Raw genomic sequence first — 241,081 nt, 5'->3', positions numbered from 1 at the left:
AGCAACTCCCTTAACAGTCTATTTCTCTTGTTTGCTCCAAGATCTGTGATTATTGCTTGGTTTCCCAGACAGAATTTAAGACACTGGGATTTTCCTACAGCACCCCAGGTAGACTTTTTGTTTGTGTCTCTTTTCCTGTTTGAGACTGGTACTCACCATCCACCAGGACACCCAGCAGCACCAGAGAGAGATGCAGAATGCTCTCTGGGGAGGGATTTTTCTTTTAATCATCCTTTAGGATGTATTTTAAGATCAGTTTTTAAAACTGGCCAACAAGGGAACTCTATCTAAGCTTTGGGGTGGTTCTGAGAACAGTAAAGAAGTGCCACAGTTTGCCTTCAACACGCCATGATCATTCCTGCCAACATGTTTGCAAACCTGCTGTTTGTTTTCTAGGATAGTGCATCTACAGAAAGATTTGCTGGTCTTTTATTCATTCTCAGAAGCCTGTAGCAATTGATGGGCTAAGGGATCACCTCCCTCACCATCCAGATGTGTAAATTAAAATGACATAAAAAAGCAAGGTGATAACTGGGCCAGCCAGCATGAGCTAATGTGTGATGGACAAACATCGGTCTAGCCTGTGTTCTTTTTCTGTTTCCTCTAATCAATGGGCAAAATGGATGCAGGAAGGTCACTTGTAAGCCAGCAGGTTAACTTTTTGCCCATGCTAAACACCACCACAGGGTGGGATGGCTAGAGAGCAGAGAGTCTTGCAAGTATCATAGTATCATAGTTTCATTCAGGGTTGGAAGGGACCACAAGGGTCATCTAGTTCCAACCCCCCTGCCATGGGCAGGGACACCCCACACTAGATCAGGCTGGCCAGAGCCTCATCCAGCCTGGGCTTAAACACCCCCAGGGATGGGGGCCTCAACCACCTCCCTGGACAACCCATTCCAGGGCTTCACCACTCATGGTGAAGAACCTCCTCCTCACATCCAGCCTGAATCTCCCCACCTCCAGCTTCATTCCATTCCCCCTAGTCCTATCACTACCTGAGATCCTGAGAAGTCCTTTCCTAGCCTTCCTGTAGGCCCCCTTCAGATAATGGAAGCACCATGGCCATACTTCATCTTACAGAGAAAGTAAATACCTTTTTTAAAACAAACAACCCCCAAACTAACCAGGAGGAACAGCAGAACAGCTCCTGAGCTACCCTGCCAATGGCCATGCACATCCCTACCTGCCCAGCCTCTGGCAGGACCGAGAGAGGAGTAGTGCAGGCAAGGTGTCGCTTCTGGAGTTGAGTGCATTACACCATGAGTAAAATCCCCCAGCTGAGTCATCATTTCTCTAGCATGTAGTATCTGTATAACAAGTTGGCCAGAATTTCCACACTGCATATGGCTTTTTCACACATGAACACATTTTTTTTCTATTGCATATTTGTTTGAATGGGGAGATCAGCTTCAGAAAACAAAGTACACCTCTCGTTCAAAGAAATGACTGTGGGAAGCAGGAGAAGCTCCAGGTTTACTTTCTTTCATAAGGACCATTATGAAAAGGTCAATGGGAAATACAGAGCATAACACTAATAAGTTCAGGATGTGTTAAAGAGAGTGAGGACTTTGCTAAGGCAGCATTGTTCTCCACAGGCTAGTGGTCATAAATATCCTTGCAGTCCTTCACATTTCAGGCACGTTGCTGTCACTGGCAAGGTTCTTCACTAAGCATGCTTTTCTGTTTCAGAGCCTTGAAGCATCATCCAGTGGGCTGGGTTTTTCAGATGGCCTTTCCCTTTTGGGAAGGAGAGAAACCAAAATTACAGAAGAGAACTTGCTGACTCAGGTGAATGTCTCAGGCTTTAGCAGCAATGGAGAAGTCTCAGAGGTGCCTTGGAGACTTGAAAGCATCCAAAAGATAAAAAGATAATGACCATTTTGTTAAAGCCACTTTGGCCTTGTAAAAGTGAGAGTGGTCATGAAATAGCTGGGTACAGCAGGTGGAGAAATGCCACCGATTAAAAGCAGCCCTTCCTGAAACAAAACAGGCTTTTTGGCTCCCTTGTGCTCCCTTCTTTCCACATCCCAGCTCAGAGTGAGGGACAGCATCAAAGAGGTGCCTGGACAGAGTGGGCATGGGTATGTTCCCTGCCTGTGGCAGTGGGGTTGGAACTAGATGATCCTTGTGGTCCCTTCCAACCCTGACTGATACTATGATACTGATACTATGTCTGGCTTCATCTAAAACTTCACTGTTATAAGCCCCTGTGGCTTTTCTTCTGAGTAACACCACTATGGGAATAAGGAAACACAGAGGCGCACTGAGGTCTCAATAAACCTGCTCCTAACAGCGAATAACCTGCAAGGTCTTGGCATAGATAAATGCTGTGCTTCTGGCAGATCTCCACAGACAGAGCTCAGAGGGGCAGCCCTGGGCTCAAACCTCATTTAATTCCAGAGTGCTGTCATCTTTCACACTTAGTGCCTCCTTGCTGTACGGCTTTTGGTGGGGCATGGCTGGCTGGAAATCAGAGAGCCACAAGTACGGCCCTGCTGTTGCACACTACAGGGGATTTTTGCCTCTTTCTGCAGGTTTCCAGGTTGCCAATAAAAGGTTAGGAGAGCCCTGGAGGATAGAAAAATGTGGAACAACTGTTTTGTCCTTGACGTACTTAGACTAGACAGGACCGGAGAGGAGGTCCTCTCCACCCCCACATTCCTAAACTGGGAGACCTGCAGGACACAACAACAACCATCTCCCTAGCCTGGGCATTTTCTACATAAAACACCAGAGGTGTTTAGGAAGAGACTGGATGGGGTACTTGGTGCCTTGGTTTAGTTGATGAGATGGTGTTGGGTGATAGGTTGGACTTGATGATCGTGAAGGTCTTCTCCAACCTGGTTAATTCTATTCTATTCTATTCTATTCTATTCTATTCTATTCTATTCTATTCTATTCTATTCTATTCTATTCTATTCTATCCTATCCTATCCTATCCTATCCTATCCTATCCTATCCTATCCTATCCTATTCTATTCTATTCTATGACCCCACACATGTAACTGCAAAAAGCACATGGTGTTTTCATCTAAAGAGCATACCTTGCTAATATTAAAACTACAGTGGCACAAATTTGGGAAGCACTTTGAACAAATTGTACCTATGAAGTAGGATCAGTTAGGTCAAGGAGCTACAAACTCTAAGATAGTGAAGGAAGACACATCTGCCACATGAGGAGATGCATGGATGTGGTGCTGAGGGACACGGTTTAGCACCAGACTTGGTAGTTAGATAATAGTTGGACCCGATCTTAACGGTCTTTTCCAACCAGAATGTTATGATTCTACAAGGTGATAACTTGCTTCTTCTGTCTTGGCCTTTAGCTAGCAATGTCTTCAATGTTGTGAAGTGGTGGGAGGACCCTTTGCTGCTGATGCAGAAGAAAAAAATGTGGATGGTATTTTATACTCGAGGGGGATTAATGTTGTATTCTGCCAAATATTTCAGATTGAGTAATTCTTTTCTCTTCCTCCACAGTTTCCTGCTGTTGTAAGGACAGTGCCAGCTGGTTAACCACACTCTGCTCCGCTGTTGGCTCAGTCTGGTGGTGCCTGACATGATGCTGTAGAGCTGTACCTGGAACCTTCTGGAAAAATTTCCAGCCATCACCCCTTCCTTCACAATGAAGTTGAGAACACTAACAGAGATAGGTTGCTAGCATTTTCAGCACTGCCTTATTTGTCCTGGCTTGGCTTAGGCAACACAGTGGGTGATATTCCTGTGGCTGGCTTGTATTAGTGTTACTGTAGCTGGGAAAGATAAATTACCTGTACAAAGGATAAAAAAAAAATCATAGACACACACACACACAAAATGTTAAAAAAAATATATAATCCTTTTTTCCACACCTTCTCTGTTAGGACAAAAGCAAGCCAAGTTGAATGCAAGGCCTCATTATAGCATTAAAAAACATTCTATGCCCATATACAAACCTTGGCACATTTGAAACAGCCTTTCCCCCCACCACCTCCCCAGTGTATGCTACATATTTATTCCCTTTTCCCTTCTTTATTACCAAGCAAAAGAGGACACTTGCATGAAAACAAGAGCTTGGATTCTTAAAAGTTTGTCTATTCCTTGCTTATATTTTCCTGCTCTGAAGGACTGGAGCCTTCTGAGGAGGGTATTGTAATTGCTTCCAACCCAACGAGCTGTGATGAATAAGAAGCAGGAACTTTTAAACAAAGACTCTGTTTTCATACAAATATTCTCAGTAATAAAGCACAGGGTAAAAGAAATATGTGAAGTTATGTTTTGCAGACCTGCTACTTAAAGCAAAGCAGCTTTGTAGGACGAAGCTGAGCCTGAATTTTTCTAACTGCAGTAAAGGGCAAGTGAGTTTGAGTATTTTCCATGAAAGATTCCAAATGCCTGCAAACAAGACTGTTAAAAGGCAAAGATGGAATATTTCTCAACAGTATTCTCATCAGTGTCATCAAGGTCGCTCTTTGTGAAACATTCCTAAGCAGAGTTACAGCACCACTCTCCTCTTTCTTTAGAAGCCCAGGACCATATAGCCTTTTCCTTCCAAAGCAACCGAGTATGTTCTTACAATCCATCTCCAAGTCATTGCCTTGGTCTGCCCCCTCTTTGTTTTCCAAACTCAGCAGTAACTGACCAAATCTACAGGGGGAAAAAAAGAGAGATAAAAGAAAATAAAAAAGAAAAAAGAGAATATTTGAACTGGAGACAACAGAGAATGGCTTTATACCCAACAATAATGAACAACTTAGGCTTTGCTCCATGATAGCTCACAGTAGATAACCCAGGAGGCATTGATTTGCTTGCAGATTTCATACATTAATCCCACCAAGTATCCACCTCTCTACTTTCTGATCTTCTAAGCAGCAAACACCTTGGAGTGATCACTAAGAACAACTCTCTAGTGCCAGTAATATCAGTAGTTTGAATAGTATCTCCTCATGGAAGCCATGTCACAGCAGAGTCCTACCTCCCTAAATGTAATGAGGTGACTGATCATCCAACTGCTCAGGTACCTGAGGCCACAGGAAGATAGTCCAGACAAGCCCATGCAGTGCATGAATGCTGACTTGTTTAGAACAAACTTTATGTATTTAGAATAAACCAAACCAGGTTGGAAGAGACCTTCAAGATCATCGTGTCCAACCCATCAACCAATCCAACCCACCCAAGCAGCTAACCCATGGCACCAAGCACCCCATCAAGTCTCCTCCTGAACACCTCCAATGACGGCGACTCCACCACCTCCTTGGGCAGCCCATTCAACGGGCAATCACTCTTTCTGTATAGAACTTCTTCCTAACATCCAACCTGAACCTCCCCTGGCACAGCCTGAGACTGTGTCCTCTTGTTCTGGTACTGGCTGCCTGGGAGGAGAGACCATCATCCGCCTGTTTACAACCTCCCTTCAGGTAGTTGTAGAGAGTGATAAGGTCACCCCTGAGTCTCCTCTTCTCCAGGCTGAGCAATCCCAGCTCCCTCAGTCTTTCCTCATAGGGCTGTGTTCCAAACCCCTTACCAATTTTGTTGCCCTTCTCTGGACTCATTCCAGCAAGTCAACCTCCTTCCTAAACTGAGAGGCCCAGAACTGGACACAGATTTCTGCTTCCACAGACAGGTGTTAGGGCCAGCAGTGCTCATCAGTACAGCCATCACTGGGCTGTGAAGGACATGACAAAAGACTCTCACTGAAATTCTCTCCAAGAGAGAGGAAAAGTGCTAGCAGGTGTGCAGCTGAAAGTACAGCGTTTGGAGCTGTGGTTTCTCAGCACATCTTCTCTCAGTTCAGAATGGCAGGTTTTCTGTCTGCACAGAAAGTGGACTCTCCATCCAAACTCATGGACCTGGCAAGTCAGAAGTGTCAAAATCCTTTTTTTTTCTGACTATGTTGGTGAGCAGAGAACTGAAGAGACCAGAAACTCTTACTCTCAAAGGCTATCCTTAACCATCCAAAGACTCCGTAACAAGCACCCTGTGGAAATACCATGGTGCATGTTTTCTAACACTCCTCTTTGGCAGAGATCAGGTAACAGATTTCAGCCAAAAGCCTGCTGGGGGAAAAAAAAAAAAAGTAATTAAAAAATCAGCAAGTTTCAAAATCATGAAAGTGTCTTCTCAGCTTCTTCTGTGGACTCAGCGCTACCTCATCACCACAGTGTAATTTCATCTTGAAGCACTGGTAAAAGTAGTGAGAGATGTCAGGCCTCATTCTGCCCAAGGCTTCAGTTCCTATTGCCAGAGCAATAGAGCTGATAATTCCAACAATCCAATATTTACAACTTCTTTGTGATGTATTTTAAACCTCTTTCACAGCCTGATGCACATGAGGCCATCTAAATCACCCAAACTCACATTTGCAACTAACACTTCAGTACAGTGAATGGAAAAGTTCACACATCTGTTGGTGTTGTATTGTTTGGGTCTGGCTGCAGAGCAAACAACCCAGAGAGGCAGAGATTTGCTGAAGGAAGGCTGTCTCCAAACCAGAAACTTTTGCTTTCTGGCAAAGGCAAGCAGCTTGTGCAGCACACACAAGAGCCTCAGTCCATGGCATTGAAGGACTGACACAGCCCTCTCCCCAAGGATGCTAAAGCAGTTCTTCAAGTTCAGAAGCATAATGGGCTGTCACTAGAAGTCCTGACAGAAGGAGGGTCTGTGCAAGGAGATTCCTGACTCTCTTATTCTGCTCAGTCTGGTACCCCAAAACACAGAGTGGTGAACCTAACCTCATGCAATTCTCCTCATTTAAATATGATTTTATAGTCTGAATTTCAGAGCCCCAGATGATTTAAAAATTGAAGATTAACACTCTGCCTTCTAAATTCATCATATCCATTCTGCTGAGAATACTATAGACATATATATATTTGTGGACCTAAGTAATGAGTGTAGGTTATGCAAATATGTTCTCCACTGTGTACTTATATAAAGTGCAGTCCTGTACCATTCTATTGGCCACGTTTAGATCACAAATCCTTCATGGCAAGCACCATTTTTGTGCCCTGTGCTGATCCACTGCCTGGCATGGTGGGGTTCTAAGATGCTCCTAGGACTTCTGCCCAAGGAATGTAATGGAATAACTAATAAAACATCCATACCTTTCACCAATGCCAATCAAAATCCAAACTGTAAAACAAAGAAACAAATCCAGCTGAGCTAAATATTATCCCAGTCTCTACTCGCCCATCCCCACTCTACATCACAGTTGGTTTTCATCCACTTTTTGTTTGTTCTCTCTCCTGGCATTAAGCAGTTGGGAAAAAAAAAACCAAAACTATTTCTGGGCTTTTTAAGGCATGGTCCAAATTGACAGAATTTAGGAATTGGTCTCTGCTGAATACCAAAGAGATACTCCTGGGTAAGGAATTATTTTCTGATAGACTGAAGCGCTCCTGCTTATTCCACTCATTCATGCTGTAGCTGTCTGGATCACCTCTCCTGGCTATGCTCATCATCCTTCCCCTTCTTTTTTTTGTGAGGTAACTGGATTCAAGCACAGGACAGTATCAGTGTGATAGGGAAGTTACTGAGACCCTCCGTGGGAGGTTGGTTTGAGAACAATTATCTGACAGAGCTGTTTGGCAGGGTAGCCCAATCCCTACTATGACCCTCTTTCTAAATGCAGATATAATGACACATTAATGTTACATCTCATGAAGCCTGCTGGGTGAGGGTTCAGCAAGGTTCCACTCATTTCCCTTCTGCACAGCAGTTCCTTTGTTACTGCTTTTCCTCCAGATCCTGTGATGGACAGGAGTCCTGTGCTCCTTGAACACCAGAACAGGGTTGCCAAGAGAATTTACAGCCCCTGGGGCCAACAAAAAGTCCCAGACCTCCTTGGGTTATCTCTAAGTGCTGCTGTCCTCCACCCATTGTGCCAGCTTGTCTGCTCAGGTGTTACAGATGCCAGGAAACAATAACACACTTCAGCATGCTGCTTTTAAACAAGTCTTCACCTGGCTTCACCTGTGTCTGCAGTGGTGGTGTGTCTGGAGCAGAAAAGCAGAGACTGGGGAGAGAATGAGAGAGGAGAGGGAGAGGGTAGGTGAGAGTTTGGCAGTCAGTCTCCCGCACAGGTCAGGTGGGAGATGGAAGCCAGGTTGAGGTGCCCACACATGAAGCCAGCCCAATGGACCAGTGTGGTCTGCCTGGGTCATGAAGAACTTATCCTGGCTCTCTTAGCACCTTCTTTTTTTTGCACTAGAAGTCCAGGTTTGGCATGGACAGTTTTGCGGGCCCTACAGCCCATGGCAGCCTCTTCCTGCGGGATGCAAAGCGGTGAAAGTGGAGGATGCTCACCACTGGCCAAACCCGGGCAGGGCAGATCTCCATCTGCCTTTGCACTGGCTCCTTCCAGACCCCTGGAAATCCCGGCACAAGCAAGGCTTCTGGCGAGGACACCGAAATAGAGATCGGGCACCTCGCTGCCGCTTCATTTCAGCTCAGCAGGAGTGCAAAGGGCATGTGGCGGTGTTCTGTTCATTTCGGTCTTCCCTCCCAGCCCATGGCCGCGCGGTCGACGCGGCACAGGGAAGCGACCTCCGACTGCGGGGCCGCGGAGCGCGGATCCCCGGCACAGCCCGGGATGCGGTGCCGCCGCTCTGGCTGGCCCCGGCCCCCGCCCGCGGCGCCCACCGGTGCCGTGTTGCGCGGAGAGTCCCGGAGGAGCCGGGAGATGCGGGGAGCACAGGCGGGGGGTGCCCTGGGTGAGTGCGGCCCTCCGCTCCGCCAGGAGGGAGCGGAGAAGCGGAGGAGGCGGCCGCTGAGAAGGGGCTTGGCTCTCTCCGTTTCCAAGGGGCAGCCCGGCCGGCGGCGACCACGTGTCCCGGCAGCGACCCCCCCCAACCCGGGCCCTCCGCAACCCAGCCGACCGGTGCGGCGCAAAGTGCGCGGTGCTCCTCCCCCGCTCCGCCGGCATGCGCGGGCGGAGGGAACAGAGCGGGGCCGGGGGCAGACGGACGGATGCCCATCGGGGGCGTGGAGGCGGCTAGCCCCCCGCCGCGGCCCTGCGCGCGTTTCTTGCTCCAATAAGCAATAATTAGGTCCTAAGCTAATGATGTGTCAGCTGATCCGCTCGCTCCGTCTGCGAGCCGGGGTGGGGGGGGTGCTGCGCCCGGAGACATCGCCATGGAAACGCTGCCCTCGCCGCTTCCCCCTCACCCCCGGTGTCTCCCTCCCCGGCCGCCCGCGCCTGGGTCCGCCCCATCCCGACATGGGACAGAGCTGCCCATCACCGCGCCAGCCCCCGCGCCCCGCCGCGCCATCCCGACATGGGACAGCGCTGCCCGTCACCGCGCCGCGCCGCCGTCGCCACAGAAACTTTTGTCCCGGCGGCCAATCAGGGCGCGGGGGGGGGGGCGCGGAGCGGCGCTGGGCCCGGCCCGGTGCGCCACCGCCGCCGCCGCCACCGCCACCGCCAGCCCGCCGTGGAGCACAGCGCGGGGAGCGGAGCTGCAGAGCACAGCAGGGCGCGGGCTCCCGGAGCGGCGCAGCCCTTGGCCGGGTCCGGGTGGGAGTCGCGCCCCAGCCGCGGAGGTGCCGGCTGTGGACAGGGGCGCGGAGCCGGGCACTGGATGGCGGAGGAGGCGCGGACGGGCGCGGCTGCGGAGAGGAGACGAGAGGAAGCAGAGCTGCGGCGGCTTCCCCCCGTGGAAGGAGTGTCCTGCTTGGTGCGGCCGGGGGGAGCGCGGAAATCTCCGGCGTGAGCTGAAACTGGCAAAGAGAGGGGGGGTGGGAAATCAAATCGCTTTTTTCTTCTTCTTCTCCACCCTCTAAAAAAGGGGGGTTTTGCTCAGCATCCGCACGCAAACTTACTTGAATGCATTGTAGCCAGTTTAGCCCAGAGACTAAAGGATACCCCGTACCCGAGGAGTCCTACATGTGTGAGCACCATCATTACACTGGCAGAGCAATCGAGAGCCGCCTCCTCTCCTCTACCAACATCCTCCTGGGACTGAGCTCGCTCTCCTCTCGTCCAGTATCCGAGCCTGGCTCCTATAGAGCTGCTTTAGTGGTTCGGTTTTGGTTTTATTTTTATTCTTTCTCCATCATCTGCTGGGATCGCTCAGTAAATAGAGGAAAATTCCTCAAAGGGTATCTGGAAATTCAGTGGGACTGAATATGAGGAAGTGAGATGCTCACAGACTGTTCGTTTTAATTTCTATTTTTTAATTAAAAAATAGATACTTAAAATGCGGATCGGATATATTAGGCTTAGAAAATAGCAGGTAAGAACTTTCTTTCTTTTCAGTACCTTCATGCCCGGAGCGGGGATATCTAAAGCGAAGCTGCCCAGCCGTGGAATAAAGGGGGAGCAAAGAGACCAGTTTGCCCTTCAGTGCTTCCTCCATCCTGCGCGGCGAGGCGGCTTCAGGAGAGGCACAGCCCTCCAGGACAGAGCCAGAGCCCTTCCAGAAGGCAGCCCAGGGCTGCCGGGGCGGAGGAGGGGGCGCTTTTTATCCCTTCATTCTCTATCTTTTTTTTTTTCCCCCCCTTACACCTGCACTATCCAGAGTGAATCCGGGTGCAGCTGATGTATGGAACAGAAGAAGGATCCGAGTCAATATTTTCTTTTCTCTTCGCTAAGCCGAGGGATTGGATTTTAATTATTTATCTGCCCGAACCCTCTCCGGGTAAGACGCTGCTGGAGCCAGTGGGATAGTCCTGCCTCGCACAATTATTAAAGAGACTGATCACGTACAGTGGAAGGATAAGAGGAGCCTTCACCAGACCCGTTTTGCCTCCTGTGAAAAAAAAATCATGAAGGAGAACATTGCCACACTATTGAATTGATCGCTGCCCCCCCTTCACCCATCCCCCTCCCGGCCCCCCCTATTCCCCCTTCCCCCCCCTCCCCCCCCACCTCCCAGCACCACAACAGAAAAAAAAAAAAAACAAACCACCCCCAAAAAAAAAAAATCCCCGCTGGGATCTGCCTGCTCCGGGACCTCCTTCGCTCCGCTCGGAGCTGGATGCATTTTTCATGAGCGCTGGGTGAACAGGTGCAAAGTGCGGCGGGGCGGCCCAGCCCCGCACCCCGGCCCGCTTCGGGGCGGCGTGTGCGTGTGTCGGTGTGTCGGTGTGTCGGTGTGTGCCTGTCTGTCCGGCCGTCCGGCCGTCTGTGTGTGTGTGTGTGTGTGCGCCCCGGCGTGTGCATGTGTGCGAGTGTGTACTAGGAGATTATGGAGAGCAGCGACCGGGACATGTACCGCCAGTTTCAAGACTGGTGCCTCAGGACTTACGGGGACTCAGGAAAAACCAAGACGGTGACCCGTAAAAAATACGACCGGATCGTCCAGCTCCTGAACGGCTCCGAGTCGAGCTCCACGGATAATGCCAAATTCAAATTCTGGGTCAAATCTAAAGGCTTCCAGCTCGGCAACTCGGACGAGGTCAGTGGTGGTGCTGGAGGAGGGAAGCAAGTGCTGTACGTGCCAGTCAAAACCACGGTTAGTAGAGAATTGTCTTCCTTGTTCTATGTCGGCCGCTGCAGCCCGCTCCGGGAGCGAGAGGCACAGGGGGAGCCGCAGCCACAGTTGGCTCCTTCCTCCCTCTTCCCCCAAGTCATCATCACCATGTTGCGTTTGCCTGTCACATTATACACCGCCTAGGTCTTTGTGGCTCCCTTTATTTAAAGCGATCGTGCGCACAACACACCCAGCCGGCTCGGTGTCGTTCTCCTCCCCGTGTGTGTTCCCCCCCTAGCCCGGGCCACCGCGGCGGGTGTGCGGGGTGGGCTATTGTCCCGCCGCCGCCGCTCCGGCCATTGTGCCGGGCCCCGCCGCCCAGGGCAGCGGCCCCCCGCCGCCGGCGGGGCCGATCAGTAGCGCACTGGGGTGGGGGTGGGGGGCTGGGGGGATAGAGCCTGCCTGGCACAAAGCCAGGCGAGGCGCCCGCCGGTGATTTGGGGGGGTGGGGGGGGGTGGGGGCGCGGGTGTTTCCCCGGGATATCGGTCGGTTGTTTTTTATTTTATTTTTTTTTACATTATTTTTATTATTTTAATTGTTAGCCCTGGAGCCCCGGAGCCACCGAGAGGCACGAACGTGCCCGGGCTGGCGAAGGGAAGCGGCAGCTGCGGTTGTAGTGGTGGCGGGGAGAGAAGGATGCTCAACAAAGGGAGAGGGGGTTCCGCATGCCCGGAGGAGGGCTGCATTTCTGTTCCTCTTGCTGAGATCGCAGCCATAAGACCTAAAGCTCGGCGTGATGCGCTGCCAGGGCAGCATCCCCCGGCAGCAGCATCCCCGGCAGCAGCATCCCCGGCAGCAGCATCCCCCGGCAGCAGCATCCCCCGGCAGCAGCCGCCGAGCCCGGCGCAGGGCGGGCAGCGGGGGAGCTGCTCTGCTCGGTGGTGGGAGAAGCGACACATTTCCCTATTTGAGAAGATGGGGACTGTTGGCTGCAAGTAGGTTTTGCCTATTGAACTCTCTTAATGTATCATTATTCTTACTTATGCTCCGGGTCACGAAAGCTAAGCTTCTTTTGTCTGTGTGCGTGGGGCGGGTGGGGAGGGGAAGCTGAGAAAGGAAACCCGGCAATTAAAAATATTCCTGCCTGGGCATTTGGCTCGGATGAGCAATATTCTCTCCTCCTTTTTTTTTTTTTCTTCCCGAGGACTGGCAGCTTATTCTGTCCTAACGGGAAGGTTGCTGGGTGGCGCAGCAAAGGGGGCTTCTTGGAAAGTATTCTGGGTTGGGTTGTGACGTAGGATGCCGGGGAAATCTGCTGCTCTGCCTCGCTGAAGTCACAAACCTGGGCATTCCCAGGGGCTGGCTTCTATTTTGCCCCCTTGTCATCAGTGCTGTCATGGCTTTGAGGAGGTAGAGGTGGGGAAATAACTGTAAGGAGTTGACAAATATGAAGCTTGAAAGTGAAAGAGAAGCTCTGGATGGAGTTTGTTTCCTCTTGATGGTTGGAATTTGTTTCCTCTTGATGGTTGGAGTTTGCTTCCTCTTGATGGTTGGAGTTTGTTTCCTCTTGATGGTTGGAGTTTGTTTCCTCTTGATGGTTTTTATTTACCAGAGTGTTCTAGGTCTGCCTACAGATTCAGGTTATTGGGCAAATTTCTGATGACTGACGGCTCACTGCTGACCCAGAGGGTCCTGTAGATAACATTTCTAACACAAATGTTGTTTGAAGCAGAGTTCTCCCATTAGGTCAGTATCTTTAATATCTTTTCTGCTCATTGAAATAATTTTGGAGAGCCAATAGGCAAGATCAGTTGGTTATTCCTAAGACTGCCCTTTCCACTGCCAGTTCAAAACTGCAAGCAAATCCATTGGTTTTAAAAATGGCACTGAGCACACTACTAAATAAAAAGATTAACCTTAATTTTACACAATGGAATTCAAGAATTAAGTACTGTTCTGGGCTTCTGAAACACAAGACTCAGTGATGATCAGCTTGTCTGTTCTCTCTCTCCTTTGCCTGAAGTCCCACCTCACATCCCCTTCTTCTGTTTTATTTTTGGATCAAATAATCAACTTTTTTCCTTCCCCCCCCCCCCCCCCCCCCCGCAATTTCAGCCATAGATTGAGAGCCTTGTTGGTCTTACCTTTGTTCATTTGGGGGAATCATGCTTTCAATTGTGAATGTCTCTATATCCCTATATAGGTATTTATATTCATATAGAAGCAACTGCCTTTAGATAGCATAAGCAGCCAAGCAGGCACACTAATAAAATAAGGATGCCTGCTAATAAAATCAAGAAAGGAAAGTCAGCATGACCTATCTGTGAGCAGTTCCTGAATATCTGTACATGAACAATGACACATAAACCCTTAGAGAAAAGGTCTTGCATGTAGGTAAAATTTCTTCCTGTTGGCCAACACAAATCTGCTGTCCAAGATAAATGAGTAAAGGTGATACTCAGCATTCTCATACAACATTCAGCCCTGAGAATCAAATGCTTCCCTCTTCCTAAAGCCATAAGTCTGGTGTCACTATCCCATGACAAAAGGCAGAGGAGTATTTAAGAAGACCCATAGGGTGGCAGTGGTTTGTAAGTTCTGTTGTCAGGGCAGGGACAGTGCCTGCCAGGTTGCCAGAAGCTCAGAAGTGTTCTGACAGAGTAGGGATGCAGCCCCTGGCCCAGAAAGAACCTAGTGACAAAGCTCCTATTGACTTCCAGAGGCCTAGGATTTCATCTAGACAGGAATAATAAGTTACAGGGGGATTTTCATCAGGTAGCAATTGTTGATAAGCCTTAAAAGCCTATACTAATTTCCTTAACTCTTAGTAATTATTTATGAGTTTATTAATTTATGACCATTAAGAAACATCCCCACTGGCTTATTGTTTGGGTTTGTTGGTTTGAGGTTTTTTTCCCCCTCTCTCTTTGCTATCCCATGCTTTTGAATTTGCCCTGTTCACAGCGAGACCCACACACAGTGACAGATCCCTGAACTGTGAGTCTCTCCCTCCTCCCTCTTTTTGTCCATCACTTGATCTCACCATAGGTAAAAGTAATTTCAATTTAAAATTAATCACTGCTGGCAGCATGAGCACTCCCTCTGCAGTAACAGGGTGGATGAAATTACAAGTTGGACTCTATAGTCACAAGCTGGTCAAAAATAGGCAAATATTCAAATACTTCATTAGGAATTATTCTCTCCTTGAAGCTCTAAGATTTGCTGCTCAGCTTTGCTGTCAGCCAGAGAGATTTGCTCCTGATGGTGCTGTAATCCACTGCTGCTGGTAATTAGACATCATTACTGCTGCGTTAAAGGGAAAGAGAGAAGGAGAGAGGACAGGCTGGGGCTAATTAACTACTTGATTCTAATGAAAGAAAGAGAGCCTGATAGCAACTGGGAGGTTGCACTGGAACAGGCTAGATGTACAACACAGACTTAATTGAAGCAGGGGTGTCTTGCAGTCTCACGGTAGCTGAGGCTTGGTCTACTTTCATATTCTGTGGGCAGTAGCACAAGAGGTATTATTCTGCTTCTGCCTTGCCTGGTTGGTAAGTAGCTCAAAATCACAGGCCTGTCTTCAATATCAAGTTTAAGCATGACAGAAAGGAGAATGCATAGATGATTATGTGCTGGCTTAATCTGTTTTACGGGTATGGTCTCCTCAAGAGCAACAGGAACAAATCAATTTCTGAATGGTCACATCCCTCTGTGGCCTAGGAGATGCACTTTTGGTCACCAGGCAACAACATCCCCTGTGAAACAGCCATTTTAAGTCCAGAGTGGGACAACACACAGTAAGGTATTCCTATATGCATCCTGGTGAGGCCAGCAATATGCCAAATGGCTGACAGTATAAACTTTTAATGGTTGGTACTCACAATCCATGAGGAGTCATAGAACTAATATTTGTAGTGTAATATCTTTCCTAGCCATGTACATGAATTTTATGGTGGAGTCTCTCTTTTTTTCCCCCTTTGTGTGTGTATTTTCTGCACAGTTCCTTAACTGGAACTGCTTATTGATTGCCAACTTGAAAACAAATTTCTTTTCACCATCTTTCATTCTCTTGCTTGAGGTTGTCCATAGACACAAATATGGTTCCTCAAATTAGTGATGATGTTAAAAACAAGTTAGAAAACAGTGGTCCAAGCTGTACCACTGGATTCTAAGCAGAACTTTCCTTTAAAAGAGAAGGGCTAAGATGACTGCAGGATGCCTCTCAAATACAGACATTACACAGTATTAACAAACTAAGAGAAGATAACCTCAAAGGCCAAGGTCAGATTGCCTTTATGTCAGTATCCATTTGGAATGACTCCACTTACTTTAATGAAATCACAAGGCCAAGGTATGAATTTTCCTGTGTCTTCTGGTATATTTTCCACCTACAAGCTTAGGATGAACTGCCAAGCCCAAATGCTGTTCAGTTAAATCTGCAGATCCTTCAGGAGTATCTGGTACACCCTGGGTTGCCACTAGCAGACCAGTGAGGCTCTCTGCAGGTGCAGGGCTGCACTGCTGAACCTAATTACAGGATTTAGTGCTTGAAATTACAGGCCAGTCGGCTCTGTGGAACAGGCTGTATCCCAGCCCACCTCTTGTTAGTGTTGGTTAGTGATGTAGGCTAGTAGATGGACATGTGAGTTTATGGTTTGCTTGATTTTATATACATGACTTTGTTTATGAAGGAAAGAAACAGGTCACCATATAAATTGCCTCTATGTGGTGCTTTAAATGATATTTTAAATTGGTCTTTATTTTAGGATATTTTGTAGCAATCTGAAAATATGCAGTGCATTTCTCTCCATTTTTGTTTTTTCCTGTAGCCATCAATATAAAAGTGTTTGTCAAATATAAAAGTGCTTGTCAAATACATATTGGTAGCTCTGCAGCCTACTGAACTGCCAGCACATAATGGCAGTAAGTACCATGGAAAGGTGATGCTGAGGGTGAGCTATAATTTATCCCAAGGTACAATTCTGCAGTAGTTTACAGTCCTGTTAAATGCACCTTCCAGGCTCAGCAGCATTATTTGAGCCCTGCCATGTCCATCTCATTTTGACTGCCCACTGCATTTTCCTGAAGACCTCAGCAGGGCTTCCTTTCCTCCTCTTACCCACAGCCTCTGCCCTGCCATTTGCAGATCCGCTGGACGCGGTGAGGAGAGATGCTGGTGAATCAGACAGTGCTGGAAAATGGTCACAGCAGATGGAACAGAACTGGTTTAGTTGGCAAGAGTTAGTGCAAGCATTCAGTGAAGTGTTCATGAAAAAAAGAGAATATCTCTGTCCTGAAATGTAGAAATGTTAAAGTGGGCATATGCAAGACACCATCTCCATGTGTGTGAGAGAGAAAGGGAAAGAGAGAAGCGGAGATCTCTTGGTAACAATGTTGAGCTACAGTGCTCCCAAGGCACAGGAGCCAAAGGCAGCACATTCTGTAAAAAGGGACCATTTTACTTGTCTACTTCTGTAAAACTAGAAACTGTTAATGTTACTTTAGAAACATGAAACTGAGTGTAGCAGTACCATAAGGAAACCTGCTAGTGGTGTATCCATCCCATGCAAGCAATGAGACAGGATGACAGATGCAGTGCTGTCCTCTGGTAAAGGCCAGGCTTGTAGCTCAGAAGCCCAGTTCTTTCTGGTGATCCAAAATAAAACCTCCCAGCTTGATTTTCATGCTGCAGTGAACCTTTGCTGATGATAGTGAACTTGGTTCTTCATTGTCTTACCCTCAGCCTCTCACCAGTGAAGCTGCACTGGATTCAGCCATGGTGCAGCATGGTGGGGACTCCATCTCAGGCACTTCAGTCCTGATTTTCTTAAGATGTACTGAATGTTGCTTCTGTGGCTACCTACCTGTGTGATCAGTGGGAAATGGAGCTGGCATTTGCTAGCTGACTAGTGCCAAAATGGGATGATGGATATCAGTACAGCATGACAGGACCTTTTCTGATCTTCTAATGGAGAAAGTTTTGTTCTGTAACTTGTAGGGTGATCACCATTGCTCTTGCTCTAGAAGGAAACACATTCTGTAGAGACTACACAGAAAGCCTTGTGTAGAGAAGGCTTACCACGAACACAAGCCTCTGGGGGAAGGGGGCTACTGCTAGTGCTGGATGAATGTGGGAGTTAGTGATTCAAATTTCATTTTACACTACAGAAATAAATTAAAATTGGCTGACATTGAACCATGAGTTTTGAGCTGCTGTTGAAAGGAGGCAACCAGTAGCTGCTGGGGCTTTGTCTGAAGGAAGCTATTTATGTCCTGATCTTTCCCTGTACGTATGCAGGATATGCCTGTTGAGAGTTTGCCGGTAAAAGAGAAACAAAACAAGCAGGGACAGATATTGAAGAGAGATCTGAATAAGGTAGATGTGGAGAAAAAGCATGAGACAAAGTGGCAGGAAACACTTTCCAGGAGGATGATACCAGATTGTGCACCTCCTATGCACCACTGAGCATCCCTTGTTGAGTAGATTGATTCTGGTCAACACAGCCCCCCAAATAAGTGGAGATTTCCAGGATGTAAGAGATGTTTTTATCTTGTATGTGCCATTTTAGATGTGCCAGAAGCCTCTTTGAATTTAGAAAACTCAGGAGATATTAGTTGGTGTCTGAGAGTTGTTTGCATTGTCCTGCAGCAGCACTGAAAGTGATCCTGTAGCTTTCTGAGATTATTGTTGTTGGTTTTTATCTTTTTAAACAGATGAGCCTCAAAACCTTATGTTTCCACTAGCAAGGTGGGTTTTTAATGGTTTATAAACAAAAAATACACAGGCAGGCACTGCCAATACCCAGGAAAGCCTTGCTACAAGCTATGGCATTGAGCATTCTTCTTGGATGCAAATGGCTTTTTCTTAGTGATCAACTTCATCACAGACAGTTGTACAGGCTTCTAACTGCTTATTCAATAACTCTGCAAGCTGCAAAGCCTGACAGTTACTATGTGCATCTGCAGGGATTACAGCTGGTTGTTGAAATTGAATTGTAGGGTTTGAACCATTTAGTTGTATCTGTTAGTCTTCAACTTAAGGGGCTATTTTACTTAATAAATCTGATCTATGTTAGAGCTAACCTCAAGTGAAGACATGTGGCTTTGGGCTTTTTGTTTGTTTGCTTGGGTTTGGTTTTTTTTTTTTCCAGAAATAAATATTCTGTATAGACTAAGAAGGACAATTTTTTATGAAATGACCTACTTGAGGCTGGGATGAAAAAGTCATTCAACCTTTTTCCCTTGAGAGCCTGTAATTAAGCTCCTCTGGGAAAGGAGAGGTTTTATATAGCATATTGCCAATAAGATCTGTGGGGTCTGAAAGTTCTCTAAGTGTTGCTCCCCCAAAGTTTCTAATGCAACAAGAGATGGATGCTAACACATTTTGACTGTACTTAAGAAGATTGATGAGGGGAGATCACTTGCAATTAAATGACTTACAAGTCTCACTCTCTGTAGTCATTTTAAAATGAATATGTCTTGTACCTGTTCTCTGTTGCCTCTGGACTTACACATACCACTGCCAATACTGCCAGGAGGATTCTGTAGGAAGTTTTTGCTCAAGGAAGATCCAGAGATGAAGCAGCTGCCACTAAATCATGACCTATCTGTAGGACAAAGCAGCATTGTGGTGGCATACAGGAAATCAGACCTGTGAATGCACTAATGCTTACTACCCTGAGCTGATAGAAGATGAGTAACAAGCAAGTAATTACTCAAGTATTTAGATACAGTAGGAGAAGAAGAGATACGGTATGGAAGATAAAGAGGACAAAAAGGTTTAACAGAACTTCATTTCTCAGTGTGTATCTTCTCTGTTGTGGGTGATGAGGAAATGCTTGACTTGGCTTTACATTTTTTTTTCAGGTGATAAAACTGAAGAATGGTCAGAAGTAAGAGGAATAAAAAGAAAGAGGTGATGGCAAAGCAAGATATTAAATCATAGTGCATCACCAGAACTAATATAGAATACTAAAGAACTTAAGAATGGAGGAACTAAAATATTATTAAAATACATCACTTGCCACTATCTATGGCAATGATGCTGGAGGATGGGCAAAAATGTACTAGAAAGAGGAGGGGGGAAGGTGGTAGAGATAGTACATAGACATGGCAGACCAATGAACGATATTTCAACACCAGGAAGAAAAAAAATCAATAAGCAAATCATTAATGATAGAGTCATTAAGTGTCAATGTGAACCACACCTGGCTGGTGCCACTAGTTTGGAGCTGAAAAGGGTTAATTATGTTCCTCTAACCTGTTGCGCTCAGAAGTCCTGTAAATAATTTTCAGGTGAAAGGTTGGTGCTGGATTCCTTCAGAAATGAAAGCAGTCTGATGCTGAGCGGGGTTGAAACTGGCTATGTTGACAAATGAAAGCTGGGATGGTGTTGGGAAGCCATAGGAAACACTCTAGAGTGATAGTAACACAGTTCAGTGTGTGTACACACACACACACAAGTATGTATGGGTGCGCAGACACACATAAAGCCCAGACAAATGAGAGAGTTTCAACACTGGATGGAAATGCAAATTAATTAGGTTAAGCAAGTCAAGGAAGAATTGGGAGGGAAAATAGAAATATCATAACAAAGGGGAAAAAAAGGAGAATTCATGGCAGGCATAATTCCCTACAGACCACTGCCAGATAATTTACATTTTGTGCCATTGTGACATGAGCTCTTTGAAGGGAAAGGAAGAATTGAAGCTTTTCAATCACATTTAAAATCACAATTAGAATGTATAGAATTAGTATCACCTCCCAAGGGAGATATTTAGGAGTAATTTCAAACAAATCAATAAGCATATCTTCAACAAGCATAGTGAGGGTAGCAAAAATAGGCATTGGGAAAAGTACAGAGGATAATATTGAAAACTTATTCTTCTTGTTAATTAAATGCTGTGCCCTTGCCTTTTAATAACATGCTTAGTGTATTTACCTCATCTGTGGAAGGTCACAACAGATGAAAGGTCCAGGAAAGGTAACTAAGCTAATTAAAGAAAAGAGGCACTTATAAGTGAAATAGATTTTAATGGTTATGTCACCCAGAAAGATGAATGTCCAGAGAACATGCACAGGAGAAACCAGACAGGTAAAGATGGAGAAGGAAGCTGAGAGAAATGGTGTGGTGTAAATACTGATGAATAGCAGAGAGAGCAAATTCAGCAGCCACCCTTGTTAATCCTGTTCCATCTTCTAAGACACCTTTGACCACCACCTCAAAAGGTGATTCAAAGCTAGGCCATTGTTTTATAGCCCATAGTCTTTGGAATGGAAAGCCTGCTTTGCAGCCCCTGGAGAAACTCTGATTGATTCAGTCAAAATTTCTCCTCAGGATTTTACAAGAGAGTGATAGCTCTGTGGCTCTCCTAAGGATGTAGCATGCTCTTTACATCAGTTCAGCTTTGCTGGCTGGAGCAGAAGTGAGGACAAGGTCATACTGCTGCACTTCTCTCTTCCCCTGGGAGCCACAGGAGTTGGTGATGGCACTTACTTGCTGCCTTGCTGTTAGCTGATGTCTGGCAGCACCTCCCCAGGTCTCTCCCTTGCAGTCAACACAAGGAAAGACTTGTAGAACACGGTGAAATCCCAGCATTTCCCCATCCCTTCCCCTTTGTACTGCATGTCAGTATTGCTGGTGGTCTCAGCATTCAGGCTTTTGTTTCATGAGCAGATTATTAAGTTTTAGGTGTTCTTCAGATGGCTAAAGCTAGCAGAGGCAAAGAATTTGGTCATGTATTACACAATGCTCCTCTGTGCACTGTATTTTGTTTCAGGATTTATTTGTTTATTTACTAATTACTGAGCTCTGAGACATCTTCTGCAGACTTCCTTGGAGACTGGGACTCAGTTTGACTGTAGCAGGTTCTCTGGGTGGTTGCTGTAGTGATATTACTAAGTCTGGGGGAAGGAAGGGAGACCATCACATTTCTGAGCTCCAGCACTATCCTGTGTGGAGCAGTGCATGAGATCATCTGTGATTTAGACAGAATGTGATGAAGCACCTCCATGCTCCAATTTACCCCACTTGTGATGACAAGTATTGTGCTGTTTTCACCTCTGTGTTTTTTGTCTCCTCGTGCTAGATTATTAATGTTTATGTGTATGTGTGTGTGTATTTATTGCCACTATTACCAAACTCTCACTGTGGTGGGAAGAAAAGGAAAAAAAGGAGTAGAATTAGTTGCAAATGTGAGAGGAAATTAGCTGCTTCAAATGATGACAGTTTCTGGAAGCCTATGCTTTTGAGCAGTCTGACCAGCAAGTGTGGCATGTATATAATTAGATGACTTGTCCCATTGCATTTCTCAAACTGCAGTGGAAAAGAAAAACGAATGTAGCTCATTCTTTTCTCCCTTAATCTAGACCTAGTCATATTTTCTTTTTATGACATCTTTTGATAACCTTTATCTTTTTATATTCTGAGAGTTCAGCAAAGCCCCACGGCCATGGCTGCCATAATACCACAGTATTTCATTTGTAGCAAGCAAACAGCTCAGCCTTCTTTTAATGAGTGCTATATTCCACTTCCAGGCATCTAGCTGAAACCTGTAGCTCAGGCAGACAGCATCTATTTAGCCCTTCTTGTCTCAATTTGGGCTTGTCCAACAAGGAGATGGGATAGTAAATTATGTATGGATGCAGACAAAAACTCCCAACCACCCAGAACTTCTCAGAAAGGTGTATATATTGTAAACTCCCTGCATTTTGACCCTGCATTGTCCAGAAAACCCATACATGTCCTCTGCTGTGTTTTACCAGTGCATAAATCCTGGTTTATCACTGTTTTGGTGTCACTGAGAGTTGAGCTGGCCATGTGGTGAGCTTTCAGGGAGTTAAATTTGCACTGAAGCAAAAATAAAGCAATATAAAGCAAGCTAGATCACGGGGTAAATAAGGCTGGTTAAAGCAAGACTGGTTTATTCCTTTTTAACTGCCAATCTGTATAGCAAATTCTTGTATTTGTCTCTTCAGATCAGCTCAGTTTTGGCAAGCTGCATCAGACTTTGAGGCAACTGTGCAACTGCAAAGATTGTTTTACCTGTATTCCTAATGGAACCTTACTTGAACCAAAAGGAGCAATTTCAAAACTGAATAGGGAAAAAAAAAAAGCACTTTTAAATAGAAGATTATTAACAATCATAGACAGGACATTTTCATTAATAGAATTCTGTTACTTATTGTTGAACTTTGAAGAATTTATAGGTAATTACCATCACTGGAAAAAAAAATGATTCTTAATAAAGTCACAAACATTTTCACATACACAGCCTTCAAAAATACATCACATTTGCATTATGCTTGCTGTCATTTGAAAGCAGGCAAATAAATAAACCACAACATAGCTGGTTATGTGAAAATACTCTGAATAACTCATTTGCCGAGCAGACCCAAGGAGGGAGCAAACAGAGCTACAAAAGAGCTGAAAAACTGTAGCTATAGGAACTTGGAAGGAGCCAAGCTGGTGAAATCTGTGAGGCTTTGAAGGGCCAGTCATCTTAAATTGCACTGCCTGAAGTCTCCTCCCGGGATAGGACCAGCAGAAGGTCTGTGGTTCATTTTTTTTTGGCACAAAGACTGTGTCCCTCTTTTGAAGACAGGATGCAGTCCTTGGGTGATGCTCGGGCTTTGTAATAGCCAGTGCCTGAGGGAGGAGTCCAGCCATAAAGCATCCACCACGTGCAGATGATCAGTTGGTGTTGGTTAACTGGAAAGCAATGACTAAATTCTCAGTAGGATATGTTCAGATGGAGTTTTTCTGTTTATGAAGAACAATTTACCTGTAAGTGCTATCCAGTTTTGCCACAGTATATCCCAGTGCTTGACAGGTGTATAGACACGTTTCTAAAATGTATAAAAGTACCTAGAAAGGATTCATTACAGCAAGGCCAAATTCAGCACCCTGCTCTCATCTCCTTGGTTATAATCTTCTGCAGTGCACTGTGTGGACAGCTCTCCATTGCAGAAATCCCCATATGCTGGTTGTTTGGGGAAGGAAAAACCAAAGTGGAGAACAAGCTTGATCTTGGGCCTCTACACATTTCATGTGTTTAAGTTTAGACTGAAAGTGCATCTCTCATCCTGTCCCCTCCCCAACTAAACATACACAACACATGCACTCAGCCTCCATTACACTGCTGAGGTTGGTTGGTTGATTGTTTTTGAGTGTTCTCCCTTTTCTGTGGGTATTGCATGAGGACATTTGCTATGGGGAGAATCTCTTTCCCTTTTCCCTGGCTCTTTGAACTATATTTGCATTAGAGCCATCCTGCTTCTAGTAAGAGAGGAAGTGAGATGAGAGAACAAATGGAGTAAAGTGTTAAAGCCAATCAAGTATAAACAAACTTTGGCTTAATAGCTCCCTGTGAGCTCATTCTAGAGCAAGAAAGTCAGCTTTGGGAGAGGTGGAGGCTGGTGAAAGGGAAATAAGCCCAGAAAACATGTTACGATGATGATGATGATGATGATGATGATGATGATGATGATGATAATAATAATAATAATAATAATAATAATAATAATAATAATAATAATGCAGCTAATTAATTAAGCCTAGCAAAAGAGGACTGATATTTCCTGTTAATTTGGACATAAAACTACTGTTGATCTTCAAAACCAGCACTTAAGCACTTAAGCATACCTGCTGGCCACCTATAAGCCCAGGACAACCTTAAGATCTTAACTACCTAACAAAACTGCCTGGAAAAATGTGAGGAAGATGCAGCAGGATTTTGGAAGGGGCATGTTTTCATGGAAATTTGATTCCAGCAAAATTTGGACTAAATTTTATGCCTGTTCCTCAGCATTTATTTCAAGTTGGACTTTTGTTAGTCAACATTTGATTCAATAAGTATCACAGCATGATACAGCAGAAAGTAGCTAAGCAGAAAGCTGCTAGACACTACAAAGCTCATGGTTGTGGAAACAGGCAAATATTTAATGCAGGTGCAACAGCAACCTTGCAACTGCAATGTGTTAGCTCTTGTGTCATAGCCCCATATATACTTGATGTCCACAGTGCTACACTTTTCCCTCTGTCCTTGTCACTTGTATTTGCTGCTCCAGATTGATATTTACCAATAAGCAGAGATGATTTTTTCCCTGGTGTGGCCTTCATTTCCAGACCTGGTGGCCTGCTGTTTCTCATTCTGAATTCCAATCCAAGGGCAGGTGGCAGAATGCAGATGTACATCGTCTATGAGCAGGAGGAGATCATCTGGTTCGGGTAACATCAGTTGAACCGAACCACTCACTGTCCTGGCTGCATTTTAGTATTTTTAATCATTCTTTGCAAGGCTTGCTATTTTGGTGAGCAACCAAACACAGTCTAAGCTGCACACACAAGAAGAGATCTACAAACGGGTTGCTAAATCTAGGCTTCTGTAACATTAAAAACCAAGCAACAACAAAACCCCTTAAAAACATGTAACTGGAGAATCTATTAGGCCCAATCCACCCACAACCATCTGGAGCCATGCTATCTATCTTATTTATCTAAACAAAACTTTGGACATGACAGGAGCAGAAATTAGGTAAGTTGAGCTGAAATAATTTGTACATTAATCTTTTTAAATGTCCAGGGTCAAGGGGACCAATTTTTAAGAATTGCTGGAAGACATTACCATAATAATGTGAAATAGACCATTTTAAAGGCAAAAACCTCTTCCCACTAAAGTCAATAGCAAAATCCCACTGACTACAATGGGAGTGGGATTGGTCTGCTAAGTAGCAAACCATGCTTTGAAAAAATCAATACTTCAATTTTACAAGGTAATATGGATAGCAGTATAGTTGCCTATTATCAGAGCCCATAGTCTGTGGATTTTATCTCCCTAATAATACCGAGGTTCAGCACCTATCTTATGAATCATTGAGAGGAAAGCCATGAGCCATTTCAAAGCATTTCCCCTGCCCCTAGCCGAGCAAGCTCTCCAGAGGCAGGGTGCAGCGAGCATGCCTCCATCAGCGCCGCGCAGGAGAATTACTGGGGAAAGAATGACTGCCTGAGAAAAAAAACCCACAGCTTTAATCGCTGTGGATCTCTTTCTAGCATTTGATGCCCAGAACTTCAATTCCAACTCTTGATATGTGTCAGGCATTAACAGAAATGTCCTAGGATGGGTCAGGTTTTTATCTCAGATCACACCACAAAAAAATACTGGTGATGTTTTTATTCTGTATCTTTCTTTCCTGCTTCAAGCATTGCAGTGTTGTGATTCAAAACAGAGCTATATCCCATACGTCCATCTTTACAGAAAAGGTATACATGGATTTTAACAGAGAGAGACTTTGGGGAAGGGGATGAATGTTTCCTCTCCGGCCACCGTGCTTTTATTCCCTGGAGCTCAAGCCATCCCGTGCAATAGAGGGGTTTCTGCGTCCCTCCGCTGCGGGACACAGGCTACCCCCAGAATTTCTGTGTGCCGGGAGTTGAGGCGGTGACAGGCTGCGTGTGCGTGTCCCGGTCCCCAACCGCCGCCGCCGGGGCTGCGGTGCGGGAAGTCGGCGGGGCGGGTGCTGGCGGGCGGCGCGGTGACCGTGACTCCATCGGACATAATGAGCGCGGCGGTTCGGCAGCCGGCAGACATTTCCCTCACCCCTCCCCCTGCAGCCATATGGTGCCGTAAACAACCGCCGCGTCGGGCGGCTCGGGGCGGGGGGTGTTGTTGTGCGTCCCCCTGCTCACAGGCTGCGGGTGTCCCCCGGGGGTGCCGGCCGGTGCTCCGCACCCCGGCACACCTTGCCGGCGATAGGGGAGAGGTGGCTTGCGCGGAGCGGCATGGCTGCGGAGGGGACATCTGCCCGGGGCCGCCTCTCGGGGGGCCGCTTCCAGGGTCCGGGGCCGCCTCGCGGGAGGCATCGCGGGCCGCGGCGCCAGCTGGGTGCGGGGGCTGCCCTGCGGGGCGAGGAAGGGGCCGGGGCGAGGGCAGTGCTGCCGCTCCACCCCCCCTCTCCTCCTTCTGCTCTGTGCCGGCTCCGCTGCGGCTCCATTAATTGATTGAGAGCCTGGGCTGGCATTGAGGGCACGGGGGAGGGGGGAGAGGGTGCGGCTGTGCCGCCATCGCCTCCCCCCGCCTGTTCCTATGGTAACAGTGAAATACCTCCGGGACACACACACGCACACCCGCTCCTCACTCCCACTCGCGGAGGGGGGGCCGGTGCCGAGGCCGCGACGGCCGTGCCCGTCCAGGCTCCCCCCGCCGCACCGCGCCGTTCCCATGGCGACGGGCTGCGGCAGTACCTGTGCAGCCACCGCCGAGACTCTGCCCAGGGGCTCACGCCCGGCCGGCGCCCCTCGCCAGTCGCCTTCCCCCTGCCTCGCTCCCCGCCGCAGCCCGGCCTGGCCCCCGCGGGGCAGGCTGCGAGGCGGTACTGGCCTTGCGGAGGCCGGGCTGCGGTCGGCAGGGGCGGAGGGGAGCTGACCCTGCTCGGCCTGTGGCCCCGCAGCGTGCACCGCCGGCCCCGTGCAGGCATTAGCCAGCACCCGCGGGGTCAGATAATAACGTGAGGTCAAATTAGTAGCTGCCGTGTATTTTCCGTGCAGCAAACGCCCTGTGCCTGCCCGGCGCGGAGATTACTGCTGGCACTGGTAGCGGACGGTGCTAGCGCTGGAGATGGGTGGGTGGAACCCTGCTGTATCCGGAGCAGTCGTGTGGGTGGATTTCCACGGTAGCCTGCCCTGATCCCCACAGAGGTGGGGGGTGTGTGTGTATGTGTGTGTGTGTGCGCGGCCGTGCAGCTGGTACTGGCTCCATCAGGGCATCACCGGACAGCCGCAGCGGGCCCGCGCTATGGCCATGCGGCCCGCGGACATCGCAGCGGTTTGACTCAGGGAAGCCCTTGTCTTTGCAAACAAGCCCCAGGTCTCTTAAGTAAGTTCATTGTACCATGACGTGATGCCACATGAGACCCTGCTGGCAGATGTAGGGCTGCTCAGCGGCACTGCAGCTACAAATACTTGCTGTAAATAGTGACATGTCGTGGTTGGCATGGCTTGAGGTGCAGGGAATGGAAATAAAATCCTGTGCCACAGTCACTGCTGGTGTTTACCCTTGCTTTCTGCTTTTGCCAGGACCCAGCACACTTCAACACCTCTGTCTTACCAGCCCTGCTACTCTCTTACCATGTGTGCATTGCTCCATGGTCTGCAGCATAGTGTGTAGTTGTAGCTCTTGCTGAAAAGCAGCATTCCTCAATTTCTGGCCACCAAGGTACTAAGCTGGCTGTTACAGGCAATAAAAACGTTTACATGTAATTGTGAAACTGTGTTCTTGGGTCCCTGATGTGCAAATGTTAATCTGATACATTTTGAAGCCATGTCTGTCCCACTGAAGAAGACTTGTGCATCCTTCCCTCCATGTAACTGATCAGGGCAGCCCAGGCAATGGGAAGAAGGGGGTGGATAGGAGGAATGTCTTGAGCCCCAGGTACTAGGAGAAAAAAAGACTTTTTTATTAGCTTCACTAAATGCTGGATTGTGTGTCATGAAGTACCACTGCCTTTAATAGAGCACAGTTGAGGTGTAAATAGACGGTAAAATACCTGACCAATAATAACATCACCCATGAAAGTAAAAATTAAATCCCTTTGTGAAAAGCTAACCACAAAAGTGCATCTGTATCCCAAAGATGGTAATGCAAAGAAGGAGCAGGAAGCCTTTTCTTTATAGATGTTAAAATGGCTTAAAGACAGCGAGTTATCAACTGTTACAATTTCCTGGTGAGTCCCATGGTGTTTGTCATTTTTTTTTTCCCCTTCAAAAATCCCATCTCCAGTCAAATGCTCCTGAAAACTCTTGGGTTAAAAAAAATCAGGCAAAAATCATTTAGGAGCCTCCACATCTGTAGAGGAGAGACTGTCAGTCTCAGCACCAACTCCCTGTCAGTTCTCAGGGTCTCTCAAGGACCAGGGGTATTTCATTATCAGCCCTTTGGTGGTTAGTGTGATTGTCGAGGTTGATGCCGTTGGGTTATAAACCACAAATGGTCTTGCAGGCTGATATTTGAGAACTTTAAACTCTGCAAACGTCCCAAGTGGGCCCTGTAGACTTAGAATCTAGGAAACAAACCTAGTGTGTTTTTCCTTAGTTTTCTTTTCCAAAGCAATTTAATGATTTTCTGTCCTCTATTTCATTAATCCGAACATCAGTGAAAGAATTATTCTTAAAACAAAGGCCAGAAATAGGAAAGCAGAGAAAGAGAGCAACAGAAGATATAAGCAGAAGCCTTTCAACATAATGCCTAGTAAGCTCTTTGAAACATTTCAGAAGGGGCTAAAAGTAACAAAACCAGACTAAAATTTAATTACAGAGATAGGAGCACTGAATACATCTTAAATTGTATAAAGCTCCACTTCATAATACATGAGTCTGGAAGCTTCAGTGTCTGAAGTTTGCAAATCAGATTGTCAAAGCCTAATATGAAAAAGATTGCAAGAATATGTTGCACCATCAAGCAAGCCCTGAAGAAGAAGAGGGTTCTAGTAAATGGCTCACTGAAGACCCTATATGCCAGGTGCCATCTCACCACAGCCAGGAGGCATTCCTCCTGCTGTAACACAGGAGCACAGGAGGAGCAAATATGAATGCAACACCAGTGCCATTATTTCTTTGCAATCCCCACCCCCCCCACCCCCCCAGCAGGTTGACTTCTTTGGGACCCAAAAAGCAAAATGAATTGGTACAATATCTGCAGCATTAATAACTTGAAAGCATGACTTCAGAAAATTTATGTAGCTTCAGTTGAGTCCATGGTAATGGTTCCTTCTAAACCATTATGATTGTCACCACCATCAAAACCAGTGTAGCTGGCAGGTTGAGGGAGGTGATTCTTCCCCTCTCCTCTGTGCTGGTGAGATCCCACCTGGAGGGCTGGTTATCAAGCTCAGGGACCTGCAATGTAGGAAGGACATGGACCTGTTGGAGTGAGTCCAGAGGAGAGTCAGACAAAGATGGTCAGAACGCTGGAGCATCCTTCCAGTGAGGCCAGGCTGAGAGAACTGAAGGCTCCAAAGAGACCTTATGTAGCTTTCCAGTACTTAAGGGGGACTTAGGAGAAAGATGGGGATGATTTGTTTAGCAGAGCCTGTTGCAACAGCACAAGGGATGATGGTTTTAACCTGAAAGAGGGGAGATTTAGGTTGGAAATAAAACTTATTTTTCCTATGAGAGTGCTGGGACAGGGGAGACCTTATTGCTCTCTACAACTACCTGAAGAGAGGTTGTAGCCAGGAGGGGGTTGGTCTCTTCTCCCAGACAACCAGCACCTGAACAAGAGGACACAGTCTCAAACTGCACCAGGGGAAGTTTAGGCTTGAGGTGAGGAGAAAGTTCTTCACAGAGAGAGTTGTTAGCCATTGGAATGTGCTGCCCAGGGAGGTGATGGAGTCACTGTCCCTGGAGGTGTTCAGGAGGGGATTGGACGTGGCACTTGGTGCCATGGTTTAATAGTCATGAGGTCTGTGGTGACAGGTTGGACTTGATGATCTTTGAGGTCTTTTCCAACCTTATTGACTGTATGATTCTATGTGTAACAGGTTGCCCAGAGAGGTTTGGATGCCCCATCCTTAGAATCATTCAAGGCTGGGCTGGGTGGGGCTTTGAGCAACCTAATCTTGTTGAATGGTGTCCCTACCATCGCAGGGGAGCGGGAAATAGATGATATTTAAGGTCCCTTCCAAACCAAACTATTCTGTGGGTCTGTGATTTGATGAGTCTGTCTCTGTAACTCACCATGCCCAGTGTGACTGAGGTCTGGGAAGGATGAACACAGTGAACAGGGTGCTGGACTGTATGCTGTCCTCTCTTTCAGTGCTGAAACAGACACACTGAACAGAGGAGGAATGTCTATAGAGTACGAGCAGAAACAAGGAGGTAATAATAATAAGAAAAGGGTGTGGGGTGGGTGTGGGTGTGTGCAAAACCCCCCAGGAGCATCTCAGCAGAAAATCCAGTAGGAAAAACAGTGAAGTGCAGCAACCTCATTTTTTTTTTACTTCATGACAGAGTTTCAGACAGATTTTTTTGTTTGAGTATCATCTGAAATCATAAAATGTGCTTGTCAGAAAGCCTGAAGAAACTATTCCTGACCCCTGGAGGAGAGTGCAGTGATGGCACTGTGTTGTGAAGTCCCCTCAGATGGCTGGTTGCTGTTAAAAATGACTGATCGAGATGGGAAATGGGCTGTGGTGGTGAACAGACAGACGTGACAAACCCCCCAGACACAGAGTTAAACCCGGTCCTAAACGCAGTCGGACCAGCTGGTGACAGCTATCTCAGGGGTCTGCTCGTTTTTGCTAGGCAGCAGTTAGCCAGCTTGCCATGCTGGTGAAGTATTGCTGAACCAAATTGAATTAAGTTTCATGCACACCCATTTGCAAAAAAACCCACCCCAAAGACACATATTTACCAGACATGCAGCTGTGCCTGCTGTCTCCCCAGGAAACAAATTCCAGGATACATGCAGACTACCCCCAATGAAAAGTTATGCTAGAAATGATTTGATTTGATGGGAAATTACTGTGTCATTTCCTTTTAAAGACTGGAGCACTCAAAACAACAGGACAGTAATAGGCTATTTGCACAGAACAGAGCAGGGCTTGTCGGCGTGGTCTCTTTGAACGTCTTCTTGGTGATCTGTGCTGATTTGGCAGTTGTAGACACAGGGGTTTGAGTGCAGAGTTTTCCTAGTGAGGGAGGACTGGCCTGATATGTGGTTTGGGTAGCAGGTGTGATTCATCAATGAATTAATAGCATGTTTCTCTCGGCACAGACAAGGCTTGAATGATGCAGATAAAGCACATAGTCCACATAGCTGACTCCATCTGTTGGTGCAAGCGCTGCGAAGCCTTTTAGGTTATTTGGAGCTAGTGCTTGCTATAAAGTGCAAGCCAGTGAGTGGGTGCAATGTATTTACAGAGAGAGATGTGACACAGGATTTCCTACTACGCTGGCATCCTTGGTGTTACTGAACGCTTCATACTGGGCATGCTCTCCTTTTGCAGTGTGTCTCGGGAAATGTAGTCCAGGAAGAATCAAGCCTGATGTGAAGAAAAGGTGAAGGTCTGAGAAGAGAGAGTTGCAGCTTCCTGTAGGCACAGCAGCATTTCAGCAGCAGCAGTTCAATGTTGAATTGATGCAGAAAGAAGCAAAATATCACGGTTGCAGTTTCAGCCCTTGGTAACGTTTTGTTCAGCAGAATAAAGATGTCATTCGTGTTGGCAGCAAGGTGAAAACAGGTGTTGGCTTTCCTTGTAAGATAGATTGGAAGCTTTATACCCATAGCCACCTCCAACCTGGTCATCAAACTGAGCTCTGCAGCAGCCTTGCTGAGGAACTGAAATAATAATACTGTGTCCCTGGTCCTGTGCATACAGAGCATCACTTGTGAAAGAATAGGACAATTTGGGAGCCACAATGTATTAAAGCCACTGTGAGTTTTCAATGGGAATTTTAATTATTTTATTATTCTTGAGGAAAGAATGTGCTGGGCTCCTTGCAAGGGAAGCTGATTCTGGCAGGAGCAGAGGAGGAATTGACAGCTACACTGAGAAATAAGGCAGGGATATGGCAAAGCCTTAGGGAGGGTATCACCTGTTTCTCGCTGCCACTGGGAGGCTCTTGTTGGCTCTTTCTCAGCAGATATGATCTAGTATGGCAGGGAAACTATTCCCCAAGTGAGTCCTAATGTGTGTTAATGCCATGTCTGTCTTCCAAGTGAGCATAACTAAGAAATGGCTCACAGCAGTCTGCAAACCTTTTGTAGCAGGTAGTTGGCAAGGACTTAGCCAAAATTCTGCATTTATCTCTAGTAGTCTGTGAAATAGTCACTCAGAAGCAGCAATGAGAGCTACCTCAGAAGAGTCATTCAAGACAAGACAGAAGAAAGTACATCATGAGCAACAGAAGACAGTCCTTTTTCTGTCAGGGGGGTGGGCTAGGTGACCATTTGGTTTTTCTTTAATCTGTGATGTCCCTGGTTTTGTACAGTACTGTTCATCAAGAATAGTGTGGCCAGCAGGAGCAGGGAAGTCATTCTGCCCCTGTACTCAACACTGGTCAGGCCGCACCTTGAGTCCTGTGTCCAGTTCTGGGCCCCTCAATTTAAGAAGGACATTGAGACACTTGAAGGTGTCCAGAGAAGGGCAACAAGGCTGGGGAGAGGACTCTAGCACAGCCCTATGAGGAGAGGCTGAGGGAGTTGGGGTTGCTTAGCCTGGAGAAGAGGAGGCTCAGGGGAGACCTTATTGCTCTCTACAACTACTTGAAGGGAAGTTGTAGCCAGGTGGGGGTTGGTCTCTTCTCCCAGGCAACCAGCACCAGAACAAGAGGACGCAGTCTCAAGCTGTGCCAGGGCAGGTTTAGGCTGGAGGTGAGAAAGTTCTTCCCAGAGAGTTGTTAGCCATTGGAATGTGCTGCCCAGGGAGGTGGTGGAGTCAGCATCCCTGGAGGTGTTCAAGAGGGGATTGGATGTGGCACTTGGTGCCATGGTTTAGTCCTGAGGTCTGTGGTGACAGGTTGGACTTGATGATCTTTGAGGTCTTTTCCAACCTTGGTGATTCTGTGTGATTCTGTGTCTGTTTCAGTTTCAAAGCAACATAATAAAGGCAAATAGTCTGTCCACTCTCCTCTTTTATGATGTATGTGCATGTTAGCTTAGACTGCAAAACATGAGTGGTGAAACCCTGGAATGGGTTGTCCAGGGAGGTGGTCGAGGCCCCGTCCCTGGGGGTGTTTAAGAGCAGGCTGGATGAGGCTCTGTCCAGCCTGATCTAGTGTGGGATGTCCCTGCCCATGGCAGGGGGGTTGGAACTAGATGATCCTTGTGGTCCCTTCCAACCCTGAATGAAACTATGAAACTATGAAACTAATGTAGCATTTAGAGAGGAATACCTTTAACTGCAGGCTTTTGAGGAAGGGAGCTGCTGTGCAGCTTGCAGAAGGATGCAAGCATGAACCCACTGAATTTCATTGCCAGTGGCAGAACAGACACAGATTTTGATTCCCAGCCCTTGGACGAGTGGCCTGAGCATGCCTGAGAGAACACTCACACAGTCCCTGTGGAAACTGCTACCCATAAATCTGTTGAAACCCTGGGAAAAAAAAAGTGTTTGGACTGCATGAGGAACTGCAGATTGAGAGTGGAGTAAGGGGGAGAAAAAGTAAAAAGTGGTAGGGAAAATGCATTTTATCTTACTGCCTCTGTAAGAAAACCCAGTAACACTCCCACAAACATTTGAGTGTTCTCACTGCTTTCAGAAGAGCATTAAATATGGCAAGAAAGACTCATGTTCTTAAGAGTGGTTGCTGAAAGATAGAGTTTATTGAGGGAAAAACTACTGAGTCTTGAGAGAGGTTTGGGAGGCTCTTTCAGATGGTTGTATTCTCTTAGGGTATAACCCTGTAGGCCACGTAGAGGCTTTCATTGAGGTTCATCATGTGGAGCATTAGCAACAGCAAGTGTTTGCTGTCACACAAACAGCTTCAAGGAGATATTTGGTACAGAAGAATTTTCCTTCTGAAGACCACCAACAGGATTTGCAAAGGCTCCCTTTTTTTTTTTCAGCCATCACCACTGTTTTCCTCTTAGGTTCTTTTCAGAGATATATTTAGTTTACATTACTGTGGCAGAAATTAATTGGCAAGATGAAAGTGGAGATCAGTGTTGAAAATTTCTCCTAAGCAAAGTCTGGCTAATATTGACTTCAGTGTACAGTAGCAGCATGTTTGTGCTGAGCGGTGATATGAACTCTCCATCTGCAGATGTCAGCCTCCTAACTATCACGCTGGTCAGGGCTGAGCATATGGTTGAGCAGTGTTTTTCAAAACTTGGTTCTGCTGGCAAGGATTGGCCTCTTCATGCTGTGCACTTTGTGTATGGCTAAGAAAGGCAGGAGGAAGAAAAAGAGGGAGGGGAAAAAAATGGTGTAAATAATCTGACTATCTGCAGCAGCGCTTCCTCCCAGACACACAGAGGCTTTTGCATCTGGCGCTTGTTCTTGCCTGGGTTACCCATGAAAGTGCTGTTGTAAAGGGGAGGGGGGGAAGCAAACCACCACAATTAGAATTAGGGAAATGTAATTTAATTAAGAAGTTGTTAAAGAGCCCCACATAAGCGTGCTGAGATAATTTCATTTGGTAAAACCTGATCTTTACGCGCACACACACACACACACACAAATATTAGCACAATATTCTTTGTGCAGCAGTTAATTTAGTTTGATGGTACTTTTGAATGCAGAAGTTCCCCCTGGGCTTTGAGATAGGATCAAAACTCTTCTTGGTTTTATTTTTTTTCCCAGTGTATTATTGGAAGATAACTTTTGCATAATGAATTTTCCTGAAGAACTTCATTAGATATTTCGTTCGTGGCATTTGCTGGGCCTCACCGGAAACTTATTGCCAGTATCTGACATGACATTTACTGCTTCTCTTTCAGACCTGGTGGAGAGATTGTGTTTTACCTGATTTTTCTGGGTACTGTGTGGCTTCATCTGAGAACAGACCTTGATTCTCGCTACAGTTTCTGCTTTGCTTTGGCCATTAGGGCTGTAACACCACTGCCAAAACCACCAACAGGCAGAAGCCAGTGTGCCAAGCACAGACCCAGGCATTGAGTTTGGTACTGGTCTGAGTGCTGAGAACCCAGTGGCCTGTATCCCTGATCAGGTAACATTACCTGTGCAATTACAGCAAGCCCTTTTGCATTCCCTGCTCATTTATCATTGCAGAAATTCAGAGGAACTTCCATTAGAGCCTGTTAGTTTATACTCCGGGAATATTTGGTCTTGAAAATACCTCTTTGCTCCCTGCAACAAACAGCCTGCTTCCAGTGTGGGAAGTGTATTGGTAATGTGGTCAGAGAACCAGGCTACACAGGTGCCCCATGGTGTCTTGGAGGCTCCCTTCCCTGTTGGCACTGGAGCTGGGGACAGTTGTCATTACTCTGTGCTTTGCACCAGGGTTTTGTGTGAGTGATGCGAAGGCCCTAACATTTTCTCATCTGTCCCTACCATCAACTGCCTGTATAGCACCAGTGCAGCTTCAGCTCTGATCCCTAGTGACTTTACTGATGTTGCTAATGAGGTTACCAATTAATGGCATCTAATGGTCTGTTGTAGCAGTGGTTTTGGTGATGGAGACAGCTGTCCTTTGGGACCTGTGCTGAGACCATGAACTCAATTTGTATAAGCAAGTGAGCAGCTGTTGCAGGAACATGGATGGGAGAGATTAGGTCACTCACTCCATCTCCAGCCACCCCAGGGCTGTTCCTTGCAGTAGGCAGCAGGTAGAAAGTGGAAGTAACTTCAAGGAACAAAGCCCTTGCTGGAGTTGGACCTGGACAACCAGACACAAAACCACTATGTCCCATTAGCAGTCTTCAAATCCATCCTGTTCCCCTGACCTTTGCAAGTATCACAGTATATTAGAGGTTGGGAGGGACCTCAAGAGATCATGCAGTCCAACCCCCTTGCCAAAGCAGGATCACTTAGGGAGGTCCACACAGGAATGCACCCAGGTGGGTAATGAATTAGAATTTTGAAACAATTAATTATTGTGAAACAATTTAGTCTATTTTGAAGCAGTTTATTATTTTTGTAGGGGTTTTGCCACTGAGCTGTGTTGCTCTGTGGTGTGGCCTCATCTTGGCACCTGACTGCAGCCTGTAGCTCTTGGCACTTGCATTATCATGTTATTTATTAATCAAGCTCCCTCTGCGAGCAGCCTTCCACATCAGAGTATTTGGAACACGATTTAAAAATATACATTTAATTTCACAGGTAGCACTTCGGGGCAATGAGTTCTCATTATTTAAGTTTCACTGGAGTGTGAGGTTACTTCTGGCGTGCAGTAGTTGCATTTCATCAGTCTGAAAAAAGGTGGCATTATAGATCTACGTTGCGTTCCCCTAGTGCTTCAATACCTGTGAAGTACAGCACACTTTGAAACAGATTTGGGTAACTGCTCAGGTTTGGAACATGGCAGGACTGTTAAGAACTAACAGGTAGCAGCTTGCCAATTTCTCTCTGTTGAGCTGAGGACAACACCAGATATTGCAGTTTAGGGAAAGCCACAAAACATACTAAACTTGTCCTCTCTAGGATGCACGCCCATTCGTTTTGGAGTCCCCTTCCCTCAAACACATTTGAAGAGCATTGGTTGCTTTGTCCTGGTAGCCTTATTTGGGGAAAGCAAAAAATTTCATGCTTACCAAAGTACTGTGTAGATACAAAGAACTGTCGTATTTTGTGCTCTCCAGGTCAGAACAGGGGGGTTGTTCAGCTTCCTTCTACTCTCCCCAGTCACAGTGGAACCATGTGTCCCCTTGAGCTAGATACTTCAATAACTTCCTCCGTGGTTTGGGTGATGCTCACCACAGCATGCTTGTGTGAAAAATCCTAGCTCACTGTCTTCCTAAGGAAGCTGTGTCTGCTTCTGCACTGGCATTTTAGTTTGGAGAAGGAACATGCCTTTGAAACAAAGCTCCTGACTGTGCTTGCTGTCTGTGCTTGCTGTCTGTCATGTCACACTGCAGTGGTTTTTCAGTGCAAGAATCTGATTCCTGTCTGTGAAAGAAAACTGGCATTTGTTCCAGGTGTGCAGCTGCTGGCTTGCAACCAGAAATGGGTGACCAGTGCAGAGGAACAGGTTAGAGCTGGCTGGAGACACATACAGTGTGGAACCAGCTCCTTGGTATCAACTGCTCTACTCTACAGATCTGCTGCTCCTGTGGTCCTAGCTTGGTCATGACGATACAGCTCATGGTGTTTGGTTAGCCTGCAGCAACAGACTTCACAAAGAGCAGAGTGTGGCCTGCCTTGTGCCCTGGTTTTGTTCATAATGGTTGTGTAAATGTTTAAACACCTGAGAAAAAAAAATAATCAGGAGTTGGTGCATTGAGGGAAAAAGAGCACTCCGTTTACAAGTAGCTCTTAACTGTGAAGGCTAAACTTCAGTCAAGGCTCTGCCTGACCCACAGGGGTCTTTGCCATTTCTTTGGGGCTCTGAGTGCAGCTGATCTTGAGACAGCTTTTTGAAATGGCCTCTTGCTGCCCATGTGCATGCTGATTTTCTGTGGGAGATACCAGAGCCAGTAGACATGTTCCGTGTTTTGTTTCAGAGGTCTTCTCCTGCACTAACTCTGGCTGTAGATCTGCCTATCCATCCACACTGCTGAAGAAAGATGAAGTTTCTGTCCTCCAACATGGAAAGAGCTTTACATAATTATCTCAGAGACCAGTGGGCAGGTTATTTTGCTATTCTCACCAAAGGGGCCTCTGAAAATACTTTCAAAGGTACCTTGTCTGTCATATGATAACCTCCAGGCCCATTTTACTACACTTAAGGAAAGAAAAGTGACAGACCTTATTTTGCAGTTTGACATGTTGGATTTCACAATCCATTGTCTCTAATTGCTAGAGCTTAATTTAATAGCAGATGATGGCCTCACCTGAAAGGTCTCAGTAGGACAATACTTTTGGGTAGGATCTTTTAGAAGTATACGGCACTCAGAACTCACCTCTTACTGTATATGAACAGAGATTTGGCTTTGCTGTTTTCCCAACACCTGGACTGGTCCAAGAGATAGAGGAGAAAGGGCCTTTCTCAGTAATGATTTGGTCTCTCTTGCTGTTTATTTGGTCTCTTGAACTCCCCTATCAAGACAGTTAGAGGACCTTTTCTCACCTACAGCTTTGATAACATCCCCAAACTTTCTGCCTGTTGTTCAGATGAAGTCTCTCATCTCAAATGTCATATTCATTTAGCATCTCACTTCACTGTATTATCTTTATTTTCTCAAGATCTAGGTCAGTTTGACTCATTGCTGCCATATCCATGATTATTGCTTTAGTCTTTCTAGGGTTTGCTGTGCTAAAGGTTCCAGAGAGATGACTTTGTCAGCTGGAAATGGTTCTGCCTTAATGTAACTCTGATTTTTCTTGTCTCCATCTGCTGGTAAAATGTGAGATTTGCTGTTCAAGCATCATATAATGAGGAACAGAAGCCATAAATTTCAAATCATAAATACTGCTACTGCTGTTATAGACACTTTCCATTAGGAGCTGGCTAGAAATGATCCATTTATTTATTTTTAGGCTGCTTAATAATAGCTATCAAATACTTATAACTTTTGATCAGCTGTAGATTTATACTGTGCTGACAGGAAATATGTAGATAATCAAATGGATGTACTAATAACATGGGGATTCAAATCAATGTGCTGATGGAACTAGATTTGTTCATTTCTGGGGGGGAATGAGACATTCTTAAATGGTCATCACTCTTAAAATACTAATCTTTTTACAGTGTCTGAGCAAGCAGATAAAGGAAATAATGTATAATTGGGATTTTCACTGAACTGATTACTTAGTTTAACTTAATTCTGCAGACAAATGTATAAGAGGACCTCAGAGCTGTTGGGGTGAGTCCAGAGGAGGCCACAAAGATGATCTAAGGGCTGGAAGACCTCTGCTGTGAGGATAGGCTGAGGGAGCTGGGGGTGTTCAGCCTAGAGAAGAGAAGAATCCAGGGGGACCTTATAGCTACCTTCCAATACCTGAATGGATCCTACAGAAAGGCTGCAGAGGGACTTTTCACAAGGGTGTCTACCAACAGGGCAAGGGGGAATGGTTTGAAGCTGAGGGAGAGTAGAGTTAGACTGGATCTTAGGAAGTTCTCCAGTATGAGGGTGGTGGAACTCTGGAACACATTGCTCAGAGTGGTTCTGGCTGCCTCTTCTCTGGGGGTGTTCAAAGCCAGGTTGGATGAAGCTTTGTGCAGCTGAGTCTAGTTGAGAGGAGTCCCTGCCCATGGGGGGGCATTTGGAGCATATGATCTCTAAGGTCCCTTCCAAGCTATCCCATTCTGTCTTTCTATGATTGTCCATAAACAACCCCTGGTTCCTCCTAACAGTTCCTATACAAAATTTTCCAGGGTTGACTCCAAAGGGAGTAAAATGCCTACAGACAATCATGTCAGGAGCTCATTGCGTACAAGCTAACTAGGTGGGGGGTTATGTGCAAAACCTTTGGTGAGGATGTAGTTCTTTCAGATCCGTGTCTTAATCAACAAAAGACTTTGCTTCCTGTGCAGATGAAATGCACCTTCAAGGCTGCAAAAGGCCACACTTGTCAGCAGAGGTGTGGTGACCAAAATGTGCTTTAACTCCGCTGTCACCTGGCCTGGTTGTCTGAGGAAAACGTTGCAGGTCGTATTTCTGTATTTAAAGCAGTCTTACAGTTCCATGTATCATAGTATCATAGTATCAGACAGGGTTGGAAGGGACCACAAGGATCATCTAGTTTCAATGCCCCTCCCATGGGCAGGGGCACACTAGATCAGGCTGGCCAGAGCCTCATCCAGCCTGCTCTTAAACACCTCCAGGGACGGGGCCTCAACCACCTCCCTGGACAACCCATTCCAGGGCTTCACCACTCTCATGGTGAAGAACTTCCTCCTCACATCCAGCCTGAATCCCCCCACCTCCAGCTTCATTCCATGTGATTTATGTTATTTGATGGAATATTTCACTTGACAGTTATTTCCATCTACTCCTAATGTTTTGTAGATGCTTTTGGCTTTGATGCTTTTACAAGAGCTTTTTATAGACCTGAACATTTTCTATAAAGCCACCAACCAAGCCTTTTACTTTTATTTTCTGTTTCACTCTATTCTGTGTTTATAGGAATTCTTTTCAAACATTGTGAAGATGCTTATAGGGTTTGTTTTTTTTTTTTTTATTCATTTATGAATTGGGAGGGGTTTTTATGAGACCTGTTTCTCCCAAGAAATTTCACAGGAGAGGCTCCAGCTATGTCAAGCAAGGAATTGCAAGCACTTTTGTTTTAATGGCTTTCATTTTAAAAGCTTGTGTTAAATTTTGTTTTCTCCCCTTCAAAGTAACTGTAAAACTGACAGCCTTTCATTTTACAGATCTCTTTGCTGTCTTGAAAAAGATTTTTATCTGTTCAATTCACTGGCAAACTTTTTTTTCCCCCCTTCTTTACTCCCACTGGTCCTGTAGGTTCCACCTCAAGGAAAGAGACTGACTCTCTCCTCAAGCGTCCTTGTTCAAAGGGATCCTTAGCTCTGTAAAAGTCACTTCTGTCCAGAAACTTGTTCTTTGTGTAGATGTCTAAAAACAAACAAAGAAACAACTTCAATCTGAGAATGTAAACAGAATTTGTAGGGCTGAGTATGAAAAGAAGCATCTATTTGTTTGCATCTGAAGAACATAGGAAGAGCACTGAATAAAAAAACTAAAAACAAGAGTAAACAGGAAACCCTGCAATACAAAGAGTAAAATTGAGTAATTTCTCACTGGTAGAGATTGAAACCATTCCAGCAGCTGTGAGGATGAATTGTATCTTGGCAGTGCCTGTCGTGCTGGTGGCCAGAGAGGAATCTGAGAAGAATGTGGTTTAGGATAGGAGCATAGCACCAGAACAAGAGGACACAGTCTCAGGCTGCGCCAGGGGAAGTTCAGGCTGGAGGTCAGGAGGAAGTTTTACACAGAGAGAGTGATTGCCCATTGGAATGGGCTGCCCGGGGAGGTGGTGGAGTCGCCGTCACTGGAGGTGTTCAGGAGGAGACTTGACAGGGTGCTTGGTTACATGGGTTAGTTGATTAGGTGGTGTTGGGTGATAGGTTGGACACGATGATCTTGAAGGTCTCTTCCAACCTGGTCTGGTCTATTCTATTCTATTCTATTCTATTCTATTCTATTCTATTCTATTCTATTCTATTCTATTCTATTCTATTCTATTCTATTCTATTCTATTCTATTCTATTCTATTCCTATACCTCTGTGGTGGCTGGAACAAGTGGGATGAAGTTTGACCTAAAAGGTTTAAGAGCCTAAGTCCAATTTTTGAAGTGAAACATTCAGTGAGGCTCCTGTTCCAAAGTGATTTCTGAAAGTAGGCCTTGGACTCTGGCCATACTGAGTGAAAGTTCTAAAAATACCTCATTGATTTATAAATATCCTCCTTGCTATCCCAGAGTTGTTAACACCCAAGCCACTTTCAAAGGGGCATTTAAGCTTCTCAGCCATAGAGTTATCAAGAAGGAACTCAATTAATATCTGGTCTATCCAAGTCAGGATTTACTTAAACTATCCCTGAGATATTTGTCTAACCTAGTCTCAAAATCCTCCTGTGACACAGGCTCCCCAGGCAAACTGTTACTGTACGTGACCATCCACATCAATAGTGAGTTTTTCCTAATGTCTAATGTAAATCTCCCATGCTGTGGTTTAAGCCTATTACTCGTCCTGTCCCTTGTGGACATTTCATAGCCTTTCAGACATCTGAATAGCATTATCATGTATTCCCTCATTTGCCTCTTTTTAGCCTCAGTTGAAGCTAAAGAAAAAAAATGTCCCCTTAGGCACTGTGAAAATTTTCACCCAAAGCCAGCTTATAAAGTAGAGCAGCTTTGTTAATGCCTCTGTCAAACAGCAATTTCAGGATAAAAGTGTAGTGTAATGGCATATGGCAGGAAAGCCTGATACAACTGTGTCCACTTCAGAGACTTCATGGTTTAAATAGAGATTTGGGGCTGTATCATTTGCTCAGCTTTTTACTTATTGGGATGTCAGTGTTGGGGCATCAAAAATCTCAGTAAGTAGCTACCTTATTCAGCTTACTCATCTGGTATGTTGCTTGTGCAGCTAAGGCTCACCTCCCTGCACAGCGCTGCATGTTGCCAGGTGGGCTCAACAGCTTACTAACAGCCATGCAGCACCTTCTGCAGCACTACAGGCTTTCTGAAACAAGGGCTTCCTTACTGCCTTGTACAGCACCAAGCAGAATGAAGCCTGACCTAGTCATGTTGGATGTGGCACTTGGTGCCATGGTTTAGTAGCCATGAGGTCTTGGGTGACAGGTTGGACTTAGTGATCTTTGAGGTCTTTTCCAACCTTATTGATTCGATGATTCTATGTCCAGATCCCACCAGACAAAGATAGAGTAGAGTAGAGTAGAGTAGAGTAGAGTAGAGTAGAGTAGAGTAGAGTAGAATAGAATAGAATAGAATAGAATAGAATAGAATAGAATAGAATAGAATAGAATAGAATAGAATTAACCAGGTTGGAAGAGACCTTCAAGATCATCGTGTCCAACCTATCATCCAGCATATCTGTCATATCATCCAGATATGACAGAGTTGCAAGCATAGATGTTAAAGAGCAGTACTGTCTTCTCCTGAAGAAGTTTCCACTCCATTTAAACCATTTCCCATCCCCTCCCCCTCCCCACCCCCTATTTTTCCCTTTTAGACTGACAGGATTTGGAGAGTCTGTATTCATTACCTGTCACTTCAGTTAGGAGGCATCACAGAGCGTTTGTGCAGATCTTGCTGCTTTGTATTTTTCGTAGTAGTAGGCAATGCTTGCTGTTTTGTTCAGCTGGACAGAGAAATGCAGCTTCAAGAGCACATCTACATCATGGCTACTTATCTTTGGGTATTGGTGTCCTGGGAGGGGGGGTAGGAGAACCATCATAAAAGAGAACTTCACACTATGGCAAACAAAAGCAGTGATATGAGTTTTGGGTTTGAGTTTCTTCTTTGAATGTATTCCTAATGTTTGCATGTGTCAGCTCTACTGAGGTGACATCTCAGATTGTGAATTGATGTTTTGGGATGCGTTTCTCTTTAATTAAAGAAGGAGAGCTCCCCCCCAGGAAATTTCCTAAACCAAAACTCATTAGTAATAAACAGATTAAATCCTTATCAGTTAATCAACACTACAAACTTCTGAGTGTTTGGAGAGCGGCAGGAGATAACACTGCCGTCATAATAGGAGTGTTTGAAATCATTAGGGATCCCACCGTGCCCTTGGGGTGGTGAGAAAATGACGATTGAAGATGGGCCCCCCCCGCAGAGCTCATGTGTGAATTCCCCTGAAGATGAAAGCTGCAAAGATCTGGATTCTTTTTTTGTTGGCCCCCATCTTTAAAGCTTTTATGTTGTTGTTGTTTAAATAGTGGGCAGTAGCGACAGGCAGTACCAAGCAAATCCTTAACGATGCTGGTAGCAGAACCTGTCATGATGCCGCCAAACTTTTGAGCTGGTGGTTAGTGAAATGTTAGGAACTTTTGATGGCATGGGAGCTATGCTGTCAGAGCACCTGTTCCCAGCTAACTTATCTGAGTGTTTAACCTGTGGTAAAGACTGCACTGCAAATTCCTTATCTTCCTGCACAGAATCACAGAATCAACCAGGTTGGAAAAGACCTCAGACATCAAGTCCAACCTATTACCTAGTAACCTAACACTGCATAACAACTAAACCATGGCTCCAAGCACCAAATCTAATCTATTTTTGAACACCTCCAGGGATGGTGACTCCACCACCTCCCTGGGCAGCACATTCCACTGGCCAATTACTCTGTCTGTGAAGCACTTTCTCCTCACCTCGAGCAACACCATCACTTCAGGACTGTGACAGTCTTCTTGTCACACATGTGCAGGAGTTCTGCTCTGCTCCAGCCATCTCCTGGCAATGAAGAGCACAACCTGCTGTGCAGATGGAAGGGACCAGCTTTGGTCAGGCCCCCCTCTGAAGAAGCTTGGGTGTGCTGGAGCAGGAGGGACAAAACTTGTCTAGCTGGTAGGGATCAACACCTCCTAACCTAGTGTAATTTGGAGTTATGCAGATTTATGAAGTTGCACTATAAAGACAGTGACATTCTCTCTATTACTACTGGCAGTGTGTCACAGTTCCTCTGCGTCACCCTGGGGGCTTCTTCAGAGCCATTGGGATTATTTGGTTTCTTTTCTATGAACTCTATGAAAAATAAATAGAAATGGGCTGGAGTGAAAATAGGGGCAGAGAGAAAAATAAATCATGTCTTTCCACATCCAGCAAACTCACTGGAAGGGGTTAGCAAGAGCTTAGGAGCAAGGGGATGGCAGCTGGGGATCATAAATAATGATTACCTTTTTGTTTTTCATCTTTTGGCTTTATGTGGTCAGCACAGCAAAAATTGCATGTGTTTTGTCACAGAGGGATCAATGTAAATTGGTTTTGTCATGGCATGAATTACAGCAGCAGTAATGGTGTTATCAAATGGCATCCTGGCCTGGATCAGGAGCAGGGAAGTCATTCTGTCCCTGTACTCAGCACTGGTTAGACCACATCTTGAGTCCTGTGTCCAGTTCTGGGCCCCTCAGTTTAGGAAAGATGTTGAGTTGCTGGAACGTATCCAGAGAAGGGCAACAAGGCTGGTGAGAGGCCTTGAGCACAGCCCTGTGAGGAGAGGCTGAGGGAGATGGGGTTGCTTAGCCTGGAGAAGAGGAGGCTCAGGGGAGACCTTATTGCTGTCTACTACTACCTGAAAGGAGATTGTAGCCAGGTGGGGGTTGGTCTCTTCTCCCAGGCAACCAGCACCAGAACAAGAGGTTTAGGCTGGAGGTTAGGAAGAAATTCTTCATAGAGAGAGTGATTGCCCATTGGAATGTGCTGGCCAGGGAGGTGGTGGAGTCACCATCCCTGGAGGTGTTTAGGAAGAGACTGAATGAGGCACTTGGTGCCATGGTTTAGTTGATTAGGTGGTGTTGGGTGATAGGTTGGACGTGATGATCTTGAAGGTCTTTTCCAACCTGGTTTATTCTATTCTAGTCTAGTCTAGTCTAGTCTAGTCTAGTCTAGTCTAGTCCAGTCCAGTCCAGTCCAGTATAGTCTAAATGTGTTCATTTTGGAGCACTCTTATAGCTTAAAATACATGTTGAGGGGTAGGTGACACTGCTGCCTCCAGGGGTCTCAATTCAAACACTGTGTTGCCCTACAAGTGCATTGGCCATTCCTACTTTATTCTTCATATACTTAAGTTATATTACAACTTATCCTGCCGCATAGATGGCTGCTCTGGAAAAACAGGAGTCCCACTTCCTCTCCCTTCATTAGAATTGAACCCACAGACAGCTGTAGAACAAAAAACCTTCAGGTGGGTGGTTGGGTTTAAAGACAGGCCTGAACTGCACTGATTAACTTCAGAGGCACTGGGGACTTTTTCTGTTTGGAAGTCTTTAGCTACCGTGGCACTGTCACTTTTGAAAATCATATGGTAGGTGTCCTCACTTTTCTGTCACTTGTTCCAAGCAGACATCTGTGTGATCACAAATTTTAAATAACATCCCTTTCCCCCCCCCTCCTCACGTTGCACTATGCATTCATGTGGTGTATTTTCAAGCAGGTTTCGCAGGGGTAAATTGTTTGTAACAGCTTCCTTTGTATTCATAACTATAATCAGCTCTGTCACCTGTGAATTAAACCCTTTTATTAAATACCTTTATGAAATGCTAGGTGCAGATTTACTGGGAGGGGAATGAGAGGATGAAAGAGCTATTGGTTTCTTATTAAACAGCCTCATAACGCATTTCTGTGCCTGCCATGTGTCTGGGTCTGCTTCTGCCTTTGGATCTCGTTTGTGCATCTGGAGAAAGTAGCACAGATATTTTTCGTCTGGTTCTTTACATACTAGAGTGAAAAGTCACTTCTTACCAGGAGACCAAATGCCCTGGCTTGGCAAAACAGACTGCTTGCAAGGTTCTGTGTGATCCTTTGGATCATCCAGCTTTCCCATAACGTTGTTTCTGTCATTCGCAGGGTGGGTGATCTTCAGATCTCAAGAGGGAGTGTCTTCAGTTCTCTGCTATGAGGAGTGTGTTCCCATGATTATAATAACTCATCTATTTGTCCCATCCTCCTAACTGTTTCTTTTCTTCTCTCTCTCTTTTTTTTCCCTTTCAGGATGGAGTAGGTGTAGATGAGAAGCTGTCTTTACGGCGGGTAGCCGTCGTAGAAGATTTCTTTGACATTATCTATTCCATGCATGTTGAGACTGGGCCTAATGGAGAACAAATCAGAAAACATGCTGGACAAAAGAGAACATACAAAGCTGTAAGTAAACACACCAACCAAAAGTGAACCTCAGCCTCTAAAAGCATGAATTATTTGGGCTTGTGCCCATGGCATGCGATTTGTGTTTCTTCCAACTGGATTAGTACTGCAGCCTTCACCCTCAAGTTTGTTTCAGAGAACCTCCAGTAGTGCAGTGTGGAAACAGACAGTTTGGAAATGACATTTGCAGTGTCATAGGGGACAGATCCATTGACTTCAACAGAGATTTTTCTCATTGGTACAAGCAGAGAATTTATTCTTTCTATAGAGGTGTGACAATTTCTCTAATGACTCTGTATTCATTAATCATTAGTAAGTGGCCAAAGTCTTAAAGAAGACTTAGGAGGTGTTGCCACAAATTTGCCAAATGAGGCACTCTGCTTCAGCATATAAATGCCATTGCCTTAGAGTTTATTGCTGCAGTCTCAGTACACATAGTGTTTTAATGGTATGAAAAACTTGTAAATATCCTAAATTCCCAAGGTCAGAAAGCCTTTGGGTACGAGAGATGTCAAGAGGGAAACTCTCACACCTGCATGAACTGTCTGGGTAGAAAGAAATTATTATCCTTAAGAGTTTTAATTGCATGTGACTGCTTGACCTAAGCAGCCACTGCCTTAAAATAGCTCTGAATAGCTTTTGTGGTTAGTGGCACAACCACACCGCTTCCTTTTCTTACAGAGAACTAATGAAACATTTACTGCACTTTCCCAAGGTGCTTCAAATGTACCTGCTTGCCCAGATTTGGGTGGCCCAACCTCCACGTGCAGGGCCATGGTAACTCTTGATCTAGGTCCACCTGTCCAGCTGTTTCCAGCTGCTGAAGCAATGGAGGCTTCCCCAGGGTAGCAGGGCAGGGGCTCCCAGCCAGGGCCCATCCCACAGCCCTGACCAGGGTGCAGAGCATCTGTATCTCTCCCCATAGCCCCAGTGGGATAAGGCTGGCAGGGGGCTGTGCAGAGGGCCCTGAGGTGACCTGAACACAGTGTCCTTTACCCAACCTGCAGTTGTGTCACACATTATTCGTGAGAGGTCACCAACATGTGGGGGAACTCCAAGTTTCTGATACCCACATCTTCAATTTTAGCTGTAAGAAGAAAAAGCATTTTTTCCATTACTGTTTTCTTCAGGTACATAACAATCTTTACTATGTATCCATGAATCCCTTCACAGATATTTTATTTATAGGCTATTTCAGCCAGTTTGTTGTGGGATAAGCCCTTGGCAAAATCTCTTATAATTTGTTCCTGCTGGTATTGACCTTAAGATAGATACATGAAGTAAGCCATCAGTCACTGGGTGTGCTTTTGCAAGGCTTGGAGTGCTATTTAAAGGTGAACAAACACAAAATGTCTAAATTAAATTTCATCTGTCACCTTGGCTGCTTTAATGCTTGGCCACAAAGATATTGTAATGCTTTCTCTTTTAGAAAGCATTAGGAAAAATAAGGTTTTTATTGACCTTTCTCCTTCTACTTTGTTTTACTTCAGTAAGCTGTTCAAAGGTATAGGTCACAAACTTTGTAGAATAATATACAAGTAGCAGGAATGCTGCCAGCTGTAAATACACGACTTCAAGTCATCATCTTGCAAAGAGGTGCCAAGCATAATATTTACTACCAGAAGAATCCCATGATTCCAGGCCAGATAAGAGATTTATTTGTTGTGAACAGCATGGAAGACAGCTAGTGTGTCTTCTGTGAGGAGAAGCATTTGTGCAGATTCAATAGCCCACGCAGTAGGCTTGCAGCAGTTTCGTTTGGTATCAGCTGTTATTGCAGTTGAGACCTGAGCTTATTACATTGTTATGAACAGAGGATAAGCATGCTCAAATGTAGGTTTGTGTCATTACCAGAGTCTGCAATATTTATTTGGGCATTCATTTCGTGGTGTATTAGTTTATTAAGAGCATTGAGTCATGTTTCCATGTTAAAGATTTCCATAGATTAAAAAATAAGGGGAAAAATAGAATAGAAGAATAGAACAGAACAGAATAGAATAGAACAGAACAGAAGAATGGAATGGAATGGAATGGAATGGAATGGAATGGAATGGAATGGAATGGAATGGAATGGGATGGAATAGAATAGAATGGGATGGAATAGAATAGAATGGAATGGAATGGAATGGAATGGAATAGAATAGAATAGAATAGAATAGAATAGAATAGAATAGAATAGAATAGAATAGAATAGAATAGAATAGAATAGAATAGAATAGAATAGAATAGAATAGAATGGAATGGAATGGAATGGAATGGAATGGAATGGACCGGACCAGGTTGGAAGAGACCTTTGAGATCATGGAGTCCAACCTATCACCCAACACCATCTAATCAATTAAACCATGGCACCAAGCACCCCATCCAGCCTCTTCCTAAACACCTCCAGTGATGGTGACTCCACCACCTCCCTGGGCAGCCCATCCAATGGACAGCCACTCTTTCTGTGAAGAACTTCTTCCTAACATCCAGCCTAAACCTCCCCTGGTGCAGCTTGAACAAACTAATATCAACTCTATGTCTTAACATGAGAATTAGGTTAGCTAAACAGACCTCAGACTCTGCCAAACTAACTGGGGAAATACATGCTCTTTTGCTGGATCTGTCCATAAATATGCCTTACTGAAAATGATGAGCTGCAGCATCAGGCTGTTCCAGCAAGCCACTCAGTGGCTATCTCCTCTGTGGCATTGCAGGAGGGAAGAGGCAGTACCTCAGGTAGCTGTGCCACAAGGCATTATACACTAAAAGCTTTATAAATCAAACTGAAATACTTTGGCAAGGTTTAACTTTATTAAGTGGATTGGGAGCGAGATTAATTTAGTCTTGTTTCTCTACTCACGTGTCACAAGTGAATCATCCTTGAGATCTGTGAATGTAGTTATCATGCATAAGTACTCAGCAAATAGTTTGAGTGAAGAATTTTTACAGGAACGATGGTTCACAACCTGTGTGCTACAACTGCTGTTTGTTATTCATGATTCCTGGCATGTGATGATCACAGTGCTTCTACTCTCTGACTGGGTAAATGAAACAGAGGAATGATGGGGAGAAAACCACCACAGTTTCAGTATAAAATTGCTAAACTGCTGAGTTCATGAACATTTTCATGGGCATTCAGTACCTGAATTTCTAATAAAAATAATGGCCCCATGGCTCTGGGCAACCTGATCTAGTGTGAGGGGTCCCTGCCCATGGCAGGGGGCTTGGAACTAGAGGATCCTTAAGGTCCTTTCCAACCCTAATAATTCTATGACTCTCTAACTGCAACATATTGATTTCAAGTAATAAATTTGCTTATGTATCTGTGAGTCTCTAGTTTCAATAGTGAACCTGATCCACTTAAAATTTGGGTAGCACTCAAGCATGATTAGATGTGAAATTGTCAAAAGTGACTTCACTGACTACTGTTGGCATTTGTGTAGAGTAACAAACTTGGAATAGGTAGAGTTTTAGAACTGTTGATAGAGTCACAAAATACATCAGCACCAGCCTCTAGAAGCATGTTCAGTCCACCTGACAGACTCTGTTAGTGAATCTGTAATCTGCACTGATTTATTGAACTGTGTGGAAGCAGAAGGCATTTTTACAACTGATTTCTTGCTGCACAGGAAGATAACTAAGATGTGTCCAGTTCTGGAACTGTGTCCAGTTCTGGGCCCCTCAACTGAAGAAGGACATTGAGACACTTGAATGTGTCCAGAGAAGGGCAGCAAGGCTGGGGAGAGGTCTTGAGCACAGCCCTGTGAGGAGAAGCTGAAGGAGCTGGGGTTGCTTAGCCTGGAGAAGAAGGGGCTCAGGGGAGACCTCATTGCTGTCTACAACTACCTGAAGGGAGGTTGTAGCCAAGAGGGTGTTGGTCTCTTCTCCCAGGCAACCAGCACCAGAACAAGAGGACACAGTCTCAAGCTGCACCAGGGGAAGTTTAGGCTGGAGGTGAGGAGAGAGTTCTTCCCAGAGAGAGTTGTTAGCCATTGGAATGGGCTGCTCAGGGAGGTGGTGGAGTCACCATCCCTGGAGGTGTTCAAGAGGGGATTGGATGTGGCACTTGGTGCCATGAGGTGTTGGGTGACAGGTTGGACTTGATGATCTTGGAGGTCTCTTCCAACCTTATTAATTCTATGATTCTATGTGGTCGGGGTACCTCTAAAGGAGCAGTGTATTGGGAGGGAGCCTTTATATTTCAGTCGGGGCAGCAATGTACCAAACTCAAACATTATCATTTCTTGGCACAAGCCCTGTAGATAGCTGTGAAAGCTCCTGTGCTTTAGTATATAAGTTTAGAATAAGGTTCTGTTTTCTTCTCTGCAAACCAGTGGATGGGAAGGGAATTGTACAAAGTCTATGTAGATGATGTGGGAGAGTAACCTTGAAAATATGCCAAAAATGATTGATCTTCCCATTTAATTGTCAGGTTTTGTGCTCATTTCAGGTGTCCAACTTGTATGGTAAGATTGATGGGCTGTGTTCCTTGCCAGCATAACTGTAGGTAGCTCTACACCAGCAAAAACCAGACCTGCCTTATATATATAAAATGACACCAAGAACCTTAACTCATATCTGGAGTATGCCAGACAGAAGGAATACTTCACATGCTGTTTATAATTTCAGATAGTTCTCTGGTTCCCAAGGAAGTTTACAAAGAAGTAGAAAGTCTAGGGCCTTGATCTGGGAGATAATTCCCTCACAAGGCTTGGCTGAGTCAGTAGCTCAGCAGGGGCACAGGTGACTAAGAAGGTGCAGAAGGTGAAAAGAGCACACTCCTTGGTGCCAAGCAAAGCAGCAGTACCCAAACAGATCCCTGCTTGTCCTTCATTCCCCTCAGGTCCTCTGCCAGGCTCCATAAGAGATGGGGTGAAATGTGCTGATGCAAGGAATTGGTCAGGAGATCAGGAGAAACTATTGAGTAACCTTATAGAAGTGGCTGTGCTAGCACACACTGCTGCAGTTCAGTGTCCTAAGAAGAACTACAGTGCTTTGGGATAGTACTTTTCACACTCTGTCCTGAAGGACTTATTTTTGTATAGGCATCCCACACTGAAAGGAGAGCTGTGGTATCAAAGTGGAGACAGGGATGCAGTAGAGAGAAGCATTCAGGAACAGAATCTGTCTGGTGCGTTGGGAAAGGTGTGCAGCAAGTCCATAGCAGGCTTTCTGTGCCTCTGTAGAGCTGCATTTCTCAGTATGAACTATTCAGGGTGTCTAAAATGTAAATTCTAGTGCTGAGGGGTGTATCAGAGGTGGGAGTAACTGGGAAAAGTTGTGGCAGCATAATGCAACAGGCTCAAGCTGTTAGGACAACTCTTGGGATTCAGTGCAAACCAGGAAAAAAAATTAGCCTTGTTACACTTTTCAAGAGACTCAGATGGTCTGTGATGAAACTGAAGATGGAAAACATCTCTGTCTCCTCTCAGGCCCAGCTGTGGGCTGTCACTTCTGCTTCTACGACAGGTGGAGCTCCATGGACTCCAGCTGGTCTTGGATGTAGAGGGCCACACTCCCCTCCTCCCCTGCCTATCTTTCCTAAAGAGCTTGTACCCATCTAATGCCACACCCCAGTCATGGGAGCTATCCCACCATGTGTCAGTAATGCCAATGACAGTAATAAACATTTCTTGGTTTGGGATCAGGCTGTAGCCTCCCTTTCCTGTTACCCCCCCCAAAAAAAACAACAACCTTCCTCAGATTGTGAAACATGGTGTGACTCTTTTCCCTTCCCAAACCAGGAATATACCTGTGTGTCCCTTCTGAGGAGCCCAGTGAATGTGCTTTCATCAGGGAAGAGGGTTTTTTGACAGGTTGCACTGTCAAATAAGATTGTCTCCTTCCAGTACAAGTTCTTTGGTAGAGGAAGGTTAAAGCAGGTTTGGGGTCTGGCTGGTTTCCATTCAAGGCATACCTTGTCCTTGGGGAAGCAGAAGAATGTGAGGTTTGTGCAGGGCCTTGATCTGTTTAAATCCTTGCATCCACACCATTCCTGTGTGCACATCAAAGCAGCCAAGCCAAGTGCACTTTTCTTCAACGGGCTTGTTCTTGGTTCTTTGCAAAGGGCAAGTGCTGAGTGTCCTGGCAGTGGTCCCACTAGCAGGTGTTCCCCATCGCTTCCCTCTCAGAAAGCAGCTTCTGCTACGTGGGGAGGGAAGGGAAGGGAGCTGTGAAGCACAAGTTTAGCATGAGAGGGAACAGCATTTCCCCAAGTATAGCATGATAGTGAACTCTTGATAAAATTCCCTTCAGTAATAGATCTGCTTTCCTGTGGCAGCCTTCTCTTCTGACCTCTTGCTGAGGAAAGGAGAGGACTTTCCTTGGCAGGCTTGCCCTCCTGTCATCAAGAAACCAATTTCTGCCACCTGGTTTGATGGCTGTGGGCCCAGGACAGATTACCATCTTCACTCTCTCCTTCTCTCTCTCTCTCTTTCTCCTCTTGGAAGTCTTCTTTGGATCATCTCCCCCACCCCCCACCTTACTCTCCTTAATTAAAAAAATCTACACATAAACCAAGCAGAAAATCTCTCTTCTGACATGTTGCATCTTCCAGACTACACATACATCCTCCATGTTAATTCCTTAGGGGTTAATGGGTTCACTTGCAAAATTTCACTCCCTCTCCTCACACTTGTCTTTCCTTCTCTGCCATATGTGTCCTAAAATCTGCCTTTCACTTTAGAGCTTGTTAATTTTCCAAATAAAAAAGAAAAAAAAAAGTAGCTCTGCAAGCTGTATCATCACATCCTGCCCTTCAATCAACTGTTGGAGAACGTAAAGGAGGCTTTGCCTGGTTTCTCTGCCTGCAGTGTTGCAGTGGGAATGCAGTACATAGTGAGGGCAGGCAGCACTTGGCTCCAGTCTACATCAGATTGCATGCTCAGGCGCTGGGCTATTTGCCCTGTGGTAGTTGTGCTCTTCATGAGATCTTGCAAAGAGCATGCAGGTCAATTCTGAGTCTAGAAGGCCTCCATTGTTGGGCAGTGTTTTGGATGGGTTGATGTGTGTCAAAATCTTTTACATCACTTTTTGTGACTGATGAAATGAGATCGTAAAAGTCTGGACTCTGAACCTGCTTAAGTCAGCTCTTATTTTCCTCTGAGTTCAGAGTTAAAACCAAGTATGCATGGACTGCACTGTTAGGAAATGTTTGCTTCTTACCATGTAACTTCTTACCATGTTTGCTCCTCACCATGTACTTCTTACCATGTAACTTCTTACCATGTAACTTGCCATACAACTCTTATTTTCCTCTGAGTTCAGAGTTAAAACCAAGTATGTGTAGGTGTGCATGGACTGCACTGTTAAGAAATGTTTGCTTCTTACCATGTAACTTCTTACCATGTTTGCTTCTTACCATGTACTTCTTACCATGTATTTCTTACCATGTAACTTGCCATGCAACTCTTATTTTCCTCTGAGTTCAGAGTTAAAACCAAGTATGTGTAGGCATGCATGGACTGCACTGTTAGGAAATGTTTGCTTCTTACCATGTAACTTCTTACCATGTTTGCTTCTTACCATGTACTTCTTACCATGTACCTTGCCATGCAACTCTTATTTTCCTCTGAGTTCAGAGTCAAAACCAAGTATGTATAGGTGTGCATGGACTGCACTGTTAGGAAATGTTTGCTTCTTACCCTGTAACTTCTGAGGGTAAAGCAAACACTGGGTGGTTTTTGCACTTTTGCTTGATGCTCCAGATTCTATTTTGTTGCTGGTGTTGTTTGGGGGGGGGGGGATGTTTGTTTGCTTATTTCCTTTTACAATCCAAAAAGCATCCAGCTTCAAGACCTACATCCAGTACACACCACCAAAACACCAACCTGCTAGAATCTGCTTGTTTTCTGAGTTGTCTGTGATACAGAACACATCCAGATACAGGATAACACATTTCCACAGGCAACAGAAGATATGCTAATGTGCAATCAAGCCACTGCTAAGAATAAGGAATCCCCTAAAGACACTTCTAAAGCTTCATATTTGGGAAACAAATAAAAAGTATACTTACAGTTGGGTTGTTTTGTGCTTTCTTTTTAAAGCCATCCAAGTAATTTTATCAACATGGTAAATCAGCACTGATTGTTCTTTGATTGGTACAGGCATGTGCACGAGCAGGTTTTTTTTTGGTAGGTCATGCCAAAAATAGGCTGATCTGCATTGCCAGTGTGTGGATGTAAATAATGCAGTACCCCCCACTTCAGTTCTCTGTTCTGGCTTTATTTTTTTCCTGAAAATCAGAAGTGTGTGCACTTGCTGGGTTTGTGCGTGTGTGAAACTGCAGTTAAAAAACCCATTCCTTTATTGCAGCACACCACTGAATGAGATGGTGGTGGAGTCACCATCACTGGAAGTGTTTAGGAAGAGACTGGGTGAGGCACTTGGTGCCATGGTTTAGTTGATTGGATGGTGTTGGGTGATAGGGTGGACTTGATGATCTTGAAGGTCTTTTCCAACCTGGTTAATTCTGTTCTACTGTTTTGTTAGCAAACAGCCTTGAGAAGAGAGGTGGGAGCAGGCAGGGAGAACATACAGCATCAGGGAGGACTGAGTCAATGTTGCTTTCTTTCAGATAGAATAGAGGACAGAAACAATTTCTTTGTGCTGAAGTCAGACCACTGACTAAGATGTTTCTGTATAGTTACTTTGAAAGTGTCACAGGCCTCCAGATTGTGCTCTCAAATACTCACATGCAAGCCAGCTCCATTGGCTCCATCAGCCCAGCCCTGTGCAGAAGCTGGTAAACTCGAACTGAGGGGTGAAATACAAGATTTTGTGCTTGGCCTTGTGCTAATTCAGTTAGAGAGCTTCCCAGTACAGCTGGTGCTCAGCCAGCTGGTTCGGAGCGTGGCCAGAGCCAGCAAGCAGCTAACTGCATCTCACAAAGTACATTTGGCCTTCTTTAATGAGAGAGACAAAGAGGAGTCTGCACTGCTGGGACGTGAGGTTCAGGGTGGGGTTTGTAAGCTTTCTGGCACTGAGAATTGGAAAGAGCTCCTTATGTATATTCAGGCAGCAAGAATAAGGAAAGCTGTGGGGTTATGTCCCCTACATGTCTCTTTTAATGTCACATCTATTGTGTTAGGCCAATTTATGCAGGCTGAAATCTTAGGATGTGACTGATTCAAATTGCAAAGCAAAACAGGGGAGGAAGTTGGTGAAAACTGGTGTTATTTAGGGAAGGGCATCCTTAAAACTGTGTTGCAGTGGGAGGTTGGAGACATAAGCATCTGCTATGTGGACAAATTTAGACATAAAACCCAGTTCCCTTCTAGTCAGTGGAGCATACCTATCAAATCTGGGCCTTAGCTCACTTGCTTTCCATGGAGAGGTTTCATCTTGTCTGAGCAGAACTGGAGTTTTGACAGAGATGTTTGATTAGAATAAATGGAGCATTCCTTTCAAATGCAGGCAACTAATGAATCCATGGGTAAGCTCCATTAATTTCAATACATTACTAAATGTGTTAAATGGTAGCAGAGAGAGGTTGCTTGCATATGTGCACTTGCTGGTTTTCTTAATGCTAAATTCCAACTGGTGTAAAGTTGTTGGGTTTTTTTTCCCCAGATTCCATAAAGCATGAGTATAATCAATGTATTCATTGATAGAAAGGTAAATAAGCATCTGTTCTGTGGCATAAAAAAGCAGGAAAAATAATCTGAAAATATCTTTGGTAGGATCTTCTATTCAAAGGTGGCTTCCTTTAGTGCCTTCATTTTCAGATCAATTGTTTCAGCCCCAGAGACAATCTTTGCCAATTTGCATCACATAATAAATGTGCTAATCCCCTGCTATCCCCTAAAATAAGGCTTCTGTTGTATAAGGCAACCAGCGCCAGAATGAGAGGACACAGTCTCAAGCTGTGCCAAGGGAGGTTTAGGCTGGAGTTAAGGACAAAGTTCTTCACTGAGAGAGTTGTTAGCCATTGGAATGTGCTGCCCAGGGAGGTGGTGGAGTCGCCATCCCTGGAGGTGTTCAAGAGGGGATTGGATGTGGCACTTGGTGCCATGGTCTAGTAGTCATGAGGTGTTGGGTGACAGGTTGGACTTGATGATCTTTGAGGTCTTTTCCAACCTTGTTGATTCTATGATTCTATTCCAAGAAAACCACACCAATAAACAGTCTAAAAAGCAATGCCATAAACAGGATGGTCTCATTTGCATTCTTATTTCACAATGCATCATTTTCATGACTTATATCTCATCAACAAACCTTAGTTTAAACTGCTCCTGTTTGCCAGAATATTGTCACTGATAGATTTGGCCCATGGAGCTTTAGGAATCATGTTTCAACACAGATTAAGCAGGTGACAAGCCAAGAAGAAGAGTATAAGAGTTAAAACTGGCCATTCCTCCTCCTTGTAGCACCCTTGTGAAGAGCTTGAGTGGTTGCACAGTATGTAATTCCATTTGCATCCAGGTAAAGAAAGTTATCTTGTCCTTTCTGTATCCACACTGCCATATACCCCACCTCCACCTCCATTCTTCTGCACTTCCATCAACGTAGTGCTTGACAAGAAATCAAATCCTGCTCTAGTTTTACAGTCAGGTATCAGTTGACTCTTTTAATCTCACTTGCTGGGACTTTGTCCTTCTTTAAGGGTTATCTCTATTGCAAGACTTGGCTTCAGAAAAAAAAAAGGGTAGAGGTTTCTTGCACCACTTGCACTGTTCAGTGTATATACATCAACATATATAGTGAATCACAGAAAAGCTATGGCTTTGCCTTGTAGTATCTTGAAAACATCCACCATACACCCATCTGGTAGAGCTGCTCCAGTGTGCTGGCTCTTGCTGAAGAATTTTCTGCTGATGTCCAGTTTGGACATCCCAAGCCACAGCTGCTGACTCTTTTCCCTGGTTATAGTCTCTGGAGAGTTTCTCTCTCCACTGTATTTTCACTTCAGGCAGCGATGGGCTGCAACTAGATCCCTGCCTCATTCAAATTTTCCTCTAGATTCCAGCTGCTATGGTGGCCTGCTGCAGAGCCCTCTCCTGCTTCTCCACAGCTTCTTCATCTGGTGGGGGGCAAACCAGGCACATTGTTCCATCTACTGTTTTACCAGTGCTGAGTAGAGGAGGATGATAACTTTTCTTAATCTGCTGCCTGAATGTACCCAGTATGAAATGTGCTTTATCTGTGATCAGAGTATGCTGTTGGCTCATTTTCAGCTTGGCATCAACCTTCAGGTCCTTTTCAGCAAGGCAAAATGTCTGTGAAGATGTGTCCTTGAGTGGAGAGAAAACTGTCTTTGAAAAGAGCAATAACTGCATTCTCCCCTCCCCTTTCAAGAAAGGAAAAACAGTCCCTCTAATGCCTGCTTGTGAGTTTGTGGTGGGAAAGAATGTTCAGGTTGAAGTAAGGAAACAACCCAAAGCTGTTGTTTCAGGTTATCTCCAGGTACAGCAGGGTCTTCAAAACCAAGAGATTCACAAATTCTCTAAACACTGGTGAAAATAACACGCTCAAGCCCTGGTATTAAATCACAAGAATATTGAAATGCACAGTTAAAATATTAAGGAGACTCTCACTGCTGCTGCTACACCACTGAGTCCTGTGTTTGCCTACCTATCCTTTCAGTAAAATAATTAGACCACATAAAGGGATTGGCTATAAGAAGAAAGTCACTTTTCAGGTTTGGGTGTTTTTTTCTTCCCTTTCAATCATCCCTCAGCAGGATGCCTTTTATGGATGAATCTTTTTGGGGAGAAAGTGTCAACAGAAAGCAAAACTCCTTTTGATAGAGGTGAAATTTTCTCCAGGGTCAACTGTTATTAGCCAGGCAGCTTGGACAGATGTTTCTTGCAATCCTGCTGCACCGTATGCAGATCATGCTTTCATTGTCCTTCCTGGCATTATAAGATAATATGCCTTATTTTGCAATGGAGTGATCAGCTTTGTGAAATCATGTTCAGTCAGCTTACACAACACCACCTCTGTTTTGTGCTTCATTCCAGATTTCGGAGACCTATGCCTTCCTACCGAGAGAAGCGGTGACACGGTTTCTAATGAGCTGCTCAGAGTGCCAGAAAAGAATGCATTTGAACCCAGATGGAGCGGATCATAAAGGTAGTTTTAGTGTCAAATAGTGGGATGTAAAGTCATTTTGCTCCTAATACCCATTTGTGTTTTCCTAGCTTAAGTGAGGGTCCATAAAAATTTGGTAGGCTGGAACGGTTCAGTAAGTCAGATCATCTCATGTACTTAAGCTGGGAGGTAGTGAATCTTCTGCTTTCACTTCAGGATGGAGTGTAATACCTTATGCACCCTCAAGAGAAAGATGATTTTATCTGGAGGGAATGATTTATTTTGCTATAGCAATGTTTGTCTGGGAGCATAAGGAATAGATAGGGTGCATGTGCTGCAGTCATTTAAGGTAGATGAACTCATCATTTCTCAGGGTTTGAACTCGAGTTTCCTTTTTTCTTTGGTAGACTTCATCTGCACAGCCAACAGGTGATTCAAAAGGCCAAAGTTAGAATCAATGACATGGCTGCCTGACTGCAGAGCAGTCTAAAGTAGCCTCCACAATTTACATGAAATGTCTAATAAATATTTTTATTGCAGATAATGGAAAGCCTCCAACTTTAGTGACCAGCATGATCGATTACAACATGCCAATTACTATGGCTTACATGAAACACATGAAGCTCCAGCTGCTAAATTCACAGCAAGATGAGGTAAACCATGAAATCTTTCAAGTTTGCTTTTCTGTTCTTCTGTGTCCTTTGGTACTTGCCTTTGTGGTAGCCAGGAAACCGAACTGGAGAATGTTGGTCTCATCTTTACATGAGTCTGAAGCCAAGCCAAGGCTGTTTGTAAGTCATCAAGTTGAGGTAACATGTCATGACCTACCACCCTTCTGTGGCTGGGGTAATGCGTTGTACTGCTTCAAATGACCTGACAGTGCCCTTTTGCCATCTGGACCAGCCCAAAGGGTAATGAGGGCAAAGACTGCCCTCACGGTGGTACTGTGCTCAGTAGTGACTTTCATTGTCTACTTCTAGGAAGCAATACCATCAACAGCTGAAATGAATGCCATGGTGTCCTCGAGGTTAGCAGCCAGGATGAAACACATTACAGTGAGATAGGTGGAAGCCGTGGGAACATCAGCTGAAATATTGAAAGTGTAAAGCTTGGTGAATAGGAGTAGGGATTGCTTTTGAAACTTTGAATAAAAAGAGGGGAAAATAGACAGTGTTCTTTATTAGAATAAACCTTTATTAGAATAAACCAAACCAGGTTGGAAGAGACCTTCAAGATCATCATGTCCAACCCATCAACCAATCCAACCCACCCAAACAGCTAACCCATGGCACCAAGTACCCCATCCAGTCTCCTCCTGAACACCTTCAATGACGGCGACTCCACCACCTCCTTGGGCAGCCCATTCCAATGGGCAATCACTCTTTCTGTATACAACTTCTTCCTAACATCCAGGAAGAAGCAGGAAGCAGGAAGAGAAGTAGGCTGAGAATCAAGCTTCTTCAGAGAGAACTGGAGCTGAGTTATATTTATTTCTTCTTGAAAATTGTTTTCCTTCTGTGATTTTTTTTCCAGATCTCACAAAGTGCTTCATCAATTGGATGGTACCTACCAAATTATTTGTAATAAGCTCATTTTGCTAGAAATGTGTTCATTTACCATTTGAGCTGCCAAATAGTTAGAAGCCCAGCTATGTGCCAGCCAAAAGGCAGCCTTGCATGCTGTGTCCTTCTGCCTGAATACAAGGGTTTTCTTTTTTCTTCATAAAGAAAACCATCAAGAACAACCTTAGCAGATGGATTATGTCAAAGATCCTGAGTGGCTCCTGACTTCTGTAGGGTCAGCAAGATTTGGTTTGATAATGAGTAGGTAGTGGCTATTGGTGGAGATCTATGAATTATTCAACTCTCAACGGAATGTGGATTTCCTCACTCTTCTAGAAATACCATGGTTCTTCTTCTGCTTTGCCTTTTATTGTGGAGGGTATGTGGAGAGATTCCTGATTCCTGGTTAGGCCACACCTCAAGTACTGTGTCCAGTTCTGGGCCCCTCAGTTTAGGAAGGAGGTTGACTTGCTGGAATGAGTCCAGAGAAGGGCAACGAAGTTGGTGAGGGGTTTGGAACACAGCCCTGTGAGGAGAGGCTGAGGGAACTGGGGTTGCTTAGCCTGGAGAAGAGGAGGCTCAGGGGAGGCCTTATTACTCTCTACAACTACCTGAAGGGAGGTTGTAGCCAGGCAGAGGTTGGTCTCTTCTCCCAGGCAGCCAGTACCAGAACAAGAGGACACAGTTTTAGGCTGCACCAAGGGAGGTTTTGGCTGGATGTTAGGAAGAAGTTCTATACAGAGAGAGTGATTGCCCATTGGAATGGGCTGCCCGGGGAGGTGGTGGAGTCACCATCATTGGAGGTGTTCAGGAGGAGACTTGATGGGGTGCTTGTTGCCATGGTTTAGTTGTTTAGGTGGTTTGGATTGGTTGATGGGTTGGACACGATGATCTTGAAGGTCTCTTCCAACCTGGTTTATTCTATTATTCTATTAATCTGCCTAAGATATTATTCTATTATTCAGAGTTCTTCGTGCACAAATATAGTTTGATGATCTTTCCCTCCTATTTAGTCTCCCTGTTACATGCTGCCCCTTTTCAGGGATCTGGCAAGCAGGGCTTCAAGCACCAAGAGGGAAGAGGCTTTATCCTTGCAGCAGCCTTAGGAGTTAAAGAACTTCTTGGTTTTTCCACTTCATCCCTTTGAGAATTACTCCTTCCACAACAGAGCTAAGCATACTCACTGGACTGGGGGCACTTGCCACAGTGCTTCTATAGCCTGAGTGTTTTGGTGTAGTCTTGCTGGTCTGATGACTGAATAAGCAATAAGGTCACCCCTGAGTCTCCTCTTCTCCAGGCTAAGCAGCCCCAGCTCCCTCAGCCTCTCCTCACAGGGCTTGTGTTCCAAGCCCCTCACCAACTCAACAGGGGGGTTGGTGGAATCGACATCACTGGAGGTGTTCAGGAGGAGACTTGACAGGGTGCTTGGTTGCATGGTTTAGTTGATTAGGTGGTGTTGGATGATGGGTTGGATGCGATGATCTTGAAGGTCTCTTCCAACCTGGTCTGGTCTATTCTGTTCTGTTCTGTTCTGTTCTATTTCTTGGTGAACCAGTATTTGGTGAACCAGTGAACCTAGCTGAGCCAGTGACAATGGCACAGTGGTAGCAGGAAGGACCATTGCTTGCTGCCTCCCTGCCCACCTGGGTTTTGCCGCTCTGGTGTTACTACTGTGCCTGAAATGTTTGCATCACTGGACTTATGGGAAGTAATATTTTATATGTTTTAGTAATAATTTCTTTGCCAGGGCAGACTGGGCACAAGGAAGGTCCTCAAGATAACCTTCCTGTCTTTTCTCAAAGCACGATTTTGCTAAGAATTTCTGGGTTTTTTTCACTCCAGGCTGTACATTTGCTGCACTGAGAACTAAATGACACTGAAAATGTTGTAGTACAAAGCAGCAAGCTTTCTGGTGCAGAAATTCAAACTGTTTCATGCACTGAAAAAAAAAAAACCCTGCTTGGGTTTGTAGGAAGGCTGTTTCCAAGGTTTCATCAATCATATCTGTGTTCTTGTGGAGGGGGTGGATTGAGACAGGAGTAAACTTGGATCCCACAGCTAGCTAGCACAGTGACTGAAAGCCTCCTAATTCTCTCATCCTTCATTCATTCTTTTTATGCTGAGGCCATTGGTGAAGGGAAAACAGGCTTCATCCTAAAGGAGAACTCACCATTGTGGGCATTTACAGCTGTGCTGCAACTGGTACTGAGATGCCAGTGGCTCCCAGCTCCTCTCCCCATGCCTGTGTGAGCAAAGATTCAGATAGATGTTTACAGTTTGGGGAGGTGAGGTGAAATTATCCCCCAGAGTGCTGTAGGGAAACACAGGCTGCCCATGTGTGTTGTTTTATACCTATGCAAGTGTTGGATAGCCAGAGATCCCTTTGTGGTAGCCCAGACCTCAGAACTGATAAATGTAGCTGCTCCTTGCTGGTTCCTGCAGGATTCAATGAGGAGTATCACTCTGTCTTACCAGTGGCACAGCTTTCCAGAATGCCTGAGGAGTTTGTGTTATGATCTTTGAACAAGCAGTCTGCCTTTTCCCCAAATCTCAGAACCAGCTTGGCATGTGCCCCAGCCCTGTCTGTCTGGGGCAGAAGGCTAGAAGGGGACCACAGTTCTGGTGTGTGGGCAGTCCAGGTATTTGCTGCTGCTGTAGCTGGGATGCTTCCACCTTATCTGGGCAAGTCAGGCAGGTGCCTGCTGGGAAGCCCTCGCTCTTCCACTTAGTTTTTTACAAAGCTCTGAGAACAGGGTGTGTTTATTCCATTATTTGTCATTGTGCTGGTGTAACAGTGCAGAACAGAATTGTCCTGTGTTTTGGCCCACTCTCCCACTTCTGCATGACATCTAGCAGTACTTCAGCTCAGTTGAACAAGAGTTGTGACTGCAGGGAGCTGGTCTTCTGGAAAAGGAGAAGCACTCCAACACAAGCTGGAAACATCACTGAGACCAAAGAGAGGAACTGATTTGAAGGCCAAGCACTCAGAAAGAAAGTAGCTGTGTTAGTATCTGTAGAAATCAGTTCACAAGTACAGAGCAAATCATATGGTAAAGCTTGCTGTTTTTCTAGGTCAGTTCTGGTGAGCAGCCCAAACCCAAGTCAGAATCCTGTCAGTTCTGGCTTTGATAATATTATATTCATTTGAAAAGTTAGTTTAAACTGATCTTTAGGTGATACAAAATTGTTTGCCCTCTTTTCCCCTGTTTGCTTGAAAATGCTTTTCTTCATAACAGGAGTCATTATCTCAGGAAAGTTGTTACTGAGGATATATCACCTTAGGTTGGTTTGTTGCCTCAGCAGCACACAGAGCAAGACTTGTGGCTGCTTGGTTGTTAACTTCTGAGTGGACACAAGAACTTCAGTGGGACTGAAATGAGTGGAGTAAACATATATTGGAACATTTGCTGGACTAGGTCCAAAGGTGCTTTGCTTTTATCAATGGAGACAAAATATTTGAGTGGGACATCTTGAAGGTGTCTTCCAACCTGGTCTATTCTATTCTATTCTATTCTATTCTATTCTATTCTATTCTATTCTATTCTATTCTATTCTATTCTATTCTTCTATTCACCTTTTGCCATCTGCTCTCATCAATAGTAGATGCTCTGTAATTAGACTTGATGGATAAATCACATTAAAGGTGTAGAAGGTAGAATAAATGTGAAGTGATTCTGATGTGATTATATTACTTTGGTGTGCTTTTGACTGTCATTTGGACATGTTCAGAGCTTTCACAAGCTTCATAATTTTCATTGATGCTTCTTTAAAGGCAGTGGCAGTAGAAGGGTGACATCATGCCAAGGGAATTTGGTTGTGGACTCATATTAGGTCAAGCTCCCATTCAGAAATATCTTACTGTGAGTGGTCATCACACAGTTACTGACCTCGTTTGGGAAAGGTAGAGAATGCAGGCAGGGAAGGTGGAGAGCTCTCCTCCACTCAATTTGAATAGCAAGGACTTGTTATGGGGTCTCTGGTTACTAGCCCTCTTTAGCCAGGTACTATGGAAACAGTTAGGAGAGTGCAGTAATGGAGTATCCTCAGCTGAACAAATTGCATCTGTCAGATTGTCATAGCACATAAACACTGTTTCCCTTGCTCTTCTTTATCTGCTTTGCTTGTTTGCTTAACAAAGATTTAGCATGATTGCACCCCACACCAGGTGTGAATGAAACAAAGAGGAACGAGTGAACTGCACATCTAATGTGAACAGTGTGCAATGTTTTCTGACACATCCCTGAAATTTTCCATTTGCAGGATGAAAGCTCTATAGAAAGTGATGAGTTTGATATGAGTGACTCCACTAGGATGTCAGCTGTAAACTCTGACCTCAGCTCCAATCTGGAGGAGAGAATGCAAAGTCCTCAGAACCTCCAGGGCCAGCAGGATGGTAAGGCTCTCGTTTCATACAGACAATGTGGTACTACTGCCTTGTCTCTTTCACAATCTGTGCCTTCATTTAGTACCTGCTGTGTCCTTTTCTTCTTAGTGTGTTTCATTAGGTAATTTGAAATGTATGTTCCCTATGTCTCAGCATGAAGAGGATGAAGTTGCAGGTTAATTTATTTGTTGCTTAGGCAACAGGTGAGTGCTTAGACCACTATATTATTTTACTGGTTTTATGTATGACAGTGTGACCATACATAGGCATAAAAGGAAATGAAACTCAACCCTTTCTAAATCAGCCTGGAAGGCTGAGAAAGTTGTTTTTCTAGTTGAAATGAGGGAGAGGAGTGTGACCAATGCATGGAAAGCTAGGAATTGGGATGTTATGCTCAAAAGAAGGATGAGAAAGACATTATGGATTATATGGAAATAGAGGGGAAGAAGAGCAAATAGAATGAGTGGCATTGTAAATTTTAGTGTTAATTACTTCTAAGTTATAACACAAAGCCAATTTGTTGGTGAAAGGAATGGAAGTTCATGGATGTGCACAGAAGTGCACAGATGTGTACTCCTTGATTTCAGACCCTGTTACAGAAGTTAGATGAACCTGATTTGGAATGAACTTACTCCTTAGGGAGCTCACAAAGAGCCTGTCCACTACAGGCTGTGGCAGTTGCTGAAACTATCACAAAACTTGTGCAGCTGTTGGCTTCATTTCTGACTGTGTATGGTCACTAAAGGAGCAGTTCTGATGCACAAGATGTAAGGAAAGCCAGTTCACTGTCCTGTTGAAGGCTGACTTTTCAGGGCTAATACAGTTTTCAGGCATTCTTTGGAAGGTGTCATTTTTAGGTATCTGGCTTTCAGTGCAAACCCCATGCTCTAGGGAGAGGCTTTTGCTTACCTATCTACTCAATTTGTCCCTCATCTAGAGAGTGTTTCTTAACAGTAATTTTGTGCATGTATATGTCTGAAATAAAAATTACAGCTCAGTACAGTAACCCATGAAGAAATGCCTGTCATACATGTCTTAATCCCTGCCTCAACCAGATTCATGTGCCACATCTAATCATATTAGAGCATAAGTATGAATGATAAAGTGCTGCAGACCTGTCACTTGCTGTTTAAAATGTATGGGAACTAAATGCAGTGTGGTCTTTGAACTGCAGGTAGAGTGATTGTAAAGAATTGCTTTAAATCTCTCAGCTTCCCTTCCCTTCTTCCCAGATGGTATTTGCTCACCTTCCTAAGGCAATCCTATTTTTTGCTGCATCTTCTGACTAAAGCATCTACTGATAGGGAGATTTGAAATAGCAGCTCTTCCTGCTTCATGGCTTTTCTGTGCTAGCTGTTGTCAGGTAGCAAACTTGAGTGTGGCTAGTTATAGCAACACTGCTTTTTCAGATATGGGAGACGAGGCTGAAGGATGAACTGCAAGACATTAGAAATGGAAAAGGGAAAGGGGAGGGAGGGGGGAGGTAGAAAAATGATAGAAGAGGGCAGGAAAGAGATTGGAAGAAAATAGTGAACACAGGGAGATAGGGATGGAAGTGGGAACAGGAAGGAGGAAAGACAAAGGGGAACTTAAATGAACTTAACAGTACAATCTGTTTTGCTATCACATGCTTCACTGCAGAATGTTGCAAAGTTAATAGTTAATTATAGCAGCTCCCCCCCCAAATCATCACCAAAGCACAAATTTGTGTGTCTACAGTGATTCCTGCACCCTTCCCTCAAACAGTTCTGTATGTCCATGAGAGTTTATGTCAGCCACCACAATGAGTGTAAAGATGAAGATGTTTGGCTTATCTGAAATGCCTCTTTGCTGTGCTCTGGCAGGTGAAGGCTTGCTGCTGTGTAAGGTTACCATGGTTGGGAATGGTGTCAGTGGTGGAAGAGAACAGCACAGGTCCTCTGCTGCCCCAAGCATGCCCTCACTGGGAGAGTGATTTGGTAATAGCAGTCATTAGGAAAAGTGCTGCCTGGTGTGGATTAGTGCCAGCTCCAGTGTAGCTAAAGGTGATGTGTTCTGTCATTTTCCTTACCTGGCTTTCCACATGAGGTGGCATGAGAATATTTTGGGACATCTAGTGAATTTTTTTGCTATGGATTTCAACTGATTTGGACTCAATAGATTCCATGTGCCCTAGAGGAATGCAATAGTGAGTCGAGCCACACCACTCAGGTACAGATAGAGGCTTCTCTTCCACTCTTCAGAGTAAAATGCTGACACTCTCTACATAAAAGGAACAAGATGCTTTCATACTCTCTTCCCCTGAGGCTTTATCTGTGATGTATTTAGATGGCTATTTGGATTTGGGACTCCATTGCAGAGCTCATACCAGAAAATTTAATCTGAGCTTTCTCAGTGATTTGCAGTCCAGTATTCTGTGTTCTGCTTCTCATGGGTAGGTTGTTTGAATAAAGGCAAATCTGAGAGAGCATGATCTGAAAGCAATAGATTTCTCCAACCAGAAATGTCATGGTAGGTAGGAAAAGTGTTGAGAAGTAGGGGATCTAGAAGGTATGGAAGGTATATAAGGTGTGTGTTTTGTGTAGTACCAGCACCCATCTACTGCAAGCAAAGTCCTGGACTCCACAAACATGCTCAGTCTTTATGAGATTCCTTCTGTAAAGCATAGCAAGCTGAAAGGCAACAAGGACTTGAGGAAGAAATGAAAACTGGGAGAAGTTGGTGAATTGTATTCATAGCACTGAAGTTGCCACAGTACCAGGAAGGACAGTTCCCACTTTAAATTAGCCTTTGTACCCTTTTAAATAACGGGGCCTTGAGTCCCACCTGCTGAATGGCTGAAAATAGCATCCTGAGCACCTGCAGGGCTGTTGCAACTATGGGGGAGGAGTTGGGAAAGAGCTGCTGCTCTTCCCTGCAGAGCCAGAAAAGGAAAGCAGCTCTAATTTACAATTGGTTCATTCCCCAGCTGGGAGTGGAGTAGGGCTATCTGGTTCCCAGTGTCTCAGAGCTGCTCTCCTTAGCAGCCAGCTGGATAATAGGGCTGCAAATTGGTGGTGTGTTCCTTTCTCTTTTGCACCCGGTCCCCTTGCTTGACCCTGTCTTCTTGCTTCCCCATGCATGCTGCAGCTCCCTTGCCCTGAGCTGGTTCTTTGGAGCCAGCCCTGTGTACCACTCATCTGCAGGCAAAGCTCCCACTTGAGAGCTGCTGTCTCTAATTCTCTTTCCTCCTCATAATGCTTTAGGGACTCTGCTACTGCTGGATCAAACCGTTTCACCCTTGTTTCAGACCACAGCAGGCACAGTTTGCAGACCATTTAAACTTACATTTGAACTGGGGCCAGGAAAGCTGACTGAATTTTGTGGAATACAGTCATCCTGAAACCAGTGAACATTTTGGGCAACAATCTCGTTTCTTATGACTAAGGATGAAACAATAAATGCTAGTCTTGTGATTGAGCTCTCAAACACCTGCCTGTCTCTTGGCAGTGGAAAAGAGGAGCACAGTAACATCCAGGCAATGCTAGCAACACAGCACTTTGTGCATTGTCCTTTGCTGTAATTTCCCTGAAGGGGAAAGCCCACCTCTGTGAGCAGGTTTTACATTTGCCCTGTTCTGGGAGGTACAGCAGAGACTACATGAAGGCAACAACCATGTCCTGATGATGAGGACTGAGACAGACTAGCAAGAGAGAATGAGGAAGGTTTCTGTTCTGGCTGCTCAGCAATCTGTTCTCAGGGTAAGCAAAGGTCCTCTGTGTCTGCAGCTGTCCATCTGCCACCTTTAGCAAGCACCAACTTCATTACTGGATCAAGCAAAAGACAGCAGACTACATATGCACTTTTCTCAGTAAGTCTATGGGCTGTGCTGAAGTGTTCACTTGCATGCCAAAAGCACAGAGGTTTCTTCAGATAGGGAGTTAGTGATAATGCTCTATCAGAGAAAATTCATGATATCCTCACCTAAGCAGAGCTCAGGAGGACCTGAGAGCCTGGCATATAGTAACTAGCATGATTTTGCTTTAGTGGAGCTACACCTGGGAGGATTTGGCCCACCATGTTTGCTTTGGTGTAATACACCAAGATGTTTATGAAAGAGGAAGAAAATGGTGAAAAGAAGAGCAGAAGGCCAGAGACTTGTGGAAATCTAATTTCAGTGGCATTTTAATGACTTCAGAGATGATCCCCTATTAGTGCAAAAGGCAGTATAAGTGGCACTGTAATGACACTTGAGCAGTGTTATGATGTCAGTGATAATGTACTATACCGGGCCTGGGCAAAAGCTTGCAGTATTTGTGCAGCTGCATCAGAAACTTTCAATCCTTGACAGCATTAAGGAAAGCTGGGTTGAATTTTCAGCAAATCAAGTATTTTAATGTACTGGACTGCTGACAAGGCAGCTAGTATGTGATTGTCATGAATACTGAGCTAATACATGAGGCACTTCTATTGTGGGTTGAAAACCTTCTTTTGACTCTCTGTCCAACTCAAATTTGGCAAGACTGAAGCATCAGTGTCTGTCCTGGGAGAACACTCTTTCCTCCCTCCTGATTAATGGAAGGAGCTAACAGAGCTTCACTAACTCAGTGCACTCACCTAATCAGACAAGGGTCTCAAACCAGGATTTGGACACCAGCACCCCTCTCACTGAAGTGTAGCAAAGGGATTACTTTTGTAACTGACTCTCTTAATATGTGGAGCTACTGTGTTTTCACGTGAGAGCTGCAAGCATCTTGTGAGTTGGCTGTGCTGAATGTCTTCCCCCCCTGCTCCATTTTTCTTCTGCGTCTTCTCTCCCATTTTAATAACTTGTGTTCTTTTCTTCCACATGTCTTTGTTTGTTTTTTATCTTATACTGTAATTTGCTTTAGAGACTAAAATATTATTAAACATGAATTATGCATTGAGCAGACTCTGCTACAGTCTGACTGGTCTGTTGCAACCAGAGAACAATCCTGCTCCCCACCACCCTCCCAGCTGCACAACTGTCACTTTCCATTATGCTTGCCTTGAACAATTGAGTGTGGCTTGTAATGACAATAATTGCCTCAAAATTGTTTGTCATGTTTGCCTTGTTAGCAACAAACTACTAACTGTTGGTTGCAATCAAGTTCTCAGCTATTACTCCATAATTACATCAGGGAATACTTGCAGCCAATAATAGCAGAGAAATTAGAATTATCTATTCACAAGTAATGCTGAAATGCTTGCAGACCATTCACTCTACTCACAGCCATTCTTTTTCACACCAGCAGTCCAGTGGTAAGTGAAGCCTACCCCTGTGCAGAAGGCTGGCCTCAGACCTCTATCCTATTGCACCTTCCAAACAGGTGTGAGGGTTGTACAGGTCTTTTCTCAAGGGATACATCAGCTTGCCAGTAACACTGCCCAACCAAGCTATCCCTTCCTCACACAGGGACTGAAGGGAGTCAGTTTGCTTTTTTAATTCAGTATCCAAACCCTTGTAATGAAGCTTGTTGGGATTTATGAAAGCACTGGTTTGGATCTGATTGATTTTCTTTGTTCTTTTCCCTTCTCTTAGCATCTTTCAGGCCTTCTTCTCTCATTTCTCTGTAACATCAAAATTAAAGACGTCTGTTCTGGTGTTCAGTCTTTTATTTCTTTTTTTCTTTCCTTGTTTCTTTTCTTTTTCAGTTTCATTTTTCTTTCCTTTATTTCTTTCATTTTTATTTTCCTTTTTTCTTTCCTTTTTTTTTTCTTTCCTTTTTTCTTTCCTTTTTTATTTCCTTTTTTGTTCTTTCCTTTTTTCCTTTCCTTTGTTCTTTCCTTTTTTCCTTTCCTTTTTTTCTTTCCTTTTTTCCCTTTCTTTTTTTCCTTTCCTTTTTTCCTTTCCTTTTTTTCTTTCCTTTTTTGTTCTTTCCTTTTTTCCTTTCCTTTTCTCTTTCCTTTTTTTCCTTTCCTTTTTTCTTTCCTTTTTTCTTTCCTTTTTTCTTTCCTTTTTTCTTTCCTTTTTTCCTTTCCTTTTTTCCTTTCTTTTTTTTTTCCTTTCCTTTTTTCCTTTCCTTTTTTCCTTTCTTTTTTCCTTTCCTTTTTTCTTTCTTTTTTTTTCTTTCCTTTTTTTTTGTTTCCTTTTTTTCTTTCTTTTCTTTCCTTTTTTTTTGGTTCCGTTTCTTTCCTTTTTTTCCTTTCCTTTTTTCTTTCCCTTTTTCCTTTCTTTTTTTTTTCTTTCCTTTTTTTCTTTCCTTTTTTTCTTTCCTTTTTTTCTTTCCTTTTTTTCTTTCCTTTTTTTCTTTCCTTTTTTTCTTTCCTTTTTTTTTCTTTCCTTTTTTTCTTTCCTTTTTTTCTTTCCTTTTTTTCTTTCCTTTTTTTCTTTCCTTTTTTTCTTTCCTTTTTTTCTTTCCTTTTTTTCTTTCCTTTTTTTCTTTCCTTTTTTTCTTTCCTTTTTTTCTTTCCTTTTTTTTCCTTTCCTTTTTCCTTTCTTTTTTTTTCCTTTCATTTTTTTCTTTCCTTTTTTTTTCTTTCCTTTTTTTTTCTTTCCTTTTTTCCTTTCCTTTTTTCCTTTCCTTTTTTCTTTCTTTCCTTTTTTCTTTCCTTTTTTATTTCCTTTTATCTTTCCTTTTTGTCTTTCCATTTTTCTTTCTTTTTTTTTCCTTTCTTTTTTTTTTTTTTTCCTGATGTGTGCTCTCTGGCACAGTGTGGAAGAAGTGATAGAATAATTCTGAGAGTTTAAGGATAGGCTGAGCTCCAGTGGTGTCCTCCAAGTATTCATGAATGCTGATAGCCTGATTGCTGTGAGAAGGATAAAAATGATGGTTTGCAGGTTGACTGGAGCCAGATACAAGAATGATCACATTTAGCATCAACACATTAAAATACAGCCCAGCTCTTTTACAAGTTTATTTAGCACTTGGTGGCTGGTTAACAGCTTGCTGGGAAATGTGGGAGGCTCAAGCAGTTCCTCTACTGACCAGTGCTGGCTGCTGAAGCCAGAGAGACAGACTTTAGTAGCTACTTACACCCACTCTGAGAAAAGCTGTGAAGGAGCAGTTGGTAGTCTGTAGGGCAGTTCTGGTCTATCTATGGTTTTTTGGTTTTTTAAGGAGGAATCTGCTGCATTTGCAGATGCTTGGTATGAGCCTCTGTCAGTAGAAGAGGATGCTGTGATGTGGCTTTATGGAGGACTACAACTGAAATGTCCCAAATCAGGCACGTGGCACACCAAACTAGCACACTGTAATATAACAGAAGCCCAGTGGTGCTTAGCTGAAGTTACACAAGGACCTTGTGTGATACACGAGATGGCTAACACCTGGGTGTGAACAGCCTGGCTAGGAGGACCCCAGAGCTGACCAACCATCAAGTAGACATGTATGGTAGAGAGAGCAGGTGTTAGTTGTCCCAATAGCTGGGTTTTCTCCTTTGTATACAGATAGAAGGGAAATGACTATTTGTCTTTTAAACAGTTCCTGCCCTGAAGAGTAAACTTCTCTGAATAATAATGTGTTTCTTTAAAGAAATTCCTGTCTTGTGGGTCAGGAAGCAATCTAGTCCCCCATGCTGCCTGACTACCTCTTGGGAGTACTGCAATTAGCTACACTTTCAACCTGAATGAAAAAAATGAGGAGAAAAACTACTCTCCTGAATCCTCCATTATTTGTGCTGGAAGTGAAACTCATCCCCCCTTCAGCACCCTTTAAGACAAGAAGATTTTACTTGCTCCGCTTTCCTACATGAGTCAGTGGTGGATGCCTTGCCATTAGCTTCTGGCTGTACACACAGATGTGAACAGAAATCAGTTCTGAGGACAAATCCAGAGAGTAGAGGGTTAGGAAGGCTGCTGAGAGAGTAGCAGAAATTGAGCTTGCCAGCTTGACAAGGTTATTTTCCAGCAGCATTGATTAAAAATAAAGTTAGCACTGAGTTGTATGTTGGCCTGGTTGTATAGTTCATTCCACAGCATGGAGCAAGCACAAAGCTAATTCAAGTGTACACAGAAGTATCTAGTGCTAAGAATAGATTTTCTATTTGTATGTTTCATAACCATATTTATAAATCTCCATTTCTCTTATGCATATATATCTCCTTCTATAGTTATCTAAGTAAACTGATCACTACAGAGAGGCAGAGCTTTGTGGCATGGGCATCTGTTATTAAGCAGATGATATATTTTCTTGTGCTCTAATTAGAGATCATCTCAGAGTACAGAAATACCATGGGCCTGAATTTTTAGAAGAGGCTATTCTTTCTGATGGCTAAATCCAGACAGAGCAGGGTTGGTTTGTGTTGGAAGGAACCTCTAAATGTCATCTCATCCAACCCACCTGCAATGAGCAGGGACGTATTCAACTAAATTAGGTTGCTCAAAGCCTTATCCACATGACCTGGAATGTTTCCAGGGATGTGACATCTACCACCTCTCTGGGCCACTTTCCCAGAGTTTCACCACCCTCACTATAATAAAATGTCTCCCTTATACCTGTTCTGAATCAACTCTTTTCTGTTTAAAACCTTTACCCTTGGTCCTGCAGCTATAGGCTATGTTTAAAAAGTATGTGCCCACCTTTCTTAGAAGCCCCCTTTAAATACTGAGAGGTCACGATAAGGCCTCCCTGGAGCCTTCTCTTTTCCAGCCTGAACAATGCCAACTCTCTCAGCCTTTCTCTAGAGGAGAAGTGTTCCATCACTCTGATCATTTTCCTGGACTTCTTCTGGGCCTGCTGCTGCCTTGCAGAAGTCCAGATAGATGACATCTCCTTCCTTTTTTATTCATGCTGTCACTCAGTCATAGAAAGATCCCAGACTGGTCAGCAGGACTTCCCTGGTGAAGTCACGCTGACTGTCTCAAATCAACTCCTTTTCTTCCATGTTCCCTAGCATAGCCTTTGCCACCTTTCTTTTATCTACCTTCATTGTTAAAGGGCTTTTTCCCCCCCTGCTGTCATCTAAGCATCAAGAAACCTAGAGAAAAACATGGATTGTAGGGTGAACAGCTTTGTGCATTGGGGTCACAGTGGTAAGAAACTTTTTTTCCCCACAGGTCCCTGTAGTTATTGGGGAAGAACACTGAGAGAGTGTGTGTTTGTGTTTTGGTAAGAGAGAAACAGTTGACAAAGTAGTCCTTAGTTCTCAGTCTAAGGAGGTCTGAAATACTGAAGCCTCGAAACTTCATATTCAATGATTTGCCAGCTGAAGCTGTGTCTTATCAGAGGAGAATGGTAGCAAAGGAGGAGGTGCTGGTGGTTGGAAGGAATCTACTTCCATGAGAACGACCTGGAGTAGAGCAAAGAAAAAGGTAAACTATCTTCATGCTGATTTCTGGCTTGAATTCTGAGTATGAGAAGAGAAAGTTAGTTTGAGGAGCAAGAAAAAAAGCAGTGTTCCAAAGAGTTGTCTGTCAGACAGGAAGGGATGCAGTATTGAGGGCCTTGGCAGAGGCATAAATTGTAGTTAGACCTCTAACTCCTGCAGAGAGGTAACAGGAGAGAGACAGAGAGAGCACTCTTCTGCTATTTGTGCCTTTGAAAGTGCTGCTCTTGGTGAAGGTTTGCAAGTTCTCATCTACTCCACAAAGAAGCTGTTTAAAAGAGTGTTACTTGCCACTGTGTGAAAGGAAAATGTCAGAGCAGGCAAATTTAGATGTCTTGCATCATATTCTTGGTAAGCCTACACTGGTTTGTAGCAAATGAGGTTCTGACCTTGTTTAAAAAGAGCTATTATTTTCTGTCTGCAGTATTGATTTCTGTGCTGGTTGATAGTTGCCAGTTCATCACTGTAAGTATAAGGACTATAATCTTAACTTTATTAGGCAGTGGCAATGAAGAACCCCTGCTGATGTCCCCCCCACTACACATTCTCTTCCTCAGGTAAACACCTGCCTGATTTCAGTGCTACAAAATCTGTTTTGGAGCACCAGTGAGTCAGAAAGGTGGCATAAGTGACATGCCATATTATGTTGTCTGTGTTCCAGAAGAGACACTGTCACCTCTCCCACCCACCCTCTGCATGTGGAGTAGCTTTTTCAAAGCAGTCTGAGGGTGTTTGCCTGTGCATTAAGTTGAAGGTCTGATTCAGTAGCTTTATTGTTCTAAGGAGTAACACTAAAGGGAGCATTTTCAGTTGGGAGCACTGGGGGGGAATATTACCATCTTTGCTGAACAAGTGCCAGCCTTTTCCAGTGCCTCGCAGCATCATTAATCCAGAATGTTTAGAGCTATTAGCAGGAATAGCGAAGCTCAGAAAGGTTCCTCTCCCCTCTTCCTAGCTAAATCAGAAGGCCAGTGTAGCTGGGGAAATGAAGCAAGGGTGGGGCTTTGACAGAAGAAGAATGTCTGTCGCCTTGAGTCACTGCAATATATATTATTTAGAGGCTGGAGGTATCAGAAATTGGCAGCAATATGACTGAAGGCCAGAGCATAACTTGCAGGATGTGAAATAAAGAAAACAAAATAGTCCAGAAGATGTGGTTTCATAAATTGAGTTACCAATTTAAGGATGCTGGAATTTATTGATGGCTGTAAGTAATGTGTCCAGTAACTCTGGTGACTGGGCAAAGAAGGAGGAGGACATTACTTTCCCATTCCTCCCAGGAGAGTGAACAGAAGCGACAGAGGTTTTTTGGCAACTGCAAGCTCTAATGGGAAGGAGCTGTGGAGTTAGTGGGGAAAAATCCACCTTAAGTCAAATCTGCACTACTCTTTAATAAAATGTGACCAGCTTTTGGCATGGAAGGATGGGGCTTGGCCCTGCACACTGAAAATGATTTGTATTTGTTGTTTTGCTGGATGTTCATACTGATTCAGCACTGACTATATATAGAAGCTGGTTGGTTTTTTCATTCTTTCAACAAATCCACTCCTTTGCTTTTGAAGAGGAGCAGCTTTTACACTAAGCCAGAAATCTGGAGGGTATTTTAAGGTCCACCTACATCCTGTGAGATAGTCTCTACTACTTTCAATTAGATTCCCTAAACATACCAGGTTATGAGAATGAGTAGAACATATGGATTGGCCAAAGGTGTTTGAAGTAGGAACCTCTTCTGCAGCTCAGCTTGTCCTGAAATGTGATGGGTGCTCTTAGTGACACATTGGTGCAGGAAAAGAGAGGATTGCTGTGAGGACAGCCCAGAAGCTTTCTCTCTGGGAAGCACTCTGCTGTCTGTAATTACCTAAGAAGCCATAGGGAAGCTATGAGATGCTAATATTTTCAAAGTAGGGCTGAGACCTTGCTTTAGGATTTGGGAGCATGACTTGGTTCTCCTTATCTGTATAGATCCTGTGCAGGCAAGCTTTGGTAAAACCACAAAACACCAGTGAGTTCCTTTCATTGCTTTGAGCATCAGTGCTCAAAGACTCTTTAAAGTCCTTGTTTAAAAAACATAAATGTCTGTGATGTTTAAGTTTGAGCCCAGGTTCCAGGTTCAAGCTGGTCTTGGCGTCTCAGGTACTGCACACGTGCATCTTTAGCCCAAACAAGTTTTATATGGTTGAAAAGGACCAATGAACCCTGCAACACATGGGGGATATTGGCAGGAGAATCAACAGTGGACAGTTTCATGAGTTACTCTGATTCCAGATCTTCAGCCTGCTCTAGGGTGTGCCTTGAGCTGGAGTGCCCTCAGCATCATCTGAGCCCAGAAGATGCATTGAACACAGAACTTTTCATTATTAGCTCTCAAATGGTAGCGGCTGACACTCTTACCCTTCCTGTTCCACTTCAGAACTAATTCTAACACATATGGAGGTGGGATCAAACCTACTCCATTTTCACTGTGTTTGCTGCTTTATGCTAAGGTAGTGGCACTTATGTGCTTAGCTGCAATGAGGACCTCAGTTAAATGAAGCTGTTCCCCTCTGTGCTGCTTCCCACTGCTCTGTTTCCAGAGAGACTGTAACCAGGAATGGACTGGAAGAGATGAAGGGTGTCCAGAAGGGCTGGCTCTCCCCAGCATCTGGCTTGCAGAAAGCTTTGGAGGAGCAGGACAGGAATTTTAGTTGTTTGGATGAACGTTTGGGTTGGCAGGATGTGTCAAGAATCTTCTGGGCTGTAAGCTCATCTCATTTCTGCACAGTCTAGCTCCGGGGTTTGGAGGAGAAAGGAAAACACTGTTTTAATAGAGGTTAAAGAATAACAAACAGGGTGCTTCCATGGTATGCTCAGATCCTGAGAAATGGTAATACTGGGAACCAAGATATTTTTCAGTTTCCAATTTGTAGCACAAGGAATCCTCATAAATTAACCCAAACACCTAGAGCTCAGCCAGCCATGCAGTGGCAGGTTATCTCTGCTGGCACACAGCAGGAAGATTCTGCAGGGTAATGTTGCCTCCAGTATCTTCCAGGCTGCTCAGACGGACTTAATGCTAAGTTTGGCAGCACCCACAGGCAACGTGGTGATTTGATAATGAACAGCCATCATCTTAGCTGAACAGACAGCTATTGGACATGGACTGCCAAGAGATCATCTGCTGAGCTTTTTGCAAGTTTGAATGCCTGGCTGCAGGTGTTTTAAACTCTTTGAGCTGCTCAGCCTGTGATAATCAGTCAAGAATAACTTCAGTGAGTGTGTGCAGGAAGCCCTCCCTCATGGGAGAGAGTTTTCCTTTGTCACAATTTACATCACTCTGCTTCCCTGTGTGTCCTCAGATCTCTTTGGGCTCTGGGGAGACCTTAAAGCAGGTTGCCAGTACCTGAAGGGGGCTACAAAAAAGGCTGCAGAGGGACTGTTTCCAAAGGCCTGCAGTGACAGGATGAGGGACAACGGTTTGAAATTAGAGAAAAGGAGATTTAGATTGGATGTTAGGAACAAATTCTTTACCATGAGGGTGGTGGAACAATGGAACAGGTTGCCCAGAGAGGTAGTTGAGGCCCCATCCCTGTAGATATTCAAGGTACAGCTCAACAAGGCTCTGAGCAACCTGATCTAGTGGAGGATATCCCTGCTGGCTGCAGTGGGGTTGTACTGGATGACATTTGGAGGTCCCTTCCAACCTAAAGCATTCCATGAGTCTATGATTTATTATGTTGTGGGTTCTTTTTCTTTTTTAAAGCTCTAATAACATTTTGCTGCAGTTTTGCTCCTGTGGTTTTTTTTTCCCTGTTTTGATTTCCAAAGAGAGTCTGTTTAAAACAAGAAAGTAATGCAATCATCAGTTACTGTAATAGCCACTAGAGGTCTACTGATATCAAAATTCTGCCAACATCAATTTATTTCTGCAAGTATTAAAAAAGGTTCCACCCAAAAGAAAGAAAGTGCTTCCTATGAAGCATTAATTGTTTGCTTTGTGAGGTGCATCGTTTGAATGCTCTGGAAGTTTTAGCATCTTAGGATTGGCTGTAATGAAATAGTATTTAACTGAAGTAGGGAAGAGTTGCAAGGTGAAGCAATTGAAAAGGGACTGAAAAGGTGGCCAACTGACTTCACCAAGTAAGTGTATTATAATGTAATTCACTGGAGAGAAGATATTCCTCAGTGATTAACCTTGCAGCAAACAATGTTTTAATGAAATTGCTCTACAATTAATGGCTTCTTCACAGTCTCACAGTATAACTAAGGTTGGAAGAGACCTCGAGGATCATCAAGTCCAACCTATCACCACAGACCTCATGACTAGACCATGGCACCAAGTGCCACGTCCAATCTCCTCTTGAACACCTCCAGGGATGGTGACTCCACCACCTCCCTGGGCAGCACATTCCAATGATGAATGACTCGCTCGGTGAAGAACTTTCTCCTCACCTCGAGTCTAAACCTCCCCTGGCACAGCTTGAGACTGTGTCCCCTAATGGCATTGTCCCCTTATGGCATTGCTGAGTTACATCTGCCTTTGAGGGCTGGTTTTATCCCTCAAAAAATAAAACACAAAGCCATCTTCAAGCCTTCTTTTCAATGACCTTAGTATGAGGCTTGTTAAATTTCCAACAACAAGTGGGAATTAATTTACTGTGTTTCCTGTAGGCCTAGCACAGGAACAGGCATGTGTTTGTCGGGACAAAAGGAGGGACATGTTACATTAATGAATCTATTTCCAGAGACTTCTCTGCAGTCAGGTGACAAATACTGCTTCTTGGTCAAAACAAACAGGCCAAACCAACCAAACAAAATGGGTAAATCACAGTAGCCCTGTGGTCCATGAGATCCTTACCCAGAGTTTGTAGGGAATCAGGATGGGATGTGAGAACATCTGTTTGAGAACTGGCTGATGGTTAAACACAGATATTTTTTTTCCTTCTGTTCCTGCCCAGCAAAATGATTTTACATTCTCTGTGCCATGGCCTAACAAGTCATGAAACAGTAACTTGTGAGTGTCCTAAGTGTCAAGACTCCTCAGATTTCATCTGATGGTGTGCTTCCTGTTTGGTGTTGGACAAGTGGGGGTGCTTTCTTTGAAAGGAGGTGTTGTCACAAGTAGTGTCACTGAAATCAGCTGCTGTGCTAAGGGTACAAACAGGGTCAGCACACTTGTCAAACTTTGCTGATACATCCTGAGCTGAGGCGGGTGCTTTGCTGAACTGGGATGAATCTCGGTGGAAATAATTGTGTATTGTGTACTGTATGGAGCCTTGTAATGCAATATTGGCTGTAATGCAATATTGGCTGTAATGCAATATTGGCTGTGTACTGGCCATGACTGCTGTGCTCCCCCTATTACCTAGCACTAGCTATTATTATGTTGTGTGTAGATATCTCCACTCACTGAACGATGAGGGCTGTGATAGTTGTGTGTGTGAAGTCAGTAGCTGGTGGCTGGTAGCTAAAGAAAAGGAAAATGTATGAAGTCTCTTGTTTGGGTGGGGTGTTTTTTCAGAGGTTATATTATAATGGGAAAAAAAAAAATAAGCTGATGGCCACATCTGACAACCTTAATATTCATGAAGGGATCCAGACATACCTCTTACTGACCAGAATGCTTGGTATGAGGGTATCTCTTTAATGAGAGGGGAAACTGTTAGTGTGATAGCAGAGCAACTCAGGGTAAATCATTATATTAAAGGATATAGAATAGAATAGAATAGAATAGAATAGAATAGAATAGAATAGAATAGAATAGAATAGAATAAACCAGGTTGGAAGAGACCTTCAAGATCATCACTTCCAACCTATCACCCAACACCACCCAATCAACTAACCCATGGCACCAAGCACCCTGTCAAGTCTCCTCCTGAACACCTCCAGTGACGGCGACTCCACCACCTCCCCGGGCAGCCCATTCCAATGGGCAATCACTCTCTCTGTGTAAAACTTCCTCCTGACCTCCAGCTTGAACTTCCCCTGGCGCAGCCTGAAACTGTGTCCTCTTGTTCTGGTGCTGGCTGCCTGGGAGAAGAGACCAACCTCTGCCTGTCTACAACCCCCCTTCAGGTAGTTCTAGAGAGCAATAAGGTCACCCCTGAGCCTCCTCCTCTCCAGGCTGAGCAACCCCAGCTCCCTCAGTCTCTCCTCATAGGGCTTGTGTTCCAAGCCCCTCACTAACTTCGTTGCCCTTCTCTGGACTCGTTCCAGCAACTCAACCTCCTTCCTAAACTGAGGGGCGCAGAACTGGACACAGTACTCGAGGTGTGGCCTAACCAGTGCTGAGTACAGGGCAGAACGACCTCCCTGCTCCTGCTGGCCACACTGTTCCTGATACAGGCCAGGATGCCATTGGTCCTCCTGGCCACCTGGGCACACTGCAGGCTCATGTTCAGCCTAATATCAACCAGTACCCCCAGGTCCCTCTCTGCCTGGCTGCTCTCAGCCACTCTGACCCCAGCCTGTAGCACTGCATGGGGTTGTTGTGGCCAATGTGCAGAACCCGGCACTTGGATGTGCTCAATCTCATGCCGTTGGATTCTGCCCATCTGTCCAGCCTGTCGAGGTCTCTCTGCAAAGCCTCTCTACCCTCTAGCAGACCAACTCCTGTCCCCAGCTTGGTGTCATCAGCAAATTTACTGATTTGGTAAAGCCATGTGTAAATGACCACTGTGGATGTAAATCATGCCCAAGATAGTTCTCACTTACTGCCCTTTATGGAAATGCTTCACTTTTCTTCTTCACTTTAAAGGTGTAAAGCCACATGAAGAGGGCAATGCTGTCCCTAAGAAAGAGCTGTGAAATCAGTTCCTGCAAGAATATCCTTGCTTTGTTTTTTTTCCCCATTGGACAGTCAGAGAATGTACAAAAGACAAGAGTGCAGATTCAGTCTAGGTGGTGCTGGGAGGTATTAACTGTGTCTCCCTGTGCCAGTCCGGATTCAGCATGCCAACAGGGATTCTCCTCCAGGGAGAGCAGGCGGTGGAGCCGCTTTGCCCTCTGGGTGTCAGGGGAAGGAAAATCTCAAGCTGCTGTAGGAGCTCCAGAGAAATCTTCCTAGTGAGGCTGGATAGAATAAAACAGATGTAGCCAGCAAGTAGTGAGGAAAAAGGGTGTGTTCTCCAGCCATGTGTCTATCCTATTCATTAGCAGCTGTTCACCGCCTCGTATCTCAGCTCCTGACTGAAGAACTGTTTTATCTCTTTTCATCCAGTGCTGAGAGACTTGGTTGAAAAAGAGCTATAGATTCATAGCAAGAACAAGAATAATGTTGTTGTTATTGCTACCGTGATCAACATCAGTAGCTCTCTATAGCTTCCAGAAATGATGCTGGTGCTAGGCTCCCCATACAGACTTTGTGGTGACTGTGGCTTCTGTACAGCCCTGACTTGTTCTTAAAGTGCTGGGCAGCCGGCAAAATAGTGCAACTGTCTGGCTTTCCTCCTGAACATCCCATCCTTGAGAGGGCTGAATGCTGGAAATGATTAGTGTGAGGGAGAGAAAAGATACAAGGTATGTCATAAGCATGAGCTGTTGTGTTTTTCGTATGTAAGTAAAAGCAGATGTAAGCTCTGTGAGGCTAATGGGGCATCACTTACAGAGTCTCAATGTAGCAAAACTAATGGAAGCATTTTTCTTTTTAGCTCTAAAATACAGTCTTTAAATGGAATTATATGGCAGAAGGGGTGGAGCCAGCATGGCATTTTCTCCAGATGTTTGAATTCCTAGTTACCCTTGCCCCAGAACTTTACTCCCTTGGTCCGCAGCAGGTGAAATCCTTCACAGCTTTGGTTGGTTGGGTTTGCTTCTGCAAGGAGTAGATTTGAAGGGGAAAAGGAATATCTGGACTAGGAAAAGGCACTTTATTTCCTTTTTTCTTTTGGGTAGAGAGTGTGGCACATTTCCATCCTCTGCCTTCCTTTCCCTGAGAGGAGAGGATGAGAAGTCAAACGACGGTTTATTAGCACTAGCTATGCTCACCACTGTCTCTGGCTGGGACCTCAGCCAGAAACACGATTCAGGCATTAGGATTCAATGAGAGGAACGTTGTTCACTGCAAGATTCCCAGCCCTTTCTCAAGCTTGCAGATATAGCCAACAAGATTTGACTGAATTTGCAATTAAAGCATCCTTAGGACCATAAAAGCTTGCTTTTTGTTGTTGTTGTTGTTTAATTTTTTTGTCTCAATCCTCCAGAAAATGTGGTTAGGTTTTAGGAGAGCTGGAAGCAGAAATGCTTATTCAAGCAAGACCCAAAGAAACACCTAAATGAAATGCAAGAAATCCATCTTGCTAAACAAAATGCAGATTTATGGATGTGTCTGTACCTATGTATATATGTATGATTTCTCTAATCATTTGGAGAATCCAAGGCTTTAATTTGGGGCACTTGGAGTCATGAAAGTAAAATTTCTGGATAAGTGACTTGGATTTCTGGACTTACTCTCACTTTGTGTGAGATCAGAAGCCTTGGCAACTTAGATGCTGTGTTCATATGAAATGCATTAATTAAATACCAGATATTCAGTAGGCTGGGTATGGATAATATGCTGGAGAAAGCCATCTATGGTGCTGGTTTTATTAGCTGAGTCCATACACTGTGTATTTTACTTTAGGCTAGGCTGTCTATAAGTAGATTGGCCTCAGGCCTGTGGCTTAGAGATAGGACCTGGGTTTATGTGCTGCAAGTTGGGTGGAGGACAGCCTTAGAAAGGGTTTCCCTCTGGTATTGAGTAACACACACATAAATATGTGGAGCAAAAAGATGGCTTTTATATGTACCATGGATTCAGTGGCTGGAATGTTAATATCACTATATCTGAAACCTTTACTTCCCATGACAGCCTAATGAGATGCTGACAGTGGCTGTCTGCATGTCCTGAGTGAATGTCCTGCATTATGTTATTTGTGTTGCACTGAAGGATGCTGAAGTGAGATTGTCTGACTGCTGTCCCCTTGGGAAGCTTAGGAAAAGATGTACTGAATCTCCCACGAGGCTATCCTTGGAAACAGTTTTCTACCTAAATAAATACCATCTCCTGGGGATCTTCTAAAATAGGAACCACTGTGTGACTGCCAGTATCTTTTCATACTGTGAAAATCTAAAGCAGCTGTAATATGGAGGCACAGTTAAGATGCATCCTGGTTTTGATGTTTTGTTGTTTACTGGCTGAGCAGCCTTGGCTTCCTACCTATTTCTATGTGTAATTTCAGTTGTATACACTTAGTACTGTTTGGGACTAGGATTTATTAGGCACTTTTGTTTTCCTTATTTAGAGTACAAAAGCTGAGATCTGTTGTGTGTTCTCATATTTCTTAGAGGTGTCTGCTAAACAGGGGAGGGGAGAGTTTAAGGCATACTTCTGTAGTCTTGTATGGGATTTCTTAGCTGGAAATATGTGTATCCTAAAAGTCTGTGGTGTGTGTACAGCTCATCAGACCCACTGGTGTGAGCTTTACAAACAGCTGATGTTCTTCATAGGAACCCCTTGTGTTTAGTAGCTTTATATGGAGGAGTAGCAGATCTGAACTTCCCATTCCCATGTAAATTTAGGCTGGATGTCAAGGAAGAAGTTCTTCACAGAGTGATTGGCCATTGGAGTGGGCTGCCCAGGGAGGTGGTGGAGTCACCATCCCTGGAGGTGTTTAGGAAGAGACTGGATGGGGTGCTTGGTGCCATCGTTTAGTTGATTAGATGGTGTTGGGTGATGGGTTGGACTCGATGATCTCAAAGGTCTTTTCCAACCTGGTTAATTCTATTCTATTCTATTCTATTCTATTCTATTCTATTCTATTCTATTCTATTCTATTCTACTCTACTCTACTCTACTCTACTCTACTCTACTCTACTCTACTCCATTCCACTCCATTCCACTCCATTCCACTCCATTCCATTCCATTCCATTCCATTCCATTCCATTCCATTCCATTCCATAGCTCTTAAATCTTTTATACATAAACTGATTTCTCATTTGTACACTTGTGGAGAAGTGTTAGCTAAAAATCTTTGCTGCTTCTTCAAACTCTGTTTAAACACTACAGAATTATCTATGGAATGCATGAGCCAACAGCGTGCACTTGCAGCCCAGGCCAGTTGCATCCTGAGCTGCATCAAAAGCAGTGTGGCCAGCAGATTGAGAGAGGTGATTCTAGCACTCTGCTTTGGTGAGACCTCACCTGGAGTGCTGTGTCCAGTTCTGGAGCCACCAACACAAGAGAGACAGGGACCTGCTGGAGCAGGTCCAGAAGAGGGCCAGAAATATAATCAGGGGGCTGGAGCACCTCTGCTGTGAAGACAGGCTGAAAGAATTGGGGCTGTTCAGCCTGGAGAGAAGGCTCAGAGAAGACTTTATAGCTACATTTTGGTATCTGAAGGGGTCCTGCAGGACTGTAGAAAATCAAGACCCTTAAATGATCAGGAAGTGAGATCACATGAATCAAAAGACGCTTTTGCACACAGGACATCATTAAGTTGTGGTATTTATTGTCACAGAACGTTGCAGAAGCTGAGAAAATGAGTGGTTCAGAAGCGGAGTGAACATAGTCCTGAAGCATAGATCAACTGCTGGCAATTCAATACAAGTTTAAAACATTTTTACTCAGAGGAGATCACAAAGTATTGATTTTTCTGGAAGCTGTGAGGATGTACTAGGAGAGGGATCATCATATTTTACTTTTCCTATGGCCTTTCGCTCAGAGTCTGCTTAGAATTGTTTTACTTGGCAAGAAGAATCTGTTTGACCCACTGTGATTATTTGTGCTTGTGGTTAGATTTCCAGGCATCACACCTATGTGTCAAATACCTGCTGTTGTACACTTCATAGTATTGAGCAAGGAAAGTCCTGCAGATAAAGGCAGAGAAGGGATTCCTTTCACCTAGCAACATCAGAGAGACAATGTGTAGCAGAACAAGAGGAAAAGGCAGTGTTCAGTTGCATGCTGTATTGTGAGCCTGCTGTTTGAATTTCAGTCTGCTTTGTGCTAATTACTCTAATGAACCAACATAAAGGCTGACTGTAACCTGAATCTCTATCCTACCTCCTCCAATTGCCTAATAAACTTTTTGCCCTCAGGTGAAGCAGAATTCTTCACTGCAAAGTACCTGATAATATTGTAGAGCCATGCTCAGTTCAACCATCCTGGCAATTTGCTATTTTCTTTATTTATTCCCTCACTCCCCCCAAACTAGAATATGCTGTTGGATGCACCAGTGGTGCCACAAAGAAACAAACCAGGACAGACAAAAATGAAGTACCTCTGAATAAAAGTAACTCTTTTTGAGTGGCAGAAGACGATGGCTAGGCAGTAAAAATGGCACTGTGGAAGTGACCTGTGTGCTAGCCCTGGTCATGAAAGGTGGGGATGCAGAACTGGGGCTCAGTGGGTTAGTGTTTTTCTTTTTCCTAGTTACCTTTGTCCCACTCAAGTCTCTTGATTTCCCTTAGTCTTGCTTCCTGTCTGGAGAGTGGAGGTGATAGTACTACTTTAAATCCACCAATTGTCTGTTTCTCTTGACTAAGCAGTAAGCTTTTAGGCCAGGGGGTTTATTTCTGTGTATGGGCACAATGCCTGGCATAGTGGTGACGTGATACAAGCAGAGCAGTAAGTGCTGCTGCACCTGCACATGTATGTACATTAAGCAGAAGTACTGGGAAAACCAAATGAGAAGCAACTTGAGGACAAAATGGGTAAGTTCTTAGGTCTTCACTTCTGCCCTTTTTTCTTTTTACTTCATGTACTCTGCTGACACGTTCTTGCTCTCTTTTCTTTAACCTTTCTCAGACAGTGAGAAGAATCTCTCTAAAACAAAAGCCTGACTCTGTTTGATGAGGTTATTTTAAAGGAGAAGTAAATTGTGAGGGAATCTCTGCCTGAACTGCATGTGCCTGCCTCCTCCAAACACACTTGGATGCTTAGGCATGCCCCTTTGTGCTACAGCTGGACACACCAGCTTGGCTGCTTGTGCCCCCCACATCTCCCCCTTCTGTGCAGAGTGACATCCTTGTACGTGCCTTGGAGGCAAAGCTCAGTGGGGATGCAGGCATTGCAGCCAGGCCTGCAAGACAAGGCTACTGGCAACGTCAAACCGGTGCAGCAGCTTTGCAGCAACCAACCAGAGGCACACATCTCTCTAGGGCACCAGTACCCCAGGACTCTGGCTCTACAGAGTGATTCTCTTAGCATCCGTGACCCTTTAGTCATTTGGTGTCAGGAAATGTGAAGAAAAATGAAAGGATAAAATAAAAGGGACTTTATGCTTTCAGTGAAAAGCTTTAAGCCTGAAATATAGGGGGAAATGTTACCATTCTCATCTTGATTTCATTAAAGGTGTTATGTAATCCGAGCGTTGGTGGGGAGCAGTCTTCCTGAATCGTGTTTACTAGTGGGAGTTGCAGAACTGATGTGTAGGTGGGAACTAACAATAATGCCCCACACATCTCACTGCATGGATGGGGCTAGGCTGGAAGCCAGACTAGCCATCAGTGTTAGCCACACCAGGTTTGACTTGCAAGGGGATGCCACTTGCTAACATTTCTGTTCTAGAGACACCAGCCATCGTGATTGGGAAGGACATGACACTTGAATTCCTCAGGATTTGGCTACCCCACCCCATGATGCATTTGCTATAACATTGCATATTTTTAATTACTTCAATTGGAAGGTCACAGAAGCAGTGGAGACAGATTAATTATGCAGGACTCATGTGAGCTGCTGTGAATTAATGGAATTCCAGCCCCTAGTCTTGGCCATGCACTTCTCACTGCAATCAGCTGTGCACCATGGGATCCCCAAGTGGTTTTGCACTGCTTGGTTAGCCTTTGAGCAATCCTTTTGTTGCTTGTCCAAATGATAGAAGAGGATAGGATAGGATAGGATAGGATAGGATAGGATAGGATAGGATAGGATAGGATAGGATAGGATAGGATAGGATAGGATAGGATAGGATTGAATTAATCAGGTTGGAAGAGACCTTTGAGATCATCGAGTCCAACCTATCATCCAACAGCATCTAATCAACTAAACCATGGCACCAAGTGCCTCATCCAGTCTCTTCCTAAGCACCTCCAGTGATGGTGACTCCACCACCTCCCTGGGCAGCACATTCCAATGGCCCATCACTCTCTCTGTGTAGAATTTCTTCCTAACATCCATTCTGAACCTCCCCAGCTTGAGAGTATGTCCTCTTGTTCTGGTGCTGGTTGCCTGGGAGAACAGACCAGCCCCCTCCTGGCTACAATCTCCCTTCAGGTAGTTGTAGACAGCAGTAAGGTCTTGCCTGAGCTTCCTCTTCTCCAGGCTAAGCAACCCCAGTTCCCTCAGCCTCTCCTCACAGGGCTGTGCTCCAAACCCCTCCCCAGCTTTGTTGCCCTTCTCTGGACACATTCCAGCAAGTCAACCTCCTTCCTAAACTGAGTGGCCCAGAACTGGACACAGGACTCAAGGTGTGGCCTGACCAGTGCTGACTACAGGGCAGAATGATCTCCCTGCTCCTGCTGGCCACAGTGTTCCTGATATAGGCAATCCACAGAATTTTGTTCAGGTAGTGCTGTTCCTGGGTTTCACATATGCACTGATTAAATATTTGGCTTTCTCAAAGCAGAAAGGGAAAGAAACTATCATAATAGTTTTTTCTTCTACCTTGCTATCCACATGGAGAATGCTTTGCTTTGAGCATTAGAATACTCTGTGGATGTGACATCCCTTTCCCCCCCACTTTCCTCCTCTCCAGTGAATGCTCTTAGATCATTCTTATGGTGCAATCTCTGTTCTGTCCATATTAGATGTTCCTCAATTGTAAAGTCTATCTGTGAGAATTAGCTACCTGATGGATTCAGGAGCCAAGGTAATGATTCAGGTAATGCTTTTGTGTTTCAGCTTTTGTTTATTTGTTTTCCTTATCTGCAATGCATAAATTGATTTACTGCAGGGTAGGTGTCCTTGGAATATTTTCTTCATATAATTCTTTGAATCTATTGCCAGCTGAGAAATTGAATCAGTCAACTGCCATCCCTTCTGGTGAGAATGTAAAGTGACAATTTAAATGACAGTTTGATAATTCCCCTCTGGAAACTGAGTGTAGCTGTTGCTCCTACCAGCTCTTTTTTTTGTAGGCATTGGTATCCTTCTCCTCAACTTTCTGTTACTGCAGCTCTAGCCCTCACATCAAAGTACATCTCTTTCCCCAGTGATGTCTTCTCATTATTGCATCCTGCTGGACTTCAAGTTCTTGGTGTGAAGTTCTTTAGACTGAGGGTGGTGAGACACTGGAACAGGTTGTCCATGTTGTGGCTGCCTGGAGGTGTTCAAAGCCAGGCTGGATGAGACCTTGAACAGTCTGGCCTAGTGGAAGGTGTCCCTGTCCATGGTAGGGGACTAGAGGATCTTGAAGTTCCCTTCCAACCCAAACCATTCTGTGACTCTGTGACTTAAATTGATATATATGGGGACAAAAGTTATAAACTTCTAACATAACCAAATATAATATTGGGAAAAACTAGATTCTCTGTTACACTGAAAACAGACCTAACATGTTGAAACACAGAAAGGCACAGTAGGTCATCTGAAGTGCTCTAGTGACATGATTTGGAGTAGTAGGAAGAAAATTCAATGCAGCTTCTAAAACTAATTGCATTTGAAACAATGAGCACTATAAACAGCATTTATCATACTGATAGTATCTATGGCAATTGCATTATGCTGTGGGTTTGGATTTGGTTGGTTTTTCAGATAATGGAAAATAATCTGTGCATACAGAAGACATCTTGGGGTTGGACTTAACAATCTCTGGAGGTCCCTTCCAATCTCTGATGTTCTGTGATTCTGTGATCTTCCAGTAGAACTATTTCTGCTCCTGGGTAGGAAATAAACAGGTGGAAAATATGCAAAGAAGAGTAGGGCAGAAGTAAGCCCTAGTGTGACGAGACAGATGGCTGGAGTCCAACAGGATGTCATTTAACAAGTCCAAGTGCCGGGTGCTGCACATTGGCCACAGCAACCCCATGCAGAGCTACAGGCTGGGGACAGAGTGGCTGGAGAGCTCCCAAACAGAGAGGGACCTGGGGGTGCTGATTGACAGCTGCCTAAACATGAGCCAGCAGTGTGCCCAGGTGGCCAAGAAGGCCAATGGCATCCTGGCCTGCATTAGGAACAGTGTGGCCAGCAGGAGCAGGGAGGTCATTCTGCCCTGTACTCAGCACTGGTCAGGCCACACCTTGAGTCCTGTGTCCAGTTCTGGACCCCTCAGTTTAGGAAGGAGGTTGACTTGCTGGAAGGTGTCCAGAGAAGGGTAACGAGGCTGGTGAGAGGCCTTGACCACAGCCCTGTGAGGAGAGGCTGAGAGAGCTGGGCTTGTTTAGCCTGGAGAAGAGGAGGCTCAGGGGTGACCTCATTGCCCTCTACAACTACCTGAAGGGTGATTGTAGCCAGGAAGGGGTTGGTCTCTTCTCCCAGGCAACCAGCACCAGAACAAGGGGACACAGTCTCAAGCTGTGCCAGGGGAGGTTTAGGTGAGGAGAAAGTTCTTCACTGAGAGAGTCATTTGTCATTGGAATGTGCTGCCTGGGGAGGTGGTGGAGTCCCCATCCCTGGAGGTGTTCAAGAGGGGATTGGATGTGGCACTTGGTGCCATGGTCTAGTCATGAGGTCTGTGGTGACAGCTTGGACTCGATGATCCTCGAGGCCTCTTCCAACCTTGGCAATACTGTGATACTGTGGTTACTGGTAATCCTTAAAATTAATCCTTATCCCATAACATCATCAATATCAGCAAGGAAGCAAAAACTACTTCCATGAAGCTAATTTAGATGAGGTTTTCTTTTCTTAACTAAAGGTAGTATTTGAATTTCCTCAGTGCTTCAGCAATAACCACTTGGATATCCTGGATTCTTAAAGTCAGCTGGGGAAGGCAGGGGAAAATGGTGTGGCACAGAGATGCTGCTGTCTGACTGAAAAACTATGAACGCTGCTAGAACAAAGCAGTAAGCACAGTGGTCAATATTTATTTATTTAGTTGTTTGTTTGTTTATTCTGAGAAGCCCAACCTGCCCCATTTGGATGGGTTATAGACAAAGGCACAGAGTTCTAGAGGAAAAGTCACCTGAGTCCATAAAAATCATTTAGCTTCTTTAAAAGTGTTAAATGTAAATATTAGAGGCAACATATGGAAGGGAAATAAATTTAGAGTTGTATACCAGGCGTAGCAGTGAGCATGGAAAACAGATCTGGAAATGAGCTCTTACCTCTGCTTGAAGAGGTTTTTGAGCACTGAACATTTTAGTTTGTTCGAATTTACATGGTGCTGAAAGCAGCCTTTCTGTGCTAGTACCCAGGTCATATTTAATTTAAATATTGTTATGTGCTTTTGCCTGGAATTTTCAGTTTGCAAATGTATAGTTTAGTGCTCACACTTGCATTTAGGTAGATAAAAACGACCTGACCTTCAAAGCACCTTGCATTGAAACTGAAGGTAGAAAATGTGAGTCTTGCAATATTGGCCTGTATCAGGAACAGTGTGGCCAGCAGGAGCAGGGAGGTCATTCTGCCCTCTACTCAGCACTGGTCAGGCCACACCTTGAGTCCTGTGTCCAGTTCTGGGCCCCTCAGTTTAGGAAAGATGTTGAGTTGCTGGAATGTGTCCAGAGAAGGGCAACAAAACTGGGGAGGGGTCTGGAGCACAGCCCTGTGAGGAGAGGCTGAAGGAACTGGGGTTGCTTAGCCTGGAGAAGAGGAAGCTCAGGAAAGACCTTCTTGCTGTCTACAGCTACCTGAAGGGAGGTTGTAGCCAGGAGGGGGTTGGTCTCTTCTCCCAGGCAACCAGCACCAGAACAAGAGGACTTACTCTCAAGCTGTGCCAGAGGAGGTTCAGACTGGATGTTAGGAAGAAATTCTACGCAGAGAGAGTGATTGGCCATTGGAATGTGCTGCCTGGGGAGGGCATGGAGTCACCATCATTAGAGGTGTTTAGGAGACTTGATAGGGTGCTTGGTTGCATGGTTTAGTTGATTAGATGCTGTTGGATGATAGGTTGGACTTGATGATCTCGAAGGTCTTTTCCAACCTGGTCTATTCTTCCATCCCATCCCATCCCATCCCATCCCATCCCATCCCATCCCATCCCATCCCATCCCATCCCATCCCATCCCATCCTATCCTATCCCATCCTATCCCATCCTATCCCATCCTATCCCATCCTATCCCATCCTATCCTATCCTATCCTATCCTATCCTATCCTATCCTATCCTATCCTATCCTATCCTATCCTATCCAATCCTATCCTATATCAGAGGCATTCACTGGTCACATTGGTAGAAACTACCCTGAAGAATAAGGTTTCTGTGCAGGAGCATAACACCACAATGCAGAAATACAGTGCACAAAAGAAAAGTCAACAGCTTAGACCTTTTAAGAGTCAACACTATTAGTGAAAGAGTCCCTGAGCTTGTGGCTGGTGTAGGGTAATTCTATGTGCTGTTCAGAAAAGGGTCAGGGTCTGCAAGCTAGAGTCCTGAACACCCACAGATTCACTCAGTTTAATTGTTAGCTCTCTCCCAGGTCTATGCTGGGCTGTTTCAGCTTGCTTGCTCCACTGTAAATCCGTTGCAAAGGAAGACATCCCTCAGAATAATCCATCTGGGTTTCTTTGAGCTTTTAACAAGGCCTCTCCTAAAGGCTCTGTAGTATGTAAGTGGTTGAAATATCAGAAAATCAGAATATGAATAAATACTCAGTTCTCTCAGTGGATAAAGGTCACCAGTGGAGTCTAAATGGATTTGCAGTAGGGCTCTTGCTGTTGAAAAGGAAAAAGGCTTGGAGAGCAAGGCGACACATGTTCACAACACGAGTTACTTAGGATCACACAACAGGTCCTGATTGCAAAGAGTTACAGAAGAATCTCATGGTATTGGGTGATAAAATGACAAACTCAGCTGTGGTAAATGGAAAGTGTAAATAATGCAGAACTGCAATCCTCAGATTGTATGAAGTCTACAAGGGCCATGACTGCCTCTTGCCACCTTGGAACAAAATATTAGGGGGCTAGTAAATAGATCCCTGAGAACATCAGCTTACAAATGGACTGTTTAAGAACTTTTTTTAAAGTATCACTGAAGATATGGGTTAAACAGGATTTGTGTATAGAGGTTAGACCAGCTAGTGTGGCTGGAAAAGGCAGTGTTATGGATTGGTAGAAGTAGTACCCAAAATAGGGGATTAGTAGGATTTGTAGGTAGATGTTAAGTCAGCTAGTGCAAGTGGGAAAAGCAGACAAGCCTGATGACATTGCAGATTGAAGAAGGGCACTTCAGAGCTTAATACAGGGCTTAATACCAGATCCACCAGGAAAGAGGTAGACAGTGAAGCAGTGAACAGCAGCGTCCCCTTTCTCACCACCTGAACTGAAGACAGGATGTTAGGCTAAATGCACTCTATCTGACCCAGCACAGCAATTCTTGTATTCCTGTCACATCCTGTGTAAATTTCTGTACCTACAGTGCCATTCTGCCCTCCTTTTTGAAAAAAAAGAGGAAAAGGTGTGGAGAAAGGTGACAAGGAAGATCAAACATGAAATTGTCTCCATGAGAGAAGCAACTACATTAACTGACTCTCTAAACTGGGAAAAGGATGGGTTTGACCTTTGCCAAGTCCTAAGTGGTAGGGAGAAGTTTAAGGAGGACATATTATTTGTTTTCCCTCATAATACAAAATATTTTGGCCATCTCATGGAATTAACAGAGGTCATGACCAGAATAAGTCAAAGAAGATACTTTTTGTGCATCAAAAAATGGTGTTGTAGATGTCAAATGCTTATGGTAGGTTTAAAAAAAAAAGAGGGAAAAAAAAGTGGAGTAAAAATCATAAAATCATAGAATTGTTAGGGTTGGAAGGGACCCCAAGGATCATCTAGTTCCACCCCCCTGCCGTGGGCAGGGCCCCTCACACTGGGTCAGGTTGCTGAGAGCCACATCCAGCCTGGCTTTAAAAACCTCCAGGGATGAGGTTTCCACTACCTCCCTGAGCAACCTTATCCAGTCTCTCACCACCCTCATGGAGAAGAACTTCTTCCTAACATGCAATCTGAATCTACCCATTTCTAGTTTTGTTCCATTCCCCCTGGTCCTATCATTACCTGACAGCCTAAAAAGCCCTTCACCACCCTGAAGATCTTTCAATGGCAAGGGTAAGTCTATAGGCTATTTATTGTCTGATCCCCATATCCTACACACCATGTCTATGCAGTTCACATTTAGCCTGGGAACAAGACAACCACATCCCTCCAAGAACTCGACCATCACAGTGCAATACCATTGCTGTGCTTTTACAACCACTGCTGTGGAGGGTTGTGGTATGTGTGTCTCAACTGGGTAATCTGGGGTTGCCATTCAGATTGGACAGATTAAGTGTTAGGCAGCGTGGGTACAGGTCAGCCTGCTGCCATTGGTCTGAAGACCAGAACCTACTTCCTAGTGTGGTCCACAAAGCTGACTCTGTAGCCAAACTGTACAAGATTTGGTTTATGAAAGACCTGACCTAAAGGTGTCTGGGTGGTGGGAGGGTCAGCCAGGGAAAGATGTTCACTCTTCTTACTCACACCTCTAGCTGTTGCCTGGTGTCAAGGTCAGGAGAGAGTATCTGTTCTTACCCTCTTGCAGAAAAGTGGTAAGGGTTTATTGCTGGCATTAATGTGTACTTTGAAGTCTTGTTTGCTATATAGCCTACAGCCTCTTTTTAAATAAGAATGCCTACCAGACATAAGTATGGGATAATATTTTACTGTTGGTCTCACCAGGAGCTGCACTGCCACAGATTAGCCTATGGAACTCATAACCACAGAATAGTTGAATCTGGAGGGCACCTCTGGAGATTTCTCAGTCCAACCCTGTTAGAATCATAGAATCAATAAGGTTGGAGAAGACCTCCAAGATCATCAAGTCCAACCTGTCACCCAACACCTCATGACTACTAGACCATGGCACCCAGTGCCACGTCCAATCCCTTTTTGAACACCTCCAGGGATGGTGACTCCACCACCTCCCTGGGCAGCACATTCCAATGGCCAATCTCTCTTTCTGTGAAGAACTTTCTCCTCACCTCCAGCCTAAACTTCCCCTGGTGCAGCTTGAGACTGTGTCCTCTTGTTCTGGTGCTGGTTGCCTGGGAGAAGAGACCAACCCCCACCTGGCTACAACCTTCCTTCAGGTAGTTGTAGACAGCAAGAAGGTCTCCTCTGAGCTTCCTCTTCTCCAGGCTAAGCAACCCCAGCTCCCTCAGCCTCTCCTCACAGGGCTGTGCTCCAAACCCCTCCCCAGCTTTGTTGCCCTTCTCTGGACATGTTCCAGCAAGTCAACATCTTGTAGTTGTAGAAAGCAATAAGGTCTGTTTAAGAAAGTTATGAAATTCAGTTTTTAGAAGATGTATAAGCAACAGACATTTGAAAGAGCATTTTTCCTTGCTCTGCCTCTCCACCACTCCTAATCTGACAAATTCATCTTAGATGTAAGGGAAAAAAAGGGAACCTCTTACTGAAAACATCTGACTTCATCTTGCCTTTCTGATTTCAGTGTAGAAATAATTTCATGTTGCCCATGTAAATAACACCTCCTGAAATGTGTCATTACTAACAAAATTAGTTGATTCAACATCCCTGAACACTGATTCTGCTAATACCTCCTCCTGTCTGTAAACCTGGAGTAAAGTCAGTGAATTGGGAGGAACCACAGGTAAGGAAAAACAGTGTGAGAAGAGGTTCCAGAAATAGGTGCTGATTGCCAAGATGATCCAGTGGATAAAATTACAGAAGGAAAATGTTGCCAGAAATAAATTAAGATTGCATGTAAGAACAGTTTTCTTCCACTCTTGAAGTGCAAAAGCAAAAGTTTTCCTTTTCATTTACATATTTATGTGTATTCTGCTTCTCTTTGCTGTCAGAAGGTGGTGATACAGCTTGCGCTGGTGTAGGCTGCTGCTGCTTGATTTATCACTGCTCTAGGACTGAAGGTCACTCAGTGTCTCACATAGGGAATTAATTTAACAAAAGCAGGATCTGAGGTACCAAGATATGTTTAAACATAGAAGGGAAAGGATAGGGAATTAGGGATTTTAAACCCCCAAATCACAGGTTTGATCCTGGAAAGGACTGGGCACTGTTGCTCCATTTCAACAAGACTTACATATGCTTAAACCTTTTGTTGAGTGCCCAGCGTTTAACACTATTTAATCTCAAATGAATAGTTCTTAAAAAGAAGATTGATATTTCCTTTTGTCCACAGATTTCAAAGGGCTCTGTGAATGGCTATGTACAGAAACTATATAATAGCAATGAGGATTCAATGGTGATTTCACAGTTAAGCATAGAAAAGAAAGAGACAAGAAATCAAAACAGAAACCTCGCTTTCCCATGTCAACTTTTCATGTTGCACCTATATATAGTTCTATTTTCCTGTCTCTTTTCCTGTTTGTTTTCAACATGAAATCCTCAGACTCCTCATTTGTGTCCAAAGCTGTGAATTCATGCAGAAACATAGGACAGGATCTGTCTTCTGAGCTCCCACGTCTTGTCTTTAAACTGTGGGTGTCCTGTTGAGAGGAAAAGTGGCTGTTGTGTATTCATCTCTCATCCCCCTCCCAAGGAAGAGAGTAGACAAAGGGCAAAAATCAGATTCCAACCTTGATAAAGGTAGACTCTACCTTTTAGCTATGGGAGCAGCTTGTTTCTGCTAAACAGCTAGAGCTGGTTACTCGAGCCTTAGAAGAGTGCTGCTGTGCGCCTAGTATCTGACATGTAAGTGTTCCTTAATTTGAGTGGATTGCTTAAACATGCCATAACCTTTCATTTTATCTTAAAAAACATTTAGACATGGCACTTTGGGACATGGCTTAATGGTGGTGTTAGGTTGATGGTTGGACTCAAGATCTTAGAGGTCTTTTCCAACCAAACAGGCTGGATGTGAGGAGGAGGTTCTTCACCATGAGAGTGGTGAGGCCCTGGAATGGGTTGTCCAGGGAGGTGGTTGGGGCCCCATCCCTGGAGGTGTTTAAGACCAGGCTGGATGAGGCTCTGTCCAGCCTGATCTAGTGTGGGGTGTCCCTGCCCATGGCAGGGGGGTTGGAACTAGATGATCCTTGTAGTCCCTTCCAACCCTGACTGATACTATGATACTATGATACTAAAACAATGCAGTGACTCCCTTCTGGCAAGCTCCACCTGTGTTCACTACAAGAGCTGCCTTTCCTGGGTGTACCTAAGTATGTATGGATGCAATAGGGTACCCGTGAGCTCTTGGATTTCCAGGGCATCTCTGATCTTTGCACATGTTAAGTGCTTCCATTTCTCCATGTGTATGTGAGGAGGTGTTCCTGCTGAGGGAATGGTTTGGGCATTCATCTGACCTAAACCACAAGAAGTTTCAGAAGAAGGTGCTCAGGATTAATTTGGACCATTTTAGTATCTGGGTGCTACTTGTTTAGGCTGCTGGCAGGGGAATGTGTTCCCTATCCAACAACTAAAGGAACATAATGCTTGTATTTAGTATTTGGTGAAAAGATTGCATTTCTAGAAACAAAAGATGCAGCATTTTTAAATGGAAGTCCCACACTTCCATTGAGAAATTAATGTTTGCATGCTAAGGGCAATGTTTACTGATTTCTACAGTCATAGTTTGGGAAACAAAAAAGAAACAGAACTTTTCATTAGCCGTAATAGTAGTGTAGCTATTTTCACAGCATTAATCTTGCTGCTAACTGTTCTTTTCACATTGTGAGGAGACAGCGGATGACAGGGGAAAATCTGTAACATCATTCAACATCTGATTATATGCCCTTTTTCTTCAAAACCAATTTGCATGCCTACAAATATCAGTGTTTCCCAGTGGAATTGAAGGTGTAAAATATTGTCTCTCGAGCTGAAAATTACTTAGCCAAAGATTTTTCTGTATTTGGGAATTCTGGCTGGCTGATTTCAAAAGCAAAACCATATGTCACTTACATGCTTTGGCTTCTCTCCAGTTGCATAGAACATGAGTGGAAAAGTGGGGGGGAGGGAGGGGAAGCAAAAACACTAATTAGATGATAATAAATACAGGTGCTGTACTGTGTGGTGTAATTCATCTTCTCAGCAAGCTGTGGGATGAGTCAGAGCCAGCAGATTGAGAGGGACACTGTTTTGGGTGTGTATATTCCTGATACAGGCTAAGATCCAAATTAAGGTGAAACTGGAAGGGTTGTGTAACACTGCGATACTTTTCAAGGTTGCAGAGCTGGGGGGAAAAGGAATTGTCTGCTTTTTGTTTGGTTTGGGGTCTGCCTGGGGTGGGGAGCTTCTCGCTGCAAATGCAATTAACGTAGCAGCAGGTAAAAAACAGGGATTGGATAATCCCCTTTGACTTCCCAACAATTTCCTTACTCATTCCAGGCAGCAAGGTGCCTCCATGAAAAGGCATCTTCCCTCCCCCACCAAAGCCTTATTCCCAGCATTATGTGGTTTACTGGAACTTGGTAGGGACTAACCTGTCAACTGTTCTGTGTGACTTGCTGTACAGAGAGAGCTGTTACACATTTGTCCACCCTCACCTTCCCTACCCAGAGGAGTTCTGGCTAAATGCATCCCCTGGGCTCTCTTTCATGTGTCAGAGATACTCATGGAGGTTCTTTTAAATTTTCCAGAGAGAGATGCTGTAGATTTGACTCACCTACAGCTCTTTTAGTACTCAGATAGGTCAAGCCTTTACAGATAGTGAGGGGACTGGTGTGTCTTACCTGCTGGTGGAGTGTCCTGTGTGTAGCCAGACACGTTACGTGCTCAAGAGCAAAAAATCACAGTGGAGAAAGGCATTTGTTCTGTGCAAATGGATTATTTAAACCACAATTACAGACTGGCCTTACATTCTCAGTTACTGTTTCTTTAATGTGAAAGCTCACTTAGACATGTTTATGTCTGAATTAAGAGAAGACGTAGTCATGCTCCAGTCTCCAGGAGTTTACCACAACAATACGTTGTGTGGTTTAGTAACAGAAATTAAAGCACAAAGAAACCCCCTTTGCATGAAAATTTGATTGAACAATTCAAAATGTGTAAATAATTGAAATGCAGGGACTACAAAAGCTTTCTATTGTTCTCATTGAGAAAAAGATGTTTAAAGCACAGGATCCAGACATTACTGCGGGACAGCAAATAGCTGATATTTGCAGTATGGATTACTCAATTTTCTTTTGCCTGATGAACAGAGCTCCCAATGCTTAGTGTGGCTGTTTTGTCATTTCTATAAGCCACGTGGCTGCTCTGATTTGCTTTTCTCTGTATCCCCTCCCCCCATCAGCAGAAACCTTTGAGCTTCAAACACAGATGTTATGCTGTGCTCTTTGTGTGCATGTATGTGTGTAAGTGTAAAGCCATTAAAGACAGGCTGTGTGGTTAATACGCTGGAAACCCAGAGCTGGGGTGCAGGACTCAGCTTGTGACTTGATTTCTTTTTCTTTGTTGCAGTGAGATGTTAGCATGGACAAGTGCAGGACTAATGTGTGTGAACAAGTAGCGGTTTAAAAGCAGTCACGCTGCTTTTTAAAATCAGCAACTGAATGTAAGCAGGAATGGCAGTTTCATTAAATAATGCTATGATCTCTCAACTATATTCTTAACTAGTAATCTCCCTGTAGCAAAATACATAGCTAATCAACCTCCTAGCCTGTCAGGAAACTTGCAGGGGAATTAAATCCTGGAGGAAGAAGCCCTTAGCCCCGGAGGAAGGCTGAGTGCATGTTTCACTGTCGTCTTTGCAGCTCATCTCAGTGGTCCCACTGCTAGAATGTGCTCTGTTGTCATGGCAACCCCATCTCCTGCTTCCTACAGGAAAGATTAGCTCGTACTGTGCACTGGAGAGAATTTAGGGGAAGTCAAGCTAATCCCTGGGTGCACTGCAAGAGAAAGGTTGGACCTCGCCTGAGGGATGCTGTATCTGCAATGATAGAATTGGCCTGCCACAGACACTGGTATTTAAGTTGAAGAGCAGAATTCACAGTAAGTGTCAGATCCTCCAGAGAGGAATATTGAATGAGGTTTTCTAAGTCTTGGTGAAGACTGTCCCATGCCAACAGTGGAATGACAGCAGGAGGCTGTGTGTGGAATACCAATATGTTTCACCCATTCAGGTGGTATTTCAAATATAGATTCAAAGCCTCAGTTCCCTGGAAACTAGGTGATAAAATTTTAAAACATCGTTGGGAGATGTGCACCTAGAAACCTGAAGCATGTCTCAGTCGGTGCATAAAGCTGAGCAAGTGAGGATGAGCATGCTTTACAAATGGTGTATGCACTGTGTGGCATGCTGAAGAATGCCTGTGTGCTGAAAAACAAGCGGGAAAGCCTGAGGAAACCGAGCTGGCTGTGCTGCAAACTCCACTGCAAAAGTGCTGAACTATCAAATTAAGCATAAAAATTTACAACTCCTGATTTAACCTTGGGGTGGTTTTTTTTGTTTGGTTGGTTTTTTTTTCCTTCATATTAAAACCCAAACAGAAAACATGAGCTTTTTTTAAAGGTATAGTCATAATACAGGCTTTTCTTTGAGGAGAACTCATTTTAATGGAGCTGAATTAAGGTGGTGTGTGACACGATGCAGAGTGTGAAATGTGTGTTTGCCTTCTTGCTGCTAGATTTAAACAGAGGGGATTCCATTTCTGGTTATTTTAATGCTCTGGCTTTCTTTGGTATGGTCCTGTATTTCACTTTAATAGATGCTCAAGACACCCAGCTTTAAACTAGGCTGTTTGCAGTTAAGATTTTTAACTCTCTGCTTTTTATTTTATCGCTGTCAGCTTTTCCTAAACTTATTTTTTTTTCCAGCAGAGTTTGTATGTTCAGCCTGTGTATTTTGACATTTTTAATATGCATGCTTTTCTGTTCAGTTTTCAGTTGAAAAAAACCCCCAACATCAACAACAAAACTTAAGCATTATTTAATGGTTATTTAACGTGCAGGAGCGTTGTCTAACTTAGATCTATTATGCATCTGTGGTTTATATGTACGAAACGTGTGCATGCTTGTTTGTTTCTGTAATGCATGCCTGCTTATGCATATGCAGAGGAGTGGGGTCTTTGTTTTAATGAGGCCCATTAGTGATTCATGATAATGGGCCACTGAGGAAGTGAAAAAGACCTTTTTTCACCTTGAAGGATCGGCGGTTTTCTGCTATCTCTAATGTTTACTGCTGCAGAAACCTAATAAACACACTCAGCCTGCTTAAAGAAACAGCATATGTTGCATTTCTGTGTGTTTGTGTAGAGTAAAAAGGGAAAGCATCTTGACTGATAGGATTGTGCTGCCTTTCACATGGATTAAGTAGTGAAGGGACAGTTAGCTTTTTTTTTCCTCCTCCCTCCTAGGGCAGCTCAGAGCCACATGTAAGCTCCAGATTGGTTAGTGTCAGAGCAGCCTTCCCCGAAAACTTCCCTCTTTTGGGGCTTGTTTACTAAATAGTAAGAGCATGAATAATCAAGGAGAATGTCTGTCTTCTTTGGAGTTAAAAAAATCAGTAGCCAGTGTACATTTATTATATGAAGGACTATAGGAATAAGCATGAAAGTTATAAGAGCTTTAAGCCACTGTTTGAGTCTGTGGTAGGCTTATGTGTGACAGGGAATCCTTACAAGTGCCTAGCAAAGAAAGGACTGGGGGTAAGACAAAATTCATCAAATAAATGTATTTACTATTTAATTAGAAAGAGCACTAGGAAATTGTTGTTTATTAACTGTCAGATGAAATTACTGATTACAAAGTTCCTTGTATGATGAAACAACATGAGGAAACACTTGTGTGGCTAATTCGTTGTGGATTTGCACCGACTGTGTGCAGTTCTGGTTTAAAGCGACACCTTTTTAACACAGTCTGTTTAAAATGACTGTTAAGGTTACCCACTCAAATTCTCTGAATTGTGTGTCCTTTTGCTAAAGGAATTAACAAAGAAGCTGGATTTTTATGTTTTAATGATCTTTCCTTTTCTTGTTTTCAATCCAGCAGTTAACCTGTGCATGGAATAATGTTGGGCTGATGGGATACGGTCTCTGATTTTTGTTGTCTTATGCAAAATGTGTCCTTGTAGGAAATGAGTCCAACTTTTGTTAGGATAGAATCTTCACAAAGCAACTTGAATGCCTTACCTGCATTTCTAGATAGCTTGAAGCACCAATTGCAAACAGGACTAACTGCAGGTGGGGAAGTGCAGTGTGGTTCAAAGCAGGCACCCAAACTCCTATGGAATGGGTTGTCCAGAGAGGTGGTTGGGGTGCTGTCCCTGGAGGTGTTTAAGAGCAGGCTGGATGAGGCTGTGGCCAGCCTGATGTAGTGTGGGGTGTCCCTGCCCATGGAAGGGGGGTTGGAACTAGATGATCCTTGTGGTCCCTTCCAACCCTGACTGATACTATGATACTATCAGTGTTGCATTCTCTTCTGAGAGCAGGATGTGAATACTGTATGCAGCAGTGGAACTGTATTGAGCAATTACAATTGGTAGAGACTGCTCACGCTTAGCAGTCCAGACCTCCACACTCAAATGACTTCCTCTAGAAACTCTGTTTTGATTAAATACAATTAATTTCATTGAGTTACCAGAAATAGGTGATTGTGCCAGCTGCATTAAACAAACAAAGCAAAAAACCCCAAAACACCAGAGTTCCCAAACTCTCCTGGTGTGAGAACTGTCTTTCCCACCACAGTGGCTCATACTCTTCAGGCTTTTCTCTTCATTATGCTTCTGCCCAGCATTCCTGTTCTCTGCAGGTATTTCCTTCTTCCTGAACTGCCCTCTCCCTCTGCCACTGTGTATCAGTGTTCAGGCTGTGTGCTGGCTAGATGTTTATGTGGCTAACAGAATGCTCTCTGTGTCTTTTCCATGCTTAAAAGTGAGTTGGGGTGGTTTAACGTGCGTGCTGATTCACTGGATCAGGGTTCTGAGTTATGACGCCAGTCAGAAAAATGCTGTTGATAGTGTGTTGCTCTCTTTCCTTGAAACACTTCTCACTGTTGCAAAAATAACCCTCAAAACTTGTACAGCACAGCTTCTGCCTCCATTTGGAACTCATGACTAACAATTTGTGCCTCTTTCACCGAGATGCTCATTCAGGGGAAAATAGGTGAGGTGTTCAGCACTTCCCAGGTGGTTCACTGCACCTCACAGAACCTGGCTGTCTTTTAGCATTCACAGATATGATAAAAATCACAAACTCTGTGCTGTCCCAGCAGGACTCTTGCTGGTGGTGCTCTCATTAAATCGATAACAGGGAGCACAAATTTGTACTATGTACAAACACAATGTGTGTCGCTCCATACCAAAGATTTATCCTTCATGTTTTAGTAAGGAGATAAAGCCTACTAGTGTTGTTGTTTTTTTTCTTGGTTGCAAGGCATTTTGTTTTCTGAGGTATCCCTGCCTCTTTAAGTCCTTTAAAATGTCCATACATGTTTGAATGTGTCCAGAGAAGGGCAACAAGGCTGGGGAGAGGCCTTGAGCACAAGCCCTATGAGGAGAGGCTGAGGGAGCTGGGACTCTTCAGCCTGGAGAAGAGAGGCTCAGGGGTGACCTCATTGCTCTCTACAACTACCTGAAAGGTGTTTGTAGCCAGGAGGGGGGTGGTCTCTTCTCCCAGGCAACCAGCACCAGAACAAGAGGACACAGTCTCAAGCTGCACCAGGGGAAGTTTAGGCTCAAGGTGAGGAGAAAGTTCTTCACCGAGAGATTCATTTGTCATTGGAATGTGCTGCCCAGGGAGGTGGTGGAGTCACCATCCCTGGAGGTGTTCAAGAGGAGATTGGACATGGCACTTGGTGCCATAGTCTAGTCATGAGGTCTGTGGTGACAGGTTGGACTTGATGGTCTTTGAGGTATTTTCCAGCCTTAGTGACACTGTGATACTGTGATGTTTCCAAAGAAGCTGTAAAGGGACAATCTGAAGGGAGCAGCAGCAGCCCTCAATGCAAGAACTGTACCTTCAGTTGAAAGCAAAAGATTCAATCTATGGAGATTTTGCTTGTGTTGTAGCACAAGCTCAAATATTTTGATTGATATTGGTATTTTTCTTTTGTTTAAACAGATCTGCAAGGGTTTAAAAAAATATCTTTGGAGTTGACAGCTTGCCCTAATTTGAAGCAGTAATAGGCAGCCACATGGGAATATATTGGTTATTTTAAACCTACTTTATCTTCTTTTTCTCCTCAAAAGCAAAACTCTGAAGCTGCTAATTGTATGTAAATTGCATGGATTTAATGGGCTAAATTATTTCCCAGGCTGCACACGCTGGCTCCTGTTGACTTTAGTGAGATTAAGATCATACGCATCCAGAGGTAGCTTTCAGCCCTGCCTATGATGTTCTTCTGGCCAGCTTTGTAGCTGTAGCTAATTAAAAAGTGCTTTCTCAGTGCTGTGCTGCTGGCTTTGTGACTTTCTGCATAGTAAGTACTTTATATTAGCTGAAGAGCTAAGTGAACCAATAATGTTATTTTTTAGCAGGGCCAAATACAAAGGGAGAGAAACCAAGATGTCCTGGGCAAGTTCTCTGTTTCTAGTGGTAGCTGAGATACTACATGCTGTCTGGCTGACAGCCCTAATACTAAAAGGAGTGGAATAGTCCTTCTTGCAGCTCCATTATTGTATGCTGCTAGCCATAGCAATATGTGACAGCAGGTGGCTGCAAGGAGCATGAGAGCCCTGTGCACATCCTCTAGGGTAGTGCTGAGGTTTTAGGTTCTAAATACCAGAATAACAAATGTAATAATATCAATGATATCAAAATTGCAGTTGTAGTAGAGTTATGCAATAGGAATCCAAGGTTTCTGTTGTGCTGTTGCCAGAAGAACACACCTGGAGTTTTACAGGGGGATAGGAGAATGAATGTGAGCTCAGGATTTGAGTGACTGCTCTTGTCTCACAGAATGGTGGGGGTTGGAAGGGACCTCGGAAGATCACCCAGTTCCAACCTCTGGCTAGAGCAGGATCACCTAGAATAAATCACTCAGGAACTTGGCCAGACAGGTTTTGAATGCCTCCAGAGATGGAGACAAGCTCTCTGAGCCTGTTCCAGTGCTCTGCCACCCTCAAAATGAAGATTTTTTTCCTTCTGTTTACTTGGAACTACCTGTGTTGAAGTTTGCATCCATTGCCCCTCCCTTGTCCTGTCACTGGACACCACTGAGAAGAGTCTGGCTCCATCCCCCCGACTCTTGCCCTTTAGCTATGGATCAGTATTGGTGAGATTCCTCCTCAGTCTCCTATTCTCCAAGCTAAACAGACTCAGCTTTCTCAGCCTTTCACATGAGGTCCATTTTAATTTCTCATTGCAAATCAGTTCTTGGCAATAGATTAGTTATTGTATTGTGGTGTGGACCCCTTTAATGGTCCGTCTTTAGACAGATAATAAGTAATTCTGAGTTTGTAATTTCTCTAGTCATTATGGTAGGAATTACTTTCTGAAACATGCTGAGAGGACTACTGTATGTGTGGGTTGATGGCAACAACAGCAGCAATCCTGGTTGTGTATGTGATTTGTGGATGCTTTCAGGCAGCAGCACAGCAAATGGGATCTGATCTAAACTATGTTTTGGATAGTCACGTCCAAGAACAAGAATGCTGTGATATTTGTTCATGCTCCATTCTGTTCTTTGCTACTACACAAACTACTGAAGATTGTTTTAATGGCTCATCATAGAATCATAGAATCAATAAGGTTGGAAGAGACTTCAAAGATCATGAAGTGCAACCTCTCACCCAACACCTCATGACTGCTAAACCATGGCACCAAGTGCCATGTCAAATCCCCTCCTGAACACCTCCAGGGATGCTGACTCCACCACTTCCCTGAGCAGCACATTCCAATGGCGAATGACTCCCTCTGTGAAGAACTTTCTCTTCACCTCCAGCCTAAACTTCCCCTGGCACAGCTTGAGACTGTGTCCTCTTGTTCTGGTGCTGGTTGCCTGGGAGAAGAGACCAACCCCCACCTGGCTACAACCTCCTTTCATGTAGTTATAGACAGTAATAAGGTCTCTCCTGAGCCTCCTCTTCTCCAGGCTAAACAACCCCAGCTCCCTCAGCCTCTCCTCACAGGGCTGTGCTCAAGACCTCTCCCCAGCCTCGTTGCCCTTCTCTGGACACGTTCAAGAATCTTAATGTCCTTCTTAAACTGAGGGGCCCAGAACTGGACAGTACTCAAGGTCTACTCATGTTGTGGTTACCACATGATGTAGAAATTGCACTAATATTTCCAGGCCTTTTACTGGCTGCAAATGTGCTGTCAGAGTAAGTCCACTTCCCATACAGAATTCAGCCTTTACTCCCTGTGTTTTTCCTTCATTTCCTGCAGCCGCAGCTGTGATGATGAGTTTGGCAGGAAAGCACAGTGTAGGAAACTCCAGAGACTGCAGATTTCAGTGCTGAAGTGAAAAAGAAATGCATTTTGGGAGAACAGACTGCTTGAGAATTGGGTTCATGGATCCTCTCTGAAGGGTGGTGTTCTGTTCGCCCTCCTTCTGTGTACTCTGGTTTTGAGACTAGCTCTCAGTGATGTTTCAGCAAGGGCAAGCTGCCTGCCTTTAATGAGAGAAAATTTTTGACAGTTACTAAAATAGTATTATGTCCAAGAACCTCTAGTGTTCCTGTTGGCATTAACTTCTCAGAAAGGAGCTGTAAAATGATAGCCTTCATGCAAAAGTTTTCGAGTTTTCCCATCTTTCATTTACACTTTTGACAGGGCACCCTCCTGTACTTGCTCTGTTCCCCACCCCAGTGCAGCCTGCTGCGTTGCAGTGGGAAGGAAGGCTCAGAGCAAGCGATTCGTGGCTTAGTCAGGTGGCTTGGCAGTGCAAATTTGAAGGCCACAGCTCTGGTGAGGAATAACAGTGGATGTGCCAGAACTATCTATCAGATCCATTGAGCCTTATGAAGTTTCTGGGCGTTGAATCATAGTTACTTGGTTTGCCAGAGAGGCTGTGCTGACAGACCATCGAGCAAAATAATGCTTTATTTTTGGGTCTTTTGATAGATCACACACTGGTCTGTTTTCAGATGACGTGTGACCAAATGCTCAGCTACATTTGGAGAATGATGAAAAAAGGAATAAATGTATTGGCTTTGATGTCTGGGCCAAAAATAATTTCTGAAAGGAAATTGTGTGGTTTAATTTTGCCAGTCAGATTGTGAATCAAGATGTCTCTCTGTGGTGTTAGGAGGCAGGAGGGATTTAAAAGTGGTGACATGAATGAAGGCAGGGTAGACCTTGCTGTGGTATAGATACCTCAAATGAAGTCTGCTGCTTCTGCGGGATTATATCACCCAGTTGGTGACAACCAGCACCAGAACAAGAGGACACAGTCTCAAGCTGTGCCAGGGGAGGTTTAGGCTGGATGTTAGGAAGAAATTCTTCATAGAAAGAGAGATTGGCCATTGGAATGTGCTGCCCAGGGAGGTGGTGGAGTCACCATCACTGGAGGTGTTTAGGAAGAGACTGGGTGGGGTGCTTGGTGCCATGGTTTAGTTGATTAGATGGTGTTGGGTGATAGGTTGGACTTGATGATCTCAAAGGTCTTTTCCAACCTGGCTAATTCTCTTCTCTTCTCTTCTCTTCTCTTCTCTTCTCTTCTCTTCTCTTCTCTTCTCTTCTCTTCTCTTCTCTTCTCTTCTCTTCTCTTCTCTTCTCTTCTCTTCTCTTCTCTTCTCTTCTCTTCTCTTCTCTTCTCTTCTCTTCTCTTCTCTTCTCTTCTCTTCTCTTCTCTTCTCTTCTCTTCTCTTCTCTTCTCTTCTCTTCTCTTCTCTTCTCTTCTCTTCTCTTCTCTTCTCTTCTCTTCTCTTCTCTTCTCTTCTCTTCTCTTCTCTTCTCTTCTCTTCTCTCTTCCTCAACTCATGGATGTTTGTGAGCAGAGTATATAAATCTGCCATTTTTCAGTGGCTGTTGGTTAATGATTTGGGATTCACATGACCCAACTCAGCAGATTATTTTTTTTCTTAAATAAGAAAAAATATTAACTGTTGCAAACTTCCAAGCTGATTCTATAGCCCTGCATGTGATAATGCCTGTACATCTCTCATGGCACTTTAGGCATTCACACTGATTCAAGGAGGCCCATCAACACCACAGTTTCTTTTTCTCCCTTTTGCCTGATGCTTATAGTTGGCATCAACTGCTGGAGAGACTCACAAAATTTACCTCAGTGTTTCTGTGTTCAGGTAAAGCTTCCTTAGTGTTGATGAACGTTGTCACCTTTTGCATTCGTTTGCTGGCGTTTGGGCTGGTACTTAGCTTGTGTGGAATGGAATGGAATGGAATGGAATGGAATGGAATGGAATGGAATGGAATGGAATGGAATGGAATGGAATGGAATGGAATGGAATGGAATGGAATGGACCAGGTTGGAAGAGACCTTCAAGATCATCATCCAACCCATCTAATCAACTAAACCATTCAACCAAGCACCCTATCAAGTCTCCTCCTAAACACCTCCAATGATGGTGACTCCACCACCTCCCCAGGCAGCCCATTCCAATAGCCAATCACTCTCTTTGTATAGAATTTCTTCCTAACCTCCAGCCTAAACCTCCCCTGGCACAGCTTGAGACTGTGTCCTCTTGTTCTGGTGCTGGTTGCCTGGGAGAAGAGACCAACCCCCACCTGTCTATAACCACCCTTCAGGTAGTTGTAGAGAGCAATAAGGTCTCCCCTGAGCCTCCTCTTCTCCAGGCTAAGCAACCCCAGCTCCCTCAGCCTCTCCTCACAGGGCTGTGCTCCAAACCCCTCCCCAGCTTTGTTGCCCTTCTCTGGACACGTTCCAGCAACTCAACATCTTTCCTAAACTGAGCTGAATATTTTTAGCTTTCACCTGATACAGACAAAAAATAAAAATTAGGAAGGCATAATAGAGGTAACATTAAAAAATTGTTTGCCAGATGGAGAAAGGTCATGGAGTTTGTTACCATGAGTATTGTTTTCACTCAGACATTGAGGAGGTTACTTACTGTAGTTACCCAAAGCGTACTCAGAGCAGAAAACAGTACTATACCTGCTCCTATGGACATCCATAAGGATTTCAAAGTGACAGGATAAACCCCAAGCAATGGCAAAGGAACATGTAATTTGTACTCCTTGAACATGCTTATTTGCTCAAATTTGTAATAGCAGCTTTCCAAGCTCTGGAATTCATCGAGTTTCCAAGCTTGGGGTTTATCTGTAGTGGAATCCTTCACTTGACTCACTGAGACCATCTCTGCAAAAGCATTAATTACAACACAGTCATTAAATAAAGAAATAGCAGCCCTAAGGGAGTCCTAAACTTGGAGATAGTGCTCTGACTTCTCACATTCACTAACATCTGCTTTCCTAATGTAGCAAGAAAATTTTTGCTCACTGTTGGGTAATGCTAGAACTGAGATGAAGTACAAAGGCTCTTAAGTTTCTGCTTCATATTCCACATACTTTTGTTCTAGTTCTTCCCAATTACATGTGTATTACCTATTTCTACACTGAATTTCAGTATGTGAACATTGGAGGCACTTATTTTACTCTCTACTGAATTAGGAAATTTTCCTAAAAGCTGACATGTTAATATGAGAGAAGAGAGCTGACTGGGAGGGATGTGACTGCTAAGGATGTGTGAAGCTCAAAGCAGCCTTTTCTGTTTGCTCTCAAGCCTTCACCCCACTTCCTCTCCTAGTTTTACTGATGGAGGGGGGTATAATGAGCCTTTCTGTTGCCTTGCTGCCGTGTGGAACAGCAGGTAGCAGTTTGCTGAGGGGGGTGCAGAGCTATCAAGTGATCATTTGTCTTGCTTGTGCTCAGGGCTTAGCTCTTCTGATAGCACTGTGTGAACTCCCTCTGCACACAAAAGCTGGTAGAATAAATTTTAAACCTTAAAGAACCTGATTAAAAATGCCAGTATTGGGGGCATCCAGTCTGCAGAGAATGTCTTCTGCTGACTCCAACATGATCTTTCCTCTCTGCTTTTACTTCGTCAGGCAGTAGGTCCAAGTGCAGATTAAGTTTATCAGTTGCTTTCTGCCCTGTTTGGGTTGATGTTTAGGCACCAAACATGCACCTACATGTCACTCTTTTGTATGTTGCTGGCACAGCACCAGGTTCTCCTTGCTGCCAGGAAAGGCAAAAGTTGCTGCTGCCCACAGCAACCCTTAGCTAAAGCAGCATGAGCTTCTGTTCTGGGCAAGAAAGGAGGGGAGGGTAAGATCTACTATGTTACCTCTTTTTACTTTAAAGAAATGGCTTCATTTTTCTTTCTCTTTTCTTAAGATGTTGCAGATGATGTTTTGTCTGTCTAATATGACCCTATATGCAGCATAAAAAATGCCAAAAATAATGGCAGGTTTCCTGTATTAAGAACTGCTTGATAGAGCCTTTGCCACAAAAAGTGCCCTGGAGGTTTCTCCAGTGTAAAGAGGCACTGAGGGCTATGTCTTCTGAAGTGGAAATGCCAGAGCACAAATACAAACTAGATGCACAGTGCTAATAAGGGCTACTGTGCACCCAGTGAGCTATTCAGTTGGTTATTTAAATGTTTAGTGCCCTCCTAATAGCCATTCTGCTCCATCTTCTTCCTGTGCATGTGCAGGAACAGGAGCTCTGCAGGCAAAGTAAGCGTGCAGTCACTCATGAAGCTCTATAAATGATTCCTTCTGTGACACTGTGAGTGACAGGGCAGTATCATTTTTCTGATGGTTGCTAATGTCAACTGATGTTGCAGTTGTTCATTGTCCTGTTATTTAATGTCATAATTGAATGAAATATCTGCTTGTTTTGTGTCTCCAACAAGGAGAGATTTATGAATGGAAAAATTATTACTGGAGGGTTTTGTCTAATAATGAAATAAGACTTAGAGCCTGGCTGATGCTAAGTCCACTGTGTGTGTTCATATGTCTATCACAGTACTGTACTCTTGTTGACAATGTTAAGGATTAACTTTGTAGTTTGCTTTCTTCCTTTCTCTTTTCATAACCAAATGCAGTGGGTGATCATATGAAGTAGCTCCTCCACCACTGAAAACAGCAGTGAGGGACTAATTTATTGGCATTGCACTGAAACTGATGGACACTCCAGGTTCAGATTTCAGTGCAGTGGGTTCCACAGATGAAATCACTGAAGCCAGCCATGTCAGGAAGGGGAGGAAAGGAAAGGAAAAAGAAACAAACCCCAACACAAACAAACAAAAATAAAACTAAACAATTGTTAACATTAGTGAGATTTGCTGAAGGGGACAATTAATGCATATCCTTGTAATGGAGTAAATGCAGTCTCACTGTGGGTAAAGGCACTGAACTCCCAGCCCACTGACCCTGCTTTGTCTTCTGGAAAGGCTCTTGCCCCTCTCTTAATTCCTGTACCTTGTTTCCTTGACACAGTACTGACATTTTAGTGGAAATAGAAACAGTGGAAGCAACTTCCAGAGGAGCAGAGAAGGGTACTTGGGGTTTACAGAGCTTCAAAGAAAGTGAATATTTGCATGGGAAACTAAACTACTAGAAACCACATCCAGCTTAGGAAGACCTTGAACCTAAAATTATTAAGATCTCAGCAAGCCATTGGAGGGAGAATTCTGTGTGCTTGCCTCACTCTTTCCCCTAAACATCTCCTAATAGCCCCTGCTGGTGACAGGATGTTGGACTAAATGGATGCTTGATCTGACCTGCTATGGCTTTTCTTAGGCTTTGTGAAAAGGAAAATAATAGAGGGTCTTGAGATCACCTCTGTACCTCAATTAATTCAACCTCTGTTCTTTATCATAATATGAAAGGGAGTAGAGAAGATGAATAGATATAGCTGGTTTTGACTGGCTTTTAAGTTATGTATTGAACTTGTGCTTGAGACATGACTTGTGATGTAAATGAAGCATAACCGAATACATAACTGTGACAAATTGGTATTAAATGGTCCTTGTGAAAAGTGGTGGGAGTGAAATGTGACCTCTCCTTTTTATCAGTTCATTTAGAAAAGTGTCTAATTATTTCCTACTACAAAAGTTTCTGTGAGTCAGCACTACACCATCTTTTGTCTGATTCATGGTGTTCCTCACACAAAACTGCCTGCTGTCAGTTGCAGCCAGTAAAGCTCCTGTTAGGAAGGTTTGCTAGCATGTCTTGAGTTTGTGGAGCTATGAAGGAATGGAACTAAACTTAGTTTTAAATGTTTGTTTATATAGCATATTCTTTTCATTCAAGTTGTGTTTTAACGTAGGAAGAATAAAGCAAGAGCAGTATTGAAGCCAAAGGTTAAAGAACAGCAAAGTAACTCAAAGTGGTCTGCTGCCTGTCACTCTCTGGTCCGCATTACTCTCTTGCAAGTGATCCTGCTCAAATGAATTAGACTGCTAAGGGTGTAAGGTGGTGTTCAGCAAGACCTGGGCTGGTGGTATCCAGCCCACAGAGATGAAAGCAACTGTCATCATACAGGACTTTGGTAGGCTGCCTTTAAGAGTGGGTTTTATGACAGCCTGCTCTTGCACAGCCAGCAGCTTCAGTCTCACTCATCCCACTCAGCTCATTCACATCCAGTCTCCTTTTGGAAAGAACAGTTACCCACCTTACAGTAATTGCTGCTTTCAGAGGATGCTCTGTTGACAGGCAGCCCACTCTAAGTGTTCGTTTAACCTGTGTGCATGCTGCCTTGGAGTCTGCAGGTGTTGCTGTCTGTTTGGGCTGCATAGGTGGCTCTCATCTATCTCCACTTCTTAGAGCAGGATGGACAAACTGGACCAAACACTTGCCTCACGGTGTGATTAATTGAACTCCTTACCACCAAGAGTTGTTTTGGTTTGTGGGACACCCTTATGTAGTCAGTGTCTCAAAAGAGCCAAAGGTGTCGCAAGGTTAATTGCCTTTCCCTTGTTTTTTGTCTGCTTCCTAAGTAGGCTATACGCCTTGCTTCATGGCAAAAAAATAGGGAGCTGTGCAAAAGCTGCATTGGCACCATGGGGTTTACTCTGATTGTTAATGAGAGGGTTCCTTAGCTCCCTGACCCATCACCACAGCTGGCTTTTCAGCAGATCTGAGCTTCCACATGGCTGTATGACTGTGGGACTGTGCCACACCACTGCTGTTAGAGCTGAAAGCCAACACTAAGGATTACTGGCCAGTAAAATGTGCAGGAAGTTTCAAGTAGCTGGATAAACTATTTAAGCATACTCTATATATTAATTGGATTCCAGCCTAAGAATTAATTTGGGAGAGGAAGAGGATTTATTCAGAGATCTGTCTTTATGTAGAATAGCTTGTTGACTCCTTCCCAACTCACCTACAAGGAATATGAAAATTCTGAGTGATTTATAGTATGAAATTGATTGCTAAGAGGATTGCAAGAGATCCTTTAAAACATCTGGAAATTTTTATCTTGAGAAAGGTTTTTTATATACATATATATATATATATATATATATATATATATATACACACACACACATACCTTGGTTTAAGATTCACAGTACTTCAGTGACACTTATTCAGAGTTCAAACCTTAAATTTGTGCTCTTGGAAAACTGAGTGACTCAGTTTGTTACAGGGACTTGGTGCACACTTCCATTTCCTTTTACAAATACACTCTTACTGAGAATGGTGTTGAGCATTTGGCATATCTAGTCTGAAGACAGTTCTTTCTAGGTAGGAGTACTGCATTTTAACCTGTAGCAGAAGAATCTCTAATCATAGCAATACATGTTTACCCACTCATAAATCTAGGCATTGTTTGGTAGAAGAACATAATCCTATAAATGAAGACCTGGTTTCCTGCTCTATGTCAGAGCACCCTGAAAGTGTCAACTGTCACAGAAATCACCTTGCAGAATCCAGATACAGAGTGTTAAATTAACATGTGTTAAGTACAGAGAAACTGGGTTTTGGCAGAAGTTTAATCTGCCATGATAATTCAAATGTCTGTGGCAGATAATTGAAGTGAAGGATGCAACACTTTTGAGAATCAAAACTCGTGTTCATAGCATCTGTTTGCTTGGGCTTTCTTTGGCATTGTCTTTCCTCCCACCATTTCCAAGTTTCCTTCAAAAGCTGGGGAGAAGCTAACACAGTAATAACTGCACTGAGCCTGGAAAGTTCTTAAGCAAGAGACTCTTGGACTCTTTTTCTGGGGGTTGAGGCTCTTCAGTCACTGGAGGAGGGATCTCTGTGTAGGTGAGGCAGTAGCTGGCTGTTTTGAGAGATGAAAACACATACCCATTTTGCAGTCAGGCTTAAGTTACAACACCAGCTGTAGATGTGCTTCCCGTCTTTGAGCATGCTGGGGTAAGGATTCAAAAACTGCACAGTTCCTAAAGACATCCTGCCTCGAGCAAGCAGCAGCATTTGACAAGGCCATCATTCACTGACACAGCCAATGCCTCTGGATGGCAGTGGCCCTGTGATGTGTTGAAGACACGAACTCATCCTACAGTCTCTTTCACAACTGCCCTGATACTCAGGACAGGGAAGCCCTCTTCTTCCTCCCTTCTCAGCTCCCAATAGCTATAGTGTGCTTCCCTGAAGGTCTTCCCATGACACCTGCCCAGCAGTGGTGGTTCAGACAGGGCATGATTAGAAAGCTTGCTGTCCTTGCTTCAGTGGTGCAATCAGTACCAAGTGCCCAGAGTAGGCTGATCATGGGGAACTTCTCTCTTCCCTCTCCTGAGCCAGTTGTGGGGAGAGCCTGGAGTATCCACCAACCAGCAGTAATACTGAAGTGAGCCCAGGGAGGGCTGCCATGGTTTGCTCAGCTTCCTTTGAGGAGGTTGATGGCTGCTGCCCCCCGTGCACCGGGCTCCCATAGAGTCCCTGGTAAGCGACAGCGACCAGGATGCTCCCAGGCCACCCCCAACTGCCACCATAGTGTCAGTGAGTTCCAGGGGTGCCACCATGTTCCCCAGCTGCACTCCCAGAACCTCTCCAGTGCCCCAGGGATGGGCCCCTGGTCTCTGCCTGCCACTAGCAGTGTCCCTGTGCTGAGACAGCAGCCGTTAGCAGGCTGCCCGCAGAAATGGACATGGCTGCCACAGCGGGCAGAGCCTCTGGGACTCCATACAGCCCTGCCCAGGCTGCCCCACCTCTGCCTCTGGGGGATGGAGGAGAAAAACAGTGGTAAGAGAAGAGGCTTTGAGTGGTAGCAGGTGGTTGTTGCCAAGGCATTGTGTTAAACAATGGTGAGAACACTCTGCAAGCAAAGTGCAGGTCCCTACACAAGCCCCAGCTTAGGTGCAGCCCCAGCTCACCGGCTGCACCAGGGCCAGTGGGGAGGTGAGGCTGGGGACAGGTCTCCACGAAGCCAGCCTTGCCCCTTGGTAGCCTTGTGGCTGCTGTGAGTGCTTGCAGTCCTTGCAGCCCTGGGAGTGGGGTGGCTTGGCTCAACAGCCCTGAGCAGAGCTGGGAGGTGTTGGGACCCTGGCTGCAGATCTCCAGGGGCGAACGTGCTGTTCTGCTCCTGGGCCAGATCCTCCTGCCTTTTCCCCAAACCCTGTTGTGGTCTGTGTTTCAATACCTCAAAGTCTTGCTTTAGGGTAGTGTCATTCTTGGCAAAAACAGGCCAGCTGCCCAGGGATGAGAAATGTACTGAACCTTGGAATTTAGTTACCTTGGTAACATCTGTAAGGAGCTACTAGCTCTAAACCACTGTTTTTTCTCTTGGTCTCTTTTGTGGCAATGCATATTTCTATTTACTTGGGAAAAAGTGTGATTTGTAGCCATTCTCCTGACAGTAGTTCCTGTTTCTAACAAGCAAGCTGAGATGACTGTAAAATCAGGTGTTTGACTTAGAATCATAGAATCAATAAAGTTGGAAAAGACCTCCAGGATCATCAAGTCCAAGCTGTCACCCAAGACCTCAGGACTACTAAACCATGGCACCAAGTGCCACGTCCAATCCCCTCTTGAACACCTAAAGAGAGAATGGTGCTGGGTGCTCCCTTCATAGTAGAAACTGAGGTTTACCCTTGGTTAACTAAGCCTTTGCTAGGTGAAGCCAAAATTGTGTAAATATTGTATCATTGTTTCCAAGTCTTACAATGCTTCATCCCCGTTACTCAGTACAGGATGGTTGGGTTGGGTTTTTTTTTCCAATGGTTGTGTTTTAGAACAAATGACAAAAATAAACCACAAACCCTGTTTCTGTTTTCCTTTGGTGCTGTTGCATTCTCACACATGTAAGTGTCAGCTGTCAACCATTTATTATAGGGGGATGTGGGATAAAAGCAAAGCATTATTGCTTATTACAAGGCAAAACTAACAGCCTTGTTGTTGGGTTTGATTGTGAACTTAGCCCTAGGCGTAGTTCTCTTCCTACTCCACCATTCCCATTTAGCTGTCACAGTCCTGTTGGTGGCTGCCCTGCACGGTGTGATGTGGGACACTCAGGTGCTGGCACACAGAAGTTCCCTAGGGATCAGACTTGTGTGCCCCGGAGTTGGCAATGCTCCCAGTTCTCAGCTGGCTCTTTACATCCTCTGGTTCCTCACTTGTTTTCCCCTTTGCTCCCAACAGCAGGGAATTTTCTGGGCTCTTCAAAGGGAGGAGTAGCTCTCATTTGGTGACCAATTCAGTAATTGATTTAATTAATTTGACCCTGTCACTTGCTAAACTGATAATCAATTAGCCAATTACCTGTTAATGGTTGTAAGCATGAATCAGTGGTGACCAAAGTGTTTCTCTCTTAAATCTGAATTTCCTTGTGATATCTCAGAGCTTTTAAGATCAGTTGCAAATAAGGCTTTTACTCTTTTAAAGAAATAAAGACCCTACATAAGAATTCTCTATTTCCATTCAGATTAACGAAATGTCATATCTATTTCTGAAGCTGTGTTTTGAATTTTAACCTTTTTGCTGTAAAACTTAAGTCTCAGGGCATTGTAAAAGTGCAGATGTTTGGATTCGCCTCGGAGTAATGCTTTCAGGACCAGATGTAAGCAAGCAAAGACCTTTATTATGTTTTACAGCAAAGTCATATAGTCTATCAGAAGGCACGTGTCACATCTCAATGGGTCATTTTCTACTGGCATTTGTGTAATTAAGGCATACAATAGGTCAAAATAACAAAACAATATTTTAACACATCCAACCAAATCCTACCCAGCTTGTCTCCTTCAGTTCCAAGGTGTTTACATTACTCTCAGAGTCAAAGACAAAACAGGCAGGGGGTTGATCTCTTCTCCCAGGCAACCAGCACCATAACAAGAAGACACAGACTCAAGCTGTGCCCAGGGAGGTTTAGGCTGGATGTTAGGAAGAAATTCTACACAGAGAGAGTGATTGCCCATTGGAATGGGCTGCCCAGGGAGGTGGTAGAGACACCATCATTGGAGGTGTTTAGAAGGAGACTTGATAGGGTGCTTGGTTGCATGGTTTAGTTGATTAGGTGGTGGTGGATGATAGGTTGGATGCGATGATCTCGAAGGTCTCTTCCAACCTGGTTTGGTCTATTCTATTCTATTCTATTCTATTCTATTCTATTCTATTCTATTCTATTCTATTCTATTCTATTCTATTCTATGCCATTCCATTCCATTCCATTCCATTCCATTCCATTCCATTCCATTCCATTCCATTCCATTCCATTCCATTCCATTCCATTCTTCTATTCCTCTCTCTAACTGAAGCAAAGACAAATCTTCCCTATAATCCTACAAAGCTATCTGAAAACAACCTCTTTTACATCCTCCTATAGTCTTCTAAAGCTATACAAAAACCTCTTCCAACAGGGCATGATAGAAAGTTTAGTAAGGATAAATCCTTCTCATCTTATTCGTTTATGTAGCTGACATCTTCAAGCATCCCCAGGTTTTTAAATCAGAATATTTCCTCTGCTGCAAGTTGGCTTGGTGTACACATTTAAAAGTCTTGTTGTAGGAATGTTTTTTCTTTTATTCATAGAATCATAGAATCAGTTCAGGGTTGGAAGGGACCATAAGGATCATCCAGTTCCAATGCCCCTGCCAGAGGCAGGGACACCTCACCCTAAATCAGGCTGGCCAGAGCCTCATCCAGCTTGGTCATAAACACCTCTAGGGATGGAGCCTCAACCACCTCCCTGGACAACCCATTCCAGGGCTTCACCACTCTCATGGTGAAGAACTTCCTCCTCACATCCAGCCTGAATCTCCCCACCTCCAGCTTCATTCCATTCCCTCTAGTCTCATCACTACCTGATATAATATTATTTTATATTATTATATATTATTATTACTATATATTATTATATGTTGTTATTATTATAATATCATTATTGTATATGCATTTGTATTTGTAAGAGATAATGTGAAAGTGGTACCTGCTTCATTTATTACTGCTGTCAGTAATACCAAAGCATTCTGTAAAACAAACCCTCCACATTCCTATTATGATTTTTATTACATTTGTTTTCATAAAACTATGTGTGTTTTTTTTTCCAGCTTTACAAAGCAAAGCAATTAAAAATGCTCAGAATGTGTGCCCATTGCTGTACACTTTGACATAAAAGTGTTGGATGAGTACAGCAAGCAAGCAAACCACTGATCTATGATGGCTTGTCTGTGGCTCTCTAAGTACTTAATTAAATTAGATCATTACCCATTTATGCAACCTTTTCTTCACATTTTAAGCTCTGATCTGAGGGCTGGGAGCAGTTGGTTTTTACTGTATTAATGGTGGATAGTCAACCTTTTGATTAATCATGTAGTTTCAAGTGTGAGCCTTTTGGAGCTCATGATGGTTTTTGAATTCCACATGTTTCTTTCCTATGGAAGTTGTTTAGAGGGGTCTGGAAGCAGATGGTATATTAAGGCACTAATATGTTAAAGTCCATCTCACCCTGCATCTCCTATTTCAATCTGTACACATTCATGACTGCTAACTGCCCAGTTTTGTTTCCAGCTTCAGCCTGCAGTAAGCATAGGTTTGCAGAGCCCTGAGCAGGTGTCTGTGCCATTAGCAGGACCGTGTAAATTACCAGAAAGGAGTTGGTTTAGAAAGCAAGAAGCAAATTGAGGGCCAAATTCTGCTGCCATTTAATCCACCAAAGGATGAATTATTTTACTAGGCAGGCTGCTGGTTAAAAGATTAGAAGTAGGGCTGAGTAGGAGCACAGGTGGCAAATGCCAGCGCTGACAAAGAGTTGATACACAAAACTATGAGCTGTAAAATTATTAGAGGTAACAGTAACACATCCAGAGTTTTCAGATGGAACTTTCAGGTTGGCAATTTAATCCTTTTATTGAGCAGTATGTTTTAATATATTGACACACAATGAGTGAGCAAAGTGAGTAAGGAGTTGAGTAAAATGAAGAGGACCTTTGTTTCCAGAGTCAGCATTTCCAGTATAATCTCTGCTGCCAACAGTGAATACATCAAATGTATTTGTGCAAGAGGATGTGTTTATGGATGTGACATAAGCTGCTCTGCACCCTCAAAACCTGAGGACTACTTTCTCTCTCAATGCAATGTGCATCTCTGTTGATTTCAGCAACAGGCGATACTGTAGCAATGAGCATGGCATCAGAATCCGAATAGCTCCACAGACATAGGACAGACAGATGAAATAAGCAGGCTTTGTCCCTAAAAATTCTTCCTGGTACTTAAGCTTTTGTGTATGCAGTGACACTAAGGAGTCAGCCTGGATCATTTCCCTTAATTTAGTAATGTTTTATGTATTTGCATTAATGAGTGTGAAAAAATGGAGGAGTGTGTGTGCATGTTTTGCAGAAGTGTACTAGTGCAGGTAATCTAAATCATTTTCATTCTATTTTGAAAACAGAATTGTGTTTGAACTGGACAGAGATGATGATGTGGCATGTGACTGAAAATATATATTTCTTAATAGATGATTCAGCCGCAGAGAGTTTTAATGGCAATGAAACCGTGGGACACAGTTCCAATGCTTCAGGGGGAACACACTGCAGGGAGATGGCAGAAACCAACAGTAATGGCAAAACAAATCTGGAGCAGGATGAGCAGCCTCTGAACCTGAGTGACAGTCCCCTCTCTGCTCAGCTGACTTCAGAATACAGACTAGATGATCACAGCAGTAATGGAAAGAACAAATACAAGACTCTCCTAATTTCTGATCTCAAGATGGAACGGGAGGCAAGAGAAAATGGAAGCAAGGTAAGATGCTTCCACACGCTCCAGATATGAAGTGTGTATAGTTTAGCAAAGGAAAAGGTTTGTGAGGCCTAACCAAAGGTTATTCCCAGCTAAGCACTTAATGCAATGTGTGTAATGTTTGTCATGTCGTTACTGGAATGCTGTACATAGATTTGTATGCTCGGTTACACGTACATGCACATTAAGTATCTGTGGATGTGCATGGGGGAACAAAGGCATAGATATTATGCTGACATACTGACCACAACCAGTGCAGTTCTCCATCAGGCATGAATTTTATCAGTCCATTTATTGAGAAATGTCTATGCTAGCCATTTAAAATATGTGTATAATGTGATGCTATACATATATATATTTACTGAGATACATATATCTGTGTACATAGATGACCATCTCATTACATATCTGTAGAATGAGTTCACATGAATGCCAAGTGTGTATGCCCAAGCAAATTACTGCATGTGAATTATCAGCCTTTGAAAGGAACTGATTTGGTTCCTTCCTGATTGTTTGTGTTATGCAGGCACCTAACCTGAATTAGTCCTGACAAGTTTGCTTTAAGAAGCTGTAATCTCCTGAGGGCTTTTCTCTGTAATTTCCTTTATGTGGGTGAGGAGAAGCAGAGGTGGTTACATTGTAAAGACAAATCCTATAGAGAAAGTAGGGAGATCTGTAGGATGGTGTTGGTCATGAGGATGTACTGTGAGGAGGGTGAAGAAATAGCCTGTATCATAAATGATCTATTGATATCATTGGTGACAAGTTCCTGGGCTTTGGCTGATAACTCCCAACTGGATTACTCTTTTACAGCAGCAGTAATAGGATGTTAGTGCTGGATCCAAATACCATTAATGCTAGTCACTGGCTTTCAGTAGCCCATCACAGAACAACCTGACAACACAGATACACTTTGGATGGCCACATTTTTTTGCAGGAATTTGAAGCAGGAGTGATGTGGAAGATTACTTCTTCTGGATATATCCAGAAAGGGATGGATTGTACAAGACTGATGTCTGGAGAACAACATTTGTGTATCTATTTATGCTCAGATTTCAACACCTATCTTCATTGCCTGTGGAGGAAAAGTAAAAACTTGGAAAACCCCAACAAATCAACAACCCCACTTTTCAACTCACATGCCTGGTTTTGGTGGGTAGAGGAAAGGGATTCCAGTTGGGAGATTGTTAGTCTTGGCCATTCCACTTTAGCAAATGATGTATTCCAAAACCTTCCCCATAACATCTTCATTAAAACCTTTGCCTTTGTGTGGAATATTTATGCTTCCACAAATTTTCCTTTTACTGAAAATGATCTGAATAGCTCAGGTCTCATGTGTGTGTTCACTCCAGCCCTGCATTTTCTTGGTGCTTAGAGTGTTGCTCAGTGAGTCCCAAACTGGCTAATACGAACGGTGTCCTCATTTGCTGCAGGGCACATTGCTCCAGTGAACCTTTTATGAGCCAGTCACCCAAACACTGACAGACACACAGGCTCTTTTGCTGGAGGTATATTGCTGCCTCTGCCATTAATCTTGCAAATACAGAAATAAACTTGATGAGGAAAGGGAGGAGTCTTAATGTGGAACTCACTCATAGAAAGGGCAAGAGCACAGCCTAATGTTACAGTTCCAAATTTAATCAATTCCAGCTCAGATGAAAAGAAATAAATGAAGGATGAATGTATCCAACAGTGTTGAAAATCTGTTGGTTTGATTGTCATGTCAATTCATTACAAACTCCTTCTTTATTATTCTACAAAGTTTAAGAGGTCTGAATCATTCCCTGTCTCGAGATATTCTTTCATCACTGTCATCCTACCCCCTCTGTACTGCCAACAGTATGCAGATTTGTCTCCCCTTTTTGTCCTAGGGAAACTCATGTTGATGTTTACAGTTCATTTAAGCTTATGATTTATTAGGTGCACGGTAAGGATTATTAAACATTGAGTGGAGACTTCAGGAAGAGCACACTCCTGGGATAAACAAAAATTTGTCAGGGATTTGTTAAGCTGAGTATAGAGTAGAAGAATGGGTTTGTGGCCAATTTAATATTCTAGAGATGAATTCTACTCTTTTTAAATTAAAAATAAAAGGCTATCTTTAGAAGGAATAAAGCCCATCAGTGTCTTAGGCTAGAATGGGACTGTACTGCATCTCAGTGTTTTATATGCATACGTATACAGTCATTTACTCCTATTTTACCTTAAGTGATATCTTGCTAAAGAGGGGATGTTTTACTAGCATTAAATCTGATCAAGGAGATCCTCTTGCTTGAGATTGTGTCCTCTTGTTCTGGTGCTAGTTGCCTAGGAGAAGAGATCAACCCCCACCTGGCTACAACCTCCTTTCAGGGAGTTGTAGACAGAAATAAGGTCTCCTCTGAGCCTCCTCTTCTCCAGGCTAAACAACCCCAGCTCCCTCAGCCTCTCCTCATAGGGCTTGTGCTCCAAACTCCTCCCCAGCTTTGCTGCCCTTCTCTGGACACATCCCAGCAAGTCAACATCTTTCCTAAACTGAGGGGCCCAGAACTGGACACAGGACTCAAGGTGTAGCCTAACCAGTGCTGAGTACAGGGGCAGAATGACTTCCCTGCTTCTGCTGGCCACACTCTTCCTGATACAGGCCAGGAAGCCATTGGCCTTCTTGGCCACCTGGGCACACTGCAGGCTCATGTTCAGCCTACTATCAACCAGTACCCCCAGGTCCCTTTCTGCCTGGCTGAATGAAGAGAATGAAGAGAAATGCATTTTAATAACCAGGCTGGCATTGCAGATGCTTCCTCCAGCTTCTACAATGGCCCCCATTCAGCCTGCAGAAGATGCTACTTACTTGAGTTACCCAGAGGTAAAGAACAGACATGTTGCCTACCTGCTCTGAGTCTCTTTTTTGGATGCTGCATCACACATGTTCTATTAAATCTGGAGCCACAGTTTCTCTGGTCATCCTGTATCCATTCCGCCCCATCACTAGCTTTAAAAATAGCATATCTAAGCTGAATATAGCCACAAAAAGACAAAAGACATTCCCCCCACCCCCTTTTTTCTTTTAATTGAAAACTCTCAACATATTCTCTTCTGCAATACAGCACTGATTTTTAAGGGAGTTTCTCTTTTCTGAAAACAAGCAGTTTTGTTAAACTAGAAACAGAAAAGGATTTGTTTCATCTCTGCTCGAGACGAGACAATGCTTTCAGTCCTTTCCCCTTCTCCCCCGGTGATTCTGCTAACTTTATTATAACTCATGTAGAACACAAAGTCTTTCAAAAATCAAAGCCAAGAGAAGGAGTTCAAATGCCCAAACATCAGCAGCACTTTGCAAAAATTATCCCAAAGCCTTTTGATTGTGTGAAACCCATCACATTGAGCACAACCCCATCAGCTGGGCACTGCTCTGGCAAACTCAGGGATGCTGTTACAGTATCACAGTATCACTAAGGTTGGAAGAGACCTCGAGGATCATCGAGTCCAACCTGTCATGACAGACGTCTTGACTAGACCATGGCACCAAGTGCCACGTCCAATCTCCTCTTGAACACCTCCAGGGATGGTGACTCCACCACCTCCCTGGGCAGCACAATCCAATGATGAACAACTCGCTCGGTGAAGAACTTTCTCCGCACCTCGAGTCTAAACCTCCCCTGACACAGCTTGAGACTGTGTCCTCTTGTTCTGGTGCTGGTTGCCTGGGAGAAGAGACCAACCCTCACATGGCTACAACCACCTTTCAGGTAGTTGTAGAGGGCAGTCAGGTCACCCCTGAGCCTCCTCTTCTCCAGGCTAAACAGCCCCAGCTCCCTCAGCCTCTCCTCATAGGGCTGTGCTTAAGGCCTCTCACCAGCCTTGTTGCCCTTCTCTGGACATGTTCAAGTGTTTCGATGTCCTTCTTAAACTGAGGGTCCCAGAACTGTTTACATTATTTGCAATGAAGCTTGGAGCTCTGCTGGTTTACTACATGAAATCATTTATGCCCCTGAACACAGAGCTTCAGGAAGTGACAAATCTGTTTTCCATGCTGAGCATGACCACAGGAAAGCTCATCTGAAGTATGCAAGCTTGAGCATAAAAGATTTCACCTCAACATGAGGAGAAACTTCCTTACTGGAGCCCTGGAGCAGGCTGCCCAGAGAGGTTGTGGAATCTCCTTCTGTGGAGACTTTCAAACCCAGCCTGGATGCTTTCCTGTGTGGAATACCCTAAGTGATCCTGCTTTGGCAGGGGGGTTGGACTTGATGATCTCTTGAGGTCCTTTCCAACCTCTAATATACTGTGATAGTGTGATACATGATAGCTGTTTGCCTGAACAATACTGTTTACAAGAATGATGCTTCCTTCACATATGAAGTGATGAGCTCCACCATCTGACAAACGGTTCTGTTTGGTAATTTTGTACATGCTGCAGAAATGTGGTCAGAAGAAGCAGTCAAGATAAAAATGGTAGTTTTCCCATCATATTTTCTTTGCAAATCTGACACCTCATAGGTAAATGTGGGAGGGTTTCTTTAATGAAATTGTTGACTTCTTTGTGAAAGTGAGGTTTTATAGAGTATTCATCTTGACACTGCTTGCTTGAAGCAATGATGTGCTTGTGCTGTGTGAAATGTTTGCTAGACAGTGGTCTCATTCTTTGAAAGCGTGTTGGATGTCAAAACAGGGACATCTAAGAGTCTCCTAAAATCAGGCCTTTCTGATGTACACAGAGGGAGTCACTGGTGAATTGTCAGAGGTGTAGTATTTGGGGAATAATCATTCTTTTCCTTCTCTGAATAATTGGAGATTAGATAACCCTGTGGAGAAATTTGAATTCAGCTTTTCAAACTGTTAGGATATATCATTTGGGGAAATTCTCTTCTCAGTGACTTTAGAATGCAACTGTAAAAACTGATGGTGGCAACGCTCTTGGAACAAGCACGGTGTTTCAGTGGGCAGTGTAACTTTCCTCTTTGAATCCTCACTTTCAGGCAATGACTTCGTGTGGTAAATTGTTCTGTGGGTAAAAAGGCCACATGCTGAGTGCAGTGGAGGGAGCTGCCAAATTGTATCATGACCTTTCAATTCTGGTCCAAAATGTTTTACCATTCACTGAAGAAGTGTTATGGAAGGGAAAAACGGGGTTTTATTATCTTAAATATCTATGTGTAAGTGTGTGTGTGTGTATACGTATTTATTCATATATGTATAAATGTACTGTATGTGTAATGTTTTTATTAAGTTGGTACTGGGGAGCTGGCCCTCCACTAAGACTCAGATGATCAGAGCAGCACAACTTTCTCCAACCATTTAAGGCTAAACTGAAGTCAGTGACATTTTGTAAGGCTGCAAATGCATTTACATAAATTTACATGCCTGGGTCTCTGTACTACAAACACCTTGCAAAGTACTCACCTGTTAAATGCTCTGCAAATGCAGCTCTATGAATTCAAATAGTTCAGTGCACAGAATTATTCCAAATCACTAGATGCTTAGGTGTGGGGCTGCTGGGCTTCTGTGTGACCATGGTGATGTCACTGCAGCACTGGGAATTTTGGTTTCTAATTCTTGTGTTAATGCTTTGTCTTAGACCGTGTGTTTTATTTGGGAAACTCATTATATAGCTTTCTCTCTTCCACAGCATCCATTTCATGAAGTGCAGCAAGCCCACTGCTTTTGAATGCTTTTGTCTCTTCTACCTCTGGATAACAGGGTTGTTGTGATGCAGTATGGGACAACAGGTTTTTAAGCTAACCAGCTATACTTATGTTGTGCCATCTATTTTACCTGCAACCAGCACCAGAACAAGAGGACACAGTCTCAAGCTGCACCAGGGGATGTTTAGGCTGCATGTTAGGAAGAAGTTCTCCACAGAAAGAGAGATTGGCCATTGGGATGGGCTGCCCAGGGAGGTGAGGGAGTCACCATCACTGGAGGCGTTTAAGAAGAGAATGGATAAGGCACTTGGTGCCATGGTTTAGTTGATTAGATGGTGTTGGGTGATAGGTTGGATTTGATGATCTCAAAGGTCTTTTCCAACCTGGTTAATTCTAATAACTTCTAATAATAAATAGTTCATTATGTCTGTATTCCAAAGGATGTTCCTAACATGCAAAAAATCTCTTTGGGATTTCCCAGGTACAAACATATGCAAACATACTGACCATGAATGCCTAGCAGATGCATTAATGTGAATTAACAAGGAGGACACACACCATTTGTCCATGTTGTCCAGATAATTGTGGACAGTTGGTCAATGTTTACTTTGTACCAGACAAAATATCTGATAGAAAAAACTGGACATCTTCAGAGCCTCTGGATGTATGGTAGGCTAAGTTAATATGCATTATGTTTAGCTCAAGTGTGTAATTGGCTGCATGGAGAAGTGCACAAGATAAGTAATTTTTCCTCTTAGTCTGAAGAGCACAGTTTCAAACAAGAGCACAGTAACTAATGATTGCTGCATACAGTGACCTTTAATTAGAATCCTGCATTCTAAAGTGCATGTCATTCTAGTCACAGTGGCTCACAACAAGGCAGAGCTTTCATGTAGTTTCTAAAAGGAAGATCTTTCTGTCACTCCTTTAATGCTGGGCTTTTGGATTGTTTCTCAAGTTGTTTTTTTTGCTTCAGCCTGATATAAAGAACATTGTCATGGATCACTGCAAGGAGCTGTTTGCTCCCAACTGTTGCATGTTCAAACTGGTGTTGTAATGGATGCATTTGTGCTGTGGCAGGTTAGCCTGGTGGAGTATCCACTTTTAAGAGAGGTCTCACTCTAAAAAGGTATTTCAAGATTGTAACCTTGAGTGAGATCTGAAAGCCAGAGCATATGTGACATCCTGGGTGAAGAGTCGTTAGCAGTTCCTGCACACTGTTGTAGTTAAAACTTTGATTAGAACTTTGATCATCTTTGGTGGTTAGATTAGCTGTAGAATCTTTCATTATCTGTTTTGCTGGAGCTCATAGTTACTGAAGGAAACCAGACACCACAGACCTGACTATCCTATTTGATAAGCCCGTTGTCATCTGCTGGTGCAACAGGAATCCACATAAATTTAGCCACAGATGACACCATCTCTGAGGACTAGGATAGTTGGATGTCTTTCTTTTGCACTCTCTCCTTTTCAAAGGTGTGATTGTATCTTAGTAAAAGGTGGAAGGTCATTTCTAATATCCAGGTCCAGCCTGCTTCCACTATTCTAACCACAGCACCAAGGAGAGGACAGTGACTTCTTCCAGCTGTGCCTTAATTGTTATCTGATGGATTCCATCATTTCTTCTTTTCACCACAACCTTGGAAATAGTTTGCACTGAGATTCAAAAGCAAAAATGATAAAGGAAGTGAACTGAAGGTGAAATCCATCCCTGCTGCCATCATGTGTTAGGTGATACAAGGCTGCAACATCTTTCGGCTTGCATCTCACATCTTCAGTGTGCAAAAGCAGGGCCAAAAGATCTGTTGAAGTATGCATCCTTTACTTTCTCTGTGGCAAGGTAGCAGGCATGCCAGTGTTTCTCACAGTTCCTTGGGACACAGACACTAGAACTGAAGAAGATAGGCCACTTCTCTTCTGCATAGAGAATGAAAGGAGAACAAGAAGTCTGTGCAAGGAATTTTGTGATGTCCTTATTTTTTCCTACCCACTCACCTACACAAGAGTGAGACAAACTAGCCTGTTTTTCTCCTTCTCCTTCTCCTTCTCCTTCTCCTTCTCCTTCTCCTTCTCCTTCTCCTTCTCCTTCTCCTTCTCCTTCTCCTTCTCCTTCTTTCTCTTTCTCTTTCTCTTTCTCTTTCTCTTTCTCTTTCTCTTTCTCTTTCTCTTTCTCTTTCTCTTTCTCTTTCTCTTTCTCTTTCTCTTTCTCTTTCTCTTTCTCTTTCTCTTTCTCTTTCTCTTTCTCTCTTTCTCTCTCTCTTTCTCTTTCTCTCTTTCTCTCTCTCTTTCTCTTTCTCGCTCTCTTTCTTTCTCTCTCTCTCTATTAATGCCTGCTTCATACACAGGGGTTTTGTAGGTTCATCTCACTCCAGACAGTATTCTTTACTTTGCTTTACCAATGTATCAAACACCTTGGCTTTACTTTCTCCAAATTTTAGAAAATGAGAAAGCTGAGAAAAATCAGAATTCTATGGCTCCAAGAGTCAGTTTGGAGAAAACAGTATAGTTTTAGGAATAAATTAAAGGTCTTTCATCTTTATTTGCTGCTCTTTGCTAGAGGAATTATTACAGGCCACTGAGAAGTATTTGGTACCAGAAAATTGATGCTAGCTTACTGGTTTAATAAGCCTGTTCCTTGAAAAGGAAGTTGATTTTACAAAGCACTGGCTTTTCCAGACTTGAATCTTCTGAGTTTAGGGGTAACCCATACTAAATGGCTAAAGAGGGCATTGGTACAAAGAGAGGCAACTAGAGGTGCATGAAAAAATCAGTGCAGTGCTTGTCAGGAGAGACAAATGACCTAGCATTCTGGAATGGTCACATTCATCACAGTCCTTTGTCTACAAGAACATCAGTTCTACATGTAATTCCTCCCTTTGGAAGTACATTTAGTAACAGGTTTTCAAGTTCAGTGAAAGCTCTTGAAGATGAAATTGGTTTCCTGTGGAGTGTTCATTACAATGATGTAAATCCAGATCAATTAAACTGAGGTTGATGATGCTCGTCCAGATTTACATATCCATAATGCCGAAGGCAGGCTGGCTCTGTATGCATGTGAAAGCCCAGCTAATGTAAAACTGGCATGGAAGAGGATACTTCTACTATGCCCTTTTATAAATTTCCTCTGCACATTGGTCAAGTATCAGACAGTGGTGCTGTTGATTCCAGATTACATGTGTATGACTCACAGATCAGCTGTCTGTCCTCATTCACACTCACCTTCGGAGTCATCGGTCCTTCATATTGAAACAGAAGCAGTTGTACCTGGAGGGGATGCAGGACTTTGTCCAACTTTGTTTTAGTGGCTGGACATCTGTTCAGACAAGAGAGAAAGCTATCAAGTGTGTCTGCAATCAGTGAGGTAAGGTGTATGAAATTACCTTTTCCCTCCCTTTTTATAGACAAGAGCTTTGTGTAATGCAACAGCCTGGGAACCCAAATCTGTACCTTTCAGGCAAATTCCTGTTGACTTCAACCAGGGTTTGTACCTGACAGTCAAAATCCTGTTGACTTCAATCAGGGTTTGTACCTGACAGTCAAAATCCTGTTGACTTCAACCAGGGTTTGTACCTGACAGTCAAAATCCTGTTGACTTCAACCAGGGTTTGTACCTGACAGTCAAGATCCTGTTGACTTCAACCAGGGTTTGTACCTGACAGTCAAGATCCTGTTTACTTCAACCAGGGTTTGTACCTGACAGTCAAGAGCCTGTTGACTTCAACCAGGGTTTGTACCTGCAGTCTAAATCCTGTTGACTTCAACCAGGGTTTGTACCTGACAGTCAAAATCCTATTGACTTCAACCAGGGTTTCTACCTGACATTCAAAATCCTGTTGACTTCAACCAGGGTTTGTACCTGACAGTCAAAATCCTGTTGACTTCAACCAGGGGTTGTACCTGACAGTCAAGATCCTGTTGACTTCAACCAGGGTTTGTACCTGACAGTCAAAATCCTGTTGACTTCAACCAGGGTTTGTACCTGACAGTCAAGATCCTGTTGACTTCAACCAGGGTTTGTACCTGACAGTCAAAATCCTGTTGACTTCAACCAGGGTTTGTACCTGACAGTCAAAATCCTGTTGACTTCAACCAGGGTTTGTACCTGACAGTCAAATTCCTGTTGACTTCAACCAGGGTTTGTACCTGACAGTCAAAATCCTGTTGACTTCAACCAGGGTTTGTACCTGACGGGTACCTCCAAGGCTGGCCCTTGTTGCAGTGAATGTCTTCAATCCCTAACTCGTGCTTTTGTGTTTTGTTTTGTTTTTCTTAGGAAAGAAGCTGTGTTGAAGTTCTGCCAGGTCAAATGGTTCACTGCAGCTTTTTCTTCTTCTGTTATCACATATGCAGCTCCTCTACCAACTAGAAAAAGACTGAGAGCAAATCTTGCTCTTGGAAGATTAGATACTATTTGATGGTAAATTGAGCAAGATATAATGGGGCAGCGATAATTGCTACCTACTGCAATTTTGTTTGGTCTTAATGTTATTTACAGCTAATGAATTGTCATTTGGTTTTCCTTTTTTTTTCAGATGTAGAGGTTGGAGAGCTGATCCTCAAAACCAATCTGTGATGAATGCCTTGATAATTGACCACTTTCTACACCCATTACACTTCTCCAAAACTATATTGTTATTCAAGAAGTGGATAAGCCTGAAATGTTAGCCCTAATTTTCCCTTCTGGTATTGGATTCTTTTCTCTATGACAAGTCAGCTGCTGAAGAAAGGGAGAAATGAAGGAGAGGATACTTTTTAATGACTTTTGTAGCAACATATTGTTAAGGTTTCAAAATAAATATAACTTTTCTTAGCTGTCTTACAGAAATCTCACTTTCTCATCCTGGTTGTTTGGGGGTTCTTGGTGGGGAGGTGTTTGTGGAATGAATGCCAGTAGTCTGCTGGATGTGTTGCTCAATACCTTCAAACTGCTTTTGTGTCCTTTCATTTTCCTTTTGTAGCAGTTTCTAGGAATAATGAGGTACACTGTAACACTGGATGTTTTCTTCCAGTTACTTACTCATTCACATAACTGGATTTGCAAGCTGATGTAGGAGAAGTGAAATTTTTAATAGACAAAGGAAGGAGAAGTAGAATTCAACTTTAAATCAGTTTAACTATTTTGTCCATTTTCATCTTTCCTTTTGTTGCCAGTCTTTCCATCCTTCTTTTGCTGCTCCAGCTTTTTCTGTTAATTCTCCTCTTTTACCCTCCATTTATTTCCAAAGACTGCCTAGAAAGACTTACCTGAAATTTTGGGGTTAGGAACAAAATAGTAGATGTAGATAATAAATAGTAGATGTAGATAATAATAACAATTACCAGAAAAGAGGAATCATCTGAATTACTGAGTCCAGTCCTCTGGAAGTGGCAATCTAGGTAATAGACATTTACTCACTTAGGAGGATCTGCAGCCCACTAACCATCACAGCCTCCATGAAGTTCTGATTAATAACCTTCAGCCTATAGGAAACAACAGTGGTGCAGCTGGAATATACCACAGGAGAACAGTGAGGTACTGGAATTATCAGTGATGTCCTAGATCTCTGCAACAACAAGGGATTTGCTAGGTGGATTTCCCAGATGGTCTCTAGCAGTATCTTATTCCCTGTCGAATAGGGAGTGAAAAAGAACAACCTCCAATAATCTCTGTCAGTCTGCCTGAGGTTTTTGTCTGCCATATGTTTCATCAAAATATCCTGCCTTGTATTTTGCCTCTATCAGTGACTGATTTTGAATGCTCCAAAGAAACAATTAAAAAAGCAGCAGCTCTATTAGTTATTGAGGAAGGGAGGGGGTGCTGGTGTAGGTAAGCACTGAAAGCTGTGAAATGTGTGTTATGTTTATTAAACACCATCAAAAGACAGCAATCAAATAGTTTTGCAGAGTGTGTGGTAACAAGTCACTGGCTGCCACAAATATCACAAAAGGGCGTTCTTGCATGGGCAGCAAAAGACCCTGGACACTGGTATCTGAGAACTGTGTAAACAGTCAACATGTACTTGTCACTGGGCACTGATGAGAGTGTGGAAGTTAAGACAATATGCAGCCAGAGGTAGGGGTGTGTAACTGGTGTGAGCTTTAATTCCACACATTTTAGTGGTGAATGAATTCCATATGCATCTGCAGAGTTTTACTGAATTCCTGCTTCTTGGAGCTCAGAGTGTTTTTATGAAATGCTGCAGCTGTTGCATGGATCTTGGCATGATCCAGCTGAATATTTCCCATACAGGTTCTTCCTCTCATCAGCTGCTTTAGTCACAGACTCATTCTCAGTGTTCCTTTAAACCCCTATAGTTTTCTTTATCCTTTTCATCATGAATATGCCACGAGCAGCTCCCTGGATCTTATGGGTACTTATATGTGTTCTTCCCTTCATATTCATGGATAGACACAGGCACACACTTATGTATGCATTTATTTATATCTGCTTTTTTCACCTCATCCGATTGGCCATGATGCAAAGTTGATGGAATCACACAGATGCATCAGGAGTTTATGAAGCTCATCTCTCTTGTTATTGAAGCACCTGCAATGACCCACCCCTAACCTTTGTGCACAGGTGCTCCAGTAGACAAGTGTGTGATTATCTTTCATGTGCATTTTAATTAAAATGGGGATAATATCTTCTGTGTTGCTTCTGACTCCGTTCTGTATTTGTGTAGAGATCATGAAGTATTGTGTTTCCTCCTCTTGTGTTTCCTGGAAGTTCCCCTTGTGGAACCTGGAAACTGACTCCATCGGGAAGCATCCTTGCAGAACTATTTGGAATCTCTGTCTTGTACCTTCTGCTATTAATCCCCTGGACTGTGAAGTCTCAGGATGGGTTAAAGAATCTGCATGAAAAACTGGGAAAGGTGAGTTGATTTCCTTAGGAGTTACCATGACTAGCCCCGGTATGGCCTGTCCTCAGAGCTCAACATTATACTGTGAGCGCTGCACCAGCTCTCAAAAACACACATGGATAGCCTTTGGACCTTTTGTGCTGAACCCATGCCATATGAGGTTTTTTGGGCCCCTCTGAATGCATGTGGTGTTGTCTCACCTTGTACAGTTAGTCATATACTCTCAAAACATCTTTTGCAGGTGGAACCCCGTGGGACTGGACCTCTATCAAGAATTGTATGAAATTACTAAAATAAAGGGGTTTAAAAAAATCCTGTTTCCCCCACTGTGTTGCTTAGAAGGAATAGCTGTGCTTAGTGCAAAAGAAATCAGATGAGCGTGGGGCATGTGTGCCACCTCATACCCTCTTGGCTCAGCTGGGAGATGGAGGGATGAAGGAATGAGATACAAGGATCCTTTGGAATATGCTTGGTGTGTCAGTTGCACCTTAAAGATTAATATCTCAAGGTTGATGCTTCTGTGTGGTTCAACAGGTGCTTTTTAGAATCTACCTCTCTATATAGTAACCCAATTGATTGTCCTTAATGTCCTCTCCTTCAGGAAACACACAATGTACAGGTTTGTGTAATACTGCAAACAGATATTGGAAGCCACAGTGAAACTGAAGAAAAGACAAAACACTGAGGAGCTGAAAAGCTTCCTATTCTGTTAGAGATAAAACACTGCTGACTTCATCACAGATCTCACTGCTTCTCACCAATGAATAGATTGCCTTTTATTTTAGAAGGCAAAGTTATTAAAAGCCTCAGTTGATGAAATCCTTGCTTGTAAGTTGGGTTGGAATTGAGGTAAAAGACGTTTGCCATGATTGCAAAAAGCCATTCGTATGGAAGTTGGTCATATGGCGCAAGAAAAAAATTCCACTTGAGGTAGTTATTCTTTTATAAGTGTTTGCTCTCATTAATTTGCAAGTTATTTGGCATGATTGTGATAGTTGGGAAAATAGTGACAAGTATTCTCTCCTGTTCAAGGGTTACCAGGTGACATTTCACAGTGCAGGGATTACCTTATGAGCTCAACGTCTATGAATCGGTAGAAGTGCCTTGAATGCTTAAAGAGCCAAAAAGGCTTTTAGCCTCCTGGACTGGCATAAGCATTTGAAAAACCTGGCCTAGATGTCTGTGTTTCATAGCCTATAGTACTTAGCCCTGCATACATCTGGTTCAGGGTATAAAACTCAGGAAAGGATTTGTATTTTTATGGTACTCACTCTGCCAATTCAAGGTCATTCTTACTAGTGTAAGAGGTAAGTAGTTTTAAAGACACTCTCTAAACTCTGTGCTTACTTTTTATATTCCTTTGTCTTTATCTCCTTTTTTTTTTTTCCTTTTTGGCATGGGAAATTGGCAGGGAGTGTGCTGCTTTGCTTTATACTCTATTGTTTGTACGTTTCTATGTTTAGATTGAGTTGTTTGGGGTTTTTCCCATGCTTAATTCTCATTTTACAATGATGTTTACAGTGCCAATGCCTTACATCTAGGTCTATATATGCAAAAGCCCCCCACAATTTAGGCTGTTCACCTGTGAAATGCTTTTGAACTCTTCTCCCCATGTGAGGCAGGCAGTGTCAGCAATGACAGGATCTTCAAACCTTTTCCTCCTTAGTGGAGAGTCATGTCCTCTAATTGTATATGATTCTGCAGTGTTGCTTTTGATGTTTGTCATTTAGCATCTATAATTCATGGAGTTATTTCAAGGCTCAGGATATACAGTTAATAATAAGATAATTCTGTGCCTGATAACTTCATACAGCATGAATGAGTTATTTCTATGCTAATTGCTAGAGATTCCCATATTTTAATTCTCTGGATTTACATAGTGTGTTGGAGATTCTGAAAATGCCACTAAGAATAAGTCAGCTTCATGCTGGACCAGCCTGTGAGGTAAGCATGTTCCATCACTGTCTGTTAATTGCTAGATGCAGGCATGACATCATTCATTGACACTGGCCTTGTGGTGTATTTGCCAGCACTGTGCAGTGTTCCTATTCCACCCTAAAATAGTGATGGGGCTCAGTTGCCTTTCACCTAGTCATCTGGTTCCCTTTCAGGCTGTCTTACACATTCACATGGGCTCCTGTCTTGACAGCTGGGTAAATTCAGAGTATTTTAGTACAGGCTGGACTTAATTACACTTACATTGATGCTGTAGTCTTTGTTATGCTCCTGAGGATAGGAGAGCAACGTTTGCCTCTGAACTTCTTGAAATGTGTCTCTGAATGTGGCCTTGGCCTTGCAGAGTTGGACTGTGTGCAGCCATTAATTTGCTGATTGGCTCATTGATTGAACTAAATAGTGAGCATGTAGCCAAAACTGAGAGAACTGCAGGGTGATGAGGCTGTAGAAGTGTCAGGATGATTGTCTGAAGCTATACAGCAGTGTGATCTCTTCTGCTTGAGGCTGCACTGGGTGTTTAACTGAGGTTTGCAGTTTGTGTGCCTGTGTACCTCTATCAAGCAAGTTGTTTGACTTCCTCCTTAAATACCACTTCTTACCATACAATCCCTGTTTCACAGTGCTGGTATTCTATAGTCTGCTTGGCTGAGTGCTCTCCCAGTTGCTAAATTTACATCCTGCTTAATAGGCCTGTGTGATTTCCATGTGTTTCTGGCAAGTCCTCTTGACACTGTGCCTTTACACACATCTTTAAATTGCAGATTCTTATTCCAGAAGCCCATTTCCTGAAACTTGGATGCTTCAGCCACCAGAGCCATGTTAACTACTATTGGCCCAAACACATGCCTCAGTGGCTTACACATACTATTTACTGGTGTTACAGCAGCTGGCCACTGTGTTTACAATCCATTGGGTTTTGGGCAAGCATCAGCTGAAATGTGTAATGTAGAAAAAATAAAGAAGATTAAAAAATTAAGAGCCTTTTTACTCTAAAAAGCAGGGGCAGAAATAAACATCTGTTAGTGTTTCATCTTTTGCAGCTCTCTGCAAAGTCCTGCTGCAGGTCAGAGGCTGGGTGTGCAGCAGCCTCCCTCTTCCTTCTTTCTTCTTTGAAATGGCTTTGTCACCAAGACATGAACTCATGCAGTCATTTTAGGCTCTCACTTTCTCTGTGTGTTCATCCTAATTGCCACAAATGACTTTATACATTGCTACATCTAGTCTCCTGTGTTCTTGGGAACTCTTTCTCAGTCACCCTTATAAATTAATCCAAATGCTACATCATTACTGAGAGAATTCAGCTCAAAAAAGTGGATCTACTCTGATGGTGATCTCTTTGTAGAGGATTATCTCAGTATCTCTTCTTACACTTGTGCCAGAAGCAGAAGTTTTGTTGTCTCTGCTACAATGCATGAAAGCAAAAGGCACTAGCAAGAGAGAAAAGCTGCCCATTCAAACCCCAGCTCACAATCTGAGTTTTGTGTTACCACTGCCTTAGTTCAGTGACCTCTCCTTGTCATTTTTCATTTTGGCTAAAAAGGCTCAGAAAGACAATATATTGACTAGAACAAGTGGGTGAGATTGACATGAATAGAAGACATAGCTGAGCTTTAGAGCATGCATTTCAGGTCATTGCTTTATCTTTGATAAATTATCAAAAGGAAGAAAACTTCTGAAACTGGAGAAAATGATACAGTGTTATGGACACTTTAACAAATGGCATGCAAAAGGAAATTGATGTAATTGTCACAGAGCAGATTTGAAGTAGATTTCATTGAATATGGGACTAGATTGAATGCCTTAATACTTTCATGTAGTACTTAAGAGGCTATTCCAAAAGTTTCTCAAAGTAGAGAACAATGAAGGAAATGATCCTGTTCAAAAGCAAGACTGGCAGCAGAACACCCAAAGGAAATGTTACTGCAAATGCCATGTCAGTACTTAGAGAAGATTTGTTCATCAGCATTGTTGGAGAGCAGCAAGAGCAAGGCTACTCCACAAGGGATGGCAACTGGGGAGCTGAGTGTAGCCATGACCTAAGGGCAGTGCTCTCTCTGATACAGACATAGCCCCACAGAACCCCACCACCTGCAGGGCAGGTCTGCTGGCAGTAGGCAGGTCACACTGACAGCCCAGTGACCAGCAGGCAAGCATGAGAGAGTGTGCAGATTCCAGTTCAGTACAGAAAGGGCTGGCATCAAGCTAGGAGCAGCCTGGGACAGCGTTGGCCCCCACTTGCTCACTGCATAGCTCAGCTTCAGGGGGACTTTTGGGAAGGGAGAGGTGGAGGTCCCAGAAGAGGTGGGCTTTAAACATAAGGCCTGATCATGCACTCAGGCTCTGATGAGGGTATGGATTCATGACAGAAAAGGCAAGAGAGTTTTAAGTGGCAGTGGTGAACAAGTAAACATTAGCTTCAGAGCCCACTCCTATCTCATGTGAGAGGACTATGAGCTCTCCAATGACAGGTTTCCAGGGGCTGCGCTCAGGCTACAGCTGGCTATCTTACACAACAGAGATGTTTACTTCTCTCTTTGGTGGAAGTGCAGAATCCAAGCTATGAGACAGCAAAAGGACAGCATTTAATTTCAAAAATTAATGGACCTCACTAATCCTACCCCAAAGCCTTTCATCCTTCCAGAAGAAAAGGCTGATTCTTACCTTGAATTAGCTAATGGAGGGCAGCACAGTTTTCAGTGATCTGATCAAGCAGAGCACTAACTAGAATAAACCATTTCTGGTGAGCAGTTAGGGCATAAGGCATGGTTCTATAGCTCCAGTTATTTAAAGCTTATGAAACAGGAACTCTGCAAAACACAAAGCTGCAAAGCTTCAACTTTGGTCTCATGGTTACCGGGGTTTCTTAGCCTGGAGAAGAGGAGGCTCAGAGGAGACCTTTTTGCTGTCTACAACTACCTGAAGGGAGGTTGTAGCCAGGAGGGGGCTGGTCTCTTCTCCCAGGCAATCAGCACCAGAACAAGAGGACACAGTCTCAAGCTGCACCAGGGGAGGTTTAAGCTGGAGGTGAAGAAGAAATTCTTCACAGAGAGATTGGCCATTGGAATGTGCTGCCCAGGGAGGTGGTGGAGTCACAATCACTCTTTAGGAAGAGACTGGATGAGGCACTTGGTGCCATAGTTTAGTTGATTAGATGGTGTTGGGTGATAGATTGGACTTGATCTCAAAGGTCTTTTCCAACCTGGTTAATTCTATTCTGTATTCTATGTGCCAAACTATGGATTTGCTTGTGGTCATTACGAGTGACCACTGCTGCTGGCTTATTTTAGTGTTTTAAATTAAAAAAAACATGAAGAAGTACAAAAACACATTGCAGAAACGTTACTCAAGAAGTGTCAGGTTGGAGGCTGATTTATTTGCACACAAAGAGTAGAAAAAAAGAGAAGATGAGTAGGCTTCAGAATTATTTCAGGGCCTTTATAAACAGCTACTGAAATGCTGGCCTTGGAAATAGCAAGTGCAATCCACAAGGTTAAACCAAGTGATGTAGAGTTTCCTCTTGAGAGTTTTGCAGCACTTCAACATTTCTTTTTGTGGTGTATGTCCAATTACACTGTTTGCTTCCTAATTTTAGCAAGGTTATGAGTAAGGATTATTTGCTTATTTGACGTACTAGAGGGAACAAGTTAGGAAATGTTTTGGAAGTGGGGGTAGAGGAAAAAATTCCTTGTGGAATTCCATCAGTTCCAGACATCATAGCTTCTACCCTGCCACTCAGAGCACTACAAACTAGAATCAGCCCCCAGCTCACCCCATTCAGGAGCCCTGTCTTCATTGGTTCCCTCTTGATTGATCTCAAGTTTTAAATCTCCCCACCTGGCCCTTAAGCAATAATTAAGGCAATTAGCCTCTCTCTCCCAGGGCTGGTTGCTAACACAAGCCAGCTGATTTACCTCCAGAGACATTTTATAGTGTTTAGCAAAGTGGGGGAAAAAAAATAGTTGCTACTATAAGCAGATAAAGGCAAAAGGAAAAGCAAGAACAAGGTAGTCCTTCATTCTTTAGTCATATCCTACACTTCTGTGTAAGGAGTGTGCTCCTCTCCTGCTTATGCAACTGCCTCCTGTGTTCCTGTTGCATCCCCAGCTTTCCCCCAGAGAAATCAGTCTTTAGTATGCTGTCTGTTTCTAAGATAACTGTAAATGGCTCTTCAGTACTGAACAGATTATTTGGGGTCACATGAATGTTATTAATCAGTTGGCTTTGGTGTTTTCCATTGCTCTGTTTCTCAGTATGTTACCATTACTGTCTTTTTTTTCCTCTAATCTGTACTTCTAAATGATCATCTTCAGAAGAAGAGTGACAGGACTATCTCTCTCACCTGTTCTGATATGCGACTAGTGACTGAGCAACACAAACTGAAGGAGGGAGAGCCAAGTTTTGTCTCAAATGATGGCGAGTTGGAGTTTCCCTCCCTACTGCTTCTACCAAGAGATTTCTAATACCCTTCCCAAATATTTGCACTTCTACCATGCTCAGACTGAAAAGATGGGAGAAGCTCTGAAATGCCATTGTGTAGAAATGAAGTAGGAAGAGGAAATCAGCACAGAGAAGAAACTTTGGATAAATTCACAAAGAGCACACCAAGAAAGGTCCTTCCTTAAACCATTTTCTTCCTCTGTTGCCCTGATCATCATTTTCAGTTCCTCATTATTTCCCACTTTGGTTCTGTGCACTGTGGTGTTCTTACTTCTGTGAGTTAGGATTTAAAAAATGCTGCTCCTCCTTCCTTATTAGAAAACACAGGTCCACAGCTCAGCCTGCAACTAGGTGTTTAAGTCTACAGAGCAGCTGAACTTCTTAGGCAGGCTTTATTTGGAACTGCTGAGCTCTTGGACCTCAATTACCACTCTTTTGCCATTGCCAAAGTCCTGGCAAGAATGGGACAGAGGCATCCTTCATCATTGTTTCTCTTTACCTAGGGAAAAGAATCACATCTTTTCCTTTGCTGCCGCTGCTCTTGCAACACACAAACCCTTCAGTGATCAGGGGTTATTGTCTCTGTTATCTCCCTCTGCTGTTACTCTCTGGAAGTTCTGAAACTTGGCCTGCATTAAGAACAGTGTGGCCAGCAGGAGCAGGAAGGTCATTCTGCCCCTGTACACTGCACTGGTTAGGCCACACCTCGAGTACTGTGTCCAGTTCTGGGCCCCTCAGTTTAGAAAGGATCATCGGACGCAATGATCTTGAAGGTCTCTTCCAACCTGGTCTATTCTATTCTATTCTATTCTATTCTATTCTATTCTATTCTATTCTATTCTATTCTATTCTGTTCTATTCTGTTCTATAACCTGGAAGCCTTTTGCATAACTTCTCTCCAGCTTCCTGGAATATACAGAGATGGGAACAGAGTGAAAGGAAATGTCAAAGAAATAAAATAAATTATCTCCTGACTTCCTGATATAAATGGAACTCCTTCACCTGTGAATATGTTTGCTCCTTGGGAGCGTAGCTCTGCAGATAGAAAATGCTTGGAAGTACTTGAGCTGCTATGGAGGGGTAGAGAACCTACTGTAATAAAGAGTGAGAGGAAATCAAAGGTAGTGGAGCAAAGGGGCAGGTACAAAATCTCTAGGCTCTCTGTGATCGTAGTTCCCTTAGCAAAGGCTTCACCTGTAGCTGACGGTTGTAGATTAAAGGGATGTTGTTCACAGCTAAGCACACAATTTCCTGGTATAGATTCATGCTTTGGGACTTGTGAAAATAACCTTATGTTTCATGTTTTGTAATTGAAGAAGAAAGTAAGTTATTGAACCCTTCTGGTGTCACAGTTTAAATTTATGGCAAGAGGGAGCAGAGAGAATTTTGAGGATCGAGATAGGAAAGGAATAGTATGAGAGCCAAGAGAACAATGCAAGAGGAGACTAAAGCAGTAAGTACTAAAGGCATAATGAATTGAAAGAGAAAGAAAAGGATGAAGGATCTTAGGAAAAAGCAGCTTGGGGAAAAAAAAAGAAAAGGTTTAAACTGAACCAAGGAGCATGAACAGAAGGAATTGCAAAGGAGGAAAAAAACAACAGAGTGTGGTCATTACCTAGTCCATTGTAAATGTTTGACAAGGGGCCCATGACCAAACCAATGAACTGCATGTGGTTTGTATTCCCTGGTTTGTATTCCTCCCTGCTAAAGTGAGGGGATACTACTGCTTATGTTTTCCCAGAGCAATATGCTGAAGATTGAAATAGAGCATCCAGTCATGCCATGTTGAGAGGAAACCCTGCTCCTCTCTCTTTACAATAACATTATTTCTTTGCATACAGAAATTTAAATTCTACAAATGAAACAGTAGGCTTAGGACACTTAAAATCCTCCTACTCAAGGAATTACTTCGCTCTTGTATCTCAGTTCCTGCTCTGGCTGACAATAACTTCACACCTAAGTCAGACTTGAGAGGCCATGACTGCAGCTGTCGTATTCAGCAGCTCCTTTTGTTTTGAAAACTAGCAGCAGTTTGGGATATTTTCTAACAATAGGGGCAGCACTGCTGAGAAGGAAGTGGGCTCTTTGAAGCACAGATTGAATTTTGTCAGGGATTCTGCTGTTGTCTTTCAGGAGATTTCCTATTAAACTCAAGGGTTTGTTGCACCCCTGCTGACGTGCTCTGTTATGTCTTACTCTTCTGTCACTTAGAATCATAGAATCAGTCAGGGTTGGAAGGGACCACAAGAATCATCTAGTTCCAACCCCCTTCCCATGGGCAGGGACACCTCACACTAGATCAGGCTGGCCAGGGCCTCATCCAGCCTGGTCTTAAACACCTCCAAGGACGGAGCCTCAACCACCTCCCTGGACAACCCATTCCAGGGCTTCACCACTGTCAGGGTGAAGAACTTCCTCCTGACATCCAGCCTGAATCTCCCCACCTCCAGCTTCATTCCATTCCCCCTAGTCTTGTCACTACCTGATATCCTAAGAAGTCCCTCCCCAGCCTTCTTGTAGTCCCCTTCAGATACTGGAAGGCCACAATAAGGTCACCTCAGAGCCTTCTCTTCTCCAGACTGAACAGCCCCAGCTTAGATGAGGACAGGCTGCAAAGAGAGGATTGAGAGTTTTGCATAGTGATTGCCATTGTGATGCTCAGATTTACATAGCTCTTGTCCTAAATGTATTGTCTACATCAGAGGTTTCACTCTCAAATTACACAGAATAAAAAGAAATTAATAGCTCAGTGGGTTTGGCTTGTTTAGGTTTGGTTTGGTTTTGGTTTTGGATTTGGTGTTTGGGTTTGGTGTTTGGGTTTGGTGTTGGGTTTGGTGTTTGGGTTTGGTGTTGGGTTTGGTGTTTGGTTTAGGTTTGTGGGGATTTGTTGGTTTGGTTTGGTTCTGGTTTGCAAAACAGTTTGTAGTTCTTATCAGCCAGCTGTCTAACAATTGTCCAAAGTACTGGTGGTAGAAACTGCTCATTGCTTGCCTGTAATGTCATTGGAGTATGTTTCATGTTCCCTAATCCCCATCTAAAGCTGTTGCTGTTTAATTTTAAAAGGGAAACAACAACAACAACAAGATAAACCCCCTCTGAGAAATGGAAGGCTGTGGATTCTGGGTGGAAACTGTAAAGTATCTTGTCAAAAGGTCAACATGTCACAAAAAAAATACAAGCAGTCATTTTCCAATAGTAATTTTGACTGATGCCATTCTGAGACAAGCACATGAACTGCGTGGGGCACTCTCAGGCTCTTGGCTTCACAGAGCTATGGCAGTGCCTGCAAAGTATGCTAATGCTGTCCTTGGGAGACCACTCATGAAGTTTCCTTGCCTTTGATAACAAGGTAGGTTTTCTTTTTCTGCTAGGGTAGGCTCTTACAAGAGTATAACATCTTCATTCAAGCCTTCTGGTTTGGTTTTGGGGTTACTGTAGGAAATCTTAAAATGCTCTGTTGGCTCATGGCTTGCAGAAACCCAGACGTTTGTGATGGAGCTTTCCTGTGTGGCAGCCTCTGTTTGTCAGATTGAGAGAAACTCTGTCAGATCCTTTTAAAGCTTCAAAATAATGGTGTATGATGCCAAAAATAATTTAGGCTTTTATTTGAGTCTGTCACCACTTAGCTTTGATTTTTCCTCTCCCACAAAGGACATTGTATTTGTGCCAAAAAACACAGCAGCCACGTTTTGCAATATGATTGCTCATTGGGGGTTATAGAACTGGGGCTTTTTAGTATTTGGTTGAAAATCCCTGTCTTCCTACATCAGTGACAAGAGTTCTAGAAGTCATTAATAAAACAACATTGTAAAATAAAAGCTGTGAGAAGCAGGCAAGTCTCCTGCTCTGTTAAATCAGCTCTGCCCTGATACTCTCAACACTGGTGGACTAGGGAGGTTTGGACACACACACTCTGCTCCTCCAAGAATTCTCCCCTTCCAGAATGGCTGAGGAAGGAGCAGGAGCCTTCCTGAGCTTGCTGAAAATCAGGTAATACGAGATTGGTTGTGGACAAATTAGAAAGAAGCTCATTAAATTACTGCCTCTGAATATACTTCTGTCTTCTACTTGTCTGAGGATTCTCAGTTGCCTCTGCGTTTTTACTCTCTGCTTATTTTCTGAGCATATTTCTATTAAGACAAAGTGATGTATTTCAGTCATGTTGGTTAAAACCAGTGAGGATAGATGTAGGTTAGACTATAATTTAGCTGAAAGGAAGATCTGTGTTGCAGAGGATCTTTCAATTATTTCTTGTCTTTCAATTATCCAAACTTCTATCTCTCCAGGTAAGTCCTTCTGGAATGAAAGTGTCTGGGTAATTTACAGTTTGCTGTACACAGTGCTAATAAATGAAATGAATATTATAAGCAAACAGATAATATGATACAGTTTGGGCTAATTACTGAGAAAGAGTGAGCAGATTGTCATAGGAGCAGTCACTGTTCTCTCAGTGACTACTGTAAAACCAATGAATCTACCCAAAAGACCATGTCAAAAGACAATTTTTAATTCCTGTTGTAGACAACTGAAAAGTTCTTTCCAGAGCTCACACTGTTACCCAGAGCAAACAGAAAAGGTCTTTTAATATTTCAGTGGAATAAAAGGTTTGTATAAAAGTGTCTTCTACAATCTACTCCATGACACTTTATGTGTTAGATAACACTCTTATAGAGTCAAACCTATGAAACCCTAGATTTCAGCTCTCCATTCTTCCAGTAAAGGTGATGTTATCCTCACGCTCCACGTAGCAGAACTGTACACAATGACACCTTCCCATTATCAAGGGTGAAATTCTATGAAGGAGCTGAAAAGGCCAATTGTGGTGTAACAAGGGGAGCAAACTGGTCATAGCCAGATGCAAAGATACAAGTAAGATGAGCAAATGTGTGACAAGATTATAAAAGTGAGGTTAATTGGATCTTGAAATAAATGGTGAGATGCTGGATTGTATTGGAGACCTCACACTCTGTTCAGTAATGAGAAAAAATGATGGGTAGTAAAGTGCCACACACTTGACAATGTGAAGGTTTGAAAGGACCATGTAGAACGGGTAATAACAGTAAAGTCTGGAAGCGAGAAAGGCGAAAGATTCAAGAGTAACTGGAAAAGAAATGGCTCCAGGCACACCTGTCCTCCTTTGCAATGTGTGGTAGGTAGGCAGAAAAGAAATGGCCTTAGTGCTGCTTATGAAAGTCAGAGGTGAGTGTTAAGAATGTTCTAATAATTCTGAAGATAATGAAACAGTGATGCAGGTTTTCTTGGGGACGCATAGCACCTGTCACTGGAAGTCTTAAGATAACAGCCGGGCAAACAGTGGTCAGGAGTGACCCGCTGACCTTATTCTGTGTCAGCAAGATGGGCTGGATGACACTGACCTCCTCCCAGGTCTTCTATTGTATGTTTGGATAGTTACCTTCAGGTGAATTTTGTTGCTGCATTGGAAGAATGTTCGGTATTTCATGTCACAAGCTCCTGAAAGCAGGTTGTTAGGCAAGACATTTGTACTTCCATTTTTATAAATCAGAAATGCCTGTATTATTGCAAGGAAGAGATTAAACACAGAACCTCTGTGAAAGGGTGAGGACAAAGGGGCCAGAATATATCTGTCAACTTCTCAGTGTTTTAAAGACAACTTTATAATAATCTAAATGTTTGGGGGAGGCAGTACTCTTGACCTTAGCCTTGGCCTTATTTGTTCTCCTTTTAGTTGATTAGATGGGTTGGACACAATGATCTCAAAGGTCTCTTCCAACCTGATCCATTCCATTCCATTCCATTCCATTCCATTCCATTCCACTCCACTCCATTCCATTCTAATAATTCCTCATTTTACATTGCTCTCACTTTCTTTTCCAACCCACATTTGCTAAACACAAATGTGAAATGCCTACTATTTTTTCCCCTCCATGACTGCTTCATTGTCAACAGAGACATGTATGCTTTCTCTCTCCCTTCCCTGTGCTTTCAAATGGTGGACTGCAGCCAAAACTTGTCCCTGGTCTTCAACAGACTAGCAAAGGAAAACAAACAAACCCAAAAATCAACCACAAAACATTTTAACCAGGATCACTTCTCCAGCCTAGTTCACTGCAGAAACATAGCTGTGGTGCACAGGGATCTGAATGAGCAGGTTTCTCTCAGGCAAAAGTGGGAGCAGACTTTTGGAAGGGCAGTGCAAGACCTACCATTAGAAAACATGTGCTAAGGAACAGTTTTCCTCTGCTATCTTTCTGCATGTTTGTTTAGCACTGCAACTGCTTTTAGAGTACCAAAAGAAAATACTTACCAGCTTTGGCGCAGCTGCAGAGGCAACACGATCAAGAAAAACATTCTGTTCCTTGTCTAATTAAGTATTATCTGTGTAGAAATCAAAAAAAAGGTAGAAATTTTGTTCTTAACTGAGCTTTTGGAACCTCTTCCCTCAGTTTGCCAACACAACAGCTAGGAACACCCCCCACACCATTTTCCTCTTCAATTCTGGATGAATAAATACAGATTCCTGCCACGCAGCTTTCTCAGGGTAGGTTCTGCTCCATGGTTCATTTAAAATGCTGAAGTTGTTCTGGAAGTGAATATTTTTGGGGAGACATTGGGCATTTAAAAAGCTATTGCATTTCTGAGAGACAGAGCTAATCCATTTTGGCCTCAATTTCTTTCCTTTACGAAAGCGAATCTCGATCCTGGTGCATAATTTATCGTCCTGGCACCCAGCCCAAACATATGTACAAGCTGAAATCAGTTTTGCATCTGCTTAACTTTATGCACATGAGTAGTCTAATTTGATTTAGGCTGATGAAATGACTCATGCAAAATCAAGTGTTTGCAGAACAAGGGCCTCAGACAGTAGGGTTCACAGGATCACAGAATCACCAAGGTTGGGAAAGACCTCAAAGATCATCAAGTCCAACCTGTCACCACTGACCTCATGTCTAAACCATGGCACACAGTGCCACATCCAATCCCCTCTTGAACACCTCCAGGGACAGTGACTCCACCACCTCCCTGGACAGCACATTCCAATGGCTAATGGCTCAGTGAAGAACTTTCTCCTCACCTCAAGCCTAAACTTCCCCTGGTGCAGTTTGAGACTGTGTCCTCTTGTTCTGGTGCTGGTTGCCTGGGAGAAGAGACCAATCCCCTCCTGGCTACAACCTCCCTTCAGGTAGTTGTAGACAGCAATAAGGTCTCCCCTGAGCCTCCTCTTCTCCAGGCTAAGCAACCCCAGCTCCCTCAGCCTCTCCTCACAGGGCTGTGCTCCAGACCCCTCCCCAGCTTCCTTGCCCTTCTCTGGACACGTTCCAGCAACTCAACATCTTTCCTAAACTGAGGGGCCCAGAACTGGACACAGTACTCAAGGTGTGTCCTGACCAGTGCTGAGTACAGGGACAGAATGACTTCCCTGCTCCTGGAGGGCAGTAGCTTTGTGTAGCACCTAGGACATTAAATGGCTTTTTGTGTCTAGAAGACCTCTGCATGCTGTATGGCTCTAGTACAGGGTGGAATGAAGTACAAAATAACACTTCTTGTAGTCTAGGTCAGATTTTCTATTGCACAGCACTTGGGCACAATTGCAATAATTGTAATAATTCAGTAATTGTAAGTTTAGTTTTAAAAAGTTTTCTTCTGGGAATCTCATCCGGATCAAGGAAAACCTCCTTAGCCCTTCATAACAGGCTACCAGCTCTTGGCTTTTGGGTAGCCATTGGCCAGCTTAAAAACTTGATTATATGTGCTAGATACTCTGAGAATTTCTAGCCTCCTGTCAGGATATTCTTCTGGAGCCTGATTGTTCAGTGGAATTCAATACTTCCTGTAAGGAAGAGCTATCTGGGCAGCAATGTAGCTAATCATCATCTTCCCAGGACAAAGTAGCAGTGTGTCAGGGAAAGGAACTGGGTTTTTTGCTGCTCTCCTGACTTTATCTTCCCATACCATCTCACATCTGTCATCCTGAACTGTGGCTAATTTCTTGTCTTGTAACTGTGCAGCCAGAGGCTGAGCAGTGGTGCTGAGGTTGCTGCTTGATGAAGGTGTTTGTATCCAGTGGCTGACTCTTCTGTTTTCTTTTGATCGTTTCTCATTCTCCCTACATCTGCTATAAGAGTCTAGGAGATGGAGAATGATGTAGAGAGTGAAGAGACTCAAGGAAGGGAATGAGAGAGGGTGCAAGATCTGATGATTGGCGCATTAGGGATTAAAAAGTAGAACTTCAGGGGATTTGTACTGTGAGAATGTAGTCTGGGAGGGATAGATAAAACAGGAAGGCTTGGAAGGTGAGTGCTGTTAAGGCAAGGGAGTGACTCCAGAAATGTCAGTGTACAGAATACCAAAGTAAGATGGAAATGAAAATGGGGAAAGAAAAAACACCAAACAGCTAAACCCAAAGTTAGGATAAGAATATAAATCAAGAAATATACCTTAAAGATGAATGGTTTTGTTGGCCTTTTCCTCCTACCTCTCTGCTCAGCTACATTCTGTGGCTGGTGAAAACACCCTAAAATAAAGTCAATTATAAGGAGCTCAGAATGTAGATCAAGGCAGGTGATTGTAAGCATGTGAAAGGTATTTTTGTTTGTGACATTATGCACGTGACTTTTGCTGACATTTAGGCAGGTGGCATCTGAAAGGAAAGCGTGTCTGTGAAGTTCATTGCACCTGAATCAGGTCTCTCTGAAATGAAAGACTACACTATAGCTTTGAGGCTAGAGAGGAAAATACTGTAGAAGCAAAATTGTGCTCTGAACTACCTAAACATGAATCTGATGGCTCAGGTGGAGATATTGTCTGATTACAGTGACTGGGGGAAAGCCTGAAAGTGTTAAGCTGTAGAAGGTTTTTCATTACTGAGGTCTATTTTGTGGTCTGCAGTTTTAACTTTACGCAGAGAAAGCAGGTAACAGAAGTCTTGGTATTGCAAGGAAACTGTGCAAGGAAAAATGCACAATACTGACTTCAGAGAACTGAAAACATCTTGGTCCCACAAACAGATAAACTCTAATGAGATGGTCATCTGTTTTACCCAGCACACAGGATTCCTGCTGAGGGGAAGGTTCTGAATGCTGACACACAAAAAGAAAATGGTTTTACTGTATGGTTCTCAGAAGAGCATTTGAAATATTAACAAACCTCCTCATCTCTAATTCATTCAGGGATTTAGCAAGTGAAACTAGAACACAATCATCCCCATGTCTTGAATAAGTTATCACAGCTCCTGATACTATTTCACTTTGATTGGATGAATAAAGGGTGTTTCCCACTTAAATCCCCTTTGCCTTAAAATGTGTCACTTAAAATCCTTTAGAGTTTTGTGCAAATCAGCTGCCCCTTATTTACATCTTGGCCAATACAAAGAAGTTGGTAATTGCAAGAAACTTCAGTATGTAGTGCTTAAACAAGACTGTATGGCAAGAATCTCACGTGGACTGTGATTGTTGTAGGTAATTTATTTGCTAATTGATTTACTGGATTTGCAGCTGATAACATTTCTTTTCTAACACTGAAATGAATATTAGTGTGAATTGTTCACTCTTGCAAGGACTCTGAGCATTTTCTGTTGAGTCAAAAATGAAAATCATGGAGTTCTTTATTTGTAAAGCACTTCTGATGAGCAGACCTTATTTCCATGGTAAAATTTCACAAACATATTCTCTTTGTCTATTTTCAGTCCCCTGCACATAGCTATTCAAGCTATGACTCTGGCAAGAATGAGAGTGTAGGCAGAGGTGCTGAAGATCTGTCTCTGAATCGAGGAGATGAGGATGAGGATGACCATGATGAGCAGGAAGATCCTGAGAAGGTTAATGAATCAGATGGGGTGGAAGCTGAACGGCTGAAAGCTTTTAATGTAAGTCCTCTTGCACTCGTTGTCCTGTTTTCTTCCACTCCTCCTTTTCCGTTGTTATTTATGGGTAAGTTTGACAATATTAAAGGCACATTAATTTAATTTGCAGGATTTATTTTGAATATTATTTTAATGCACATTAAAGTCTTGCCAACAGCCAACAGATTTACTGTGGTTTATTTAGCATTTTTAAGGCAGAGTGCCATCTTTACCAGTGAGGACATCGCAGCTTTGTTCTGTGCGTGCACGTGTGCCCGTGTGTGTGGGTGTGGACGTATGTGCATGTTCACCCATTGAATGGAAAGGGGCTGTAGCCAGTTTGTCAGAAGACCATTCCAGTGGTCAGCTGTTCTCTTTTTGCTTTCTCAATGTATGTAATTATGCATGAAAACACGAGCAATTGTTCAAACCAAGGAAAAAAAAAAGCGAGAGTCAGTTCAATAAAGCGATTAGCAATCACAGCGTATTGTTAATAATGAAACTTAAGTAGTGCTTATTTCCACAGTCTGTTCTGGTTTAATCTCACAAGTTCTGTATCCTATAGACTCTTCTTTTCTTGTCTTTTTTTTTTTTTTTTGTTTCTCCCCTTCCTTGTTGTTTTTTTTTCTTTGTTAATCAGCCCCCCTCCCCCAATAACCATTTAAAGAACTGTTTGCTTAATATTTCTGGCTTCCCCTTACCAAGCTCTTCAGTGGATAGAAAAAAATGTCTTCCTATCAGTAATCAAGACAGGAAGCTAGGAAGAGAAGAGAGCCGCCCTCCAAACCCATCTCCTCTGTCTCCCTCTTGCCAACAGATGTTTGTCAGGCTGTTTGTAGATGAAAACTTGGACCGAATGGTCCCAATCTCTAAGCAGCCCAAAGAAAAGATCCAGGCTATCATTGACTCATGCAGGCGACAATTCCCTGAGTATCAAGAGCGTGCCAGAAAGCGCATACGTACTTACCTCAAGTCCTGCAGGCGGATGAAAAGAAGTGGTTTTGAGATGGTGAGTTTTGATTTAAAACCCAGCCCTAGTTTCCATCAAAACCCCATATGTAAATCCATGGCACTATTTTGTTTTCATCTTAGTGTCTTTATTTTTTTTTCCTTTCTTTTTTGGTTTGGGTTTTTTTCTTTTGTTCATTTCTTTTCTTTTCGGTAATACCAGGTCAGAGGTTTCTTTTTTTTCCTCTCCTTCATTCTTCCTGAATTGATTCCCTTTGCTCACGGGTTTGAAAATGCTTTGAGACACTGGAGTTCACTAGGTGAACTAGTATGGATGTATAGGAAAAGGAGATTAAAGCAAGGCAGAAGGAGGGAACCGAAATGATGACGAACACAGAGACTTATTTCCTATCGCAGGTTCTAGTTAGAGATTTTTGCCTGGGAAAGTCTTGCAGTAAGACACTTTTTTTCCCCCTTTTTTCATTAAAATTCCTTTCCTACCAGATTGCTGTGAGCTCTGCAAACAGGAGATCCTGCTAGAGAAATGCTATACCCAAGAAAATGCCCAGTGTCGTTACATCACACTGACAACTGAGTCTTTCTTGTACCTTTTAGTCTATTGCTTATCAGCAAGAGTGATTCCTTTGAAACCATCCAGTTGATACACAGGTGTGCAGAGCACATCAAATGGTCTTAAAACACAGGCATCAAGCTGACTGGTTTCGTAATTGTAATGGAACCAAACCTGTGCAAATTGTGATAGTCTACAACTGCCAGTGTTTTCAGACATTAATGTTTTAATACTATTCAGTAGCACAAGCATGGGTAAATTCTGACTCTTCTCACCAATTGGCAGCTTCATGATCTCTAAAAATACTTGCATTGCCAAACCCCAGGAAAATCAGAAGAAATTACTCAGCTACACAACCTTATGTGTGATGTCTTAGCTCTCTCTCTGGCCTTTAGCTCACAGTAAAACCACCTCATCATTACAAATAGATACCATTTAGTGATTAAACATATCATTCTTTCTTTTTGTTTTTTTAATCATCTGCAACCCCATTGATTGCATTACAAAATTACTGGAGATGGTTGAAATTTACTGTTTCTCTCTTTCTCTCTGTCTTTCTCTTTCCTGCAGTCTTTGCAGAAAACCTACGATTTCCATATGCTGTTTAAGATGTTAGTTGACAGTTTTAAGAACAAAACACCATGTGTATTTATAGGGTAACACCACTATTAGATGATGCAAACCCCAGAAAAAACCCAGAGACTAAGTCTTTGTATGTGTTTGTGATTCTAACTGACTGCATGGGTTTATTGAGACATTGGGTTAGCACTGTTTCTGAACAATAGAAATGCAGATGAAGAGAGACAGGTAGAATAAAGGACATCTGTACAGGTGGAAGTGCCAAAGATTGACTGGTGATGTACATGTCAGATTGCATGCCTTCCAAAACAAAAGCAGGAAAACCAGAAAGCAAACACTCTCCACAGTACACTAAGCAGCATTAGATTGCATCTAAATACACTAAGCAGCATTAAAATGCATCTACTCCCTCTGGCTGAAAATAATTCAACAACATCAAGTTCAGCTTCCACAATGTCAAATATTTTTATTTTGCTGTACTTTCAGCTGAAGATCTTTACAGAATTAGGCAATGCTAGGACCTCTCCCCACTGTTCAAATTTCTGGCCTCATTACTGTCATTATTCACACTGATGAGCAGTTATGGAAACTGGCTCAGGTTTTGTCATCTGAAAGACTTGTGCAACTGTTCTGCAATATGAATAAGGGGCTTACAGCCTGACCCATAAGGGCTAGGTTGGCTTGACTTCAGTGCTCATTTGCAAATGTTACTTTCATATGAATAAAGGTTGCTGGATCAAATTTATTCCTGGGAGGGGAAAAAGAGCAGAAATAAGCAGGAGCATGACCCAAGCAGGTGATGTTTCTATTTCAGAAATATTCCCTATTTATATAATGCTCCATAACAGTTTATGATGGCCCTTTATTTCTCTTTAAACAACCAAATGAGCCTCTAAAATATTGACTTTGCTGCCCATGAATGGAAGTGACAAGGCACTGAAGCTCATGCCAAAGATTTCAGCCCTCCTGGGCCTGAAGAGAAATCTGCCCTGCATCCATGTTTGTAGGCAGGAACATGAGCCAAAGAATATCCAAAGTCTTTGGAGGAGCTCCCATTAACTTCCTAGGAGAATAAGTGGCGTTTGATGTTTATGTCTTGAATAATTCTGCAATGTAATATGTATTCATGTGTTGGTTTTAATTATTTGCTGGTTTCTGTATGACTGTATCAGCAGCTCCTGATGATAAGATTTGTAAAACGCTACCATGGACAGAGGCACTTGGCTGTGGGATTATTTTGAATGCACTTGGCATTTTGACAGTGGAAAAGAATCTCTTTCAATAATAACATTTGCTGAAAACAATCACAAAGGGACATGTTGGTGCTAATTTGAATAAGGTGCTACCCTCAAATATAGCAAAACAGGATAATGATCTCCTCGGGAGCAGTAGTGATACTGTTACATTAAATAGGCTGTCACATAATAATCTCCACAGGAGATGTCTTTTGCTATAGACATATTAAACACAATTTTTTTTCACTTTTGTTCAGGCTCAGAATGCTACATTTTGAGCATCTACTTGCAGAAGAGAAAGATTAGTCTCCTACGTGGCGTGTGACAATTCAGACTGTGTGTGGAACGGTGCTGCTATCTACAGCATCAGATTGTAAAGTAAAAAGGAAATGTAAACACTAAGTTAAATCAGTGTAAGGCTGCATGGTACAGATGAAAAAGCATGCCTGAAGCCTGCTTCTGTCAGTTATTTGCCATCTGTAATACAAATGACAGCTCTTGCTGCATAACAGGCCAGTTCTCGCTCTGAGGCAGTGGGAAAGGCTCAGTCTCATGAGTGTTCACATTGTTAATTAATGTGGTTCTCAGTGTTAGTATTTTTAAGAGATTGCATATAGTTATTGTGCTTCTGCTTATGGCAGATAGTTATCTGTGGACTCCAAGGCAGATTGCATGGATTCTTATAAATATTCCTTTGAGGAGGTCTCTTTTTACCTTGGAAATGTTTCCCCCATTTGACTGTTGAGCTTACAGTGCTGCTGTTTCCATTCTGGCACAGCCATATCCTGCAACAGGGCACTGTCAAGGTTTTTCTCTTGATTGTAAGATCCTCCTGTTGTCTCTTGCTTATGGACTATAGACAGTGTTCTCTTAATAAATTCTGTGGCCTTGCTCAGAATCTTTCATTCAGAGGGAAGTTTGTCAAGTCCTTAAGTCCCTGGCTTTTGGATAGGCTCTCTAAGCTGTGCTTCTATCTGAGCTATACGGCAAAAGGAAACTCTTCTTCCTGCACTGTTGTAATATAAAGCTATAATATTATGCATTGGAGAGAAAATGTCAGTCATAAATGGTTTTCATTGTCCAAAGACAAGTTTGCATGTGTCAGAGAAGAGGCACTGCCTGAAGACAGTTCCTCAGTTACATCCCAGAGTTCAGCCCAGCTCCTCCTGTTCTGTCACCAGCTTCAGTAACAAATAACTAAGCTCTGTATCTTTCACTGCTGCTGTCACTTGGTTGTGCCAGTTGGCTGTAAGAGGTGCCTTAGCAATTTGCAACTGTGCATGTTGATGGAGGTGTTTTAAGTGTGTCTAGTGGCTTGGAGTGCTTCTAGATTGTGATTGAGCAACTTCAGTGAGGACTGCTTCCAGAGGGAGGTGTGTCTCCTAAAATCTGCCCTGTTAAGATTTCCCAGGCTAGATGTCTAGGCTCTGGTTTTAAGTTTTGACTTTGGAGATTATTTAGTGAACTTAGTGCTCAATAGTCCAGCACTCTTATGGCTGGAAGGGCCATAAGCATTTTCAGGAAGACGAGGGTCTGTACATCCAAGGCTGCATATCTAACTTGGGATGACTTAAGAAAACTATCACAAGAACAGTTGCATGAAAATCTACAAAGAATAGTAGAGCTGTTGTTCTGTTTCCACTGTACCCCAGGCTCTGCCAGCTGGTCCCTTTCTGAGCATCTCGCTCTTGTTTAGCAGTGGTTAGCTTATATAAGTCTGATGGGCAACCTGGTTGAAAAAAGGCGAAGATACTTTCTGACAAATACTGATGATGATGATGATGATGATGATTATTAATTATTACCATTAGGTCTCACATGTCCTCAGAAAATAATAATAATAATATTCTAGACAGTTTCCCTAAGGCTTTTAAATCCTTTCTTACACCCATGGGGCAGTTAAGTGACTGCCCATGTGATTTTTAAGAACTGCCTTTTAAATCTGTCTCAGATACCTTTACATCTTTCCAATAATGTTTGTAAATCCAGGCAGTTCTGGAAAAGTGACTGGGAGAAGTTACACTTTTTTTTCAGCAACCTTGGAAAATGTGAAGAAGTTAGCTCTGATAAAAGCATGCTAGTTAGGAAAAGGATCAACAGTAAACAATGACAGTGGCCAAACATCAGTGAATGGTTTTTAAAGTGTCTTTATTTCTAGTGATTTCTTTGAATTCGTTGGTAGGTGATACAATAGAGTAACCTCACAGAGCTGCAAGATGGAGCAAAATCTACTAAGCCCCAGACTGTAACAGTGCTGGATGTGAGGAGGAAGTTCTTCACCATGAGAGTGGTGAAGCCCTGGAATGGGTTGTCCAGGGAGGTGGTTGAGGCCCTAACCCTGGAGGTGTTTAAGACCAGGCTGGACAAGGCTCTGGCCAGCCTGATCTAGTGTGGGGTGTCCCTGCCCATGGCAGGGGGGTTGGAACTAGATGATCCTTGTGGTCCCTTCCAACCCTGACTGATACTATGATACTATGAACAAGCACTAAACTGCTAGTTCAGTTGTTCATGTTTTGTTATTCTCTACCAACTAGCAGTGATAAAGGTCCATCCAACAGAGTGCAGTGCTGTACTTCACTCTGTAAACTTAAAAATACTCTGTGGAAAGCTTTCTGAATCCTTTGTGCAGTGTAGGACAGTTCTGTGTCATGCATTTCACTGCATTGCATTTGAAATTAGAACATAGCAGTACTTTAGATTCTGTATAGCAATACAGGAATGATGTGACTGTGCCAAAAAGGGTGGTTTATGTTTCCCATGAAGATACTACAGAGATGCCTCACTTTAAACAGAAGGCCTGATGAGCCTGTGTGCTGTTGGTGTACTGCAAAGGGGTATTTTTCAGTGTATTGGAAGTGCTAGTTTATTTTATATTAAGGAATAAGAGATTGTACTGATAGAGCTAATTTCTAGAGAATCTAGGGCAAGGATTTCACATTTCAAATGATGAAAAATCAGCAACCTTGCAGGACAATTCCATAACTTTGGAAAGGCTGTCGAGAGGCAGAGCTAAAAACCATCAAAGTCATGGAAGCATCTTCATTAGCTTAAATGTTCTTTAAAGCAGACCAAAAGTTATTTGACCCCAAAAAAAGAAGAAGTGTCAGCTAACTTGATTTTTAATGTGAAGAAGTGTAGCTCTCAGTAATTTGTGCCCTCTTCAGAAAGAGATAAGGAGTTGGGTGTAGAAAGTTTCCATATAATTTTGCACAGAAATGATTGCTCTTAGAAAACATGCAGCAGTTCCTGTTCGATATGGTGGTTAAGTGTGCTTGTTGCTTTGTCATTGTTGTCACCTGCAGGCTTTGTGCTGGTCTCAAGAATCAGATTTAAATTACCTTGAAACACAGTTACAAATATGGGAGGACTGATGGAGGTTGGTCATCTCCGTTGGGCTACGGAGGGAATTTCAACCACTTCCTGAATGTCAGTCACCTCAAATGATGTTAAAAGCAGAGGCATTCACTTCAAGTCTATCAGGCTTCCCTTACATCTTCTGTCAAGATGCTCTTCACCTACATTGTGTTAGAGACAGAACAGAAGTTGTGTGTCAGCTGAAGAGACATACAACGCCAAACCGTGAAGCAGTCACACCGTGGCTTCTGTTGTAGCGCAGTCACAAGCAGTGTTGTGTTTCCAAGTAAATATGAAGGAATTCTGTGTTCTGCAGCTGAATGACAGACAGAGGCATGGAGTCTTCTAAGAAGCTCTGTATTAAGCTGTTTACTAGATTCCTTCTAATTTTTATTAGTCTTTTCACCTGGGAGTTACTGGAAGGTTTTCACATGCCTCTTTTCTGTCTGTCGTTGGTTCCAAATGACAGAAACGTTGTCCAGCTGTCCTGGGTTATCAACTTAACTTCTAGTTCTGCCATGGGAATCATTTCTTTTGGTAGACTGAAGCTTAGAGGCTTGCTTCTCCATTGTTTCACCCCTGGGTAGTTCCAGTATAGTTATTTCCTGCTTTACGTCACTGTGAAGTGAAAGAAATAACAGACTGGGGCTGTGAGTGCAATGTATCAAACAACACTAGGTGTGTTCTGAGCAGCTAAAGCTGGCTGGGAATGTTTGCTGATGTTTGGGAGTGTTTGTTTTCCTTTCAGTTTCTGTTACTTTGGCAAAGGTTTTCTCTGTGTTGACATACTTCAGGAAAATGAAACCTGATTTCCAGCTAGTCCAGTGGGCAAGTTGTGCATCCAGAGATTATGAGGGCAAACTGGGAGCCTTTGGAAATAAGGACTCCTTAGCTCCCACATCTCTTACTGTAGTTCCAGAGACACAGGAACCAGCTCTCAGCTCTGCATAGGAGAGGCTGGGAACCTACAAAATGATGGTTTGGCTGAGATCTTCAGGCTGCCTTCTGCAGAATTCAGTGATGTTGCTTTTGCTGCGTTTCCCAAGGCCTTAGTGTCAGAACCCTACAAGGACTGGAATGCTTGAGCTTCTAGCAGAAGTGATTTTATAGTTGGTAGCTGCGACATCATGAATAATCAGATCATGAATAATCAGAAGTATAGGAGATGAGGAGGTTAAGCTAAGCCAGAAGGGGCCTTTGAGCTTAGAAGATGGGGCTATTAATTCAGTTTATTTAGAAACATCTTTTTAAACAGTGGTTATTTCAAAGCAATTTTTCCTCTTTAGGCAAGGCTTCTCAAAATTTGTCTTTTTGGCATTTCACAGATATGGCATTTCATGGAACAGAAAATCCTCTCTGTAACAGCTCTGCTTTTACTGACAGAGGACTGTGTTCATCTTCTCAGTTAATGCCAGACTAGTGCTCTGCCTGAGTTGATAGAGCCCAAACCTTAATCAAATGATTTTTCTCCTGTGCTTTGTTGCAGTATTTTACTCCCCAAGCGACTCAGCCATGCATTCATTATATTCTCCCTCAGGTTCCTGCTAGATAGTTCTTGATATGAACATATCAACAGCCATCTGCAGTGATGAGTGAGAGAAATTATGGGTTAACACATATTTCAAGAGGAAGATACTCCATTACCTGGAGATTTCCTCATTTGTGCAGATATTAACTCTGAGTTCAATATTTCAACAGTGAATACATAACCACTGCACTCCTTTTCAGAGAGAAGTACATGACTCCTTTATTCATATATATATATGTATTTTTTGGGGGGGTACCTCTTTATTTTTTTATTTTATCAAAAACACTTCAGTAAACCTCTCCCATAAAGAAATAAGCTGAGGGAACCTGGGTTCATGGCACTTTTTGATCAGAACATCCATTTCTGGGCTCATATGTCACCCTCTAACGATCCATTGCTGTGTAGATATGGTTCTAGCTTTAATTAAAAGCTGAGCTGGAGGAACTTTCTGGGTGTTTACTCACTATTTTTTCAAGTTCACTCTGTGGCCTATGCTAAAGGATCACACTTGAGACTTCCATCACACCTAAACCAGTGGCATGTTCAGTGATACTTGGACACCTAACAGGTGGGGGGATTTAGTGTGGTTAATTGATGCAAAAACCAAATCCAGAGTACCAGAACCATTCTAGGGAGGCAGAATAATAAGCATAACACTGTCAGTGAAACCTTCCCTCAAAGACTGACTCCCTTCTCTGGAGCTCTGAGGGAGGTGTCTGCTGGTACTGTAATGCTGTAAGGACACCAGGGTTTAACATTGGTGTTCCTCATCTCTTAGGCTGAGATATTTTCAGAACTGGAAAAGAGTCCAATAGTTGGTTCCATCAAATCAATCCAAGTATACTTTATTGTGGTGTGGCAGGCTCTGATGGTCTGCTGTTATGCTGATGTCAGGGAGTTTGTTCTTGTCTTTGAGGGGAGAAATAAACCTATTCCACTAGCGAGGGAGACCCATAAATCCCTGCCTGTCTCTAAAAGCTAGTTTGGCTTCTGGTCCCAGGCAAATTGTGGTCCTGTGCATTAGAGAAAGTACAGTGTCAGATTAAAGATTGGTGTTCTGCAGAGCACATCCAAGATCTCTAAATGGACTTTAATTTTTTAAGGTAAAAAATGTAATGCTAGTAGTTACTGGCTCCTCATTTTCTTTAACCTAATGAAAGAGCTGAGCCAATATAATGAATCTGTTCTGAGGTTGTCTAAGAACTGAATGGAAATACTTCAAGACTTGCTTCCAAAAACAGCCAAAGGCAAACAGAAAAACCACCCCAACATATGGACAGTTTCTCAGTAGGTATAAATTTACACAGAACTTCTGAGTTCAGTGGAGCTTTGAAAATGTATGGAAGTTCAGAACTTTGTTCAAGACATTGCAGCCTGTGGAATGAGTTTATGTGTATATGAGTAGCTGTGTTGTTACCCCACTTTATTTTCTTGGTAGCCCAGATATATCTTTGTGTAACAATGATTTGTTTTATTGTGAGTGAGCTTCCTCCTCCAGAAAGACTGTTTTGCATGTAATCAGGAAAAAGAGGTGTGTAAAATACTCTTCATCGTGAAATGGTGGGGAAGATCATCCTGGAGTTCATGACCCACAGGAGAGATAAAAGGGTTTCAGCATTTTCTTGTTTGGGGGGGGGATTCATTGAACCTTTAACCTAAACCATGGAAGTGCTATGAAGTTAGGAATGAGAGGTTCTGAATCAGAAAAATGAACCCTATGTAGTGGAACCACACAATGCCTATGATGTAATCAAAAGAAAACCAGATGATTGTCTTAGTCATTTTAATCACATCAGTCATGTTGCAGCAAGGGATGCAAAATATTCACATACTACAAACTGAGACTGCTCTGCAATGTTCTGACAATCTGTTATGTTTTGAGTGATGTTTCAGCCCTATCACTTGGGGTTTTTTTTTGTTTTGGTTTGGTTTCTTTTATGGCTATAAAAAACCACTACTCATCTCTGTCACATGCTGTACAAGATAAAAAGCCTTTCAGTTTTCTTAACAAGAATCAGACGGCCAGGGTGCTGCTGGAACACAGAGAATATGCCACTGTCTGTTCAAAGTACAGCTTTATGAGCCAGACTAAACACACTGGACAATAGAGCTGTGGGGGGAAAAGGGCTTCTTCGTGGCTCTATGGATCAGCTGCAGCTTTAAGATCTAACTAGTTTCATTTTTCATCTTTACAAGTTCCATTTCCCTGTTTTGTTGGTATAAACTGCATCTCAATGAGCGGACTTGCCTGCCTCGCTGCTGGTATTGTGTGCTTTGGAACAGGGGAGCGTGGATGACGCGAGAAATAATCTCTGTCTGTCTTTTTTTCTCTCATAGTCACGACCTATTCCCTCACACCTTACTTCAGCAGTTGCAGAGAGTATCCTGGCTTCCGCCTGCGAGAGTGAAAGCAGAAATGCTGCCAAAAGGATGCGGCTGGATAGACAGCAGGTACTGTGTGGTGGGGGGGCTGCCACATCCCTGTTTACAAGTGCACTCACGAGGATGCTGTGCAGAAGGGGGGAGCAATCTCTTGCACGTTGCTTGCTGGCAAGAGCAATTAAAATACAAAAGGTGGAGTTCCTTGAGTGAGTTCACGAGCATGTCTGTCTCTGTTTACATAAGCTGTATGAGGTTGTCTAGGGTATTTACCAGTCCAGCTGGATAAAGCTGTATGTTTGCTTTGCAAGGGCTGTAGATTTGGAGGGCATTGTGTGTAATCTGCATACTCAAATTAAAAGGAGCAGAGCATACTGTAGATGCAATTTCCATAAATAACAGAAATGGTGCATGTGTCCATGAGTCAGTGTGTTTATCTGTGCACATCCTCTCTTTCAGAATGTGCATGCCTTTGTGAATGTGAGGTGAAGCAGTGTAAGTTTCTGAAAATACCTATGTGCCTGAAACACAAAAGTTGTCGTGGTCTCTAGCAAAAGGCTGTCAGTTTTTTAGTGAGTTTTTAAAGCTTCTACCAGCATTCATTTTCTGTAGTTATTGCCCTGTTGTAGTGCACGTTAGGATTTCCTGGGTTGTAATTTGCTGAGGATTGTGTGTGCTTTCAATTTTTAAAGATCAAGCTGGTAGCTCATGCCTGTCTTTGATTATTTACTTGCTCCACAGATACAGAGAATGCCTCACATTCTTACTGCAAGGACTGTTATGCTCTGTTTTACCTCAGAGCCAATATCTCACCTGTCCCTAAGTATGTCTCTGTCATGGCAGATGAGCCTTTTTTTGTAGCCAAGAACATTTCTAAAAGACCATTTTGGTTTTATAAATAGTCCATTGAGTTCTTTCAGGTCATGCCCTAACAATAAATATTTCCTAACTGAATAATTATTTCCTACTATTATCCCTAGAACATTGATAATTTAGGATCTGAGAGTGGATATTGCTATTTCTTTTTGCCCTTACCTTTTTTTTTGCTAGTTATTTGCATTACTGAGGTACATTAGCCTTGAGACTTATAAATCACATGGGGTGTGTTGGGGGTTGGGCTAGATGACCTTTGAGAGTTCTTTCCAACCCAGACCATTCTGTGATTCTATGATTAAAGCACTGCAGTGTTAAGTATGGCTTAGTTGAGAAGTTTTCAGGTTGTGCAGGTTTTCTATTCTCTGTATTCTCTGATTTTTCAGTAGCAATTGCAAAACAAACCCCAAAACACCCAAACATGAAAAAAACCCCAACAAACCAAAGTACACCAAGACTATAAAGGTGATGTGCTTTACCCCAAGAAGAACTGGAAAAGATTTATGCAAGCAGTAATTACTGCCCTGCACAAAACTAGTGGCTCAATATCTTGGTCCTGCCAGGGTGAGGCAAAATTGTGGAGGATTTTGAGAGAAAGCAGCAATAATTTCCAGGGAGCCAGAGAAACAAAACTATTGAAACAAAACCAGATTTTATGGAAACCAAACCAGTTTTTAAACTGCAGACAGAACTCTGTGTTATTACTATTACAGAAGGCTTTAGCAATAGTTATTGTTGAGGGGAGAAGTATTTCACAGAATTGTCAGGGTTGGAAGGGACCCCTAGGATCATCTAGTTCCAACCCCACTGCCACGGGCAGGGACACCCTCCCCTAGATCATTTCATTACTTTGCATTGCAGAGTTAAAAAATCTGTAGGCAGAAGGGCTCCAAACCGCTCGTCTTAGTTACAAGTGTGATATTAAAGTAGCAAAGCTGCCTGGGAAGAGCAGGTGCTGGGTTCTGCTTCCTTCAGCTCTGTCCTGTTCCTGGCAATGAGTCCTGGGAACGCTCTGGAGACAGTTGCAAACAGCACCAGCCGTTTGACTCAGCAAGCAGTAAATTAGCTGGATGGGAGCACTTCTGTGCCTGCAAAACTATTTGTGAATTCAGGATAGATTTGCTAAATAGTTTTGGCTGGGGAAAGAAAAGATGTGTTAGGTAGGTTCATAAAACTTACAGTGAGAAATTTACCCTGCAGAGTGCAATAGTTAAGTCGTATTAGAGAAGTAGAAACCTTGGTTCTAGCCCCAGTTCTGCTGTAATTTAATTATTTATTCCAAGGATGTGACATTCACAAAGTAGTCTGAGAGCAAGGCATGCCAGAATATTTCTGAGTGGAGTAGCAATATTCAGTGTGAAGCAGTTGCACTGAAGTGGAGGTTCTGGACTACTATCAACAAGGGAATTATGACACTAAGCAGAGCTAAATTACAGCACATTTTTCATGTATTGATTATGTATGGTGAACAGGATTACTTCTTTTGTTGTGTCCTTCACTTTACAAAGCAAATTGTGACTTAGTTGGGCAAAAGAAGTTAGATAAACAGAAAAATCCTGTCACAGTATCACAGTATCACTTAGGTTGGAAAGGACCTCGAGGATCATCGAGTCCAACCTATCAACGCAGACCCCATGACTAGACCATGGCACCAAGTGCCACGTCCAATCTCCCCTTGAACGCCTCCAGGGCGTTCACTACTGTCCTGGGCAGTGAACAGATGTTGGGATGTCTGTTAATGTGGGCTGCTGCTGCAGAGGCCTCAGTCCTATGGGCTCTACATGCTGTCAATCACAAAACTGAAGTCTTGTTTTAAGAGCTTTGCCACTATGAGTCTGTGCTTCTTCTGAACAGGTGTATGTGTGGCATAGGTTATATAAAACCTCATCTTAAAACAGTCCTGGAGCAACACTGGGCTATGGTGCACTGTGGATGCAATCCACCAGTGGAGGAGGGTTGTCTTGTTACTGTCCTCTTTGAAATAGAGACCAGTGGAAATTCTTCAAGGGAAGAGATAGGAGGAAATAGCAGTTTATGTTCCTCAGTTTGTGAGGGGACCTGCCCCTTTATTTTTGCTAGGGAAGATGGAAGAGTGAAATCTTTCTTTGGAAATGCGAGCAAGATTGACACTAGGAAAAAAAATGCCTTCACCTTTATCTGGAAACAGTTTATATCACAGCTGACTTTCATTTTGTCCTTTAGTTGGTTAGAATTCAATCTCTTTGCATGCTGCCATGTTGCAAAATTTATGAATGAGCATTTTTCTTCTAATTGGAAGAAGGCATTTGCTGGCAATCAAGACAAAATGTGAGCTCCTGGGAGCAAGGAGGGAGGACGACTGTGGGAAAGCAGGAAAAGAACTGAATCACTGAATACTGTGTCTGTAGATGTGCCTGAACCTTTGTGTGGACTTGTCACATATAGTTAGCCAGATCATTTAGAAAATTGATGTAGCTTCATTCTCTTCATGTTGATTTGTACCAGCTAGGAATCTGGACCTTTGAGAATTCAATTTTGTATTTGTAGATAGGAGCATGGTGGTCACATAGGCCTGCCAAGGCACTGGACTGGGTTTCCTCCTGTATTCAGTCCATGTTCTTTTAGCAATCTGACCTGGATTTCAGTGAGTAATGTCATGGAAGGGCTATCATAGCATGCAGAGCTTTTTGGTCAGTCAAAGGAGTGAACTACTTACACTCCTTTCATCCTTATGCCCTGAATAATCGGACATGCAGCGTGTGATTCTTTTGTAGTTACACAGCGAATGAAAAGCTGAGCCCAAAGAGAGCTTAAGCTCAGAGGAAGATGAAAATTATCTTGTATATCTTCCAGCTTAGCAAAGGCATTTCTCAGCCAGAGCTGGTGCATTTTAAATTAGGGGAAGCTTCACAGAGTGCTTGTCAGTCAGTATTTTATGGAATGTGCATGCTAAGGAAAAGGGTTTCTGCATTTTGTGGGGTTTAAAATGTAAATGTAAAGGGTACAGTTTCTTTTCATTCCAGAGATTAACTGAAGGTAATGAGCCAGACAACTTTCTAGCCTGCCAAAGGTCCTCATACCTTCACTGCCTGGACACCAGAATAATTCTTCTCTTGTAAAATTCGTAATTTCTTTACTTTTATTTAGTTCTACTCTTATTTATCACTACCTGCAAGGCAAGTGGGAGGTAATACAGTGAATCTATTAGGAAATGTGCATGGGAGACCCTTTCCCTTCCACTGAACAAACCAGCTATGTGCAGACTTACTTTAATTCTTCATTTGGAGATGGTTGCAAGACTACTTTGCAATTCTAAGAGTATTGCTTCATCTCTTTCTCTGCTTTGATTGTTTTCATTCTCTGCTTAGGCAGCAAATGTATAAAATGTATATAAATGTGTGTATAAATGTATAAAAATGGTAAAACTGCTGATTAAAAAGATATTTACAGCTGTGAGGTAAGATGCCTGGAGCACATGACCTGTGAGGAGAGAGCTGGGGTTGTTCAGCTTAGAAAAGAGGAGGCTGAGGGGAAACCTCATTGCTCTCTACAACTACTGGAAGGGAGGTTGGAGTGAGAAGGGAACTAGCCTCTTCTCCTTGATGACAAGTGACAGGTTTAGAGGAAACTGGGATGTTTAGGCTGGGTGTAAGGAAATATTTCATCACTGAAAGGGTTATCAAACATTGGAATGGACTGTCCAGGGCAAGGGTGGAGTCACCATCCCTGGAGGTGTTCAAGTGGCCTGTGAGTCTGGTGCTTAGGGACATGGTTTAGTGTTGACCCTTCACTGCTGAGCTACAGGTTGGACTGGATGATCATCTAAGTCTCTTCCAACTCAATATGTTCTGTGATTAGGATGAACATGCAGGTTGTGTTTCTGAGTCTTGTGGAAGCCACCAGTTTCTATAGAATAGAATAGAGTGGAATGGAATGGAATGAAATGGAATGGAATAGAATGGAATAGAATAGAATAGAATAGAATAGAATAGAATAGAATAGAATAGAATAGAATAGAATAGAATAGAATAGAATAGAATAGAATAGACCAGACCAGGTTTGAAGAGACCTTCAAGATCATCGTGTCCAACCTATCATCCAACACTACCCAACCAACTAAACCATGCAACCAAGCACCCTGTCAAGTCTCCTCCTGAACACCTCCAGTGATGGCGACTCCACCACCTCCCTGGGCAGTCCATTCCAATGGGCAATCACTCTCTCTCTGTAAAACTTCCTCCTGACCTCCAACCTGAATCTCCCCTGGTGCAGCCTGAGACTGTGTCCTCTTGTTCCGGCGCTGGCTGCCTGGGAGAAGAGACCAACCTCTGCCTGCCTACAACCCCCCTTCAGGTAATTGTAGAGAGCAATGAGGTCACCCCTGAGTCTCCTCTTCTCCAGGCTAAGCAGCCCTAGCTCCCTCAGCCTCTCCTCATAGGGCTTCTGCTCCAAGCCCCTCACCAACTTTGGGCTAAGCTCCATAAAAAAACCTGAAATCCTTGATTATCTGAGTTTTGGAGTAGATGAGCAGGTTTATGCACAGTGATGCTATGAGGCAGTTCTTTGTGATAGACACAAAGCATTTTTAAGGAAGCCTGTGATTTGTAACCAGGCAAATTAAATACCAATGATCACCATGGTGGAGTGGAAGATAGCATTGAACCCCTAAGGAAGAAAATTTAATGATGCCAGGTTTACACTGAAACATAAATGGACATAAATTTGTAAAGAGGCACTTTAAACACATTCTTCACTCCCCATCCTAGTTTGGGGGCTAAAAGGAAGGCAAATCTGAGGTTTTCAGGGCTTTAGTAGCATGTGAATAGGGAGTTAGGATTATCTTAACAATTAGTAATTTTAACAATATTGCTTTTAGCTGTTAGAGGAGTAGGTGGCTATTAGGTTTCTGCAAAGCAATTATGGCCTAGAGACATGTGCTGGGAGCTGACCTGACATTTGCCTTTGGATAGTTGTCATAGCAGCAACCTGAATAGAGCAGCTTGATACAAATGCTGGTTGCAGACTGGCTACAGGTTCTGTGCTAATGCAATACGTCTGAATATTGATACATGTGCACGTGCACTGTCACTTGGAAATCACCAAGACTCTGTTTCCTTCCATCTATATCTAAGTCCTAAATGTTTATCGTTAAAGAAACTGAGGTTGGTAAGGAGGTGTTAATGATCTGCCTCCATACAACTTCTGGTGCCTTTGCTCTGCATGTGAAAGCCTGGAATGTGTTGTCCAGGGAGGAGGTGGTCGAGGCCCCGTCCCTGGGGGTGTTTAAGAGCAGGCTGGATGAGGCTCTGTCCAGCCTGATCTAGTGTGGGGTGTCCCTGCCCGTGGCAGGGGGGTTGGAACTAGATGATCCTTGCGGTCCCTTCCAACCCTAAATGAAACTATGAAACTATGAAACTATGTAGCAAGAGGGTTGACCTAAACAAAGGCTCCTCAAGCACAGTTTTATTAGCAAAAAACCCCAACAATAACATGTCTGGCTGTTGTAGACTAGGAGCAGTCTGTGTCTCGATTAAGAAGGAAGGAAATTACTGGTGGGCAAATGACAGGTAATTGCAAAACTGTTTGGGGAGAAATGAATCACAAATATGAATTTCATTGAGGGCATGGAGCTCCATTGCAGGATCACTGTATCTGGCTTTCAGCAGTGCTGGGGAAGACACCTTTAAAACTTCGTCTTTCGAGGACAGATAATTTGTGTTTCAGTTGTCTCACTAATGCAGAGCTTCTAAATCTTGACAGTGACCAATTATTTCCTATATTACCCTTCAGACAGCAGGAAAGAAGGAGGGAGGGTACATATTTGTGTCCCTGTATGCATGTTGTTGTTTTCTTTCTTGCTCAATGTGTACTGCAGCTTCCAGGAGGAAACAAATGATAGGGTTCTTAAATGCTCTGTTCATTCTGTTGTTTATAGTCTGTATCAAGGGCAAATTTGGACAATATTGGTTACAGAATAGGTGTTATGCAAAAATATCTCCCAGTGGGCACTGGAGAATGCCCTGCTGAGGCTGTGCTTCTGTGGCAGGAAGCTGCAAATTCAGAGGGAGTGTGAAGAAGCAGTTTTGTTCAGGGAGATGGACTCTTGGCTGTAGCTATTCAGTACACAGGAAAACCACATCAATGATGTGCCCTTGTTAGAGGTGGAGGAGAAGCATCAGGAAGTCCCTTCCTGTTGGGTTTCACAGCCTAATTTTCTCTGGAGGATGGGAAAGAAAAGACACTTGGTCCATGCTGACAAGAGGCAGCAGTGCGGCAGGATGGGGCCATGGCCTCTCTCTGGTGTGTATGTGTATCACACCTGGAAAACCCCACCTCAAAGTGATTTTCACTTCAGAATGGGAGGCTTGCAGAGTCCTAGGTAATAGAAAAGGGCAAAGGGACCTAAAGATTATTTTACTCCTGAGCTGGTGTTTGGTTTGCTTTTGTGGTTCCAAATCATAAGCTTTAACCACCGAGGCACAAAACGTTATGCAGGCACCGTTTAGCTGCTTGTGGATTATTGTCAAGAGATCAAATTATGTCCTGGTGTTGGGAAACTTAGCTTCCTGTCCAGAATGCGCTGGTCGTATTGTCAGGGGGAAGAAAATAAGTGGCATGCCTTGTCATTTTAAATCCTGCTGCCTTTCAAGTCAGTGGCAAAATTCCTGATTTCAGCAGTGCTGGGTAGGGTTCTGTCATTAGCAGATGCAGCTGGAGGAACTGCTGAGTAGCACAGGGCGTTCCCCCCTCGCCCCCGCCGTGCTCCAGCCCAACCTACATTAAATTTGCTACGTGTGTTGGAAAGGCATAATGTGCAAGGCATGCAATTGCAAACAATTTCATGCCTGGGATTTACAGTGAGGCCCTAAGGTGAGCAGCTAATTTTTCACTTCAACACAGAGATCGTTAAATTAGAAAATGCTTTATTTTTCCAGGCTCTTCGTGCTGAGCATATATGGTTGAGTCTCTGGAACGTGTCCAGAGAAGGGCAACAAAGCTGGGGAGGGGTTTGGAGCACAAGCCCTATGAGGAGAGGCTGAGGGAGCTGGGGTTGCTTAGCCTGGAGAAGAGGAGGCTCAGGGGAGACCTTCTTGCTCTCTACAACTACCTGAAGGGAGGTTGTAGCCAGGAGAGGGTTGGTCTCTTCTCCCAGGCAACCAGCACCAGAACACGAGGACACAGTCTCAAGCTGCTCCAGGGGAGTTTTAGGCTGGATGTTAGGAAGAAGTTCTTCATAGAAAGAGAGATTGGCCATTGGAATGGGCTGGCCAGGGAGGTGGTGGAGTCACCATCACTGGAGGTATTCAGGAAGAGACTTGACGGGGTGCTTGGTTGCATGGTTTAGTTGATTAGATGGTGTTGGGTGATGGGTTGGACTCGATGATCTCAAAGGTCTCTTCCAACCTGGTCTATTCTATTCTATTCTATTCTATTCTATTCTATTCTATTCTATTCTATTCTATTCTATTCTATTCTATTCTATTCTATTCTATTCTATCCTGTCCTGTCCTATCCTATCCTATCCTATCCTATCCTATCCTATCCTATCCTATCCTATCCTGTTGTATCCTATCCTATCCTATCCTATCCTATCCTATCCTATCCTATCCTATCCTATCCTATCCTATCCTATTCTTGTTGAATTTCAGCAGCTGATTTCAGAGAACACTTCCAACACCCTGACCTGCGAAAAGGTCTTGAATGTGAAGTAAAATTGATGCCAATGTAAGGTTTCTGTTTTGGAGGTTGGTTGATAAAGCTGAAGGCTCAGAAATGGAGTGTTGAGCTGTTTGTTGAACAGGCACCACAGCACAGGCAGGGTATAATTTCTGGTGAATAAATCCCTGTTACTGTGCAGGGCTTGGGCCAGTTTAGTGAAATCAATGAACACCCAATGTGCATGTGCAAGAGTGGAGTATTTTGGTTTTGACTGATGAATTAGCAAATGTAAAAGACCCTTTAAATCCTAAATTACCCCCAAATTCCAAGTATCAGCTGCACAGTGGATTCAGATGTATTCATTGCTATGGAACAGTGCAGCTCTCCGTGCAGAAAATGTATGTAGAAATGTACACACAAACTGCTTATGTTTGGTAGCAGGAACATATTTGTGATTCAACAACTGGCTTGATGTCCCTAAACTAAATTTAGAAACATATTTTTCCACGAAAAAAAAATTCTAAAATATAATAAGCCATGGGAGCAGGAGCTGAGAGCACTGCCTGGGAGCAGCACCAGCTGCTAAAGAAGCTAGGCACAGGGCAAGGCAGCCAAACAGGCTGTGGCCAGCAGCCCAGGCATTGTGCCAGAAGAATCCTCCCCTGAAATGAGAATATTTGGTGAACAGATTTGTACTGCAGTGCACAAATTTCATGCTTATTACTCATGGTATTTTGTATTAAGCTTCAGTTTTACTGTCTCCATTAATGAAGCAAATCAGAAAGTGCATCCTCCAAAGGCTGGTTAAAGTTCATCTCTTTGTTTCTTCCAGTGGCTTATGCTGCTCTGGTTTGGTGACTCTGAAATCAAAAGGCCATGCCCCAAAGCATCACTTCTTATCCACTGAAGCTTTTAAAATACAGTACTGAAGCTAAAGGGTGTGCACCAAGTCCTGTCACAAATTTAGAGCAGGTCTTCAGAAGCAAAACATTTTCTTTCTGCTAAATAGTGTGAGACAGGTTGGGAAGGTCAAGAGTTGGTTTAAATACCTTTTAATTTTAAAAGTTTTTTTTTTCCCCCCAACTGTAAAAGTCAAGTTGTACCTGGGGCACTGTTCAAAACCAGACATCCTGCATTGAATTCACAGGAAGTGTTTTGATTTTCCCAAGATTTAACACAGGTTTGAAATAAAGCAAGCATCAATCAAATGCATCAAACACAGGCTGATATCTGAGCCAGGTGTTAAAAGCATGAACCAGTTATATGTCCATGCAAAAAAGTAATTCCTCACTCTCTAACAGGTAAGAAAAAAGGCTTTTAAAAGGCAGCTAGTTGTAACTCCTGCTGGAATTTACCTGTGGCAGAGCCACCATACTGTAAATATGGCAATAGGCTAGAATCTCCAGTACATGTGAGGCTTTTTGTCTTCCCTTTCCAAAGCAGAACACACAGGCATTATTACATAGGTGAAACTTAGCAAGCTGATTCAGCACTGACCACAAATCCTTCATGTCTAGGCTGTCATCTTCTGTATCTTAGTGTATCTATCTGTATGAATGAAGAATCTAAATGAAGAATTTCATGTAGAATCTAATATCAAGTGGTTTTGTCCAGTCCTCCTGCCACATACTCCAATAGATGCAATATTTTTAAGTGTGGGTGTTGTAGTGTGATGGTTTAACCCACCCACCCCCACCCTTTTGTAAAGGCACAGCCTAAACTGTCACAATGGGGCAGAAGAGAAATAGGAAGAAGCGCTTCAGAGTGCAAATCATACCCCATATTTTTCCAGTAAGACCTTATTCAGTGGCTGCATCTCCATACCCCAGAGCTAGCAGGTGTATGGAAAGCTGTTTTGTGTCAAGAAAAGATGCTGTCAGTGGTGGGAGTAATACCAGTTGTAATGCAGTAGATGAAGAGACCTTTAGTGGGAGGTTTAATTGTGTTGACCGTGATGATATTGTAGTAATAAATCTGCAAAGCTGGCACAAGCACCGCTCTGCTACTCCCACACACTTTCCCCTGCACACTCCCTAAACATTTGATTTGTGAGTTTAAAAATGGTCTCTGTTGGTGCTCTGGTGCCACAGTCCTGCGCTGAGGCTCATCCATCCCAGCTGAAAGTGCTGCTCACTGTGGTCACTAAAAATCGGCATGGTGGCAAGGGGAACCGAAATGTCCCTCCCTGTAGGAGTGCCTTGCTGAGATAATTTATTGAGGACAGTGCAGATAAGTGTGAGAAATGCAGAGGAAAAAACCCACCTTGATTGTGATCTTAAAAGTGGAGCTGCCTGAGGCATAGCAAGGCTTGTTCTGAATGAGAGGAGCACACGGCAAAGGAGGGATTGCTCTCACTTTGCATTCACCTGCTACACCTTTGTCAGCGCACATCAGTTCCAGGAATACATTGATTTGTTCAGCCCCCTTACCTGCAGGCAAAACTGCTCTTGGGATGGGAAAAGACGACATTGTTTCCTTGCAGTTGATGTTGTTTCTGTGTGGAAGAAAGGTCAGACATTCAGACTCCTCCATTTGTACTGCCTGTCAATGAGGAAGCAGCAGAAATGATCAGTAGCCATGTTCTTTTGCAAGGTGCTGGCCTCTGCAAAGGAATTGGCTTTGAAAGGGCTGGAAGGGGTGTGCAGCAGCATAAGAACAAAGATGACACAACCTGGACTTCATTGCCACTGAGGTTTTGCCTTTATTTTATTTTGATTTTCAGCTAATCCAATATCAGCAGGGGCATCCTTGGCCCTGGAGTTCATTATGCAGTGCTTCACTTCTGGAATCAGGCAGCTACCAGATGAGCTGTCTCAGGAAAAGGCTTAGCAAGGTCAGGTCCTGTGGTTCTGAGCCATGAGAGATACATGGAGGTGGCACAGGCAAGGAAAGAATCCTTTCCTGTTCTCTCTCTGACCCTGTCTTCTGTGGCACACTGAAGAAGTCAGTGATGCAGTCTCCCAAGAGAAATTATTTCCTTTGAAGGAGAATGTTGGCTGAGAGTGAGTGGAGAGGTGCACATAGAGATGGGCAATCTTAAAGGTGCCTACTGAAAGAAGGCTTAGGTCAGTACATTATCTTAGGGTGCAAGGCAAGGGCCATGCTGTGCTTTTCTTTTGGTCAGAATGAAAATCTGCCTTTGTTTCCTGCCTGCCCTGAGAGAAAGAAATTCTGTATGAGGCCTGATCCTGACAAATGTCTGAATGTTAGGAAGAAGTTCTATACAGAGAGAGTGATTGCCCATTGGAATGGGCTGCCCAAGGAGGTGGTGGAGTCGCCGTCATTGGAGGTGTTCAGGAGGAGACTTGATGGGGTGCTTGGTGCCATGGGTTAGTTGTTTAGGTGGGTTGGATTGGTTGATAGGTTGGACGCGATGATCTTGAAGGTCTCTTCCAACCTGGTCTATTCTATTCTATTCTATTCTATTCTATTCTATTCTATTCTATTCTATTCTATTCTATTCTATTCCATTCCATTCCATTCCATTCCATTCCATTCCATTCTATTCTATTCCATTCCATTCCATTCTATTCTATTCTAAATCTCTCTGCTGGTATAATGAGGAGGAGCAAAAGTTCCATCTGCTCCTCTGGTGTTCCTCTGTAAAGGAGAAAATGGTGGTCCTGAAGACTTTCCTGCTGTTTGCACGGCACCTTTGTTCTTTTCTCTGAATTTGCACCACTTCTCCTGAGAAATGTCACATGTGTTTTGTGAAACACACCGTGGCTGTTTAGGTGTTTTGCCCAAACTCAAAGCCACTGCCACAATTCAAGCTGGGTCAAGTCCTGCCTCTTACATGCCTGTAGCTGTTTGTCAGCTGGGGCCGGCCATCACTGGACACATTATTTCAAACTGCACTGAGGAAGTTTTCACTGTGTGTATACTTCAGTGCACTGTGCACTTGTTTTGTAGGGTGAGACAACTTCCAATTAGTAGGGATGAAACCATTGGGGATGAAATTTTTTCATATGTTAAAATTCTCTAGAAAAAATGAAGAGCATGACTATGTCCAGTACATCTTAGGAAACAGCTTGTGAAGGGTGATAACTGCAACCTGAGACAAGAGGTGGTGGAGTTGCCATCATTGAGGGTGTTTAGGAGGAGACTTGATGGGGTCCTTGGTTGCATGGTTTAGTTGATTAGATGGTCTTGGGTGATGGGTTGGACACAATGATCTTGAAGGTCTCTTCCAACCTGGTCTATTCTATTCTATTCTATTCTATTCTATTCTATTCTATTCTATTCTATTCTATTCTATTCTATTCTATTCTATTCTATTCTATTCTATTCTATTCTATTCTATTCTATTCCATTCCATTCCATTCCATTCCATTCCATTCCACTCCACTCCACTCCACTCCATTCCATTCCATTCCATTAACAGCAGGAGCTATAGATGAAGTTAACATGCAGGACACTTTTCCATCATCAGTCTACCTCAAATGGGATTGCTACATGGAGTTACACTTTTTAACATTCCTTTTTCCCTGATGGAAAAAACCACTCCAGGGAAAGTACAGGCAAAATTCAGCTATCTAGAACCTCACTAAAGAACAGTGTGTTTATCTCAAACACCACAGCAAAAGATAAATGCTATCCTTATCCATTTGGACAGAGAGAGACATGGCCCTCTAGAAGAACTCATTTTCTCTTTCCCCAGTAAGTTTGCATCAGACTTATCTAAACTGTAGGAATAGCTCATCCACGTGTCCATGGCCAAGCAGCAGCACTGGTGACCTCCAAAAGCTTATGGTACTCTTTTGCTATCACAGTGGATAATGAACTGGCCAAATCTGACAGGCTATGAAAAATGATCCCTCTGCTTTGCTATTACTCTAACAAAAGTGATTCTCCAACAGCTCCAGCCACACGAGCACCTCTTCAATTTGCAGGTGAAGTGGCAGTGGTGAAAAACAATACTGAAACACTGCAATGTGAAAACAGTAACCTTTCATTTAAGGTTAACATACCCATGCCAGTCTATAAATAATGTGTCATTCAATCAGAAATGCAGAAGGGGGAGCTTCATTTTTCTCTCTCCCACACAATGGCATCTTTTTGTTTTCATCTTGTTTTTCCACGTCAGTCTCATGCTTTCATTTCTTGTTGAACACTGGCTCGTGTCATATTTGATGCCTGGTGACAGCACTGTTGCTGGCAGTTCATTTCAGAGTTAAATGGAAAGCAGAAGGAACCTAATGCCCTTCTAGTCTGAAAGTGAAGCACACTGCTTTCTTTCCCAGGCTCTGTGCTCTGTGTCAGGAGGACAGTTTGATGGTCTTTGAACTTTTGGTGGCTAACTTAACATTTTGGTAGATACTTCAAGTTCCCATATCACCAGTGGCATTAGAGGGAGTTTCCATGCCTAACTGGATCCTCAAAGCCACTGCCACAATTCGTGTATTCAAGCTGGGCCAAGTCCTGCCTCTTACATGCCTGTAGCTGGACACATTATTTCAAACTGCACTAACAATATTTCCTCACTATCTAAAAATATGTTTTGATACTGGACTTCATGGCAAAATCCTTGTTAATGCCTAAACTTCTGGCAGTATCTTGATCAGTGGAGTTGCAGCTGCATGCTAGGAGCACTTTTTCATCTAATGTTATGTCCATAATGGAGAATTCTAGGCTGAGACTGGTGTGCTCTCCATGTAATAGTGAGGTGTCAGACAGAAGCAAGGGGTGGGATGCTGGGTGTGCACTAGTGGGAAAGGCAGCAATCACTGAGTGTTGAAGAGGACACCTACAGACCCTGAAGTGAGATTCAGGAATCCCATGGCTCATCTTCCTCTAAATGCCCTGCTCTGTCCAGTTAATGAGCACTTACCCTGGTAGCTGCTTCTCCATGCAGGAGGCAGAAAACTCTGAGCTGAGATTGATGTCTCTCCATGTAATGATGAGATGATAGACTCCCAGCTAAATCATGAATGCTCAGCTTAGCTGGAATACGCAGCTCCAACTGAGCTACAAATTGAGTAGTATGTCACACAAGAACAGGCTTTCTTATTTTTATTACATACTTGATTTAAGTAAGGAAAAGTGAAGAAAATAATGTAGAGAGAGGTAGGGAATAATATGGTCTAGATCTGATAGCAGAGGGTGGAAAACACAAAGGTGTGTGGTCCCTAGCTGTTTCTTACAAGAGGAGAAATAGTGTGTGTGTGCCCAAGGACAGCAGTTATGGCCCTCTTGCTTTCACTCCTCTGTCTACCCCTGAATTATCACAACAGTTCCCAGTCTGAATAATATCTGGCACGAATTCTATGATATCCTGTCTAGGCTTCCAGGATATTGATCATAAAACTAAAGCTGGGTCAAGCATGAAATAATTAGTTTAATGCATTTAAAGCTGATAGATCCAGTGTTCTGTCAGAACAATGTGTGTCATCCAAGCAGCTGGATCATCACTTACTAAGATTACCTGACACTTCCCATTAGGACACTAGGTATGCAATTTGGTGATAACTTCATGAACTTCAGCCCCTAGGGTTTACATTTATTGTCCTGTATGTCTTCCAACTCTTGAACTCTTTCAGGGAAAACTTCAGCCATTATCAAGAATGAGGAAAATTTTGTTCCTGTAAGGGTTAATTTGATCCTTACAATTCCTCAGTCTTGACAATATGGAGGTGTGATCTGTGCCAGGGGTGTGACACTGGATGCACATGCTTACACACTCAGAACATTGTATTTGCTAAATACCCAATTTATTTGAATTTCAATGGGTGTGACCAGGAATCTGATCTCAGGGCAGAAAGGAGAGGGAGAGTGTTATGAGTGTGAAACATGGCAGGAGTGGAGATAACAAGGAGTAGGTGGATGTGGAGGAAACTGGTCAGGTAAATTGAAGAAGTAATAGTGAAAGAAGATCAGATATTACTAGTGAACAATAATGTGGGTTGAAAAGAGGAGCTGCCCTGACAATTGTGGAACCTGACTTTGCTCCCTTTGGGATAGGATTTTGAGGATTAGGAGACTGACAGGCATCTGAGGAGAGAAACTCTGAGGAGGGACCATTAATGGATGTGACACTGATTAAATACAAATTAACAAACAAAAGGGTTTGTATTGCTATAGCTGCTCAGGTATCAGGCATCAGGACACTTGTTTGGAAAGCAGACATTAGGATTTGCTGGGCAAGGAGACTGCAACTGGGAAGGAGAGCAGAATGTGAAACTGGAGAAGCAAGGAGGATGGGTGAGGAGTCACAGACTTTGAAGGGAGAGCATGAAATAAGTTTGAAGAGACAGGGCATGTGATCAGGTCATGGGCAGGGAAGCAGCAATGATCACCAGGTGTCTAAGAAGTGGCCACCTTCTGGGCCCTGCAACAGGAGCCAGGAATCCTGCGGCCCATCCTCTTTTAAACATCTTGCTCCATGCTACTGGTGATGTGTGCTTACACTGTCAGCTGCTTCTCTGTGCAAGAGCTGAGATGGGCAGAGAGCTCCCAGCCCCACAGCCTGCTGTGGATTTAGCAGGGTGCCTCAGGATGGCACTTCTGAGTTTCTTCCCATTATTTTAAACTCCAGTTACGCAAAGAGAAGCCTGCTATGTTGTGATGGTTGCAGATCTCTTTACATATTAGGGGATGCTAGCTTGAGGTTGCCTTTGCTGCCAGAATCTCACCATCTGAAAAGCAGTGATAAAAGTCCTGTGGAACAGGAGTACTGTGAGGATTAATCGGGCGTGCTTTGAGGAGTGCTACATGGCTTTATCATCTGTTTCTATTTATTTTACTTCTGATGCAAAAATTGTGGAAATAAATGGATGAGTTCTAAATGGCAAGAAGATATGGAACATTATCATCTTCTGAAGCCATGCCACAAGCTGTTGAGGCTAAAAGAAATTAATTAAAGCACATGAAAGCACGTTTTCTTTTTCCTGTGAATGAATTTATCTTTTCTTATGCTGAAACAAAAAGTATGGCAGAGCATATGCAGTTATGGGGCTTGCCTGCTTTCTTCAAGACTAATCTGCATTTGAGTTTTGCTAACCTCAAAGTGATGTTCTAGGAGAAGTGTCTGTTGATGAGAACAAGCAATCCATGTTTTGCAGTTTAACATACTTAAAGGAGAAAAAAAGAGAAGGAGGTATCAGGAAACACCAGGGGGAAATGTGTTTGCCTTTTGGCCTCGTTTCTAATTGAGTGGGTAATAAAACCCACTTTAATATAGGGGCAGTTAAAAGCTGTTGTTGTCAGAGCTGTCAATTTGTCAGTCTGGAAGAAAGGAGTAGTTAGGTGCAGGTTGGCATCTTTGCCATTTTGGAATGTTGCTGTTTGTATTCTTGCTGGAAGTGGTGTTAGCTTTATGCTGAGACAGCGTTGTCTGTGTGTTGGTCTGCTCCCACTGGGGATTTCCATTTCAGTGTCAGCAATGCCTGTTGCTAACAACAGAGCCAAGGCAGCAGCCTCCTCTCTTGTAATGGGATTACACAGAATTCCTGACACTTGTCTGCATATGGGATCCAAACTCAGTGCTTTCTCTTTTAATAAGCCATTACTTTTTTGGTATTATTTTGATGGTGGAGAAGGACACAAGGAACAGAAAGGAGCAATTGGTATTGCTAGAGCTGCTTTCTGGAAGGGCAGGCTTTTGAAAAGAAATGTGCATGCTGTGCCTCTGCCAGCCTGGGGAACAGGAGGCTGGGACACTGCTGGTGAGCTTTGCTCTTTGTACCACAGGCATGACATTCTGCTCTAGCACCTGTGTTGCAGTGGATGGTGTTTCCTCTTAAAATATTCATTAGCTGCTCATCAGTCAGAGCAGGGTTTCTTCACTATGCAGGTTATGCAATAGTTATGAACTCTTCTCTTAGTATGTGCTGTCCTTAGAGGGTTACTTAATTGCTTCTGTGATAAAACACAAAATAAGATAAATAGCATCTAGCTGTTCTTTTAGGAACAGTACTGTTCTCCTGGTACAGACCTGGACACACAACTGAGACATAGGTCTCTCTGGTATATGCCAAGATGAGGATCACAGTAGGTACTTCATGCTTCCACTTGTGCAAGTGAACAGATAACTTTGTATTTTAGCATGCTTTGGTACCTAAAAGGTATTTTTGCATCTCTGTGATTTCCATCATTTTCCAGATGATATGCTCAAGACTTAGATTACTTCTCCTCCAAAACAAATTCAGAAGAGAAATGTTCTTAGAAGGAGGTGAGGAGAAAGTTCTTCACCAAGCAAGTCATTTGTCATTGGAATGTGCTGTCCAGGGAGGTGGTTGAGTCACCATCCCTGGAGGTGTTCAAGAGGAGATTGGACGTGGCACTTGGTGCCATGGTCTAGTCATGAGGTCTGTGGAGACAGGTTGGACTCGATGATCCTTGAGGTCTCTTCCAACTTTCATTATATTGTGATACTGTGACTTATTTCCATTGCCATATGCACAGGGAAGATGGTATAAGTCACATTCTAGCTGGACAAATGCTTTGTCTGCATCTTGTTCATACTTCTTACTACAGGTAAATTATAAATAGCTTAAAAATGGTTAGTTAATACTTCAGAGGTGTTATGCATTTGTCATGAATTACAGCAGCATGTGCTCCAGGTAGTTAGGTCAAACATATGAATAAATAGCTAATTATTGCTGATTATTATTAAAACTTCTTTTTTCAAGTAACATTTTGAGTAAATTATTAAGCCTGTCCAGTGTGAACACGATGTAAAGGGAAACAAGTGCTGAATGACTAGCACAAACTATTCACAGACAAACAAAACCTCCTTTCTGCTTGTTTAATTTCTGCACTAGTTTTAAAGCAAAGGCAATTAAAATGAAAAGAAAGAAGAACATGATTCTGTGCAAAATAAATCCTTGGTATACAGAATTGAATATGTTATTGATGTTCTCTCTTTCTAAGAGTAAGAGAGCCTTTCTTTATCCTTGGTGTGGTTGCAAGGAGAAAGGATACAGTTCTGCCTTTTGAAATACAAAACATTTCTGAAGAATGCTTAAATCCCAGGGGAATGGATAAGAGGTTACACCTAACCCCTGGGACCTGCCTAATGGGTTATAATCCTGCCAGTAGGGCTGACACCTGAGCCCGCTCAGAAAATGCTCACCAAAACTCCTGCCCTGCTTCTGTGTTTAGTCATCTTGAAGCACTGAGCAATTAGATGAGGCTCAGCTTTCAGACCCGAAACATATGGCAGCCGCCTCATCATTTAGGTACAGGTGATTGCTCTGCTCTTTAAAACCATGTAATATTTAGGGAAGCCACCTTTTGTATAGCCGTCAGGAGAGAAGAGCTTAAATGCAGAACCAGGAGTCCTGGGCTCAGCCCCTTTCCACCCCTCCAAGGAGAGCCTTCCTCACCAGGACACACTGTCTCCACTTCAAGCCAGGGCCATGGCACACCATGGTGTTGGACAGGGCTGTGATTAGGTTGGTACAAAAGTCCTCCTTTTGCAGTGCAGCCCCTGTCTTGGATTCCCAACCTCAGAGCAGCTTGTGCGTTTTGTGTTAGGGGGTACCTGGAAGGGAGCAGGGCTGAAAGCCTCCCAGTGCAGCCCTTCTCTGGAAGGGAACTGAGTCATGCTCCCTCTTTGTTTGCTATCTCTGTAGCCCTGTAAATTGTGCATTTCTTTCTATACAGCAGCATAGCTTCAGCTACAGCTCCCACCACGGTTTTGCTTTGAGCCTGGTTGCTAGGAGATGGCAGCTCTGAGTTCAGGTCCCCTGGTCACCACAGCTAGCAAAGACCTTGCATCCCAAATTTCCTGCCTCTTCACCACGTATTGCAACAAGGAGCCAGAACCTGGGTCTCTCACTTCTTGGCCATGTGCTCTAAGGCACGGGTTGGATGCACGAAGGTGCACCAAGTGCCCTTGCTGTGCCCTTCAGCCAGGCTCTGCTTTCTGTGCTCTGCTAGGAGCTCATTGCATCAGCTCTGCAGGAAACCCACTGCTGGGTTTTCAGTGCACTAACTAGGGGGGCTCTGGAGGACACATCAATTTAGGGACAGCAAATTTGTGGACTCCAGACAGCCAGGGCAAGACAGGCCCTGAGAAACTCCTATCAGCTATAGGAGTTGGTTCCCTTTGCACTGCACCCCTGGAACACAGTCCAGTCTTTGAGAAAATGTGTAGGACATCCCTTACTGATTGATCTTCATGAGGATAAAACAAGGTCCTGAGTGAATCTATGGCAGGAAGTGTCACCTAGTTTAGACATAAGGATAGAAAATATCTCAGCCTTGAGAGTGTTATGGATTTGGACAATGAGTTAAGCCTTGTTGCCAAGCTAGAAATTGACTGTATAGCTTATGAGTATTTTCTCTGAGGGGATAATATATTTCCTCTTAAAAGAGACAGCAATGACCTTTGGAGATAAAAAGTAAATGATATTAAAGTTGAATTCCTGGCCAAAGTACATTGCAATTTTGGCCTTTTGTTTAAATCTATTATTACTTGAGAAAATGTTTGCCAACTCTCTTAAAAACCCAAAGCTTTGCCTCAGCTCATATTAGTGCCCCAGAGGCCCCATTCTGATTGTTTATAGAATTAATTATCTCATGGTTCAGTGTTCTGTATTAAATATTAAAATTTCTGTTAATAATATATATACCTTCTCCTGAGTCATCCCAGTGTGCCCAAGTCTCTCTCACCAATAAATATCTGCATGCCTGGGATGTCTTCATCTCAGAGAAGTTGGTAGTGTTGTATCTGAGAGATGGAACTGAAGACTGCTTCTCATGCAAAGAGGAAAGCTGCTTCAGAACCCTTTTTGCTTCAACACAGAGACTGGGCCCTGTTTGAACTATTTGATCCCTCAGTTTAGGAAGGAGGTTGACTTGCTGGAACGTGTCCAGAAAAGGGCAACAAAGTTGGTGAGGGGTTTGGAGCACAGCCCTGTGAGGAGAGACTGAGGGATCTGGGGCTGCTTAGCCTGGAGGAGGCTCAGGGCAGACCTTATTGCTGTCTACAACTACCTGAAGGGAGATTGTAGCCAGGTGGGGGCTGGTCTCTTCTCCCAGGCAACCAGCACCAGAACAAGAGGACACAGTCTCAAGCTGCACCAAGGGAGGTTTAGGCTGGATGTTAGGAAGAAATTCTTCATAGAGAGAGTGATTGGCCGTTGGAATGGGTTGCCCAGGGAGGTGGTGGAGTCGCCATCATTGGGGGTGTTTAGGACTAGACTTGATGGGGTGCTTGGTTTAGTTGATTAGATGGTGTTGGGTGATGGGTTGGACACAATGATCTTGAAGGTCTCTTCCAACCTGGTCTATCCTATGCTATCCTATGCTATGCTATCCTATCCTATCCTATGCTATGCTATGCTATCCTATCCTATCCTATCCTATCCTATCCTATCCTATCCTATCCTATCCTATCCTATCCTATCCTATCCTATCCTATCCTATCCTATCCTATATATTCTTATTTTTAAGTAAACACTGAAAAAAAAAAAGTGAGATATTTTATAGCATTTTTAATAAGTTTTATTATGCTGTGTATAACATGTATATGCTATATATATATAAGTGCTATACCTTTTCATAAGGTATATGCAGCAACCATAAAAAGGGTTGTACAGAAGAGAGAGGCATAAAATGGACACAGTCTTACACCAAGGGCAGGTAATTCTAGTGGATCATTTTCCAATGAACTATGCTGAGAAGGTCTGCAAACATCCTCCCCTCTATTCTTTAAACTATTGATCTTCCATAGAGAATCAGAATCACAGAAATATATATCCATCAAATGAACCAGAGTGTAAGAGCAGGCCCACAAAAATGTGGGCAAGTTGAAAACCAAAGGAAAAGTTCAGATACTTTTGCAGACTAAATGAGAAATTCTGGCAGTCAGGTCTCTGGGGTGGGCTGGCAGTCACACACTGCTAGCTTTCCTTGCTTCCAGCTACTAAACCACATTAACTCTTCCCTCACTGCTTTTGGGGTGTCATTAGGGAATGGGCTGCACAGGGAGGTGGTGGAGTCACCATCCCTGGAGGTGTTCAAGAGGGAATTGGATGTGGCACTTGGTGCCATGGTTTAGTCATGAGGTCTGTGGTGACAGGTTGGACTTGATGATCTCTGAGGTCTCTTCCAACCTCAGTGATTCTGTAATTCTGTGATTACTAGAGGTGCCACAGGAGCATTCTGTGATCATGAGTGGAGGTGAAGTGCTCTAAGCAGAAGCTTATGGTAAGTGCAGATGGGGAAAAATACACTTTCATCTGAAAGATGGTACTCTTCAGGCAAAAACTGGTGCTAAATCCTCTTCAATATTATGCAAGCATCCAAGAGGCAAGCAGGAAGCATTGAAGGGAACTCATGGTGTACAATCACTGCTCATACACAGGTAACAAATGCTTTCAAGGTGCATTTGTAGAGGTGTCCTTGCAACTTGGCCCTTGTGTGGATGGACACTCAACCCTCTGAAAACAGAGGAAATGCTGTTTTATTCCATTGCTCTGTTTCTTCTGTCATTTCTGAGGCTGCTACATCAAAACAAGTAGTTGGTGCATTCTGCATTGGTTTGTCTTACTGAGACATGTGATTGTCTGGATCAAGAGTCACTCCTGTACTCAGAGAGTAATGGCCTTTCTCTAGCCTTTCTCATGCTATTTCTGGACAGAGCTGGGTTTTATAGGAGGCTGTGAGCTCTTCAGGGTGAGAGAATGCATATTCTCCTTTGAAAACCAGTGTGGCTGGCTTGTGGAGCACAAATAAATGAATATTCTCCAACATGTAGGAAACCTGTACTTTTATTTCCATTATTTCTTTTCAGCGGATACTTGGTCAAGCAGAAACACATCTGTGCTTGTTTAACATGTATTGTACTTTCCTGAAAGGAATGGAAAAGACCCTCTGTGCAAGGGAAAATGCAACAATAATTCAAAGCCTTTCCTTGTTTTTGCAGGACGAGGCTGCTCCAGCTGACAAGCAGTACAAACAGGAGCCAGCCCAGGTCACTTACTCAACATCAGCTGTTTCCAGCACGCAGGAGGTGTTGTACATCAACGGCAATGGGACCTACAGTTACCATAGCTACAGAGGGCTCGGAGGTGGGCTGCTAAATCTCAATGATGGTTCTAGCAGTGGTGAGTTTCCTTGCAAAATCTACCTGTCTGTGTATGTGCTCCTGTGTACATTTCCTCCTGCTGTACAGAAAGCTCATCCAAGGGGTTCAATATCCATAGGCTATTAACAGATAATGAGCAGGAGCACAGTCCCACAAACAGCTACTGCTGAGCAAAATACTTGCTCACTGCATGCTAGTCTCCTTTCAGTTTCAAGGGACTAATTCACAACAGGGCAAGACTGAATCAGAAGTCTCTAACAAAGCTGAGTAAGAACATGCCAAGTTAGATCTTCAGTCTCTTAGCATGACTTTATGAGGACCTGCCCTGTCATTGTTGTCCTCTCCTATACTGATCACAAAATGAGGCCATTAGTGTCTTTGTGGCTGCAGTTTGAAACCACTGACCTCCATATTTTGTAACACAAATGAATTGACCTAGATTTCTCACAAGGTCTTTCTGGATACTGTACTGCAGATAAGACTCTGGCATGCCCAGTGTTAAATGAGACATCAGGATATCCATCTATAAACTAAAAGTGATGCAGGTAATTATGTGTCACCAGGAGGCTGTGTGCCCCTCTGGAAAAAAAAGACACAACACCGGGTGTCATTTATTTAGACACAATCCTTTTCTTCTTACATTAGCAAGTGTTTGTATCAAACAAATGTAAGTGAAATGCAGTATTTGCCTGAAGTAATGTCCCATATTGATTTCAGAGCAAGGGAAAAGGTTTGCCCATTCTGACAAGAAGGGGACTGTCTGTCAAAGAAAAGTGATTACTGTGGAAGCCTGAGGGTCCCTTGCCTCCAAGAACAGTATTTAAAAGATGTTTCTGGGGATGGAGAAATCCCTGGGGTTTTGTCCTGACTGATCTCTCTCTGGCTGAGGAGAGTGCTGCTTCAGGTACACAGGGTGACAATTGAGCTACAGCCTCTATGTTCAACATGCTAAGCAGTTTTCCAAAGGCTTCCAGGACCGCAGCCTGCAAGGAGATACTGGCATGAAAAACTTCTTTACAGTGAGGGTGACAGAGCCCTGGAACAGGCTGCCCAGAGAGGTTGTGGAGTCTCCTTCTCTGGAGACTTTCAAAACTCACCTAGATGCATTCCTCTGTGGACTACCCTAAGTGATCCTGCTTTGGTGTAGGGGGTTGGACACGATGACCTCTTGAGGTCCTTTCCAACCTCTAATGTACTGTGATAGTGTGCTGTCCAAGTGACCTTCAGTCATCTCTGCTTCTTCATTCCCCAAATCCTTGATTTCTATCAAGTTTTCCAAGAGCTTAAAAAAAAAAAGATAATATTTTAGTTGTCAGAAGTTTTTGACTTAAGAGAGTGAATTATGATTACAATTGTCTCCATATGCATGAAAAACACATCTGAGGTAGTGAATATCATCTCTGATCCAATATTTTCACAAGACAGGCTGTGGAAATCTGCTTGCTTGGGAAAATGCACAAGAACTTTAAAACTGTGTTTTACATCGTGGCCAGGGAAGATCCAAGCCAGTTCCCACTGAAAACAGTTGGCATTTGCTCTTTCACCCAACTAAGCAGAGGATTAAACTCCTCCATTTGCTCTTTCACCCAACTAAGAGTAGGATTAAACTCCCCATGTGTTATTTGTCAGCAGAAACCATCAGAATTCTCCTGGTTTACATAATCTTAAACTGTGAGGAATCACAACTGGTTTGTGTACATGTTCCTCTCTTGAAACCTCTTGTAATAGGATACATTTCCATAATTCCATGCTTTTTTTCCCAGTGAATTATGGGATTTAGGCAGAGTATTCTATGTCACTTCAATTATTAAAAGGAAGGCACAAATTCACCATCATAAATTACTGATTGGAAGCAACATTTTTGGGTAACTTTCAAGTAGAGGACTCCATTTTTTCCCCAATTAAAGCTGAAGATGGGTTTTGCAGGGCAATGGTGCCATGGTTTAGTTGATTAGATAGTGTTGGGTGATAGGTTGGACTTGATGATCTCAAAGGTCTCTTCCAACCTGGTTAATTCTATTCTATTCTATTCTATTCTACTCTACTCTACTCTACTCTACTCTACTCTACTCTACTCTACTCTACTCTACTCTACCCTACTCCACTCCACTCCACTCCACTCCACTCCATTCCATTCCATTCCATTCCATTCCATTCCATTCCATTCCATTCCATTCCATTCCATTCCATTCCATTCGTTATTCAGGAGCTTCCAGACACTGCCCAACTAATACAGCCAGGTTGCTGTGCAGTGTATTTCCCTTGGGGCATCGCTGGGGTGAAGGGACCAGTGGATGCTTACAGTCTGCATATTGCCATATGCTCAAGCATTGCTTCTTTCATGTCTTCCCCTTCTTGCACTGAAAACATTTGTCTGCATGTCCCATTGCTTTGGAAGACTGCTAAACCATGGCACCTCTCCCAGATGATTGTTCATAGCTGGAGTGTTGTGCAGAGGTGTCCATCTTCTCCTCAGGGATCCTACAGTATCCAGAGCATATAAGTTCCACAAACTGAAAACCTGCTTGCCAGCTCTTGGAAACCAGTTGCTGCTGCTAGCATTCTATCCAGCTCCTGGTGTGTGACCCACCTGCCATTTCAGGAAGATCATTAGGAAAGTTGTGGAAAGGCAACTTCATCAATTTCTTAGTTTCCCTGACACGGAAGCAGTCAGTAGCCAACCTAATTATCTCTTGGCTATAAAGGGCAAAGTGCTCTGGCTCCATTAGCTTGTTTCTCTTAAGGAGAAATGGGAGGACTCAGAGGCCAGTTCTTTGGGATCTGTCAGTCCCCTCTGCTATGTCCATGGATATTTGCTATTTCACTCTCAGACTAATAGGAGTGGATATTGCAGTTAAGAGGGGTAACCACTGACCTCCTGACTCTCCTTCCAAACATATGCAAGACTGTTACGATGGTTAATGAGTTCCCTATCTGGAGAACTGGGCATTTGCTTGCAAATTGTGTTTAGGACCTAAGAAGTAATTTAAGAATGCATTTTCTTTTCAATTTAGTAACCCAGCAAATGTTCTTGTCACGCTTACAAAGGTTCTCCTAGTGTAAAAATAAAGATACACCTGAGTCAGGATGTGTGTGTAAAGAAACATGGCCTGGCTTTGTGTAAACAAACATGGCCTGGCTTTGTGTATCTGCTGAAACAGAGGGAAGGAGAAGTTGCATTCAAAGCCATCTAAAACTCACTGCTTAAATACCTATTTATACACCTTCCCCCATAATATTATAATGACTATGTCAAATTAGCTCACCTGGCCAGTAGTCCAACTGATGTGTGAACTTTGTACACTGGGACTCATTTAATTGTTAGCTCTCCCCTATAAAGTTCATGCCTACTCTGATCCCATCTTACAGACTTAGCTACCTGCTTGCCCAACTCTTTGGTGGCTCTGACTCAGGGACCTCTCTTGTGCCTGCTGCTGCAGTGCTTCCCTTCTCAACCTGTCCTTCCCCATGGCTAATTGTTGATCCATAATTAGCTCCTTGTACAACTGTATGGGGAAAGGTGAGTCTTCATGCAACTGCTTGATATGAGCAAGCAAAATGCGACAGCTTGTGCAGGGACCTGTCCTATGTTGTGGGCAGAGAAAAAGCTTGGGCTGACAGCACCAAGGTTTCTTTTCCCCCTGCTTTTAAATCCTTTAGGCCAGCCCAGCTCAGCTGGAAAGCTTCACCCCATCACCAACAATCTGGGGGTCAGCCTGTACAGGATCTGAAGAGAAGCCTTTGGGCATGTTGTCCTTGATGTTAATGAAGAGTTGCCTGCTGAGAAGGGTGGATTTTCATGGCTGTTTCTTAAGGCTAATGCAGTTCCTGCTACAGAACAGAACAGAGAATCTTCAAGGTGGGGTAGCCCACTGGGTGCTTGCCAGCTCCTCACCAGCCACAAAGGCTTCAGCTGGCTCTGCTCCATCATATCTGGACCTAGCTTGGAGGGATGCCCAGCCTGAAGGCAGGAGGGTGAGGACAGGACACAGGTTGCAGTGCTGTGAATAAAATCTCTTGCTATTGCCAGAACCTATTGAAGATCCTGCATGCTGCCTGAGCCTCTCCTGACAGGGTGGGATCACCCCATCTCCCCTTGTTTTTCTGCCCAGTGGGTCACTGTTGGCTCATTCCCAATAGCTGTCAGCACTCTCTGAAGCCAGGGCAGCTTGTTGGAGCCTTGCTCTCAGCCACTTCATTTCCTGGAGACCATTTTCCCTAAGAGCTGTGGAGTACATTTCTGCTGCCATTTTTTCTGCATTATTGCCTGGTTTTCTAGGCTGAAATGTCTGTCATTTCCCTTTGTGTGTGTAAAAAGATTGTTTCAGACTCAATGGCAGACTTGCCCTGCAGGACATGCCCTTGTGTCGTGGTAAGACAAAGCAGTTGTTGTGTCTCCATTTCTCTATACAGATCTGCAGCCTACCTCCACCACAGCCTCAACTCAGCACTGCATCCCAGGCACCACAAACGTCCAGTCCCCTTCCAGCTCAGGTGAGTCCTTCTGCTGAATCTGAATCCTGTCACATCACACCACGAGCAAACCCTCAACCCTGGCAGACTTCTCTTTCAGCCTCCTCACCCATGGGCAAGCCTGCAGACTGTAGTCAGTGGCCCCATGGTCTGGCCAGTAACTGGTTGACCCCCACCACACCAATCACTTCTCCCTGCTCTCTCCCAGACATCCCCTGATGGAGCCAGGCCTCTTACAATGTGCAAATCAACCTTCCTGGTCCTCTGCCTCCTGGTCCTTCTGGTATGAAATGTGCCTCATTTCCATACCCTCAAATGTGGTGGACTTGAAATCTGCGTACTCAGTAGAGGCTTCTTGGCTATTAGCTAGGAAAGAAAAAGTAGTCCAGTTGAGAATATTCAGTAAGTAGCTAATTGTTAGTGTGCAAACTGGGTTATCCACAGCATGACTGGCCATGGTGCAGAGGATGGATGGGACCTTTTGCTGTGATTACCCTCTTCAGCTCTTCTTTATGCCTCTGCTCTTGCACCGTCTTCTGTGTTCTCAGTGCTGCCCTGATGACACCAAAGTGGAGAGAGAGGAAAGACAAAGCAAGCTTGTCTCTAACACAGCAGGAGCCTGAGGCATGAAGAGGCCCAAGAGTGGCAGAGTTAGGAACCTGGGAAGAGTGTGTTTAGTCCCATTTGAAAAAGGCCAAAAGTGGGGTTGAGAGGAGTTAAGTGTTTTGCCCTGTGTTGTGGGAAAGCTGGGATTTTGTCATTGGGCAATGCTGGCTGAAGTCTGTGCTAAGATCATCCCTACATTGCTCTTCCCCTTTCCTGCTTCCCTTCCAATGATCAGCTGCCAGGCATATGCAGGTAAGTGTCTGCTCCCATCATAGGAATGCAGATGGAATGTCTGTGGATACAGTAGAATCCTGCCCATTACATTGATGAGCAGGACCCTACTTATCTACCTTTGCACAAAGCTCAGGAGAGGGCCATCAAGGCAAGACAGGGATATGACACAAAATTAATCTCCTGGGGTAAATAGGAAACATTACTGGGAGAGCTCCTGTAGTCATTTCATTACAAACCAGTGTGTTTGCTGGTTGTTGCACGTTCAGTGCTGTAGGCATTTCTGTGTCTTCACATCTCTTTCCTCAGGCAACACAGGTTTTATTCTTCTTTTCCCCCTGCTATCTAAACTAGCTGGAGGTCTGTTTTCTAGAGGAAAAGGTGTAGAATGGAAAAAGAAGCTTAAAAGTCCAATTCATTAGGCCCTGTTTTCTTGATCTGAGATCTCCTGGCACTTGAAACAACGGTTTTAGGCACATCTGCTCTGTGTTTGAAGGCAGGAGGAGAAGAAACATTGACAGATGCATAGTATCACAATGGCACATTCTTGCAATAATAAATACATCTGGTTGGGGGGAAAAAAAAAGGCAGCATACTTTGATAGTTGTTTCTAGTTAGTTTCACTGCACTATATGAGAACCCAGTACATCTAAAGCCACTCCTGGGGGGAAAAAAAAAGAGGAGAGGAGAATAGATGCAACAGGAAAGATCACAAGAAGGGTTTCAAAGCATGGGCAAATGTGGTTTGCTATAAATAAGTGCCTCTGGTTTTTATATCTTTGCTGGGGGAAAATGTTGCTTAGCTGTTAATTGAAGTGCAGAAGCATAGGTGCTGAAGCACACAGAGCTTTCTAAACTTACTTTTGTTACTCTGACTTCTCATCTGCAACAGTGATAACTGTGTTGAGAGTCACTGACACATTTATTATTCTTTCAGTAGTTGTTAATTATGAGATTGGTAGCTACCCAGTGACACTCTACAATTCTTAAGGGATTTTTGCTGAGACAGTTGGTGAGTGCCTAAGCAATCAGTAACAGCACATCTACATCTGACCCATATTTTGGAATTTGATATAAATCATCTTGCTAATGAGTGGTACATGAGGCAATAACTGGTTCCACTTAAGGCTTGCAATTTGTAGAAAGCCATTTGTCCCGCAGTGTGTTTCATGGCAGATATTCCTGGCAGTTAACTTGATAAATGGTTGTCTGGCACATGAGGAGTGGGCTTCAGAAGTCTCATATTCGGCTTGGTGTGCCTCCAACAAGAACAATTTCGCCTCACAGGGGAAATTAGGTCTGTGTAACTGGACTGAGGTGGTAAATTGAAAATACTCCTGTGTTAAAGTGTCAGTCAGGTGGGTTTGGCAAGGAGCAGAGGAGCAATACTTCAGTCTTCTGAAAGAGTATGGAAGAAAGGCTCTGTCTCAGCTTTTTGTTTACCCAATGCTTAAGAGAAAGATGTGCTGTTATGAAAACATGGGAAGTGGCAACTGTGATTTATAAGAGTATGCACTAAGAGAAAGAAGTGAATGAAAATAAATACCCTGCCTCCGTCTCTGCAATATGTGCTTAACCTTTGCTTGCACACACAGACATTGCAGAACCTGATAATGTTTGCAGTCAGGATTTCTAGTTGTCCTCAAGTACTCCAGGGTAGGAAGCAATATGCTAGGATGTGCAGTATCACCTTGGGGAAGCTGACACTGCAAAGCTCATTGTGAAAATACTCACATGTCCCTCTGCATAAGGATATCCTTCTGTGTTCCTATGACGAATGGCAGCTTAATAAGTACCATTTAAGTACACTAGGAAATGGTTCTATTTAAAGTAAGGCTCTTCAGTTTTGTTGCAGGCAAAGAAATGCTCTGCCACAGAAGCTCTGCTCTGCCATATATTGTGTGTGTGGTTTTGGCTGTGACACAAATGAGAGTCAAGGAAAGAACATAAAAGTTAAAGTAGGTTCATATGGAGCATGATGCCCTCAATATGTCAGTGGTAGCTTTTTCCCTACCCCCTCAATGAATACAGAAGTCTTTAATGGTTCTTACAACCATTCAGTCCAATTGGCTTCATGATTTGTGTACCCTTCTTCTCTGTGCTGGGTTAAGATTTTGCTTAAAAATATCCTTTGAGCTCCTTTGCACTGTGATCATTTCCCTGCAGCACACTGTGGTCACACTAAAACAAATTCACTGAGCTAATTGTCCATTCATTTCTCCTTTGTACACTGGAAGTCATTTAGAAGTCAGTTCATTTTTGCTGGTGTAAAATTGGATAATACAATTGCAAGGCTAAGTGCTTGTGTAGTAGGAAATAAGATCTATCAGGACTCTTTCTGTTTGGGTACTTTGCTCCCAGAGTCCCAGCTCTGCTTTCATTTACTCAAGAGGAGACTTTTCATTCATTTCAGTCAGTGTGGGAACATGGCAATCTCCACTTTTTGTTTTGTGTGGTCTCAGCTATATCTCTGCATAAACACAAAGAAGAAGAAGTAAGGTTTATGGCCAGAATGTCAGCTCCATTACATCTCTTTCAGCTAGTGTATAAGGTTGTGGGTTGGTTTTGAATCTCATGATTCTGATGGGACTCTTTAGGAGAACCTCTTAGAGCAGGAGCTGTGTTCTCTCTTCTATAGCTGAGTATGCTAAATTTTTAAATCATTCTTTTCAGGCAGCAAGTCCCTTCCAGTGAGCCAGTGCTGAGAAAGTCTTGGCAGTGACATATATTGTCTAGATGAAATTGGACAGTGGCATTTTTCTCATAGGAAAGCAAGATGCATAGCTTTGGATAACATGATCTCAATTTCCAGGAGAGCGTTAAGATTAAGATCAGGCTAGTCTGATCTTCTGCCTGCCAGAAGTATAGATTTGCTACACTGTCAAAATGAATGAGCAGTTATTTCTCCAGATTTCCACTTAATAAACTGCATGATAGGGATATTTGTCAGTCCAGCTCCACCTGTCCAAATTTACACTCCAAGGAGAAAAAAAAACCCTCCATATTAAGTGGCAAAGGCAAACCTCTCCTCAAAGCACCACACATCTGAGCTGATTAGTAACTGTGGGCAGGCAATCAGGGAAATGCATTGAGGCCATCATCAGTAAATTTGCAGACAACACCAAGCTGGGGGCAGGAGTTGATCTGCTGAAGGGTAGAGAGGCTCTGCAGAGGAACCTCGACAGGCTGGACAGATGGGCAGAATCCAACAGCGTGAGATTTAACACCCAAGTGCTGGGTTCTGCACATTGGCCACAGCAAACCCATGCAGTGCTACAGGCTGGGGTCAGAGTGGCTGGAGAGTGGCCAGGCAGAGAGGGACCCGGGGGTACTGGTTGACAGTAGGCTGACCACGAGCCTGCAGTGTGACCAGGCAGACAGAAGGGCCAATGGCATCCTGGCCTGTATCAAGACCAGTGTGGCCAGCAGAATCAGGGAAGTCATTCTGCCCCTGTATACTGCACTGGTTAGGCCACACCTCGAGTACTGTGTCCAGTTCTGGGTCCTTCAGTTTAGGAAGGAGGTTGACTTGCTGGAACAAGTCCAGAGAAGGGCAACAAAGTTGGTGAAGGGTTTGGAACACAAGCCCTATGAGGAGAGGCTGAGGGAGCTGGGGTTGCTTAGCCTGGAGAGGAGGATGCTCAGAGGAGACCTTATTACTCTCTACAACTACCTGAACGGAGGCTGTAGACTTGCGGAGGTTGGTCTCTTCTCCCAGGCAACCAGCACCAGAACAAGAGGAAACAGTCTCTGGATGTGCCAGGGGAAGTTTAGGCTGGAGGTTAGGAAGAAATTCTACACAGAGAGAGTGATTGCCCATTGGAATGGGCTGCCCAGGGAGGTGGTGGAGTCACCATCATTTGAGGTGTTTGGGAGGAGACTTGATAGGGTGCTTGGTTGCATGGTTTAGTTGATTAGGTGGTGTTGGATGATGGTTGGATGTGATGATCTCGAAGGTCTCTTCCAACCTGGTTTATTCTATTCAATTCTATTCTAAACCCAAATGCCATGATGGCCTGCTGGCTGTGCTGATGGTGGTGACCTGCAGCCTGCCCTCAGGAGTGCTGTCTGCTGCACACAGTGTACATGGGATTGCAAATATTCTTTGATGAGGAGTGCTAAGCCTGTTGGTGCAAGCTGCCCATGCAACGTGGTGATTGCTGCAGACTCTCTCATTCAGGCTTTACAGGACCCTTGTGATGCATTGCCAGCTGCATGCAGCTCTCTCACATGACGGTGTGCTCCTCGCTGTGGCAGCAAGGTTGTCACCAGCCTAATAGCATTCCCAACCAGCTCTTTCTGTGAGTGATCACCTGGTGTCAGGGCCATCCAAGCGCGTGGCCGTTTCCCTGTGTGTAAGGGATGCACAGGCTGGGTGCGTGCCGACTGCCGCACGGCTCATGGAAATCGCTATCTGGGGAACATACGTTTGATCTTCTGTGAGAAAAACTGCAAGTGTGCAGATTGCTGTGATGGCAGCTGGGGCTGGGGGAGGCACAGGAGATGAACCTTCTGTCTTCTCACCAGCGTCAGATCCCAGGGCAGAGTTGGGGTGCAAGTGGCTTACACTGTGGGGATACCTCCCAGAGGGTAATTTTCTGCTGGCAGCAGGCTTACCTCTCCTGTTACGTAAACAGAACTTCAAGGGTGTCTGGCGTATATAAATATAAGTTGCTGTGGTTCCTGTCAAGGCAACTGGTAACTGAACAGTTCTTGCTTGTTTCTGCTGCTTCTCAGTGGCACTCAGCTGTGAGCAGACTTTGCTACTCCACATTAGTAGCTACAAGCCCGTGAAGAGTCTCTGATAGCGTGTCTGAAGCTTCTTTTCTTTCCCTTTGTCATCTGCAGGTCCAACAGATCTCAGTATGAAGAGGCAGTTAGCAACCAGCTCTGGATCCTCCAGTAGTTCCAGCTCTAGACCCCAGCTGAGTCCCACTGAAATAAACGCAGTGAGGCAGCTCGTGGCAGGGTACCGAGAATCAGCTGCGTTTTTATTGCGCTCTGCAGATGAACTGGAAAACCTTATTCTGCAGCAGAACTGAGTCACCCGACCTTCACACCGGCCTGGGCTTATCTCAGAGTTTCCACTAATGACATTTTGATTTCCCAGAGCACACACTTCAGTCACTGCACAGTCTTTTAGGAGAGTTAATTACCATAATGCCACACTGTTCTTGATCCATAAAGTGATGTGTTAAGGTGCTTCAAAGTGAACTTCGACCTCTGGTATTTCCAAGGTACTTTCCTGTGTCCAGCCTATTGCTTTTGTTTTAGTGTGTCAGCATAAATATCGAAACAGTGGCTAGGAATTAACTCCTTCTAACAAGTGGAGCAAACAGAAGATGCTGTGATGGTTTAAAAACAAAAACAAAACCAAACCAACCAAACAAAAGAAAAACAAACAAACAAAAAGCAAACAAACAAAAAAGGTTCAAGATCCAAGTGCAATATTAGTGGAATGTGATACTGACTCATTGGACTTAAAGCTGCAGTATATGGCAAGAGGTTGCCAAATGTCCTGTTGCTGCAGGGCACGATTGCAATTCAAAGGATCTTGTATTTTAAACAAATGTAATTTTTATAAGAAAAAAGGAAAAAAAAAACAAGATGAAAGAAATTTTTTTGGTTTCATTCAAGATTTTCTCATTTTTACTTTCGTAAACTTTTTCACTGGTCCTGAAAATGTTTTGAGGAGCTATTTTAAGTCCCCCTCCCAACTTCCTCTCTTGACCCCCTGACTGTACTCTTCTCCCCAACTTCATATTCTTTCTACAACGAGTAACTCTTGATGCTGGATAATTCTTCTCCTCCTTCCCCCCACCCCAGTGTACTGTAAATTGTCATCTATGGAACACCTTCCAAAGGAAGCATGCATTTCCTGCATTCATACCATTCTCAACTCCATTCTGTAATATATTGCAGCTTTATTAGCAAGTAATAAAGAGTTGAGGTGTTGTTTTTTGGGTTTGTTTTTTTTTTTTTTTTAAAGACATATCATTGAGGGAAACAAAAGGCAAACCACAAACCCACAAAACAAAACAAAACAAAAAGGCTCAGTTGATTTCCTACGGTGAGCTCATCTTAACGCCATGATCACTGCTGCTGTCCTGTGCGAGTCCCCCCTTAGCTGTGATTGGATGTAGCTGATGAATGTTAAGAGGTTGCAAGTGACAATCTGAAAATTTGCACTCTTGTGTGTATTTATTACTTTCTTTTTTTCTTTTTTCCTCTTTTTTTTTTTTTTCCCCCCTCTCCTTAATTTAAGCAAAATTCTTACCGAGGAAGGTCGCTGACACTTCCGGCGCGGTTTGGATAATTCCCGGGCCTAGCTAAAACCTGTACAAAACTGTAAATGGATGCAGCTGCAACTATGATAAAACTCTTCTCTCCCCTTCCCCACTCTTCCCAACCCCTCTATTTCTTATTTTCTCTCTCGATTACCCCTTAATGGTGTTTTCTTTGTGCACTCCGGCAGGCTTATTTTCAAGTATCTAGAACGAAGTACTTTAGTTCCTGCTTCCTTGTACTCTCTGTTCCCTTGTTTAGCTTTTGTTGAATAACAAGGTTCTTGTGCATTCCTAAATTTGCCTTATTTCATGTACAAAACTTTTCTGTAATTCCGTTTTTGATGATGAGTTGGAGGCATCAGTGCTATTTTATATCTACTTGTTACATATAGTTTTCCAAGTAATGACTGTGATTGTGACCAAGTAATGTGCACTTTTTCTTGTAACTGTGGACATTGCTATGCTTTTTTTTTTCTCTCTCTCTCTCTCTAGTGTTTCTAGAATTACTGTTGCTTACAGTTATGTAAAAGAAGAAAACAAAAAGGAAAAAAAAAAAGAACTTTTGTGATACTGTTGGTGAATATTAATGTGAAAAAGCCTATGAAATATGAGTATTTTGGAGGTACATAGATACACAAACATCTCTAAGTTGTGGACTGATGTTCACATATTTAAATGAGAATTCAAAACCTGAGGGCTGGAATCATTTCCTCTGTTTTGTTTGGGTAAATAAACAGATTTCTGTGTTTAAATAACATGATTGTGACACATTGTAAACTTTAAATGGACAGAGCATTGAAAGCTATAAATACTGTCTTGTAAGCAGGGAAAAAAAAAAGGGGGCTGTTTCAGTCCAGTTCATGCAGACACTCGAACCTCATTCCCCAGTGTTGTTGAGTAAATGCAGCAGGCTGATCCAGCTGGAGCTTTGTGGTGTTCATGAAGAATGTCCTCAATAAGAACAGAAGTGAGTGGTCCATAAATCACAAGATCCAAGTCACTGGCATTTTAGGATTTAAAGTTGGCTGGAGCCAACCCCATTTTGCCACTCTGCATTAATTCTTTAAGATCCATTGGATGTCTTTTTACAGGCACTTATTCCTGGATATGAGAGGATTGCTGGAGGTTCTTGTTGCTACCCATCACTTGAGAGATGCATTTGTTTCAAACACCTTCTCACCACGTTTGTGAAAGCCTGTAGCTTGTCTCTGCTGTAGATGTGTGGTTGCCTCAGCTTTTGTCTCACCAGGCATTCAAAAGCCTGTTGGGAATCAAGTACCTTTTTCTTCTCTTACACTTTCAAGTATCTACAGCTTCTTCTGTCTCTCATGTGTTAGGAGGAGAGGAAGCAGATACCTTGTGCCATGTCACTATCTTGGCCTCAGCCAAGGAAAAGCTCTAGCATGCATCTTCCAGAGGGGAATGAGATCTATGCCTAGGTTTCAAAGTTTCCTTAGTCTTTTTTTCTGCCCCAAACTGCCAGCTAAGCAGCAACCAGCAGTTTGTCAAGGAGCCTGTTTGCAAGCCAGGAAGGCTTCTCAGCTGGGCAGCTTCATTGCTTTTCAAGCTGTCATGCTAAATCCAGGTGAAGACAAGAGGATAGAGGATGAGAAGGTAAGAGACCTACTTGAGTGTTCTACCCTCTAGCTCCTCTTTCCTTTCTGCCTCCTTCTCTTGGAGGAGAAGTAGGAAAGTTGGGGGTCACCATCTGTAGACTATCACATATCCAGAAATAACTTCAGAGTTGTTTCTTTCTCTTATCCACGTCTTCTGTAATCAATGCCTGATCACCCCAGACACTGCTGTTAGGATAAGACCAGTCCTTTCCAGCATGGTAATGTCCACTGAGTGTGTCTGCTTAAAGCTGCCTTCAGAAAAGCATTATCCTTACATCCAGTATCTTTATTAAGCTTGTACTTTGAGTTGAGGGGTGTCTCACTACAGTACCTCATCAGTACAGACTGGCAGGTGATGGTCCTCCCTGAGTAAGCCTCATGGCTTCCCAGGTATCCTGGGGTTTCCCTAGGAATGGTCCTATAAGACCTTTGTTCTTCAGAGGGTTGCTGTAAATGGAGGGATAGTTGGAGAATGTCATATAATGTCCCTAAGTTCCCATCCAGAGTTAGGTACCAAACTTGGCCATAGTGTTAGTGGGCTGAGTCTCTAGGCTTTCATTGACACTGGGAAGACAAGACATTTATTCATTCTTCCTCACTTCCAGGGTAATTTTCATTAATTAGGGCAAGAAACTATGGGTAACAACTCCAGGTTGTGGGAGTGAAATATCCAACCAGCTTAGCAACTAACCGAGTTTGTTTACTGCTTTTGATATCAGCTGGGAAACTGGATTCAGAATGTATGCAAAGAGATCTGGAGGCAGATGACTTTATCCAGACTGTCACCTTGCTGCCAGTCACTGAAGGAGAACACCGCCACAGCAACCACGATGAGTATCAAAAGCTGCAGCAAGACAACACATAGGTAAGTGAGCATTTGACAGTTCAAAAGCTGCCCATCCTCTGTGGAGAATGAATCTTCTGAATGAAGGAAAACAGATGAACCTGTACATGACCATAGCTATAAAACTGACTGGGAAACACACTGAGGAGTTTGGACATTCTTGCTGTAATGACCTGTGTCCAAGCTCAACGCAGTGTAAATGGAGGTAAGTCTTGCTGGCAAACTCCACCGAAACAAGGAATCATTTCATCCATTTCAAGTTCCTAGCGCTGTGGTAAAAAATGTCAATATTTTTTTTTCTCCCAAAAACTTCTCTGAATTTGGCTTTGAGTGGCTTGTGAGGCATTCATAAGGAAGACATATGTTTTTCTACATAAAGAAAAGCTGATCTCTGTAGATCCTGGAGTCAGGATCTAGCCCTGGCTCCAACCACTGTTGAAAAGCTGTTACCAGCACATGAACCAGAACTGGGAAATAATGGCAGAAATCAAGCAATGCCACACAGATGGCTACTGGAACAACTATATCAGAATATAAGATGGCTGTACTGGACAAGACCAGTTGTACACAGTCTTGGATTTTGTATCTGATGAAAATGCAGCAGATAAAAATGTAGCAGATACGGCGGACCAGAGGCGCAGAGCAAACTTAGAACAGCGCTCTCCACATGCATGTCCGTGGCCTACCCTACAGCAGTGTGAGGCTGTGGTAAGTTGTCCCTGCCTGGCAGATAAGTCCCCACCTTATGACTCACCCCACCCAAATTCCCCCGTTTTATTGCCAGGAATAACATCATATGGTATGATTTGTTGTTAAAAACAAGGATAGCAGGCATGAAAGGCAAATGCTTCAGGCCATGCAACCTGGGGCTGCTGACTCCTTCCCAATGTCCTGCCCCAGCAAAGCACACTCCAGGTGTACCAAGTGCAGTAGGTGAAGTCTAAAACTTGGATTCTCTTCTTCTGCTAAGTTGTCTCAGAACTGGATGAAACGTTGGGGAGGAGGGTGCAGGTTTTTTTCACTCTAACCCAAATAACCTACTTAAATCTTTTCACCACTGAAAAGAGGAGCACAAAGGAGCTGGAAAGGCTGTAAAATTAATAGCTGCTTTATGAATAGAAACTTTCTCTCCTGCCACCTAATTCAGTTAATTTCTCCCAGTGTGGCAACAGATATTGTATGCAAAGTTGGGTTTTTTTGGTTCCCTTTTGTAATAATGTGTGGAAACACCAAGGCAATGAGTTCTAATTGTTGTGACTGTGTGTGTATCAGATATTTTGTAAGTAGACCTTTCTGTGGTAAGCCAGCTATACAATTAGGGTGTGAGGAGAGTTGAGAGAAGGATGCAGTCTTCCCCCTGCACACAGATAGGATTGTCCTTGTTTTCCCTGAGAGTGGAGGGGAAAACCCTGAGTTGACTCAGCATTGGAGCAGATCACAGCAGCTAATTAAAAAGCAGCTAATTAAAAAGCAGCAGTGCTGCTGAATTTTGAAGGTTTTCTAGGAAATTATGTTAAGTTTTCCCTGATGCTCCCCTTGAAACTTAAACCAGGACATGTTTCCCTTTTCCTTGCAAGTCTGTTCTTCTGTTATTGTTGGGTTGCTGATCACGTCCTGGTGCTGGCTGGGGTTTTTTACACCCACAGTGTACCACTCAGAGCAGGAACAGCCCATGTTAAAAGCTGGAAGAACAGAAAGGATGAGTATTATTACACCTTGAGTCCTGTGTCCAATTCTGGGCTATTCAGTTTAGGAAAGATGTTGAGTTGCTGGAAGGTGTACAGAGAAGGGCAAAAAAGCTGGGGAGGGGTTTGGAGCACAGCCCTGTGAGGAGAGGCTGAGGGAGCTGGGGTTGCTTAGCCTAGAGAAGGGGATGCTCAGGGGAGACCTTATTGCTCTCTACAACTACCTGAAGGGAGGTTGTAGACAGGTGGGGGTTGGCCTTTTCTCCAAGGCAACCAGCACCAGAACAAGAGGACACAGTCTCAAGCTGTGCCAGGGAGGGTTTAGCCTGGATGTTAGGAAGAAGTTCTTCAGATTACCCATTGGAATGTGCTGCCCAGGGAGGTGGTGGAGTCATCATCACTGGAGGTGTTTGGGAAGAGGCTGGATGGGGTGCTTGGTGCCATGGTTTAGTTGATTAGATAGTGTTGAGTGATAGGTTGGACTTGATGATCTTGAAGGTCTTGTCCAACCTGGTCAATTCTATTCTATGCTATATATCACTAATGTCTCAAGCAAGTCTCTGTTTAAGTGCTTAAAATTAATTCTGTTTGTGGCTGCAAACTCAGAGTTCTCTAGCACCACGAGCTTGACCTATTTATTTCCTCTCATAGTGTGTGGCAGGGAGGGAAGGATTTGCTGTGTGGAGGAATAGCTTCTAGCTGAGCAAAGCTCTCGCTGCCCTCGCCAGCAGGCAGCCTTGTCGGTGTTCATTTGCTGCCCTTGATATGTGAAAATCAGAAGCTGCCAGGCATGCCTCACTTGCAGATCTGCTCTTTAATAATTAGAGGTACAAGTTAACATTGGTAATGTATTTTTCTATTTATTGTTTTTACTTTTCATTGCAAACATGAAGAAAGAAAGAAAGAGAGAGAGTTGCAGCTCTAATATCCAGCAGGCAGCTGAGGTCCACATTTGGAACATTGTAATAGTCTCATTCCTAAAGGAGAAAATCATACAATTGCTCCTTTAAACCAAAATTAACAGTGTTTGTTTACAGTGTATGGAGTCCAGATTTCCTCTGCTGTGGACTTCTTTGAACTAGGGTGTCAAAGAAGGCAGCACACCCTGTCTAGCCTCCCTGCCAAGTTCTTTGTTATTGCTGCTTTACAAATATTGCTGATGAAGGGCTCGAAATCACGCTCAATTGAAATGCTACCAGATGGTTCTTGATTAAATTTTGGTGGTTTAAACACAAACCCATGGAGATCTTGGTGGAATCATAGGATATTTTGAATTGGAAGGGGCTTTTAAAGATCATCTGGTCCAGCCCTTCTCCTGTAAGAAGGGACATCTTTCACTGGATCAGGTTGCACAAACCTCCATCCAACCTGACATAGAAGTGTTCAAGTACCTCTAGGGAGAGGTCATCTACTGCTTCTTGTGGTAATCTGTTTCACTGTCTCACCAACTGCACTGTAAAAGCTTATTCCTCTTATCCTATCTGAATTCACCAACTTTTAGTTTAAAACCATTGCTCCTTGTTCTCTTGCTACAGTCCTTCGTAAAAAGTAACTTTATAGCTTTCTTATATAGGGAAAGGCTGCATTGAAGTCTCCTCAAAGCTTACTTTTCTCCAGGCTGGACAGCCCCAACTCTCAGCCTTTCTTCACAGGAGAAGCAGTTCCAGATCACTGATCATTTTTGTGGCTCTCCTCTGGACCCTCTCCAACATGTCTGCATCTTTCCTGTGCTGAGGACCCTAGAGCTGGACACTGATGCAGCCCAGGATAGTTGACCTGGGCTGCAAGGTACAATTTTTTCATCCACCCTTCTTCTTCACTCTCAATCCATTCATCCCCAGTCTGCACTGATGTAGGGGATTGCCCTGACCCAGGTGCAGGACCTTGCATTTGACCTTATTGAACTTCATGAGGTGCGCTCCTCATGACTGTCCAGGTCCCATGTATGTCTTGACCCATTAGTGCAGTGTGTAGAGGAGCAGGCTGTTAAGATTGCTGTGTGATGCTCTAGAAAAACTCTCATTCCTGATGGCTTTCTGGCTGGTCTTTGCAGCCCCAATGTTTTTGGGGCTGAAGAGTTTGTGGACAATCTCTGTCAAATGCTATAGCTCAGATATTGTGGGCAGTTTGGGGATGTTTCAGTAGTAGTTCCAAAAGCTTACCGGTGCCAGTTTCTCGTATCACAGTCTCTGGGTCTTCAGACTGATATTTTAGAACTTGAAAGAGAGTTCCATTGTTAGGAAATTGAGAGAGAAATGTGGTTATTGTGGTAGATGGTACAAGAAGTGAAAATTAATCTTATTTGCTTAAAAAGGGCCATCTGCCCATCCTAATCACTATAAAATGCCACTTTCTTCTTTGCTTCTGACAATATGAAGAGGGGTTCTGATTTTTTATTAGCCTTCTCTTGCTCCCTGCCAGGAAGAGGATGTCATTGTTATGGTAATACAGCAGCAGTGACACAATAGAATGAAAGAAATGGCATTAGGTGCCCTGATGAGCATCAAACCCTGAAAGGACCCTGCAGATCCAGAATGGTTTGGTTTTAAGTTCCTTGAGTCAAGACTCAACTCCACCTCTTTTGGATGGGCACAGTTTACTCATCAACACTTTGTTCACTGCATTTGTGAACTGTTAGAAAGGCTCACCTACAGTTCAGACACCGCAGATCCTGTCACAGGCTGTGAAGAACAGCTGTTGAGGCCACTCATGGATGCAAAAGAAAAGGATGGCACTTGTACAGAGAGCTGCTCTCAGGCTAAGAGCTTAGAGAAGCTGTATAAAAGTAAGAAGCATTCACCTAAGCTGTAGCTTCACCTGCAGGCTTTGGCAGACCTCATGAACATGGTGTTCAATTGTAACTGCAACTAAACCAGCAAGAAAGCCATTCAGATGTGATTCAGGACCACATCATTTACTTGGCTGAAGTGCAGAGCTGATTGCACATCTCTCATTATAATGGTTCTCCCAGAGGTGCCAGCTGTGCAGGGAGCCCTACACCAAATAGTCTGACCATATGTTGCCTTCTATGGGGCTGACAGCTCTCAGATGAAGGTAAAAAGCTCTTTCTTTACTTCCTGATTCTCCCCCCGTTCAGAAGAGGAGGGCCACAAAAATGACCCAAGGCTGAGGGAGCTGGGGTTGTTCAGCTTATGGAAGACTCCAAGGGTGGGCTTAGAGCTGCCTTGCAGTACCTGAAGGGATCTACAGCAAGGCTGCAGAGGGACTTTTCATAAAGGTGTCTAGAGATAGGAAAAGGGGGAATGGTTTTAAGCTGAGGGAGAGTAGGTTTAGACTGGATCTTAGGAAGTTCTTCAGTACAAGGGTGGTGAGACTAGAATAGGCTGCCCAGAAGGGTTGCGGATGGCCCCTCCCTGGAGGTGTTCAAAGCCAGGTTGGAGAAGGCCTTGAACAGCTGAATCTAGTTGAGACATGTCCCTGTCCATGGCTAGAAGGTTGGAGTAGATGACCTCTAAGGTCCCTTCCAACCTAAGTCATTCTACAAAAACAGAATGAGCATCTTCTGTGATGCTCATTTTGTGACTCTATGCTCATGCACTAAAACCTGCTAGCTGATTTGCCAGTGTTCACATGGAAAATTTAGTTACTGAGTAGTAGACTCAGTGTGAACCTTAATAAATGAACCTCTCTGGAGCAGTTGGGGGGGTGTGTGACAAGAAGGTACACTGTGGCAGCTGCTCCTTGTGAATAGTTCATTCTTGTTTAATGTGAGAGTATTGATTTGAAACCGAGGCAAAAGTAGAGCCAAGTGAAAAAATCTCCCAGTCTGGCCCCAACTAACCAGACCTGTGTTTCTACAAGCTGCTGGGCAGCAGCAGGTTTGAAAATCAGCCCCTGGGAAGGTCCCCAGAAGAGAGAAGCTGCTTTGCTCTCTGCTTGAGGAACACTTGGGTAATTAGGAACAGGATTTAAGGTTAGCATTCCCAAGGTGGAAGTCCTATGTCACTGCCTTCTCATTTCCCAAAGTGTATTTAAAGCAAGTGTATTTATGGTAGGAATCTGACAGGGCTGAACTTCTCCCCAGAGTATTTTGAGATACCAAACTAACATAGTGATCTTGTCTCATTTCCTTCAAGAGTGACAGTGTGACATGACGGAGGTGTGCTCTGGAAACCTCACACTTGTCACAGGAAGGAGGTTTTATTAACAAGCAGTGCTGGTTGTGTTCTGCAGATGGCAGTGCTTGTTGCAGTACGTCCAACACTCAAGAGATTTGGGTGGTCACCTCCCCCAAGGCAGAAGTACCTCTTGAACACCTCCAGGGATGGTGACTCCACACCTCCCTGGGCAGCACATTCAAATAGTGAGTGACTCTCTCTATGAAGAACTTTCTCCTCACCTTCAGCCTAAACTTCCCCTGGTGCAGCTTGAGACTGTGTCCTCTTGTTCTGGTGTTGATTGCCTGGAAGAAGAAAACAAGCCCCACCTGGCTACAGCCAACCTTCAGGTAGTGGTAAGGCTGGAAGCAGTCTCAAGAAGCAAATCCTTTCTACAGATGGAGGGAAAAAACAGTTGCCTCAAAAAAAATATCACAGATCACTACAAGAGAGCTGTATCCACACCTGTATGGTGATACAAAATTGATAGCCTGCACTCTGTCCTGAGCTGCTAATACCCTGGGAGAAACTGTCCTTGCTGGTGTCATTCTGCTGAGCAGCTCCCTCCAATGTAATGCCATGAAGGAAAGGTGCTGCTTTGTCCAGAGTGGAAAGCAATGCCCTGGACTTGCTGACAAGTGATTCACTCCTGCTCCCTCTGTACCATCCTTCATCCTGACTAAACAGCTCATTTTTGCACCCATCCCAGAGGGGCAAGACCCTCAACCAGCCAAGATAGCACCCAGAGGAGCTCAGCCCCAGTAAGGAGTCCCAGCCAGCACCCGTGGAGAATATTAGAGGAGTCATCAATCATTGCCCTAACAACCGGGGGGCCACCAGGCCCCCCGGCCTTTGTTGTCACCACCACCATCACCCAGTGTGCACCATGGGGCACTCACCAGCAATGAGAGGAGGATCCTCCAGCCCAAAAGGGCTCAGCTTGGAGCGTCTGCTTTTCCTGGGGGAGATTATAAAGGGCAGTGGGTGGGGAGGGCAAAGTGGCCACACCTGGGGTGGGAGGAGACCAAGTACCTGCAGTAACAAGGCTCCAATGGGTTGTAATGTGTTTCAAAGCCTGAGCAGATGCTTTGCTATTGTTTTCCTAGATGAAAGTCTTCTTTCCACCTGTCTTTTCCTGCACCAATGAAAAGGCATGAAGGGTGGAAGTCAGCACGAATGGTAGAAGGACTTTGTGAAGACCCTCTGCACCTGAGAGAATTTTCCTCCTAACAATATTTGGATGATTTTTAAAACAGATGTGCAAGCCTTAACACCCTCATCCCAATTGCCTGAGATAGAGAAGAAAAGCAAAGTAAAATACAGATTGAAACTGTCTTTTTACATTAAAAATCATTTTCTGAGGAACATTTTAGAGCAATTTTCTGTCTTATGCATTTTATCTTGCCACTTTTCCCACTGACTGTTACTTCCCTTGCTCTCATGCGGATATCTCCTGAATAACATTCTAGAGGATATTAAGCCATGCAGCAGTAAGAAAGAGCTCAAGGAAACTATTGCAGCTCAGTCTGCCTCTCATTCTCCTTTAGATTTACATGGCCATGGTGTTTAATTTGCAGGGATCTTAGCTCAAATTTCTTCTTCCAACTTACAGAAACTTTCTGTGCTTTCCACCCAGTGACCTCTGTAAAACTGTGCATACCACTGCTAGTTGCCAGCGTTTTTTATCCAGACACCTTGCCTTTACTTGTTAATGTTTCTGGATTTTTATCCATTTCCCCCACCCCTGCCCCTCCCCCCTTTGCCTTTTTTTTATGATGCAGCCTCAGAAAGTCCTCTGCCTTAGGATTCACCACAGTCTGTTCCATTTTGTGATCCTGAACCCCCCAAAAGTTTGATCAGCTCTTTCAGTTCTGCAGTGTGCACATTTCTTGTGATGCCAAAAGTCCAAATCCTAAATCCCAACAGCTCTAGCTGAATGGTTCTTCTAAAAGGCCCCAAATTGTTAAAACTCTTTGCTGTGCAGTTTTATGGGAAGGGTTTACATTTTCCATTACTGGTTTTACAAATGATCTATCTCTCAAAAACTCAATAACTTGGCTTGATAGATAGCTTTGGGGTGATTTGATGTGGTTTTCATTATCAGAGGTTACCTCAGAGAACACACACGCTGCAAAGCCTAAATTACTTGTACTTCGTAGGATGTAAACCAACAAAGAACAAATGGCTATCATGCAGGGCAGAGCCATCAGCCTTTTAATGCACTGCCCAAGTCACATTTGAATTGATACCAACGGCTGGTTTTCTTATTGCTGCCATCCATACATTTACAGATTCACAGATTACATTGGGCTGGAAGGGACCCCCCAGTGTTGTCTTTTCCACCACCCCTGCACTCATCAGGGACACCTCCAACTAGGTCAGGATGCCCAGAGCCACACTGAATCTGTTATTGAATGTCTTCAGGAACAGCGCCTCAAGCACATCCCTGAGCAACTTGTCCCAGTATTTTACCACTCCCATAGTAAAGAATTTCCTCCTGATGTCCAACCTAAATCTACCCTGCTCTAGTTTCAAACCATTGCCCCTTGTTCTATCATCACATGTCCTTCTAAACAGTCCTTCCACACAGAATCACCAAGGTTGGAAGAGACCTCAAAGATCATCAAGTCCAACCGGTTTCCCAACACTTCATGACTACTAAACCATGGCACTGTCACGTCCAGTCCCCTCTTGAACACCTCCAGGGATGGTGACTCCACCACCTCCCTGGGCAGCACATTTCAATGGCCAGTTTCTCTCTCTGTGAAGAACTTTCTCCTCACCTCCAGCCTAAACTTCCCCTGGTGCAGCTTGAGACTGTGTCCTCTTGTTCTGGTGCTGGTTACCTGGGAGAAGAGACCAACCCCCTCCTGGCTACAACCTCCCTTCAGGTAGTTGTAGACAACAAGAAAGTCTCCATTGAGCCTCCTCTTCTCCAGGCTAAACAACCCCAGCTCTCTCAGCCTCTCTTCATAGGGCTTGTGCTTGAGGCCTCTCCCCAGCCTTGTTGCCCTTCTCTGGACATCTTCAAGAGTGTCAATGTCCTTCTTAAAGTGAAGGGCCCAGATCTGGACACAGGACTCAAGGTGTGGCCTAACCAGTGCTGAGTACAGGGCAGAATGACTTCCCTGCTCCTGCTGGCCACACTGTTCCTGATGCAGGCCAGGATGCCATTGGCCTTCTTGGCCACCTGGGCACATTTCTGGCTCATGTTCAGCTGGCTGTCAATCAGCACCCCCAGGTCCCTCTCTGTTTGGGAGCTCTCCAGCCACTCTGACCCCAGCCTGTAGCTCTGCCTGGGGTTGTTGTGGCCAAAGTGCAGCACTCGGCACTTGGACTTGTTAAATGCCATCTTGTTGGACTCTGCCCATCTGTCCAGTCGGTCGAGGTCCCTCTGCAGAGCCCTTCTACCCTCTAACAGATCAACATCTGCTCCCAACTTGGTGTCATCTGCAAATTTGCTGATGATTGACTCCATCCCCTCATCCAGATCATCAGTGAAGATATTAAAGAGGATGGGGCCCAGAACAGATCCCTGGGGGACACCACTAGTGGCTAGCTGCCAGCTGGATGCGGCACCGTTTACCACCCAGGATGTCAGATTTGTTAGGCCTCCCTCTGATTTTAACCCACAGGCTCTCAATCCTTTCAGCCCCCACTTCATGCTGTGTGGCATCAAGCAACTCCCTAATATACAGAGCCACCTCTCCTCCTCTTCTCCCTCGCCCCTCTGTGCTAAAGAGCCTGTAACCCCCCAGTGTAGTACCCCCCCGTGTAGTACTCCAATCATGTGTATTGTCCCACCATGTTTCTGAAATGGTGACTGTATCATAGTCTTCCTGGTGGATCAGGACTTCCAGTTCTTGCTTGCTGCCCATACTGCATGGATTGGTGTACATGCACTTCAGCTGGGCTCTCGATTTCTCAATTGACCCTAATTTGTGTCCCACACTCTCCTCTCCAGCGAGACTGGTTTCCTCACCCACCCCCTTCAGACCTAGTTTAAAGCCCTCCTAATGAGCCCTGCCAACTCTAGTGCTAGTACCCTCCTGCCCTTTCTAGATACTTGCACCCCATCAGGACCCAGCAGGTCAGGTGCAGTAAAAGTTGCCCCTTGGGGAAAGAACCCCAAATTCCGCTGCTGGCACCATCCCCTGAGCCAATTGTTGATGGCATGGCTGCTCCTGTTCCTCTCAGTGTACAGCCCTGCCACTGAGGGAACTGAGCAGAGCACCACTTGCGCTCCTGCCCCATCAACCAATTGTCTGAGGGCCTTGAATCCGTGAGCTCCTCAGGGTTAACCCTGTGCACTTCCATGGTGCCTTCTTAACCTCATGCTACCTTTGTTCTTAAGCTCTTGTTTGGCTTTTTACTGGATTTGTAGGGTCAGGGGCTTCACTAAAGGGAAATGCATATTCTTCAGTATTTTTGCTTCTGACTGTCCCAAGGGATCCATTTACAAAGACATTTTTTATTTACTCATATTAATCCTTTAAGAGCCCAGAAAGTCTTTAAAACCACAGAAGCAGCTTTGAAACTCTGAAAACACCTAGAATGGATTTTCATGATCCCTGGAGCTTAGAGCAAGAACTTGAGAGCAAGAAGTTAGTGCAAGAGCTGAGAACAAGAAGCAAGGGTAGACAAAGGAAGGTTTACAGGGTTCTAATAAGGTATTACACCTGAGTTTTCCTTCCCTCACTGAACAGTAACAGGCCTTTTCTTGTAACAGGCTGGGGTGGTTTTGCAACCATAATCCTGAGAGGGCTGAAATATATAAGAAACCCAGACAGAACACTTTGACAGATGCTTTCACTGGGAGCAGGGGACATGCTGAGGAGAAGTTAGCAGGCCAGCAATTGGATCACTTCTAAAACATCACTGCTTTATTGCTCTTAAATTGCAGAGTATCTATAAAGGCAAAAAGCTTGAAAACACCCTGCCTGGCATTTTTGCCCTCAGCTTGCACAGGCCTCCATGAAAGCTGAGTGCCTGCCTCTCTGCAGGCTTGCTGTGGGGAGGTGGCACCAAGTCCCTTTCAGCAGCCCTGAATACAGGTTTGCCTGTGCTGAAACACTGCCCCCACACCCTGCTCATTTACCCCACTCTGGAATGTGGATATTAATGTGACATTCCTTCAGGCTTATTTAAAGTCTTTTTATGTTTCATCACTCTCCTAGCAGGAAGGAAGAGCAGGGAACAAGTGTGACAAGCAGTTACACTTTGCTATGATGTTTTTACATTCATAATGGATCTTCAGAGGACACAGCAACATTACTGACCAGGGATGATCCCAGCTAGCCCAAGCACCTGACAGCCTATCTGACACATTAGCATTGCTTTTAATTAATTGCTCAGACAAGACAGCTTCTTGCCTGTTTTTATTTCCCCACCCCCCAAAGGATGAAGCCAGAATCATTAAAAAAAGGGCATGGCTGTGAGCATGCTTTGATGTGTGACAAAACCATCTAAGCAGACTGCTCTTAGATACAGCAAACGTGTGGGGCATTCATTTTGAATCTCTTTCTTCAAAGGAGAGGTTAGCAGGACTGTCTTCAGAGGATGTCACTCCTCAGCCACCTGCCCCCTCATTCCCAGTGTGTCCTGCTGAAGGGCAGGTACCATTCCTGGAAGAAGGCAAGCAGGTGTATTACACAGACATCAAAAAGAAAATCTGGGGGCAGTGCTAGAGGTTTTTATTTGCAACACAGCCAAAACAAGGGAGACCAATGTCCCAGCAGTAGCATCTAGCAGAATTATTCACCCTTTTACCCAGTGACATCTACTAATTGTAATAAAATTCCATAATTATTAGTGTGTTTTAACCACTTTATCTCCTGCTGCACCAAGAATGTTCACTGGTTGCTGTATCATGACACCTACTGGTAGAGATAACCAAAATAAATAGATGCAGCTCTTTCTGAGTGATGAAAGAGATGTTTCTGCCTACACTGGGATTTTTGTTTCACATTGAAGTGATTACTGTGGCTCTGGGCAACTTGATCTAGCGTGAGGGGTCCCTGGGCATGCAGGGGGGTTGGAACTAGATGATCTTTGAGGTCACTTCCAACCCTTACAATTCTGTGATTCTATGTACATTCACATGGGCAGTGCAACATGGAAATGGGTGAGGAGGAGAGGGAAGGTAGTGTGCTTAAACACTAGAGTGTCTACAAGGAGCAGGTGGACAGGTCCTGGTGGCTCAGTTGGTAGTGCATAAGACCCTTAATGGGAAGGTCATGAGTTCAAGCCTGCAGTGTGAGCAGTAGTGTCCTCCCTACTCTAGTCATGAGGTCTGTGGTGACAGGTTGGACTCAATGATCTTTGAGGTCTCTTCCAACCTTAGGAATACTGACTCGATACTGAGATCAGTGTTGCATACTTGGCTCTGGCACCCTGAAGTCAGACAAGCCACTTCACTTTGGGTTTTGGGTTCAGCTGAAGCTGTAATTCATGCCCAGTTTGTCCTAGTCAAGAAAGCAAAGTGATCATGTGAAAGATGCCAGCCCTGCTGAAAAGCAGAGCTGCTGGTTGAGCCTAGGTGTTTGGTAAGCAAGGGGCTCATCACTGAGACGCAGCTTTAACTGATGTATTCTATGTGGCTTCTGTAAGTAAGCTTTGATTTCTTTTAATTGAGGTAATGTAACAGTTGGGAGGCTGTTCTGAAGACATTGGGGATGAATTGATGGTGCTGTGAAGAGCAGCAGAACTAAGCTTTAAACCCTTTTGTCTGGTTGTCATTCATGGGCATCTTTCTCGTCTTGCAGATCTTCTCACCTTATACCATCTGTCCTTTACTGAGGCAGGTACCCATGTCAGATTTATATGAGCTATAACCAGGCACTGGAGGGCTGAAATTAAAACACTGTGGTTTACCACACCACTCTACCAGGGGGTGCAGAATTTCCCCAAAAGTTTCTAACCCCAGCAAATTTTTCTCATGTTCACAAAAATAAATCATGGTTCTGTTCCTCACAGCTAACTCCATTGACTCTCTCAACCATTTTATTCCAACTCAGGCCCACACTCACACTTCTGCTACCACACTGAAAGCCACCTGCTTCCTTCATGTGTCTTGTTTCATTACTGAACAGAATTTCCCTCTTTGACAGCACACTGGCAGCACTTTCATTCCTCAGGATATGGTTTACCAGTGAGCTATTATCTATGTCTCCTTGAGCTTTGGAGATCCAGTCTGGGTTTTCTCCTCTTATTAAATTACTGTAATAATGTCAGTTATCAAATTGTCACCCCTGTTAAGTTCCTCCACTGTGCATAAATCCATTTTCACACTGCACAAGGCAGAATCAAGCAGCTTTTCCAGCAGGTTACAAGCAGTGTGGCTGGCCAGTACTCCAGCTGCACCTATCACCCTGTGTCACACAAATATGAAGAGGAGCTTAGGTATAGCTAGAGAGGGCAGAGCAGAAGGTAGCAGGGATACCAGCATTTCTCATTTATTGTCTGGCCTTTCCTTCTAGGAAGGAGGAGGAAAACAAAGGGAACTTTCAGTAAAACAGATGGCAGAGTTTCCCAGTGCAAACTTTTGCTTTAACCATTTTGGAAAACTCTAGTTTGAAATGTCAAAATATTTCCCCCCTCGCTGTGATCTAAAAGCTGTGGTTGGATTGTGGCTGTGTTCAGCTGGATTTCACCTGGAACAATTCCCCAGTGTGTGTTTCAGCATGAGCTAGAAGGGCTCCTAAGCAGATAAGACAGGTTTGTCAGGGAGGGAAGTGCAGATGTGAGTTCTGTGGTAGATCCCTTTTTACTGTAGCCACTTTGACTCACACACAAAGAAACAAACAAGCCAAACAAAACCCACAAACAAACCAACCAACCCAAACCCAACCCCAACCCCACCAGCCAAAACAAACCAAACCACAACCAAACAAAACCCCCACAAATGCACACTAAACCAAACCAACCACCCACCCCCAACCTCACCACAATTTGTTCACTTGTATTTTCTTTTTTGCACAGGAGGACTCAATCTTGGGTGTTCCTTTCAACAGCAAATTGCCTCTCACCTGAGATAAGACACTGGCAGGAGCCTTCTTGTTGGGTCAACCCCTCCTGAGACCTGTAACTAATATATTTACTGTGCATTGTAGCCAACAGACTGAGATAGGAAATTTGCCTCCTAAATACTGGATACTCTGTTGGTTATTTTTTCCCCCTCCCCCCACTGATTTACCCCAGATAAAGTGTTGTCTAAGACATGTTTTTTTTCCTTGAAAAGCTTAATTGGGTAATTACAGCTGCAATGCCACTTCCACTGTTGTCTTCCCTCCTGGGTAAAATTTTGTGCCAGTTCACGCAGACAAGTTACTTATAAGGGAGCCCCTGTCCAATAAACAGCTTCTCAGCTGTTTTGCAGTGATGAGGAGTCCTTTCCCAGTGACATCCAACAGCATTGCTGTTTCCAAGCTCACAGGATGGACTGCCTGTTCAGCATCATCCACATCCCCAGGCACTGGCACTGCATCCCCAGGCCTCAGCAAAAAAGACGCCTTCCACTTTGGGAGTCTTGAAGGTCTTGTGAGCATGGAGCATAGCACCTGCCTGGGCTTGAGTGTGGAAACAGATCTAGATGTTAGCAACCACTATGAAAACAAACAAACAACAAACACCACATACAAACAAAACCCCACCAAACCCCCCCCAAAAAAAAGAACAAACTAGTTCTATTTACACATCCACATTTAACTCTGTATCAGGACTGCAGGTTGTGTTTATGTTTGATTTATGAACTCCCCCTCAACTTGGTCGTTTTTTTCCCCTTTATAAAGATAGTGGTTTAGAGGTCCAAATCTAACCTGATATATAATAACACCATGCTCCCCAAGAGGGCAAGAGGTAAGGGAAAGGGACTGCAGGAGATGGGCTCCCAGACAAACTCAGAGCAGCCCCACCTGCTTTAGCTAGGCATGTGCAAACTCTGCCCTCAGGGCTCCCAGGCTCCTGGTACAGCAACCAATTTTCCACCTCTGTTCAAGGCAATCAAAATCTTAAGCTTATCCTGAACACACAAAATCTGGCATTTCTTTTCTTCATGTGCCATTCTATGTGTAAGAGGAAAGAGTGTGGATCAACAGCTGCCTTTAGTCAACACAGGCAATCGGCTTAAGAATGTAATCATCTAGAAAAAGGAAGGAGGCTAAACTGCTGTCACTTGCTGCTAATAAAAGTTACAGCATTAAGCAACAGCAGGAGACAGGCTTTTGTTCCCTCTAAGTGAGCATTTGGCTCTCTGTGTGCCTTGTACTGTGGCAGCACTGTACACTGAGAAGGGCTCTCACAATGGACCAAACTTGGAGCAGACATTTATTCAACGTGCTACTTACTCTGCCACTCATTTCCAGTGTCCCTGCTAGCTCAGCGAACATTAGTGCTTGAATAAAGCTTCCCTCTCCTCTTAACAGCTCGCTCTGCACTGTTAGGCACAAGCCAGTGGTTTTGTTTCTTGGATTTTTGGAGGGAGTTTCTCTTTTAAACAGCAGCTGGTTGGGTTTGGCACAGTAATTACTTGTTGTGTCATAAATTCAGCACAACGGCTGCACTGCAGGACCAAGCAGACAGGCTGTGAGGCAGCAAGCCCTTGCTTAAACAAAAGAGAGCTTGGACAAATAGTAATATTGACCAGGAAAGTTATTTTAATGTCTTGGCAACAAGTATGGGTTCAGGTACCTGACAGAACACTTATTTTTAACGTGGCTTTCCCCTTTAAATATATTCTCTCAGGTTATCAGCTCCTGTGCTCCACTCTGTGAACACTGCACTTGGGATTATTAAAAGCCTTAAACAAGAAGCATTTGATGTAAGCCAGCATTAAGTGCATCCACGATGCTGGGATCAGCCCTTGAAAGAGAGCTAAGTGTGGTATTTCTGATTAGGTCAGATGCTAGCAGTGGGTGAATTGTAACTCCCTAGTTTGCTGCCCTGCATGGGGAAACACTTGTCAGAAGCCACAGCACATCTCAAACACCCAAAGCGTGCGTGCGAAAGCAGCAACCAAAGAACTCATCTGAGTTATTCCTGACCACTGAATGCTGAGCAGGTTAACACCACCAGAAGCCTTTCTGCCAGCAGAGGACAAGCAAGACACGCACCAATCACTGAACAGAATACAGAATTAACCAGGTTGGAAAAGACCTTTGAGATCAAGTCCAACCTAACTGTAACTCTATACTGGAGTTCATCCCAGGAAGGGCACAAAGCTGATGGGCCATGGAGGCTCAGGGAAGCAGCAGCAGCATGGTTTCTCTTGTGAAGTCTTGTGTTTTCTTACCTGAGAATTGAGTTGCTGGTGTCTGGCTGGGTAAGGTACACAAATTGAGGGGTTCAGCAGTGGCAGTCAGGGCTAAGGTGACATTCAGCCCAGAAAGTGAGTCCTCAGCCTGAGACCTTCAACTGGAAGTGACAGCCTGAGTCCACAGAGCCATTCAGAGAAGCGAAGATGAGCAGCCTCTAAGCCTGACAGTTATGTGCCTCCCTGGTACAGTAATACCAGAAACATGGGAAGATTTAAATAGAAAGTGTTCCATTTAATGGGATTTTGGTCACAGTGCTGTGGATCTTTTTAGCAGCATAAAATGTACATTGGAAGCACTGCCCCTTTGCCTTAAACTTCTGGCTCATTTTTCCTTGCTAGCGCCTTAATGGTGGGCATGGTTTTGTCAAAGGCAGAAATAACCTGCAGCACGTAGACAATTTGATGGCTTAGCATCTCGCACTGCTGGCTGCTGAAGGCAAAATACCAACCACTGCCTCTTTGCTTTCTCTGTGTTCCACGTTAATTGATGCAACTGCAAGAAAAAAGCAATTAATTATGGGATTGCACAGCTCTTTTCATTGCACAAGAGCACTATACACGGCAACAAATATGGCACTCCTTCTTCAAGTGAAGATTTGTTTCTCTGGCTTGTATTTCACTTCATGCCCCTTATTACTCTAATCCCTTCTTACTGTAACTGAAGAAGCTCAGGCTTTGAATGAGAGACCCGAGATAGGGACAACAGAGAGGGTAAAAGATGATGGGGAAGGGGAATATTGATGAGAGGGGAAGAAGTTCAAGAGTGAAGCAATGTCTCTACAGTTTTCATCAGAACATCCTTAGCTGTCACGTGCCCTTGTTGCAAGTAGGAAATGGCACAATTCATGGAGGAGCTGCCCAATCCCACCTGAAGTAACTATGTTTATTCCATTCAACAGCCTGCTCTCTTTGGTGAGGCAGACCCCAAGAGTGGATACTGCTGTCAGCATGACTGCAAGATTCAAACAGAAATCAGTTGGAATAAATTCAGGCTGTACAGTTCTTCTACCACCAAGAACACACATTTCTCAGCCAAGTTCTACCTACTGTCTAGAGCTGCTTGAGGCCACTTCCCCACCTCAGGCCAGCAGTGCACTCTGTTCCTGTATACAAATCTACAGCAGTAATCATTTCCCTGATGGGTGATCATCCTCATAAGCAGAACTAAGTCTCCATTACCCTATTCCACAGACTGAAGCTCCTTTTTCCTGTAGAAAGCAATTCCTTCAACCTGCTTCCTTCCCTGCCTTCTCACTGCCCCCAGTCAGGGCTTCTGAACAGGGGATCTAATGGCAACACAGCAATTCTCCTCTTCCTCAACACCAATCACTGTCCACTGCCAACATGCTCATTATGAGAACCCTGCAACCAGGATCTAGTTTCCTCCTGAAAGCTTCTCCTGGTGCCTCCTACTCATTCTGCACATCCTGCAAACATTTGCTAATATTCCTGCCATGAAGAAGTCGTGCATGGCCCTACGATTCAAGGGTGTTCTTAGAGGAACTGGTAGTTACTAAATGTTCAATATTTGCTTAACACATCTGAAATTTATAAATGCAGGAGCAGAAACTAAGTGGGATTGGTATGCAAATAAGTAATATAATGCAGATGTGGTATGCAAATGACTCTATCTCTATAAAAATGATGGAATCGCCCCAGAAATGATACTTTGCCCCAACACAGAGGCTTGGGCTCAAGGGCAGGGAAAGTAATTAGTGGTTCCAAGTGCCCCAGATGGCCTGAGAGGAGAAACTGCAGCCATAGCTCTCACCTTTTGCTCTTCCTTAACTTCCAACATCCTGCTTTTTCTACTTCCCATGCCACATCTGCTCCACTTTGCCTTCTTCCTCCTACCCCTTCAGCCACAACTGGCAGAAAACCAATAGCCTGTATACAAGGACACTCCCCCTCATGTGAAACTCCTTCTTGATTCAGCAACAATTCATGCCAACATGTTCACAAAAGCTCAGTTCTCACAAATGTGTTCCCACATCCCAGTCTTTTGCTCTGACCCCCAGACAGAACTCTATTGCTCAAAGCTGAGATAAATGTTGTTACTTTAGGATGAAATAAAGTAGGGTTCTCCATATTCTGCTCACTGAATGAAATCATGCTCTCAGCCTCAGTGCAGGCATATGACTAGAACCTTCCACTTTGATGTGCTGATAAGTTTTCCATCATCTCATCTTCTTTTTGATGTTTCTCTGCAAGACACCCAGACATGATCATACACCAAAGCATTTTGCATGTTTGCAATGGGCCTGCCCTGCAGACCTCCCCAATCCCCCACTGGAGTCCCAGCACCCCGTGGTGGGCTCCATGTCCTCTGGCAATGGCATACCTGAAAAAAGCATTCCCATGAGCTGTGCACAGCTGAGCTGCACGTGTCTGGTGTTGCTAAGTTTTCCAGCTCCTCTTTGTGACCAGCAAAGCCCCAGCAGGTGGCATGTGCCGTTTCCAGTGGTGATGCTGCTGAGACTCTTTGTAGGCTCAGCTTTGCATCTGCTGAAGTCTTTGTACTCACTTCAGGGGGAGCAGTTTTGGCCATCACAGAAGACATGACTCCACTGGTGTACTTAATGATTCCAAGATTTCCTTCTTGGCAATGGGTAGTTTATTCTCCAACAGCTTTCACTTGAGACCTCCTCCAATTACTTTTCCTATTCTACGTCAATCTTCCTCGTCATTGACCTCTGTTACTCTCTGCTTTGATACATCATCTACTTCCAAGGCTTCTCTGTCCTGTTACCCATTTTAGTTTCCTCTTTTATCCCATGCCAGCAACTGCATTTCCTTGGCCTTCACACAGAAGTTCAACTGCTGGCTCTGTTTCAGAATACTACTTAAAAAAATAGAAAGAAAGACAGAACAAAAGTCACAATTCACAACCTCTGCTGACACTTACTACTGTGTGGCACCTAGGCTAGTGCAGCTGCAGCCCTCAAGAAGAGCTACCAGCAAGGGACCTTAGAATCCCACTGGGCTACTGACTTTTTACAGGTGAGATTGTTTTGGATCCATCTTTAATTTCTTTCAGTTGAAATTGTTTCTTTTTGCCCATTCTTTCCCTTAAGCTGGTTTCCTTTTGCCTGTTTCCTCAGCAAAGGGAGGGATGTGTTAGGTGGTAATTATTAGCATGACTTTTCTTGATTAAAACCTATTTTGTTTTTTAAAGTATTTAAAATTGCCTTTAAAACATTATTCTAAGTATTTATTAACTCTGGAAATCTGAATTTCATGGATGAATGGCAGGGCAGCATTTCAGGGGTGCAGTAATCCTGCAAGTCCTACCTTAATCACGAATGGTGCATGTTAATGAAGGTCTTCAGCAGATGAAAGAGCATGTTAAAGAGTAGATGGAGCTTGATGGAATTAAAACAACCGACGCTGAGTTGTGCTCAGATTGAGTTAAACAGCTCCCAGCTATGTTCCTGCAGGGGGGGGGGGGGCAGGGGAAATCCCAAGCTGACAGATGCCGTGCAGAGCAAAGCCCTCTTTAAAGAAAGAAATAAATCATTTATGTACAGTATTCACTAAAAACTGCAGGGGGCAAGAGACTGCAGGTTTTCCTTTCAGTAAGGGAGGAAAAAGCACATGTAAAAATTGCTGTTTCAGAAGTGCACAGAAAGAGGCAGGATAGGAGTCTGTCCCTTCCCCAAGCAGGAAAGCAGCTGAGTTGCTCCTGGGATACTCATCTGTTAACGGTATCAGGATTGTCTTGTTGGAAAAACAAGAGGAATCTCTAACTTCATCCCTTTAATTTGTGAATTTCTGACATTCAGTCCAAAATCATAGAATCAATAAGGTTGGAAGAGACCTCAAAGATCATCAAGTCCAACCTGTCACCCAACACCTCATGACTACTAGACCATGGCACCAAGTGCCACATCCAATACCCTCTTGAACACCTCCACCACCTCCCTGGGCAGCCCTTTCCAATGGCTAACAGCTCTCTGTGTGAAGAACTTTTTCCTCACCTTCAGCCTAAACTTCCCCTGGGGCAGCTTGAGACTGTGTCCTCTTGTTCTGGTGCTGCTTGCCTGGGAGAAGAGACCAAGCTCCTCCTGGCTACAATCTCCCTTCAGGTAATTATAGAGAGCAATAAGGTCTCCTCTGAGCCTCCTCTTCTCCAGGCTAAGCAATCCCAGCTCCCTCAGCCTCTCCTTATAGGGCTTGTGCTTGAGGCCTCTCCCCAGCCTCGTTGCCCTTCTCTGGACACATTCAAGAGTCTCAATGTCCTTCTTAAATTGAGGAGCCCAGAACTAGACACAGGCAAGTGCATATCACCCATCTGCCTAAACCTGAGGAGCAGTCACCAGCTCTACATGGAGTTGCAAACAGCAGTGGTTGGGTGGGGTTGCAGGTCCCTTCCAACCCTAACGGTCCCATGATTCTAAGTAGCAGCCTGTAACTCTTTTTGGCCTTCATCCCCAAGCCATGCCCTCAGAGGATGACCACAGGAGAGTTTCTGGGTGTCTCATACACTGCAGTGGAAGGAGCCCTGGTCCTCATATGCATTCTCAGAAGTTTATTAATTATCATAAGATATGCTTTTACCTATTTCCAAGATCTGATTTCATCACTAGTTGCATCTGTTCCTTTCAGGGCAGAGTTTGTGACCTATGACACCAATGGTACCAATCCCAGCTAAGAGAGCAGAGATCATTACACACTTGCAAACCAACTCAGCAGCTAACCTGGAAGCCTGCCTGTCCTGGATGTGTAGGCAAGAAAAGCCACCCAAACCCCAGGTTCCCAGGGGAAAAAAAACAACCCCATGTTGAAACATCAAGCTGTGGCTGGCAGGCTTGGTCCCCGTTACAGCTGCACACATGCATCACACCTTCCTCCTGCTGTCAGCAGAGCAGCACCAGCTCACCCCACTGAAGGACTGGACCATGCCTGCTTGGATGGGTAAAGTCTGAAGTGGCTGTTGGTGTTTCTCAAACATCCTGGCCTCACATCTGTTGGAGGTAAGGAAACACTGGCATATCTTATCTCTTCCAGCCCTTGCTGAGATAGCTGGGGCACACATGTTGCTGTCAGCTAACCCCACAAATGGCTTAATGGCAGGTAACTAATACCCCCTGCCCATGGCTTTGCTGGGATGCTGGCAGGTGTTTACATGAAATTTTGCCCTGCTCCTCATAGCATTTAGGACAGCCAGCACCTGGCAACCTCCTACCCAACAACACATTCTTTAATTGCTCTGAAGCAGGAGCAGCAGCTGCCACCAACCTTGTTAAATAAACAAGAGGCTCTGCACCTGCCTGCGCCAACCCCTGACCCAGCTCCCAGCCAGCCGGCGGGCACACCACTGACCCTGCTGTTCCCCCCTGCCTCCCAACCCTAAGGATTAGGAGCAGTCTCTCAGTACTGATTTGTCCTTTGGCTGCCAAGGTTTGCCCTGCCCCTCCCTTGGGAGCATTTCCCTGAGCTGGGAAACGTGCAAATGTCCCTAATTAGATTTCTGGTTTCTGGACGATTCTTGTCACATGAACAGACCCCAGACATACAGGCACGATGGTAATGAGACAAAAAATGACTATGGCCTGATAGCCAAGTGCCAGTCCCTTGTAGAGTGCTTTGATATAGCACAGAACAATTCTGAGTTGTTCCTGAGGAACCAAAGGTACAGGACAGGGTTTTTCATTCTCCAAGAAGAAATGCTGTGCAAACCCCCCACTTTGTGTTAGCAAAGACAACAGAATGATGTGTCCTGCCTTGGAACAGTTGAGCTTGCACCTTCAAAGCCATAAATGAGTATTTTATAGTTTCCCTTCTATCAAGTTCAATTAAATCTTGGCATCTTATTAGATTCTACAGCAAATAAAGTTGCCTGGATCCACAAACTTACTGAACTTGGAGGAATAGAAGGAAAAAGAGAGTTACTCACCTGCTGCCAAGATACTTCCCCTCTGTCTTGGGGTTTTCCCCTCCATGCTGTTGAACAAGATGTGTTTTGAATGACTCTGGAGCATTTCTTCCAGGCTCCACCATGAGGAGGCTGCTTGTGAAGCATGAGTGAGTAAAAAGAAATAAAGATCCTTATTATTAATGTGTAAAAAGAAAAGCCACTGAGAGAGACAAAATCATTACGGCAAAGAGAGTGGAATTCCAGGTGACTGCTTGGGGAAAAGGCAAACAGAATACACAAAGCTGTATGGGACCTAGTTTGGGGCAGTACTCAGAGCAGAGCACCATGTCAAATTGGCTCTGTTCTTTTGATCCACAGAGCAACGTTGCCTCCATTTACATATTTTCTTGAAAATTAAAAGGCAGGAAATACTTAGTGGCAGCACTTGCACTACAGTTTTAACAACACAGACACAGAAAGGACCATCTGTTGTGTCTCTCAGCTACAGGAGAAATGGAAAGGAAAAGGTGAAGCAGCAGCACTGCATCTATTTTGTAGTTATTTATCCACCCAGACATAGGGATATATTAACTATGCTTTGGGAGCATTACATTCCTGACAGGGACAAGTTATTTACTACTAAAGGCTCACAAAAGCAAGCTGGCACAGCAAATCCCCTTCACAGTCACACAGAGCTTCAGGTCTAAGAAACCAGTAATGATCATCAAGAGGCTATTTGCATTTAACTATTTCCCAAGAAATTGCCATCAGCCTGCTTTGCAAACAGAACTGGTTATGAACACAGGAAGTGCTGTCAGAGCCCCAGACTGGAATGCCAACCATTCCTCCCCATGTCTGCCTTTCAAACACTATGGCACTGCAGCCACTGCCCAAGTAAAACAGTGCATTTTTAATGGAGCCCTGACTAATTACACTTACCAAGTGACAAAAGTGATTTTATTGAGCAGGAGTGCAGGTTTCAGCTCAAGCAGCTCTGAAGGAACATTACCTTTGGCTGTTCGTGGGATCACGTTGCCGTCTAGTGGCTGGCCCTAGCTTCCTCGTACCAGAAAGGTTTCAGGATGCTCTTCCACAAACATATCCAGAGTGCAGGATACCTTCTTAATACCATTTAGAGGAGGAACAAATGCCTAACAAGATTTACAGGAGGCAAGACAGAACAGTCCCAGGAAAAGTCCTTCTTTTGGTACACTTTGCTGTTTCTTTGGAGGGTCTTCTAGAAGAAATTTTCAATAGGTTTTGAGCTCTCCACAGCCTGTAGCAAGCCAAAACAATGGAAGCTTAGATCTGATTCCCCTGCGTGAGCACAAGGAAGGAAAACTTAAAAAGGAAAAAAATATCAAGAGAAGTGAAGTAGTTAATTTCAAAACACTGATCACACGACACCCAGAAGCACTGGAGCTGAAAGGGAGCTCTGGAGTGAGGTTTACTTGCTGGGCTCTGAGAATCAGGGTGGTCTCAACCTTAGCAAGTGGGGAAAAGACAGCAGAAATAGGTTGAGGAAGGATTTAAGTGAGTAGATTCACAGATAGGAAAAGCAAGCAAGAAAGAGAGCTGACAAAGCCAGGAGGGGCAGTTCACCCTCCCAGGTTTGCTGCAGGGAGCATTCAGTGAGGCAGTTAACCAGAGCAGGTAAAAGCAATTAACAATTTCATCTCAAGTGTCTGCACCTGGAAAGCACTGCCTGCTTCAACAAAACACTTTCTATGGCCTTGATGCTTGTGGCCCACGTTGTCTTCAGGATCCTTTGCAGAGGTGGATCTTAAGATGCTTCTCTGAAAGTGCAGGAAAAGTCATTACAAGAAGAGGAGTTAGAAATGACTGCAGGAAAACTAAGCTGCATCCCTGAAAAAGGGAGCTACATGAATATGGCTAAAGGTGTGGACTAGTTAAAGAAACACAGATATGGAACACAATATTTTTCTCCTTTGATGTGCAAAACTAAGGTGGAGGGGAAAAATAGAGGTTGGACACAACAGAGAGAGAAGGAACAGAATTGCAGCTGAAAATTAGAAGCAGAAGCCAAATCATTGGAAGGACAAAGACTAGATCATCAGCTCAGAGGATGAAAGAAAATATAAGGGGCCTGCTAAAAGTGAGCTGAAGAAAGTAAAAGCAAATTGGCAAGAAATGTGAAGGAAAGCAAATTCAGTTGCACAGGCTACAAAGAATGAATGGTCAAGGGCAGGTGCATGGGTCTGGAGAGGAATCCAGTCATGGGTGTCATGGAGACATTTTAAACTGCAGCACCCTACCACCCTCCTGCTTCAACAAATAAAGAGTTTATCATCTCAGGAGAAATAAGGTCTTTGATATTGAGGGTTACTGACTAAGATAACCAAGCAAATAAAGGTTTAAATCAGAATGGGATGTTTCCCCTCAAACTGTTTTATGCTTGTACAGAGCACGTTCTATAAGAAGTCAGATTAGACTGTTGCAGTCCTTCCCCTTGGCTCTATCATCTATGAATATACTTCAACACATGGCTGTGTCATCCCCACCTGTTCTCCCAAGCTCTGCCCATGCACACGTTGCATACATAATGGGGATGAAGCAGTGCATACGTGAGCAGCAACTGCCTTTGATGTGCTCTACATGAGATAAACATGACAGAGAGGAGTTAAATACAGGAACAGACCATGCACAATCCCAGTCTGCTGCTTCTAGTCAGAGCTCTGACTGCTGACTCCTGGGGAACTACCAGTCTGAAGAACATAGTTCATCTTTCTGGAATTTCCAAGCAGTAGCACTGATGGGAATTCAGGTTCCCTCATGTGTGTGGCCAGGCAGAAAGGGACCTGAGGGTACTGGTTGATAGTAGGCTGAACATGAACCAGCAGTGTGCCCAGGTGGCCAAGAAGGCCAATGGCTTCCTGGCCTGTAGCAGGAACAGTGTGGCCAGCAGGAGCAGGAAGGTCATTCTGCCCTGTACTCAGCACTGGTTAAGCCACAACTTGTCCTATGTCCAGTTCTGGGCCCCTCAGTTTAGGAAAGATGTTGAGTTGCTGGAATGTGTCCAGAGAAGGGCAACAAAGCTGGTGAGGAGTTTGGAGCACAGCCCTGTGAGGAGAGGCTGAGGGAGCTGGAGAACAAGAGGACACAGTCCCAAACTGTGCTGGCGAGGTTTAGGCTGAATGTTAGGAAGAAATTCTTCACAGAGAGAGACTGGCCATTGGAATGGGCTGCCCAGGGAGGTGGTGGAGTCACCATCACTGGAGGTGTTTGGGAAGAGACTGGATGGTGCCTTGGTTTAGTTGATTAGATGGTGTTAGATGATAGGTTGGACTCCATGATCTCAAAGGTCTCTTCCAACCTGGTTAATTCTATTCTATTCACTATTGACCTGCAGCTCTGAACCTCCTGCACAGTATAGGAGCATTCATTGGTATCCATTGGTATACCTCTTGTTTAAAAACCCAATAATCAAAAATAAGAGGCTCCTTGTCACTGTGGATTCATACATAGTAGGATCCCATGACTTACTGTGATCCTTTTCCCAAAGATGCTGCCAGCCAAGCAAGTTATGCACATTGTAGAATATTCTTTTCTGCTGGCCCAGGGAAGGAACAGATGCACATAAGATTGAATTTAACCTAATTGCTGTGTACTTTTTTTATTCCTGTACCAAAAGCCATCAGCCATCTTTTTTCTCTTGCTATATTCTTGGCTGACTTCACCCTGTTCCATAGTTGCAGAATGACTTGGAGCACACAACTGTTAGTCTATATTAGTCTTCCAAGTTGTCACCTGCAAACTCAGGTCACAAAAAGCAGAAGGAGAAGGAGGAGGAGGAAAGAGGAGAAGCAGGAAGGAGAAAGAGGAGTCAGAAAACTACTAATTACTAGCTGTTAGTGGCAACCTCCTTGTTGTTTCGGTGTTTTGAGAAAGTTGTGGCTTAAAATTAAACACTGTTTCCTAATGAAGTGTCACCTAAAGTACTCAGAAGGCTCTCTCAGAAAGAGGAAATAGCCCAGAGTACTGTAATCATTGTGGGCTATCTAATGAGATCATCCTAAAGGTAATACAGACCACCAGCATCAAGCTCCTAGGAAGTATTTTGTTGAAGCAGCCAACACCTTTCAAGTGCAGCCACTTCATGTGAAAGTGCTGTGGGGTTTTTGTTGTTGTTGTTTTTTGTTTGTTTGGGTTTCAGGCAGATAAAACCATTTTGGCTGTGGTTAAAAAGAGGAATGCATTTGATCCAGGGTAACTGGAGCAGGCTGTCCAGGGGGGTTGTGGAGTCTCCCTCTCTGGAGGTATTCAAGACCCATCTGGATGTGTTCCTGTGTGATCTGTTCTAGGTGATCCTGCTCTGGCAGCAGGGTTGGACTGGATGATCTTTCAAGGTCCCTTCCAGACCCTGACATACAGTGATTAGTTCACAGAATCACAGAAACAGTCTGCTACTAATTGGAGCACCTCCTTGAGCTGAACTATAAGCTTACTCCTAAACTTAAGAAACCCATCCAGCTTTAAACACAGCAATTCCTTTTTCTCCTCAGAAAGACAAAAACCTCCCCCTTCCATATTTGCTAAGCCTCATAAGGCAAAGGTATTTATATTTATTAAATCTACTGCCTGATATTTCCAGAAAGTCATCACATAAAAGGCAGATGAATGACATTCATGAGAAAGAGTGAAAGGAGGCAGGAAAGTGGAGGAGAGATTTTAAATGGAAAATCTTTGGGATTCAGTAGATTAAAGTAGTGCTAAGGGAGAACTCAAAAGTGCTTTAATATTCTTCAGGTCCATCATAGCACATTGAATAAAAAAATCAAAGTATCTCTTCCTTAAACTTCCAGAAAGGATTAATAATCAAGGCAGGCAATGTGGAACAATGATGGTGTTTGTGTCTATGAATCTAGATATTCATAGAATCAATAAGGTTGGAAAAGACCTCAGAGATTGTCAAGTCCAACCTGCCACCCAACACCTCATGACTACGAACCCATGGCACCAAGTGCCACGTTCAATCCCCTCTTGAACACCTCCAGGGATGATTACTCCATCACCTCCCTGGGCAGCACAATCCAATGGCTAACAACTCTCTCTGTGAGAACTTTCTCCTCATCCTGAGCCTAACCTACCCCTGGCACAGTTTGAGACTGCGTCCTCTTGTTCTGGTGCTGGTTGCCTGGGAGAAGAGACCAACCCCTGCCTGGCTACAACCTCCCTTCAGGTAGTTGTAGAGAGCAATAAGGTCCCCCCTGAGCCTCCTCTTCTCCAGGCTAAACAACCCCAGCTCACTCAGCCTCTCTTCGTAGGGCTTGTGCTCGAGGATTCACACCACCATGATGCATTTCTAACATCATTTATTTAATGACAGGCAAAAATAAAGGCTGAAAGCCCTTATGTCAGCATCCTCAGCCATGCTTCACAGAGGAGAGGTTCCATCCATTGTGGATGGAGGCAAAAGCTTTTTGTTCCCAACCAGGCAGTTCTTATTTTCCAGCATACACTGAGCTACAGCCACTGTGGACCTCAGTGTGTAGGTAGCACTTCATTATTATTCTTCCCATATTGCCATCAAGACAAAAAGATTCAGTCTCCTGGTACACTGTGCCTGGAAACATATTAGCCTCTCTGTTTGCAAGCAATGGGAAAGTTCATCTCAAGATCATAAAATGACATCTCAGATTCAGAAAAAAATGACAGCATGTAGATGACTGATTTCATATGAGGAACCATAAAACACCAACCACGCAGCTGCTCTAGGAGGAATCCCATTCCAAACAAAGAGAATTGATTCATGGGTTTGCTTCCTTTTAACTTAATCACTCACTCTCAAACAGAAGTGTTAAAAGAACATGTGTTGTTGGGGTTTTTTTAAACCACAAGGACCTCAGTTGTGTCTACATGGCATTTGCTGTACTGTCCTTATCTTATTCTGCTCACCAGAAGCCAGTGAGCTCTGCATGAGAGCTGGGCAGCCACGCTGGCATAAAGCTGGGACAGAGCTAATAAGCCCTCCTGAGAATCCATTTTCTTAATTTTTTTGTGTGCTGCTGATCATGGCTTTGTAGCTCCAATAAAGCTACAGCAGCAGTGAATAAGCTCATGTCTGCTTGGGGCATAAGCAGCTACACAGATGGGGGGAATCAGAAAACCAGAGGGTTTATTCGCTACAAACAACAGACTCGGTGCCCGTGCTGCAGCCATCCCCAGAGCACCAGGCAGCACAGGCAATCTGCTGTCAGTAAGGAGGCACCAACTAATCCTTCTACATCATGTCTCAGGGAGCATGGAGCCATATGACAGCTTGCAGAGTCCCAGCTCCATCCCTGGTCTGCTCTGGAGACAGCCCAGCTGTACCCCACGACTGCTGAAGGGGCTACGTTATAAAGCTAACAATTGGCTTATGATTAATCTTAATTTTCCCTTACCAGCCATAGATTTGGTTTCTTTTTTTTTGATGATATGAATGTTCAGTAATCCTGATTTACAATAATGACATATTATCCATTCCTAATTGCTGCTCAATGCTAATTGGCTCTTTGGGACACATACCTGATTAGACCTTTTACAAGACATGAACCAGAGCAATCGCTCAGGACTTAAGATCACTGAGGACAGGGCAGGAGAAGGTCCACTGAAGTCAGAGGAGGTAGCAGTGTGGAAAAGTAGACTACAGGTAGAAGAGATTCCACCATGCCTCTGCTTCTGCCTAGGAACTCCATAGCTGCAACACCAGCTCTGCATCTGATGTTAAAAAACCAGCCTCTCTGGAGTGTGAGACACCACATGTCAGAAGTGTACTGTGAAACATATGTTCATGTTTTCCCTTTAAGACAGTGTTTCACATTTCATTCTTTACATATACTTTAGATTACAGATGAATCTATTGTACCAAAATATTGACAGCTGCTTTCCAACATGGGAGACTGCCTTCCACGTTCAGCAAACTCTCCATACTTTTGACTATAAAACATTTCAGCAGCCTCTGGTGTGTTGGTATTCATTACCTGTATGGTTTGCATAACAGGCATGTAAACAGCCCAGTCAATAAGCCCAGCTCCTATTGACTAGCTATTTCTGCCTGAAATAGGAATGTCAAGCTCCAATTGATTCATGTCCATGCACTGTGTAAACACAATTTAAAATCAAGGTGTACAAGGCAGAGCACAGGCTGTTCTTACCACGTGGAGTAACCCAGGGGATGCACTGTAACACAAAGCTGGTGTACGAGACAGAGGTAGTCAATAAAATGCGAGGTATGATTTGCCACCAAAATATCCCCCAGACTTCAGCTGCTGCTGGCTGCTACAAAGTAGAGCCCATTCTTGTGCTACCACCAGGAGCTCCCTGTGAGCCACAAGGAAGGGCAGTGAGAGAGGGTACAAAAGTTGGGGCTACCCAGGAAGATGATGTATTATAGCTACAAGTCCAAGAAAGGACAGTGCCTGGCACAAAAGGATGCTCTGGCTACCAAAGGACCTCTCTTTCCCTCACAGCACGCAGAAGAAACAGGCTCCTAACTTGCACAATTGATTAGATGAAAAATGAGCTTACATGACATGGTTTGAAGTATTTCATAGAGTCATACCAAGGTGGATCCATAAGGATCATGGTGTCTAAATCTCTGCTCCTCACAGGACTACCTAAAACTAAACCATATGATTAAGAGCGTCCAGATGCTCATTGATCTCTAACAGGCTTTGTGCTGTGACCCCTTCCCAGAGGAGTCTGTTCCAGCAACTGATCACCCTCTGCACACACTCTAATAGTTTGGTGTTCTTACATTGAGGTACCTAAAACTGCACACCACGCTCAAGGTGGGGCTGCACCAGTGCAGAGTGGCACAATCACCTTCCTCAACCAGCTGGCTATGCACTGCAGGACACAGTTGGCCACTTTGGCTGCCAGGATACACTCTTGACTCACGTTCAACTTGCCATCCAACCCAAATCCCCAGATCTCTTCACAAGGCTGCCTTCCAGCCTCTCATCCCCCAGTTTGTAGATACAACCAGCACTACCCCTTCCTAGGTGGGGAGCACTGCACTTGCTCTTGTTAAATTTCACAGTGCTGGTGATTGCTCAGCTCCCCAGTCTATTCAGATCTCTCTGTAAGTCCTCTCTACCCCTAAGGGAGTCCACAGCTTCTCCTAGCTTAGTATTGGCAGCAAACTGACTTAATGTGCATTGGATTCTTGTGTCTAGATCATTTATAAAAACATTAAAGAGCACTGGCCCTAAACCTGGGCCCTGGGGAATGCCACTGGTGACTGGCGCCAGCCTGATGTAACCCCTTTTACTAGGATGCTTTGAGCCTGACCCATCAGCCAATTGCTCAGCCAACATAACAGGGACTAGTCTGGCTGTGTGCTGAAGTGTTTATCCAGGAGGACACTGTGAGAGACAATATGAAAAGCTTTACTAAAATCCAAACCCATCACCTTAGTCAACTAGATGGGTGACCTTGTCACAAAGGGACAGGTATAGCTGTCAGAGGATAGCATTCACAAACTCCTCTAGACATTTCTGCCTCTCTTTTGGCACCACCACAATGCCTCTATCAAGATTTTCCACTGATTTTTCTCAGATGGGTTTGCTTGCCTATAAAAACACGCCACCAAAACCCAAAAGCAAACTGCCCAGCACAAGTGTGACCATTACAATGGCAGCTTGAATGAAACTGATTGAAAAGAAAACCAAATGGGTGGTTTGGTTTATAAATAAATAAATAGAAATCAATGAAGAAGAAAGATTTCCTTCATCAGAATTTAAGAAACCATTGCAGCTCTCTTCTTGTCAAGTCAGGACCAGATCTTTGTGTCCTGCAGCTCTCCAGTTCCAACAGACAGCCTCCGCTGGTGACGAGAGGGACCATATTTTATCCACCAGCACCCTGATGCTGTAAGATCTCTGTGCCCTACATTTTGAGCTATTGAGGGCTCAGCATCTAATGTTTTCAAGGAAAAAGGTGGGGGGGGAAGGAAAAGAAAAAAGCAGCTCAATGATGAGAAGAAAAAGATACCATAGAGCAGCTGCAGCTGTAATTGGCTGAAGGGCTAACAAATGACCTAATATTCTTCTAGCTGGGATTTATCCAGCTGCTCACTGTTCTGATTAAATAGGACTAATCCATCACATGGAAATTGCTTTGCTGGTGCAAGAAATAAACTTACCTGTTCCTTAATTTGTCTTTAATTTTATTATTAGAAGATAAAGCTCCACTTCTCTAAGCCTAATGTTTGTTCTAAATTATTCATGGGTAATTTTGTAAATTCACCCATAAACCTGCTCCCACAGAGCTCTCTTGTGAGGCTGCTGGTGCTGATCTTTATTTAAAGCAGGGAATTAAAACAAAACACAAGGAGAACCACTAAAACTCCCAGATTTCCTATCACAAATGTGTTTCATACAACCTACCGAGTTTGTTCTAGCATTTGACCTCTGCAACAGGAAGCTCTCGCACTTACAATTTGATTGATCATGAGATACAGGTATATTGTTGCCACACTGCTGGTAAATGCTTTGTTCTTCAAGATCAATTAAATGGTAGTCAATAATTTCTTGAAGAAATTTTCCCCCATCCTTAGAAATAACATAAGAATGTTAACACTGATGGAACTTTGCCAGTCCTTACCTTATTTCAGTCCTCTTTCCTGATTCAGCTTCTCAGCATCCTGCCCTTAACTCCTGGATGGCAGACAGGATCCCTTCTCCCCTGAACATCTCAGTGTTAACATGCCAGTCACAGACCACCATCTTTTGGTGCAGTAATGAAGCATTTCCCAGCTCATGGAATCATAAAAGTGTTGAGCTTGGAAGAGACCTTTGAGATTATCAAGTCCAGCTGCTCACCTAGAGCTTGCAATGCCACTGCTACTGCTAAGTATCATCATCATCTGTGTCTTAGTGTCCCTTGTGCTGAGAATAATGATTCAAAGTCTCAAGTGTTCTGCTATCAAAAGAACTAAATCTTTTAGTATCAGACCCTGTACTCACAGAAAGAGTTGTTGGCCATTGGAATGTGCTGCCCAGGGAGGTGGTGGAGTCACTGTCCCTGGAGGTGTTCTAGAGGGGACTGGACGTGGTACTTGAAGCCATGTTTTAGTTACTAACAAGGTGTTGGGTGACAGGTTGGACTTGATGATCTCTGAGGTCTTTTTCCAACCTTATTGATTCCATGGTGTATTATACACCTTTTGTTAATGTCACTGGGCTTCAGCAAACTTCAGAGGTCTAGTGCTAGTAAACATCACTTGATCTGTTTCCAAGTCCTGGCAGCAGAATATATATTAAAAAATAAAAGAGAGAAAGAAAGTAGGAGAGAGAGGGAGAAAGGGAGAAACCAGGAATGCAGTAGGAACAGTACAGGAGCTTCTATTTAAAGGACAAACTTGCTGTGAATCCATCAACGAGCAGAATGTTCCTTTTTCCTGTGACATTTGTAAAAGCCAGTTTGCAACACTGTCTTTTTGCACTGAAACAATGACAAATCTTCCCTATCAAATCATTCAAGAGCTTAGCATGAACACAAACAAACAGAAATTATTCACTGTAGCAGAACTTTCTTTCCTCCGTTGCTCAAGTGGCCTCCACCAACCTCATGTTTCACTTCTGCTCCACTGGCTGAGGATCTTACATCAGTGCAGAGGCAGCTGTGGCTTCAGCTCTGGGATGGTTTCACTACTGAAACCAGGAAAGAAAATGGAAGTGATGGAAGGTTCTTCACATGGGACTGCTGGAATGGACCCATTAAAGAAATAAAAGGCCAGAACCTGAAGAGTTTATGATGTAAACTTCTGTTTCCAAGTCTCTCTTCTTTACCACACAATGTGGTTTAGCTGCCAGAGAGCAGTCAGAGTTGTAACACATCTTGTATTTCACCAGATGGCAGTACCAGAAACAGCCTTTACAGGTTGGACTTGATGATCTTTGAGGTCTCTTCCAACCTGGGTGTAAATGGCCAGATGAAAGATCAGATTTTGGTGGAGTGGAGTCTGCTGGCTCTGGCAGAATACCTTTTACAAGGTGCACATCTCAGCATTGGAGGAGTTCACTGGTTTACTCTCTTCACATCAATTAATCACAAACTGATTGTTTGTAGGTATACAAGTAATCCAAAGAATTAAAGAAAAAGTGCATTGAGAGATTTACTCTTAAATTTGGTTTATATTATTGTTCATGAATCAGGAGTGTGCCTTTGGGGAAAACCCTGCAACCTAGCTCGGTCTGGTTTCCCATCTGCTCAAAAATGCAGGCAAAAAAGAATTAAAAAGAAATAGAAGACAGCCTGAACAAAAGGAGCTGTGCATTTTTAAGTGCAAGTGGAATGTTATTACTGGAAGAGCTGTGTGTGGATGTGGTCCTTCAGCAAGAAGCTCAGACTTAGGTGACCTACGGTCTTGCCTGAGGAACCCAATCACCAGCCAGGAGTTCATTTGAACGTTTCTGACATTTGGGCCTTCACTCTCCCTGACATCTGGGAGCCCCTTGGGAACTGAGCCCTCCTGGCAGAACAGGAGAGCCAGCAGCAGTTCCAGGGACTGCATTTTTCCTGGACAAAATGAGCATTTTCTAATGCTAAAATTGGTGGCAGTTAGCCCCCTGCTAAGATCATTCCCCACTTGCTGTTTTCATCTTGAAGCTTACATGAAACCTGTGCTCTAAGGCTCTAAAATGGAAATCCAAGGCTTTTACCACCCTAAGAAACAGGACTCACACAATTGTGATGGTTAAGCCCTCTCAGGCAAGTGAAGCAGAGAGAACAAAAATATATCTTTAAAGGTTTTAGGTAACACATCTGACTTTATGGCAGTGCTCAGTTAGCCAACATGCCAATGTGCCAAGGAATAGAATAGTATAGAATAGTATAGAATAGTATAGAATCAAGGAATAGAAATATACAGGAGAGACTACTACATGCTCACATGCTGCAGAGCTCTTGGTTTCCATAAATCCAATCTAATAAAATTGACAGATGCTGTTTTACCTACTCAAGTGATTCATGAAAGGGCTGAAACTGTAATGCTGCAACAAGATCTGCCATCTGTGCTAGGGTTTGGAGTTCTGAAAAATAAAAAGGCCTGACTGGCCCAAGAGTGGTGACAGCACATGATTTGCTTAGCACAAAATGAGAAGCCTGCAACCTTTACATCCAGAGGACTTGCGACTGTTTTCCCAGCCAGTGTTCACCCACTGAAAATGCTGAAAAGGAAGAAAAATAAATCAAAGAAATAATTGAAAGGTGAGGGGGGGAAATAAAATAATCAGATATTTCCCCCTCCATCTCCCCCTCCAGGTTTCCTTTTCCAAGGATGTTAATTGGCATACATTTTTAATGACAACATTATTGCAGCGAGTAATAAAAAGTCAGCAGGATCTACACATGGATAAATAACAGCACGCTAATGATAATTACAGAAACCTTCTGTGTAGTGACATGTGGGTCAGGAATTGAATTTGCACTCTCAAATTAAATCATCTATCAGGTCCCCACATCATCAGTAACAAATGTTACTGGTAGGTCTTATTCTCCTGCACTCAGAAAGCTCTCACACAAGAGCACTTCTGTTTGTTAACGTCTGATAATAGAGGACGATTCCAGGCCAGATCTTGACACCTGATGGTACTCAACAAGGGGGTTGATTGCAAAAGGATAGTGACATTGGAGTTTGGGAAAAAATGAGTTTATTTCAGAAACTTAGAGAACAGGGATTCTACTTTGTATTCCATCATTTAGATGAGTCTCTCTGATAAAGCAGAGCAGACTTAATTACCTCTGTTTACAGTTCTCCACTGGAATAACTGCCTTGCTGAAATAGAAGCTTTCCAAATGGGTGACTCTAAGAGTGAAGATTTAAAGACCAAGCAAAGAGCTTCTGAATTACTGAGATCAGACCAAACAGGGAATGATTGAAGATGGAAAGGTTTGCTTTAGTCTCAGAGAGAATGCAGTTTTACATCCTTTTTTTTTCCCCCAGCATAATGAGGTCTGCTTGCTTGTTATTATAGAACAAGCTGAGAAAGTAGCTGAAAATAATTCTGCTAAGATCAGAACATGGTGCCTCCAAACAGGACTTCATTCTGTGGGACCAGGAAGCATTTGGCAGAATAAGTCACATAACATGGGCTGTTTGGGAACCCTGAAAACAGCATCTGCTCTGCTTTGCTTTAGGCACAGGTAGGACAACAGTTGGCTGACAAAGCCTGGGGTCCTGAGCTACACTGACATACGAGAAAGAAAAGCTAATCTAATACCTGTCAGACTGACCATAACTGGCAGCACTTGTGTAGCTGGGGGCTGCGTGGGAGAAGGTCATGAGTTGCCCTGAGCAGACAACAGCTATGTCCAGCCAGCTCTGAAACTGGTGTGAGCAGCTGATTGCCTGTCAGAACTTCAGTGTTGAAGGAACCTGTGGTGCCTCAGCTCAAATGCAGTTCAGAAAAAACAGAAGCCACAAAGGGCAGGGGTCACAGAATCATAGAAAGGTTCAGGTAAGAAGGGACCTTTATAGGTCACCTACCCCAATCCCCTCTATGGTCAGCAAGGACATCTGCAGCAGATCAGGTTGCCCAGATCTCTGTCCAACCAGCCCTGGAGTATTTCCTGAAGAACCCCAACTCTCTTAACCTATATTCATAGTGGGTGTTCTATCCCCTTGAGCATTTTTGTGGCTCTCCTCCTTCTTGGGGATATGTGTGGACGAACCACAGGGAAGGAGGCATTTTGGAGCGCAGAGGTCACCTATCAGAGTGGGAACAACCTCAAGGGACTGCAGCCCAGGGTGGCATTCACTGAAGCAGGGGGAAAATGAGCAAGGAGCATCAGAAAGGATCCATGAGGCACACCACCTTCCTGTAGGCTCATAGAATAAGGAGAGTGAGTGAAATCCACAGCAAAAACAAGGCAAGAAGGCACTAGTAAGAGAAGGGAGATGTTTGCCTTAAGATGAGCCTGGGAAAGAGGAAGGAAAGTAGGCAACCTAAGTCTTTGTTTCCTCATTTATGTTCCCCCCTCCCCAATATCTGAATCAGAAGATGGAGTTAATTGGCAGTGAAACAAATCAAGTGAAAACTCCCCCAACAGAAAAGATGTAGTGAAACATCCTGTCATGCCTGACTTATAAATTTACAATGGATGATGAAGAATCTGCCATAAATCCTGACACTTCAGCATCTCTCTACCATTTATCAGGTTCCTGACGTTGTTAAAAACATATATTTTAAACTGCTCAGTTCAGCTTCCAATGAATATTGTTACACCCTCAGAGTGAGCTATTAAAGGAGAACTTGAATGTGGACTGTTAACTACCTCGAGTATTTAGTCACTATGAACCTTCAGGATGTTTTGCCTTCCAGATTTTCCATTTTTGCCTTCAGATCTTCCATTCCAGAATGTTTTGTCTTCCAGGTTTTCCTCAGTCATTTGGCAATTGGTTGGCAAGTTTTCAATGCTGTTCATTAGTTATGGACACCTGAATTGGTGGGGCTTAGCAGCAGATGCACACAGAAATAAGTAACACAATCTCCACAATCCAATTTAGACCTAAACAGGATTGTCTATTGCCAACAAAAGATACACTAATTTGTTAAACTCAAGTCTATTAAATCTGATGATTACACATGGAAGGGTAATGCATTTGTAACTCAGCCTTTGTGCTTGCAAAATTTACCTTGGACCAATATTTGCTGTGTTAATTTGCTGTGCTGTTACTCAGCTTTCATGGAGGAAATACCAATGTCTTTTCATTCACAGGTGGTGCAGGTGCATGAACAGTGGTGAAAGCTCAGAGAGGATAAATTAAAAATGAGGTTAATTTTATATATATATATCAAAGTGCAATATGCATTTAAAGATCAATAATGAGGAAATGTAGCCAGGCAAATATTTCAAACAAAATGTGAAGCATGAGCATTCCCTTCCCAGAATCGCTTGCTCATCTTAAGTACATCAAACTGGGTCTCCATTATCCTTTGGAGATGAACCTCATTGGGAAATGAGCACTTGTTTCAAAGACCAAACACATCCTGGTTTCCTCAAAAAGCTGGCAGCCAGCAAGTGTTGAGCAATTAAACTGAGGAACCAAAAGAATTGGAGCAAAGGCAGCAAAGGTAGGAGGCACAGCACCACCAAACCAGTCAGAGAAGGGAAGGAGATAGGATCAAAGGGTTAGAGAAAGAAATGGAGAAAGGTTACTTTTGTGAGGCAGGGGAAGGATACTGAGAAATTGAAAGTTTTCACTATAATGTCATTACCTGGGGGGAAAAATCCAATACTGAGACCTTGAGAAGACAATAAAAAGTTCAAAATGTTTTGTAAACACTGCCTAAAGAATTCTTTGGTAGTGCTCTCTTCCTAATGTCTGCAAATTCTGCCTTTCAGAATTACGGTTGACTAACTCTGCATGTTTAGAGAGAAGAAAAGAACAAAGTTCAGGTGATAGATTTGTGGTGCTGAGGCCAACAGTATAAGCAAAGCCACATCTGAATCTCCCTCCTGAGAACACAAATGTTGCTAAGCTGCTGAATGAGGAAAACTGCTGAGAAACACAACAGTAAGGAGATCATGAGCAAAATCTGTAACTATGTAATCTCACACTTAAACAGCTTTCCAACAAAGCACAGTAGCAATTGATAGGAGGAATTGTGTATCCTTAAGATTGAAGGATGAAAAAATTACTTGCACAGGCTCAGCCCCACTCTTTGAGTTACCATATTGCTGCCCGTGGCCTTCAAGCTAGAAGTGTGTCCATAGTGCACATGGAGTGAGTCTGATACACCCAGGACCCAGCAAAATTACTGATGACCACGGCACACCCTTTGAAGGGCTCCCTCTATGCTTGTGCCTTCACACACCACTAGTGCAACTCACAGACAGGAAATAAATCCTATGTATCTTGACAGACACCTTGGCAGCACCTATGGTTGTAAATTAAGAAGCATCCAGGACCTTTGCCAGAATTCAAATATGATCATGCCTACTAAAACACAGTGGGAATATCCTCTGCTGAGCTTCCAGCCTGCACCCAAAAGAACCAAGAAGCACCATTCCAGGAAAGTTCTGAGACTGGCTCTGCCAGTTGGTCTCAGAGCATACCTCAGACTCAGGTAACTCAGTAGCTCGGATTGAGCCAGTATGACCTCCTGGACAGCAAATTTTGGGTCAGGTCCTCCTGTCTCCTAGGGTAATACTCTTCAACAGTGTCCACATCTAGCCCACATCTGTGAGTAAACTCTAGCAGTTACTCTACCAGCCACTACCCCATCCCCAGAGGGATCAGGAAAAGGAGAGAATGCCCAGGGGTTGAAATTAAAAATGGATTTAATGAAACAGCAAAACTAACCTGAATGCCAATGCCAACATGAAGTTATAGTCAGCCCAGTGAGCACATGGCTGTTACAATAGGCAGAGAAGCAGTCCTCAGGATGGGGAAGAGAAGTTCCCCCCCTCCTCAGCAATTTATGTGCTTGTGCTGTATAACACACCTGCATTCCCAGTTACTTCAGTGTGAACACCATGAATCCATGCACCTTTGGGTGTGAGGATGAACACAGGGTATGCCAACAACTTTGAGGGTGTAAGCAGGTAGACAACTGAATTGTAATCATTTCAAAATGGAAGAAAAGGTTCTTGTGTAAACCCAAGTAATAAAACTCTATCATTTAAGCAATAATAAACCTACTTCTCTCTGCCCTTGATCTTCAGTAGAAGAAAATCCACCTGCATCAAGCCCGTGCTCTTTAATAACATTTTGTATCACGCAGCAGCAGGATTATTTTTGAAGCACAAATAAGGAGTGTTTACATTTCTAAATGTCTGATTAGCATTGATTCCTTTTACACTGCTCCATCTGCCAAAGCTGAGACCTGTCCTGCTTGGTAGAATGACAGAGAGTTTATTTATTTTCTGCACCAGCCACTCCTTGGTGAGGTGCCAGGGGACATCACTGCACCGGGCTGATAGCGGCAGCCACAGCGTGGGGCTTGCTGTGCTTTGGTTGGGTGTTCAAATTTGGGGTCCTTCTGCACGTGCATGTCAGTTCCAAACAAATCTCAACCCATCCCAAGCACATACACACACACAAATCTCAAAACACAAGTGTCAGTTTCTTTCTTTTCTGTGTATGTGCTTTGAATTTGTCCTGTCCACCAAGAATGGGTCTTACCTCATGCACTTGTGAAGGGCTTTTAATTCATGCACACATGAAGGACAACAGGGGCAAGCCTAGGGTCTGACACCTGGGAGGAATAACCCCCTGCACCAGTACAGGTGAGAGGCTGACCTGATGGAAAGCAGCTCTGTAGAGAAGGTTCTGGGAGTGCTGGTGGCCAAGAAGTTCACCAGGAGCCAGCAATGTGCCCTTGTAGCCAAGAGGACCAACAGAATTCTAGGATACAAACCTGTAGCCAGCAGGTCAAGGGAAGTTATCTTACCCTTTTCTTTGCCCTGGTGAGGTCACTCCTGAAGTGTCCACTTCTAGGCCACCCAGTTCAAGAAGGACAGGGAACTACTACAGAGAGTGCAGCAGAAGACCATGAAGATGATTTGGGTCATTGCTTTTATAAGGAGAGGCTGAGGGACCCAGCTGGGGTTATTTAGCCAGGAGAAGACTGAGAAAGGATCTTATAAATGCATATAAATATCTAAAGGGTGGAGATCATGAGGATGGGGCTGGGCTTTTCTCAGTGGTGGGCAGTGATAGGACAAGGGAGAGTGGGCACAAACTAGAACACAGGGAGTTTCATTTGAGCTTAATGAGAAGCTTCTTTGAGAGTAACAGAGCCCTGGACTGTCCTTCTCTGGAGAATCCTGTGCAACCTGTGCTTTAGGTGAACCTGCTTCATCAAGAGGGTTGGACTCAATGATCTTTAGAGGTCCCTTCCAACCCCTACCACTCCATGATTCTTATGCACAGGGTGACCCAAACCCACATATCAGCATTAGAGGAAATAGTTTCTTGGTCTCTGACAAGTGACAGAGATTAAAACAAACATTACATTGATCCAGAATGTGATCTGGTACCCATTTACACTTCCTAACGATGGAGCAAATAGTACAGGCTGTGCAGCCACAGAAAAGCAGTCAAAAAATAGTTAATTCTGCAAAATGTGTAGTGAAGGAAGAAAGTGCAGCTGATTTTAATTCACTGCTCATGACAGGTGAATGAGCCCATTGAAATTATTTTCCTGTGGTACCAAAAGGGGATTGAATCTGTTAGGCTCCCTAGTTTTTAGACCCTACAGCTGTTACAATCATTATCACTCTGTTGTTTTACTACACTTAGTATTTTAGTTCACTTTCTCCTTTTCCATTTCAGGACTAAATTTAGCTTGATAAAAACAGTGTCTGAGTACTGTTTTATTCATAATTTATCTTTATGATCTCAGTGTCATGGCTCAGCTCTTGTATATTGTATGTTATTGATTTTGAAGATCCTTGAAATCCATTATAATCCTTTTAATTTTTAGGACTTAATAATAATGGTGGGTAGGTATTTTAATATGTAGTTAATAATTGCTTTCTGGGCTTGGATTGTTCATTTTCCCTCTCTATCTTCTTTCCCTCCCCCCCCCCTTTTTTTTTTTTTTCTTTCCTTTTCCAGTTCAATTAAAGGTTAGAAGAATCAAGTTGATTGTACTGCAGAGAAGTAATAAGTAGAGTTAGAGGACAACTTTGCACAATGCTTCCTATTCACCAGCACTTTTTTTTTCCTCCAGGAAAGGTAGCACATAGGAATCATAGAATCAATAAGGCTGGAAAAGATCTCAAAGATCATCAAGTCCAACCTGTCACCCAACACCTCATGACTACTAAACCATGGCACCAAGTGCCATGTCTAATCCCTTTTTGAACACTTCCAGGGATGGTGATTCCACCATCTCCCTGGGCAGCACATTCCAATGGCTAACAACTCTCTCTGTGAAGAACTTTCTCCTCACCTCCAACCTAAACTTCCCCTGGCACAGCTTGAGACTGTGTCCTCTTGTTCTGGTACTGGTTGCCTGGGAGAAGAGACCAACCCCCTCCTGGCTACAATCTCCTTTCAGGTAGTTGTAGAGAGCAAGAAGGTCTCCCCTGAGCCTCCTCTTCTCCAGGCTAAACAACCCCAGCTCCCTCAGCTGAAGGTCAATAGTGAATAGAATAGAACAGAATCAACCAGGTTGGAAAAGACCTTCGAGATCATGGAGCCCAACCTATCATCCCACACTATCTAATCAACTAAACCATGGCACCATCCAGTCTCTTCCCAAACATCTCCAGTGATGGTGACTCCACCACCTTCCTGGGCAGCCCACTCCTTATTGCTGTTGTAGACAGCAATAAGGTCTCCCCTGAGCCTCCTCTTCTCAGTGACAGCCTATAGTACAAACATATAAGAGTGAAATCAGAAAAGCCAAGCACAAATTAAGTTTGACCAGCAAAGGGCATTAAAACCAGAAAAAAAAGGAGGTCACTCTTGAAATACCTCAGCAGTAGGAGGAACAGCGAGGTACCAGCTGGACAGCTGCTTACTGGAGAGGGAAAGCCATCCCTAGAAATGTCCTCCATAACCAGGTAATTAACACAACTAGTACCACAGACAAAAGGGCACTATCTCAGCCTTGAATAAGTTAGAGAGCACTTGTATGAGCTGTACACTGAAAAATGCTGTGGGCATAATGGCCTTCACTGGATAGCACTTGAAGTGGTGGATGGTTCAGTCACAGGGCTTCCAGAGGTTGTGAAAATGGTTGATGCAAGGAAGGCTGGGGAAGGATGAACATAATAATCACCTAGAAAAGGTGGAGGAGTATCATCAGCTTCATTCTGCTCTCTGGAAAAATGTTAGCATGAGTTAATGGTTTATAAGCACCCTCAGAGATTAAAAATACACCAGCTACAATCAACTTGGATGCATCACGAGGAAGCTAGGTCAGCCCAGTCTAACATCCTTCCACACAAGCCCTGTGGACTGAGGAGCAGCTGATCTCATGCCTCAATTTCAGTAAAGCTTTTAGCACCATCTCCATGACATTTTCATAAGTAAACTGGAAAAATATGGTCTAGACAAAACTGTTACCCACTTAGTCAAAAGTGGGTGGAAAACCTTTCTCACACAGTCTTAGTAGCAACCATAGCAGCGTCAGTTCTGGCATGGCTCCAGGTCCTTACAGCATTTTAGTTAATGGGATGGATGATGGGACAGCAAGTTCTGAGCCAGAGACTGGGCCTGATGACCTCCTGAGAGCCCTTCCAACAGGAATTATTATCCTGTAATACTGTGATCCTGTTTTTCTGAATTAGCAGATCATACCTGCCCAGGCAATGCTGTTAGCTTGCTGACAGGTAAGGCTGCAGTTTAAGATGATCTGAGCAAGTTCAAGTTATGATTTGAAAGCTTAGGATAGCCCTGAGTGCTGATAAAACAGAATAGTTAGAAATAATTAACTATTCAAATATAGGATGGGAAAGAAGCAGTTAGAAGTGGTTTTACTGGGAAAGATGAAGAGGCTAAGTGGGACCAACCTGAACCCAAGCCAAACAGGCCATGGACAAGCCAAACATTGTTCTGAGACACAGAAGCAGAATTTTAGCCCCTAGGGCATTTAAATCAGTCCTACCTCTCTGCTCAGCCTCAGCTGAGATAACGTAGCTACTCTTGGGAGCAGAACAGCAGAGAGGATTTGAACTAACTGGAGAGAGTCCACAGAAGATCAGTGAGGATGATAAGAGGCTGCAAAACATGACCTATAAAGAAGGGCTGAATATTAGGATTGCGTAGCTTAAACAGTGGAAAACCAAGAGAGACAAATGAACAGCCTAACTATCTCGTAGGCTGCTGGAAAGAGGAAAGGGACAAGTTATTTTCAGTGTCTGTGAAGCGTAGATAAGACTGAATGGGTTTAACCAGCAGCCAGGCAGATTTGGGTTAACCGTGAGGCTAAGCTTGCTAATGGAAGAACAGGGAAGCGCTGAGCCGAGCGTGCACGGTCGCTGGGGGCCCCATGGGGTGGGTGACCCACATCGTCCTCATCAGCAGGCTGAGCTTGCTGGGGGACAGCAGGGACAAGCTGGCCTCACATTTCTGGCAATCCTCCTTTTCTGCTTCTATAAAATATGAATAAAATCAGCCTTCCCTTTGCAGCACCAGAAATACTCATCTGTTTAATCCTGATTTAAGCATACCTCACAGCCCACTTTCCTGGTACCTTACTCTCCTCTGGCAGTCCTTAAATATTATTTGTTGTTTTAAATTATTATTTTTTTTTTACCATGTCACAATCATCAGATGCCAGAGAAGAAGAACCCCTGGTGACTGACACCTCAGACATTTCTTTCCCTTCCTCTCAAGCGTTATTTCATTTTCTGCCCAAGTCTCTATAAATCCTCTTTTATTAAATATTCAAGCACTGCCGGCATGGGTGTACATATCATTCCTCTTTGCTGTCACCTGCACAATTCATACACATCTGGATGGTATTGCATTATTTCTCTGAAAAGATGGAAGATACAGAATGGAGAAAGGCTGCTCTTGGAATCATAGAGTCATAGAATCACTTCAGTTGGAAAAGAATTCCATCGAGTCCAACCATCAGCTGAACACCACCATGGCCGTTAAACCATGTCTTGGTGCCATGCCCAAACATTTCTTGACCACCTCCAGGGTTGGTGACTGCACCACCTCCCTGGGCAGCCTGTTCCAATGCCTGACCATTCTTGCAGTAAAGAAATTTTCCCCAATATCCAATCTAAACCTCCTCTGGTGAAACTTGAGGCCATTACCTCCTGTTCTATCACCTGATACTAGGGAGAGAAGACCAACTCCCACCTCACCACAACCTCTTTTCAGAGAATCATGGAATTCCTCAAGGCCAGTAATAGTCTACTTGAATCATATGGCTATTTCCACTGCTCTTTCATTTGATTTTAAAGGAACCAAAAAGGCAAATGCAGATTTTCTGTGCCCTGATTCATTTATTCTAGGTAGCATGACACACCTAATTGGAACGGAATGGAATGGAATGGAACGGAATGGAATGGAATGGAACAGAACGGAATAGAATAGAATAGAATAGAATAGAATAGAATAGAATAGAATAGAATAGAATAGACCAGGTTGGAAGAGACCTTCAAGATCATCGTGTCCAACCCATCATCCAACTCCACCTAATCAACTACACCATGCAACCAAGCACCCTATCAAGTCTCCACCTAAACACCTCCAATGATGGTGACTCCACCACCTCCCCGGGCAGCACATTCCAATGGGCAATCACTTTCTCTATGAAGAACTTCCTCCTAACATCCAGTCTAAACCTCCCCTGGTGCAGCTTGAGACTGTGTCCTCTTGTTCTGGTGCTGGTTGCCTGGGAGAAGGGACCAGCCCTTGCTTGTCTACAACCTCCCTTCAGGTAGTTGTAAAGAGCAATAAGGTCTCCCCTGAGGCCATTTCTAGATCACTTTTTGAACTGTCCTGCACAGCAAAGAATGTAAATCAGGCTTGCCTGGCAATGCAAGCAAAGGCTTTTAGAAGCAGGCAACTGAATGGAGGCTCTGAAATTCCCTTATTTAGGAAATTCTCAATTCCTTATTTAGGAAATCAAAAGAAAGTCCTTGAATTTGGAAACAACCCAAAATGCTGAGCATGCAGCAACTTCTGGCATTCCTAACCACAAATATGGTAAAATACTTTCAAAGAGCTATTTTTAAGAGCTTAGCCATTGAGTTTTGCAACTTTATTCTATCGACTAACTGTGGGTCTGGGTTGGTGGTTTGGGTTTGGGGTTTTTTTGTGGTTGTTGGTTGTTTTTTTTTTACTTAAATAGTTCAATTTCTTTCTCAATACAGAGCTACAAAAGGTGTTCTTAATATTTGGAATTCTATAGAGCTACCAGAATTTAAACACAACTGGCAGGGTCATTTGTTCCAAGCACATGACTGCTCTCGTGCTGCCCCCTCGCCCATGCCTCTTTTCAGTGACAGGCTGTCCGTGTTGGCCTAATACTCTAAGGACACTGATTAGGAGCTGTTGAACTGTAAATGCTTACTCCTGGATGGAACCCAGGACTGTGGTCTATTCTGGCTGCTATAGGTCAGCTCCTTCTCACACTCATTAAAAAATCTGAGGCTTGGACTTTATAACCTAAAGGAAGCCAAGGAATTTGTGGTAGGATTATTGCCTTTTCACAGCTAATGTTATTCTTTTCCCCAGAGACTCCACACCCTTCTGTGTGTGTAAGTGCATGACTGAAGGGACAGACACTGTGCATGAGGCTCTGCACCATCACCCAGACTTACTCCTTTAAAAACCAGAAATCCACACAGCAGTGGCAAAGATTCTGCATGATGGATGCTGGGCTGAGAGTTCACCATCAGGGGGTGTGAAAAAGTGATTTGCAGGATGGATGTGAGCTGTTGGGAAGGAATCAGGAGCAAATAACACTCTTGACAGCAAGGCACAATACTTTCATTTAAAAATAAAAGCTATCTCCTCCTTTGTATTGCTATCAATGGTCAATTATTGACCCAACAGAATGTCATTTCTTATTAATAAACATGAATTATACAATATATTCAGCTTATTTTGGGATGTTTCTTCTATGTGGGACCTTAAACTGTTCTCTGCCCTGGTGGTACATACATGAAGAAGGAGGAAAGGCCTCAGTTTTTTGTTGGCAAGGGATGGAGGTAAGACTCTGGAAAGCTGAACTAAGCTTTGAGATCAGGACAAAGCACCCAGAACAGCAGGGCTTTAGAAAGGTGACCTGTACACAGAAATTCACATTTATTCAGGGTGTCACCAGCTTCACATAGTATCCAGTTATTTCTTTCCCCATGGATATGTGAAACACTGTTGGTGAGGCAATGGGCACCTCCCAGACTGGGGGCATGAACTTAAACTGGTGACATTCAACTGAGATACAACAAAGTCCTCTCATCAGTATCTGCTATGTATTTGGAGAGTACCAGCAGCCTAGTGCCTGAATTATCTCAATGAGTGTTGCTTTACTCCCGTGTCTAGTTCAGTTTTCATAAACCCCAGCCCTGCTAATGCTCTTTGTCTCACAAGCAGGTTACCAGCAGGTATCAGTGCCTGTGCTGTCTAGCTTCCTTACAAGGAAAATCTGTCTGCAAGGTGGTGGTGCTGAAAGGTATTGCTGTTTGGTGTTCCTTTTAATTGCAAACCATGTCAGCCAGCAAAGGCCAGGCTTGGCACCAGCACCCCCTCTGCACACCCAGCAGCGACAATACCTTCAAGTCCATTTGCGGAGCACCTCCATCCAAAGAGTGGTGTTGCTGTTTCTCTTGATCCACAATCAGCAAGGGAAGCAGCAGGGGAAAATAAAATGTTAAAATGCTCTGGCTCTGGCCTGGGGAAGAATTTTTTCCAGTGTATCAGTACTTCAGTTCCATAGCCCACACAACTCAGACAGTGCCAAGTGCAGGAAAGGATGATGAGAGCTTCAGGGCATCACATCTATTGAAAGCCACATTCTAGGACTGGGGAGGACGGGGGAGGGTGGGGGGAGGGAGGAGGAATTGTTTTCACTACAACTCAAGCTCCACACCGAATAAAAACCAACCCAGAATCCCGGTGTAGTCGTGGTTGGTTTTCCCCTGCTATGTTCTTTTGCCGAGGGACAGAAAAACTGAGGAGACCACAAGCAGCGTTTTCTCCTGATGCCATCTGCTGGCTGCACTGCTGTGGAAGTCTGGGCTGACC

General features: G+C 43.8%; 1 protein-coding gene across 3 annotated transcripts; it reads left to right on the top strand.

Annotated features, from left to right (window-relative positions):
• Window positions 1-10,340: 10,340 nt before the first annotated feature.
• NOL4 (nucleolar protein 4) lies at window positions 10,341-191,667 on the top strand. 3 transcript variants are annotated; one of them, XM_068158771.1, is made up of 12 exons: window positions 10,341-11,378; window positions 46,148-46,297; window positions 58,240-58,351; window positions 58,850-58,962; window positions 64,132-64,264; window positions 118,277-118,560; window positions 147,081-147,260; window positions 148,054-148,245; window positions 157,789-157,902; window positions 180,215-180,395; window positions 184,790-184,870; window positions 190,535-191,667. In XM_068158771.1, exons 1-12 carry the CDS (start codon window positions 11,169-11,171, stop codon window positions 190,726-190,728), a joined length of 1,944 nt encoding a protein of 647 aa, XP_068014872.1. In that variant the 5' UTR covers window positions 10,341-11,168; the 3' UTR covers window positions 190,729-191,667. The 3 variants fall into 3 exon arrangements, with proteins under 3 accessions (XP_068014872.1, XP_068014871.1, XP_068014873.1); XM_068158770.1 differs by having other exon boundaries at window positions 10,341-11,435; XM_068158772.1 differs by lacking the exon at window positions 148,054-148,245 and having other exon boundaries at window positions 10,341-11,435.
• Window positions 191,668-241,081: the final 49,414 nt, after the last annotated feature.

This window comes from Melanerpes formicivorus, unplaced genomic scaffold, assembly GCF_026170545.1.
Source record: "Melanerpes formicivorus ecotype bairdi unplaced genomic scaffold, bMelFor1.0.p_v2 SCAF_42, whole genome shotgun sequence".
Classification (NCBI taxonomy): Eukaryota; Metazoa; Chordata; class Aves; order Piciformes; family Picidae; genus Melanerpes; species Melanerpes formicivorus.
The sequence above is the reverse complement of the archived record's forward strand: the minus strand, read 5'-3'. Positions and strand labels throughout refer to the sequence as shown.

Coding starts and splice junctions, on each gene's coding strand:
- NOL4 (XM_068158770.1), top strand. CDS start 11,169: ATGGAGAGCAGCGACCGGGACATGTACCGCCAGTTTCAAGACTGGTGC. Junction 11,436..46,147: donor ACGTGCCAGTCAAAACCACG/GTTAGTAGAGAA, acceptor TTTCCCTTTCAG/GATGGAGTAGGTGTAGATGA. Junction 157,903..180,214: donor TGCGGCTGGATAGACAGCAG/GTACTGTGTGGT, acceptor TTGTTTTTGCAG/GACGAGGCTGCTCCAGCTGA.